The 285,768-nt window shown below is 33.9% G+C and overlaps 27 protein-coding genes, 1 long non-coding RNA gene and 1 pseudogene across 51 annotated transcripts; 12 read left to right on the top strand and 17 right to left on the bottom strand.

Moving 5' to 3' along the window:
• Positions 1–1,817: 1,817 nt before the first annotated feature.
• Positions 1,818–4,264, bottom strand: LOC133671318 (rust resistance kinase Lr10-like). Its single transcript, XM_062092038.1, has 3 exons — positions 3,412–4,264; positions 3,229–3,255; positions 1,818–3,124 (listed from the first exon to the last, which is right to left on the bottom strand). Exons 1-3 carry the CDS (start codon positions 4,049–4,051, stop codon positions 2,007–2,009), a joined length of 1,785 nt encoding a protein of 594 aa, XP_061948022.1. The 5' UTR covers positions 4,052–4,264; the 3' UTR covers positions 1,818–2,006.
• A 16,267-nt stretch (positions 4,265–20,531) lies between these two features.
• Positions 20,532–25,821, top strand: LOC133671314 (rust resistance kinase Lr10-like). 3 transcript variants are annotated; one of them, XM_062092035.1, is made up of 5 exons: positions 20,532–21,543; positions 22,007–22,051; positions 22,421–22,450; positions 22,552–23,637; positions 24,017–25,821. In XM_062092035.1, exons 1-5 carry the CDS (start codon positions 20,733–20,735, stop codon positions 24,019–24,021), a joined length of 1,977 nt encoding a protein of 658 aa, XP_061948019.1. In that variant the 5' UTR covers positions 20,532–20,732; the 3' UTR covers positions 24,022–25,821. The 3 variants fall into 3 exon arrangements, with proteins under 3 accessions (XP_061948019.1, XP_061948017.1, XP_061948018.1); XM_062092033.1 differs by lacking the exon at positions 24,017–25,821 and having other exon boundaries at positions 20,533–21,543; positions 22,552–23,967; XM_062092034.1 differs by lacking the exons at positions 22,421–22,450; positions 24,017–25,821 and having other exon boundaries at positions 20,533–21,543; positions 22,552–23,967.
• A 2,787-nt stretch (positions 25,822–28,608) lies between these two features.
• LOC133670740 (putative disease resistance protein At4g10780) lies at positions 28,609–33,943 on the bottom strand. The gene is made up of 2 exons (XM_062091331.1): positions 33,415–33,943; positions 28,609–32,129 (listed from the first exon to the last, which is right to left on the bottom strand). Exon 2 carries the CDS (start codon positions 32,107–32,109, stop codon positions 28,795–28,797), a length of 3,315 nt encoding a protein of 1,104 aa, XP_061947315.1. The 5' UTR covers positions 32,110–32,129; positions 33,415–33,943; the 3' UTR covers positions 28,609–28,794.
• Positions 33,944–39,237: 5,294 nt separating this feature from the next.
• On the top strand, positions 39,238–44,552 carry LOC133670476 (uncharacterized). Of its 3 annotated transcripts, XR_009834095.1 has the most exons (4): positions 39,240–40,051; positions 42,291–42,350; positions 43,043–44,122; positions 44,199–44,552. It is a non-coding gene; the product is annotated as an uncharacterized LOC133670476 (long non-coding RNA). The 3 variants fall into 3 exon arrangements; XR_009834093.1 differs by having other exon boundaries at positions 39,238–40,051; positions 42,291–44,122; XR_009834094.1 differs by lacking the exon at positions 39,240–40,051 and adding an exon at positions 40,969–42,155 and having other exon boundaries at positions 42,291–44,122.
• Positions 44,553–47,466: 2,914 nt separating this feature from the next.
• Positions 47,467–49,812, bottom strand: LOC133671319 (rust resistance kinase Lr10-like). Its single transcript, XM_062092039.1, has 3 exons — positions 49,010–49,812; positions 48,819–48,845; positions 47,467–48,707 (listed from the first exon to the last, which is right to left on the bottom strand). The coding sequence occupies exons 1-3, from the start codon at positions 49,644–49,646 to the stop codon at positions 47,590–47,592; spliced, it is 1,782 nt and encodes a 593-aa protein (XP_061948023.1). The 5' UTR covers positions 49,647–49,812; the 3' UTR covers positions 47,467–47,589.
• Positions 49,813–59,750: 9,938 nt separating this feature from the next.
• Positions 59,751–63,089, top strand: LOC133671315 (rust resistance kinase Lr10-like). Its single transcript, XM_062092036.1, has 4 exons — positions 59,751–60,727; positions 61,196–61,240; positions 61,610–61,639; positions 61,741–63,089. Exons 1-4 carry the CDS (start codon positions 59,923–59,925, stop codon positions 62,868–62,870), a joined length of 2,010 nt encoding a protein of 669 aa, XP_061948020.1. The 5' UTR covers positions 59,751–59,922; the 3' UTR covers positions 62,871–63,089.
• Positions 63,090–73,533: 10,444 nt separating this feature from the next.
• Positions 73,534–74,874, bottom strand: LOC133671472 (probable disease resistance protein At4g27220). The gene has a single exon (XM_062092243.1). The coding sequence runs from the start codon at positions 74,872–74,874 to the stop codon at positions 73,534–73,536; it is 1,341 nt and encodes a 446-aa protein (XP_061948227.1).
• A 2,908-nt stretch (positions 74,875–77,782) lies between these two features.
• Positions 77,783–80,200, bottom strand: LOC133671471 (putative disease resistance protein At4g10780). The gene has a single exon (XM_062092242.1). It carries the CDS (start codon positions 80,198–80,200, stop codon positions 77,783–77,785), a length of 2,418 nt encoding a protein of 805 aa, XP_061948226.1.
• A 3,288-nt stretch (positions 80,201–83,488) lies between these two features.
• On the top strand, positions 83,489–84,446 carry LOC133671470 (uncharacterized; annotated as a pseudogene).
• An 8,668-nt stretch (positions 84,447–93,114) lies between these two features.
• Positions 93,115–95,592, bottom strand: LOC133671317 (rust resistance kinase Lr10-like). Its single transcript, XM_062092037.1, has 3 exons — positions 94,776–95,592; positions 94,589–94,615; positions 93,115–94,483 (listed from the first exon to the last, which is right to left on the bottom strand). The coding sequence occupies exons 1-3, from the start codon at positions 95,419–95,421 to the stop codon at positions 93,366–93,368; spliced, it is 1,791 nt and encodes a 596-aa protein (XP_061948021.1). The 5' UTR covers positions 95,422–95,592; the 3' UTR covers positions 93,115–93,365.
• Positions 95,593–95,863: 271 nt separating this feature from the next.
• Positions 95,864–99,090, top strand: LOC133671469 (rust resistance kinase Lr10-like). The gene is made up of 3 exons (XM_062092241.1): positions 95,864–96,682; positions 96,931–96,989; positions 97,599–99,090. The coding sequence occupies exons 1-3, from the start codon at positions 95,875–95,877 to the stop codon at positions 98,802–98,804; spliced, it is 2,073 nt and encodes a 690-aa protein (XP_061948225.1). The 5' UTR covers positions 95,864–95,874; the 3' UTR covers positions 98,805–99,090.
• Positions 99,091–102,885: 3,795 nt separating this feature from the next.
• Positions 102,886–107,608, bottom strand: LOC133670728 (probable disease resistance protein At4g27220). 2 transcript variants are annotated; one of them, XM_062091310.1, is made up of 3 exons: positions 107,490–107,608; positions 106,736–107,165; positions 102,886–106,421 (listed from the first exon to the last, which is right to left on the bottom strand). In XM_062091310.1, exon 3 carries the CDS (start codon positions 106,399–106,401, stop codon positions 103,105–103,107), a length of 3,297 nt encoding a protein of 1,098 aa, XP_061947294.1. In that variant the 5' UTR covers positions 106,402–106,421; positions 106,736–107,165; positions 107,490–107,608; the 3' UTR covers positions 102,886–103,104. The 2 variants fall into 2 exon arrangements, with proteins under 2 accessions (XP_061947294.1, XP_061947295.1); XM_062091311.1 differs by lacking the exon at positions 106,736–107,165.
• A 174-nt stretch (positions 107,609–107,782) lies between these two features.
• LOC133670613 (uncharacterized) lies at positions 107,783–111,812 on the top strand. Of its 6 annotated transcripts, none has more exons than XM_062091150.1 (4): positions 107,783–108,585; positions 110,119–110,446; positions 110,706–110,794; positions 111,350–111,812. In XM_062091150.1, the coding sequence occupies exons 1-2, from the start codon at positions 107,984–107,986 to the stop codon at positions 110,381–110,383; spliced, it is 867 nt and encodes a 288-aa protein (XP_061947134.1). In that variant the 5' UTR covers positions 107,783–107,983; the 3' UTR covers positions 110,384–110,446; positions 110,706–110,794; positions 111,350–111,812. The 6 variants fall into 6 exon arrangements, with proteins under 6 accessions (XP_061947134.1, XP_061947131.1, XP_061947133.1 ...); XM_062091147.1 differs by having other exon boundaries at positions 111,322–111,812; XM_062091149.1 differs by having other exon boundaries at positions 111,318–111,812.
• A 15,049-nt stretch (positions 111,813–126,861) lies between these two features.
• LOC133670415 (uncharacterized) lies at positions 126,862–129,092 on the top strand. Its single transcript, XM_062090904.1, has 2 exons — positions 126,862–127,306; positions 127,896–129,092. Exons 1-2 carry the CDS (start codon positions 126,967–126,969, stop codon positions 128,303–128,305), a joined length of 750 nt encoding a protein of 249 aa, XP_061946888.1. The 5' UTR covers positions 126,862–126,966; the 3' UTR covers positions 128,306–129,092.
• A 3,962-nt stretch (positions 129,093–133,054) lies between these two features.
• LOC133670952 (4-coumarate--CoA ligase-like 9) lies at positions 133,055–137,720 on the bottom strand. The gene is made up of 6 exons (XM_062091550.1): positions 136,594–137,720; positions 134,102–134,291; positions 133,780–133,925; positions 133,624–133,691; positions 133,361–133,460; positions 133,055–133,248 (listed from the first exon to the last, which is right to left on the bottom strand). Exons 1-6 carry the CDS (start codon positions 137,617–137,619, stop codon positions 133,117–133,119), a joined length of 1,662 nt encoding a protein of 553 aa, XP_061947534.1. The 5' UTR covers positions 137,620–137,720; the 3' UTR covers positions 133,055–133,116.
• A 7,350-nt stretch (positions 137,721–145,070) lies between these two features.
• LOC133670779 (U11/U12 small nuclear ribonucleoprotein 35 kDa protein) lies at positions 145,071–148,309 on the bottom strand. Its single transcript, XM_062091393.1, has 8 exons — positions 148,099–148,309; positions 147,924–148,021; positions 147,801–147,852; positions 147,543–147,613; positions 147,300–147,390; positions 147,131–147,206; positions 145,962–146,040; positions 145,071–145,692 (listed from the first exon to the last, which is right to left on the bottom strand). The coding sequence occupies exons 1-8, from the start codon at positions 148,235–148,237 to the stop codon at positions 145,255–145,257; spliced, it is 1,044 nt and encodes a 347-aa protein (XP_061947377.1). The 5' UTR covers positions 148,238–148,309; the 3' UTR covers positions 145,071–145,254.
• Positions 148,310–148,610: 301 nt separating this feature from the next.
• LOC133670666 (biotin synthase, mitochondrial-like) lies at positions 148,611–152,477 on the top strand. The gene is made up of 6 exons (XM_062091223.1): positions 148,611–148,976; positions 149,062–149,241; positions 149,949–150,055; positions 150,370–150,575; positions 151,018–151,157; positions 151,893–152,477. Exons 1-6 carry the CDS (start codon positions 148,779–148,781, stop codon positions 152,199–152,201), a joined length of 1,140 nt encoding a protein of 379 aa, XP_061947207.1. The 5' UTR covers positions 148,611–148,778; the 3' UTR covers positions 152,202–152,477.
• Positions 152,478–152,839: 362 nt separating this feature from the next.
• Positions 152,840–167,052, bottom strand: LOC133671037 (isoleucine--tRNA ligase, cytoplasmic-like). 2 transcript variants are annotated; one of them, XM_062091653.1, is made up of 27 exons: positions 166,380–167,052; positions 165,827–165,892; positions 165,598–165,741; positions 164,845–165,053; positions 164,492–164,657; positions 164,226–164,336; positions 163,823–163,920; positions 163,145–163,223; positions 161,106–161,264; positions 160,630–160,719; positions 159,806–159,939; positions 159,206–159,365; positions 158,922–159,005; positions 158,576–158,788; positions 158,203–158,328; positions 157,237–157,374; positions 156,728–156,831; positions 156,540–156,603; positions 156,250–156,338; positions 156,029–156,170; positions 155,389–155,452; positions 155,241–155,308; positions 154,686–154,808; positions 154,192–154,257; positions 153,500–153,611; positions 153,320–153,420; positions 152,840–153,212 (listed from the first exon to the last, which is right to left on the bottom strand). In XM_062091653.1, the coding sequence occupies exons 1-27, from the start codon at positions 166,911–166,913 to the stop codon at positions 153,105–153,107; spliced, it is 3,552 nt and encodes a 1,183-aa protein (XP_061947637.1). In that variant the 5' UTR covers positions 166,914–167,052; the 3' UTR covers positions 152,840–153,104. The 2 variants fall into 2 exon arrangements, with proteins under 2 accessions (XP_061947637.1, XP_061947638.1); XM_062091654.1 differs by having other exon boundaries at positions 153,320–153,411; positions 166,380–167,051.
• A 2,232-nt stretch (positions 167,053–169,284) lies between these two features.
• Positions 169,285–171,907, bottom strand: LOC133670981 (pentatricopeptide repeat-containing protein At1g09900-like). 2 transcript variants are annotated; one of them, XM_062091588.1, is made up of 2 exons: positions 171,614–171,752; positions 169,285–171,266 (listed from the first exon to the last, which is right to left on the bottom strand). In XM_062091588.1, the coding sequence occupies exon 2, from the start codon at positions 171,212–171,214 to the stop codon at positions 170,057–170,059; it is 1,158 nt and encodes a 385-aa protein (XP_061947572.1). In that variant the 5' UTR covers positions 171,215–171,266; positions 171,614–171,752; the 3' UTR covers positions 169,285–170,056. The 2 variants fall into 2 exon arrangements, with proteins under 2 accessions (XP_061947572.1, XP_061947571.1); XM_062091587.1 differs by having other exon boundaries at positions 169,285–171,907.
• Positions 171,908–175,906: 3,999 nt separating this feature from the next.
• Positions 175,907–178,095, bottom strand: LOC133671269 (uncharacterized). Of its 3 annotated transcripts, XR_009834239.1 has the most exons (4): positions 177,494–178,095; positions 176,564–176,895; positions 176,300–176,360; positions 175,907–176,158 (listed from the first exon to the last, which is right to left on the bottom strand). XR_009834239.1 is itself a non-coding variant. In XM_062091991.1 (2 exons), exons 1-2 carry the CDS (start codon positions 178,026–178,028, stop codon positions 176,816–176,818), a joined length of 615 nt encoding a protein of 204 aa, XP_061947975.1. In that variant the 5' UTR covers positions 178,029–178,095; the 3' UTR covers positions 175,907–176,815. The 3 variants fall into 3 exon arrangements, 1 of the variants encoding a protein (XP_061947975.1); XR_009834238.1 differs by having other exon boundaries at positions 176,300–176,895; XM_062091991.1 differs by having other exon boundaries at positions 175,907–176,895.
• Positions 178,096–190,071: 11,976 nt separating this feature from the next.
• LOC133670601 (mogroside IE synthase-like) lies at positions 190,072–191,836 on the bottom strand. Its single transcript, XM_062091131.1, has 2 exons — positions 191,141–191,836; positions 190,072–190,982 (listed from the first exon to the last, which is right to left on the bottom strand). Exons 1-2 carry the CDS (start codon positions 191,774–191,776, stop codon positions 190,233–190,235), a joined length of 1,386 nt encoding a protein of 461 aa, XP_061947115.1. The 5' UTR covers positions 191,777–191,836; the 3' UTR covers positions 190,072–190,232.
• Positions 191,837–192,716: 880 nt separating this feature from the next.
• Positions 192,717–193,376, bottom strand: LOC133671468 (inositol transporter 1-like). Its single transcript, XM_062092240.1, has one exon. It carries the CDS (start codon positions 193,374–193,376, stop codon positions 192,717–192,719), a length of 660 nt encoding a protein of 219 aa, XP_061948224.1.
• A 4,083-nt stretch (positions 193,377–197,459) lies between these two features.
• Positions 197,460–199,265, bottom strand: LOC133670618 (mogroside IE synthase-like). The gene is made up of 2 exons (XM_062091155.1): positions 198,529–199,265; positions 197,460–198,370 (listed from the first exon to the last, which is right to left on the bottom strand). The coding sequence occupies exons 1-2, from the start codon at positions 199,162–199,164 to the stop codon at positions 197,621–197,623; spliced, it is 1,386 nt and encodes a 461-aa protein (XP_061947139.1). The 5' UTR covers positions 199,165–199,265; the 3' UTR covers positions 197,460–197,620.
• Positions 199,266–199,812: 547 nt separating this feature from the next.
• Positions 199,813–205,557, bottom strand: LOC133670617 (inositol transporter 1-like). The gene is made up of 6 exons (XM_062091154.1): positions 204,828–205,557; positions 204,587–204,657; positions 203,726–204,061; positions 201,857–201,964; positions 201,558–201,743; positions 199,813–200,736 (listed from the first exon to the last, which is right to left on the bottom strand). The coding sequence occupies exons 1-6, from the start codon at positions 204,988–204,990 to the stop codon at positions 200,086–200,088; spliced, it is 1,515 nt and encodes a 504-aa protein (XP_061947138.1). The 5' UTR covers positions 204,991–205,557; the 3' UTR covers positions 199,813–200,085.
• Positions 205,558–208,399: 2,842 nt separating this feature from the next.
• Positions 208,400–212,205, bottom strand: LOC133670697 (pentatricopeptide repeat-containing protein At1g62930, chloroplastic-like). 8 transcript variants are annotated; one of them, XM_062091270.1, is made up of 3 exons: positions 209,130–212,205; positions 208,731–208,820; positions 208,400–208,633 (listed from the first exon to the last, which is right to left on the bottom strand). In XM_062091270.1, the coding sequence occupies exon 1, from the start codon at positions 212,120–212,122 to the stop codon at positions 210,482–210,484; it is 1,641 nt and encodes a 546-aa protein (XP_061947254.1). In that variant the 5' UTR covers positions 212,123–212,205; the 3' UTR covers positions 208,400–208,633; positions 208,731–208,820; positions 209,130–210,481. The 8 variants fall into 8 exon arrangements, with proteins under 8 accessions (XP_061947254.1, XP_061947251.1, XP_061947257.1 ...); XM_062091267.1 differs by having other exon boundaries at positions 208,400–208,630; XM_062091273.1 differs by having other exon boundaries at positions 208,754–208,820.
• Positions 212,206–217,495: 5,290 nt separating this feature from the next.
• On the top strand, positions 217,496–225,988 carry LOC133671394 (probable E3 ubiquitin-protein ligase ARI7). Of its 2 annotated transcripts, XM_062092154.1 has the most exons (15): positions 217,498–217,842; positions 219,403–219,527; positions 219,704–219,809; positions 219,924–220,014; positions 220,870–221,042; positions 221,636–221,740; positions 221,837–221,925; positions 222,095–222,202; positions 222,286–222,376; positions 222,495–222,584; positions 223,948–223,995; positions 224,126–224,197; positions 224,337–224,436; positions 224,684–224,810; positions 225,366–225,988. In XM_062092154.1, the coding sequence occupies exons 1-15, from the start codon at positions 217,648–217,650 to the stop codon at positions 225,541–225,543; spliced, it is 1,698 nt and encodes a 565-aa protein (XP_061948138.1). In that variant the 5' UTR covers positions 217,498–217,647; the 3' UTR covers positions 225,544–225,988. The 2 variants fall into 2 exon arrangements, with proteins under 2 accessions (XP_061948140.1, XP_061948138.1); XM_062092156.1 differs by lacking the exon at positions 222,495–222,584 and having other exon boundaries at positions 217,496–217,842.
• A 3,716-nt stretch (positions 225,989–229,704) lies between these two features.
• Positions 229,705–237,875, top strand: LOC133671662 (DExH-box ATP-dependent RNA helicase DExH8). 2 transcript variants are annotated; one of them, XM_062092479.1, is made up of 14 exons: positions 229,705–230,011; positions 230,457–230,634; positions 230,821–230,994; positions 231,300–231,447; positions 232,234–232,548; positions 232,909–233,055; positions 233,131–233,311; positions 233,949–234,229; positions 234,306–234,428; positions 234,521–234,665; positions 234,839–235,107; positions 235,183–235,374; positions 236,750–237,277; positions 237,515–237,875. In XM_062092479.1, exons 1-14 carry the CDS (start codon positions 229,849–229,851, stop codon positions 237,764–237,766), a joined length of 3,096 nt encoding a protein of 1,031 aa, XP_061948463.1. In that variant the 5' UTR covers positions 229,705–229,848; the 3' UTR covers positions 237,767–237,875. The 2 variants fall into 2 exon arrangements, with proteins under 2 accessions (XP_061948463.1, XP_061948462.1); XM_062092478.1 differs by having other exon boundaries at positions 230,818–230,994.
• A 3,440-nt stretch (positions 237,876–241,315) lies between these two features.
• LOC133670559 (uncharacterized) lies at positions 241,316–246,140 on the top strand. Its single transcript, XM_062091074.1, has 8 exons — positions 241,316–241,579; positions 241,741–241,923; positions 242,091–242,153; positions 242,402–242,468; positions 242,619–242,719; positions 242,976–243,020; positions 243,809–244,279; positions 245,799–246,140. Exons 2-8 carry the CDS (start codon positions 241,771–241,773, stop codon positions 245,967–245,969), a joined length of 1,071 nt encoding a protein of 356 aa, XP_061947058.1. The 5' UTR covers positions 241,316–241,579; positions 241,741–241,770; the 3' UTR covers positions 245,970–246,140.
• A 22,170-nt stretch (positions 246,141–268,310) lies between these two features.
• On the top strand, positions 268,311–269,669 carry LOC133670631 (NAC domain-containing protein 37-like). The gene is made up of 2 exons (XM_062091172.1): positions 268,311–269,059; positions 269,167–269,669. The coding sequence occupies exons 1-2, from the start codon at positions 268,742–268,744 to the stop codon at positions 269,521–269,523; spliced, it is 675 nt and encodes a 224-aa protein (XP_061947156.1). The 5' UTR covers positions 268,311–268,741; the 3' UTR covers positions 269,524–269,669.
• Positions 269,670–285,768: the final 16,099 nt, after the last annotated feature.

Genomic DNA, 285,768 nt, shown 5'->3' with positions numbered 1-285,768 from the left:
CATTGATAAAAAAAAATTACTAGTTATTGGTTGTGGTGGCTCGTTGTACTAATGGTGGAGAAGTGGGTGAGGAGTAAGTTCTCTTTCAGGTGACATGTAGGGGAAAAGTAACCATGGACGGGAAATGAGGTGCCTTGCTCTACATAGAGAATTTGCCGTGTGTTAGTGGGATGGTTTGTGACATTGTTAAAACTTCTTATAATTAAAAAAATAAAATAAAATTGAGAGGCATGTTTAGAGGCTGAGACCCAAAAAAACATGGTGGAAAACCCACTTGGGTTTTGTGAGGGTGAGCCCGTTTATAGGATTTGTAAGTACTTTCAATTTTAATATATATAAGTTAGATTTATGAAATTATTATTTTATATTAGTAATGTTAGATCTTAACTTGTATTGGTATAAATATTTTATATGACATATGATTGGTTAATTATTTATTTTATTCTTAAATATATTTGGATAAATGATTTAATAACTAAATATATCTTAATTTAATTATATTATCTTCTTGGCCATAAGTATTTTTTTTATGATGAGTATAAAAAATATTTTTTTATTATTTTTTATTGGCAAAGAAGTTGCTATTTTACATTATTTAAAATAAAAATTTTAATACTCATATGAAATTTTAAATCCCAACATCACTAGCTTTAAGCCAGACCAAAGCTGGGGATGTTGGGATTGAAGTTGTTATCTAGCAGGTTTTTATATGGTTTGACATCAAAATTGAGATCAGATATTTTCATGTCTACTACTTAAGGCCAGTTATTCAACTCTCCTGACCACAATTTGGACACGCACAAGTGGCTAGAATTTCAGCTCGAATCAGACCCAGTGTTAATCGAGTTAGTTTTTCAATTTATATTTAGAAGTTTATTTTAGTGTTAAAAACATGAAGAATAATTTTGTATATTTATTTATTTTTATTATGTATTGATATTTAAGATTTGATGCATAATATTATGATTTTTTTTAATTTTTTTCTTAAATCTCTTATGAAAATTTTATTGATTTTAGTTTTACCATTCAATTCAAGTTTATAATATTGACTTTTTCCTATTTTATTTGTTGTGATATCATATTTTCTAAGAATAATATTAAATTAATTGATTTTATTAAACTTGTTAGAGCCAATTATCTATAAATTATAAATTTTTTATTTTTTAAAAAATATTTATCTTCTTTTAATATTTTTATTCTAAGAAAAAATATATAGCAAGTCACCTAACCTCACTAGTCTTAACCATGAACATATCATCTTATCCCATCTCATGTCACATACTCATTTAAAGCTTGACACATGTAAGATTCACTCTGATGCAACCTCTGGTCAATTATTTTATATTTCAGTGCTTTGTGACATCAACAATGTCATGTTACTGATTGAAACAGTGGCCCGCCACCTTTAATTTCTTTCATGGCTAGACTTTTCCACCATGCGCAAGCAGGTCAATGACAAAGAATTGTAGGGTTCTTGGTTATTTCTTCTGGTCGAGAAGTCTGTGCCGTGTGACAATCTATCACGGTATGAAAGATGTACGTATTATAGGGTAGAAATGGCAAAGGGAAGAGATGAAAGAAGACGGATGAATGCCAACCTATTCATCTCGTTGTTGATCAACAAGGAAGGAATCTTGAGATTACTATCCTATCCATCAAAATCCTTCTATCCTCCCTGCAATTCCTTCCAAATTATGTGCTACATTGATTTTCTTCGCATTTGAAGTAAGTTAGACTGGATTGCCTAAATATGATGAATAAAGGGTTGGATTTGCAAAGATATTTACACAGTTTAATTTATTGATTTGATACATCTCTAACTGTGAATTGACACTGCATTGGTAATTAAGAACTTAGAAGGTGAATTGACAGAAAAGAAGAAGAAGAAGAAGCTAGTACTACACCAATAAGTTTACACATAATCCATGAACCTATCTCACAGGTCACAACAATTTCCTTCATTATTGCTCACTAATATGTTATTACTGAAAAGAGTAAATTTCTGATCACTCTATTTCTGAGATGGCTGCCAACTCTTGGTGAAGGCGTCTCGCTGGCATGTGGCCTGCACTTGTTCTCTTAGGGACAGAGGAGCTAAAAGGATCAGGAGGCTTTGTTAAGTTTTCTCCTTCCCCTTCAAGCATTTGGACAACAGTTTTCATGGAAGGACGCTCTGCTGGGTTCCACTGAATGCACCACAGCCCCACAATTGCTAGTTTCTTTGCAATTTTAGCATCTTCTTCTCCATCGATATGAAACCGCAGGTCTTCTTCCTTTTCTAAGAGATTATAAATCCATTCCGGGAAGTATATCTGGTCGCCATTTTCTGCTGTATCATCGACGTTCTTCCTTCCTCCAACCATTTCCAACACTAACATGCCAAAGCTGTAAACATCTGATTTATAGGAAACATTCCCGAAGTTCCTCGAGAACACTTCCGGGGCAATGTAGCCAACAGTCCCCCTAGCAGTCGTCATGGATATGGCACTTTTATCCTTGGAACACAGCTTAGCCATCCCAAAATCGGCGATTTTGGGATTGAATTCGTTGTCAAGCAGGATATTCTGTGGTTTGATATCAAAATGGAGGATTCTTTGATCACACCCCTGGTGAAGATATTCAATCCCCTTGGCTATGCCTAGAGCAACACGATTCAACCTTTCCCAGCCAAGGAAATGGTTCCTTGAGTCTGCTGAGGATATGAACTTCTGTAATGAATCATTTGGCAAGTACTCATAAACTAGAGCTCGTCTAAATCCATCAGCACAGAAACCAATCAAGCGAACAACATTGACATGGTGGATCCTTGCCATTGTTCCCACTTCATTGATGAATTCCTCCCCTTTACCTATGGAATTATTGAGGAGCTTCACAGCTACAGCAATTTCAGTGGTTAGCTTTCCTTTGAACACGGTTCCATAAGCTCCTTGGCCCAATTCATCACTGAATTGATTTGTGATCCTCTTGAGATCAGCATAGGAGTACCTAGTGGGATTCAGTGATCTGTAATCATCCAAAAACATTTCAACCCTGGCTTGATATTCTCTTTGTGTTTTATCGTTGCTATACGCGCGGTAGAGTGCAATAATCACTATTGCAAAAAGGAAGAATCCTAAAATCACACCTGCATATCAACATTCTGAGTCAGGAAACTCTCTTTTTTTTTTTGGGAAGTAATGTATTGAACCAAGTGTAAAATTGAGATGGAGATTTGAGCAGACTACTAACCAGTAATCAGTAGCTTTCGCCGCACATCTGTAAGGGTTTGAATACTTATTAGCTTCTCCCTTTTAGGCAATTGGTAAAATCATGAAAGCAACAAAAACGAAAAGAGTTTCTAGTGTTTTTTTATTTTCATATTCAAATGCCAATTATTAATTTGAAAAAAGGAAGAAAGATAGAAAAGCATACCTTTAGTGTGCGGAAGACTGCTGTAGCATTCAGTTTCAGAAGATCCACAAGTTGGATTGGACCAAGACATAGTAAGAACATAATTTTCTTCATCCATCATACCATATGGAATTCCATAAATGTTGTACATCTTGGTACAAGATAAGAAATCAGAGTAACTGGTGGGAATACTTGAGTCAACGGCATAAACTTCATGATTAAAAGTACTCAGATATGGGATTTTATACATGAAAGACCTCTCATTAGAAACTGAACAGTTGAACAAGGTCCAATCATTCTGAGAATCCTTAATTTGGAAGTGAGAAGCCCCTAAACTGAAGTTTAAACGTCGTTGCCTTTGAAAGCAACCTTGAGGAGCCCTTGCATAAATAAGTTGATGTCTATAGTCAATTCTTTCGATGAGGAAACTCAATCCAGTTGGCAGCTTAAGCACTGTGCTGTTGTCCTCGGAGCAGGATAGATCAAACCCAGGATAACCACAGTGGTCTGGTTGTTTGTCCTTGATCCGGAAAGGAAATCGGATGTCAGGGCCACGGTTTCCACATGATGCTGTGCAGTTCAAGCTTGCTCCATGGCCTGCAAGGAAGACAATGAAAAAGTAGAACAAACACATAACCATTTCTGATGAATAGTTCATCATCTCCACACTCCTCTTAAGATGTTATCTGCATGTGCTGATATAGTTTTGGCCTTTCAGAAAACTCATGTAGTCCTTAGATGGGCGAGTCCTTTACAGTACTGTAGTACACGCGTCCTTGCATGAGAATTTATTTACTCCATCGATCTAGTGTGATGCTCCTCCCTTTGACATTCCTCCACTCACAAACATGTGGGATCCAATTATTCCGTTTTATTTAAATGTGAGCATTATTTCAAACGGTTTGGTTTGGATAAAAAAATATATATAACCAAAGCTTTTTTAAAAAAAAATATTTAGTTCAAATGGTTTGGTTTAGATAAAAAAATATATAACAGAAATAAGTTCTGCTATTTTTTTTTAATTGAATCAAATAAAAGAACCAAATTAATTGGTTTAGTTTGATTTGTTTTAATTTTTTTTTGAGTTAATGGACCTTTGAGCAATTTTGACAAGTTTTAGAGGCAGTTGTTTACACGGCCTCATCATATTTTACAAAAGAAATAATTTTTTTTAAAATTAAGTTTTTGTGTTTCTGGATTGTTTTAATGTACTGATATCAAAAATAAATTTTTTAAAATAAAAAATTATTTTGATACATTTCCAAGTGAAAAATATTTTGAAAAACAATCACTACCACAATGCTAAACACCATCTTAATTTAATGAGTTTTGAGCTTATAACATACTTTTAGTTTCTAATATGTTTTTTTTATTTCGTTTGGTTTGATTTGTAAAAAAGATTTAAAATTGAAACTCAAATGAAATGTTTTTAATTTTTCTAACAATATTTTTTTAAAAAACTATTTGTTTCAGTTAATTTTGGGTCAATTTATATGATTAATATTCTCATCCCTAATAATAACAATCTCTCTATTTACATAGTATTCAAATTGTATATGGTAATATGTTTATTTTGGAAACCTAGAATTAGCATAAAACTAGATTCTATCAAGTGAATTTTAATTACTCTTAATGCTTATGTCAAAGGATTGTTTTTTTTTGTCAAATTAGCACAGTAAACATAAAAATTTAAGGGAATAACACCGTTTGAGAAAGATTTAACAAAATAACTTACTTTCAACTTGTCACACTTCAAAAACATGATATTTACTAAATGTTGTTATTCCAACACGTGACAAGTAGTTGTTATTCTTCAGAATAGCGACATTTAGTAAATGTTGTTATTCTGAAGCATGACAATATGAAACTCCAATTTACTGGCCGATCAGTTTGATCTAGTTGTATTAACCGGTCGATTGTTTCATACAAAAATGATAATTTTATAATTTTTTTCTTCCAAATATGTTTTATGAGTTAAAATATACATATTTGTCCAATTTGTTATTGTAGTTGGGCTTATGAACGAGTGATTCTAGGTAGTCAGATGTGAGTTTGCCATAACTAAATGAGGATCTACTCCGAACAAATTACATGGATGGCCTAGCAGATATTGTATTTATGGACTAGTGAGATATGTGTCTAGGCTCAAGAGGAGGTCTAATCATGCCAGACCAGAATAACAACTCAAAAGGGTCATAACTTTTGATTCGATCGTTGGATCGTACTCAAATGTTTATAGGATTTTTTGGAGGCCATTTTACCTAGGTTAACCTTACTGTGCTACATGAACCATTAGATCTTTGGACATAAAAAATCTCACCAAGGACCCTTGGTTTTCATAATTTTTTAATTTTCTTTATTATTTTCGGAACCGGTGTCACTAACCATTATGAACCGGTCGATCGGTTGAGCATGACATGTAAAACCCGGGAAAAAAAATAATAAATAAATAAAAGTGAAAGAATTTATGCATATGATTAAATAAAAACAGAAATTCAGAAATTTTTGAATATAAATTTCCGGGTGAAATAATTCGAGACATTATAATAAACCCGGTACTGTTGAGGGTTAGATTTAATTGAAGAGAATAATGCACTTAAAGGAAAAATGGGGTCTAAATGCAAATAAGGAAAAATATAGAGTATAAATACTCTCTCCTCACCAAGACAATCGGTAGGAACCATAAGGAGAGAAAATAGAGAGTTTTATACCCATTCTCGAGAAATCAAGAGAGAAACACTAAAATTTCAAGAACCCATCCAAGATTAAGAGCTTAAAGATGGGATAAACACTTAAGAGCAAAGGATTACCAAGAAATTGAACAAGAAGAAAAGACAGGAGGGAAATTGAACAAGAAGAAAAGAAAGGAGGGAGTTGAAAATCTTCAACTAGTTGAAGATCAAAATCTTAATTTGTACCGGGTAAGGTATTCTAAACATGATTTTAAAAAAAAATCATTTTAAAATTCGATGAAGAATTGATGCCTTGATATTGAATCATAGGTTAGGGTTCTTAGACTTAAATTGGGGAAAAAGTACTTATTGTTGAGATTAAGTTAATTCATATGTGTGGTATATAGTTTATGAAAGTATTGTGTGAAGGGGGGGAGACGAATCCGGACAGACTTGTCTCCTAACTTTCGATGAGATTTCAGGTAGGAGGATGAGGGGATTAGGATCAGATTCCCCATAGAAATTGTAGATTTGAATGTTAGCTAACCAAGGAAACTGGTCTTGCTCAAATTGGAAATGTAGAACTCCAGTTATGGGTTACCAATTGAGACTGAGTTGTGACTGATCATGTAGGGCAGTAGGACTAATTAGTAAATGAACAATTTTGACTATCTTGGAGGCAAAATTAGGTTCTCCTCCCTCAGAGAACTAGTAGCCTCGTGTTTTAGCTTTCTAACGAGATCAATCTCAGTTAAAATGGAGTTTTAGAACTTTAGATATAGTTAAAAATCTGATGAGTGTTCAGACAGTAACAGTTGGAAATTGAACAGTAACAGTTCAAAGTCAAACAGTAACAGTTCAAAGTCAGACAGTAACGGTTGGAAAAGTCAAACAGTAACAGTTGGAAAAGTCAAACAGTAACAATAGGAAAAGTCAAACAGTAACGATTGGAAAAGTCAAACATTAATAATAGGAAAAGTCAAACAGTAACAGTTCAAAGTCAGACAGTAACAGTTGAAAATTGGACAGTAACAGTTGAAAAGTGGACAGTAACAGTTCAAAGTTAGACAATAACAATAGACTTTCATGTGAATACTATAAATAAGAATATAAAAGAATTGAGTCATACGAACACTTGTATATTGAGATATTAACTCTGAAAATATACATGATATATGTATGTATGTTATTATGAGGAAATGAACATGCATAGAAAGTAACATATGAGTAATGGATGAATATGAATTCTCTATAATATCGGCTTGAAGAATCATAACAAAAAAAAAAACTTCCTTGTGATTCAGGAGGAGCAACCAAGATTGGATCTTCTGTTAGGGGAGGTCGCGAGACAGGCGAAGCAGGTGCGTGATTTTCCCTCCTATTTGCACTTATACAATTTAGAATCCTTCTGGTGAATGAACATGCATAGAAAGTAACATATAAGTAATGGATGAATTTGAATTCTCTATAATATCGGCTTGAAGAATCATAACAAAAAAAAACTTCCTTGTGATTCAGGAGGAGCAACCAAGATTGGATCTTCTGTTAGGGGAGGTCGCGAGACAGGCGAAGTAGGTGCGTGATTTTCCCTCCTATTTGCACTTATACAATTTAGAATCCTTCTGGTGAATGCAATTATAATAAATATCGTGTTCAATGTAAATAAAGCCTAGTGTATTTACACGATTAGCTTCGGCTAATGGCATTCGTGATAGGATTGCCGGGATATGATTTACACTATTAGCTTTGGCTAATGGCATCCGTGATAGGATTGCGGGGATATGATTTATATGATTTACAGGATTAAACCTTGCAATGTCACCCAGTTTATGCAAGTAAATAAGATTATTCAATTAAGAATATACAAATGAGTGTTAATTAGGTTTGAAAGATTTACAAGCAAAATATAAGTTTTTGTTAGAGTTCTCATGGAGTCGATAGAAAGCTAATACTTCATTCGTATTCATTACATGAGCATACATATATTCTTTATCAACATAATGGTATGTTTATTTATGTAACAGGTCTATTAAACATCCAGGAAGATCATTAGTTTAGGACTCTACTTTGTGAAACTTATGTAAATATTTAACTTAAAACAAAAAGGGAATTAACGTGTTTAGGTAGTATACTTTTGTGCAAACCTTGATGTATTTATAAAGGTTCTGCTTAGCATGTAGTATCTTAGTTATCTTGTAATTAACCCTTTTGAAATATTTAAGAACACTTCTTATTTTGTAAATACTTTCTTTGCATGTTAGTACTCCTTTTCCTTTAAATTTTATGTTATAATGTGTTGGACTATGTTCATATTGAACTTACTCGTAGGATATATATATATATATTGTGTGGATTGTATGAGGTGTGGAATTATGAGGTTTGATATAAGGTCCAGAATTAAGGGACCTTGTAATGATGGGTTGATTGAGTAAACTGATAGTAGTCGAAAACTTGGGATGTCCTAAATGCAAACGAAACTCTGCCGATTTTTGGAGAAAAAAAATTACCCTCAAATAAAAAGAAAATGTTGGAATCTTTTAACATTGATCGAGTCGTATAGTCGGACTATTACAGTTGGTATCAGAGCCCTGGTATAGGTTCTGGGAAGAAATCAAAAGAGGTTGTTGATGTTCATTAATTTATTGCAGGATGGTACGTACCTGTCAAGAGATTAGAACAGATCTATCCTCTGCAGGGAGGGGGAATAGAAATATAGACTTTTTCGAGGGGCAAGAAGAGAGCCCTTTGAAAGATACTGCTTTACATGCACCGGTAGTATCGACTCAAGCAGGGCATGAATAATTGTCGGGGCCTCAAATTAGACAGGCATCAAGGCAAACTGGGGATGTTCGGCCGACCATGTCAGCCCCGGGGGAACGAGTAGAGGAGCCCCCTCGGACTACACCTGCAGGGCCATCTGTTTCTTATATTGATCCGATGCTTTTGGCCCAACTAGTCAAAGCAGTAATGGAAGGTATGGCTAATGCTGCCACTCCTATGCCAGCACCCCCACCTGCACCCATCATACCAACCGTTTCAGGAGTAGTTACAGCTACTAATGACGTGGTACAACTAGTTCGTTTGGTGAAAAGTATGAGAGAAATGGGTTGTGAACCCTACTCAGGTGAACAGAATGCTGAAGTGGCGGGAAGGTGGATTAGAAAGGTGGAGAAAAACATGATTCAAATTAAGATACCACATGACCTGCGGGTAGATTGTGCTACTCAATTACTATCATATCATACATATATTCTTTATCAACATAATGGTATGTTTATTTATATAACAGGTCCATCAAACATCCAGAAAGATTATTAGTTTAGGACTACTTTGTGAAACTAATGTAAATATTTAACTTAAAACAAAAAGGGAATTAACGTGTTTAGGTAGTATACTTTTGTGCAAACCTTGATGTATTTATAAAGGTTCAGCTTAGCATGTAGTATCTTAGTTATCTTGTAATTAACCCTTTTGAAATATTTAAAACACTTCTTATTTTGTAAATACTTTCTTTGCATGTTAGTACTCCTTTTCCTTTAAATTTTATGATATAATGTGCTGGACTATGTTCATATTGAACTTACTCGTAGGATATATATATATATATATATATATATATATATATATATATATATATATATATATATATATATTGTGTGGATTGTATGAGGTGTGGAATTATGAGGTTTGATATAAGGTCCGGAATTAAGGGACCTTGTGATGATGGGTTGATTGAGTAAACTGATAGTAGTCGAAAACTTGGGATGTCCTAAATGCAAACGAAACTCTGCTGATTTTTGGAAAAAAAAATTACCCTCAAATAAAGAGGAAATGTTGGAATCTTTTAACATTGATCGAGTCGTATAGTCGGACTATTACATGACAACTATCTTGTCATGCTTCAGAAGCATAACATTTGCTTTAGAAGCGCGATATCTACTAAATGTCGCTATTCTGAAGTGTGACAACTATTTTTTCATACTTTGAAATAGCGACATTTAGTAAATGTCGTGTTTCTAAAGGGCGATAAGATGAAAGTGTGCTATTTCATAATTTTTTCTAACTTTTATGTCATTTCATCATTTTTATTTTAATTTGTGTTCTAATTTCCTAATTTATCCTATGCCAGAAAGGACTTGGAATTGTGATGGATGCAAAATCCTCAACAAGAAATAACTAAGAAGCGTATAATTCATCGTCATTGACACGAGGGTGGTTGAGGGGAAAAGTCTTGTTATGTGAACCAAGGTTGTCAATTTCATTCTGTTCTATCTGGAATGACTGGTATATCTCGTTTCAATTACAAAAACAAAACAAACTTGAACATATTTCATCTCCCTCAGAATCTCGGCTTGTTTCAAAAATTTAGCCCAAATTCTAGTCAGAATGTTCAAGTTCCATTCTGGCCATTACGTTCCGGACAAATAATGGTTTTTTTAGGTTTTTTTTTTAATATTGTTCAGTTTTACAATATCAATTATATCTCTCAATCCAACAATTGTATCGGGCTAAAATTTTACCAGGAGTCTCCTTACATATTTTTATATCTCAGGTTAAAAATTTAGTGTAATCAGAGTTTAGAAAAGCTTTGCAAGACTATTAATGATATTTTTGTAATTTTATTCAAATTCATAATTTTGTTTAGCATTGTCATTTTATTGTGTTTTTTTTTATATTGAATTTTTCTCAATTTCAACATTCAACAATAAGTTTATTGGTAATTGAGTTTCATAATTTGTTTTGATTTGATTTATTTGGAATTATCATGGTTTGATGACCTGGTTCACGATTTGGAAGGTTAACTTAGTTTGACTTGGATCGATCTAATATTTTATTGTCTTAGTATTTTTTTAAAAAAAATATTATCTTAAAATTTTTTTAATTAAATAATATTTTTATTACTCATTCAGATTATTTTTAAACACGTTAAATTGATTAGGTTATATAAATTCAACTTCATTTTTTTTCTTTTCCCGTTAACTCCCACTCGTCATTGAAAGGAGGGTGGTTGAGGGGAAAAGTCTTGCCATGTGAAACTTCGAGTGACGGACCAATGTTTCCATCATTGACTGAAGTGTCTGTCAGAAGAAAACGAAAATAATGGGGCTTTGACATGTTCTTTAGCCTCTCAAGTAGTATTTAAGTCCTGTTTGTCTACTTGGCAAACTCGCTATCAGTTGAGAAGGGAGGAGAGAAAAGTAAAGGGCTCTTTCCTGTTGTCTTTCTCGAGATACAATGAATCGTGAACGAAACGGTCCATATTTTTGTCATTAGACTAGAGGTTACACGAGATTGTATGTTTGCTGACGTGGTTGATTTTGTTTTTATTTTAAAAAAATATTAAAATAATGTTTTTAAATAATTTGATGTATTAATATAAAAAATTAAAAATTATATAACTTTAATATATTTTAATTAAAAATTAATTTTAAAAAATAAACATCGCTTCCAAACACAGACTAGCCAGGAATCACAATAAAAGAATGATTAGGAATAGCTAGGTCTACGTTGCCAGATTACGCACATTATCTAGTATATTAGTCTGCGTTTTGCAGCGAGTTAATAATAAATTTTATTTTAAATATAAAAAAATTATATGAAGCATGATTTTAAATGTTTTGGATCTCGCTGTGGAGCCAGATCCAATAGTCTTGGATCGGGCTCATTAGACCTATCATCACATCAAAATAATATAAAAAACATTAAAAAATATTAATTTAAAATAAAAAAATAAAAAATTAAATTTTTTTTAAAAGTATTTTTGAAACGCAAAAACAAACATGCTTTAAGAAAATTTAACTCAACCTGAAATGATAAAAAACATTATCATCACCCGACTTTTGTATAATATCAAAAAAGTTACATCAATTTATTTTATCTTTACAGTATGAAAAAAAAACAATTCAATAAGAGATAAAAAACAAAATTGAAAATATCTTAAAAGGAAAAAAATTAAAGAGAAAGAAATTAGTTGTCGATGTATTGGGCGTTGCTCTGCTATGCTATCCATGGTACTACTGTAAAAAATACTTTATTTGAAGATGATGATGGTGCAAATACATTCTGTGCTTTTAACCAAACTCAAATATTTTTACATTTGAAAAAAAAATATTATTGACCCGCTGCAGAGCATGGGCCAATATGCTAGTTATTATATTATTATGTAATTGTTATTTTTTAAAATATATTTTTAAAAAATATATATTGAGATAATATTTTTTTATACTTTTTAACATTGATTTTCTTATATCATCACATCAAAATAATACACAAACATTAAAAAAAAATTAATTTGAATTAAAGAAAAAAAAATTTAAGCATTTTTTAAACGCAAAAACAAACATGCTTTAATAAGAAAATTCAACCCAACCTCAAATGAAAAAAAAAATCATCACCCAACTTTTATACAATATAAAAAAAGTCTCATCAATTTATTTTTTTTTACCGTATGAAAAAAATTAAATAAGAGAAAAGAAAAAATCTAAAGAGATAAAAAAAATAAAAATTGAAAATATTTGGCTGTAAAGCCGAACCCAATAGTGTTGCATCTAACTACCCAGTATGGTTGACTTCAAGCTGAACCCAATAGCCTTGGGTCTCGCTGTGAGCCAGAGCCATTAGCATTGGGTGTAGTAACCAAGTCAGACTCAACAACACTTTTGATTAATAAACAGAAAAGACAACGCCTTCTAAGCGCTACAGTATCGTCTACAATGCAAACACTCTATGTTTATAGTGTGGTTCACAGTGTAATGAATTTATATCCACAATATATTTACAATGTTTTTCTCATACCTTTTAAAATATAGTATAATGAGTACATGGCTGCATGCTGACATGATAGTCCACAAATTAAAATAAGACAAATTCTGCCTATATATATTTTTTATTATTTTGACTATAAAATATATATTTAAATCATCTTTCATGTATTAAATATAAATTCCTTTCTCTTTGCAATTAAACTTATATTAACATCAATAATTCACTACAAATTAACATAACGTGTCGCCATCATCAAAATTTATTAATACTCAACAATCCAAAAGTTTAAATTTAAAATTATTTTATACTATATTAACAAATAATAAAATAAAATAAAATAATTTGGAATCAAATTCTGATTTATTTTAGCAGCCACAATTTACAACAGCAGCCAGTCACAATACTGTATTTATTTTGTTAGTCATGACCAATAGTTTGCCTGCATTGATTTTTCAATTATAAGTAATAAGAATGACAATTTAATCCTAGCTTGATGGATATAAAACTGAATGCGTGGATTTTTTTTATATAATTACATTGATGAGTAATGGATAGTGAGTTTTTTTTTAATAATTACTTTAATCGATAAATAATGGATATAATATAGATATTATTAAACTTAACTTGAAATCTAATCCAAAATCAGGCCGATATATATACATTATATAAAACATTTATATTTCTATTTGTTGAACGTAAGATGCATATGTATAACACGTATAATTTTACCATTTAATATATAGGCACACCTCAAATATATTATTATTATTATTTTATATTAAATAATAAATAACACTCAAATAATGAATATTATGTGAATATTAGAAAATTGTATTTGCTTTTGTGTCATTTCATCGTTTATTTTAATTTGTGTGCTAATTTTTTAATTTATCCTATGTCAGAGGGGACTTGGAGTTGTGATGGATGCAAAATCCTCAACAAGAAATAACTAAGAGGCGTATAATTCATTGTCATTGACAGGAGGGTGGTTGAGGGGAAAAGTCTTGCTATGTGAATCGAGGTTGTCACTTCCATTTCGTTTCATTTGAAATAACCGATATATCTCATTCCAATTACAAAAACAAAACAAATTGGAACATATTTCATCTCCATTAGAATCTCAGCTTGTTTTAAAATTTTAGTCCAAATTCTAGTTAGAATGTTCAAGTTCCATTCTGGCCATTACATTCTAGACAAATAATGGTCTTTTTTTAGTTTTTAGTTTTTTTTTTTAAATATTGTTCAGTTTTACAGTATCAATTATATCTTTCAATCCAACCATTGTATCAGGCTAAAATTTTACTAGGAGTCTCCTTACATAGTTTTATATCTTAGGTTAAAATTTTAAGGTAATTAGAGTTTAGAAAAGCCTTGCGAGACTACCAATGATATTTTTGTAATTTTGTTCAAATTCGTTATTTTGTTTAGAATTGTCATTTTATTGTGTTCTTTTTTTTAGATTGAATTTTTCTCAATTTCAACATTCAACAATAAGTTTATTGGTAATTGGGTTTCATAATTTGTTTTGATTTGATTTATTTGAGATTATCATAGTTTGATGACCTGGTTCACGATTTGGAAGGTTAACTTAGTTTTGTCAAAGAACCATCTCAACCCAATAACTTAAGCTATTAGGTGAGGTTTTAGGATATGATTTATATTATTCTCTAACACACCCCCTTAGGTGAAAGCTCTTTGGGCTTGAAACTTGCACAGGCTTACACTACCTTGTGTTTAATTTTTATTAAATAAATATGGATGGTGAGATTTGAACTCGTGACCACTTGATCTTCAAGGCTCTGATACTATGTCAAAGAACGATCTCAACCCAATAACTTAAACTATTAAGTGAGGCTCCAGGATATGATTTATATTATTCTCTAACAAGTTTGACTTGGGTCGACTCAATATGTTATTGTCTCGATAATTTTTTTAAAAGATGTTACTTTAAATTTTTTTTAACCAAATAATGTTTTTATTACTTATTCAAATTATTTTTAAACCCATCAAGCTAATTAGATTATATCAATTCAACTTCTATTTTTTTACGTTTCCCGTTAACTCCCCCTCGTCATTGAAAAGAGGGTGGTCGAGGGGAAAAGTCTTGCTATGTGAAACTTCGAGTGACGGACAATGTTTCCATCAATGATTTAAGGGCCTGTCAGAAGGAAACGAAAATAATGGGGCTTTGACAAGTTCTTTAACCTTTCAATCAGTATTTAAGTCCAGTTTGTCTACATGGCCACCTCGCTATCAGTTGAGAAGGGAGGAAAGAAAAGTAAAGGGCTCTTTCCTGTTGTCTTGCTCGAGATACAATGAATCGTGAACGAAACGGTCCATATTTTTGTCATTATACTAGAGGTTACACGAGATTGTACGTAGCTCTCCTATGCGAAACTTCAAATGAGGAACATTTCATTTTATTTTTCCGTGTTCATATGTTATTGGGATAATTGTATACTTATAAGACCCGATACTAGAATTGACTTGGCTAAAAGCTCGAGTTAATCCCATTTTTTTTAAAATTATATCATTTAAAAAAAATATTAGCAGATCATCTTTCTTTTCTTTTTTTTTTAATTTTCTAACCGGAATTATCAAAAATAAATAAATTAGAAAAGCATTTTGTTCGATCAATTTTAGCTCAATGTTTAGAAATATTCAAGATAATCGGGTTAATATGCTCAATTTTAGCTCCTATATATTTTGAAGCAAGCGTGGAGAATTCCCTTGCTTACCTCCACTATCCTATAGTTTGACATCAAATCGCTTATCTATGATTAAATTGCATACATGCATTATTACTTAAATTGTGTTATTAATTTTTCTCTTCATAAAAAGCTACATGTCATTAACAAGAGAAAAGGAAACAGAAATCAAAATTTGTTTGCTGGGTCTATGCTCTAATTAGGTTTAGTTATGTGTGCTTCTATTAATTTCTCTAAATTCTATATATGTATTGGCCAGGAAAAAAATAATATCACACTGCATAAATTTATTTTAGATATTCTCGCCAAGAGGCAAGAAAAATATTTTCTCATCGTCAGTGTAAAAAAGGGAGGAATCCAAACGCATATACATGTTCCAAATCGGCGATTATGAAACATTACATTATTTATGTACCCAAAATCCAAATCAATACAAAAGGAGGTTACACGAGATTGTAGCTTACCTCGGCGAAACTTCAAATGAGGACCAATGTTCCATTCTATCATTTTATTTTTCTTTGTTCATGTGCTATTCGGATAGTTGTATAAAAGGTGATTAAAAATAATTTTTTTGATAGGACACATAACATACAACATAAACTTGAATTATAAAATTACAAATAAAATATTTTAACTAAAAACTATAAAATCGTCAGTAAAATATTTTAAATAAAATCATAAAATCACAAGTAAAATATTTTAACTAAATTGCAAGATCCAGTAAAGTAGTAAATAATAATATAACACAATTAAAATAAATATGAAATCAACAATACAAATATCCAAACACCTTAAAATACATAATTCAAATAAAAATTCATATATGTCCATAAAATTTCATTATAGGTATATAATTATAAAATAAAAATAAGAATATTATCATCAATATTAAATTAAATAATATAAAAATAAAATAAATATTATGTATCAACAGATAATAATAAATAAATAAATAGTAAGATATATAATATGAGATTATGGCGGACATTGTCGATAATAAACAGCCTTAAAGAGAAACAAGCTAGAAGCAACTAACTTGCGCTCTTTCTTCCCATGCATCAAGGATTTTTGAGGTATGATGTGAGAATAACGGTTTGGTATATGATTTCCCCCGTGTTGACTCCAGTTATGGTCTTGGTAAATAGAGACCTTTTTTTTTTTAATAGGAATTATATTCTGTAATGATGTCAGGTGTGCAAGGCTAGTGTCCACAGGTAGTAAACATTATGTGTCGGGTGGGGGAGTGGTCAGTGGGGACTGGGAAGTGAGAACTCATGAGAAAAGGGAGTGCTGAGTCAGCACAACAACTAAGCAATTCTTTTAAATTTAATGTGAAATCGTGATATTGGTACGTGTTTATTGTTTTTTTTTACGAGTTCACCTTATTTTATACGAGTTTGATCATGTTTAATTGATTTTACTGGTTTTTAAATTTTAATCCTAATTTTACATGTTTTATATGTTTAGACTTGTAAAATCGTATGATTTTACGAGTCAAAACACGTAACGTGTTTTTGACAACCATGGTTGTATACTTATAATTAAGACCTGATATAACAATTGACCTGAATATAAACTCAAATTAATCTATTTTTTTTAATTATGAAACTAAATCATTTTTTTTAAATCAACGAATCACTGGGTGACCTGACAACCCAGTTTTTATAATATTGGATAATTGCATTGTCCGTTGGAAGAAAGATGGGTGTAATATAAGATCAAAACAATAATGCAAAGTCAAAAACTCAAGAACAAGAAGAAAACTGAGAGGAAGATATACTTTTATTAAATGTTTCTCTTTAAGCTTTATTAGTTATTTTCTCTATTTTGTACTACTTAATAATGTTGAATTACAAGCCTTTTATAAACATAAAGTTATAGACAATCAAGAAATTAAACTAATATAAGGAAATCCTAATATGATCAGGAATTGTATTCTGTTAACTGAATCGGTTGACCGTTTCTTAACCGGTCGACCCCTTCAACTTATTCCACTTGGTTGCTCTGTCTCAACCAGTCAACATGTTCCCAAATAGTCGATAGGTTCAACTAATTTTCAGAAATCAGTTTACTTTCAACATCCCCCCTTAAACTTGATTTCTTCATAACTCCCAATATATCTCTCATCTTGATAAAAACATCATATTTGAGTGGCTTTGTGAAGATATTCACGACTTGGTCTTGTGTCTTCATATACTTGACTTCACTTTCCTTGTTTGTAATGCAATCTCGTAGGTAATGAAATCTTGTGTCAATATGCTTATTCCTATCATGAAATACTAGATTCTTTGTTAATGCAATGACTAATGAGTTGTCCACATAAATTTCAATAGACCTCTCTTGTGGCATTCATAGTTCTTTCAATAATCTTCTTAGCTAAATGAAATGATAAACACATGATGTAATAGCTATATATTCAGCTTCACATGTTGACAAAGTGACTATGGATGATTGTTGATATTAATGGATGATTGTTGATGCTTATTGATCCTTCCTTCGAGCCTTTTGCACGACCTCTCTTTGGAATGAAATCAATGTTGCTCCATCTATAGGCTCCTCAAAGCCTTTTTCAACCGTCTCTCATACATCTTGGGAACCTAGCCAAGCTTTTACTCGAATACACCAAGTTTTATAGTTGTCCTTTGTCAACCTAGAACATTGAAGCGGGAAGTTTGGATTGACCATGTCAAATAATCAAATCTAAGATCTAATACCACTTGTTGGAAGAAAGAAGAGTGTTGTATAAGATCAAAATAGTAATGCAAAATCAAATACTCAAGAAGAAGATTGAAATGAAGGTATACTTTTATATATTAAGTGTTTCTCTCTAAGCTCTCATAGTTATTCTTTCTCTTTTGTACTACTTAATAATGTTGAATTACAGGCCTTTTTATAGATATAAAGTACTAGACAATCAAGGAATTAAACTAATATAAGAAATTCTTAATCTGAACATAAATTATATTTGGCCGACTGAATCGGTTGATCGTTTCTCAACCAGTCAATTGCTTCAACTTGGTTGTTGTAACATCCTCAAATTATAATGTCATGAAATTTCAAACATTTCTTTATGAATGTCAAGTATTAAATAATATGTCTACGATTATGGAATTTTTATTTTCTTTTTGAAAACTTCGACAGAGTTTCCTCTACTTTTGTTGGTACCAAGTTATCGACAACACTTTTATTATATGTCATTACAACTTCCATCTTGATCCAATCATTCTGGATCACATCCCATTCATCAATCAATCTCTCAATACTTATACTTATCAATATATTCGAGTCTCATAATATCAATTAATTAGTCAACATAAAAGAATTGCTAAAACAAATTGAAAGATAAACAATTTCATCACTAAAGAGTAATAAATGCTAACTAACTACATATATGCATTTAGACTAAATGAATACAATATTAAGATTAAGAGTCATATTGTCTTAAAACATCCAATGTATTCTACATTTTATATTATAAACTTATCTTATCATTTTGAAAATGATTTAGCCATACTAACATCTATACATATATATAATACCTTCATTACATACTACACATCTTCTATTTGATTTTTACATCACAAAGGTTTTCAAAGAAAATGAAGACATATAAATATTACATTTTAAAATGCTAATTCATAAACAGAAAAATCCACCATCTAACGATCTGCATCACCTCGTGGTGTATGTATTTCAACAATAACCACATTAATTAATTTACTCAATATCTTAGTCATATATTAATTATTTTACTCCTAACCTTTGAAATTTAATACTTCTAACTTCAATCAATTAATTTACATAATCTTTTCAAAACTTAAATATCCAGCTAACCCATCTCAATTACCAATAATTCTAACACTTTCATATAATTACCCACAAATTTGGTTATTTTTTCTCGGTTACCAATAAATCCGATAATTCCATCTAGGTTACCAATAAATCCGATAATTCCATCTAAATTACCCATCATCCAGCTAACCACTTTTGTTAGCCAATCAATCTGATAATTCCATATGAATTACCCCATATCCGATTATCCTCTTTGTTAACCAATAAACCGGGTAATTCTCATAATTACCCAAGAAATTCGGGTAACCCATTTTGGTTGCCAAAATCAATCCGGTAATTCTATATGAATTACCTAGCATTCGACTAACCTCTTTTGTTAGCCAATTAATAATTCCGGTAATTTCACATAAATTACTAATAATTCTCATTTGTAGTAATCACTCAATTTATTCATTTACTTCATTCTTTTAGCATCAATTAAATAAACAAATATGTGGTTGTATGTTAAATGATGATGTTATGTTTGAGAATGACTTTTTATCAGAACGAATTAAAAAAAATTTACATGCTTTACGTTTCGGCACGTAAGAAAAATATTAATGAACTAATGATATAATAACATTTGATTGATTTAGGAGTTGTGTCTGGAGTTGGTTATCAGACAAGAGGAGTTGAGTCATCACGAGTAGAAGGTGTAAGTGATTCGTCACCTTATTTTGTAATTATTAGTTTTCCTTAAATATTTATATTGTTTATTTAATTAATGTTAAAAAAAATAAAGCAAATGAATAAATTGAGTGATTATTACCAATAAGAATTATTGATAATTTATGTGAAATTACCGGAATTATGTGAAAGACTGCTTCAACTTATTTAACCTGGTTGCTCTATCTCAACTAGTTGACCGGTTCAACTAATTTCTAGAAATCATTTTACTTTCAACATTTTCACTATCTTTCCCTTACAACCGAAGGAAGCATATCTTGGAATATCTCATGGATTTAGACTGGATTGGGTGTTTTGGTTTTTGATGAGATGCTCCAAGAAAAATATCAGGCTCGCTGGATGTCGTTGTTTGTGGTATTGACAGTTGATGACTTTTTTTTTTACTTTTCAAAGTTAATGATTCTGACATTTCGAAGGAGGTGGGAAATTATCTTCGTCTGTGAAGTAGTGTTGAATGGTGGATCAATAACTCACTGTCTGCTTTGCTACTATTCCTATCCGATGACTCTGACATTTCAAAGGACGACCATGTAGGGGTGTTCTCCTTCACCTTTCATTGCATTATCAGTAGCTTCCACTCCGAAATTCAATAGTTTTTGCTGGAGAAAAAAGAAAAGGAAAAAAGAAGAATAGTTTATGCAAAATTGCGTATACACTGTGTATCACTTCAGCCTTCCCCATGTTTAGAGGAATGAACGTCCTTTTGGCTTGCTACATAGCTTTTCTTTTACAGCTATTAGTCTTCCAAACTTGCCATTCTAGCAACATCACTGCTCATTGTGCTCCTTCATGCGGCAATATCCAAAACATAAGCTACCCTTTCAGACTAAACACTGATCCACAAAGCTGCGGAAACAATAATTATAATCTGACTTGCGAGAACAATATTTCTACAGTATTAAATTTATATTCAGGTAAATACTACGTGCAGGCAATCAACTACGGTAACTTCACAATCCGAGTGGTAGATGCTGGTGTACAAGATAATTGCTGCTCCATCCCTCTTTATTCTTTGGCACCTGATAATTTCAGTGGCGGAGATCCGTACACATGGTATAACTACAAGGAGGTGCCGCCGCCGGAAGTGAGTGAAGGTTTCGTGGACTACTGGGGGCCCCGGTACTTACCTCGGCTATCACTGCCTATGATTTTCATGAGCTGTGAAAATACGGTGAATTCTCCTCTTTATGTGGACACGGCTCCTTACGGCCTTAACTATGGATCAGTAAATTATTCCAACTCTTCTCTTGTGACTCATTCGAATTATGTGACTCTTGGGGGCATGAATGCCTCGGATTTGATGGAACTGTGCAGCATAGAGAAAATATTTTTGCTTCCAAAGAAGAACTACGCAGACAATTACTCCTTTGAAGAAATACACAGTGACCTGGCATATGGGTTTGAGCTTTCATGGTACAACATAAACTGTGAAAATTGCTCAACGGGTTGCTACATCGACAGTGCAGACCGTCGTCGATGCCTTTACAGCGGTATGTAACACTTGATGATTAAGTTGCATCAGATTTTATCAATAAGACCATATATAACTGTGATTTGAGGTGGTTCCATATATTTTCTCTGGCTTACTTTTCAATTTTTCATTTTTTTGGGCATTAGCACAATATTGCACTGTCCCCAGATGTTCATGTACAAATTCTGTGCATCCATTACCCGTGGATCCTACTATAGTGGACTGATCATGAGATTCATTCATGTTCATATTGTAAAAATTCTGACTATAATGTGGTTTAAGGTAGTTGGACAGATTCATTGGTCTTTTGCAATTTCAGGATTGACACAGTGAAACGTTTGGTTCATCTTAACTTGACCATGGATACACATTAATTAGTTCAAGTCACATTATTAAATTGTGTGCGCTCTTTTCTATTTTCTTTCGCATTTACTATTGCGTATACCATTAGATCCTCGTTTCTTAACCTAAAGCTTCAACAGATGATGATGAAAGCTTTTGGCAAATTATACTCTACTATGTGGCAGGTGCGAATTCTTTTTCTACATCTCACCATGTTTGTGTATTCTTACGTGTTTCTTTAAACTGTTAGAAATATTTGAAGAAGAAGAGTAAAAATAGGAATATGAGAAATATGGTGAAAAACAAATCTCATTTATATTAGACTAAACTCTGCTAAGAGAGGAAGTCCTACTAGACTTGGCCTTAGACTTACAATATTCTGAATATATATTTATATTAGTTTAAAAATAGGAATATTTATATTAGTTTAGGAAAACTAAAAAACACTTTAAATGTAGACTTCAAAATTAATTCCAACATAAACGACATATTTCTGAAATAAAGATTGTTGTTTCTTGAATAGTAATTGTAATTTTGTTCACCATTTTCTGCAGTTTCCCTCTTCTATATACCCATTTTAATTGGTAAGAGATTCCTTCATTTCTTTAGTTTCGCAACAAATTTCTAGTGGAGATAACAAATAAGATCACAAAACTTGATTGTTTTCTGGAAATTTCCTACACAGCACTACTTCATGGGCTAAATGTTGTTTGTGGGACTCCATGTGTGATTATATTTTTGATCTACAAATGGGGAAGGAGACATTTATCAGTATACGATACAGTTGAACAATTCCTACAGAGTCAGAATAACCTGATGCCAGTAAGGTATTCCTACTCAGATATTAGGAAGATTACTAGAGGTTTCAAGGACAAATTGGGTGAAGGAGGCTTTGGTACAGTTTACAAAGGAAAGCTTCGCAGTGGGCGTTTTGCAGCGGTAAAATTGTTGGGAAAATCGAAAGCTAATGGACAGGATTTCATAAATGAAGTTGCTACTATAGGAAGGATTCACCATACTAATGTGGTGCAGCTAATCGGATTTTGCGCCGAAGGATCAAAGCGTGCTCTTGTATATGATTTCATGCCTAATGGATCTCTTGATAGACACTTGTTTTCTCAAGAAGGATCAATCTCTTTAAGCTGGCAAAAACTGCATCAGATTTCCCTTGGAGTGGCTCGTGGTATCGACTATCTTCATTTAGGCTGTGACATGCAAATACTGCATTTTGATATCAAGCCTCACAACATTCTTCTTGACGAAAATTTCACTGCAAAAGTCTCTGACTTCGGGCTCGCTAGGTTGTACCCAACGAATGGCAGCATCACATCTCTTACTGCAGCAAGGGGCACCATAGGATACATGGCTCCTGAACTGTTCTACAAAAACATTGGACGCGTCTCATATAAAGCTGATGTTTATAGCTTTGGAATGCTGCTGTTGGAAATGGCAGGCAAAAGGAAGAATGTAAACGCGTTGGCAGAAAATTCAAGTCAAATCTACTGGCCATATTGGGTTCATGACCAAGTATCTGATGGAAAGGCCATAGAAATCGGAGACGATGCCACGGAGGAAGAACGTAAGATCGTCAAGAAGATGATTATGGTTGGATTGTGGTGTATACAAATGAAACCCATGGATCGGCCTACAATGAAGAATGTTGTGGAAATGCTTGAAGGAGATTTGGAAAACTTGCAATTGCCTCCTAAGCCTGTCTTCAATCTAGATGTGACGCCACCAAACTTCGAAGGAGAGTCATCATCGTTGTCAGGTGATTCTACCGAAGCAACCAGTTTGGTTGAAAATGCATACTAAGTGATATGATGTGGAATGCTCTGCTTACATGCAGGGAAAATGATAGAATAATGGTGCTTTCGGACTTGGTTATTATGATTTAGTCTGCAAACATTATGATAATTTGCAATACTTGCTTTTATCTGATTTGTGTTTAGCTAATTTAGAGTTCAAGCTGCGGCTTGTTTCTTCGGTGTGGTCTATATAATCATGATACAAAGATGTTCTGTATTGTGTTTAACTATCAGATTTCCACTCTCTTTGGCAATCATAGCAGTTAGCGAGGATGGTACATCCTCCATGATAACTGTTAATTACATGTTCCACATATTAATTATCGTATTTGTCTCCAGCAGAGTAATATTTTGGCTGCAAATTAACAAGAGACTATCATAGGGATTATATAAACAAGTTGATGCATGAAAAGACGAGTCTCTATTTATAGGTAGCCACTACAAGTAGCTTCGGAGACCACAAATACAAGGCAAGTCTCTCTAGTAATCCTTCCACTACAAGTAGCTTCGGAGATAGAAAATAGCGATTTATTTGCTATCATAGGGATGATTCTGAACAGAAATCTTCTCTTTCTCCAGAAAACGAAAAAACGAAAGGTAGAGAGGAGACAATGAAGCTTGCTTACCGGTCTTGGCATTTCACCAGAGAGCTCTGCTTCTAACTGTGAAATGCGTCTTCTTGTGGGCAAGAGGCAAGGTCTTCAAAAATGCTCAACTGTGTTCAACAAACTTTCAGGATCTACTTCAATTTTCTTAAGAGAATGGGAAATAGTGACAATCAATTTACACCCATTTGTTCTACGAGATATTCCCACTTTCTCAGGATGAAAATCATCCCACAAGTCATCAAGAATGATGACATGGTTTTGTATCACACTCAATGCTGTCCATAGCTCCCCAGCTCTACTCGTCACATCTTTTCCTTTCGGAAGACATAAACCAAAAGCTTCGGCAATGAGATCCTGCGATGCATGAATGCTAAATTCTTGTGACATAGTAATCCAACAAACATGAAAAAAAAAATGTATGGTTTCTCTTGAAGCTGATTATGGATATGTGCAGCCAAAGTTGTCTTTCCCACTCCCCCATCCCGTACATGCCAATGCATGAGACCTCACCATTCAACAACCAAGACCAGACATCCTTCATATTTCTTTCAATAGCTTGGCCCCCTAGCTTCGTTGTCGGGAATACATATCTTTTAGTCCTACGTCGCTTATGTACAGGCCTTTTAGAATAGCTTACCGTGTAAATTCTCAAGTCATGTTCTCTATATAAATTCTTAACAAAACATCCCTCGTTGATGAGGATGAGATGTTATTCCCGATCATTTCAAATGCCTGACATGTTTTCTCTGTTCTCTTTCTAGTCTCGGGTTCATCTGGCATAAGTACAACAGGAGCTCTAGGTTCCTCAACCATCTCAGTCTCCCCCCTGATCCAGATATCCATCCATCCTAGGCCCCCATCAAAAAGAGGAGGTTCTTCTTGTTCCATTTCTAAACACCGCACAGGAGTTGAAGCTGCATTAATTGCCTCGTTATTGCTTGAACTTGGCACGCTCTTATCTACAGGCCTGTTAGAAGAGCTTCCTCTCTCAGCAACAGACTGCATCAATTCCCAAGTCATGTTCTCTATACCATTGCTTAACTCAACATCGTTCATCAAGGAAGATGAGATGTTATTCATATCCATTTCAAATGCTTGACCTGCTGGCTCTGTTCCCAATCCAGTCTCAGGTGCATCAGGCATGAGTATGCTAGGAACCATGGTCTCCTCATCAGTAAGCACAATCTCTCCCCCAATCATCCTATCCATCCGCACCAATCCATCATCAAAAAGAGGTTGTCCTTCTTTACTGTAGACAGCACGCCAACATTGCAAACGATGAGAAAGAGCACGATCCATAGATGGAGAGAAAGCAATAGGCCAAGAAAAGAGAAAGCAGTAGAGATGACCTTGAGAGCAGTATGTTCACAGATGGAGACGGATGAGAATGAGACTAACGAACAACCTTTAAGTTTAAAATTTTTATATATGTATAGTATTCATTATCGGTTGTTTTAATTATACTCAAACAATAACTGTTTATAAAACATTTAATTCATTCGGATTGGTTTAGTAGAGTATTTATCAGTTGAGGTGAAACTGTAATCTATACCTCCAGATGTTAGAAAGATACGTCGTTTTTAACAGAGTATTTATCAGTTGGCTAGACGACAATAGCACATTACAAGTTAGGATAATGCAGCCGGGCTTTTAGAAATAAAAGGTTATGAGCATTCATGAATGGATTTGATCTTCTACTTAGATGGTCTAACAGATTTTTTTATGTATAACAGAAAAATAAAACAAAACCTAAACTTAATAGAAGGTTTGATTATTTCGTTAATATCTTAAAATTAAGATATATGGAGATCCGGTTGTTGAATCAAACTTAAAAAAATTTAAGTGATTAAAAAGGCAGTTTTCCTACAAGAAGCGATTGTGTACCTTTTTACACTGATTGATCTTTTAATATTAGGTTTCAAGCCTGGATACCCTTCTTTGGGTCAATTTTGTTATTTTTCCTTAGGGTATGTCAAAGTTCTTGCATTAATGTAGGTTTTGTTTTATTTTTCTTAAAAATTTTGGACTTTGAGTTATCTCTCGGTAAAGCTAGATTAAAAAGGCAATTCTCCTAGACACTTAGACTTGGTATTACGTCAAGTCTAGGATAGCGTGGTTTAGGTACACATGTTAAACCCAAAACGCTTGAACTTAATAGTTAGTCAAGCTCAAGATAACATGAGTAGGTAGCGTGGGCCTAACACGCATGTGAGACTCAAGGTAGCGTGGGTCTGGCATGCATGTTTAGACTTGACAGTCAGCCACGTTCAAGATAATGATTATCCTCCCTTGACATGTCTAGGGGAATGACTAACCTCAGGGAAGAACTTGATCTCTATAGGTTTAGCAAAATTTAACGTTTTAAACTCTAATCTTCCTACATATTTTTAGATGTATAAAAGTTTTTCAAAGACCCACCATATTCCTATCAGATAGGAGATATTTATCCTTCATTAAATATTATCAAGATAATTACACTGCTGGCTCTCTTTTTTATAAAAGAACAAGATTTGTAGGTTATAAATACATATTGAAAGCTCCATAACAAAGGTTTACGATCTCCAATTTTCTACAGCATTTATATTTTCAGAGTATTTTTTTAGAATATTCTTGTATTTTATTTCTATCAAAAGATACTAACTTTATCATCGGAAGATCTTTAAACCTCCCAATTAAAATTATTTTATTGCAGGTATCCAAGATCTTCTTGGTGAATTTAAAATACTTTAGATTAAAAAAAATCCAAATATTTTAACATATTAATAAACCACTATCCCTGACATCAAATACCTTTTTATTTTATATTCTTGAATTTTTAAACTTCATCATCTTCATATTTCTTTCAAACGCTTGGCCCACTAGCTTCACTGCCAGCAATACGTATCTTCTAGTCCAAGAACACTTGTGTACAGGCCTTTCTAGAGGAGCATCCTCTCTCACTAAATGACTGATGTGCTTGCTTTGTTCTTTGTCTAGCCTCGGGTTCATTTCTTAGTCCATTTCTTAATTTGTGTTTGGTATGCATTATAGATACTTTTTTAAATAATTTTAATTGAAAATAAATCAAACAATATTTTTTAATTTTATTTTTAATATTAGTAAATCAAAATAATTGATAAATACTTAAATAATACAACTGAGATGCTTTTTTAAATAAAAACTAATTTTAGAAATATTTTAAAAGTCTTGAAAAACAAATGAAATCACGAAAACAAACACTTCTAGGACTTGTTTATTTTTGTGTTTTAAAAGTATTTTTAAAAAAAATTAATTATTTTTATTTGTTTAAAATTAAAACACGTCAATTACAAGATATTAAGTAATCGAAGAAAACATATCCAAGTTTAACATCATAAAATAATAATAAATTAGTTCATTGTATAGAGAACAGTAAATTTGTCTTAATAAAAAATTAAATGAAATCAATCATATGAAAGTGAAATAAAACAATAAGTGATGCCTAATCCTTTGATCTCCCAACAACAATCTTTTAGCAATATTTTGTTGAAAAAGTGTACCTCTAATCTTACAGTCTTTGTTTTTTAGTTTTATTGTCTTCATTAATTTGTATTCTATCATTTGAGTTTTCAGACTTGTAGGTAAACATAAATGCATCTGGCAACAATTTCTCTAAGTTTTTTGTTTTTTTTATTGAATCTATGAAGAGAATTTCAAGAATTTAATTACGATGGACCATTGTTCTAAAACCACAATATATATAAAGGTAAAAAGACATTGGAAGCAAGTAGCGGCTGTGCATATATACCTTTATAGCTGGATAGTATATTAATTCTTGATTAAGAAGAGTAGGGGAAAAAAAACAAGGTATTTATATGTTAGGGTTATGAAAGAAAAACTTTATTAATATACTTACTGTTTACGTAAAGTTAAAATTCTATATAATAGTTGATCCAAGAGTTACTCATGGATCGACACACCAAATAAAAAACTTTTAATTTATTTTAGATTATATATACACACTTACTAGTTTCATTACGATAATTATTTGAACATCAAGTTATGTATATAGGTATAGTTGAGGTGATTTTTTTTTATTAATATAGTTGTTCGAGTTAGCTTGTGCGCATATCGACTAATTAATTTTATAAACTCTAAAAATAATGACCGTGTAAATTTTTAATAATTCTGCAATTTATAAAATTCAATTTCGGGTGATATTGCTTCCCTTGAAAGTTGTCATAAACAACATTATTAATGACCCTCCACTAAAAATAAATAAATAAATAATTGCTAGCATTTTTCCAACTTTTTAGCCAGTCAAGTTCCATTTGATGCGCTAATAAAAAGTATGGATACTGTAGCAAATGATTCTTAAAACATTGTGCTTGGATCCAACACTAGGGAAGTAACACTTGTTCTTCTCTGCCTTGGAGCAAATCAATTAAAGCCACGAGAAGTTACAGCGCACTTGTTAGCCGACAACGGTTTGACTATGAAAACATTTGTTTTAATCCTAATTTCATCCCCGGAATACTAGCAAATGGCTAGAAATCATAAAACATTCTCAACTGTGTTCAACAAACTTTCAGGATCTACTTCAATTTTCTTAAGAGAACGGAAAATAGTGAACGGGATCCTCGTTAGCTGCGGGCAATCACCCACAGTAATTTCTTCAAGAGAATTGCATTGAAGTCTACCAGAATAAATGCTTTTCAAATTCGGCAATTTCTTCAATACCAAAACCCTCAGTCGAATACCAGAATAACGCACCATTCCATGTACAAAATCTTCACCACTTCCCATTATCTCCTGCATGTTGTAACAATCTTCGACTACAATCACTTCCAATCGGAGTTCAGACAATAACCAAGGAGGGAGCAGCACCTTCATCCTATGACATTTATGTATCACGATCTCTCTGAGATACCAAGAGACAAAAAGATCAGCCATGGGAGTATCACGAGCAGGCGGCATTAACCATGTTCCAAAAAGGTCTTCTAAGATTATCAAACCATCAAGGTGTAGAATCTCAAGCCCTCGAATCCCATCAATTTCACATGATGGACATACGCGCCTCATGTTTTGACAACTCACAAAAACTACTTTTGTAATGAAGCGCGGGAACAGACAAACTGCATTGTCAATCATGAGGTCATAAAACCAAGCCTCTTTAACTAACCCTGACTTCGATCTTGTATAATTTAGATCTTCGAGTGAAGAGAAACAAGGTCGTCCTACAGTAACCTTGCAAGCAATTATTGAAAATCTCCGTCCAGATTGGAAAAATCCGAAATCGTCTAGATGACGGAAGTTGCATTCCAAAGTTTCCAAATCATATAATCTGGAAACTTCATCTCCTCTAACTGAGAGAACAACTTCAGGTTTCTGATGAAGCTTGAGGAACTGTAATTTTGAGAGTTTGGGTAAAATACCCGACCGTAAAACACGCACCCCGCTTCCATCAAGATTAAGATACCTGAGGTCCTTCAGCCTTTCCATTCCCTCGGGCAAATCTTCAAGTCCAGTGTAACTGAGATCCAACTTCTCCAATGCCTTAAGCTTTGCTAATGATGGTACATAACTCAGCTTTGCACACCATCCCAGCAACAATGCAGTGAGACTCGACAGATGACAAATAGAATCTGGCAACTTCTCTATATCTGTGTCGGAAAGATCAAGAACCTTGAGTCCGATGAGGAGCTGGAAAAAAGAATCCTCAACCGAATTCAATTTATAGTTTCTGCATAACAATAATGTTGAGAGACGGGGGCACATTGGTGAAAAGTCTGGAAGAATATTCTCGATTCTATTTTCCATGAGTGAAACTCTTAACAGTTCCTCTCTCCACGATCTTACACCGGGTAATTCTGTTAGTTGTGCACCTGCTTGAACCATAGCTCCCCCACTTTCGTTCAATATTTTCCAAGCCATATCCCAAATCAAATCATGCATCTTGACATATCTGTAATCTTCATCGTCCCTGGAACCTTCTAATAAGCTGGCATCTTCAAGTTGATCAAGCATGGTATGGCCCCCATCAAAATGTGCATCCCTACTCCCCATTTCTTTGACTATACCCTCGTCAATCAAATACTCTATCAAGTCCTCTCTCAAGATGATCTTGCCTTTTGGAAATAGTGTGATATGTAAGAAGCACTCTTGTAGGGCTGAATCGTTCAACTGAGCATAGCTAAATTTCAATACTCGAAATACATTGGCTTCCATCTCACCTGGTCCAACTTCTAATCTTTTCAGTTTTAGCAATGCATCTCTCCAACGATATTCAAAAGCCACTCCCTTCATGCTTCGAGCCATTGTCATGATTCCAAGGGGCAAACCATCACACTCCTTCACAATAGACTCTGCGATCTCAGGATAAAGTGCACCACCACGCCCTAATCTGTATATGAACAGATCCCAAGCCTCACCCTTAGAAAGAGGCTCCACTTTGATTATCCTTTGGCAATCCATTTTTCGACATATCTCCAGTGATCTCGTTGTGAGAATCAACTTCCACCCGTCTGTTCTAAGAGGTATTCCCACTTCATCAGGAAGAAAATGACCCCACAAATTATCAAGAATTAAAAAACCTTTTTTTTTCACATTCAACTGTGTCAATAGCTCCCCAGTTCTCACCATCGCATCATTTTCATCCAAAGGTTTTAAATCCAAAACCTCAGCAATGCGACCCTGCAATGCATGAATGCTAAAATCTTGTGACATAGTAATCCAACGAACAGGATGAAACATGCCTAGTTTCTCGTGAAGCTGATTATGGATATGTGCAGCCAAAGCTGTCTTTCCCACCCCCCCCATCCCACAAATGCCAATGCATGAGACCTCATCATCCAACAACGACGACCAGACATCATTCATGTTTTTTTCCACAGCTTGGCCCACTAGCTTTGTTGTCGGCAATACATATCTTCTTGGCAATACATATCTTCCAGTCCTACGTTTCTTTTGTACAGGCCTTTTAGAAAAGGGTCGTCTCTCAACAGCAGACTGCATCAATTTTGGACTCTCAATAGCATCCCACAATGATGAGTACATGGACCACTTTTCACGAAACAGATGTGCTTGCTCTGTTCTTTGTCTAGTCCCAGGTTCATCTGGCATAAGAACGACAGGAGCTCTAGGTTCCTCGACAAGCTCAGTCTCCCCCCCAATCAGAAAACCCTTCCGTCCTCGTTCATCCAAAACAGGTTGTTCCTCTTGTTCCATTTCTAAGCCCCACAAAGCAGTTGAAGCTGCATTAATTCCCTCGTTATTGCTTGAACTTGGCACACTCTTATCGACAGGCATTTTAGAACAGCTTCCTCTCTCGGTAACAGCCTGGATCAATTCCCGACTCTCTATACCACTGCTTAACTCAACATTTCTCATCAATGAATATGGGATGTTATTCATATCCATTTCAAATGGTTGATCTGCTGGCTCTATTCCCAATCCAGTCTCAGGTGCATCAGGCATAAGCATGCTAGGAACCATGGTCTCCTCAGCAAGCCAAATCTCTTCCCCAGTCAAGCTATCCATCAATGGAAATTCATCCACAAGAGGTTGTCCCTGTTGTTGCATTTCTAAATCTTGCGCAGGATCTGAATCTGCACTAACTATTATATTATTGCTTGAACTTGGCATACTCCCACGCATTCTGTCAGGAAGCTTATCAAACGCTGCTCGTTGAACATCTGGAGTTACGTTTTCACAAATTTTAACACCACCACGTCCAACTCTTGCCAGATGACATTTCATCCTTGTAGCTTTAGTATCTTTAGCCAATTTCTTCTCACAAAATTTGCACTTCCATAAACCATCATCCATTTTCTCAAAATAATCCCGAAATGGATCGCTTCCTCCAACCATTTTTTCTTCTGTGTCCCTACCTACAGACATAACAAAGAACTTTCAGAATATTGAATTAAAATGGAACTTAAACTAATTGAAAAAAAGCAGCAGCTAAGTTTAACATAAAAAAAAATTGATTACAAGTGTTTCACTGTCTGAACCGAAGTCAAGTTAAACCACTCCAAAGCATAGTTATCAAACCCCACTTGGGATTGACCCGGCCAAGAGGCCGGGTCCCGGGTTTTACGAGTCAACCCGAAAAAATTAAAAAATATTAAAAGTTTTAATATTTTATATGGAAAAATTAAAAAACAAATCCATATAAATATAGACTATACATGTTGTAAATAATAAAGTTTAAAATAATATTTTAAAAAAAAATTATTCCACATTAAAAAAACATAATTTTTTTCTTTTGAATATAAAGTATATTTACTAAAAAGTTTTAAATTTCACGATGAAAAAATATTATATTATTTTTGTGAACATGAAATATATATATTAAAAAATTATAAATACCACATTCAAAAAATATTATATTATTTTTGTGAACATGAAATATATATATTAAAAAATTATAAATACCACATTCAAAAAATATTATATTATTTTTTAAAGTTAAAATATTTAAATCAAAAAGTTTTTTATTTCATATTAAAAAAACATAACTGTTTTCTTGTAGATATGAAGTATATATAGTAAAAAGTTTCAAATTTAATGTTGCAGAAATAAAATATTTTTCTAATATTTATATAATGAATTTAAAAAAGTATTATAAATAACTAAAAAAATATAAAAAAAACCACATTTAAAAAAAAATTATCATTTGAATTAACTGGATCATGGACCGACCCGGGTCAATTAAATTTTACTGGTTGTTTTACCTATCTGTTTTTTAATAAATCTGGATCAATCCAGCCACCAGATCAACCTGACTGGATTTTACTGGTTGTTTTACCTATCTGTTTTTTAATAAATCTGGATCAATCCAGTCACTAAATCAACCTGCCTGGTCCGGGTTTAATAAATATAGTTCGAAGATCAAAGTGTTCTTTTCTTTTTACTTTCCCAATAAGTCTACAACTGGTCATATCAGTAATTTTAATAACCAGTATGTTTCTTTTTGCTTAGAAGAATCAAACTACATAAATGTGATTCGAAGATCAAAGTGTTCTTTTCTTTTTACTTTCCCAATAATTCTATAACTGGTCATATCAGTAATTTAATAACCAGTATGTTTCCTTTTGCTTAGAAAAATCAAACTACATGAGTTGGAAAAGAAATGGTATGAAATTAGAGCTAAAATTAATCAAACTTAATTACCTGAGCAGCAGAAGCAGCAAGATGTTATCCAATGATTTGATTAAATCAGAAGAAAGAAGATGGACGGGGAAGAGTAAGTGTGTTGGAGACGAGTGATAGAGCTTAACGGCTTGCGTGGTTGTGGATAAGGATAGATTACAGTCTGAGAAGCAGATGACAGTGAAAAAAAGTTAAGTGGACTTCTGTCGTTCATGGATGTCAATGGACATGTTGTTGGTCTTCCAGGAAGCGGATCCGGCGAGGGGTGCTCTAGTGAAGGCGTGGGGGTAGGCGGTGGCTGATGATAGTCTCCTCGTGTGGTGGACAGCACGCCAACTTTGCAAACGATGAGAAAGAGCACGATCCACCACAAAACAGCAGAAGAGAAAGCAGTAGGCCGAGAGAAGAAAAGGGAGCAGGGGCAGAGTTGACCGAGAGAGGGGCAGAGCTGACCTGGAGAGCGGTATCTTCACAAATGGAGAGGCTTGTGTCTTCGTAGCAGGAAGAAAAAAGAGAGAGGATGAGAGACAACTGAGAGGGAGACTACCTGTTTGTTTGGTGGTTTTGGATAGTGGTTTCAAAAAAGTAAAAAAATTAATTAATTTTGAGAAAATTAATTATTTATATTATTTATAATATATAGATTTTTATTTTTTTCCTTTCCTATGAATCATAATAGTGATAATTTTTAAAATTTAAAATTTGATTTTTAACGTCATTAAACTTAAATTAAAACGTAATTAAATTATTTTTTTTAGCAAAGGATTGAATTTAAAACTAAAAAACTGAAGTATAAAAGAAGGATGATAGGAAACGAGGTCAAATTTATTTGTGAAGTATATTTGTGTCCCTTATATTTTTTTATTATAAGATAATTCATTCTTTGTATTTTTAATAATTTTATTTTGATCATAAACTTTATTTTCATTATTTTTTAATTATTAATGGGTGAGAGTTAAGAAAAAGGATGGCTGGAATCCTTTTTAGAGAGAGAAAAATATTATTTCTTCGATTCCAACTACCAAAACATTAGATTTTTGTTCCAAATAGTTTTATATGATGAAGAAAGTTTAACTTGAATGTTTTTTTTTCTTAGAAGTGCCTAAAAAACCAAATATGGGATTAGAAAAAAATTGATTTCTAAATTGATTTTGAATTTTTGACCGATTTTTTATGCTTTTAGAGGTTAAGGATTGATTTAAAAATGTTATTAGGATAATTTCTATGTGTTTTAGGTCGAGAATAGGTTGTGCGGGCCTTTTAGGCATAGCCCAAGCTCTAGGCTTGGCCTGACCTTATTCTTTTATTTTTTTTAATTTTGATTTTTTTATAATGATAATGCTATGTTATTTTTAAAAAAAATTAATCTTGGGTTTATTTTTTTATTAGATTGTGATGATTTCAGGTTATAATTTTTCTAGACAAATTGAATAAATCAATTAACAAGGAAAAAAATCACTAGATTGCCAGAGGGGCATATTTTTTAAATGGCTTGCATGTGGAATAGAATAAATTATCAAAAAAGACAAAAAGGTAATGTACATATAGCATTGGCGTTGCCTCACACACATGGGGGAAAATCGATGGTTTTTCACTAGCTTGACCCAACCTTATGTTCGCGAATCTACCATATTTTCTTTGTTGATTACCAACTCTTATCAAAATTAATTATATAAATAAACTTTGAATGTTAAAATGAAGAAAACCTTAAAAAAGAAAGGGTTTAAAACGGGGTTGGGCCTAGCCGGCCCAATCTTTTTTGGGCTAAAAATATATTTGGTAAAACACACCTTTATGCCTCTCTTTTTTTATTCCTTTTTGTTTTGATATCTAGTCAAACAAGCTCCTTTTAGATATTAGAAAATTCAAGAAAAATTTGGAGATCTTCATTCATTTATTTAGGGGTTCCTCACACTTTTTCTTTTTGAATTTGTTGTACATTTGATTTGTGGATTTTTACTTGAAAAATACGAATTTGATATGCAATATATGTCCACCCTTCCTTTTAAGAAAAAAATATAAATGAATAAAATAATATAGTTTTCTTAATCCAAATTTTATGGATTTATTCATTGGCACAAGGGGTAGGAATACCATATTATTTAGGTTACGTAATATTTACTAATACTAGAGTTATAAATATTCATAAGTGAATATTCATTGACGATAGAGTTGAGAATATTATAGGAAGACCATAAAAATGAAATAAAGATAAACTCTTAGCAATTTAAGACAAAACCAGCATTGTAGTCTGTCTCAGGTAGGACACTTAAGAGGTGATAGTATTTTTCCTTTCACGTAACTAGTCTCGTACCATAGAATCTTTGTTAGCCAGTTAGGGTTCTTAGTAACCATATTACTAGGTGACAACTCCTTAAACAAGACATTTCCTCTCTAAAAACAAGATATCAGACATCTGTTCTTTTTTTAAAAGAAAATTTTAAAGATCATCACGATGTCGGGTGCAATAGTACTTATACATGACTATCTATTTCGTGGTTTGCAACTTTGTATCCCATATTGCTCCTTACATGAACATAACATCTATGGATTTCATTACAAGGGACACTTTGTATAATACAAGACATTGGCCTTGGTGTTCGTATATTATTATTGGCTTAAGCTACCGGGTTAGATATCTAGCTTTGTAAAAAGATGTGTTGTTTGTTAGAGGTTCAAAGGTGCCTTATCGAATGTCAGGCTCTACACTCCATTATTAATTTTTATGTGTGTGTCAGTTTTTATTGTAAATTTTTTGTATTTTTCTATTACAAATTTATTTTGATAGAGCAATTTATCAAACATAATCATGTAAATTACCCATATTGCGATGTTAGATATCTTGATCTTTGTTTTTTGCTTGATTTTTTCAATTTCATTTTTGTTTATTGTTAATGAATATTTTTTCATTACTTTACATAATGATTATTTATTTTTTTAATTAGATGCTTGTATAAGTTTTTTTGATTTATATCTAGGAGTTTTTTTTAGTGTAAAAAACAAGTTGAATAATTTTGTATATTTATTTTTTTATTATTATGTTTTGATGATGTTTAAGATTTGATGCTTATTTTTATGATTTTTTTTAATCTTTTATAAAAAATTTATTGTTTTGAAAATATTATAAAGATATAGTTTCATAATATTGACAAACATTTCTCTTTTAAATTGAATCATTGTTTTTTTTTTTCACTTGCTTTATTCGTTTGTCAACATCATTGAATAACATTGAACATATCATGCTATGCCATCCCATGTCACATACTCATTTAAGGCTTGACACATTGGTCAATTATTTTATATTTGAGTGTTTTGAGACATTAAGAATGAAGTTACTGATTGAAACATTGGTCCACACTCTTACTAGTTTCTTTCATGACGAAGACAATCCCCCCGTGCGCGCTCAAGTTAATGATGAAGAATTGTAGGGTTCTTGGTTAATCGCTTTCAATAAAGTTTCTCGGTGGTCAGACACACTCCGACGCAACATGTGGTTCAACGATAAAAATATATGCCTTTTCTTTTCTGTTCTTTTCCGTGGTCCACTTCCTTTAAATTTTTTTTTCCTTTAATTTCTTTCATAGCTGATGCTCCCTCAGGTCCATAAAGTTTGGCTGTTCCCTTTTTCGTAAAAATACATATTTCATCTTAGAAAAAGATAAAAAAATAAAGCATGCATTCGGGGTATTTTTTTCCTTTTATGCTGAGTTTTTTTTTGTAATTATCATGATAATGAGGGATATTTATATATTTTTACATTGAATTTTTAGTTTTTTAATCAAAGAAAGTTGATGGCATATCTTCATCACGTGCAAATAAGTTGGTGAGGTCCGCGCTATTTGAATGAGGTGTGCAACATTTTCTGGTGGGCACCAAACTTGACCTTCCAACATGTCTTTGAAAGTGACATCAGATTCTATTATTTATGGTGTGGCGTGTGATGATATATAGTTGTCAGATTGTCGTATTGTTCCCTTTGTTTTTGATATTTCAGTTTTAGTTGTTATTTTTTTGATTTTTGATTTTATTTTTATTCTTTATATAAAAATTTTATTTGTTTTCAATTTAATATTTTAATTATAATTTGTTATATGTTTTTTTTTTCATTTCAATTCTTCTTTTTTTCATTTTTAATTTTTTTATTAAAATGTTTTTTAATTTCAATAAAAATTTTAAGAGGTAAGACACACTCCGCAGCAACCTGTGCTTCAACGACAAAAATATGAGCTCTTTTCTTCTTCTTTTTTGTCATTGGTTCTCGAGCCACGAAACAAAGAATCTTTTTCCTTATTGAAGCATTGGTCCACCACTCTTAAATTTTTTTACAGCAAGACTTTTCCCGCATGCGCCCTCAGGTCAATGATGAAGAATATTTGTAGGGTTCTTGGTTATTCCTTCTTGTCGAGAAGCTTGTGCCTTGTAACAATCAATCACGGTATGAAAGATGTACGTATTATAAGGTTACAAAGTATAATTAATTTTTCTAAATCTTGCGCAGGATCTGAATCTGCAGTAACTATTATATTATTGCTTGAACTTGGCATGCTCTCACGCATTCTGTCAGGAAGCTTATCAAACGCTGCTCGTTGAACATCTGGAGTTACTTTTTCACAAATTTTAACACCAACCCTTTCAACTCTTGCCAGATGATATTTCATCCTTGTAGTGGAAGTACTTCCAGCCAATGTCTTCTCACAAAAAAATGCACTTCAATAAACCACCATCCACTTTCTCAAAATAACTCTGAAATGGATCACTTCCTCCAGCCATTTTTTCTTCTGTGTCCCTACCTACAGACATAACAAAGAACTTTCAGAATATTGAATTAAAATGGAACTTAAACTAATTGTAAAAGAAGAAGAAGCTAAGTTTATGATAAAAAGAAAAATTGATTACAGGTGTTTCACTGTCTAAACCAAAGTCTAGTTAAACCACTCCAAAGATCAAAGTGTTCTTCTCTTTCTACTTTCCCAATAATTCTACAACTGGTCATATCAGTAATTTAATAACCAGTATGTTTCTTTTTGCTTAGAAGAATCAAACTACATGAGTTGGAAAAGAAATGGTAAGAAAAAAGAGCTAAAATTAATCAAACTTAATTACCTGAACAGCAGAAGCAGCAAGATGTTATCCAATGGTTTGATTAAATCAGAAAAAAGAAGATGGACGGGGAAGAGTAAGTGTGTTGGAGACGAGTGATAGAGCTTAACGGCTTGCGTGGTTGTGGATAAGGATAGATTCAGACAGTCAGAGAAGCAGATGACAGTGAAAAAAAGTAAAATGGACTTCTGTCGTTCATGGATGTCATATGGACATGTTGTTGGTCTTCCAGGAAGCGGATCCGGCGAGGGGTGCTTTAGTGAAGGCGTGGGGGTAGGCGGTGGCTGATGATAGTCTCCTAAAATAATAGGGATCAAATAACAAAAATTTTGAAACTTTAAAGACCAAACTAAAATTTTCCATGCCAAATCTGAATAGTGTATTTGTTTTTGTTCTTCGTTAAATCTAGTTTTTGTTTTTTATTTTGAACCACAATTAAATTCCAAACTTACAAAACCAAAACTAGACTTAAATTTGAATATCCTTAAAACCAAGCATGCAGGGGATAATGCAAATCAAAAGAAATACAAACAAACGATACCATGATAATATAACTCTAAAGGATAAAATTGTAAAAATTAAAAGTTCAATAATCAAAATAAAAAAAATATGTTTGTGCTACAATTAAAGACCCATCTGTTTTAGGCAATGACTAGTTGTGGACCCACATTATGTCATGAGGTTAGATTTCCTTCTGTTTGATGTTTCAGCTATTTCTCTAATAATCTCTACTCTAATTTGAGTTTCGCTAAAATTAATCAGCACTTGGGCTCTGCACTTTTCTGGAAAGCTGAGTAACCGTCATCCAATTGTAAGCTACACGTCGTCTGTGATTGTCAATTTTCTATTCAGACATTCTGTGAATAGTCAGTCAAAGTGAAATACAAGAAAACAAATCCCTCTCTCCTCCGTCCTCTCTCCTCTGCCCGCTCTCTGAACTCTCCTTTTAGGTAGCCATGACTGCAGCCACCAAGAAACACCTACCCTCCTCCTCTAAGCCACCCAAGAACCACCACTCTAACCCCAACACCACCACCACAACAACCCCACAACCTAACATCACTCAAAACCCTAACCCAACCACTAATCCATCACCACTATCTCCCACCCTCAAAGACCAGGTTTTGTCACGCGCCTCCCACATCACGCGCCAAGAACTCCTCAAAAGAAGGTCTTACAAGCTAAAACAACTCTCAAAATGCTTCAAAGATCATTACTGGGCATTAATGGAAGAACTCAAGATTCAGTACAGAGAGTACTATTGGGAATATGGTGCCAGCCCTTTTAAAGAAGACCATCAAAACACCCTTCAAAAACAAGAACAGCAGAAACAGGGTGGTGGGATTGGCGTTCTAGAGAGGGAGAATGAAGAGAGTGGGGCTAATATTGAAGTTATTGGTGAAAATAACACTAATGTTAGTGATTTGAAGAGTAATCATAGGTGTTTGTTTGTTGGGTGTAAGTTAAAGGCTATGGCTTTGACAAGTTTTTGTCATCTTCATATACTTTCTGATGCAAAGCAGAAGCTTTACAAGCCTTGTGGTTATCTTATCAAAAGGTTTCATCTAGCTTTACCACTTTTCTTTGATTTTTGGATTATAAAGCTTATTTCTTTGATGGGTATTTATATTTTTGTGGGGTTTTGATTGTTTGGTTTCTGTAAGATTGTTTTGGTGGTGTTAAATTTTAAAATTTTAGATGGGTTTTGGTATGTTATGCTTGGATGCTTGGGATTGCCATTTTTTTTAGTGGTTGCATTTTTATGCAAGATTAGTTTGTCATGGACCAATGGAGGAAGTTTGGAGTAGGTAAATTGAATGAGCTTGATTAAGATTGCGTAGGAATTGCTTATATATACTTGGTATTAGGGATTTGGAAAAAAAGTGTCATGAATCATGAAGGATTTGTAAATTCATAGCATTTAATTACCTGAGAATTGCTTGTGACCAAGATATTTTGGGGTTCAAAATGACTAATGCTGCTTGATTTTAAGCTGGGATTTTAATCCTTAATTATGAACAGATTTTGCTGATGTGTGAAAAAGTGATATGAAGTATCTGTTTGTCTTCTTGCTTCGAGCAACGATTATGGAACTATTTGAAATACTAGAAAGATGTGATTTTTTCATGCTAGATTTGTATCTCCTTTTTTTTTTTTTTGCATTAGTTCTGGATTTAATGGGACCAGACTTAGAAGTATAAAACTTTGTTTCATGGTATACATTATGCTTTGACCTTACAAGTCGAAAATAGCCTTCAGATGCCATCATGGTAGATAACATGATGGCATCCATGATAACTGTTACATGTTCTTCATATTAATTATCGTATTTGTCTCCAGCAGAGTAATATTTTGGCTCCAAATTAACAAGAGACTATCACAGGGATTATAAACAAGTTGATGCATGAAAAGACGAGTCTCTATTTATAGGTAGCCACTACAAGTAGCTTCGGAGACCACAAATACAAGGCAAGTCTCTCTAATAATCCTCCACTACAAGTAGCTTCGGAGATAGAAAATAGCGATTTATTTACTCTCATAGGGATTCTGAACAGAGGGGCTTAATTTCATTTTCTTCCACCAACAATGCTTTCTTGACAATCGATCTAGCGTCACCATTTGCACATTGCCATACCTCGCAGAAGCCACGAGGAAACAATCACAACCAAACAGGATTGGAAACCATTACCATAATGGGTGCTGTGAAATGAATATTGAAACGGATGGATGAATTTGATGCAGAAATCTTCTCTCTCAAAAAAAAAAAAAAAAAACGAAAAGTAGAGAGGAGAAAATGAAGCTTGCTTACCGGTCATGGCATTTCACCAGAGCGCTCTGCTTCTAACTGTTCTATGCGTCTTCTTGTGGGTAAGAGGCAAGGTCTTCCAAAATTCTCCACTGTGTTCAACAAACTTTCAGGATCTACTACAATTTTCTTAAGAGAATGGGAAATAGTGATCGGGATCCTCGTTAGCTGTGGGCAATTACCCACAGTAATTTCTTCGAGAGAATTGCATAGAAGATTTCCAGAATAAATGCTATTCAAATTTGGTAATTTCTTCAATACCAAAACCCTCAATGTTGTATCCAAGCAAGAAAATATCCTCTGATGGGTTCTCCCCTCTTCATCTGTTCCCACTGTCTCCCCCATTCCATCACATTCTTCGACTCCAATCACTTCCAATCGGAGTCTAGACAACAACCAAGCAGGGAGCAGCACCTTCAATCTATGACATTTGTGTATCACGATCTCTCTGAGTTTGCAAAAGACACCAACAGTACCTAGCCCTGAAGGTATTTCAAAAGGGCTTTCTAAGATATACAAGCAGGGAGCAGCACCTTCAATCTATGACATTTGTTCTACGAGATATTCCCTTCTCTGGATGAAAATCATCACACAAATCATCAAGAATGATAACATGGTTTTGTATCGCACTCCATGCTGTCCATAGCTCCCCAGCTCTACTCATCACATCGTTTCCTTTCGGAAGACATAAACCAAAAAGCTTAGGCAATGAGATCCTGCAATGCGTGAATGCTAAATTCTTGTGACATATATAGTAATCCAACAAACATGAAAAAATGTCTGGTTTCTCTTAATATGTCACTTCCTGCTGGAGCTAATTGGATGTTTGTGAGGGGAGAGGGTCGTTTTTTCAGGGGTGACGTTCTTTCTCTCTTTCTTGGATATTGTCTTATTTTTTGGGGGCTGTTGTAGGGTATTTAAACCTTTTGCCTTTCTTTTACCTTTCTACTTGGTCGGTTCTCAATGCTGTGCATTTGTTCTTATTTCTCAGGTTTTGTTTTGGTTGGTCCACCGGATGATAATTTCGCCAGTGTCTTTTGCAGAATTAGTGGTAAGTTTACTGCCTTATTTTAGAGAGGGGCTGCTATAACAGTCATGGTGTGTTGCAGGTTTCCTTTTTCAGCTTTTACTATCTCTGATTGCTCAGGTTTTTGTTTTGTTTTCCAACTTTTTTTTCTCTCTAGCCTTGCTTGACCTGTGCCTTTGTTGTTTGTGCTTTGCTCTGTTAGTGGCTTTAGTTTTTAGTAGTTTAGTTAAGGAGGGCCTGCTGTGGCCTTTGTCAGCCCCTTTCAAGTTTGCTATTTTTCTTTGTCCTTGATTGCAGTTTGTGTTTTTGTTGGTTTTACTTGCATTTATGATTGGTTTATGGATTTTGATAGTTGCTCTCATAATTTCTCCCTACTGTTGTGCCCTGCTTTATCGATTTATAAGAGATGGGTCGAAAAGAGATGCGAGGCAAAATCTTTTGCAGGTAGGACTCTTTATCCTGCTGTGCCCTTGGTTGAAAACAGTCATTGTTTGCATTTTTCTTTGGTGTTTATAGTCATTTACTCGGGGACGAGGGCTGTGATGGCACCTTTGAATGTCAACTGCGGAACTGTCCTGGTTGGTTTTCATTTTCATGAACCATGCACACGAATGTTTGGTTGCTTGCTTAGCCTATGCTTCCTTTTTTTCCACACCTATGTTTTTTCTTCGAGTTTCCTGTTGTTTTTTGGCTGACCCGACTGCTTTTATCCTTAGCTCCTTTTTGCTGTGCTGGTGAGCCTCCCCAATCCTCTCCTTTGTACACTATTCCTTTGCATTCTTGAAGAGGTCTGCATAATTATCAACCTTCTTAGAGACGATAAGGTTTTGCAATCTTTTCTTTGACTATATAAGCATAAAGGCAATGCCAAAGAGTTCGATGAGGCTGATACCTTCTGCTGGACTGACTTTGTACTGCTTGAAGAGCTATTTACAGGCATTTTCACTTCAAGATTGTTAGATCAAACTATGGTAATCTTACCAAGGCTAGAAAAACTAGATTGTGATTTTATGTTTACTTCAAGTAGAAAGAAGGGCTAGGAAAGAGTCAACAGCCCTATATCGACATTGAAAGCATACAAGAAGGTGATTCTAAATTATAAAAAATCAGATGAATAAACTCTCTTCATAATTGGTTTTTCTCATTTATATTCTAATAATAGGGTGTTGTTACACGGTTCTCTTTTTTGCAAATGACGAGATTCAAAGTGGTGTTGACCATTTCAAAGAGTCTGCAGTCATTCAAGATAGCAGGGGAATCTGCAGTGATGGAAATCACCATCCAATTAATGAATGATTATTGACTTAATCTCTATGTGCTTTATGGTGGGATTTTATTGAAGTAATAATTCAGAAGCTTTTTGTTAACTCAGAGGTGTCATGTTCAATATATAAGCTTTTAAATTGCTCAGGCACTTCAAATGAGGATGGAAGTGCGGTGGAAACTTCATGGATAGATTGCAGGTATGAAGACATTTACAGCTGAGAATTGAAGCTCCAGGTGAACTACTTGCAGTCAGTGTTGAAGAAAGCGCAATAAACACTGCCTAAACACTTCAAAAACTGGCATCTCTCAGTTAGTTGATGTCCACGTGCTGTTGTATTGGAGTTGACAGACACAGGAGGCTCAAGCTTAAAGGATATTAGATGTTATCTAATTAATTTTTACTAGAGATTTTCAGGTTTGATTCGCTTAATGGAAGAACTTGCTTGCACTGTCCTGCTTATTATGGCCATTTTGATTACCTTCAAGCTACTCTTTCTGCTGCCATCAATCCAACCTGTTACTGTTTCTTGGTAACTATATCTTCATTCTAAAGATTGATTTCGCTTTCTCTTCTCTTCTGTTTTTTTATCAGAGTTGTCTTTGCAGAGACAATGAACTTCGGGTGAGCCATGCAAGCCCCGCAGGTTACAGTGAGTAAACAACGAGTATGCATGCTCCCGCCAGCCTGCAAAATTTAGCACAAAGCAATCGTTGATTAATTTGTAGCAAATAACAGAGTCTATGGCCTAAGCCTACAGCCAATCTCGAAATCGTTGATTAATTTAGGACTCATTTCTCCGTATGTTTACTTTGTTTAATTTTTAATGAAAGCTAATCTAACTTTGATGCGTGCTAAAGCTCGGTTGATTTGATCAAGCCGATCAGATTCACAGTCTAAAGCCCTCATCAACATAAATTATCATATTTATAAAGGCCAAAATCATGGCCAGATTTTGCGCACATGATCTGTATAGGAATTCCATGTACAATGCTTGATAGTCATAGGAATATAAAATATACCTTTGCGAGCCATATAGCTTGAGCCAGCCAGCCGGTAGATCCACGGTTTGCCCTTTCTTGCAGATGTTTTCAGCATGCAACTATTAAGTACTCAACCAATCATGGAGTAATGGTTGTTTTTTAAAATAATTTTAGTTTGAAAAGATATTAAAATAATATTTTTTTTAAAAAAAATTATTTTTTATATTAGCATATTAAAACGATATGAAATCATCAAAAAATTATTTTGAAGCAAATAAAAAATAAAAAAAATTTAATTTTTTTCAAGAATACTTTTGAAACGTAAAAACAAACAAGTATATAGCAATACCAAAACCAACATTACTTGAAGAATGCCTACAACATCTATGTAGTCAGAAAGGTAATTAATTACGATAATATTTAGTTGTTGAAGCACTTTAAAATAATTAATTTTTTGCTTTAATTAATAATAAATTCTTTATCTTAAAGGTTTATTGCTCATCACTTGTGCAATTAGTATATTTGTAGTATGCACTTCTAAAAAAGGTATTTGAATCAAAGAATATGAAACTCAAATATCTCACAACAAGATGAATCTAAACATTAGATTTGAGAGGAAAATCAAAGCTTAAAATTAGAAGAAAACATGAGGTTAGAAAGAGTATGTAAAATATAAAAAATCCAAGTTGAAACTCTTCTTTTACCTTTTGTTTTTATAGTGAATTTTAAAAGTTAAAAAGTTGAAGAAGTAAAAAGAATCAATTCTTACCATTATTAATTTTTTATTAGCCACCATAAATTAAGAATCAAATCTAGAAAAACCAAGGATTCAAGGGTTATTTGAGATTAATTTATTGAAAAATAAATTTCCAACACCTAGGATAACAACACACCTTTTTTTTATTTAATTTATTTAATTTTTTTAAAAAAATTGGTTCGGCCTGCTGCAGTGATATCATCATATCCCTGCACATACTCATTTAAAGCAACGACAAAAGTTTGAGCTCTTTCTTTTGATCTGTTCATTGGTTCTCGAGCAAGACAACAAAGCATCTCTTTCCTTTGATATTTTATACTGAAAGAGCCCTCAGGTCAATTATTTTATATTTCCTTAGTTTCTTTCAGAGCAAAGGCGCCCTCAGGTCAATGATGAAGAATATTTGTAGGGTTTATTATTTCTTCTTGTCGAGAAGCTTGTGCCTTGTAGCAATCTATCACGGTGTGCCTGTCAAGAAAGATGTACATATTATAGGGAAGAGATGGCAGAAGGAGGATGAAAGCACATGATCTCTCTAGGAATTCTATGTACAATGCTCGATAGTCAACTTCTTTTCACGATTAAAAGATTAAAGAATTCATTTTTATTATTAATAATTTTTTACTCTTTAAGTAGAAAAATCAAGAATTGTTTTAGATTAATTTCTTATTTATTTATAATTTGTTTAAATTATATTAAAGAAAACAAATTTCCAACACAAAGCATAACAACACACCTTTTCATTTATTTTTTCTTATTTTGTTTCTTTAATTTAGTTTTCAATTATATCTTTTTTTTTCATCCGTTAGTTTAACTATTTTTAAATAGTAATTAATCATTTGGATGGGTTTTTAAATTTCATAATATCTCGAAGGGATTATTGTAATTTTTTTTAATCTTTTTCTTTATTAATTTATTTTATAGATAAATTACATTATATGTTTTTAATGATGAAAATAAAATGTACTTGATAACAATAATAAACCTTCAAGATACATAAAATAAAAAACTCATCTAAAAAAATGACTGCCAAGTCAATGTATTTTGCTAAGTCTAAGTATATTGAATTTAACATACATACCAGATCCATACATTTACAATAAATAAATAAATAAATAAAATAAATCATCCGTTACATTGATTTTCTTCACAATTGAAGTAGGTTAGGCTGGATTGCCTAAATATGATGAATAAAGGGTTGGATTTGCAAAATTATTTACACAGTTTAATTTGTTGATTTGATACATCTCAAACTGTGAATTGACACTGCATTAGTAATTAAGAACTTAGAAGGTGAATTGACAGAAAAGAAGAAGAAGAAGAAGAAGGAGGATGAAAGCACATGATCTCTCTAGGAATTCTATGTACAATGCTCGATAATCAACTTCTTTTCACGGTTAAAAAATTAAAGAATTAATTTTTATTATTAATAATTTTTTATCTTTAAATAGAAAAATCAAGAATGGTTTTAGATTAATTTCTTATTTATTTATAATTTGTTTAAATTATATTAAAGAAAAGAAATTTCCAACGCAAAGCATAACAACACACCTTTTCATTTATTTTTTTCTTATTTTGTTTCTTTAATTCAGTTTTCAATTATATCTTTTTTTTAATCTGTTAGTTTAACTATTTTTAAATAGTAATTAATCTTTTGGATGGGTTTTTAAATTTCATAATATCTCAAAGGAATTATTGTAATTTATTTTAATTTTTTTTATTAAATTTTTTTATAGATAGATAAGTTATATTTGCATTATATGTTTTTAATGATGAAAATAAAATGTATTTAGTAACAATGATAAACCTTCAAGATACATTAAAAAAATCTCATCTATAAAAAATGACTGCCAAGTCAATGTGTATTGTCAAGTCCAAGTCTGTTGGGTCTGACATACATATCAAATCTATATATTTATAATAAATAAATAAATAAATAAATAAAATAACTTATAAGATACATTGATTTTCTTTGCAATTGAAGTAGGTTAGGCTGCATTGCCTAAATATGATGAATAAAGGGTTGGATTTGCAAAATTATTTATACAGTTTAATTTGTTGATTTGATACATCTCAATCTGTGAATTGACACTGCATTAGTAATTAAAAACTTAGAAGGTGAATTGACAGAAAAGAAGAAGAAGAAGAAAAGCTATTACTAAACCAATAACCTTACACATAATCCATGAACCTAACTCACAACAATTTCCTTCATTATTGCTCACTAATATGTTATTACTGAAAAGAGTAAATTTCTGATCACTCTATTTCTGAGATGGCTGCCAACTCTTGGTGAAGGCGTCTCGCTGGCATGTGGCCTGCACTTGTTCTCTTAGGGACAGAGGAGCTAAAAGGATCAGGAGGCTTTGTTAAGTTTTCTCCTTCCCCTTCAAGCATTTGGACAACAGTTTTCATGGAAGGACGCTCTGCTGGGTTCCACTGAATGCACCATAGCCCCACAATTGCTAGTTTCTTTGCAATTTTAGCATCTTCTTCTCCATCGATATGAAACCGCAGGTCTTCTTCCTTTTCTAAGAGATTATAAATCCATTCCGGGAAGTATATCTGGTCGCCATTTTCTGCTGTATCATCGACGTTCTTCCTTCCTCCAACCATTTCCAACACTAACATGCCAAAGCTGTAAACATCTGATTTATAGGAAACACTCCCGAAGTTCCTCGAGAACACTTCTGGGGCAATGTAGCCAACAGTCCCCCTAGCAGTCGTCATGGAAATAGCACTTTTATCCTTGGAACACAACTTAGCCATCCCAAAATCGGCGATTTTGGGATTGAATTCATTGTCAAGCAGGATATTCTGTGGTTTGATATCAAAATGGAGGATTCTTTGATCACACCCCTGGTGAAGATATTGAATCCCCTTGGCTATGCCTAGAGCAACACGATTCAACCTTTCCCAGCCAAGGAAATGGTTCCTTGAGTCTGCTGAGGTTATGAACTTCTGTAAAGAATCATTAGGCAAGTACTCATAAACTAGAGCTCGTCTAAATCCATCAGCACAGAAACCGATCAAGCGAACAACATTGACATGGTGGATCCTTGCCATTGTTCCCACTTCATTGATGAATTCCTCCCCTTTTCCTATGGAATTATTAAGGAGCTTCACAGCTACAGCAATTTCATTGGTCAGCTTTCCTTTGAACACGGTTCCATAAGCTCCTTGGCCCAATTCATCACCGAATTGATTTGTGATCCTCTTGAGATCAGCATAGGAGTACCTAGTGGGATTCAGTGATCTGTAATCATCCAAAAACATTTCAACCCTGGCTTGATATTCTCTCTGTGTTTTATCGTTGCTATAGGCGCGGTAGAGTGCTGTAATCACCATAGCAAAAAGGAGTAATCCTAAAATCACACCTGCATATCAACTTTCTGAGTCAGGAAACTCTCTTTTTTGTTTTTTTTTTTGGGAAGTAATGTATTGAACCAAGTGTAAAATTGAGGTGGAGATTTGAGCAGACTACTAACCAGTAATCAGTAGCTTTCGCCGCACATCTGTAAGGGATTGAATACTTTTTAATTAGCTTCTCCCTTTTAGGCAATTGGTAAAATCATGAAATTAAGCAACAAAAACGAGAAGAGTTTCTAGTGTTTTTTTATTTACATATTCAAATGCCAATTATTAATTTGAAAAAAGGAAGAAAGATAGAAAAGCATACCTTTAGTGTGCGGAAGGTAGCATTCAGTTTCAGAAGATCCACAAGGTGGATTGGACCAAGACATAGTAACGTAATTTTCTTCCTGCATCATACTATATGGAATTCCATAAATGTTGTACATCTTGGTACAAGATAAGAAACCAGAGTAACTGATGCGAATACTTGAGTCAAAGGCATAAACTTCATGGTTAAAAGTACTCAGACATGGGATTTTATACACGAGCCCAGAACTTTTCTCACTAGAAAGTGAACAATTGAACAAGGTCCAATCATACAACCGATCCTTCTTAATTTGGAAGTGAGAAGCCCCTAAACTGAAGTTAAAACGTTGCCTTAGAAAGCAACCTTGAGGATCCCTTGCATAAATAAGTCGATATCTATAGTCAATTCCTTCGATGTGGAGACTCAATCCAGTTGGCAGCTTAAGCACTGTGCTGTTGTCCTCTGAGCAGGATAGATCAAACCCAGAATAACCACAGTGGTCTGGTTGTTTTTCCTTGATCCGGAAAGGAAATCGGATGTCAGGGCCACGGTTTCCACATGATCCTGTGCAATTCGAGCTTGCTCCATGGCCTGCAAGGAAGACAATGAAAAAGAAGAACAAACACGTAACCAATTCTGATGAATAATTCATCATCTCCACACTCCTCTAAGATTTTATCTGCATGTGGTGATATAGTTTTGGCCTTTCAGAAAACTCATGTAGTCCTTAGATGGGCGAGTCCTTAACAGTACTGTAGTACACGCGTCCTTGCATGAGAATTTATTTACTCCATCGATCTAGTGTGATCTAGTATGATTGGTTAATTATTTATTTTATTCTTAAATATATTTGGATAAATGATTTAATAACTAAATATATCTTAATTTAATTATATTATCTTCTTGGCCATAAGTTTTTTTTTCTTATGATGAGTATAAAAAATATTTTTTTTATCATTTTTAATTGGTGAAGAAGTTGCTATTTTAAATTATTTAAAATAAAAATTTTAATACTCATATAAAATTTTAAATCCCAACATCACTAGCTTTAAGCCAGACCAAAGCTAGGGATGTTGGGATTGAAGTTGTTATATAGCAGGTTTTTATATGGTTTGATATCAAAATTGAGATCGGATATTTTCATGTCTACTACTTAAGGCCAGTTATTCAACTCTCCTGAACACAACGTTATTTCTTCCCACCACAATCCCAAACAATTAGACAAGACTTTGAGAGGAAAAAAGGTTTTCTTTCTTTGTTTTCTTTGTGATAATACATAATTTTTTAAAAAAATAGTTTTTTTAGGTGTATGAAACAATTTCAAGTGGCTAGAATTTCAACTCAAAACTCCATCCAAGATCCGGTGTTAACCTTGAAATTTCAACTCGAAACTCCATTCAAGACCAGGTGTTAACCAAGTTAGTTTTTCAATTTATATCTAGGAGTTTGTTTTAGTGTAAAAAAACATGTTGGATAATTTTGTATATTTATTTATTTTTTATTATGTTTTGATGTTTAAGATTTGATGCTTATTATTATGATTTTTCTTTTTATTTTTTTTCTTAAATCTCTTATGAAAGTTTTATTGTTTTTAGTTTCACCCTTCAATCCAAGTTTATAACATTAGCAATTGTTTATTTTTTGCATTGAATCATTATTTTTTTCCTGTTTTATTTGTTATTGATATAATATTTTGCAATGATAATATTAAATTAATCTAGTTTATTAAACTCATTAGAGCCAATTACCTGTATATTATATATTTTTTATTTTTTAAAACATATTTATCTTCTTTTAATATTTTTATTCTAAGAAAAAATATATCGCGAGTCACCTAACCTAACTAGTCTTAACTATGAACATATGATCTTATCCCATCTCATGTCTCCTACTCATTTAAAGCTTGACACATGTAAGATTCACTCTGATGCAACCTCTGGTCATTTATTTTATATTTCAGTGCTTTGTGACATCAACAATGTCATGTTACTGATTGAAACATTGGTCCGCCACCTTTAATTTCTTTCATGGCTAGACTTTTCCACCATGCGCAAGCAGGTCAATGATGAAGAATTGTAGGGTTCTTGGTTATTTCTTCTGGTCGAGAAACAACCAATTAAAGCTTGACTCATTGGTCAATTATTTTATATTTGAGTGTTTTGAGACATTAACAATGAAGTTACTGATTGAAACATTGGTCCACACTCTTACTAGTTTCTTTCATGACGAAGACAATCCCCCCCGTGCGCACTCCAGTTAATGATGAAGAATTGTAGGGTTCTTGGTTATTACGCGTCAATGAGTTGTTGGTGTCCGCAACATTGGAGGTGCCACCATATCTTTTTTTTTTTTTTTTTTAATGATATGAGCGCCATAGCATGTGATTATTGGATTGTCGCTGATTGTCTCCTTATTATTTTTGATATTTTATTTTTAATTTTTAATTTTTAATTTTTTGATTTTTGATTTTGTTCTTATTTTTTATATAAAAATTTTATTTATTTTCAATTTTATTTTTTAATTATAATTTTTTATATGTTTTTTTATTTCAGTTTTTATTCTATTAATTTTTAATTTTCTTATTTGATACTTTTATTTAAAACTTTAATCGCTTTCAATAAAGTTTGTCGGTGGTCAGACACTCTCCGAAGCAACATGTGGAAAAATATGAGCTCTTTCTTTTCTGTTCTTTTCTGTGGTCCACTACCTTTAATTTCTTTCATAGCAAGACCTTTCCCCCATGCGCCCTCAGGTCAATGATGAAGAATTGTAGGCTTCTTGGTTATTTCTTCTGGTCGAGAAGTCTGTGCCTTGTAACAATCTATCACGGCATGAAAGATGTACGTATTATAGGGTAGAAATGGCAAAGGGAAGAGATGAAAGAAGAAGGATGAATGCCAACCTATTCATCTCGTTGTTGATCAACAACAAAGGAACTTCATAGAAATGAACCCTTGAGATTACTATCCTATCCATCAAAATCCTTCTATCCGCCCTGCAATTCCTTCAAAATTATGTTATTACTGAAGTAAGTTAGACTGGATTGCCTAAATATGATGAATAAAGAGTTGCAAAATTATTTACACAGTTTAATTTGTTGATTTGATACATCTCAAACTGTGAATTGACACTGCATTAGTAACTAAGAACTTGGAAGGTGAATTGACCAATAAGTTTACATATAATCCATGAACCTAACTCATACAGGTCACAACAATTTCCTTCATTATTGCTCACTAATATGTTATTACTGAAAAGAGCAAATTTCTGATCACTCTGTAGAAACACAAATTTTCTACTAATCAAATTTCGCCATGTGTTATTTTATTCTTTAAAAGAAAGGATAAAATAAAATTGAAATAAATGACATGGAAAATAAATGAGCCTTCATATATTTCTTGGCCAATGAAAAGTTGACACTTGGGATGAGATATTCAAGATATCTTGTCATATATACAAGATCCCATCATATATCTCTTCATAAATGCAAGATCCCGTCAATAAATATCAACCAATAAAATTATGCCATGTGGCATTGGAAAAGGACCTGAGAGCCCCTACAGATCTCTATAAATAGAGGGCCTCAACCTAAAGGAAGGGATTCCGGGAGATACAAATTTTCTTCAAGACAAGCTCTGCAAGCAAGGAAGCTCTCTCAAAGAGTTCTCAAGCCTCCTTCATCTACGCTTGAAGTCTACAAAGAACGAAGCTCTGTTGGATCAAGCCTAAACGCCCCATAAGAGTTCTTCAACAACACTTTGAAGACACATCAAAGGGTACTCTTCAAAGCATCAAATCACCAAATCTCGCTTTGCAATACACGCCCAAATTCGCGTTCTTGCAAAGCACAAATCTTGGCTTGATTACTCAAATAAATCAAGTCGCCATATATCAAATCCAAGGGAAGAATCAGAGGATTGTCATATTCTTTTTGAAAGAATATATTACATAGAGATTGTACCCATTCATATATTTAATAAAATCATATATTTGTACACATGTGCTTGTTTAATTTCAGGTGCTCAAAATTGTGTCTACAAATTTCTAGCGACTTCACTGGGGACATCTCTACCTCTCATCTCTTCCCTTTAAGAAAGAATTTTCAGCAAACTCTCAATGGCAACCAGGAGGAACATGATCACCATTGTTGCTTCAAAAAGCAACAAGGCCACTAATTCAAGTCACCGAGATACTATTGAAGATTCCTCAACCACGCCATTAAAAACAAAATCCATTGTCGAGTTGTATGCACAAACTAAGCCGACTCTCAAGATGACATCAACTTCGAATGCAAGAGGGGCACAAGATCTCGCCTCAAAGATGAAGCCACAAGCAACTCTACTACAAGAGTCAAGTGGGGCGCGTGAAATTCTCTTCGACACTCAAGGCAACTTCGACAATTCACCTATGGAAACTTCTCCGTGTCAATCACCAAGTAAGGCTTCGGGTTTTGGCACCATGTCAGTGATGATGATCGAGACAACATCTTTCGAGGATCAAGTGGCTAACTTGACAAAACTCGTCGAGGGGTTTTCGACTTCACTCAAGGCAAAAGACCACGAGATAGCAAAGTTGATGAACAAACTTGAGAGCTTGAACGAAGGAGGCCAAACCTCGACTACCAAAGCTTTTCAAGCAGATCAACTAGAAGTCATTAAAGAGTCTGCAATCGGAGCTGTGAAGAATGTACGCGGTATTACTGATGGCATCTTCACCACAAATCAACTGAAAGAACTCATCAAGGAAGCCATCACAGACCAGGTGGAAAGCTCAATTCAACCCTCGTATTCGTATGCGAAGCCGTACACCCAAAGAATCGACCTGTTAAAGATGCCTCTAAATTACCAACCACCAAAGTTTCAACAATTCGATGGCAAGGGAAATCCTCGGCAACACGTAGCTCACTTTGTGGAGACTTGCAACAGTGCCGGGACTAATGACGATCTCATGGTAAAACAGTTTGTTCGTTCCTTGAAAGGTAATGCCTTTGACTGGTACACTGACTTGGAGTCTGGCTCGATTGATGCTTGCGAGCAGTTGGAGCGCAAGTTTCTTAACCGCTTTTACAACACTCGTCATGTGGTTAGCATGATTGAACTCACTAATGCACGTCAATGGAAGGAAGAGCCTGTCATCGACTACATTCATCGGTGGAGAAACCTTAGCCTCAACTGTAGAGATCGGCTCACCGAAACTTCTGCGCTAGACATGTGTATTCAAGGGATGCATTGGGGACTACGCTACATTCTACAAGGCATCAAACCAAAGTCTTTTGAAGAATTGGCTACTCGTGCACACGATATGAAACTTAGCATTGCGGCGGCTGAAAGTTCATTATTACCTATGCAAGAGCCTAAAAGAAATAAGCCTGAAGGTCGTAGATTCGGAAAGAGCACTCTAAAGGTCGAGGGAAAGCAATCTTTAGTAGTTAACTTGGCTGCTGTAAGGGTACCAACTGGAGTTAAGAGGAATGATCATGCAACGCCGACTACTTTTCAAAAGGGAGAAAGAAAGAAACCATCCTTGAAAGAGCGACAAGAAAAAGTGTATCCATTCCCCGACTCAGACATATCTAGGATGCTGGATGATCTGCTTGAGGCAAATATCATTGAGTTGCTAGAGGTGAAACGCCTTGAAGAAGCAAACCAAGTAGATAATCCGAATTATTGCAAATATCATCGCTTAATCAGTCATCCTGTAGAGAAATGTTTTGTGTTGAAAGACAAGATTATGAGGCTACACGAGAATGGAGATATCATTTTTGATGATGAAATAGCAGCCTCTAATATCACAACCACGGTCAATTTAGGACCACGTCAATCACTCCTTACAATAAGTTTCGGCTCCTTTGAACCTATAAGACTTGATGTCATTTTCCTGATGAGCTTCGCTGCATCCTCAAGTCTAACTCCATGCATAACCCTCACACCTCATATTGACAACTTGAAGCCTGATTCATCTAAAAATTATGATGATGAAGGATGGACTTTAGTCACGCGTAAAAGAGGAAGGAGGAAGCACATGCAGATGACAAAGCCAACTAGAATGAGAATCTCAATGGTAAGGAAGCTAATTGATGAGCCGATACGCCGAAAGACTGAACGAAAGTCCATGCCAGCCAGAAAGGAGGGTTTTTCAGCGCAAAGTCTAAGAAAGCCCATTATACTGAATGAGTACATGCCAATAGAGATGAGAAGGATTGAAAATGTACTTGTTACTTGCTATCATGTTGATGAAGAGAAAACTCATATTGAACCTGTCATGAAGGAAGGTTATGATGACTCTTCAAATTTATCTCACGGTGTATGCACAACAGAGATATCCTTCAACGATGAAGACTTGTTGCTTGGATCAAAACTCCATAACCGACCGCTTTTCATTAAAGGATATGTTGATCAAAAGATGGTGAATCGTATCTTGATGGATGATGGCTCAGCGGTCAATATACTACCTCTTAAGACTATGAGAGAACTAGGGATTCCTATGGATGAACTTTTCCCAAGTCATTTGATGATTCAAGGTTTTAATCAAGGAGGGCAAAACGCCATTGGAAAGATAAGGCTTGCAATGCACATGGAAGATATGGAATCCAATGCACTTTTCCATGTCATAGATGCCAAAACTACCTATAATATGTTGCTTGGGCGACCATGGATGCATGAAAATGGTATCATCTCCTCAACACTCCACCAATGTTTTAAGTATTGCCGAGATGGACAAATAAGAAAGATAGTGGCGGACACCGACCCCTTCACCATAACTGAAGCTCACTTTGCAGATGCAAAATTCTATTTCAAGTCAAATGTGATGGAAGAGCTACGATCCCCACCTGACCATCTAGGAGAGGGAATGATTGACTCCAAAAGCTCAAAAGGACATAAGTCATCTGCAAATGAAAGGGTGTCTCAGCCAACGAGGAATAAAGGAAAAGAAAAGATGGTAGAAAACTTTGTTGTCAATAAGCTACCACGTAAAGCCACAGTACTCCGATATATCCCAATATCAGCAAGAAAAGATGGTCAATCTTCTTTTGCCAAGGATGAAGAGAAGATCAATAAGGGGCTTGGAAACTTGACCTTGCCAGCTACTAATCTCGCCTTGAACAAGGTCTCAAAACCTTTATTAAAAGGGTTTGTTCATCAAACCGAGTTGGTGGTGATAAATCCTAGAAGACTCCTAGATAAACGGGCGAATGGCTTTAATCCCAATGCTTATAAGCTTTTAGCCAGGGCTGGTTATAGTCATGAGGACATCAATGAGTTAGCAAAGGATGGTGATACTCCTCAACTTGAAGGTAAACAAGGTTCTGCAAGGACTAGAAAGGCATGGAGAGAGAAGAAAACTTCTGGCAAAACTTTAAGGGCTGGTCTTGGATACGAGTCTTCCATACCGCTGCATTTTCAGATTAATAAAGAAGCCTTGCAATACATAAATGCGGAAGAAGTGAAGGACAAACAACAAAGTCAGTCAGCACCTCTTAGAGCTTCAGTCTGGGATCGTCTTGGTGGAACTACAAGTCGTGCTCCTGTTTTTGCCAGGATTGGAACCCAAAATAATGGAAAGGCGCTAAAACGCACATCAGTATTTACAAGACTTGGACAATCCATAACAAAAGATGACAAGCATACATTCGATCATCAATCAAGTTTGATGAGTGATTCAAAGGTTCTTCGTAGCAAAATACCTTCACGCATGAAGAGACAATGTGAATGGGTGGTGAGTGCTGAGGAGACATTGAAAGGAAAAACACGCACAATAGTGATAACAAACCCCTCTAATAAAGAAAAGGAAGATGAAATAATGTGTCTCACTTTAAATCACATCACTATTGAAGAAGATGATAATGATAAGTTTGTCGTCGAAGAAGATGTTGAGGAAGCTTCGCCTTCCCTTGAATTAGAAAATAAGCCTACAATGGATGAACTTAAAGAGGTTAACTTGGGAACTGTTGAAAACCCTCGACCAACCTTTATCAATGCAAACTTATCACCTAAAGAGGAAGCAAATTACATGGAACTTTTGATGGAGTATCGAGATGTCTTTGCTTGGTCCTATGATGAAATGCCAGGTTTAGACCCAAGGGTTGCTGTCCACCAACTAGCAGTAAAACATGAGGCTAGACCTGTAAAACAAACTCAGCGTCGCTTTCGTCCTGAACTCATATCACAGATTGAGGTTGAAGTCAATAAACTTATCCAAGCAGGTTTCATTCGTGAGGTCAAGTATCCTACATGGATTTCAAATATTGTGCCAGTAAAAAAGAAGAATGGCCAAATGCGTGTTTGCGTGGATTTTCGAGACCTTAACAATGCTTGTCCCAAAGATGATTTTTCACTTCCAATTACCGAGATCATGGTCGACGCTACCACAGGTCATGGGAGATTAACCTTCATGGACGGTTCATCTGGCTATAATCGAAATGGAATGATTCTTTTTTTATTTTTTTTCATTTAGGACTCATTTCTTCGTATGTTTACTTTGTTTAATTTTTAATCAAAGCTAATCTAACTTTGATGCGTGCTAAAGCTCGGTTGACTTGATCAAGCCTTTAATTGAGCAATTTCAGCCAGTTTTAGAAGCGGTTTGTTTATGCGGTTACATTATATTTTTTAAAAAATTAAATTTTTTAGTTTTTTTGAATTGTTTTAATGTCATGATATCAAAAATAATAATTTTTTTTTAAAAAATAATTTTGATGCATTTCCAAGTAAAAAACACTTTCAAAAGCAATCACTATTATAATGTCAAACACTACCTTAATTTAATGAGTTTTTAGTTTATAACATACCTTTAGTTTTTAATAAATTTTTTTATTTGGTTTGTTTTGATTCAGATTGATATAATTTTGTTTGGATTGATTTTTAAAAAAATTTAAAATTGAAACTAAACTGAATTGTTTTTAAATTTTCTAACAAAAAAATATTTAAAAATTCAAAAAACTATTTGGATTGCATAGAATTAGTAGAAAACTAGATTCTATTAAGTGAATTTTAATTACATGGTCTCACTCTTAAAGCTTATGGTAAAGGATTTTTTTTTGACAAATTAGTATAGTAAACTTAAAAATTTAGAGGAATAACACCGTTTGAGAAAACATTTGATGAAATAACTTACTTTCAACTTGTGGTGTTTCAAAAGCATGATATTTACTAAATGTTGCTATTAATACGCATGAGAAGATAGTTATGCTGCTTCAGAATAGCAACATTTAGTAAATATCGCACTTCAGAAGCGCGACAATATGAAACTTCAATCTTCTAGTCAACCGGTTTGATCTAGTTATACAAAAACTATAATTTTATTAATTTTTTATTTCAAATATATTTTATGAGTCAAAATATATATTTTTGTCCAACTTGTAGACTAAAAAATCTCAAAATTTTATTTTAGTCGGGCTTGCAATAACATGTGATTCTAAATAGTCAGGTGTGGATCTGCCTTAAACAAATTATTTGGATGGCCTATGTATTTATGGACTAATGAACATGTCTAGGCCGAAGAGGAGGTACGATCATGCCAGATCAAAATAACATCTCAAAAGGATCATAATTTTTGATCTGACTGTTGGATCGTACTCAAATTTTTATAAGATTTTTTGAAGGCTATTTTACCTAGGGTAACCTTACTATGCTATGTGAACCATTATATCTTTAGACATAAAAAATCTCACCGAGACTCCCTAGTTTTGACAGTTTTGTGATTTTTCTTGTTATTTTCGGAACCAGTCGACTAGTTTCACTGACCATTATGAACGAGTCAATCAGTTGAGCATGACAACTATCTTTTTGCGGTTTAGAAGTGCGACATCTACTAAATGTCACTATTCTGAAGCATGACAACAATCTTGTAGTGCTTTGAAATAACAGCATTTAGTAAATGTCGCATTTCTAAAGGACGACAAGATAAAAGTGTGTTATTTCACCAAACCGTTTTGTTTTTGTGTCATTGCACCATTTATTTTAATTTTGTGTGCTAATTTCCTAATTTATCCTATGCAGAAGAGACTAGGAGTTGTGATGGATGCGAAATTATCAACAATAAATAACTAAGAAGTGTATATAATTTATCGTCATTGACTCGAGGGTCGTTAAGGGGAAAAGTCTTGCTATGTGAACCAAGGTTGTCAATCATTCTGTTTCATCCGGAATGACCGGTATATCTCATTCCAGTTAAAAAAACAAAATAAATTGGAATAGATTTCATCTCGCTTAGAATCTTACTCTATTGCGAAAATTTAGCCCAAATTCCAGTCAGAACGTTCTAGTTCTGTTCTGGCTGTTCCATTCCAGACAAATACTAGTTTTTTTGTGCTTTTTGTTTTTTTTAAATATTATCTAATTTTACTATATCAATTATATTTCTCAATCTAATCATTGGAGCAAACTAAAATTTTACTAGGAGTCTCCATATATATTTTTATATTTTAAGTTAAAATTTTAGTGTACTTAAAGTTTAGAAAATCCTTGAAACTATCGATGACATTTTCAGAAATCAGTTCACTTTCAACATTGTCACTATCTTTCCCCTGCAACGGAAGGAAGCATATCTTGGAATATCTCATGGATTTGGACAGGATTGGGTGTTTTGGTTTTTGATGAGATGCTCCAAGAAAAATATCAGGCTCGTTGGATGTCTTTTTTTTTTTAACTTTTTAAAGTAAATGATTTTGACATTTCAAAGGAGGTGGGAAAGTAGTGTTGAATGGTGGATCAATACTTAACTCACTGTCTGCTTTGCTACTATTCCTATCCGATGACTCTGACATTTCAAAGGACTACCAGTTAGGGGTGTTCTCCTTCACCTTTCATTGCATTATCAGTAGCTTCCACTCCGAAATTCAATAGTTTTTGTTGGAGAAAAAAGAAAGGGAAAAAAGAAGAATAGTTTGTGCAAAAATTGCGTATACACTGTGGTTCATTTCAGCCTTCCCCATGTTTAGAGGAATGAACGTCCTTTTTGCTTGCTACATAGCTTTTCTTTTACAGCTATTAGTCTTCCAAACCTGCCATTCTAGCAACATCACAGATCATTGTGCTCCTTCTTCATGCGGCAATATCCAAAACATAAGCTACCCTTTCAGACTAAACACTGATCCACAAAGCTGCGGAAACAATAATTATACTCTGACTTGCGAGAACAATATTTCTACAGTATTATATTTGTATTCAGGTAAATACTACGTGCAGGCAATCGACTACGGTAACTACACAATCCGAGTGGTAGATGCTGGTGTACAAGGTAATTGCTGCTCCATCCCTCGTTATTCTTTGGCACGTGACAACTTCAGTGGCGGAGATCCGTACACTTGGTATAACTACAAGGAGGTGCCGCCTCCGGGAGTGAGTGAAGGTTTCGTGTACTACTGGGGGCACTGGTACTTAACTCCACTATCACAGCCTATGATTTTCATGAGCTGTGAAAATACGGTGAATTCTCCTCTTTATGTGGACACGGCTCCCTACGGCCTTAACTATGGATCAGTAAATTATTCCAACTCTTCTCTTGTGACTCATTCGAATTATGTGACTCTTGGAGGCATGAATGCCTCGGATTTGATGGAACTGTGCAGCATAGAGAAAATATTTTTTCTTCCAAAGAAGAACTACACATACAAGTCCTTTGAAGAAATACACAGTGACCTGGCATATGGGTTTGAGCTTTCATGGTACAACATCAACTGTGAAAATTGCACATGGGGTTGCTACATCAGCCGGTCAGACAATCGTCGATGCATTGGTATGTAACACTTGATGATTAAGTTGCATCAGATTTTATCAATAAGACTATAAATAACTTGTGATTTGAGGTGTTTTCCTATATTTTCTCTGGTTTACTTTTCAATTTTTCATTTGTTATTTGGGCATTAGCACAATATTGCACTGTCCCCAGATGTTCATGTACAAATTCTGTGCATCCATTACCCGTGGATCCTACTACAGTGAACTGATCATGAGATTCATTCATGTTCATATTGTAAAAATTCTGACTATAATGTGGTTTAAGGTAGTTGGACAGATTCATTGGTCTTTTGCAATTTCAGGATTGACACAGTGAAACGTTTGGTTCATCTTAACTTGACCATGGATACACATTAATTAGTTCAGGTCACATTATTAAATTGTGTGCGCTCTTTTCTATTTTTTTTTCGCATTTACTATTGCGTATACCATTAGATCCTCGTTTCTTAACCTAAAGCTTCAACAGATGATGATGAAAGCTTTTGGCAAATTATACTCTACAATGTGACAGGTGCGAATTCTTTTTCTACATCTCACCATGTTTGTGTATTCTTACGTGTTTCTTTAAACTGTTAGAAATATTCGAAGAAGAAGAGTAAAAATAGGAATATGAGAAATATGGTGAAAAACAAATCTCATTTATATTAGACTAAACTCTGCTAAGAGAGGAAGTCCTACTAGACTTGGACTTAGACTTACAATATTCTGAATATATATTTATATTAGTTTAAAAATAGGAATATTTATATTAGTTTAGGAAAACTAAAAAACACTTTAAATGTAGACTTCAAAATTAATTCCAACATAAACGACATATTTGTGAAATAAGGATTGTTGTTTCTTGAATAGTAATTGTAATTTTGTTCACCATTTTCTGCAGATTACCTCCCCTTTATATCCGTTTTATTTGGTAAGAGATTCCTTCATTTCTTTAGTTTCGCAACAAATTTCTAGTGGAGATAACAAATAAGATCACAAAACTTGATTGTTTTCTGGAAATTTCCTACACAGCACTACTTCATGGGCTAAAAGTTGTTTGTGGGACTCCATGTGTGATTATATTTTTGATCTACAAATGGCGAAGGAGACATTTATCAGTATACGATACAGTTGAACAATTCCTACAGAGTCAGAATAACCTGATGCCAGTAAGGTATTCCTACTTAGATATCAGGAAGATTACTAGAGGTTTCAAGGACAAATTGGGTGAAGGAGGCTTTGGTACAGTTTACAAAGGAAAGCTTCGCAGTGAGCGTTTTGCAGCAGTAAAATTATTGGGAAAATCGAAAGCCAATGGACAGGATTTCATAAATGAAGTTGCTACCATAGGAAGGATTCACCATACTAATGTGGTGCAGCTAATCGGTTTTTGCGCCGAAGGATCAAAGCGTGCTCTTGTATATGATTTCATGCCTAATGGATCTCTTGATAGTCACTTGTTTTCTCAACAAGGATCAATCTCTTTAAGCTGGCAAAAACTGCATCAGATTTCCCTTGGTGTGGCTTGTGGTATCGACTATCTCCATTTAGGTTGTGAAATGCAAATACTGCATTTTGATATCAAGCCTCACAACATTCTTCTCGACGAAAATTTCACTCCAAAAGTCTCTGACTTCGGGCTCGCTAGGTTGTACCCAACGAATGGCAGCATCACATCTCTCACTGCAGCAAGGGGCACCATCGGATACATGGCTCCTGAATTGTTCTACAAAAACATTGGACGCGTCTCATATAAAGCTGATGTTTATAGCTTCGGAATGCTGCTATTGGAAATGGCAGGCAAAAGAAAGAATCTAAACGCTTTAGCAGAAAATTCAAGTCAAATCTACTGGCCATATTGGGTTCATGACCAAGTATCTGATGGAAAGGCCATAGAAATCGGAGACGATGCCACTGAGGAAGAAAGTAAGATCGTTAAGAAGATGATTATGGTTGGATTGTGGTGTATACAAATGAAACCCATGGATCGGCCTACAATGAAGAATGTTGTGGAGATGCTTGAAGGAGATTTGGAAAACTTGCAATTACCTCCTAAGCCTGCCTTCAATGTAGATGAGACGCCAACAAACATTGAAGGAGAGTCATCATCGTTGTCAGGTGATTCTACCGAATCAACCAGTTTGGTTGAAAATGCATACTGAGTGATATGATGTGGAATGCTCTACTTACATGCAGGGAAAATGATAGAATAATGGCGCTTTCGGACTTGGTTATGATAATTTAGTCTGCAAACATTATGATAATTTGCAATCCTTCCTTTTATCTGATTTGTGTTTAGCTAATTTAGAGTTCAAGATGCGGCTTGTTTCTTCGGTGTGGACTATATAATCATCATACAAAGATGTTCTGTTTAGTGTTTATCTATCAGATTTCCGCTCTCTTTGGAAATCATAGCAGTTAGCGAGGATGGAACATCCTCCATGATAACTGTTACATGTTCTACATATTAATTATCGTATTTGTCTCCAGCAGAGTAATATTTTGGCTACAAATTAACAAGAGACAATCATAGGGATTATTTAAGCAAGTTGATGCATGAAAAGACGAGTCTCTATTTATAGGTAGCCACTACAAGTAGCTTCAGAGACCACAAATACAAGGCAAGTCTCACTAATAATCCTTCCACTACAAATAGCTTCGGAGATAGAAATGATTCTGAACAGAGGGGCTTAATTTCATTTTCTTCCACCAACAATGCCTTCTTGTCAACGTTCAGCCCCATGATAATCGATCTAGCGTCACCATTTGCACATTACCATATCTTGCTTAAGCCACGAGGAACCAATCACAACAAAACAGGATTGGAAACCATGACCATAACGGGTGCTGTGAAATGAATATTGAAACAGATGGGTGAATTTGATCCAGAAATCTTCTCTTTCTCCAAAAAAAGAAAAAACGAAAGGTAGAGAGGAGACAATGAAGCTTGCTTACCGGTCATGGCATTTCACCAGGGAGCTCTGCTTCTAACTGTGAAATGCATCTTCTTGTGGGGAAGAGGCAAGGTCTTCAAAAATGCTCAACTGTGTTCAACAAACTTTCAGGATCTGCTTCAATTTTCTTAAGAGAATGGGAAATAGTGAACGGGATCCTCGTTAGCTGCAGGCAATCACCCACTGTAATTTCCTCAAGAGAATTGCATAGAAGACTTCCAGAATAAATGCTATTCAAATTTTGACATTTGTTCTACGTGATATTCCCACTTTCTCAGGATGAAAATCATCCCACAAATCATCAAGAATGATAACATGGTTTTGTATCGCACTCAATGCTGTCCTTAGCTCCCCAGCTCTACTCATCACATCTTTTCCTTTCGGAAGACATAAACCAAAAGCTTCGGCAATGAGATCCTGCAATGCGTAAATGCTAAATTCTTGTGACATAGCAATCCAACAAACATGAAAAAAAATGTCTGGTTTATCTTGAAGCTGATTATGGATATGTGCAGCCAAAGTTGTCTTTCCCACTCCTCGCATCCCGTAAATGCCAATGCATGAGACCTCACCACTCAACAACCAAGACCAGACATCCTTCATATTTCTTTCAATAGCTTGGCCCACTAGCTTCGTTGTCGGGAATACATATCTTTTAGTCCTACGTCGCTTATGTATAGGCTTTTTAGAATAGCTTACCGTGTAAATTCTCAAGTCATGTTCTCTATATAAATTCTTAACAAAACATCCCTCGTTGATGAGGATGAGATGTTATTCAAGATCATTTCAAATGCCTGACATGTTTTCTCTGTTCTCTGTCTAGTTTCGGGTTCATCTGGCATAAGTACAACAGGAGCTCTAGGTTCCTCAACAATCTCAGTCTCCCCCCTGATCCAGATATTCCTCCATCCTAGGCCCTCATCAAAAAGAGGAGGTTCTTTTTGTTCCATTTCTAAACACCGCACAGGAGTTGAAGCTGCATTAATTGCCTCGTTATTGCTTGAACTTGGCACGCTCTTATCTACAGGCCTGTTTGAAGAGCTTCCTCTCTCAGCAACAGACTGCATCAATTCCCAAGTCATGTTCTCTATACCATTGCTTAACTCAACATCGTTCATCAAGGAAGATGAGATGTTATTCATATCCATTTCAAATGCTTGACCTGTTTGCTCTGTTCCCAATCCAGTCTCAGGTGCATCAGGCATAAGTATGCTAGGAACCATGGTCTCTTCAATAAGCACAATCTCTCCCCCAATCATCCTATCCATCCGCACCAATCCATCATCCAAAAGAGGTTGTCCTTCTTTACTGTGGACAGCACGCCAACATTACAAACGATGAGAAAGAGCACGATCCACAGATGAAGAGAAAGCAATAGGCCAAGAAAAGAGAAAGCAGTAGAGTTGACCTTGAGAGCAGTATGTTCACAGATGGAGACGGTGGAGAATGAGACTAACAAACAACCTTTAAGTTGACGTGCTGTCCACATTATATAGTATTCATTATCGGTTCTTTTAATTATACTCAAATCCGACTCAAACAATAACTGTTTATAAAACATTTAATTCATTCGGATTGGTTTAGTAGATATTTATCAGTTGAGGTGAAACTGTAATCTATACCTCCAGATGTTAGAAAGATATGTCGTTTTTAATAGAGTATTTATCAGTTGGCTAGACGACAACAGCACATTACAAGTTAGGATAATGCAGCCGGGCTTTTAGAAACAAAAGGTTATGAGCATTCATGTATGGATTTGATCTTCTACTTAGATGGTCTAACAGATTTTTTATGTATAAGTAGGACAAGCCTAAACTTAAACGAAGGTTTGATTATTTCAGGCTATGTTAATATCTTAAAAATGAGATTTCTAGAGATCCGGTTGTTGAATCAAACTTAAAAATTCATCAAGTGATTAAAAAGGTAATTTTCCTACAAGAAGTGATTGTGTATCTTTTTACACCGATTGATCTTTCAAAATTAGTTTCAAGCCTGGATGCCCTTGTTTGGGCCAATTTTATTATTTTTCCTTGGGTGTTTCAGATTTCTTGCATTATTGTAGGTTTTGTTTTATTTTTCTTAAAATTTTTGAACTTGGAGCTGTCTCTTAGTAGAGCTAGATTAAAAAGGCAATTCTCCTAGGCACTTAGCTTATAAGTAGGTAGTGTGGGCATGACACACATGCAAGACTCAAGGTAACGTGGGTCTGGCATGCATGTTTAGACTTGACAGTCAACTACGTTCAAGATAATGACTATCCTCTCTTGACATGTCCAGGAAAATGACCAACCTTCCTTGGATCTAACCTCAGGGAAGAATTCGGTCTCTATAGGTTTAGCTAAATTTAACGTCTTAAACTCTAATCTTCGTACATCTTTTTAGGTGTATAAAAGTTTTTCAAAGACCCACCATATTCCTAACAGGTAAGAGATATTTATCCCTCATTAAATATTATCAAGATAATTACACTGCGAGCTCTCCTTTTTATAAAAAAACAAGATTTATATGTTATAAATACATATTGAAAGCTTCATAACAAAGGTTTACGATCTCCAATTTTCTACTGTATTTATATTTTCAGAGCATCTTTTTAGAATATTCTTGTATTTTATTTCTCTCAAAAGATACTAACTTTATCATCGGAGGATCTTTAAATCCTCCAATTAAAATTATTTTATTGCAGGTATCCAAGATCTTCTTGGTAAATTTAAAATACTTTAGATTAAAAAAAATCCAAATATTTTAACATATTAATAAACCACCATCCCTAACATCAAATATCCTTTTATTTTATATTCTTGAATTTTTAAACTTCATCATCTTCATATTTCTTTCAAACGCTCGGCCCACTAGCTTCGCTGCCAGCAATACGTATCTTATAGTCCAAAAACACTTGTGTACAGGCCTTTCTAGAAAAGCATCCTCTCTCAACAAATGACTGATATGCTTGCTCTGTTCTTTGTCTAGTCTCGGGTTCATTTATTAGTCCATTTCTTAATTTGTGTTTGGTATGCATTATAGATATTTTTTTAAATAATTTTAATTGAAAACAAATCAAATGATATTTTTTAATTTTATTTTTAATATTAGTAAATCAAAATAATTGATAAATACGTAAATAATATCACTGAGATTCTTTTTTAAATAAAAACTAATTTTAGAAATATTTTAAAAGTCTTGAAAAACAAATGAAATCACGAAAACAAACACTCCTAGAGCTTGTTTATTTTTGTGTTTTAAAAGTATTTTAAAAAAAATTTAATTTTTTTATTTGCCTAAAATTAAAACACGCCAATTACAAGATATTAAATAATCAAAGAAAACATCCAAGTTTAACATCATAAAATAATAATAAATTAGTTCATTGTATTGAGAACAGTAAATTTGTCTTAATAAAAAATTAAATGAAATCAATCATATGAAAGTGAAATAAAACAATAAGTGATGCCTAATCCTTTGATCTCCCAACAACAATCTTTTAGCAATATTTTGTTGAAAAAGTGCACCTCTAATCTTACAGTCTTTTTTTTAGTTTTATTGTCTTCATTTGTATTCTATCATTTGAGTTTTCAGACTTGTAGGTAAACATAAATGCATCTAGCAACAATTTCTCTAAGTCTTTTTTATTGAATCTATGAAGAGAATTTCAAGAAGTTAATTACGAATTTATATAAACTCTTGTATTAAAACAATCAAATTATATTATGAAATTAATTTTGTTATTAATACTGCATTGAATTCAGAATTTGTGATCTAAATGGTTAATTTGGCCATGGTTTTGGGGAGTTTTTTTTATCTTTTTTGATATGAAAGATATTTATCTTGAAATTTTATTAGAAAAGAATATCACAAATAAAAAGTAATTTTTAAATTATTTTTAAAACACAGAAAATATATATACAGACAGTTAGTATTGTCATTGACTTGGTCTTGATGATGACTTTGTGAAGCCAGCCACCACCAGCCACCAAGATTGAATTAGAGAATGTGAAACCAGCCACCTAAGGAGTCAACAATGGTGGGAGTCAACAATGGTGGTGAAGCCATCCTTCCTTAGTCATAAATTGTAGGCACCAAACTTGTGCCACTTGCCTTGCCCCTTGTATTTACATGGATGCTTGCCTATAAATAGGCAATGCATCCAAGCATTGTAAACACACCACAAGAGAGAAACAAGAGAGGAAGAGAAGAGTGAGAGAGGGAAAGTAATCCCACAAAATTGTGAGGTATTTGCGAGAGAGTAAGTGAGGTGTTTTCTCCTATTAATAGAGAGATTTCAGTTGTTCTCCTATTAGTAGAGAGAGGTTGTAATTCCCACATTACTTAGTAAAATCCTTCTATACTTGCCCGTGGACGTAGCCAAATTGGGTGAACCACGTAAATTCTTGTGTGTCTAATTTCTCATTTTATCCTATTCTTTGTCTTTTATCTTGTCGGGTTTGCATGCCAGTATCCTAACAGTGGTATCAGAGCCTCCTGGTTGGTGTTGTTAATACACAAAAGTTATTCGTGTATACGGTACTATTCACGTCTACGACACTATTCACCTATACGGCACTATTCATCCATACGGTACTGTTCACATACGCTACTGTTGGCGTATATAGAAAGTCAGTGCGGTGATTAAATACAGTCTAGGAAGTTCTGTCTAAGGAGATTGGGTTTTAAGCGGGACCGTTTGTGACCCCTCCAATCTTTCCTGGGAACTTACTTAGTGAAGTATTATTCACACGATACTATTTCTATATACGTTACAGATCTGTGAAACGGTGATAGCTGAATAGATCTCGGTGAATACAATGGCAGCAAAGTACGAGATAGAGAGGTTCAAGGGGAGCAATTTCTCACTGTGGAAAATGAGAATCAAGGCAATCTTAAGGAAAGACAATTGCTTGGCAGCAATTGGGGATCGGCCCGCGGAGATCACTGATAATGCAAAATGGAATGAAATGGATGGCAATGCTATTGCTAACATACATTTAGCATTAGCCGATGAAGTGTTATCAAGTGTGGCGGAGAAGAAAACAGCTAAGGAGATATGGGAGACTCTAACAAAGCTATATGAGTCCAAGTCTTTGCACAATAAGATTTTCTTAAAGCGGAGACTTTATACCCTTCGAATGGCAGAAACCACGGCGGTGACTGACCACATCAACACAATAAGAACTCTATTTTCACAACTCACTACGTTGGGTCAACAAATAGAGGAAAGTGAACGAGCAGAGCTTCTACTTCAAAGTCTTCCAGATTCGTATGATCAGCTCATTATCAACTTGACCAATAATATCCTCACAGACTATTTAGTCTTTGATGATGTTGCAGCCGCCATCTTGGAAGAAGAAAATAGGCGCAAAAATAAAGGAGACAGAAATAGTTCAAACCAAGCAGAGGCATTGTTGGTGTCAAGAGGGAGATCAACGGAGCGTGGCTCCAGTGGGAGTCAAAGGCAGGGGAGGTCCAAATCAAGAAGTAAGAAGACTGTGAAATGCTACAACTGTGGCAGAAAAGGGCACTTCAAAAGGGATTGTTGGTTTAAAAAGGGTATAGAGAACACTGCAGAGTCATTAAAACCTCAAGGATGTGTTGCGAGCACCTCAGAAGATGGGGAGGTTTTATATAGTGAAGCAGCGACAATCTCTACAGATAGAGAAGAGCTTACTGAGGTCTGGCTAATGGATTCAGGAGCAACATGGCATATGACTCCTAATCGAGATTGGTTCCAAACATATGAACCCATCTCTGGAGGCAAAGTGTTCATGGGTGATAATCATGCTGTAGAGATTGTTGGCATTGGCACCATCAAATTGAAGATGTATGATGGCTTAATTCGCACTATTTCAGGAGTGCGACATGTGAAAGACTTAAAGAAGAATCTTTTGTCCGTGGGACAATTTGATAGTCTTGGCTGTAAGATCCGAACAGACAATGGAATAATGAAAATTGTCAAAGGAGCGCTGGTGGTTTTAAAGGCGAGAAAGACAGTTGCAAACATGTTTGTATTAATGGGAGAAACACATCATGGGGCAGAAGCGTCAATTGCATCAGCCAGTCCTGCAGAAGAGAAGACGATGATGTGGCATCAAAAACTAGGCCACATGTCAGAGAAAGGTTTGAAAGTTCTCTCTGATCAGAAGTTACTCCCTAGGCTTATAAAGGTTACTTTACCCTTTTGTGAGCATTGTGTTACAAGCAAACAGCACAGGTTGAAGTTTGGCACATCAACAACTAAGAGCAAATGCATCTTAGACCTGATTCACTCTGATGTTTGGCAAGCACCGGTTGTATCCTTGGGAGGAGCAAGATACTTTGTATCATTCATAGATGACTTCTCCAGGAGATGTTGGGTGTATCCAATTAGAAGGAAGGCAGATGTGTTCGCAGTCTTTAAAATTTTCAAAGCGCGGGTGGAACTTGAATCTGAAAAGAAGATCAAGTGTTTGAGGACTGATAATGGAGGAGAATATACCAGTGATGAATTTGATAACTTCTGTCAACATGAAGGTATCAAAAGGCAGTTCACAACGGCATACACTCCACAGCAAAATGGAGTGGCAGAGCGGATGAACAGAACCCTATTAGAAAGAACAAGAGCAATGTTGAAGACTGCAGGTCTAGGAAAGTCATTCTGGGCAGAAGCAGTCAATACCGCCTGTTATGTGATAAATCGATCTCCATCAACTGCAATTGAGCTGAAGACACCGATGGAGATGTGGACTGGAAAGCCAGCTGATTATTCTCGATTGCATATATTTGGAAGTCCTGTGTACGTGATGTACAATACTGAAGAAGTCAGCAAGCTGGATTCAAAATCCAGAAAATATATTTTCTTGGGATATGCTGATGGAGTGAAGGGGTATCGCTTGTGGGATCCCACTGCCCACAAGGTAGTCATCAGCAGAGATGTCATATTTGTAGAAGGTAAAATGCAAATGGAAGAACATAATAGCATTCTAAAGGAGACTACAGCAGTCCATGTGGAAAATACTCAGAATCATGCTTCTTCTGAAGTTGTACCAGAGCATGAAGAGCAAGAACAAATAGAGACTGAAACTCCTGAAGTTCGGCGGTCGACTCGTGAAAGAAGACCACCGGTTTGGCACTCAGAATATGTTACTGAGAGCAATATTGCATACTGTCTTCTAACAGAGGATGGAGAGCCATCAACTTTCCATGAGGCTATCAAAAGCACAGATGTATCTATGTGGATGACAGCAATGCAAGAGGAGATTGAAGCTTTGCACAAGAATAACACTTGGGATCTTGTTCCGCTACCACAAGGAAGAAATGCCATTGGCAACAAATGGGTTTACAAGATAAAGCGTGATGGCAATGATCAAGTGGAGCGGTATCGTGCAAGATTGGTGGTGAAAGGGTATGCTCAGAAAGAAGGGATAGACTTCAATGAGATATTTTCTCCGGTGGTACGACTTACTACAATCAGAGTAGTCTTGGCGATGTGTGCTATATTTGATCTTCACTTAGAGCAGTTAGATGTGAAAACTGCATTTCTTCATGGAGAACTTGAAGAAGAAATTTATATGCTCCAACCAGAGGGTTTTGCTGAAACAGGCAAAGAGAACTTGGTTTGCAGGTTGAACAAATCTCTATACGGTCTCAAACAGGCGCCGAGGTGTTGGTACAAGAGATTTGATTCCTTCATAATTAGCCTTGGGTACAACAGACTCAGTTCAGACCATTGTACGTATTACAAGAGGTTTGAAGAAGATGATGTTTTCATCATTTTGTTGTTGTACGTGGATGACATGTTGGTAATAGGCCCCAACAAAGATCGAGTCCAAGAATTGAAGGCACAGTTGGCTAGGGAGTTTGATATGAAGGACTTGGGACCAGCAAACAAGATTCTAGGGATGCAAATTCACCGAGATAGAAGTAAGAGGAAGATTTGGCTTTCTCAGAAGAATTATTTGAAGAAGATCTTGCGACGCTTCAACATGCAAGATTGTAAGCCAATTTCCACCCCACTTCCTGTTAACTTCAAATTATCCTCAAGTATGTCTCCTAGCAATGAAGCAGAGAGGATGGAGATGTCTCGAGTACCGTATGCATCAGCAGTGGGAAGTTTAATGTTTGCCATGATATGTACAAGACCAGACATTGCACAAGCAGTGGGAGCAGCTAGTCGATACATGGCAAATCCTGGTAGAGAGCATTGGAATACTATTAAGAGGATCTTGAGATACATCAAGGGTACCTCAGATGCTGCCTTATGTTATGGAGGATCAAAATTTACTGTGAAGGGTTATGTTGATTCAGATTTTGCTGGCGACCTTGAGAAAAGAAAATCCACGACAGGCTATGTGTTCATAATTGCAGGAGGAGCTGTGAGCTGGGTCTCTAAACTTCAGACTGTTGTAGCTTTATCCACAACAGAAGCTAAGTACATGGCAGCTACACAAGCTTGTAAAGAAGCAATATGGATGAAAAAACTTATGGAGGAGCTCGGGTACAAACAAGAGAACATTCTTTTGTATTGTGATAGTCAGAGTGCTTTGCATATTGCAAGGAATCCCGCGTTTCATTCAAGAACAAAACACATAGATGTTCAGTATCACTTTGTTCGCGAAGTGGTGGAAGATGGAAGTGTAGATTTTCAAAAGGTTCACACAAAGGAAAACTCAGCAGATGCTTTGACTAAACCAGTCAACACTGATAAATATATATGGTGCAAATCCTCCTATGGCCTAGCAGAAACGTAAGCAGCATGAAAATGGCAAGTATAGAAAGGATAGAAGAATCACAGAAGATCATGTGTGAAGACTTGATTAAATCATCAAAGTCTTCAAGTGGGAGAATGTGAAGCCAGCCACCACCAGCCACCAAGATTGAATTAGAGAATGTGAAACCAGCCACCTAAGGAGTCAACAATGGTGGGAGTCAACAATGGTGGTGAAGCCATCCTTCCTTAGTCATAAATTGTAGGCACCAAACTTGTGCCACTTGCCTTGCCCCTTGTATTTACATGGATGCTTGCCTATAAATAGGCAATGCATCCAAGCATTGTAAACACACCACAAGAGAGAAACAAGAGAGGAAGAGAAGAGTGAGAGAGGGAAAGTAATCCCACAAAATTGTGAGGTATTTGCGAGAGAGTAAGTGAGGTGTTTTCTCCTATTAATAGAGAGATTTCAGTTGTTCTCCTATTAGTAGAGAGAGGTTGTAATTCCCACATTACTTAGTAAAATCCTTCTATACTTGCCCGTGGACGTAGCCAAATTGGGTGAACCACGTAAATTCTTGTGTGTCTAATTTCTCATTTTATCCTATTCTTTGTCTTTTATCTTGTCGGGTTTGCATGCCAGTATCCTAACAGACTTACCAAAATAATTTTCAATTGTCGATGCTCCATAGAGTGTTTAAGGCACAAGCCACTCTCTCCCAGGGAAGCAATGATTTTTAGTCCAAGTTATCATGTGCGTGCTTGAAAGTTTTTTTGCCCCGTAATTGCAGCAAAATTTGCATTTTGCATCTAAAACGATCGATTGCAAAAACAATCTGTAATTTTTCTTGCAAAGATCTGTTAAGAAATTATAAGATCTGGACTTGGATTTAGAACTAGAAAAATCTTCTAAATGAATAATAGAAAAGAAAAGAGAAGAGAAGAGAAGAGAAGAAAGAAAGGTAAGCTTTACAACTGGAAAAAACATTATCAGCACTGGCGTTGTAGACTGTCGTCTGCCTAGGACAAATATGAAATGTTTATTTCTATCACCCTCCCGAGCACTCCTTACATAAATAGCATGACGTCATACCTTTACTATTAGGTAAAGGTTCCAATACCAAAATACAAAACAATCCCTAGAAATCATAAAATCCTAATTTCATCCCCGGAATAATAGCATATGGCTAGAAATCATAAAACATTCTCAACTGTGTTCAACAAACTTTCAGGATCTACTTCAATTTTCTTAAGAGAATGGGAAATAGTGATCGGGATCCTCGTTAGCTGCGGGCAATCACCCACGGTAATCTCTTCGACAGAATTGCATTGAAGTCTTCCAGAATAAATGCTTTTCAAATTTGGTAATTTCTTCACTACCAAAACCCTCAATTTATCAAATCTACGAAAAGGAGAGGAATGCTCCTCTCCATGTACCAAAACTTCACAACTTCCCATTATCTCCTGCATGTTGTAACAATCTTCGACTACAATCACTTCCAATCGGAGTTCAGACAACAACCAAGGAGGGAGCAGCACCATCATCCCATGACATTTATGTATCACGATCTCTCTGAGTTTGAAAAAGACACCAAGAGCAGGTAGCTTTGAAGGTGCTTCAAAAAGGGGTGCTTCAAAAAGGGTTTCTAAGATTATCAAACCATCAAGGTGTAGAATCTCAAGCCCTCCAATAACATATGATGGACATAAGCTTCTCATGTTTTGACAACTCACAAAAACTACTTTTGTAATGAAGCGCCCGAACAGAGAAATTGCATTGTCAATCATGAGGTCATAAAACCAAGCCTCTTTAATTAACCCTGACTTCGATCTTGTATAATTTAGATCTTCAAGTGAAGAGAAACAAGGTCGTCCCACAGTAACCTTGCATGCAATTAGTGAAATGCTCTGTCCACATCGGAAAAATCTGAAATCGTCAAGATCACGGAAGTTGCATTCCGAAGTTTGCAAATCATATAATGCGGAAACTTCATCTCCTCTAACTGAGAGAACAACTTCAGATTTCTGATGAAGCTTGAGGAACTGTAATTTTGAGAGTTGGGGTAAAATACCCGACCGTAAAACACGCACCCCACTTCCATCAAGATTAAGATACCTGAGATCCTCCAGCCTTTCCATTCCCTCGGGCAAATCTTCAAGTCCAGTGTAACTGAGATCCAACTTCTCCAATGCCTTAAGCTTTGCTAATGATGGTACATAACTCAGCTTTGCACACCATCCCAGCAACAATGCAGTTAGACTCGTCAGATGACAAATAGAATCCGGCAACTTCTCTATATCTGTGTCGGAAAGATCAAGAACCTTGAGTCCGATGAGGTGCTGGAAAAAAGAATCCCCGACCAAATTCAATTTGTAGTTTCTGCATAACAATAATGTTGAGAGACGGGGGCACATTGGTGAAAAGCCTGTTGGAATATTCTCGATTCTATTTTCCATGAGTGAAGCTCTTAACAGTTCCTCTCTCCACAATCTTACATCGGGTAATTCTGTTAGTTGTGCACCTGCTTGAACCATAGCCCCCCCCCCCCCCCCCCTCGTTCAATATTTTCCAAGCCATATCCCAAATCAAATCATGCATCTTGACATATCTGTAATCTTCATCGTCCCTGGAACCTTCTAATAAGCTGGCATCTTCAAGTTGATCAAGCATGGTATGGCCCCTATCAAATAGTGCATGCCTTCTCCCATTTCTTTGACTATACCCACGTCAATCAAATACTCTATCAAGTCCTCTCTCAAGATGATCTTGCCTTTTGGAAATAGTGTATGGATTTGATCTTCTACTTAGGTGGTCTAACAGATTTTTTTATGTATAAGTAGGACAGGCCTAAACTTAAAAGAATGTTTGATTATTTCAGGCTATAATAATATCTTAAAAATGAGATATCTGGAGATCCGGTCATTGAATCAAAGTTAAAAAAAATTTTAATGATTAAAAAGGTAATTTTCCTACAAGAAGCGATTGTAAACCTTTTTACACCGATTGATCTTCCAAAGTTAAGTTTCAAGCCTGGATACTTTTGTTTGGATCAATTTTGTTATTTTTTCTAGGGTGTTTCAGATTTCTTGCATTATTATAGATTTTTTTTATTTTTCTTAAAATTTTTGAACTTTGAGCTGTCTCTTAGTAGAGCTAGATTAAAAAGACAAATCTCCTAGGCATTTAGACTTGGTAGTGCATCAAGTCAAGGATAGCATAGGTTTGGCACACATGTTAAACCTAAAGCGCTTGAACTTAGTAGTCATTCAAGCTCAAGGTAACATGAGTAGGTAGCGTGGGCTTGATACACATGCAAGATTTAAGGTAGCGTGGATCTGGCATGCATGTTTAGACTTGGCAGTCAGCCATGTTCAAGATAATGACCAACTTTCCTTGACATGTCTAGGGGAATGACCAACCTTCCTTGGATCTAATCTCAGGGAAGAACTCGGTCTCTATAAGCTTAGCTAAATTTATGTCTTAAACTCTAATCTTCCTATACCTTTTTAGGTGTATAAAAATCTTTTTAGGACCCATCAAATTCATATCAGGTAAGAGATATTTATCATTCATTAAATATTATCAAGATAATTACACTGCGGGCTCTCCTTTTTATAAAGAACAAGATTTGTAGATTATAAATACATATTGAAAGCTTCATAACAAAGGTTCACGATCTCCAATTTTCTACTGCATTTATATTTTCAGAGCATCTTTTTAAAATATTCTTGTATTTTATTTCTTTTAAAAGATACTAACTTTATCATTAAAGGATCTTTAAGTCCCAATTAAAATTATTTTATTGCAGGTATCCAAGATCTTCTTGGTGAATTTAAAATATTTTAGATTAAAAAAAATCCAAATATTTTAACATATTAATAAACCAGTATCCCTAACATCGAGTACATTTTTATTTTATATTCTTGAATGTTTAAACTTCATCATCTTCATATTTCTTTCAAACACTTGGCCCACTAGCTTCGCTGTCGGTAATACATATCTTCTAGTCCAAGAACACTTGTGTACAGGCCTTTCTAGAAGAGCGTCCTCTCTCAACAAATGACTGATGTGCTTGCTCTGTTCTTTATCTAGTCTCGGATTCATTTCTTAGTCCATTTTTTAATTTGTGTTTGGTATGTATTATAGATATTTTTTTAAATAATTTTAATTGAAAATAAATCAAACAATATTTTTTAATTTTATTTTTAATATTAATAAATCAAAATAATTGATACTTAAATAATATCACTGAGATGCTTTTTTTAAATAAAAACTAATTTTAGAAATATTTTAAAAATCTTGAAAAACAAATGAAATCACTAAAACAAACACTCCTAGAGCTTGTTTATTTTTGTGTTTTAAAAACGTTTTTAATAAAATTTAATTTTTTTTATTTGCTTAAAATTAAAACACGTGAATTACAAGATATTAAATAATAGAAGAAAACATCCAAGTTTAACATCATAAAATAATAATAAATTAGTTCATTGTATAGAGAACAATAAATTTGTCTTAATAAAAAATTAAATGAAATCAATCATATGAAAGTGAAATAAAACAATAAGTGATGCCTAATCCTTTGATCTCCCACCAACAATCTTTTAGCAATATTTTGTTGAAAAAATGTACCTCTAATCTTACAGTCTTTTTTTTTTTTGTTTTATTGTATTCGTTTGTATTCTATCATTTGAGTTTTCAGACTTGTAGGTAAACATAAATGCATCTATATAATTACTGTTTACGTAAAGTTAAAATTCTATATAATAGTTGATCCAAGAGTTACTCATGGATCGACACACCAAATAAAAAAACTTTTAAGTTATTTTGGATTATATATACACACACTCACTAGTTTCATTACCTTAATTATTTGAACATCAAGTTATGTATATAGGTATATTTCAGGTAATTTTTTTTTATTAATATAATTGTTCGGGTCAGTTTATATATATTTTAACTAATTAATTTTATAAACTCTAAAATTAATAATTATATAAATTTTTAATAATCTAAAATTTATAAAATTCAAGCTAATGAGTTAGTTCGGGTGATATTGCTTCCCTTAAAAGTTGTCATAAACAACATTATTAATGAGCCTCCACTAAAAATAAATAAATAAATAATTGCTAGCATTTTTCCAACTTTTTAGCCAGTCAAGTGCTCCTTGATGCGCCCATAAAAAGTATGGATACTGTAGCAAATGATTCTTAAAACATTGTGCTTGGATCCAACACTAGGGAAGTAACACTTGTTCTTCTCTGTCTTGGAGCAAATCAATTAAAGCCACGAGAAGTTACAGCGCACTTGTTAGCCGACAACTGTTTGACTATGAAAACATTTGTTTTAATCCTAATTTCATCCCCGGAATAATAGCATATGGCTAGAAATCATGAAACATGCTCAACTGTGTTAAACAAACTTTCAGGATGTACTTCAATTTTCTTAAGAGAATGGGAAATAGCGATCACCCACAGTAATTTCTTCGAGAGACTTGCATTGAAGTCTTCCAGAATAAATGCTTTTCAAATTTGGTAATTTCTTCAATACCAAAACCCTCAATGTCGTATCAAAAATACCAGAAAGAGAGAGAAGCTCCTTTTCATGTACCAAAACTTCGCAACTTCCCATTATCTCCTGCATGTTGTAACAATCTTCGACTACAATCACTTCCAATCGGAGTGTAGACAAAAGCCAAGGAGGGAGCATCACCTTCATCCTATGACATTTATGTATCACGATCTCTCTGAGATTGGGAAAGACACCAAAACTACCTAGCTTTGAAGATGCTTCAAAAAGGGTTTCTAAGATTATCAAACCATCAAGGTGTAGAATCTCAAGCCCTCCAAGCTCTTCAATTTCATATGATGGACATAAGCTTCTCATGTTATGACAACTCACAAAAACTACTTTTGTAATGAAGCGCGGGAACAGAAAAGTTGCATTGTCAATCATGAGGTCATAAAACCAAGCCTCTTTAATTAACCCTGACTTCGATCTTGTATAATTTAGATCTTCAAGTGAAGAGAAAGAAGGTCGTCCTACAGTAACCTTGCATGCAATTAGTGAAGAGAAAGCAGGTCCTAATCGGAAATATCTGAAATCGTCAAGATCACGGAAGTTGCATTCCAAAGTTTCCAACCCATGTAATCTGAAAACTTGATATCCTCTAACCGAGAGAACAACTCCAGATTTCTGATGAAGCTTGAGGAACTGTAATTTTAAGAGTTTGGGTAAAATACCCGACCGTAAAACACGCACCCCGCTTCCATTAAGATTAAGATACCTGAGATCCCTCAGCCTTTCCATTCCCTCGGGCAAATCTTCAAGTCCAGTGTAACTGAGATCCAACTTCTCCAATGCCTTAAGCTTTGCTAATGATGGTACATAACTCAGCTTTGCACACCATCCCAGCAACAATGCAGTTAGACTCGTCAGATGACAAATAGAATCCGGCAACTTCTCTATATCTGTGTCGGAAAGATCAAGAACCTTGAGTCCGATGAGGTGCTGGAAAAAAGAATCCTCAACCGAATTCAATTTATAGTTTCTGCATAACAATAATGTTGAGAGACGGGGGCACATTGGTAAAAAGTCTGTAAGAATATTCTCGATTCTATTTTCCATGAGTGAAACTCTTAACAATTCCTCTCTCCACGATCCTACACCAGGTAATTCTGTTAGTTGTGCACCTGCTTGAACCATAGCTCCCCCACTTTCGTTCATTATTTTCACAGCCATATCCCAAATCAAATCATGCATCTTGACATATCTGTAATTTTCTTCGTCCCTGGAACCTTCTAATAAGCTGGCATTTTCAAGTTGATTAAGCATGGTATGGCCCCGATCAAATTGCGCTTGCCTACTCCCCATTTTTTTGACTATATCCTCATCAATCAAATACTCTATCAAGTCCTCTCTCCTGATCTTCTTGTCTTTTGGAAACAATGCACAATACAAGAAGCAATCTTTAATTGCTTTATGTTTTAACTGAACATAGCTAAATTTCAATATCTGAAATACATCAGTTTCCATGTCACATGTTCCAATTTCTGAACTTGCCAGTTCCCGCAATCCATCTCTCCACTGAGATACATCATCCACTCCCCTCATGCTTCCAGCCATTGTCATGATTCCGAGAGGCAAACCAGAACACTTCTTCACAATAGACACTGCAGTTTTTTTCATTTCAGGACAAAGTGTAACACCATGCCCTAATCTGTCTATGAACAAATCCCAAGCCTCACCCTCAGAAAGAGGCTCCACTTTGATTATCCTTTGGCAATCCTTTTTTCGACATGTGTCCAATGATCTAGTTGTAAGAATCAGCTTACACCCATCTGTTTTAAGAGGTATTCCCACTTTATCAAGAGGAAAATGATTCCACAAATTATCAATAATTAAAACACATTTTGTCACACTCAATGTTGTCCATAGCTCCCCGGCTCTATTCACCACATCTTTTCCATTCCCAAGATATAAACCAAAAGCTTCGGCAATGAGATCCTGCAATGCGTGAACGCCAAATTCTTGAGGGACAGAAATCCAACAAACACGAGGAAAAATGTCTGGTTTCTCTTGAAGCTGATGGTGGATATGCGTAGCCAAAGTTGTCTTTCCAATTCCCCCCATCCCGTAAATGCCAATGCATAAGACCTCATCATTCAACAACCAAGAGCAGACAACCTTCATATTTCTTTCAAACGCTTTGCCCACCACTAGCTTCGTTGTCGGCAATACATATCTTCCTGTCCTACGTTTCTTATGTACAGGACTTTTAGAAGAGGGTTGTATCTCAACAACAGACTGCATCAATTCCGGACTCGTGGTCAGCCTACCAATTCTTAACTCAAAATCCCTCATTGATGAGGATGAGATGTTATTCAAGTTCTTTTCAAATGACTGATGTGCTTGCTCTGTTCTTTGTCTAGTCTCGGGTTCATTGATGAGGATGAGATGAGTTTTTGATTTTTATCTGCTTTTTTTTTATTTGTTCATGTTGATAGGTTTTTCGATTCTCTGTGTAGGTTTTTTGCATCTACACACTCTTTCGTGTTTTATCTTTCCATACTTTTTTTTTTTTTTTTGGTTTTAATTGTTGATTTGTTTCTTACTTGGAGATACTGATTTGTTTCCTTTTTTACTCTGTTACAGGTTGCTTTGACCTTCGAAGCCATTGATTCACCTAGCCTTGAGTGGGGAATCCAGGTTACGAAACCAAGGTGGTTGTGAGGATATGTCTTGCTGATGGCATTGACATGTTCCTAGCATTATTGGTGATGCATGGTTCTTGCATGATAGATTAATTGTATGGGAATTCATTGGAACCTTCGTGATGTTCAAGTAATCAATTTTTAAGTGGTTTTCAGAACTTTTGGAAGAGGTTTTTATTTCAAAATGTCCCCCTTGCTATAGACAGATGATTTTGAGGCTAATTATTATTAGATTTTTAATTTATCAAGAGGCTGGTTTCTATAAGTATTTTTCAATTTCTGGCTTTGGGAAAGTCAGTGATTAGGTGGGTATTTAGACGAGTCTGCAAGTTTAGGTTGGTTAGTTTGAATTGTTATGAGTTGTTTACGAAAGTTAATGGTAATTTAAAATGTAGAACTTTGGAAGAAATTCTGAGCTTTTTATTGGGACTTGATATGTTAGAAATGCTTAGAAATTGGATAAATCACTACATGTTGTTTATGAAATTTGCTGGTGCTCTATGTAAAAAAAAATAGCCAGATTTGTCTCCATTCCATGATAGTGTTCAGTGTGTTTGCTTTGTCCATCTTTATGCCAGATTTCAATGTTTAATTCAAAAACCATATCAAGTTGGTCATGGTTATATTTACTGTACATAGAACAATTTCTGATTTGATTGTGATGAATGATGATGTTCCAGCATATATCTTTAGGAAATAGTTTGAGAACTTATAAAATTAGATTGGGTTCAAAGTTGTTATAACATCATGATATATTTCTCATATTCTGAGGACCTTTTGGCTTCTGACATAATTCCTTTACTTTTTTTTTATAGGAGGGTTGCTATTGCTTATAGAACTTCAAAATAAAATTTTCCATTGTTATTAAGTTTTTTCACCTTTTATCGGTATACAACAATTGTAAAAAAAAAACAATAAAAAATACAGTTTAATTAGTCTTATCATGACACGATACAATCAATGACCCATGTTATTCAAGCATGTTCTTCTCTCTTTACATTTTATGCAAATATTATTTTATTTGCTGAAAATAAATATTTTTTGATACCCACAGCAGAGCGCGGGCATGATGACTAGTATAATACTCTAAATGGTGTGGGGGAATCACTGTTCCTCCCACACAAATCACTATGGATTACAACAGTAATTCATAGTGCATTCCTTTTTTTTTTGCATTTTTTTCCTAACTTTTCCCTTTTTTCATTTTTTTTCATTTGTTTTCCAAAATTACTTTTGTTTTTCAACTTTTCTATTTTTTCTTTTTTTTTGCATTTATTTTTTTTTCAAATTTTTTTTTATTGATTTTACTTTTTAAATATTGACCTAGTTAAAAATTTTGCTTTTTAATGTTTTTTCTTTAAAATACTGTGGATTGCTGCGATGTTTCCCCACATAGTTTTTCTATTTTAATTTTTTATTTTTCAAAATTATATTTGTCAATTTTTTAAATATTGAGCTGATTGAGAATTTAGTTTTGTAATTTTTTTTCTTTAAAATATTGTTGATTGCTACAGTGTTTCTCTACATGGTTTTTTTTATGATTTTCTCCGAAATTATCTTTTTTTATTTTATTTTTTAATATTAAGCTGGTTAAAAAATACAGTTACAATATGTAAGGAAAGCACTGTAACTTTCCTCGGAAATTACTGTTGATTGCTATAGTCTTTTTTCCACATGGTTTTTTTTGTTTTTGATATGTTTTCCCCAAAATTATCTGTCAATTTTATTTTTTAAATATTAAGCTGGTTAAGACTTGCAATTACAAGTAAACACAAGTTTTTCCTCACAAAACAGTATGGATTGATACAATTTTTCCTCACTTGGTTTGTTTTCAGTTTCTTTTGTGTTTTCTTTTTTTGTAATATTTTTTTTTTCAAAATTATCTTCGTTGATTTTATTTTTTCTAATATTAAGTTGGTTAGAATTTAACTTTGTAATAAAGCTTAATCATGTGGGGAAAGCACTGTAACTTTCATCACAAAACATTGTGGATTGCTACAGTGTCTCTCCACATGGTTTTTTTTATGATTTTTTTCAAATTATCTTTGTCAATTTTTTTTTAATATTGAGTTGTTTGAGAATTACAATTATGAGTCATTACAAATAAGGTCAAATCATGTGGGGAAGCACTGTAGCTTTCATCACAAAACTCTGTGAATTGTTACAGTGTTTCCAACATGATTTTTTTAAAATATTGAGCTGATTAAGAATTTAGCTTTGTAATGTTTTTCTTTAAAACACTGTGAATTATTGCACTGTTTTCCCACACGATTTTTTATGATTTTTTCCAAAATTTTCTTTATCAATTTTTTTTTTGAATATTGAGTTGGTTAAGAATTATAATTGCAATAAAGCTAAATCATATGAGGAAAACGTTGTAGTTTTTCTCACAAAGCACTGTGGATTGCTACAATATTTCTCTAAATGGTTTTTTATTTTATTGGGGAAAGCACTATAGTTTTCCTCACAAAACATTGTCAATTGCTACAACGTTTTTCCTCATGGGTTTTTTTCCTTCCAAAATTATCTTTGCTGGGTTTTTTTTTAATATTAAGTTAGTAGAGAATTTAGCTTTGTAATTTTTTTTGCTTTTTATTAACAGAAAAGTTAAATCATGTAGCGAAAGCATTGTATCTTTCTTTACAAAATATTATAGATTGCTACAAAACATTAATTTTGATTTTTTATAATGATAATGCATTATTAGATATGTTAATTTTTTAAAAAAATAATCTTGGGTTTATTTTTTGATTAGATTGTGATGGTTTCTTTAAGGTTATAATTTTTCTAGATAGATTGAATAAGTCAATTAACAAGCAAAAAGATCACTAGATTGCTAGAGGGGCATATTTTTTAAATGGCATGCATGTGGAATAGAATAAATTATTAAAAAAGACAAAAGGTAATGTAGATATAGCATAGGTGTTGCCTCACACACATGAGGGAGAATCGATGGTTTTTCATTAGCTTGACCCAATCTTATGCCTATAAACTTACCATCGTTTCTTTGTTGATTACTGACTCTTATCAAAATTCATATATATAAAATGTTTTGAAATTATTTTAATATTCTAATCTTAAAAATAATTTTTAAAAATAAAAAAATATTATCTACATACTTTTCTAAATAAAAAAAAACCATATCTATATTTTCAAATAACACTTAAAGTTATGACTCAGCAACGCAAAAACCGCCACTCTATCTAACCCCAACAGCACCACCACAACAACCTCACAACCTAACATCACTAAAAACCCTAATCCAACCACTAATCCATCACCTCTATCTCCCACCCTCAAAGACCAGGTTTTGTCACGCGCCACCCACATCACGTGCCAAGAACTCCTCAAAAGAAGGTCTTACAAGCTAAAACAACTCTCAAAATGCTTCAAAGATCATTACTGGGCATTAATGGAAGAACTCAAGATTTAGTACAGAGAGTACTATTGGGAATATGGTGTCAGCCCTTTTCAAGAAGACCATCAAAACACCCTTCAAAAACAAGAACAGCAGAAACAGGGTGGCGGGATTGGCGATCTAGAGAGGGAGAATGAAGAGAGTGGGGCTAATATTGAAGTTATTGGTGAAAATAACACTAATGTTAGTGATTTGAAGAGTAATCATAGGTGTTTGTTTGTTGGGTGCAAGTTAAAGGCTATGGCTTTGACAAGTTTTTGTCATCTTCATATACTTTCTGATGCAAAGCAGAAGCTTTACAAGCCTTGAGGTTATGTTATCAAAAGGTTTCATCTTGCTTTACCTTTTTCTTTGATTTTTGGATTATAAAGCTTATTTCTTTGATGGGTATTTGTTTATTTGTGGGGTTTTGATTGTTTGGTTTCTGTAAGATTGTTTTGGTGGTGTTAAATTTTAAATTTTTAGATGGGTTTTGGTATATTTTGTTTATGCTTGGATGCTCGGGATTGCCATTTTTTTTAGTGGTTGCATTTTTGTGCAAGATTAGTTTGCCATGGACCAATGGAGGAAGTTTGGAGTAGGTAAATTGAATGAGCTTGATTAAGATTGCGTAGGAATTGGCTTTTATATACTTGGTATTAGGGATTTGGAAGAAAAGTGTCATGAATCATGAAGGATTTGTAAATTCATAGCATTTAATTACCTGAGAATTGCTTGTGACCAAGATATTTTAGGGTTCAGAATGACTAATGCTGCTTGATTTTAAGCTGGGATTTTAATCCTTAATTATGAACAGATTTTGCTGATGTGTGAAAACGTGATATGAAGTATCTGTTTGTCTTCTTGCTTCGAGCAACGATTATGGAACTATTTGAAATACTAGAAAGATGTGATTTTTTCATACTAGATTTGTATCTCTTTTTTTTATTCCATTAGTTCTGGATTTAATGGGACCATACTTAGAAGTATAAAACTTTGTTTCATGGTATACATTATGCTTTGACCTTACAGGTCGAAAATAGCCTTCAGATGCCATCATGGTAGATAACATGATGGCATCCATGATAACTGTTACATGTTCTTCATATTAATTATCGTATTTGTCTCCAGCAGAGTAATATTTTGGCTACAAATTAACAAGAGACTATCACAGGGATTATATAAACTAGTTGATGCATGAAAAGACGAGTCTCTATTTATAGGTAGCCACTACAAGTAGCTTCGGAGACCACAAATACAAGGCAAGTCTCTCTAGTAATCCTTCCACTATAAGTAGCTTCGGAGATAGAAAATAGCGACAATTGTTCTAGCGTTACCATTTGCACATTACCATACCTCGCAGAAGCCACGAGGAAACAATCACAACCAAACAGGATTGGAAACCATGACCATAATGGGTGCTGTGAAATGAATATTGAAATGGAAGGATGAATTTGATGCAGAAATCTTCTCTCTCCAAAAAAAAAAAAAAAAAAACGAAAAGTAGAGAGGAGAAAATGAAGCTTGCTTACCGGTCATGGCATTTCACCAGAGCGCTCTGCTTCTAACTGTGCAATGCGTCTTCTTGTGGGTAAGAGGCAAGGTCTTCCAAATTGCTCAACTGTGTTCAACAAACTTTCAGGATCTACTACAATTTTCTTAAGAGAATGGGAAATAGTGATCGGGATCCTCGTTAGCTGTGGGCAATCACCCACAGTAATTTCTTCGAGAGAATTGCATAGAAGATTTTCAGAATAAATGCTATTCAAATTTGGTAATTTCTTCAATACCAAAACCCTCAATGTCGTATCAAAGCAAGAAAATATCCTCTGATGGGTTCTCCCCTCTTCATCTGTTCTCACTGTCTCCTCCATTCCATCACATTCTTCGACTCCAATCACTTCGAATCGTAGTCTAGACAACAACCAAGCAGGGAGCAGCACCTTCAATCTATGACATTTGTGTATCACGATCTCTCTGAGTTTGCAAAAGACACCAACAGTACCTAGCCCTGAAGGTATTTCAAAAGGGCTTTCTAAGATATACAAGCAGGGAGCAGCACCTTCAATCTATGACATTTGTTCTATGAGATATTCCCTTCTCTGGATGAAAATCATCCCACAAATCATCAAGAATGATATCATGGTTTTGTATCGCACTCAATGCTGTCCATAGCTCCCCAGCTCTACTCATCACATTGTTTCCTTCCGGAAGACATAAACCAAAAAGCTTAGGCAATGAGATCCTGCAATGCGTGAATGCTAAATTCTTGTGACATATATAGTAATCCAACAAACATGAAAAAAATGTCTGGTTTCTCTTAATATGTCACTTCCTGCTGGAGCTAATTGGATGTTTGTGAGGGGAGAGGGTCGTTTTTTCAGGGGTGACGTTCTTTCTCTCTGTCTTGGATATTTTCTTATTTTTTGGGGGCTGTTGTAGGGTATTTAAACCTTTTGCCTTTCTTTTACCTTTCTACCTGGTCGGTTCTCAATGCTGTGCATTTGTTCTTATTTCTCAGGTTTTGTTTTGGTTGGTCCACCGGATGATAATTTCGTCAGTGTCTTTTGCAGAATTAGTGGTAAGTTTACAGCCTTATTTTAGAGAGGGGCTGCTTTAACAGTCATGGTGTGTTGCAGGTTTCCTTCTTCAGCCTTTACTATCTCTGATTGCTCAGGTTTTTGTTTTGTTTTCCAACTTTTTTTTCTCTCTAGCCTTGCTTGACCTGTGCCTTTGTTGTTTGTGCTTTGCTCTGTTAGTGGCTTTAGTTTTTAGTAGTTTAGTTAAGGACGGCCCGCTGTGGCCTTTGTCAGCCGCATTCAAGTTTGCTATTTTTCTTTGTCCTTGATTGCAGTTTGTGTTTTTGTTGGTTTTACTTGCATTTATGCTTGGTTTATGGATTTTGATAGTTGCTCTCATAATTTTTCCCTACTGTTGTGCCCTGCTTTATCGATTTATAAGAGATGGGTCGAAAAGAGATGCGAGGCAAAATCTTTTGCAGGTAGGACTCTTTATCCTGCTGTGCCCTTGGTTGAAAACAGTCAGTGTTTGCATTTTTCTTTTGTGTTTCTAGTCATTTACTCGGGGACGAGGGCTGTGATGGCACCTTTGAATGTCAACTGTGGAACTGTCCTGGTTGGTTTTCATTTCATGAACGATGCACAAGGATGTTTGGTTGCTTGCTTAGCCTATGCTTCCTTTTTTTCCACACCCATGTTTTTTCTTCGAGTTTCCTGTTGTTTTTTGGCTGACCCGAGTGCTTTTATCCTCAGCTCCTGCTGTTTGCTGTGCTGGTGAGCCTCCCCAATCCTCTCCTTTGTACACTATTCCTTTGCATTCTTTTTAGGTCTGCATAATTATCAACCTTCTTAGAGACGATAAGGTTTTGCAATCTTTTCTTTGACTATATAAGCATAAAGGCAATGCCAAAGAGTTTGATGAGGCTGATACCTTCTGCTGGACTGACTTTGTACTGCTTGAAGAGCTATTTACAGGCATTTTCACTTCAAGATTGTTAGATCAAACTATGGTAATCTTACCAAGGCTAGAAAAACTAGATTGTGATTTTATGTTTACTTCAAGTAGAAAGAAGGGCTAGGAAAGAGTCAACAGCCCTATATCGACATTGAAAGCATACAAGAAGGTGATTCTAAATTATAAAAAATCAGATGAATAAACTCTCTTCATAATTGGTTTTTCTCATTTATATTCTAATAATAGGGTGTTGTTACATGGTTCTCTTTATTGCAAATGACAAGGATATTCAAAGTGGTGTTGACCATTTCAAAGAGTCTGCAGTAATTCAAGGTAGCAGGGGAATCTGCAGTGATGGAAATCACCATCCAATTAATGAAATGATTATTGACTTAATCTCTATGTGCTTTATGGCGGGATTTTATTGAAGTAATAGTTCAGAAGCTTTTTGTTAACTCAGAGTTGTCATCTTCAATATATAAGCTTTTAAATTGCTCAGGCACTTCAAATGAAGATGGAAGTGCGAAGGAAACTTCATGGATAGATTGCAGGTAAGAAGACATTTACAGCTGAGAATTGAAGCTCGAGGGGAACTACTCGCAGTCAGTGTTGAAGAAAGCGCAAGAAACACTGCCTAAACACTTCAAAAACTGGCATCTCTCAGTTAGTTGATGTCCACGTGCTGTTGTATTGGAGTTGACAGACACAGGAGGCTCAAGCTTAAAGGATGCTAGATGTTATCTAATTGATTTTTGCTAGAGATTTTCAGGTTTGATTCGCTTAATGGAAGAACTTGCTTGCACTGTCCTGCTTATCATGGCCATTTTGATTACCTTCAAGCTACTCTTTCTGCTGCTCAATCCAACCTGTTACTATTTCTTGGTAACTATATCATCATTCTAAAGATTGATTTCGCTTTCTCTTCTCTTCTGTTTTTTTATCAGAGTTATCTTTGCATTGACAATGAACTTCGGGTGAGCCATGCAAGCCCCGCAGGTTACAGTGAGTAAACAACGAGTATGCATGCTCCCGCCAGCCTGCAAAATTTAGCACAAAGCAATCGTTGATTAATTTGTAGCAAATAACACAGTCTAAGGCCTAAGCCTACAGCCAATCTGGAAATGGAATGATTCTTTTTTTATTTGCATTTACACCTCATTTCCTTCGTATGTTTACTTTGTTTAATTTTTAATCAAAGCTAATCTAGCTTTGATGCGTGCTAAAGCTCGGTTGACTTGATCAAGCCGATCAGATTCACAGTCTAAAGCCCTCATCAAACTAAATTATCATATTTATAAAGGCCAAAATCATGGCCCTTTTTTGTGCCCATGATCAGTATAGGAATTCCATATAAAATATACCTTTGCGAGCCATATAGCTTGAGCCAGCCAGCCGGTAGATCCACGGTTTGCCCTGTCTTGCAAATGTTTCAGCATGCAACTATTAAGTACTTAACAAAGATAGTAGTAGTATTTGTTTTTTAAAATATTTTTAATTTGAAAAGATATTAAAATAATATTTTTTTTATTTTTAAAAAATTATTTTTAATATTAACATGTCAAAACGATCTGAAAATACTAAAAAAATTAATTTGAAGCAAATGAAAAATGAAAAAAATTTAAATTTTTTTAAAAATACTTTTAAAACGCAAAAACAAACGAGTTTATAGTGATACCAAAACCAACATTACTTGATGAATGCCTACAACATCTATGTAGTCAGAAAGTTAATTAATTACGATGATATTTAGTTGTTGAAGCACTTTAAAATAATTAATTTTTTGCTTTAATTAATAATATATTCTTTATCCTTAAAAGTTTATTGCTCATCACTTGTGCAATTATGATATTTGCAGTATGCCTCTCAAGATTCTAACAATACCATCTTAGTTTGGAAGCACTTCTAAAAATATATTTGAATCAAAGTATATGAAACTCAAATATCTCATAACAAGATGAACCTAAACTCTAGATTCGGGAGGAAAATCAAAGCTTAAAATTAAAAGAAAATACTAAAATATGAGGTTAGAAAGAGTATGTAAAATATAAAAAATTTAAGTTGAAACTCTTCTTTCACCTCTTGTTTTTATAGTAAATTTTAAAAATTAAAAGATTGAAGAAGTAAAAAAAATTAATTCCCACCATTATTAATTTTTTTATTAGCCATCATAAATCAAGAATCAAATTTAGAAAAACCAAGGATTCTTTGAGTAGAAAGATCAAGGGTTATTTAAGATTAATTTCTCAAAAAATAAATTTCCAACACCGAGCATAACAACTGTAAACCCCGGTAATATATATATATATATATATATATATATATATATATATGAAAAAAAAATGGTCTCGAGAATTAAGTAAATTAATTTATATGACTTGTGCAAGTATGAAATATAAAAATTTGAATTTTTGACGAAAAATTACAAACCAGCTAATTTTACGCTATAGCACATAACTTTCAATCTGGTCATTAATTTAAGTTCAAATTTTGCTTGGAGTCTTATAAAATATTATTTTAATCTAGGTTAAAATTTCAAAAATTTTGGAGTAGGATAAGAATTTTTTTCGAATAAAAGAACAAATAGCACAAATGAGTGTCCAGAAATTCTGTAGGGACCAAATTGAAACTTTGCCCAAACAATCCTCTTTACAAGCTACCAACAATAAAAAAAAGAAAAAAAAGAAAAGAGGGAGTGTGCAGCCAGCCAAGAGAAGAAAAATGTGAAAAGAGGGCTTGTGTCAATTTTCATGAAAATTGCTTGAAAAATCAAAAACAAAGTGTAAGATAGAAAGAGTGTTAAGTAATTAAAGAGAGAGTTTGATACATTAAGGAGACTGCAAGGAGTTTGAAGATTTTAAGAGTGCTTTTAGAGAAAGAAAAAAAATTGAGCTTAGAGTGAAGTGTGAAGAAAAACTTGATTCAACTTATTTTGACTTTTAATTCTTTATTCCTTAAGGGAGAGGTTGGAGGCTCTAGACAGCAGCATGGAGTTACTAGTCAAGCATCACCAGCAGGTAGGTATCCGACATCTTGAATTTTTATAGAAAGATTAATTGAAAAACTTGTGTTAATTTTAATTAGAAATTCTGTAATTTATGTTTGATGTTAATGGATGAACTAGTACCGGTAATTGGGTGGATGAATTAATGTCCGGTAATTGGGTGAGTGAATTAATGCCCGACAATTGGGCGGATAAATTAATACCGGTAATTGGATTGATGAATTAATGCTCGGTAATTGAGTGAGTGAATTAATGCCCGGTAATTAGGCGGATGAATTAATACCGGTAATTGGCCGAGTGAATTAATGCCCGGTAATTGGACTGATGAATTAATGCCCGGTAATTGAGTGAGTGAATTAGTACCGGTAATTGGACGAATGAATTAATGTCCGGTAATTGGGCGGATAAATTAGTACCGGTAATTGGACGAGTGAATCAATGCTCGGTAATTTAGCGGATGAATTAGTACCGGTAATTTGACGGGTGAACAAGTACCGGTAATTGAGCGGACAAATCAATGTCCAGTATTTTAACGGATGAATTAGTACCAGTAATTTGACGGATGAACTAGTATCGGTAATTGAATGGATGAATAAGTACTGGTAATTGAACGGACGAACTAGTACCCGATATTTAAGTGAAAAAATTAGTGTCCCTAATGAGGGAGCAATACCCCGTGAAACGGCTAAGATTGAAATTTAATTGGATGAATATGAAGGTGTAAGATATTAATGATTCATAATAAAGTATATATAAAAAATATATTTATATGGGTGTAGTGAAATGATACATTGCATAAAATGTTAATCTTATTTTCAGGGCCCTCGCAGCAATAGAATAGATTCTACTTGAATATATGCTACTTTTTATGTATTTATTTTGAACAACATGTATTTTGAGAATTATAAATGATGTAAAAGAGTTTGAATGAACCTTTATATTTGTAGAACAAAACTTTTATATGTAATTAATGTGTATGCCATACTTAAAAATATTTTTATGTTAAATTAAGTATTTGTATTCTATCATGGTTGTTCATATGATTAGAAATGTTGGAATGATAAAATAATGGGGATGTTACATTCATAATCTAAGTTTTTTATTGTTTTTTTATTATGTAAATTAAGTAAACCTTAGAATTGTTTAATTTATTTTGTTTTTTTTATTATTGATTGCATCTTGATTATCGGACAATATCTGTTTTTTTTTGTGATGCGTTATTTGAAAAAGAGGTCCAAGGTGATTGGATCATGATTATGATATGAGTTGTGTCAGGAATGAAGATGTCGATAACTTAGTATGGTCCCGTTACAAGGAAAACTCTGTTGAATTTTTAGTTTTAAAAAAATTACACCGCATAAAATTTTATATTTTTAAATAATTATGTTTTTTTGGGTTGTGACAACAACACACCTTTTTTTTATTTAATTTATTTAATTTTGTTTCTTAATTTAGTTTTCAATCGGTATCCTTTTTTTTAATTGATTAGTCTAGCTATTTTTTAAATAGTAATTAATACTTTGTATGGTTTTTAAAATCTCATAATACCTCATTGTAATTTGTTTTAGATTTTTTGTCTATTAAATTTTTTATTAATAAATTATACTTTCAGGATAAATTTATAATAATGAAAGTTAACTGTGATAAACTTGCAAGATAAATAAATAATTAAAAAAAAAATTGGTTCGGCCTGCTGCAGTGATATCATCATATCCCATGTCACATACTCATTTAAAGCAACGACAAAAGTTTGAGCTCTTTCTTTTGATCTGTTCATTGGTTCTCGAGCAAGACAACAAAGCATCTCTTTCCTTTGATATTTTATACTGAAAGAGCCCTCAGGTCAATTATTTTATATTTCCTTAGTTTCTTTCAGAGCAAAGGCGCCCTCAGGTCAATGATGAAGAATATTTGTAGGGTTTATTATTTCTTCTTGTCGAGAAGCTTGTGCCTTGTAGCAATCTATCACGGGGTGCTTGTCAAGAAAGATGTACATATTATAGGGAAGAGATGGCAGAAGGAGGATGAAAGCACATGATCTCTCTAGGAATTCTATGTACAATGCTCGATAGTCAACTTCTTTTCACGATTAAAAGATTAAAGAATTCATTTTTATTATTAATAATTTTTTACTCTTTAAGTAGAAAAATCAAGAATTGTTTTAGATTAATTTCTTATTTATTTATAATTTGTTTAAATTATATTAAAGAAAACAAATTTCCAACACAAAGCATAACAACACACCTTTTCATTTATTTTTTCTTATTTTGTTTCTTTAATTTAGTTTTCAATTATATCTTTTTTTTTCATCCGTTAGTTTAACTATTTTTAAATAGTAATTAATCATTTGGATGGGTTTTTAAATTTCATAATATCTCGAAGGGATTATTGTAATTTTTTTTAATCTTTTTCTTTATTAATTTATTTTATAGATAAATTACATTATATGTTTTTAATGATGAAAATAAAATGTACTTGATAACAATAATAAACCTTCAAGATACATAAAATAAAAAACTCATCTAAAAAAATGACTGCCAAGTCAATGTATTTTGCTAAGTCTAAGTATATTGAATTTAACATACATACCAGATCCATACATTTACAATAAATAAATAAATAAATAAAATAAATCATCCGTTACATTGATTTTCTTCACAATTGAAGTAGGTTAGGCTGGATTGCCTAAATATGATGAATAAAGGGTTGGATTTGCAAAATTATTTACACAGTTTAATTTGTTGATTTGATACATCTCAAACTGTGAATTGACACTGCATTAGTAATTAAGAACTTAGAAGGTGAATTGACAGAAAAGAAGAAGAAGAAGAAGAAGCTATTACTAAACCAATAACCTTACACATAATCCATGAACCTAACTCACAACAATTTCCTTCATTATTGCTCACTAATATGTTATTACTGAAAAGAGTAAATTTCTGATCACTCTATTTCTGAGATGGCTGCCAACTCTTGGTGAAGGCGTCTCGCTGGCATGTGGCCTGCACTTGTTCTCTTAGGGACAGAGGAGCTAAAAGGATGAGGAGGCTTTGTTAAGTTTTCTCCTTCCCCTTCAAGCATTTGGACAACAGTTTTCATGGAAGGACGCTCTGCTGGGTTCCACTGAATGCACCATAACCCCACAATTGCTAGTTTCTTTGCAATTCTAGCATCTTCTTCTCCATCGATATGAAACCGCAGGTCTTCTTCCTTTTCTAAGAGATTATAAATCCATTCCGGGAAGTATATCTGGTCGCCATTTTCTGCTGTATCATCGACGTTCTTCCTTCCTCCAACCATTTCCAACACTAACATGCCAAAGCTGTAAACATCTGATTTATAGGAAACACTCCCGAAGTTCCTCGAGAACACTTCTGGGGCAATGTAGCCAACAGTCCCCCTAGCAGTCGTCATGGAAATAGCACTTTTATCCTTGGAACACAACTTAGCCATCCCAAAATCGGCGATTTTGGGATTGAATTCATTGTCAAGCAGGATATTCTGTGGTTTGATATCAAAATGGAGGATTCTTTGATCACACCCCTGGTGAAGATATTGAATCCCCTTGGCTATGCCTAGAGCAACATGATTCAACCTTTCCCAGCCAAGGAAATGGTTCCTTGAGTCTGCTGAGGTTATGAACTTCTGTAAAGAATCATTAGGCAAGTACTCATAAACTAGAGCTCGTCTAAATCCATCAGCACAGAAACCGATCAAGCGAACAACATTGACATGGTGGATCCTTGCCATTGTTCCCACTTCATTGATGAATTCCTCCCCTTTTCCTATGGAATTATTAAGGAGCTTCACAGCTACAGCAATTTCATTGGTTAGCTTTCCTTTGAACACGGTTCCATAAGCTCCTTGGCCCAATTCATCACCGAATTGATTTGTGATCCTCTTGAGATCAGCATAGGAGTACCTAGTGGGATTCAGTGATCTGTAATCATCCAAAAACATTTCAACCCTGGCTTGATATTCTCTTTGTGTTTTATCGTTGCTATAGGCGCGGTAGAGTGCATTAATCACTATTGCAAAAAGGAAGAATCCTAAAATCACACCTGCATATCAACATTCTGAGTCAGGAAACTCTTTTTTTTTTTTTTGGGAAGTAATGTATTGAACCAAGTGTAAAATTGAGATGGAGATTTGAGCAGACTACAAACCAGTAATCAGTAGCTTTCGCCGCACATCTGTAAAGGATTGAATACTTTTTAATTAGCTTCTCCCTTTTAGGCAATTGGTAAAATCATGAAAGCAACAAAAAAGAAAAGAGTTTCTAGTGTTTTTTTATTTACATATTCAAATGCCAATTATTAATTTGAAAAAAGGAAGAAAGATAGAAAAGCATACCTTTAGTGTGCGGAAGATTGCTGTAGCATTCAGTTTCAGAAGATCCACAAGGTGGATTGGACCAAGACATAGTAAGAACATAATTTTCTTCCTGCATCATACTATATGGAATTCCATAAATGTTGTACATCTTGGTACAAGATAACAAATTAGAGTCACTGATGGGAATACTTGATTCAACGGCATAAACTTCATGCTTAAAAGCACTCAGACATGGGATTTTATCGATGTACAGAGACCTTTTCTCACTAGAAAGTGAACAATTGAACAAGGTCAAATCATACAGCCAATCCTTCTTAATTTGGATGTGAGAAGCCCCCAAACTGAAGTTTAAACGTTGCCCTAGAAAGCAACCTTGAGGATCCCTTGCATAAATAATTCGATGTCTATAGTCAATTCTTTGGATGTGGAGACTCAATCCAGTTGGCAGCTTAAGCACTGTGCTGTTGTCCTCCGAGCAGGATAGATCAAACCCAGGATAACCACAGTGGTCTGGTTGTTTGTCCTTGATCCGGAAAGGAAATCGGATGTCAGGGCCACGGTTTCCACATGATGCTGTGCAGTTCAAGCTTGCTCCATGGCCTGCAAGGAAGACAATGAAAAAGTAGAACAAACACATAACCATTTCTGATGAATAGTTCATCATCTCCACACTCCTCTTAAGATTTTATCTGCATGTGCTGATATAGTTTTGGCCTTTCAGAAAACTCATGTAGTCCTTAGATGGGCGAGTCCTTTACAGTACTGTAGTACACGCGTCCTTGCATCCCTCCCTTCAACATTAAAAAAATATATTTAACCTTTCAATCAGTTGGGAAGGGAGGAAAGGAAAGTAAACGGCTCTATGTCCTGTTGTCTTGCTACATAGCTTTTCTTTTTCAAATATCAGTATTTAAGTACTGATTTAAGTTCTTCTTCAAACACGCTATCAGTATTTAAGTATAGTTAGACTTCCAAACTTGAATATTTTTGTCCTTATCTTTACCCTACAACGGAAGGAAGGAAGCTCGTGGATTTGGTCTTTGATGAGATGCTCCAACAAAAAACATCAAGCTCGCTGGATTTCGTTGTTTGTGGTATTGTCACTTCAGCATTCCCCATGTTTAGAGGAATGAACGTCCTTTTTGCTTGCTACATAGCTTTTCTTTTACAGCTATTAGTCTTCCAAACTTGCCATTCTAGCAACATCACAGATCATTGTGCTCCTTCTTCATGCGGCAATATCCAAAACATAAGCTACCCTTTCAGACTAAACACTGATCCACAAAGCTGCGGAAACAATAATTATACTCTGATTTGCGAGAACAATATTTCTACAGTATTATATTTGTATTCAGGTAAATACTACGTGCAGGCAATCGACTACGGTAACTTCACAATCCGAGTGGTAGATGTTGGTGTACAAGATAATTGCTGCTCCATCCCTCGTTATTCTTTGGCACCTGATAACTTCAGTGACGGAGATCCATACACATGGTATAACTACAAGGAGGTGCCGCCTCCGGGAGTGAGTGAAGGTTTCGTGTACTACTGGGGGCACTGGTACTTACCTCCACTATCACAGCCTATGATTTTCATGAGCTGTGAAAATACGGTGAATTCTCCTCTTTATGTGGACACGGCTCCCTACGGCCTTAACGATGGATCAGTAAATTATTCCAACTCTTCTCTTGTGACTCATTCGAATTATGTGACTCTTGGGGGCATGAATGCCTCGGATTTGATGGAACTGTGCAGCATAGAGAAAATATTTTTGCTTCCAAAGAAGAACTACACAGACAAGTACTCCTTTGAAGAAATACACAGTGACCTGGCATATGGGTTTGAGCTTTCATGGTACAACATAAAATGTGAAAAATGCAGCAGGGGTTGCTACCTCGACAGTGCAGACCGTCGTCGATGCATTGGTATGTAACACTAGATGATTAAGTTGCATCACTTTGATTCATAAGACCATATATAACTGGTGATTTGAGGTGGTTCCATATATTTTCTCTGGCTTACTTTTCAATTTTTCATTTTTTTGGGCATTAGCACAATATTGCACTGTCCCCAGATGTTCATGTACAAATTCTGTGCATCCATAACCCGTGGACTGATCATGAGATTCATTCATGTTCATATTGTAAAAATTCTGACTATAATGTGGTTTAAGGTAGTTGGACAGATTCATTGGTCTTTTGCAATTTCAGGATTGACACAGTGAAACGTTTGGTTCATCTTAACTTGACCATGGATACACATTAATTAGTTCAAGATTATTTTGTGTGCGCTCTTTATTATTTTCTTTCGCATTTGCTATTGCGTATACCATTAGATCCTCGTTTCTTAACCTAAAGCTTCAACAGATGATGATGAAAGCTTTTGGCAAATTCTACTCTTCTATGTGGCAGGTGCGAATTCTTTTTCTACATCTCACCATGTTTGTGTATTCTTACGTGTTTCTTTAAACTGTAAAAAATATTTGAAGAAGAAGAGTAAAAATAGGAATATGAGAAATATGGTGAAAAACAAATCTCATTTATATTAAACTAAACTCTGCTAAGAGAGGAAGTCCTACTAGACTTGGACTTAGACTTACAATATTCTGAATATATATTTATATTAGTTTAAAAATAGGAATATTTATATTAGTTTAGGAAAACTAAAAAACACTTTAAATGTAGACTTCAAAATTAATTCCAACATAAACGACATATTTGTGAAATAAGGATTGTTGTTTCTTGAATAGTAATTGTAATTTTGTTCACCATTTTCTGCAGATCCCAACCTCTATATATCTATATCCTCTTTATTTGGTAAGAGATTCCTTCATTTCTTTAGTTTCGCAACAAATTTCTAGTGGAGACAACAAATAAGATAACAAAACTTGATTGTTTTCTGGAAATTTCCTACACAGCACTACTTCATGGGCTAAAAGTTGTTTGTGGGACTCCATGTGTGATTATATTTTTGATCTACAAATGGCGAAGGAGACATTTATCAGTATACGATACAGTTGAACAATTCCTACAGAGTCAGAATAACCTGATGCCAGTAAGGTATTCCTACTCAGATATCAGGAAGATTACTAGAAGTTTCAAGGACAAATTGGGTGAAGGAGGCTTTGGTACAGTTTACAAAGGAAAGCTTCGCAGTGGGCGTTTTGCAGCAGTAAAATTGTTGGGAAAATCGAAAGCTAATGGACAGGATTTCATAAATGAAGTTGCTACCATAGGAAGGATTCACCATACTAATGTGGTGCAGCTAATCGGTTTTTGCGCCGAAGGATCAAAACGTGCTCTTGTATATGATTTCATGTCTAATGGATCTCTTGATAGACACTTGTTTTCTCGAGAAGGATCAATCTCTTTAAGCTGGCAAAAACTGCATCAGATTTCCCTTGGAGTGGCTCGTGGTATCGACTATCTTCATTTAGGCTGTGACATGCAAATACTGCATTTTGATATTAAGCCTCACAACATTCTTCTCGACGAAAATTTCACTCCAAAAGTTTCTGACTTCGGGCTCGCTAGGTTGTACCCAACGAATGGCAGCATAACATCTCTTACTGCAGCAAGGGGCACAATAGGATACATGGCTCCTGAATTGTTCTACAAAAACATTGGACGTGTCTCTTATAAAGCTGATGTTTATAGCTTCGGAATGCTGCTATTGGAAATGGCAGGCAAAAGGAAGAATGTAAACGCATTGGCAGAAAATTCAAGTCAAATCTACTGGCCATATTGGGTTCATGACCAAGTATCTGATGGAAAGGCCATAGAAATCGGAGACGATGCCACGGAGGAAGAACGTAAGATCGTCAAGAAGATGATTATGGTTGGATTGTGGTGTATACAAATGAAACCCATGGATCGGCCTACAATGAAGAATGTTGTGGAGATGCTTGAAGGAGATTTGGAAAACTTGCAATTGCCTCCTAAGCCTGTCTTCAATCTAGATGTGACGCCACCAAACATTGAAGGAGAGTCATCATCGTTGTCAGGTGATTCTACCGAATCAACCAGTTTGGTTGAAAATGCATACTAAGTGATATGATGTGGAATGCTCTGCTTAAATGCAGGGAAAATGATAGAATAATGGTGCTTTCGGACTTGGTTATGATGATTTAGTCTGCAAACATTATGATAATTTGCAATACTTGCTTTTATCTGATTTGTGTTTAGCTAATTTAGAGTTCAAGCTGCGGCTTGTTTCTTCGGTGTGGTCTATATAATCATGATACAAAGATGTTCTGTATTGTGTTTAACTATCAGATTTCCACTCTCTTTGGCAATCATAGCAGTTAGCGAGGATGGTACATCCTCCATGATAACTGTTAATTACATGTTCTACATATTAATGATCGTATTTGTCTCCAGCAGAGTAATATTTTGGCTGCAAATTAACAAGAGACTATCATAGGGATTATATAAACAAGTTGATGCATGAAAAGACGAGTCTCTATTTATAGGTAGCCACTACAAGTAGCTTCGGAGATAGAAAATAGCGATTTATTTGCTATCATAGGGATGATTCTGAACAGAAATCTTCTCTTTCTCCAGAAAACGAAAAAACCAAAGGTAGAGAGGAGACAATGAAGCTTGCTTACCGGTCTTGGCATTTCACCATAGAGCTCTGCTTCTAACTGTGAAATGCGTCTTCTTGTGGGCAAGAGGCAAGGTCTTAAAAAATGCTCAACTGTGTTCAACAAACTTTCAGGATCTACTTCAATTTTCTTAAGAGAATGGGAAATAGTGACAATCAATTTACACCCATTTGTTCTACGAGATATTCCCACTTTCTCAGGATGAAAATCATCCCACAAATCATCAAGAATGATGACATGGTTTTGTATCACACTCAATGCTGTCCATAGCTCCCCAGCTCTACTCGTCACATCTTTTCCTTTCGGAAGACATAAACCAAAAGCTTCGGCAATGAGATCCTGCGATGCACGAATGCTAAATTCTTGTGACATAGTAATCCAACAAACATGAAAAAAAAATGTGTGGTTTCTCTTGAAGCTGATTATGGATATGTGCAGCCAAAGTTGTCTTTCCCACTCCCCCATCCCGTACATGCCAATGCATGAGACCTCACCATTCAACAACCAAGACCAGACATCCTTCATATTTCTTTCAATAGCTTGGCCCCCTAGCTTCTTTGTCGGGAATACATATCTTTTAGTCCTACGTCGCTTATGTACAGGCCTTTTAGAATAACTTACCGTGTAAATTCTCAAGTCATGTTCTCTATATAAATTCTTAACAAAACATCCCTCGTTGATGAGGATGAGATGTTATTCCAGATCATTTCAAATGCCTGACATGTTTTCTCTGTTCTCTGTCTAGTCTCGGGTTCATCTGGCATAAGTACAACAGGAGCTCTAGGTTCCTCAACCATCTCAGTCTCCCCCCTGATCCAGATATCCATCCATCCTAGGCCCCCATCAAAAAGAGGAGGTTCTTCTTGTTCCATTTCTAAACACCGCACAGGAGTTGAAGCTGCATTAATTTCCTCGTTATTGCTTGAACTTGGCACGCTCTTATCTACAGGCCCGTTAGAAGAGCTTCCTCTCTCAGCAACAGACTGCATCAATTCCCAAGTCATGTTCTCTATACCACTGCTCGACTCAACATCCTTCATCAAGGAAGATGAGATGTTATTCATATCCATTTCAAATGCTTGACCTGCTGGCTCTGTTCCCAATCTAGTCTCAGGTGCATCAGGCATGAGTATGCTAGGAACCATGGTCTCCTCAGGAAGCACAATCTCTTCCCTAATCATCCTATTCATCCGCGCCAATCCATCATCCAAAAGAGGTTGTCCTTCTTTACTGTGGACAGCACGCCAACATTGCAAACGATGAGAGAGAGCACGATCCACAGATGGAGAGAAAGCAATAGGCCAAGAAAAGAGAAAGCAGTAGAGTTGACCTTGAGAGCAGTATGTTCACAGATGGAGACGGATGAGAATGAGACTAACAAACAACCTTTAAGTTTAAATTTTTTATACATGTATAGTATTCATTATCGGTTCTTTTAATTACTCAAATCCGACTCAAACAATAACTGTTTATAAAACATTTAATTCATTCGGATTGGTTTTGTAGAGTATTTATCAGTTGAGGTGAAACTGTAATCTGTACCTCCAGATGTTAGAAAGATATGTCGTTTTTAATAGAGCATTTATCAGTTGGCCAGACAACAACAGCACATTACAAGTTAGGATAATGCAGCATTCATGTATGGATTTGATCTTCTACTTAGATGGTTTAACAGATTTTTTATGTATAAGTAGGACAAGCCTAAACTTAAACGAAGGTTTGATTATTTCAGGCTATGTTAATATCTTAAAAATAAGATATCTAGAGATTCAGTCGTTGAATCAAACTTAAATTTTTTTCAAGTGATTAAAAGGATAACTTTCCTACAAAAAGCGATTGTGTACCTTTTTACACCGATTGATCTTCCAAAATTAGGTTTCAAGCCTGGATGCCCTTGTTTAGATCAATTTTGCTATTTTTCTTAGGGTGTTTCAGATTTCTTGCATTATTGTAGGTTTTGTTTTATTTTTTTTAAAATTTTTGGACTTTGAGCTGTCTCTCAGTATAACTAGATTAAAAAGGCAATTCTCCTAGGCACTTAGCTTATGAGTAGGTAGTTTGGGCCCGACATGCATGCAAGACTCAAGGTAGTGTGAGTCTAGCATGCATGTTTAAACTTGACAGTCAGTCACGTTCAAGATAATGACTATCCTCCCTTGACATGTTCGGGAAAATAACCAACCTCACTTGGATCTAACCTCAGGGAAGAACTCGGTCTCTATAAGCTTAATTAAGTTTAATGTCCTAAACTCTAATCTTCGTACATATTTTTAGGTATATAAAAGTTTTTCAAAGACCCACCATATTCCTATCAGGTAAGAAATATTTATCTCTCATTAAATATTATTAAGATAATTACACTGCGGGCTCTTCTTTTTATAAAAGAACAAGATTTGTGGGTTATAAATACATATTAAAAGCTTCATAACAAAGGTTCACGATCTCTAATTTTCTACTGCATTTATATTTTTAGAGCATATTTTTAGAATATTCTTATATTTTATTTCTCTCAAAAGATACTAACTTGATCATCGGAGAATCTTTAAGTCTTTCAATTAAAATTATTTTATTGCAGGTATCCAAGATCTTCTTGGTGAATTTAAAATATTTTAGATTAAAAAAAATCCAAAATTTTTAACATATTAATAAACCACTATCCCTAATCTCAAATACCTTTTTATTTTATATTCTTGAATTTTTAAACTTCATCATCTTCATATTTCTTTCAAACGCTTGGCCCACTAGCTTCGTTGCCGGCAATACGTATCTTCTAGTCCAAGAACACTTGTGTACAGGCCTTTCTAGAAGAGCGTCCTCTCTCAACAAATGACTGGTGTGCTTGCTCTGTTCTTTGTCTAGTCTTGGGTTCATTTCTTAGTCCATTTCTTAATCTGTGTTTGGTAAACATAAATGCATCTAGCAACAATTTCTCTAAGTCTTTTTTATTGAATCTATGAAGAGAATTTCAAGAAGTTAATTAGAAATTTATATAAATTCTTATATTAAGACAATCAAATTATTATATTATGAAATTAATTTTATTATTAATCAGAATTTGTGATCTAAATAGTTAATTTGACCATGGTCTTGGGGAGGTTTTTTACCTTTTTTTTCATTTTGAAATTTTATTAAAAAAAATATCACAAATAAAAAGTAAATTTAAATTATTTTAAAAATATTTTTAAAACACAAAAATATATATAGAGACAGTTAGTATTGTCATTGACATGGTCTTGATGATGACTTACCAAAATAATTTTCAATTGTCGATGCTCCATAGAGTGTTTAAGGCACAAGCCACTCTCTCCCAGGGAAGCAATGATTTTTAGTCCAAGTTATCATGTGCGTGCTTGAAAGTTCTTTTGCCCCGTAACTGCAGCAAAATTTGCATTTTGCACCTAAAACGATCTGTAATTTTTCTTGCAAAGATCTGTAAAGTAATTATAAGATCTGGACTTGGATTTAGAACTAGAAAAATCTTCTAAATGAATAATAGAAAAGAGAAGAAAAGAAAAGAGAAGAGAAGAAAGAAAGCTAAGCTTTACAACTGGAAAAAACATTATCAGCACTGGCGTTGTAGACTGTCGTCTGCCTAGGATAAATATGAAATGTTCAAGTTAAGTTGATGCTGAAATTCTGAAATGTTAACTTCTATCACCCTCCCGAGCACTCCTTACATAAATAGCATGACGTCATACCTTTACTATGAGGTAAAGGTTCCAATACCAAAATACAAAACAATCATGGAACATTGTCAACTGTGTTCAGCAAACTTTCAGGATCTACTTCAATTTTCTTAAGAGAAGGGGAAATAGCGATCGGGATCCTCGTTAGCTGCGGGCAATCACCCACAGTAATTTCTTCGAGAGAATCGCATATAAGTCTTCCAGAATAAATGTTTTTCAAATTTGGTAATTTCTTCAATACCAAAACCCTCAATTTATCAATTCTACGAAAAGGAGAGGAACTTCCCATTATCTCCTGCATGTTGTAACAATCTTCGACTACAATCACTTCCAATCGGAGTGTAGACAACAACCAAGGAGGGAGCAGCACCTTCATCCCATGACATTTATGTATCACGATCTCTCTGAGATTGAAAAAGCCACCAAAACTACGTAGCTCTGAAGGTACTTCTAAAAGGGTTTCTAAGATTATCAAACCATCAAGGTGTAGAATCTCAAGCCCATCAAGCCCTCCAAATACATATGATGGACATAAGCTTCTCATGTTTTGACAACTCACAAAAACTACTTTTGTAATGAAGCACAGGGACAGAGACGTTGCATTGTCAATCATGAGGTCATAAAACCAAGCGTCTTTAATTATCTTTGACTTCGATCTTGTATAATTAAGATCTTCAAGTGAAGAGAAAGAAGGTCGTCCTACAGTAACCTTGCATGCAATTTGTGAAAATCTCCGTCCAGATTGGAAAAATCCGAAATCGTCTAGATCACGGAAGTTGCATTCCAAAGTTTCCAAATGATATAATCTGGAAATTTCATCTCCTCTAATTGAGAGAACAACTTCAGCTTTCTGATGAAGCTTGAGGAACTGTAATTTTGAGAGTTTGGGTAAAATACCCGACCGTAAAACACGCACCCCACTTCCATCAAGATTAAGACACCTGAGATCCTTCAGACTTTCCATTCCCTCGGGCAAATTTTCAAGTCCAGTGTAACTGAGATCCAACTTCTCCAATGCCTTAAGCTTTGCTAATGATGGTACACAACTCAGCTTTGCACACCATCCCAGCAACAATGCAGTGAGACTCGTCAGATGACAAATAGAATCCGGCAACGTCTCTATATCTGTGTCGGAAAGATCAAGAACCTTGAGTACGATGAGGTGCTGGAAAAAAGAATCCTCGACCAAATTCAATTTGTAGTTTCTGCATAACAATAATGTTGAGAGACGGGGGCACATTGGTGAAAAGTCTGTTGGAATATTCTCGATTCTATTTTCCATGAGTGAAACTCTTAACAGTTCCTCTCTCCACCATCTTACACCGGGTAATTCTGTTAGTTGTGCACCTGCTTGAACCATAGCCCTCCCACTTTCGTTCAATATTTTCCAGGCCGTTTCCCAAATCAAATCATGCATCTTGACATATCTGTAATCTTCATCGTCCCTGGAACCTTCTAATAAGCTGGCATCTTCAAGTTGATCAAGCATGGTATGGCCCCTACGAAATTGTGCACGCCTACTCCCCATTTCTTTGACTATACCCACGTCAATCAAATACTCTATCAAGTCCTCTCTCAAGATGATCTTGCCTTTTGGAAATAGTGTGATATGTAAGAAGCACTCTTGCAGTGCTGAATTGTTCAACTGGGCATAGCTAAATTCCAACACTCGAAATACATTGGTTTCCATATCACTTGTTCCAACTTCTGATCTTCTCAGTTTTAGCAATGCATCTCTCCACCGATATTCAGCAACCACTCCCTTCATGCTTTGAGCCATTGTCATGATTCCAAGAGGCAAACCAGCACACTCCTTCACAATAGACTCTGCGATCAGTTTCGTTTCAGGACAAAGTGTAACACCATGCCTTGATCTGTGTATGAACAGATCCCAAGCCTCACCCTTAGAAAGAGGCTCCACTTTGATTATCCTTTGGCAATCCATTTTTCGACATATCTCCAGTGATCTCGTTGTGAGAATCAGCTTCCACCCGTCTGTTCTAAGAGGTATTCCCACTTCATCAGGAAGAAAATGACCCCACAAATTATCAAGAATTAAAAAACCTTTTTTTTTCACATTCAACTCTGTCAAAAGCTCCCCGGTTCTCACCATCGCATCATTTTCATCCAAAGGTTTTAAACCCAAAACCTCAGCAATGCGACACTGCAATGCATAAATGCTAAAATCTTGTGGCATAGTAATCCAACGAACAGGATGAAACATGCCTAGTTTCTCGTGAAGCTGATTATAGATATGTGAAGCCAAAGCTGTCTTTCCCACCCCCCCCATCCCACAAATGCCAATGCATGAGACCTCATCATTCAACAACCAAGACCAGACATCCTTCATGTTTCTTTCCATAGCTTGGCCCGCTAGCTTTGTTGTCGGCAATACATATCTTCCAGTCCTACGTTTCTTATGTACAGGCCTTTTAGAAGACGGCTGTCTCTCAACAACAGACTGCATCAATTCTGGACTCGTGGTCAGTCTACCAATTCTTAACTCAAAATCCCTCATTGATGAGGATGAGATGTTATTCAAGTTCATTTCAAATGACTGATGTGCTTGCTCTGTTCTTTGTCTAGTCTCAGGTTCATCTGGCATAAGAACGACAGGAGCTCTAGGTTCCTCGACAAGCTCAGTCTCCCCCCCAATCAGAAAACCCTTCCGTCCTCGTTCATCCGAAAGAGGTTGTTCTTCTTGTTCCATTTCTAAGCCCCGCAAAGCAGTTGAAGCTGCATTAATTCCCTGGTTATTGCTTGAACTTGGCACACTCTTATCTACAGGCATTTTAGAACAGCTTCCTCTCTCAGTAACAGCCTGCATCAATTCCCGACTCTCTATACCACTGCTTGACTCAACATCCCTCGTCAATGAAGATGTGATGTTATTCATATCCGTTTCAAATGCTTGAACTGCTGGCTCTATTCCCAATCCAGTCTCAGGTGCATCAGGCATAAGCATGCTAGGAACCATGGTCTCCTCAGTAAGCACAATCTCTCCCCCAATCATCCCATCCATCCATGAAAAATCATCCAAAAGAGATTGTCCTTGTTGCTGCATTTCTAAATCTTGCGCAGGATCTGAATCTGCAGGAACTATTATATTATTGCTTGAACTTGGCATACTCCCACGCATTCTGTCAGGAAGCTTATCAAACGCTGTTCGTTGAACATCTGGAGTTACTTTTTCACAAATTTTAACACCACCACCTCCAACTCTTGCCAGATGATATTTCATCCTTGTAGAGGAAGTACGTCCAGCCAATGTCTTCTCACAAAAAATGCACTTCAATAAACCACCATCCACTTTCTCAAAATAACTCTGAAATGGATCACTTCCTCCAGCCATTTTTTCTTCTGTGTCGCTACCTACAGACATAACAAAGAACTTTCAGAAAATTGAATTAAAATGGAACTTAAACTAATTGAAAAAAAGAAGAAGCTAAGTTTAAGATAAAAAAAGAAAAATTGATTACAAGTGTTTCCCTGTCTAAACCAAAGTCAAGTTAAACCGCTCCAAAGACCAAAGTGTTCTTTTCTTTTTACTTTCCCAATAATTCTACAACTGGCCATATCAGTAATTTAATAACCAGTATGTTTCTTTTTGCTTAGAAGAATCAAACTACATGAGTTGGAAAAGAAATGGTATGAAATAAGAGCTAAAATTAATGAAACTTAATTACCTGAGCAGCAGAAGCAGCTAGATGTTATCCAATGATTTGATTAAATGAGAAAAAAGTAGATGGGCGGGGAAGAGTAAGTGTGTTGGAGACGAGTGATAGAGCTTAACGGCTTGTGTGGTTATGGATAAGGATAGATTCAGACAGTCAGAGAAGCAGATGACAGTGAAAAAAAGTAAAATGGACTTCTGTCGTCCATGGATGTCATATGGACATGTTGTTGGTCTTCCAGGAAGCGGATCCGGCGAGGGGTGCTCTAGTGAAGGCGTGGGGGTAGGCGGTGGCTGATGATAGTCTCCTCGTGTGGTGGACAGCACGCCACCTTTGCAAACGATGAGAAAGAGCACGATCCACCACAAAACAGCAGAAGAGAAAGCAGGAGGCCGAGAGAAGAAAAGGGAGCAGAGTTGACCGAGAGAGAAGTAGAGCTGACCTAGAGAGCAGTATCTTCACAAATGAAGAGGTTTGTGTTTTCTGTAGGTGGTAGAAAAGAGATACAGAGTATGAGAGACAATTGAGGGCCTGTTTGTTTCTGCGTTTCAAAAGCGTTTTTAATAAAATTTGAAAATTTTTTATTTTTTTATTAATTTCAAATTAATATGTTTTTAGTGTTTTCAAATCATTTTGATGTGCTGGTGTCAAAAATGATTTTTAAAAAATAAAAAAATATCATTAGCATGTATTTTGGCACGAAAAGCTATTTCAAAAGCAACTGCAACCACACTGCCAAACAAACCCTGAGAGGGAGACTACGTACCGGTTTGTTGGCTGGTTTTGGATAGTGGTTTCAAAAAACCAGCACGCCAACTTGTGGGCTCATCGTTTGCACGTGCTTGGAGGAATAGTCAGGCCAAATGCTCCGAATAGTTTCCATCTCCAAATTAAAAAGGATAGGGTGGGTATCGAAAATTAGTTTTGATTATTAACATAACTTTAGAGGATGAAGTTGCAAGAATTAAAAGTCCAATGACTAAAATTAAAAAAAGGAACTGCTCATATGTACAATCAAATCCACGACGAAAGCATGAACATTATCTGGTGCCATAGTAAAAGATCCTTCTGTTTGATGTTTCAGAATTGTAATTTGAGTTCCGTCATCCAATTGCAAGCTACACGTCGTCTGTGATTGTCAATTTTCTATTCAGACATTCTGTGAATAGTGTCAGTCCAAGTGAAATACAAGAAAACAAATCCCTCTCTCCTCCGTCCTCTCTCCTCTCCCCGCTCTCTGAACTCTCCTTTTAGGTAGGCATGACTGCAGCCACCAAGAAACACCTACCCTCCTCCTCTAAGCCACCCAAGAACCACCACTCTAACCCCAACACCACCACCACAACAACCCCACAACCTAACATCACTCAAAACCCTAACCCAACCACTAATCCATCACCACTATCTCCCACCCTCAAAGACCAGGTTTTGTCACGCGCCTCCCACATCACGCGCCAAGAACTCCTCAAAAGAAGGTCTTACAAGCTAAAACAACTCTCAAAATGTTTCAAAGATCATTACTGGGCATTAATGGAAGAACTCAAGATTCAGTACAGAGAGTACTATTGGGAATATGGTGTCAGCCCTTTTAAAGAAGACCATCAAAACACCCTTCAAAAACAAGAACAGCAGAAACAGGGTGGTGGGATTGGCGTTCTAGAGAGGGAGAATGAAGAGAGTGGGGCTAATATTGAAGTTATTGGTGAAAATAACACTAATGTTAGTGATTTGAAGAGTAATCATAGGTGTTTGTTTGTTGGGTGTAAGTTAAAGGCTATGGCTTTGACAAGTTTTTGTCATCTTCATATACTTTCTGATGCAAAGCAGAAGCTTTACAAGCCTTGTGGTTATGTTATCAAAAGGTTTCATCTTGCTTTACCTCTTTTCTTTGATTTTTGGATTATAAAGCTTATTTCTTTGATGGGTATTTGTATTTTTGTGGGGTTTTGATTGTTTGGTTTCTGTAAGATTGTTTTGGTGGTGTTAAATTTTAAATTTTTAGATGGTTTTGGTATGTTTTGTTTATGCTTGGTTGCTTGGGATTGCCATTTTTTTTAGTGGTTGCATTTTTGTGCAAGATTAGTTTGTCATGGACCAATGGAGGAAGTTTGGAGTAGGTAAATTGAATGAGCTTGATTAAGATTGTGTAGGAATCGGCTTATATATACTTGGTATTAGGGATTTGGAAGAAAAGTGTCATGAATCATGAAGGATTTGTAAATTCATAGCATTTAATTACCTGAGAATTGCTTGTGACCAAGATATTTTGGGGTTCAAAATGATTAATGCTGCTTGATTTTAAGCTGGGATTTTAATCCTTAATTATGAACAGATTTTGCTGATGTGTGAAAAAGTTATATGAAGTATCTGTTTGTCTTCTTGCTTCGAGCAACGATTATGGAACTATTTGAAATACTAGGAGGATGTGATTTTTTCATACTAGATTGGTATCTCTTTTTTTTATGTGATTTTTTCATACTAGATTGGTATCTCTTTTTTCTTTTTTTTTTACATTAGTTCTGGATTTAATGGGACCAGACTTAGAAGTATAAAACTTTGTTTCATGGTATACATCATGCTTTGACCTTACAAGTTGAAAATAGCCTTTAGATGTCATCATGGTAGATAACAAGGCACAGCAATACCCTAGCAATAAGCTAAAAAAAAAAAAAATGAGTAGGGGAGAGTTATCTCTATTCTTGAACAAATTGTGTGACGACATTTGATGGTCCAGCTAGTGGCTAAATTTGATTTGATAACCAGGGTTAGAAAGAACTCTAGCAGTGCCATAGAAGTAATTTGGATTCTTGCATGAATAGCCTTGTTTGCACTTTCACCAAGAAATCATGTTTATACTTGGAAATTATACCAAACGATTTGACTGTCTTGGGTGAAGTTGTGACTTTTTCCCATCTTTTTTGAAGTCTATTTTCTTGTTTTCTGTGATTACTGCTGTGCATGATGTCACTGTCTTGCTGCAAGGTCCGTGGGGGCATTGACATCATAGCTACAGCTTGTAATAGATTGATGGCACTGGTTAACATCTAATATGAAAATACAAACATCAATGTGTTGATGGATCTATGCTTTAGACTTGAACAATTTTAAGTTTCTTGCTGAAGTAACAAGAGACTAAAATTTAAAAAAACAAACTTGATATCCAAGCTATAGCTTCCTTTTTGTCCCGCCTTTAACTAAGATAGCTATCATTTCTGCCACCAGTCTGCTTTCCATTATACCACGTCAAAACTATTTTGAGGGCAGTTGATTGGATTTGCTTTCTATGCTTTCCTGTATCATACGATGAATTTTAAAATGGTGCGTTATGAGTGATGCTGTGAATCAATTGATTTTCCACTGATCATTAGATTTCCTTGGTTGGTTATGTACTCCAGTGCTCAGGCTGGACCGATAACATGTGGAAAGCCAATACTGAGATCAACTGCTCCTTCTCTCTGCACCATCCATGTCCAAAAGGCCCAGAAACATGTGACTCAGGCTCTGAGGAAAGCAGGCCTTAATGTTTCTTCATCGAGTAAGCTTGCTCCTAAATTTCATGTCATTGTGACAGAATATGTGCGTCAAATTCAATTCAAAAGAAAGGCTGCAGAAAGGGGAAATCAGAGTAAAGTCATGGACAAGGAAGTGACTGCTAGCTGAGCTGTTTCTCCATTGTAGAGATGACTTATGAAGCATGAGTAAACATTGTTGGAATAACCCAAGGTAAGATGTTTTCCTGATCAAGCTTGGGTAAAGAGGGGAGAAATGATCATAATTCGGTTCGTCTAAAAGTTTCAAACATGCAATTTCTGTTAGATTTTTCTTCTTTTTAGGATACACAGAATTATTTTTACATAGTTTTTGAATTCATGGTGCCTTTAAGAAATAAAACAGAGAATTATTTTCACTTGGTTTTTGAATTCATGGTGCCTTTAAGAAATAAAATATACCACTTACCATTCAAATCAATTGTTGTTTGCAGATATTCTTGTCCAGGTGTTTTATCTTCTATTGACAACACTAGGTGTAGTATAATGGTTTTACTACATGGACTGCACTAGCTACTTTTTGGTGAGCATAAAATTTCTACTCATGCTATACAATTGTAAAAACTCTCATGTTGAACCTCTCTTTTAATTATAAAAAGCTTGTATAGCCATTCAACTTGAATTGGTGCATGATGGTATTCTATACGTGTTTGATATTATGGTGCAATGTGTTTTTTATAAGTGTAATTTAATTGAAAATGCATCAAAATAATTTTTTTTCAGATTTTTTTTTTAATTTTTTATGGCAGCATATCAAAATTATTGAAAAACACTAAAAAAAACATCAATTTGATGTTTTTTTCATGTCAATTGCACTTTTAAAACGCATCCAACACATACAAATGCAATGCTAAACAGTATGTGCATGTATATGCACTGAGCTTCTGTGCTTTTTCTTTTAATGTTGAAGGATTGTATGGCACAACCAGGCGTTTTATGGGGGTGAAATCCTTGATCTTTATGACAAGATTGTTAAAGCGGTTTATATGATAAAGATTGCCATTTATTTTAACTTAGGCTACTGTAACTTGTCTACTTAATGCGAGGAAGCATCATCCAAGTCTCTACTGTTATCCAGCCCCTGCAATTGGAGTTTTTAAAGATGAGCCCGCTGAACATCATCCAAGTCTCTACTGTTATCCAGCCCCAGCAAAAAAGTAACCAAGTCACTCAACAGCATGTCGGTGGCATGACCTGTGTTGAATACATTATCACATCAAATGGCTTCCAATGATAAACCCGACCTTATGTCCAGGAGATTATGGTCAAGTTAAACCACCGCTCAAGCTTGAATTGGGCATGACCTGTCTAGATTGCGGCCCCAGCCTTGGGACTGGGAGCACTGCTTCAAATTTTCATTTTGAAAGCAGTCTTCTCTGCAAAACTGATAATAGAATCTGCTACAATTAACTTCTCCAGTGATGCATGATCTTACTACAATCACAACAACAATAAGTGTGTTTGTGAACATGCTGATCCTATGATTCTTGTAAATATATGTCAACAAATCTCCAGTGATCCTATGATTCTTCGTCAACAAATCATAGTGCTTACAATCCTCAAAATGAACCTAGGAGCTACAACACAAAGGCGCATCTAGTTTTGCAAGCAAAAATACGTTCATTTTCATCCTCTGGTATTACAGCACCAGTAAGTAGTTCTTACAATCCTCCTCCATTTCATGTCATCTCCCTCACTAAACCAATGTATTTCCAGAACTCAAAGCATTCATATGATCTTTGATCCACTATTCAACCTGCCATGGATGAACATATGAATTGATGAGAGGAACATAGAGAGGAGCTTGAAATGGTCTTCCTCGTCCACCAAACGGGAAAAACTTTAACCATGATAATCAAATCCTAATAATAGAGGCACATCAAACACAGATGCAATATTGATAACGCAACTTTTTATCATATTAAATATTACAATTTTATTATTTGCAACTTTTTATAATATTAATTATTACAGTTCTGATAATGGTCATCTTAAAATATCAAATTCATAATCCACATTTATATTTCAAAAGCATCAAATATCAAATTTTGGTTTCTATTTCATAAGAATATTATTTTCAAAATATATGTACTGCTAGTGTATTAATAAATTATTATTTTTAATTTTCACCAATATATTAAAAACAAGATGAGAGGATGATAAACTCAGTGGTGAAAAAACCAAGTAACATTTAAATAATCTAATATAAATATAAATATTGTGATTGTTAGGTATATACTGTATCGTAAAAGATGCATGAGCAATCTGATTATTTTAGTGATTAAATTCTTTTTTATTATTCACAACTCCTTAATGGATTATTTTCAGCAGCTAGAAAAAAGATTTTTCTAATAATTGTGATATCAATTAAACTTTCCTTTCTTTTGAGAAGTCAATGCTTAGGATTTAACATAAGAAACTATCTAACGAATATAGATTTCATAGATATACAGTAAAAAAAACGCATGGGTAAAATTAATCGATTAACAATTAATGGATTAAATCAATTAACATATGATAACCACTATCAAAAAATTAAAAAATATCGATGAAATATTACATCGATGTTTTAGCAAATATTCTATCGGTATTTTAATTTCCAACAGAAACATATTGGAAAGTATATTACCAGAATTTTATTTTCATCTGTATTTGTATTTTTATCAGCAATGTGATGAAATGAACGACAAAATATTTGCATAAAAAAATCGGATTTTACATTCTATTTTTTATAATCAAATAATTAATATTATTTTTTAATATATTTTTTCAAATAAGACTTTTTAGACTTCAAAATCTTGCATTTTACATAAGTTATATAAGCTACCTTGCAACTAAATTTAATTAAAAAAGCAGGAAGTAAAGAATTAAAAAAGTTACACTAACATAATTCATAGTTAGATATAAAAAAAACATTGTATACCGAAACTTTACTAGTAGTAGCTAAAAAATCTATGAAGGTCTAAAAACTCATGGGTTCAACGAAGAGAAAATTCTAATAAAACTCATGGGCTCTTGATTAAACATTGAAGTAAATATATAGACGTGAAAAATCTACATTATCGTGAAAAGTCTAGATTATCTACCCATGCTCCTCATTTTGAAAGAGTCCAGTATAATGGGCTCGACCTGGAAAACTTGACTCAGTTTAGAAAAAGAACTCAATTTATATTAGCTTAACTATATTATTTATTTTATCTTCTTAGATGATATTTTTTTCTCATTAATATTATTAATATAAAATTACATTTTACTTTTTACTTTTCAAAAAAAAACAAGATTCATGTATTATAAATACCTTCATAAATTCTTTAAGCTTCAAATTCATAGTATCTTAATTCTTAATATTTTTATTTTATATATTTTTAGAGTTTATCTTTCTAAAATATAATTGAATTTTCTCTCTTTAAAATTCAGATGCTAGGTACAAGCTATTTTTACTGTTTGTGATCAACCGTTAAAAACAAATGTTTGACACTATTAAATATTAATATTGATCACAACATTCCCCAAAAAAATGAGCTAAATTAAATCGAATTTTAAAAAAAAATATTTAAGCATTAAAATGTTTTTTCTTAAAAAAATAGATTGAAGGATATTTTTATTTAATATTAAGATGTAAATGTTGGATTTTTCGAAGCACATACAAGTAGTGAAATTAATAAATTTAATATTACTTATGAGTTCTAAGGATCTCGTTAGACAGATCTAGAGTTATTTAGGGTTTATGTGAAGATTATTTGAAAATCAAATATTCTTTTTAGCTTTGAATATTTGTTTCAAGGCTGAGTTGCGCAAATTACAAGCCATCCAAATATCCGGCTTTTAACAGTAATTCACATAAAATATCATTGAAAAATCTTCTAAACCCTTTTAGAATAAAGGGATTGATATACATGTGAGTACTAGCTCTTTTCTTTTGTCTTTTATGTGTTTCTATACTAAAATCTACTTATATTCTCATAGAAAATAAAAGGTATAACATTTTATTTATAGGGAAACTTAAAAATCCTATAAATAGCAAAATATTAATTTGCCCCTTAAATAATATTACATATATTATTTTAGAATAATTTTATAAATTTATTTAATCAAGTTCTACTTAATTTTTTCTAGGTTTAGAATTATAATCCCCTATATTAATCACATTCTAGTTCTTAATTTCTAAAAATTCTTACAATCAAGTTACACTTGATTAATCATCTCATTTTAATTAATGACCAATAGTTTTTATATGTGTGACCCATTAGGTTCCCTAATAATTTAGCCTAAATATTAATCATAATCCTAAAAAAAACAAGATTAAATAAATTAAACAATTTAATTTATTATCAATCCAACAATTGATTGATTTATATTTGAAGATCAAGTACAATATTAAGTAACCTGTCGTGATCCTCAAAATATTAAGAAAGTCATAAATAGTTTAACATAACCTTTCAGTAACTAGTTTCTTAGACTTAACATTTCAATGACCAGTTTCTCGATGTAATTATTATCCCTTCATCAAGAATGTTTCGATTTAAATATTATAGCATGAAGTATGTCTACTTTGTTAAATTATTTTAGTTCTCAACATTATAGGCAATGATTATTTGAATAAGATGTTGAAACTCTTTTCAAAACTCATTTTACCTAACCAAGAATTTCACAATCAATACTATTTGAGAACAAATAAAATATTTTTTCTAATTTACCTAGGGTGATGAATCATCTCTTGATTATTCAAAAACCTTCATATGATTTATGTTATACTCAATATTTTTCCATTTGTTACCTTGATTAAGACAACGTGTGGTCAGTATCAAAGCATAACACTATTTATATAAGATAACTTAGTGATCTCAAATTTATTAAATCATTTACACAACTATCATGTGAGTTTTTTCATAAATATAGGTGATCTTTTTATATGGAATTCACTTATGGGTCAGTTTAGTATACATGTCATCTAATAAATACCTACATATTAGTTGCAGGTATCCCTCATACCCCAGTTTATGAGAGCAACTACTTCCTTTCATAAAGAAAGGAACATAAGATGAATTGGTCTTAACAACTCTAATTAATATATAGTCTTAATAGAATATTGATCATAAACATTTAGAAACAATGCTTTGATGCATTAAGAATATTATAATTATAACAACTTTATAATTTTATATGCAAAACATTATTGTTCCACGAACCTTTATCTTTACTCTTGACTCATTAATCAAATATTAGATTCATTAATCAAATATAATTTAATATTAAAGATAAAAAAGATTTTATTAATAATAAATATATTTTAAATGAATAAAATCAATGCTACCTGTAACCAATTGATTGGCTACATGGTATATTCATTAATAGTAAACACATTGGATTTATATGGGTCAACCTAGATTGACATGCAAAAATTGCGGGAAGAATCTTAAGAAAAACAAAGTGCAAAGCTCAATTCTCAATTAACTCAATGTTGAATGATGAAATTGGTAAAAAATGGCATTTAACAAAAATAAAAACTTAAGTGAACTTGAGTCAATCAAGTAAACTTGCGATGTAAGTTATATATGTCATTGGTTTCAATAATTTTTTTTATACCAAAGATTATTTTTCATTTAACTACACGACAATAAAACTAGATTTTTTTATATGAAACTTATTTTTAAAACATAGATTATCGATAACAAATGGTAAAATTATATTTTTTAAAACCAAGGTAAAAAAAGAATTAAACACATCATTTGCTTTTTGAAGTTTCTGGTGACCACCCAGTGAAATACTAAAAGACTTAGTTTTTCTTAATAATAATAATATAGAAAAACAGAAGAATAAATTTTTGATGTTGACATAATTTGGGCTCCGTTTGTTTGCTGGAAAGTAATTTTCTTTTGGAAAGTGAATTCCGGGAAAGTGAATTACTTTCTGATGTTTGGTAGTGTAATGGAAAATAAATTGGAAAACAGTTTACAGTGTTTGGTTATGTCATGAAAAATGAGCTGGAAAATAATTAATTAATATTTTATTTTTCTCAAGTTTATTAAAATAATAAGGAACAAATCTTACAAATTAAATAGTTGAATAAGAATGAAATTAAAAAAATATAATTTCATAAATTATCTCAAATAAAATAAATAATAATCAAAATAATAGAAATCAAATCTAAAAAATTAAAAAAAAAAGATGAAGAAATTAAAAATAATAATAATCAACATTTCATAAACTATTTCAAATAAAATAAGTAACAATTAAAAGAATGAGGACCAAATTTGATAGATAAAAAATTTCAATAAAAAATGATAAGGAAAAAGCAAATAGCAATAATAAAAATAAGGACCAAAGTTAATATAAAAATTAAATTTTAAGAGATAAAATTGAAAAATAAATATTCAAAACAAAATATATATAGCAATCAAAAGTTTAAGGATCAAATTTGATATAATCAACAAATAATGACATTTCTAAATTTTTCACAACATCTGGAAAGTGTTTTCCGCCTAAATTTTCCAGGAAAACACTTTCCTGAAAACCAAACCAAATTTTTCTTTGACTGGAAAGTGTTTTCTATTGACCAACTTTCCTAACGGCAAACAAACACAAGAAAGTTTGGAAAGTGATTTCTCGGAAACCACTTTTCGGAAAACAAACACATCAAAAAAAAAAAAACACTTTCCTGAAAACCAAGCTAAATTTTTCTTTGGCTGAAAAGTGTTTTTCATTAACTGGAAAATGTTTTTCGTTGACCAACTTTTTTAATGGCAAACAAATACGAGAAAGTTTAGAAAATAGTTTTTTAGAAACTATTTTATAGAAAACAAACGTGACCTTTATCGACGTGTTCCACTTTATCCTTTGTGAAACTGATAATATGAGTGGCTAACAACTATGAGTGATGATAATTACAAGGAGATGATTATGAGAATTGCTAATTATAAGGAGGTGTGAGTCCTGATTACATAGAATCTTGACAATCTTTAAAATATGTCTTTCCATGACTAGTTTGTTTTTTAGAAATATTAATCAAATCTTTTCTAATAAATCATTTCTATCATTAATATATATTCTTAATTATTAATCAATTGAAATTAAAATACAATGTAAACAAACCTAACCTATACAATATATATATATATATATATATATATATATATATATATATATATATATATATATATATATATATCAATAAAAACTATTACATCATAAGTGTTGTTTGTGTTCATTATAGAATAATTGCATAGTTATAAAACTGGATTAGAGAGTTAAACTAGTCTAAGATCCAATAATAGGAACCAACTCAAGCTTTTTTTTATTCAGAGAAACATTTAAAACTATATGTTCTAGTAAAAACAAAAACAGTTTTTCACTAGCCCATTTTAAATCAGGTTACAGATCAATAGATTACCGATTTGACTTGCCATATCTTGAACTTGCCAGGAGAATATCTTGGAATATCTCGGGGACTTGAACTGGATTGGGTATTTTGGTGTTTGATGAGATGCTCCGAGAAAAATATCAGGCTCTCGGTGGATGTCGATGATCGATGTGGTGTTAACAGTTGATGACTTTTTTCTTTTCAAAGCTAACAGTTCGTTGTCATGGACACAGAAGAGAGTGGGAACTTATATCATCGTCTATGATGTAATGTTCAAATGGTGGGGGATCAATCACTCATTGTCTGGCTTGATCACTGCTCCTCTCCCATGCAATATTATCAAAGAATTATCTTAATTCAAAAATTTAAGTTATTAGATGAGGTTCAAGATATGATTTATATTATTCTCTAACACACCCTCTCAAGTGAAAACTTTTTGGGCTTAAAACTTACACAGGCCCACATTACCTTGTGCTTAATTTTTATCAAATAAATAGGGATAGTGAGATTCAAACTCGTGACTGCTTGGTCATTAAGACTCTGATACCATGTCAAAGAACCATCTCAACCCAAAAGCTTAAGTTATTAAATAAGATTCAAGATATGATTTATATTATTCTCTAACAAATATCACTCTACATTTCATCACCCTTCACATTTCATCACCCTTCATTGCATCATCAGTAGCAGCTTCCACTACGAAATCCAAATGTTTTTGTTCGAGAAAAAAAAGAAAAGGAAATAGAAAAGCTGGACTGCTCTCGAGACTTGATGAGGAATAGTCTGTGCAAAAACTGTGCGGGGGTGATGGGAGAGTTAATTACCTTGTTCGTCCATGTTTGATCAAGTTTAAGCAGTGTTTGGGAGTCCTACTGTATTTTCTAAAAATATTTAAAAAAATTTAGTTATTATTTTTTATGTTTTCGTATTATTTTGATGTACTGATGTAAAAAAATTATTTTGATGTATTTTCAAGCAAAAAATATTTTAAACCACATTCATTACCTTACTTCCAAACATAGTTATTAAACCCGGACCGGCCCGGCAGGTCGACCTAGTGGCTGGACCGGTCCGGGTAAGATAAAAAGTCAGGGTAAGCAAAAGCCCGATTGACCCATGACTTGGGTGACCTGGCAAAACCCATATAAAACCCGGTTTTTTTTTTCAAATGTGTTTTTTCTCCTAACTAAATACTCCTTTTTTATATATTTTTAGTTGATTATTAACCATTTTCAAATTTTACTATGTAAATATTAGAAGAATGCTTTATTTTTTTAATGTGGAATTTGAAACCCTTTAGTATATATATTTTATATTTACAAGAAAAAAGTTCTATTTTTTTCAATTTGAAATAAAAAAACTTTTTTGTTCAAATATTTTATAAACTTAAAAGGATAACATGCTAACATAATATTTTTTGAATATGGGATACAAAACTTTTTGAATAATTTTTTAAACTTCATTATTTATATATAGCGTATATATTCATATAGATTGTTTTTTAATTTTTTTATATGATATATTAAAACTTTAAATATTTATTTTTAATTTTTTCCTGGTTGATCCGAGTCAATCTGTATAATCAAAAACTTGGTTTCTTAATCGGGTCACCCTCTAGATCGAGTCTGATATCTAAGGTTCTCTAGGTTGCAATGATAATATATAAGATTTTTGCTAAGAAGCTCTTAATTATATATTTTGCTAAGCAAGCGTGGAAAATTCCCTTGCTTAGCTCCATTATCATAGTTTGACATCAAATCGTTTATCTATGATTAAATTGCTCATGCATTATACTTAAATTGTGTTATTAATTCTTTTCTTCATAAAAAGCTACATGCCATTAACAAGAGAAAAGGAAACAGAAATCAAAATGTGTTTGCTGGGTCTATGCTCTAATTTGGTTTAGTTATGTGTGCTTCTATTAATTTCTCTAAATTCTATGTATTGGCCAGGAAAAAAAAATATCACAGTGCATAAATTTATTTTAGAAAATAACATATATTTGAATTTGTTAGGACAAAGTGCAACAAGACAAAAACAAGAAAAGTTATCGCATATCACGACAATATCATTGCCGCTACAGCAATTGTGGCATTGATGTTGCCGCAAGAAGTTAAATTTGCAGAACCCATATGAAAAACAGTTTTTTTCCCCTAGCCCACTTTAAATCACGTCCCAGATCAATAGATTATCATTTGACTTGCCATATCTTGAACTTGCCAGGCCAGCTACTATAACAGTGGACAATTGCGTTCTCACTATCTTCGCCTTCAAAGGGAAGGAAGGAAGCATATCTTGGAAAGCTAATGTTTTTGGATGATTACAGATCACTGAATCTCACTATCTCGAGGACTTGAACTGGATTGGGTATTTTGGTGTTTGATGAGATGCTCCGAGGAAAATATCAGGCTCGCTGGATGTCGATGATGCGGTGTTAACAGTTGATGACTGTTTTTCTTTTCAAAGTTAACAGTTCTTAATTTGTCAGGAACAAAGAAGAAAGTGGGAACTTATCATCGTCTATGATGTAGTGTTCAATGGTGGGGATCGATCAATCACTCATTGTCTGGCTTGATCATTGCTCCTATCCCATGCATGACTCTACATTTCATCACCGGTTTTTCTTCTCCACCATTCACTGCATCATCAGTAGCAGCTTCCAATACGAAATCCAAAAGTTTTTGTTAGAGAAAAAAGAAAAAGGAAATAGAAAAGCTGGACTGCTCTCAAGACTTGATGAAGAATAGTCTGTGCAAAAACTGCGTGGGTGTGATGGGAGAGTTAATTGGCTTGTTCGTCCATGTTTGATCAAGTTTAGTCTCTAGGCTGCAATGAAAATATATAAGATTTTTGCTAAGAAGCTCTTAATTATATATTTTGAAGCAAGCGTGGAGAATTCCCTTGCTTAGCTTCACTATCATAGTTTGACATCAAATCGTTTATCTATGATTAAATTGCACATGCATTATACTTAAATTGTGTTATTAATTCTTTCTTCATAAAAAGCTACATGCCATTAACAAGAGAAACTAAATTTGCTTGCTAGGTCTACGCTGTAATTTGGTTTAGTTATGTGTGCTTCTATTAATTTCGCTAAATTCTATGTATTGGCCAAGGAAAAAAAGTATCACAGTGCATAAATTTATTTTATAAAATAACATATATTTGAATTTGTTACGACCAAGTGCAACAGGACAAAAAAAGAAAAGCTATCACTTATCACGACAATATCATTGCCGCTACAACAATTGTGGCATTGATGTTGCCGCAAGAAGTTAACATATATAAAATAACATATATATTTTTGTCCAACAATGCCAAAACTTTTAAAATTTCAAAGATTGCGGAAACAACAATGCCACAACTTATAGAAGAAAAAAAACAGAGTGATGTAAATCTCTTGATTATGTTGTAAGTAACTCTCACCAAAGTAAATAATAACTTGGAAAATTGACAATCAGGTTTAATAGCATCATGATATAGAGATAATTCTATAAGATATTAGAAAAAAAATTAAATTCAGAGATAATCTTGTATCTAAGAATTATAAGTATGTGAATAACACTACAAAGTCAGTTAATCTTTGATAATTCAGTATATGATCTTTGTCCCTTCAAAGAAATGTTTTGCCACAAACAAGTAAAGAAAAAACTCACATTTATTCTTTAACTTGCTACCAGAATTTGCAGTTAAAAAAACAAATTCTTCATGCTAAAATTTCTTCATGTAGCCCGAATCTTTAATTTTCATATATTTTTGGCAGATTTCAATCCTGACTTCAAACAAGTTGTTTTCTCTCGTCTGCATAAATTAATAAGCCTACATTATACGGTTGGAATTATTGAGATATCTAGTTTTCATCTCAATTTTAATAGCAACAAAACTCCACTTGTGGCTTTAGATATGTCTCAAATAGCATATGAAGATCTAGTTTAGTATATTTGACAAGATTCGTCTACTAACTTCAAACCTCTGAAATAATATGTTTCCGAACTTCATTTGACCTGAAAATTTATCAAAATACAGTTCCATGTTTATAGTATTTCCATATAAAACTTCAGCTCGATTCAATGTACAGTTTGAGATATATGTATAATCTCGTAAAACTGGCCAGCAAGTATTTTAAAATCAAATTCGAACCTGACTTGGTTTGTATCATCGGATCTCTCCATATCGATGTATCTATGAACATAAAAGTAGTTTGCATGAATGGCAAAGAGGGACCATGCAACAACAAGAATAACAATAATTTTTAAGACACAAAACTGGAAACAGATTTATATTGAAGAAAATATGATGAAGGGAATTGAATAAGAAAACATACAATTTATTAGCTTTCTAAGTGTATCTACATTAGTGATATGAGATCAGCGGCCATCAAAAATAGTGCAGCAAGGTCACCAGGGAGCATGGAGTTGCCAAAGGGGTCCTGTTGCAAGCGATAGAATTGTTTAGGAAGAGAGAACCAAATAGTGAAATATTTTGGGTACTAAAGAGGAATTTTAGAAGGTTTGGGGACTTTTAAATTAAATGACAGGATATGAATAAATAATAGTATAAAAAATTTAACCCAAATTCAATAATACTAAATAAAAAGAAGACATTTTTAAGAAATTATTATACCGGTTACTACTACCAAGAAATGATATTTTTTTTATATAATCAATTATTATTATTAAAAGTTTTATAGTTGATATATAATATTTTATTAGTTTCAAACTTCTTTGATGGATGAATATATATATATATATATATATATATATATATATAACTATTTTATATTATTATTAAATCCAGCAAGTCATTATTGAATTTTTCCAACCTAATTCATTACCTAGTCCTAATTTAAAATTAACCCAATGAGAGTTGCATTGTTATGAACTAGCTGACTTGATGGGTCCAATGATATCCTAAATAATCAATAAAAAATATGGTTTGGTTTTTAAAAATAATCAAGATGATATCTTTTTTTTTTAATATTAAGATGGTAATATATTAGATCAACCTGGGATTTACAGCTTAACATGCCAAACCCTCAACCCGGATCATTAATTCCACTAAATTAATGATGGGTCCAATGATATCCTAAATAATCAATAAAAAATATGGTTTGGTTTTTACAAATAATCAAGATGATATCTTTTTTTTTTAATATTAAGATGGTAATATATTAGATCAACCTGGGATTTACAGCTTAACATGCCAAACCCTCAACCCGGATCATTAATTCCACTAAATTTAACAAAACTTTTTAAAAATGATTTTTACTTAATGATATGATAACAAAAAATTAATGTTCATATAATTGAGCTCTAGCCAAATATTGGAACATTTGTCAGACTGTGATCACCTTAAAGAGAGCAAATGAAATATATTATAAAGATCAATTCAAAATCAACCAAATACTGAAGGATAAGATTAATAAAAAAAAGCTCAAAAGGTTTCAATCGAAAGAAAAAAAAATTGGAAGATGGAATTAAAAAGAAAAAGAAGAAGAAACTATTGGACATTGTTATTAAACCAGACCCGATGGATTAACCTTGAAACCTCCCAACTCAACTCCTTATCTAGTCCGAGTTTAAAATTAACCTACATAAAAGTTGACTTTATATGACTCAATTGATTTAGCGGGTCCAAAAGCAACATAAGCGACCATTAAGAGCGTGATTTGGCTTTAATTAAGATGACATCTTTTCTTTAATATTGAAATGATGATATATTGGTTCGACCCGAGCTTGGCTACTTAACTTGCAAAACTCGAGACCCAGATCATGGACTTCACTGGGTTTAAATTTTTTGTTTTTTTGTAAACTATTTTTTTATTTAATGATATGATAGAAAAAATATATGCTTGTAAAAATTGAGTACCAACCAAATACCATGATATTTATTTGAGACTACGATAATCTCATATAAAGAAACTAAAAAAAAATTATAACGACCAATTCAAAACTGATAAAATATTGAAGGGTGAAATTAAAAGAAGATAATTTGGAAGGTAGAATTATTTATAAAAAAGAAAATTAAAATTTGAATTGTAGAATTTTTTAAAAGAAATGAAAAAGAAAAAGGGAAACAGAATTGAGATGTTTTATTGTTCGTATGAATAGTGAAGCAGTATAATGTTTTCCATTTTTTTTAGTAGAGAGAGTAACTAGATCCTCGGCATTCACTACGCTACGGGTCAAGTAAAAAAAAGTTAAACGTAAAAAAAATATCAATGTATTAATATCGTGTTTTATAGAAGAAAAAACATGTAATCATAAACACAAATTTTGATGCATATTCAAGGAAATATTTTTTAAATATTCAAATGTTGATGTATCATATGACATATTTTTAAAAAATATTTAGACGGTAATGTAATGGATCGACCTAGGTCATTCTTGGTTAACCTATAAAATTCACGATCTAGGTTATGAGACCGTGATAAACCCTTAGAAAACAAATCAAACCACATTATAAAATTTAATTCACAATCAATAAAATATTCAAAAACAAAAAACTATTTAATTCAAGAAATAAGGACAAAAAAATAATGAGAGTTAACCCGAATAAATCTACTAGACTTACAATTCAGGTCATGAGAACAAGATAAAAAAAGCACCACACGCTACCTAAAAAAAAAAGCCCTCAACAAGTCCGATTTAAGTTAGTTTTGTTTTGAAATGTTTTAATTAAACACGGATTAATTAGTATTGATCTGATTAACAATGAATCAGGCCAGGGAGAGTGGTTGGCATGGAGTGAGAGAGCATATTCAGCTGCTGAGAAAGGAGTTTCCTCGGGTGGGAGATGGATAGGAGGTCTTAGGCTATGGAAAGTCTTTGCTGAGGAGTTGAAGCCACTCTTTGGGCTGATTGGAGAGTTGGCTTGTTGGTCCATGTTCGATGAAGTTTTGTCTGTAGGCTGCAATGAAAATATATAAGGCTTTTGCTAACAAGCTCTTATATACTTGTGGGAAATTCCTATACTTAACCCCCCCACCATCATAGTTTGACATCAAATCGCTTATATATGAATTTTTATTAAGAAAACTATATTCAATGTTCCAATCAATCATTTTAGTTTGTGGCCTTTACTTTATCTTTGTTTATACGCTATTAAAAAGATTGTATAGTTATGAAACTCGATTCAAGAGTTAAACTAGTCTAAGATCCAATAATAGGAACCAACTCAAGCTTTTTTTTATTCAGAGAAACATTTAAAACTATATGTTCTAGTAAAAACAAAAACAGTTTTTCACTAGCCCATTTTAAATCAGGTTACAGATCAATAGATTACCGATTTGACTTGCCATATCTTGAACTTGCCAGGAGAATATCTTGGAATATCTCGGGGACTTGAACTGGATTGGGTATTTTGGTGTTTGATGAGATGCTCCGAGAAAAATATCAGGCTCGCTGGATGTCATGATCGATGTGGTGTTAAGTGTTAACAGTTTGACTTTTTTCTTTTCAAAGCTAACAGTTCGTAGTCATGGACATAGAAGAAAGTGGGAATTTACATCATCGTCTATGATGTAATGTTCAATGGTGGGGATCGATCAATCACTCATTGTCTGGCTTGATCACTGCTCCTCTCCCATGCATGACTCTACATTTCATCACCCTTCATTGCATCATCAGTAGCAGCTTCCACTACGAAATCCAAAAGTTTTTGTTCGAGAAAAAAGAAAAAGGAAATAGAAAAGCTGGACTGGTCTCGAGACTTGATGAGGAATAGTCTGTGCAAAAACTGTGTGAGGGTGATGGGAGAGTTAATTACCTTGTTCGTCCATGTTTGATCAAGTTTAAGCAGTGTTTGGGAGTTCTACTGTATTTTCTAAAAAAATTTAAAAAATTTAGTTATTATTTTTTTTAATTTATGTTTTCATATTATTTTAATGTGCTGATATAAAAAAATTATTTTAATGTATTTTCACGCAAACAATATTTTAAACAACATCCGTTACCTTACTTCCAAACATAGTTATTAAACCCGGACCGGTCCGGCAGGTCGACCCGGTGGCTGGACCGGTTCGGGTAAGATAAAAAATCAGGGTAAGCAAAAGCCTGGTTGACCCGTGACTCGGTCGACCTGGCAAAACCCATATGAAACCCAGTTTTTTTTTCAAATATGTTTTTTCTCCTAACCAAATATCTTTTTTTTTATATATATATATATATATTTTTAGTTGATTGTTGTAACTTTTCAAATTTTACTATGTAAATATTAGAAGAATATTTTATTTTTTTCAATGTGAGATTTGAAGCTCTTTAGTGTATGTACTCTATATTCACAAGAAAAATATTATTTTTTTATTGTGGGATTTGAAGCTTTTTAGTATATATACTTTATATTCACAACAAAAAAGTTATATTTTTTCAATTTAAAATAAAAAAACTTTTTTGGTTCAAATACTTTATAAACTTGAAAGGATATCATGCTAACATAGTATTTTTTTAACGTGAGATACAAAACTTTTTGAATAATTTTTAAAATTTTATTATTTATATATAGTTTATATTCATATGAATTGTTAACCCGAATCCAGCTTCTTAACCGGATCAACTTCTATGTCGAGTCTGATATCTATAGTTCCAACCACCTCATTCATTAGTCTCTAGGCTGCAATGGAAATATATAAGGTTTTTGATAAGAAGCTCTTAGTATATTTTGAAGCTAGCGTGGAAAATTCCCTTGCTTAGCTTCATAATCAAATCGCTTATCTATGATTAAATTGCATACATGCATTATACTTAAATTGTGTTCTTAATTTTTCTCTTCATAAAAAGCTACATGCCATTAACAAGAGAAAAGGAAACAGAAATCAAAATGTGTTTGCTGGGTCTATGCTCTAATTAGGTTTAGTTATGTGTGCTTCTATTAATTTCTCTAAATTCTATATATGTATTGGCCAGAAAAAAATATTATTTTAATATATCATTAAATGATAAGCTTTTTGAAAAATAATCACTACTCTTAAACCATCCCCAAAATATATATATAAAAATAAATGATCAGCTGAATAATATAGTTATATTATATAGTTTGATTCGACTCGTGCCATTAACAAGAGAAAAGGAAACAGAAAAGTTATCGCATATCCCGACAATATCATTGCCGCTACAGCAATTGTGGCATCGATGGTGCCGCAAGAAGTTAAATTTGCAGAACCAATGCCAAAACTTTAAAAGTTTCAAAGATTGCGGAAACAACAATGCCACAACTTACAAGAAGCGGTTCCCTCGCGTTTATGGCGCCTTCTCTGATTTGAAATTTTGAATTCCCTCTTTCTGTTCTTTGCTTTCTCCTTCGCAACCTTTTCTTCTCCCTTGTTGCTTTTCTTTCTCATGGCAAAAAACAAGAAGAAATCTACATCTTCCTTCTCTCGTGGGCAGGGATATCAGTTTTCAGATCTGACTCAAAATGCGAACTCCATCTTTGCGGTGGAAGCTCCCCATGCTTTTGCTGAGAAGAATCAGTTTTCTAACTCTATTGCGGGTGGATCTAGTCCTCATAAGTTTCTCATCCAAGATGACGATGTAGTCGCATGTGGTTCTGGCTCAGAATCGCGTGAAGAAGATGAACTAGTCTATACTGAACCGGAAGATGGCATCAGGAGCGGTCCATGCAATGCTCATTCTCCCACTTCATCTCCGGCTAGAGGAATCAACAATGCTGGCTCTGAAGGTACATCTCCTGGTATTGTAAAGTCACCTAGGCAGTTATTGTGATGTATGGAAGTCTTGCATTGTGGGTTATGTTGCTGGCGAATTTCCTGGTTTCAAAGCGTTGAATAGTATTATTGCTAATACATGGCATTGCGAAGCCTCTTTGTCCATCCATGAATCTGGCTGGCTTGTCTACAAATTTAACAATGTGGATGATAAATTGGCAGTTCTGGCCGGCGGTCCTTATATTGTGTATCGCAGGCCTTTAATTTTGAAATCTATGCCGGAGTATTTTGATTCCAGTCATGAAGAAATGACAAAAGCCCCCGTCTGGGTGAAATTTCCAAATTTGCCGTTAAAATGTTGGTCTACCCGATGTCTTTCCAAGATTGCCAGTCTGATAGGGAAACCTATTCAAACTGATCGTATAACTGCTTCTATGTCTTGAATCTCATATGCCAGAGTGTTAGTGGAGCTTGATTTGCTTGATGAACTTACACATGCTGTTGATATTCTCCTGCCGAATGGAACCACACTTAAACAATCTATAGTTTATGAGACACTGCCTAGATTTTGTAAGCTATGCTAAGCTCTTGGCCATGCAACAGGTGCTTGTTCAAAAACTGCTGCATCAAATGAGTCAGGGAAGATGGACAGTCGAACAGCTCATAACAAGAGTTGTTCTAAGCAAGCAAATTCTGCAAGCCTGGAACCTGTAGTGGGCACCAGTGTGCAGAAAGATGAAAGGAAAGCTGTCATTGCTGAGCAGCATTTTGACCCAATGCAAACTGAGCTAGATGTCATTTCTGAAGAATGGGAAACTGTCAGGGGAAGGAAGAGCAGAGAGTCCTCTGGCAAGGATCTTCCCGCTGAGGATATATGCAGAGAACAGGGTGCTGCCGTTTCTAATTCTTTGAAGGACAATCTTAAGACACCTCTGGGAAGGAAAAACCGTGGTATAGCTGGAACTGCTGATGCCGTAACTACTAGGATGCGCCCAGAAGGGACTTGTATCTAAAGCAGCTGGAAGTGGTAGGGAATCTCCTACCTCTCCAACTATATTATGATTCTTCTCATCTGGAATGTCAGGGGACTTAACAGTCCTCTGAAGTAACATGAGGTTGTATCCCTCATGAAGAAAAACAAAATTGATGTTTTTGGTCTTTCAGAGACTAAACTGGTCTCTTCTAAGCTTCAGTTAATGTACAAGCTGAGATTGAAGCAATGGAGAATGTTCTCTAATGTTGAAGCTACTAGTGTTGCAAGGATTGTTGTGCTGTGGAATCCTTCCACAGTCAATGTGGATTCAATTGACTCCTCTCCCCAAGCTCTGCATGTCATTATCCGAAACTTGGAAACTCAGTTCACCTGTGCTGCCAACTTTGTTTATGGTTACAACTCTGTTAGGGCTCCTTCATGCCCTTGGATTGTATTTGGTGTTTCTTGTTGGGATATTGTCATTTATATGGCAGCATGTGCAGCCTTATTTTAGGAGGGGGTTGTCATTGTTAAAAGCCTACAATGGTAGTTGCACCAACCATTGACAAAATGGTGCAACCCATTTACAACCACCATTATTGAAGAAGAGCTGGAGTTGGCAGCCATCATTGTTGAAGAAGAGTTGGAGCTGGTGGCACCATTCTTGCATATAAATAGGCACCAAGATAGAGCAATAAAGTTTGAGCAGAGGAGAGAAAGAAAGAGAGAAAAGGAGGATTACTTCACTCAAACTCTACTCCTATTGCTCTCACATATTGCTGCACTTGACAATAGGGTTGTTGTCCTTGGCATCCCCTCACTTTCTCTCCTCTTTTCTTTTTCTTTCTCTTTTCTGTTTAAACTTTGTTGCTCTCTCTTAGTGTCTATTTATAGGCAAGAATGATGCCATCAGTTCCAGCTCTTCTTCAACAATGGTGGCTGCCAACTCCAGCTCTTCTTCAATAATGGTGGCTGCAAATGGGTTGCACTATTTTGTCAATGGTTGGTGTAACAATCATTGTAGGCTTTTGACAATGGCAACCTCTTTCTAGAGTAGGGCTGCAGATGCTGCCACATAAGTGTCAATATCCCAACAATCACCCTCTTTGTCATTTTCGTGGGGCAATTGTCCTCTTGCTTCTTCAGCACAGGCTTGCATTCTGTAGCACTTCCAAGCTTACCAATCCAAGAGCATCTTCGACCAAGTTTACAGGTACTTGCCATATTTTTCAGTCATCAAAGCACACTTTTGCTCACATCAAAGGATCACTACAACCAGATGGTCTTCCATATCACAACTGAAGAGTGTTAACGCTTGTCTCTAGGACACAACATTCCCCTTTGAGCGTATCAATCATGCTCGGTCTAGAATGAATCATGAAGCCTTACACCAAGGCTTACAACACCCCCTCAAACGGAAATTTCTATTTCCAAGTGTGACAATCATTATCTGAGTATCTTAATATGATCACGAGCTCACTACTCTTTCAAGAGTCTACTCATTCAGGAGTTGCGCCTGCCTTCTGTTCCATTCTAAGAACCACGCCTTACTTCTCCGTGAGTTTCCACCTAAGAGTCCAGGTAGCTTTCCACCTTTAACCATGGGGATAACCCATTAAAGGTTGATCCATATATGTCTTGATACTCTGAGTATTACAATGCCTTATCGAGCTCACCACCTTGACAAGAGTCAACTTGTTCTAGGAACCTGTGCATGCCCTCTGCTTATTCCTAGGAGTCGCGTCTTAATGCTCCATAAGTCACTCACTTATTGTTCAAGGCAAATGTCTTCTAGCTCATTGATCTTTAGCATAGGGGCAATATCCATGAAAGTCAATCTTGCATTTGTCTCCATACTCATCATAGCCACTTCATTGGCTATCCATACATGCATCTATCCACTTATATCTAGCCATCACATTGGCTCTGGGGTGTTCTGAATTGGGCACATATTGTGGCCCTCACACCTTCTCTTTAAGGTGTCTTTGCTTGTTATAAGACGGTCTGAACTGGGGCTCATATCATGGCCCTTACACATTCTTTAAGGTGTCTTCGCCTGTTGTTATAGGGTGGTCTGAACTTGGGCTCATATCATAGCCTTCACACCTTCTCTCTGAGGTGTCTAGGCTCGTTATCATGAGGCGGTCGCATTCTCCTTCAGTTGGGATGCTTCAAAGTGGCTTCAAAATTCTCTACCACCATGTGGACTATGAAAGAGATTACTGCCACTGATTACATAGAAAGAGAAAGTTGCGGTATACTCTTCGCAATCCTCCACCTCGATTTCTATGTTTTGAGCTTCTATGCCTTTTTACTTGATAGCTCCACCTACACCAACTCTCTTTGGTGTCTTCGCCTTTCAACATAGGCGATTGCCTTTTATTACAGGCACTTGTTGTCTCATTACAGTACTTCGTTGGATCCTACAGGTACTCCTGCACAATCTCCGTGTGCTCTTGTGCAATTTCTGTTCTCCAAATTTCTTGCTTATGTTTGACAGCAGCTCATCTTGTCACAACACCTGTCTAGGTCAAAATAAGGTGTAAATCTTTATCTCTTTGCTGTATTTCTCTACCATTATCAGGGTCTTTATCAATTCTCCCCTCGAGAAATCACAGTCACCGAATCTAACTTCTTTGGAGAAATCACCACTTCATCAGATCCTTAAACATGAGGAACCCAATGGTTTCTTTGTGCCGTCATCCTGCTAGTCTTCAACCGTTTCATTACAAACTATTATATATACAAAAATAGTACTACATGGATAATCCTTTCACTAAACAAGTTCCAAGGAAAGATTGGAGGGGTCACACCGGTTTTGCTTAAAACTCAATCTTTTAGCTAGAACTTTTTAGACCATATCTATCCATCGTATTGTCTTTCTGTATATATAATCATTTGCTAGCTTTGTTGCGGCTTTCCTTTACAAGTGATCTGAAATTTTTTATTTTATACATGATTTCTCAACAACTAGTGAGACTACCAGTGCTTAGATTTGTCAAGATTGGTCCTCGTCAATTTCCACTCTACACCTCTAATTGTCCACATGATTGGGTGTCTAGAGTGTCCCAATTTTGCCTTTTCTCAAGGCAATTAAAATTTTCCCCACTTAGCAGTTCAACATAAACAATTGGGCAAATGTGTGTAACTTCTTCTTCATCTCCATTGAGCACCATGATAACCTTTAGAAGCTTCATAATCGGGCAATCTTTTTTGTTAATTCACCACCACCATTTTTGGTCTCAAATCTCAACGATTAGACCATACTATTACATCCGGAATGATCAAATTAGCTGGAAACAAGTCTGAAATCGTCCATATCGCATTTCAGACGGCTAAGATTTGATCAAAACAATTCTAGCCTGATGAGTTGCCTAGATTCAATCTCAGATCCGGTTGCACGTAGGATCAGCTGCATAGGATCATATCCCTTGACTCCCGGCTCGACTCCTACTCGGCTCGGCTCGAGGCTGATGACGTGGCTGGTGGGTCCCACTGTGCTGATGTATCAGCTGACTCGTCACTGACATGGCATGCCAACTGTGAATGCTGACGTCACAATTACATCAGGCTGACGTCATCCTTAGCATGCCTACAGTGCATGATGACGTCACACTTACATCATGCTGATGTCATCATTATCCGGGTCAGTCACATGGGTCGGGTCAACTAGTATTCGGGTCAGGTCAGCCTATTCGGGCGAAAAAAGACGCGTGGGGTGTCTGCGAACGTGGACAACCACCTCGTCGGTGCATGTGGGCATGTCCGAAGTTTGATTATTTATGGACTTCTCCCGTGGATGTAGGCGATTTGTCAAACCACGTTAAATATTGTGTCTTAGTGTGCTTAGCCTCCAATGGGCAACTATCAGAACACCACCGGTCCGTGCATAGGGGAGCTAGAATCCCCAACATTCCTTTCATCAGTGCTTCTTGTCTGATGGTTTGGATATGTTGGCTGTGTTTTACTTGCTCGATTGCCGTTGAACGTTGCTTGTTATGGGCTGCACAACTGGGGTTTCTCTGACTCCATTGTTTATTTTGTTGGTCAACTTCAGCACCTATTATTTCTATAGGTTCCTTAGTTAATCAATTTTGTCATCCCTTTCTTGTTTAGTGAACTTGTCCCCTTTGTCCTCATTTGACTATAATTTTTATATGTTTGTTTATTTAGTTTTTATTGGGAGTATGTCCCTATTAGGTTATATATGTTTGTAATCTTGACTTGTTGACTTTTTATTTTTAATATATTTTTACATTTTGAAAAAATAATAATAATATTGTGATGTCAATCTTTTAATTGCGTAATTAAGTTTGATAGAATCTTGATTTAGAAGTAACATTATAAGGTATTGAAAAAAAAACATGGATTTAAATATAATCTAATATTTAAGAGAACTCTAAGTATGCGAATGACACCACAAATCTACAAAAAGGGATATTATTGAACTTTCTTGGATCTAGATAGCAACATTTTTAGCATATATATTTTAAGAGTCTGTCTTTCTAAAAAATATCATTGAATCATCTAAAGTTCTCAAATCTACAAAAGATGATATTTCACATGTATCAGGCACTAGTTACAAACTATCAACCAACTTGACTAAAAAAAAAATTATTAGATTATCAAAACCAAGAAATTAACTAATTATTCAACATATAAACTTGCTCTTAATCTATTATGATTTTTTTGGACATCATCATATTATTATTTTTTGATCGATTTTGGCTATAAAAACCTAAATAATTAATTCTTGACTATCATTCAGTATAAATGGCTTATTATGATATACTATCAATAGCCTTCTTAATTGCATATAATTTTCCAACAATTCTGAAATCAGTTCATTAATTACATTTTCGATGAAGGGAACGGAATTAGAACCATCTTTCTCAGTTCCTTCCTCAATATTTTTCCTGCTGGACTCTTGGGTATAGCACTGACAAACTCTACTCGCCTTACTTTCTTGTATGGTGCAACCTGCATGCTCTCATGCAAAAGGCATTAAAACAAAGCACAAAATGATCAGATTCATCAATGATGCTGGAGAGAAAATTCAAAAAGAAATGACTGTAAGCATTAGCAAAGCACCTTCTTTTGCAACAAAATCCATTACCCCCCTTTCATTGATTCTACTCTGAGGCTGTTTCACCACAAAAGCCATGGGCACCTGACCAGCTTCCTTGTCAGGGTATCTGCAATTTCTTTTATATCAGAATTTCTTTATGTTTCCTATGACTTATAGAATACTGATAATGATACTAAACACGCGGAGATCATTATAATTTCTTCTACCAAAGTTGCTGGATTAAGGGGAAAATCAAGGGATCCCATAAACTTGAAGAAGTGAAGACTTACGGTATTACTGCAGCATCAGCTATCTCTAGATGGGACTGGAGCAGTTGCTCTAGTTCAGCTGGAGCAACCTATATATAGTAATTTCAGTTGTTTAATCTTTATGTTCTAATAGAGGTTGAATGGGGCAAGAAACTAAGACCGATGTTATGAAATTACCTGGTATCCCTTGTATTTGATCAGTTCCTTCAGTCTGTCAACAACGAATAAAAAACCTTCCTCGTCTATATAACAAAGATCACCAGTCCTCAACCAGCCATCTGGATCCAAGGTAGTAGAAGTTGCTTCAGGATCACCAACATAACCTGCAGTGAATTCTCCAAATCGTCCTGATCAGTACTGTCTCTAGTTTATATATAGTGAGCAGCATCTTTGGTTGATTTTCTGATGCCAAATGTCAGGCCTTTTGTTTAGCAAAATACTTGACAAATAAAAGCTAGATGTTCATGTTCATGTGCAGCTGTGTGCCACGGATATTTACCTTTCATTATTGTGGATCCTCTAACCCAAAGCTCTCCTTGCTTCCCCGGAGGCAAGGCGTCACCGGTATCAGCATCAACAATTTTTGCTTCACAACAGGCGGTGAGCCTTCCTACTGAACCCCAATGGCGACTTTCTTCCGGACTATTTGATCGGGACAGGACCCCCGTTGATTCAGTTAGCCCATAACCCTATATATAGGAACAACATATATGGAAGGCAAGTTTGCATTGAAACTAATAATTATCTCATAAAAAATAAGAGAAAAGGCTTTAATGTATTTTGTAGATCATAATTTCTAATTTCGACCACGACAGTACTATGTTATCCAATGATAAAGTACTGCTGTTTCTGATCAACTGTTGAAAAAAAATGTTTGACACTAATAAAATCGATCACAACATTCCCAAAAAATCAGCTCATGTAGGATAAACTAACAATAAAATTGAATTTTTTAAAAAGTTTTTTTTTATCAAATTCAAATCTCAATCCAAGCAATAAATAAAGATAGAATTAGAAAAGAAATTCTATCAAGAGAATTAAAAAACACTAAAAAACACTTTTCTCTTGCTGGGAGCATTAATTCTCTAAACTGATCCTTGTGTTATAAGTATAGTTGTTAAACCCGGCCCATGGTTGACCCGGCCAAGGGGCCGGGTCCCGGGTTTTATGGGTCAACCCGGAAAAATTAAAAAAATTAAAGTTTTAATATTTCATATGAAAAAATTCATGTAAATATAGGTTATACATATTGTAAACAATGAAGTAAGTTTAAAAGAATATTTAAAAAAAAAATTTATCCCACATTAAAAAGATATTACGTTAAGTTTTTAAGTTGAGGTATTTAAATTGAAAAAACATAATTTTTTTCTTGGAAACATAGCGTATATATACTAATAGGTTTCAAATCCCACATTGAAAAAACATAATTTTTTTCTTGGGAACATAGAGTATATATACTAATAGATTTCAAATCTCACATTGAAAAAATATAACTTTTTTCATTGGAACATAGAGTATATTTATGAAAGGGCTTCAAATCCCACGTTGAAAAGATATTATGTTATCCTTTTAAGTTGAAGTATTTAAACCAAAAGGTTTTTTATCCCACATTAAAAAATCATGATTTTTTTCTTGGGAACATAGAGTATATATACTAATGGGTTTCAAATCCCACATTGAAAAAACATAACTTTTTTCATGGGAACATAGAGTATATATACGAAAGGCTTCAAATCCCACATTGAAAAGATACTATATTATCCTTTTAAGTTGAAGTATTTAAACTAAAAGGTTTTTTATCCCACATTGAAAAAACATGATTTTTTTTTCTTGAGAACATAGAGTATATATACAAAAGGGTTTCAAATCTCACATTGAAAAGATACTATATTATTCTTTTAAGTTGAAGTATTTAAACCAAAGATTTTTTTTATCCCACATTGAAAAAACATGACTTTTTTCTTGAAAACATAGAGTATATATACTAATGGGTATCAAATCTCACATTTGAAAAAAAAAACAAAAAACAAACATCGAGTCTCATCCGGGTTCGCCCGGGTCCCGGGTCGACCCGCCAGGTCACCCGGGTTTAGCCGGGCTGTTGCCTCATCTGGTCTTTTATTAAACCCGGACTGGTCTAGCCACCGGGTCGATCCACCGGGCCGGGCCAGGATTAATAACAATTGTTATAAGCAAAAAAAAAACACGAAAATAAAAAATCATTAATAGCAAACGCATTGGAGCTATTCGGGTTAACTCAAGTTAACATATAAAATTTATGGGGATAATCTTGAAAAAAATAAAAGGTAAAGCTTAACTTTTAATTAACTCAATATTGAAGGATAAAAATGATAAAAAAAAATAGCACTTAACAAAAAAAAAAGGTGAACTCAAATAAACCATGTAAACTTATAATACAAGACATACACGTCATGGGATTCAATAAGCTTTTTCTACTAAAGATTATTTTTTATTTAATTATACAACAATAAAACATAAGAGAATTTTTTATATGAAACAAAAAAATTAGCATTGACCCAAAAAAGTCAATGAAAGCTTTAAATTAGTTTTGTTAATTAGGTGGCCGACATATTTATCTTCATCATCTTACCATTGCTTAGGAACAACAACTATCCGACTTTCTTGTTCCCAACTATTTTAGGGTTCGTTTCATTGTTTGTTCTTGTTATATTTATAAGCAAATCATCTCTTTTAAGAAGTGATTATAAGAAAAATTATAGAGTTGAAAAGCAGACACACAGCTCTCCTAAATAATCAAGTCCGATTTAAGTTAGTTTTTTTTTTTTTTTTGAAATGTTTTAATTAAACACGGATTAATTAGTATTGATCTGATTAACAATGACAAACACCCTCTTGATCTTCCGCATGTATAAACTATCTTGTTATATCTGCACGTTCCAATTTATTTCGAGTATATTGCTATGTATAAACATGTACTCTCGGAGAATACCAAAAATTATGGCCACTAACCTGCCACAGGTCCACGGTAGGAAACCTGTCTGCGAACACCTTCATAACATCCTTCCCAAGCGGAGCACCACCACACCCCACAGTCTCCAGCGACCTCAAATCGTAACCGTCCGTCAAGTCACTCTTTGCCATCGCTACAACCACTGGTGGCGCCACCGCCAGGTGGGTTACCCTAAACTTCTCCACAGCTCTCAACATCTTCTTCAAATCAAACCTCTCCATCACCACCACTGTTTCACTTAATGCTACTGATTTAAAACTGTAGAAGAATCCAAACACGTGAAAATATGGCACCGTGTAAAGCATGACAGTAGGGGATTTCCTCTCTTGTTTAAATGGATAGTACCCCGCAATTACAGCCATGAGGTTCCTGTGAGTCAACATCACTCCTTTGACTTTCCCTGTCGTGCCTGAGGAGTACATGATCGCTGCCAAGTCTGATTGACTCACTGTAACCTTTTCGAGGTCTTGCTGAGCTGTTGTTGCAGCCGCAGGAGACATGGTAATTACTGAGTCAAACTCAGGTGAGTCGATGAGAATGGTTCTGTATTTCAGCTTTGGAAGCTTGTGACATGTTTTTGATATAGCAAAGGCGATTACCGGGTTAGAGAGACTGATCTGGTGTGAGATTTCTGATTCAGTGCTTATGGGATTTGCAGGGGAGATCACTACACCAAGTGAAAGAAGAGAGAAGTACAGAACGGGGACTTTAATGGAGTTTGGACAGAGAATAAAGGCAGTGTCATTTTTGCGAAGTTGAGTGACATTTTGGAGATACAAGGTTAAGGATTTGATTCTTTCAATGAAGTCCGAGTAAGAAAGCTTTTGGCTTGTGGATGAGTTGATTATGGCTAATGAATCAGGCCAGGGAGAGTGGTTGGCATGGAGTGAGAGAGCATAGTCAGCTGCTGAGAAAGGAGTTTCCTCGGGAGGGAGATGGATAGGAGGTCTTAGGCTATGGAAAGTCTTTGCTGAGGAGTTGAAGCCACTCTTTGGGTTGATTGGAGAGTTGGCTTGTTGGTCCATGTTCGATCAAGTTTTGCCTGTAGGCTGCAATGAAAATATGTAAGGTTTTTGCTAACAAGCTCTTATATACTTGTGGGAAATTCCCTTACTTAATCCCCCCACCATCATGGTTTGACATCAAATCGCTTATATATGAATTTTTATTAAGAAAACTATATTCAATGTTCCAATCAATCATTTTATTATGTGGCCTTTACTTTTTCTTTGTTTATACGCTGTTAGAATAATTGCATAGTTATAAACTTGATTCGAGAATAAATCTAAGTCTAAGATAAGTTGTGAGTTGTATGGATTGAGATGGATCGACTACAACTTTTTTTTATTCGGAGAAACATTTAAAACTATGTGTTCTTGTAAAAAAAAACAGTTTTTTTCCACTAGCCCACTTTAAATCACGTCCCAGATCAATAGATTATCGATTTGACTCGCCATATCTTGAACTTGCCAGGCCAGCTACTATAACAGTGGACAATTGCGTTCTCACTATCTTCGCCTTCAAAGGGAAGGAAGGAAGCATATATATCTTGGAATATCTCGAGGACTTGAACTGGATTGGGTATTTTGGTGTTTGATGAGATGCTCCGAGAAAAATATCAGGCTCGCTGGATGTCGATGATGTGGTGTTAACAGTTGATGACTTTTTTCTTTTCAAAGTTAACAGTTCTTAATTTGTCAGGAACAAAGAAGAAAGTGGGAACTTATCATCGTCTATGATGTAGTGTTCAATGGTGGGGATCGATCAATCACTCATTGTCTGGCTTGATCACTGCTCCTCCTATCCCATGCATGACTCTACATTTCATCTCCGGTTTTTCTCCTCCACCATTCACTGCATCATCAGTAGCAGCTTCCACTACGAAATCCAAAAGTTTTTGTTTGAGAAAAAAGAAAAGGGAAATAGAAAAGCTGGACTGCTCTCAAGACTTGATGAAGAATAGTCTGTGCAAAAACTCTGTTGGTGTGATGGGAGAGTTAATTGGCTTGTTCGTCCATGTTTGATCAAGTTTAGTCTCTAGGCTGCAATGAAATATATAAGATTTTTGCTAAGAAGCTCTTAATTATATATTTTGAAGCAAGCGTGGAGAATTCCCTTGCTTAGCTTCACTATCATAGTTTGACATCAAATCGTTTATCTATGATTAAATTGCACATGCATTATACTTAAATTGTGTTCTTAATTCTTTCTTCATAAAAAGCTACATGCCATTAACAACAGAAAAGGAAACAGAAATCTAAATTTGTTTGCTGGGTCTATGCTGTAATTAGGTTTAGTTATGTGTGCTTCTATTAATTTCGCTAAATTCTATGTATTGGCCAAGGAAAAAAAGTATCACAGTGCATAAATTTATTTTATAAAATAACATATATTTGAATTTGTGACGACAAAGTGCAACAAGACAAAAAAAGAAAAGTTATAACTTATCACGACAATATATGTTGCCGCAAGAAGTTAAATTTGCAGCACCGATGCCAAAACTTTTAAAATTTCAAAGATTGCGGAAACAACAATGCCACAACTTGTAGATGAAAAAAAAAAAAAGTTTATGATGGCACGGAAGGTTTACATGGTTGTTAATTTCAGGACCCGTGGGATTAGTCGAGGTGCGCGCAAGCTGGCCCGGACATCCACGTTAAACAAAAAAAAATAAAAAGTTGATGTAAATCTCTTGATAATGTTGTAAGTAACTCTCAACAAAGTAAATAATAACTTGAAAAATTGACAATCGGGTTTAATAGCATCATGATATAGAAATAATTCTATAACATATTAGAAAAAAAAATTAAATTCAGAGATAATCTTGTATTTAAGAATTATAAGTACGTTAATAACACCACAAAGTCAGTTAATCTTTGATAATTCAGTATACGATCTTTGTCCCTTTAAAGAAATGTTTTGCCACAAACAAGTAAAGAAAAAACTCATATTTATTCTTTAACTTGCTTTCAGAATTTGCAGTTAAAAAAACAAATTCTTCATGGTAAAAATTTTTCATGTAGCCCGAATCTTTAATTTTTATATATTTTTGGCAGATTTCAATCCTGACTTCAAACAAGTCGTTTTTTCTCGTCTGGATACATTAATAAGCCTATAATATACGTTTGGAATTATTGAGATATCTAGTTTTCATCTCAATTTCAATAGCAACAAAACTTCACTTGTAGTTCTAGATATGTCTCAAATAATATATAAAGATCTAGTTTGACATATTTAACAAGATTCGTCTACTTACTTCAAACCTCTAAAATAATATGTTTCTGAACTTCATTTGACCTGAAAATTTATCAAAATACAATTCCATGTGTCTAGTATTTCTATATAAAATTTCAGCTCGATCCAATATACAGTTTGAGAGAGATATGTATAATCTCGTAAAACTGACCAGCAAGTATTTTAAAATCAAATTCAAACCTGACTTAGTTTGTATCATCGAATCTCTCCATGTCTATGTTTTTATGAACATAAAAGTAGTTTTCATGAATGGCAAAGAGAACAATAATAAGCCGCAACCATTAAATAGCCGCTGTGGTCAATCGTGTGACTTGTTCCGCCCCCGTCCCGGGTTCGACCCTCTATGTACACGCCTGTCACCCCCGTGGTGCCTTACCTGCTCCTGAGCTTGCAGGATGTCCAGTGGACCGTGGGGAATAGTCGTGGTGCGCGCAAGCTGGCCCGAACACCCCACGCTAATAATAAAAAAAAGAATAAGAATAATAGAGATCATGCAATAAAACTAATCTGATTGCTTTAAGAAAAGTAAAGCCATGGGCAAAGAGGGACCGGTGCAATAATATCAATCCTATTATTATTTTTTAAATAAAAATAAAACCATAGGCGAAGAAAGACCGTGCAAATTATGTTATAATTTAATTCAGAATATTTGATAATTGGATAGCCTATAAACTGAAAGAAAAAGGGAAGTGGATAATCATATTTTCTTCAATATAAATCAGCTGTTTCCAGTTTTGTGTCTTCAAAATTATTGTTATTCTTGTTGTTGTTGAATTGAATAAGAAAACATACAATTTATTAGCTTTCCAAGGGTATCTACATTAGTGATATGAGGAGATCAGCGGCCATAAAAAATAATGCAGCAAAGGTCACCAGGGAGCATGGGGTTGCCAAAGGGGTCATGTTGCAAGAGATAGAATTGTTTAGGAGAGAGAACCAAATAGTGAAATATTTTGGGTACTAAAGAGGAATTTTAGAAGGTTTGGGGACTTTTAAATTAAATGACAGGATATGAATAAATAATAGTATCAAAAATTTAACACAAATTCAATAATACTAAATAAAAAAAGAAGACATTTTTAAGAAATTATTATACCGGTTACTACTACCAAGAAATGATAGTTTTTTTATAATCAATAATAATAATAATAATAATAATAATAATTATTATTATTATTATTATTATTAAAAGTTTTATAGTTGATATATAATATTTTATTAGTTTCAATATATATATATATATATATATATATATATATAGTCCTGATTTAAAATTAACCCAATGAAAGTTGCGTTGTTATGACCTAGCTGACTTGATAGGTCGAATGATATCCTAAATAATGGATAACAAAAAATATAGTTTGGTTTTTAAAAATAATAAAGATGATATTTTTTTTTAATATTAAGATGGTAACATATTAGATCAACCTGGGATTCACAGCTTAACATGCCAAACCCCCAACCTGAATCATTGATTCCACTAAATTTAACAAAATTTTTAAAAACTGTTTTTTACTTAATGATATAATAACAAAAAATTAACGTTCATATAATTGAGCTCTAGCCAAATATTGGAACATTTGTGAGACTATGATCACCTTAAAAAAAGCAAATGAAACATATTATAAAGATCAATTCAAAATCAATCAAATATTGAAGAATAAGATTGATAAAAGAAAAGGCTAAAAAAGATTCAATCAAAAGAAAATAAAATTGGAAGATGGAATTAAAAAGAAGAAGAAATTATTGGACATTGTTATTAAACCAGACCCGATTGATTAACCTTAAAACCTCCCAACTCAACTCTTTATCTAGCCTAAGTCTAAAATTAACCAGCATAGGAGTTGACTTTATATGACTCAGTTGACTTAGCGGGTCCAAAAGCAACGTGAGCGATCGTTAAGAGCGTGATTTGGCTTTAAAAAGAAAATTTAAGATGACATCTTTTTTTAATAGGTAGTAGTTCAGTTCAGGTCAGGGCATGAAGCTACAGGTTTTATTTGCGGTCGTGAGATGAAGAGGTTAGAGGCAACTTGTTGAAATGATGATGTATTGGTTCGACCCGAGCTTTGCTACTTAACTCGCAAAACTCGAGACCCAGATCTTGGACTCCACTGGGTTTAAAATTTAATTTTTTTTAAGTAATTTTTTTTAATGATATGATAATAAAAATAGATGCTTGTAAAAATTGAGTGCCAACTAAATACAATGATATTTATTTGAGACTATGATAACCTCATATAATGAAAATCAAAAAACATTATGACAATCAATTCAAAACTGATAAAATATTGAAGGATAAAATTGAAATAAGATAATTTGGAAGGTAGAATTATTTAAGAAAAAAAGAAAATTAAAATTTGAAATGTAGAATTTTTTAAAAGAAATGAAAAAGAAAAAGGGAAATAGAATTGAGATGTATCATTATTCATATAAATAGTGAAGCACTATAATGTTTTTCATTTTTTTTTAGTAGATAGAGTAACTAGATCCTTGGCATTCACTATGCTACGAGTCGAGAAAGAAAAAAAAGTTAAACGTAAAAAAAATATTAATGTATTAATATCATGTTTTATATAAGAAAAAACATGTAATCATAAACACAAATTTTGATGCATATTCAAGGAAATATTTATTAAATATTCAGATGTTGATGTATCAGATGACATATTTTTAAAAAAATATTTAGACGGCGATATAATGGATCGACCCGAGCCATTCTTGGTTAACTCATAAAATTCATGATCTAGGTTATTAGACTGCGATAAACTCTTAGAAAACAAATCAAACCACATTATGAAACTTAATTCTCAACGAGCAAAATATTCAAGAACAAAAAACTATTTAATTCAAGAAATAAGGACAAAAAAATAATACAAGTTAACCCTTGGTAAATTTACCAGGCTCACAACTCAGGTAATGAAAACAAGATAAAAAAAATACCACACACCACCTAAAAAAAAGCCCTCACCAAGACAATTCTAATGGTACCAATAAATGTCACCTTCGAAACACGAACAAAGCCACACATGATGACCTCTCTCACATGTTGTTACATGTATTACATGTGCTAGCTAATTTTATTTTTTTTTACTTTAGTAAGGGGCCTAAAGTTTGTGATTTCTGTAAATCTGGCTTCTAATTCTCTAATTATTTTAAATCAATAAAACTAAAATCTATAAAATCTATTTTTCCAATTGAGCATTAACCGCATGCAAAAAAAAATCTTTGATAATATGATAAATATGTAGAAAATAAAATAAAACAAATTACAAAGCACAATTAAAAAAAAACAAAAAACTTCACAGGGTAAATTTAAAAAAGAAAAGAAAAGAAAGAGGGTCACTGTTGAATCCACAACCACTCTTCCCTTTTCTTTTACTTTAGGAATTTACAGGGAGAAAAGCGCTTCCCACGCGTCAAAATGGAACATTGAGATCTGATTCCAAAACTGGAAAATATTCACTATTTGTGGGATTTCAAAATCTTAGGAGAGAATCTATGCTTCTATTGCCCCCCAGAAGTTGCTATGAGAGAGTGCCATGGCTACCATGTTTTGCCTTCCCTGTCACTCAGACAACCCACCGAGCAATATTTGTGGGAATCTTTGCCCTAAATTCCACTGCCCAAATTCGATTCCTCTCGTACGATTCTTGGTACAACCCATCCATTTCTTCCCATATTCAAATCACTTCTTCCTTTTGAGTTTTGCTTTTACATGCCCTCCTGGTCCAGCCTTCCTTTGTGTTTATTTAACATTAACAATCGTGTGGATACCTAGGATTTTCGAGGTCGTTTTTAATTGTGTTTTAAACTTTTCAGGATGGTTTGTAGGTGTGTTTCAAACAATATTATTAAAAAAATTTAAATTTTTTTATATTATTAAATTATTTTTATCCATTCATATCAAAAATAATTTTTTAAAAAAACTATTATTTTAATATATTAATTTTCAAACAAAAACTGCTTTAAAAAAAATTATTATTACACTCACAAACATTCTCGTTCATCTCATTAAATTATTTAAGCTATTGTCTTGTTCCTGTTAATCATAATGGGAAACTAAGCGACAGTTTCAAGTAGATTATCACATCACCCCAAACATTGTCCTTAGAATAATGTGTGTTTCAGATGAAAAGAGATGGGAAAAATGAGAAATTTCTTGACCAGCACAAAGTGAAAATCCTCTTCATCACTTTTCTTGAAATAAGAAATTAAAAGAAAATGAATATATTAGCTTTTATAATTTCATTTATTACTTGTCTCTTTTTTTTTTGTAAAAAATAATATGGTATATTATTTCTTTCTTTTATTGTTAAAATTATAAAACAAATATTAAAAATTAATATGAATCAGTCATGAATATAAAATAAAACAATCACGGGTATAAATTTAATCATTTTTATTCTAATTAATAAAATTAAATATAAAATGAGGTGAGTTTATATAAATTTTAAGTTTAAAAAGTTTTTATTTAAAAGAATATACTTGTAATGTAAAATTATTATTAAAATTTTGTGTTATAGTTGAAGTTTTAAAATCGCAATTGTTGTTTTTATTTAACATTAACTAATCTCAGGGAGGATCTCGTTCACATTACTTCTAAGCATGTTTCTTTAATTTTTTTCAAAAAAAAATAGTTGTCGCCAAGTGCCGAAAGTTCTTTCCTTTTTACATAAACAATGGATCCATCTTTTTAGCATAGCAGAGCCCATGGCTGTGTTTGGATGACAGGAAATTAATTTCATTTAATCTTTAAGGCTTTCTTATATGTAGAGTAGATTCTGATCATCATATTTATTGATAATGATGAATTAAATGATAAAACCTTTATTATGAAAAGCCAAATTGTAACAATTAAGGATGGAAAAAAGAAAACCTCTGTTATGGTATTAAATTACATGAAAGAAAGAGGTGATTGGAAAATTGTCGCCATTTACTATTAATGACCAACCATTCTTGCACATGCTCCTACGTGAGCACGTGTGCTTCTGCTAGTCCTGAAAGTTTCGATCCTGAGAGTTGCAGTTACAATGGTCATCCTGAGAGTTTCTTGAAAGGCAAAGGACTACCATTATTTAGCAACAGGCACCATTTTATTCCCAGGAAGGAGGATGGGAGGCTTTGCCAAAAAGCTGCAGAAGAATATCGCCGAGTGCGGTGTCAAAATTTGATCTCATGTATGATATTGCCATGCCGACATGCTGATTGTTGACAGATGTTGTAGAAACTAACTTGGACATAAGAATTTTTCTTAACATTCAGAAGCGGGTCTTCAAATATGAAGAGAATGATTTAAAGGCTTAAGAAGTTCCAAAACACAATGCTCTCTCTCTATCTCAAAACAAATTTACATAAGCGGCCAGCCTGCAAATAATCAGAGAGTAAGGTAGCAATCCTGACTACTAGGCATCTTCCTTGCGTCTTTTATCAGAAGAACTCCCATATTTATGGCGCTTGCGAGAGCCTTCTTCCCTGTCCCTGGAGCTCCTTTTGTGAGTGCGCTCCTCCCTGTCTCTCAGCTTTTTGTGGGAGGGTTCTTCCATATCCACAGGGCTCCTTTTCTCATAGTGCTCTTCCCTGTCTAAAGAGCTCCTTTTGTGATGGTAACCACCCCTCTCTGGTGAGATTCTTCTGTGAGAGCGCTCTGATCTATCCATGGAGCTGCCTTTGTGGCGGTGTTCTTCCTTTTCAACAGAGTGCCTTTCACCGTAGTGCTCTTCCTTGTCCCTATAGCTCCTTATGTTAGAGGATTCCTCAGCCTCCTTATCTATGGAGCTCCTCCTGTGAGAACTTTCTTCCTTATCTCTGGAGCTCCGTTTTCTTCTAGGGGGTGATGGGACCTAAGACAACAGAATGAGGAACGAAAAGAAAATTATCCCATTTCTGTATTTAAGTTTTCTGATGCGAATCTAATTATTCTTGCATAGAAGATTCAAAGTGCCGTTTCAGTTGACTATTGATAACATAGATAATCCATACAATAAATCAAATACAAGAAAACTGTAAAAATCAGCAGCTCCAATAACATTGACCTAGAAAGAAAGCAAAAGGTATATGCTTAATCATGCATATCAACAAGACTCATACAACATGTCACAAGGAACAATACCTCATAGTGAGACATATATCTTCCCTCTGGTGGAGGAGGAATGCCAAGCCTCTTCAAATCATCATAAGGAATTGTTTGACTGCATGGTGGAAGAGTGTAAACCATTAACATCACAAGAGCATAGTACAGTTTTCATCATATAAGCATGAAATTCAGCTTTCCCAACAACCTTGAACCTTCTCAATATTTCACCAAATTAATCCTTCTTTCCTCACATCCAGCTTGATGCACAATGCCCATCAATACAAAGGAGCAATTAATAATGGATTTGCAACTAGTAGTTAATGTCTAGATCCAATTGTGAAACAAGAAAGCAGAAGAACCCAAATGCAATTCAGTATGCATGTTATAGTCATGTTGATCACCCAACAAATCCACCCTCATTGAATCCAACATCAGGGCACGTTGGTTTCTAACAACAAGCAGACCTTGTTTCCAAGAGACTCTGGTCAAGTTAAAGCACAGCTCAAGCTTGAATTGGGCATGACCTATATAGATTGCAGTCCCAGCCTGGAGGCTGGAAGGACTGGCTCAAGGTTTCCATCTTTGAAAGCAGTCTGATGACTGAAAATCTGCTAGTATTAACTTCTATCATGATGCATGAATTACTAAAATCTACAAGAACAGCAATATGCGTGTTTTGCAAACATATCGATGGTGAGATTCTGCTGACAATACATTGATCAATACATTGTTCCATGTATGTTGAAATTATTCAAAATCCCAGGAAATTACTAGAATCCATTTGTTTTACAGGAATACGAATGGCATTCCTTCATATAGAAATCCTCAAAAAGGATTATGAAGGAGAGTTCAAAACAAAAGAAAAATAAAACCATTTGTTGATTTTAAATCTATATGAAGTTAGGAACTAAAGCACCAATGCAACTTTGAGTTCCCAAGAAAAATTTAACGTTCATCTTCTTGTATTAAAAAACCACAAACTGGTGCTTTCTATGCTCTCCCATTCCATGCCATAACCCTCAATGCAGTTACACAATATGTGGAAACATTATATGACCAAACTTGGTGAATAGCTAAATCCGAGTTACCAACCAAAGATGATAGATGAAAACAATTCGAACAGTGCATAATTATTCATAGGATCACAAAACAATAAGCTTATCTAATAATTCAATGCAGAAAATAAAACAGTTAACAGCACATACAGAGGAGCTCGAAATGGCCTTTCCCGGCCCCCAAACCGAAGCTGTCCAGACTCCTTTCTACCACCAAGACCACCTCCTATCACAAATGAAGAGAAAAACAATATAGAATCCTTTATATGTTTGATCTTATGCAACAAAACTCTGCAAGTAAAGTAAATATCCAACTAACCTAACCTTCTTGGTATCCACCCAGGCATCAATTGTTGCCTATTATAGTCAACTATGATTTCAGAGTCATCAATATAAGAATGCTGCGCATCCTACATAGCATAAACAACAAAACAAACATCACACATTACATCAACTTCTTTCAATACCAACCCACTTTAACAACCTAATGTACTATTGCAAGATAATTTAAAGCAAAACAGAACAAAACATCACAGATCTAGCTCAAGACTAAATATAAAACCTTGTATGCACGGCGCATCTCCCTTTCAGTTTCAAATTCAACAAAAGCATAACCTCTTGATGCACCAGTCACTGCAAAATGAAACCAATAATATAAAACGAAAACCCCATCAAAACAAAAGGAACCCACAATCAATTATCAATTAAAACATCAAGACCAAGCAAATATCACAAACAAAACAAGAAAGAAAGAAAACCCCACAACAGCAAAAGAAACCCAATATGAAAAAACAGTCAAAGAAACAGTATTCAACATTACCAATGTGTCTAACCAATCTCAAGTTCTTCACTTTACCATACTTGCTCATTGCCTGAGAATGAAAACACTATTAGTAACTAAAAAAAATTATTTAAATTCTATGAAAAACATACAGTATTCCACCTTTCTAAGTGTATCTTCTGTAGTGAGATGTGAGAGACGCCCAACAAAGATAGTGCAGTAAGGGTCACCAATGGCCTTCGGATCTCCAAAAGGGTCATCTGCAAAAGATTGAATTTCTTATGTAAAGAAAAAAGAGAAATTGTGTGGACGAAAGTGAAATTTAGTGTTTACTTACAGAGACCGGCGGAGGAACAGAGAAGCGCACGGTAAATGGCGTTATCGTGAGGAGCAGTGTCGGTGCCGTCAATACTACCAGCTTGAATTGGGTGGTATGTCTCTGCGTAGAACACTGAGTTTATGCTGCGTCCACTCATCTGTTATTCCCACTCTCTCTTTCCCTCTCTGTTTTTTTTTTCCCCTTCACCTATGTCCAGTTTGTGAGTTTCGGTTCCGGGCTTGGGGACTTGGTTGGGGGTTTTATGGTTTGGAAAACATCATATTAGTCCCTCAACTATATACACCCTTTTATTTTGAGTCTTTCAACTACTGATTGTTTCAATTGGATCCTCCATCCCTTTTATTGTCTCAATTATATTCTTCATGTTGTTTAGAAATTTATTAAAATATTAATTTATTTTTTATATCTATATATTAAAATAATTAAAACAAAAACAATTTCAAAAAAAAAAATTTTCAAGCGCGTCCTAAACACACCCTTGAGCCGTTGAGGGTTAGGGTACTTTTTAATTTAATTTTCTAGTTGCAGCTCTCCATCTAACACTTCTTGTCTTGCCGGCTACTGCCTGTTGCTTGCTGACATCTAAAAGGCTGAAGCCCCTTCTGTTTACTTCAGTTTCTGCTCCTAGTTTTTAACGAGAAAAAAAAAAACAAGAACCAAACACGAAACAAGCAAGAATGTTGTCAATTAGATCAATCTTTAGACCACATATAAGACTAAATTCTATCACTCTCTCCTCATTAAGTTATTCATCCTCTTCAGCTGCAGCAATTCAAGCTGAAAAAACTATCAAAGATGGTCCAAGAAATGATTGGACACGTGAAGAAATCAAGGATGTTTATGACTCTCCTCTTCTTGATCTCCTCTTTCATGGGGTTAGATCTTTTTACTCAGTAATGTAGAAAAAAAAGGGTGTTTGTTATTTTAGTTGATTGTTGTTGTTTTGTTTTGTTTTGTCAGGCTCAAGTTCATAGATATGCTCATAATTTTAGAGAGGTTCAGCAATGTACTTTGCTTTCCATAAAGACTGGTGGGTGCAGTGAGGATTGTTCTTATTGTCCTCAATCTTCAAGGTATGATACTGGAGTCAAGGCTCAGAGGCTCATGACTAAAGAAACTGTTATGGAGGCTGCTAAAAGGGTGTGTTTCTTTTTTTTCTTTTTATTTAATCCCCTTTTTTATTTTGTTTTTTCTTATTTATGGTATTTAGGTTCACAAGAATCTTGAGGCAATTAGACACTTTCTGTTGCTGATGGCATTTGTGCTAAAACAATTTATGCTTATCTCTTATTTTGGTTATTATGTGATTCAATTATCTTACAAATTTTGAAAACATGCCCACGTTTAGATGGCTTCCTTAACGCAGCTTCTTAATTGATTGATTTGACGTGCATACCTCCTGGTTGACATTATTCTTAGATCCTTTCTGTGTTTTCCCTTTGTTAATTTGGGTACTAGAATTGAACGATTCTCGTCATCAGAAATGCACTAGAAGACAAGTTGTTTTCTTATATGATTAGCTTTGGTGTTCAGTAAAAGTTTCATGATTATGCCAGAACTTCACTTATCAAAGTAGCTGAAAAATGAAGGTTACACCTCAAGAAATGAACTCTCATTGTTCTTCATGCAATTTTGTTATTTGGCAAATTGATTGAATGTTTCTATTGGATAATCACCTGCTGATTAGTTGAATTTCTTCCCTCCCTTCGAGCTGATAGCCCCTATACTGATCACTGATGTTTTATCTGATCAAGTTCATGTTTAGTGTAGCAGGATGCCATTTTCTATTCTTTTGCTTATTTATTTGTTTGTTTGTATGATTTAGAACCTTCTGTATACTTTTTCAGGCAAAAGAGGCTGGTAGCACTCGTTTTTGCATGGGTGCTGCTTGGAGAGACACAATAGGAAGGAAGACGAACTTTAACCAGATCTTAGATTATGTGAAAGACATCAGGTAATGAATGCATCATTTATGGAAGAAATATATCAAAGCAAGGCATTTTGCTTAAGTTAGAAAACAGGTTTTCAAACTGCACACAATATTACAGTGCAAAGGTTATTCCCTAACCATGTTCCTACTGAAGTGGAATACCAAGAGAGGGAATTTGGAGAAATTTCTACACCTTGAGCTTTTTTAAATGAGGTAGCCACTTATGGCCAAGCTCATGCATTTACGGTCTTTAGAGTAGCCACTTCATGCAAAATGCTATAATAGCTCCTTTTCTCTCTAATGCTTAGTCTGTGACTGAAATGTCTGGTGCATATCAGGGATATGGGCATGGAGGTTTGCTGCACCTTGGGCATGCTAGAGAAGCAGCAGGCCGTAGAACTGAAGAAGGCGGGTCTTACAGCTTATAACCATAATCTTGATACATCAAGAGAATATTACCCGAATATCATCACCACAAGATCTTATGATGAACGCTTGGAGACCCTTCAACATGTCCGTGAAGCAGGAATTAATGTCTGCTCAGGTGATTGAATCAGCTTTTCCTGATATCTCCTCTCTTCTTAAATAGATTTTTGAAGAACAAAATCCAGTGCATTGTAAAAGAAGAGGAAATATTTAAATTGATTGATTTCTGTGGAGTTCATAGTGAAGATAGAGAAGAATTGCAATTTGAATATAAAGAACACAGTTTAGTTGGTATCTTTTGTTTTTCATGTTTTCCATCTTAAGTCTTTCAGTTGTATCATAATATAAGTTTAACTTGATATATGGATAGAGGAAATTTGGAAATTTGATCCATATTAAGATGCCTTTGATGGAAGTTTGGGGCTTGTTTTGATTTCAAAGTGAATCCTTACCTTAAGGTTATGCAACAGCATATTCTTCTTAAATTTCAGACAAGAATTCCTTTCACGATGGCAAAGGCAAATGCTTATCATGGAATCTGTCTGTTTTTCTGTTAATAGGAGGCATAATAGGGCTTGGAGAAGCAGAGGAAGACCGAGTTGGTTTATTGCATACATTGGCAACCCTCCCTACTCACCCAGAGAGTGTTCCAATCAATGCATTAGTTTCAGTGAAAGGCACACCTTTACAGGAACAAAAGGTACTTCTTATTCCTGTTTCTTACAAGTTCAGTATGGTGGTGGTTATAATAATCATTATGATTGGGCCTAATCATTTTCTGCAGATTTTCAATTTATCTTTGTTCTTCAGATTTGGTTCCCTGACAACTAATGATAGATGGAAATTAGAAACCATTATTTTATATGAAGTAAACTATTAAAACCGTAGGCAATTGCCCAAAACTACTACATCTTCGTGAAGTTATGAACTGATTACAGCTTTAGTTGCAAAATGAGAAGCCAGTAATATTAACTTACTCAAAATCTCTATTCAAAAAGTACTATAATGACAGAATAACAGCTTTCCTAACCATGCTATTGCATTCATTGACTCTCAATTAATTAGCTGTAGCTGCATTACTTGTCAAAACCCATGTTGGTATATTTTATCAATCACCTTTTGAAGCTGGCCTTGTTTTAGTTCTAGATCTCACAATATTCTTCGTATTCTTCAACCTCTTTTTATGCACATAAGAATTATTGGTTAAAATATAATCACTGGTTCGGATCATGTTTTTTCAATTAGCTTATTTTATGGCCTGGAGTATCTAGGTGATATCACTAGAAAATGATTGTTGGCCCACCTAGCTTCAACTTTCAAGTGAAGGTTCATATTTCTGATAACAGATAAAGATGGTGTTTAAAGGGGCTTTCTGAATTTAGCATCAATTTCTCTGAAGCTTAATAGATTTCATGTTTTCTGCCTTCTTGTTCAGCCAGTTGAAATATGGGAGATGATTCGAATGATTGGCACTGCACGTATAGTTATGCCGAAAGCAATGGTCAGATTATCAGCTGGGAGAGTTCGTTTCTCAATGTCTGAGCAGGCTCTTTGCTTTCTTGCTGGTGCCAATTCTATCTTCACTGGCGAGAAGCTCCTGACAACACCTAACAACGATTATGATGCTGATCAACTTATGTTCAAGGTTCTCGGTTTGATTCCAAAAGCTCCCAGTTTCTCTGGAGATGAAGAGAAGGCTTGCGAAGCAGAACAATGTCAGGAAGCAGTTTCTAGTTCAGGTTGAAATTACTAGTTAGAAGGGCTTCTGTATCCAATTTACTAGTTCAGGGTCATTGCTTTAATAGATTCCTTTTTTCCTTAGATAAAATTCTCTCACTCATGGCATGCAACAGATTTGGATTAGTATTGCATTGTAATCTCTTCCGGTAACATCCAAAAGTGGTACCATGTTCTGCAATTTTATACTTTGTTGCAGTAGTATTGTCATCCCATGTTTATGCCTTGAGAATAATGTAATTGTAACCTGTTATGAATATCTAAGTTTTCTTATGTTCTTGAAGGGGCCGCATCTTTCATTAAAGTGAAAATATACCAATATCTATGGAATATTACATAGAAACATAAGAAATTCTTCCCCTTTTTTAAGAAAACATACAAGTTCTTAAAATTGTATCCAAAGTATGTGTTTGTTCTACTAGTTTTTGTATCTAACCATGATTCTTCGCATGAATGACTCCGGTCCATTGAATGCAATTATTCTCTTTCAAATTCAAAAATAAAGTGTAAAAACTCAGATATGCGAAAAGAATTCGCATCATACTGACATGGAAACCAAACTGAACTTATGAAATTAAATTTGATGACAAGTCCAGAACTTGAATTAGTTGATGTTCATGCTATTGAACAATATTGCACGTGAACTGGAGAGAAAGGAGCATTTGCTTAAATATACTGTAATCAAAGCAGCACAAATTCAATGCCAACTAATGTTGGTTTTCATCCTACATTGACAAAATTGTTTTTAAACGCAGACATAGCTATACAACAAAAAAGAGTAACACTTCTAAGTTTAAGAACCCAGAACTACCATTTGGCTGGACAGAGATGTCAAATTTTTCATGGGGCTGGAATTTCTGTTACCAATAAAAAAAATCGTAAATCCCACATGACCCTATCAGAAAGAATCTTATCGTCCACCTTTTGTGCTTAAAACGGAGTCACCAACAGTTAAAAACACATGTTCTCCCAATACCACATTTACAGCAGGGAGGCCTTCAATGGTGTCAACAGTTATCTGCAAAGAAGGATGTACAAGTTCATTGAACAAGAGCTAACTAAAATCTAAGTGTTTATTTTCAATGATTCCTAGAAATAGAATATACAAGGGTTAAAGATCTAAACCTTTCCATCTCCAAGTTGAAATTCAGATTTCAAATTAGAATGATCCCTTGATAGCAAGTAAGTTTCTAGACCATGGACAGATTTTGTATTTCCTGAAACCACTGATTAATAGTAAGCGAGGGAATGGATAGGAAAGAAATGCCTAGAAGAGGGGAGGAAGAGAGAGAGAGAGAGACAGACCTCCATACAACGAAAGAATGGCATCAGATTTGAACACTAGTGCCGGCCTTGCCAAATATATGGTGAAGGACAGCTTGGAAATGTCATGGAAACTCTCCTCACCAAGTATAACCTGCAATTTAATTCATAAAAACATGCCAGAGAGAAATTACTGGAAACAACACCAACAGCTCTTGAAAATCCTGTTAAAAAAACCTTCGTTCTGAAAATACAGCTATCAATACTGCAAAAAGCATATTTCGGGACTTGATGTAGTCCTGCATTGCCCTACGAAATAGTTCCTAGTCTGGTAAGCCATGGGTTTTGGATTGTTTGATCAACAAGTCAGGGTCGACTGCCCGCCATATGTAAATTCAAGGACTAACAAGAAGCCAGAACAAATCAAACAAGGGTAACAACCCCAGCAGGCCTTGGAAGCAGTAGGTTCATGCCATGGCAGTTAAAATCTAAGTTAATTTTAAGTTGGACTTGTATATCGATGAAAGCACTTCAAGCCCTAGGCCAATGAATTATGTTATGCGAGATCGCCTTGCTCCAGCACGTGAATGGGATTTCAAAGTGGAGCAATGTACATTCAAAAGTAATGATGTTTCCAAACTGAACATGAACTTAACTTGGAAGTACAAGAGAAACAAAAAATCCTCAAACTAAAACATAAAAAAGGAAGTATTTTTTTTTCCATTGCAACTTACTGCATGTGGTGGCATAAATGTAGAAGAAAGCAATGGGGAACCAATTGCATCCCTAATATAGAGTTCCTGCGAATAAAAAATGCAACTTCAGTTATGAAGCACTTGAATTGAAAACACTTAAATATCACACTGATGCAACAGAGTGCTTGGTTTATATATATAACTACTCGGAGGATATAGTTTTTCAGCTTAAAAATACTTAAGACCACTAGGATGATAGAGTTTTTCATATGTTGGATAAATAATAAACTTCACACAATGCACACTCAAAAGATCTTAGAGATTAAAATTTAATGTGATTAACAATCCTATCAACAATCTATTATTTAGCCATTTGAGTGTGGAAGTGGAGATGGAAAATAACTAAAGCTTAAAAATTGAGACCAAGACAAATTAGATTTAAAAAACACAGCGATAACTACTTAGCAATATTCATGAAACTAATATGTAAAAAATAGAGCACATGAGGAAGAAGGATTATATGTAAGCATTACCTGTGAATTCAAGACCTGCTGGGAGATTGATTTATCTTCATCCAGAGATTCAAAGTAAACCTCAACCGCATCTGTAGGTTCAAGTCCAGTTTTTTTCCTCAATTTCTGAATTCTATTCACAACCTGCAATTGACAGACAACCCAGTCATCAAGCATCACACATCCTTTAACCAATGTCGGTCCACAAAGCAACTTCCTTTAATCAATGAATTAAAGAAAAGGTCAGAGGGTTTCCATTTAAAAATCAGAATATGATGAAAAGGACATGGTAAGCAAAGAATTTCAGAGAGAACAACTTCCTTTAATCAATGAATTAAAGAAAAGGTAAGAGAGTTTCCATTTAAAAATCAGAACATGATGAAAAGGTCATGGTGAGCAAAGAATTTTAGAGACAAAATGGTACACGTGATGTAATAAATTTGACAAACAATTTCATATCCTTTTCAAATAAAATAAATTTCTAGTAATGCAAGATACATGAAACTTCTATAATTCTGTTCCTGAAAATGATTGAAATAAGTAATCACATATACTGACTGCCTATTTGAGAGATACCTCACGAGCAACACCAGCCTCGTATAATGACTCATCCAGACGCAAATCTAATATTACCAAAACATCACCTGAAACATTGGACACCAAACCTTGAGTCATGCACCAATAACATATAATATCAAAAAAGAATTGCATTTCTAGTTCCTACCATCTCCAGCAGCATCAACCTCCCTATCTGTCAAACCATCAGGGCATTTGAATTCCCGAACAACCTGAGAACTCATAAGAATGTGTAAATCACTAAATTGGCACGACAATGATGGAAATGAATCAACAAAGCCAGACTAGAATCTAAGAACTCCATCCAGCTGGGGACTCAAGCTTAGTTGAGTTGAATTTCAAGACCAAACTGAGAGATTTTAACAACAATCAACTTGAGGTGGCTAACATCCTGCATAGGGATAACCAAAACATGGGCACCATGCCCACCACTACTAGTTTATATAGTCCACTGTCCACCAATAATTTCAAAAGTTCATTCATCCAAACAAGACAAAGATTAAGGAGTTTCAAGAAAAAAATGGGGGAAGCAAATGGAAACTTTTCCTCTGCAACTTACTCTAGCAGCAAAACCATTCCATCTCATAAAGATTGTTGTAATACGTAAAAAGACAAACTGTTCAACACCCCATGATCTTTCCAAGAAACACACCTAGGTTATTTCCATCAGCGAATCACATTGCACAAAAGTAACTACCATTTCATCAGCAGGGCAAAAACTCCTTTGCCAAATATATGGATGCATGATAACATAGAAATATAGATTAACACAACAAGAAAAGAAGCACCTTAATATCAGACAGTTTCAGACAATGTGAAGCAATGGTAACTTCTCCAGCTTTCTCAAATTCCAAAATATCCATCTGAGACATTGCTTTAACTTCTTTGGCAACAACCCCCATAGACTTTCCAAGTCGCTTACCTAACACGCTAAAAGAGAATAACCAAAAATCAATTACACAAGCACAGGAAAGTACAAAAAGCTTTGTAAGGATATAACAAGGCATACCTAAACTCAGGCTCCGCACGCAAAGAAGCATATTTCAGAGTATCATTACATGGAATAAGAGATCTCACATTGAGTTCCTCGAGCACATACTACCATGCAAACAGAATACACGACTCATAAAACATTTGGGATACAAATAACAACAGACATCAAATAACCAAGAAAATGAACATAAGCAAGAAAAAATTAGGAATTTTGGTAGAATACGAGCTTAAAGAAAAACATTTATTTGATTGGCTAAATCATATAATGACATAGTGATATGGATAGTTTAGGAATAGAGCAAAAACCTCCTTCAATTTTCCAGCTATGTCATCAAGAAAGTCCACATCAGGATGAACTACTATCATCTCCCTGCAGTTTGTAAAGAGGAATATAATGAAAACAATGAGGTAAGGAATGAACAAGAGGAAGTCGAAAGTAAATGTGGTATATAACTAAAAGGACAGATGAGTGAGGGATGAGCTTATAGGAGTACCTTAATGGCGATTTAAGAGGCTTGTTGTGCCGTTCACGGATATTGCGAGCAAGATCAATAATGGTCATCATTCTTGCAACACTCTGTTCAATCCGTTCATTCCTCTACAGTGGCAATAAATGTAATATAATTGTTTCAAAAGATGATCATTTTAAAGAGAGAGAAAAAGACTGTAAAATTGTCTAAATGTTAATATAAATCAAACAGAGCTTAGACCCTTAAATTGAAGAGGGACTGGACTTTATGCTTAAAAGCTTGCCAAAATTAGTTGGAAATTTTACAAAAAAAATGGTCCAAAAATAAATATAAGTTAAAAAAAAATATGGGGCATTGTTTTTCTTAGAAAAAATCATGAATCTTGGATTCTCCAAATTCATAATTCCACAATTTGAGTAGATGGTGCCTGGATGCTCAGCATGACCAAAGATTGGCAGCCTAGAAACCATAAAGAAGTTCAAAAAGTTAATCTACTAAACAAAATGAGCTTGCTGCAACAGAGATATAAATACCTCCCCCTCTACTTGAGGAAAGCTGCAATAGTGAATACTTTCCTCTGATCCAGTACAAACTCTCCGCATATTTTGATACAGACCTTCTGAAAAGAAAGGTGTGAATGGCGCCATCACCTTACATGATATTAAAAGCACCTGAAAACCAATCACACTGTCAATGAGGGCATCTTATCAAAACAATCAGGCAACCTAATAAACAGTGAATAACAATAATTGGTAAAAGATTAGCCTAAGAATGCCTTTGAAGCAGCACCACGCATTGGTGTCCAAATGTGAAAAGTAGGCAAGGGTTTCATATTTTTTTGAGGACTAGTGTGGGGACAAAAAAAGTTAGTCCAAGAAATAGACCAGAATGAGGGAGTTATTATTTGTTATTTTAGAACCTGCAAAGGATCTGACCCCGCATCAACAAAAGCAACTGATAACATTTTAAAGCAGAGATAATAATACTTGATTGGATTTTATTCATGGTATGATTGGTGACAAAGCATCTTGAAAAATGGTAAGCTTATCCCAGGGTTCACCATGAAGCATTGACAAGTGGTACTACATATGTTTCCAAGATGGAAGAAGACTTAATGAATCAAGTACTCAATTACAAGCTTGTAAACTTTGAAAAGAAAGGCATGTAACCTTTAAGGATATAACTAGAAAAGGAAACTGCAATGTTGAGAAGAGAACTGAGAAGGTATGAAATGAACTCAAGAAGAGAACCTACTTCAAATCAGATGATTGCAAACCTTCTATACAAGATGCATATCCACATCCAAGGAATTCCAACAAACAATTAGGTTTAATGAAAAACTGTTCTGCACATGCAGAGTATCAACCATAAAGCAGGCACTAACTTGTAATGAAACAATTAAAAAGAGGAACTATGCCACCTATGCTAAACAAGATGAAAATGTGAGCAATTTTGGCTGTCATAACACAAAATAGAAATTAGCACAAAGTAAATCATACATTGTATAAAGTTGATAGAGCTGTTCGGCAGTCTTCTTCCCCAGTACGACCTTTTAATCTTTTGCGGTTGAATCGCACATAAATATTTGTAAGGTTGTCAAGAAACTTCAAGAGATAAGGTACCACCTGCAAAAGATGTATTTGGAAAGATATGTATAAATGCTATAAGACATTAATTAATGCTTTTATCTCCATGTGCCATATGAGCTTTTTCAAGTTCTAAACCATATTCCATATATATTCAAGGTAAGATATGAGTTTTAAAGCATATTTTATAAGATGAGTTAATTCTTCATCTTCAAGTTCCAGTTCTATATACACTCAAAGAAAACCCAAATACTAACAGCAAAGTAATGGTTTAAAAACAGCTAACCGTGTAAAGGCGGTATGCATTCATTTCTTGGTGAACAAAATGAACAAGACTCTGGGTAGCTGAGTTTATCCACTGATCAAGCACATTGGATGAATTTTGAAGAGTTCCAGCGTCAATAGGAGTAAATGGTGCAAGCCCTTCAGCCTCTAGCCTCTTTGCATTCTGTACAAGGAACCGATAAGCATTGTACCACGGGAGGAACACGTCTTTGACCTGGATAGAAATAAAATGATTGATTATGCTAAGAGCCAAGTCAACGTAAAAGCAAAACATAAATTAAGAAATTTGATATAAGAGAAGATGAGAGGGTAAAGAAATTCCATCCAAAAAAGTTTGAGATACTCACAACACTAAAAACACCTTCCTTTTTGAAACGCAAGGTCTCTGCACGCACAACTGGAGAGTTTATCAGGTATAATCGTAATGCATCCTGTACAGCAGCCATCCATAAAGCTTAGTAAGAAAGAAATGAAGTTCTAATAAAAACCACAGAAAACAGGGACAAGCAAATTGCTGGCCAAATAGAAAACACCTTTTATTTTAAAAGATGGATAATTAACACTTTATAGAAAGAACCTATGCAATTTTATTTTAAAAGAAACTAATTAACATGTTATAAAAAGAACTTACAGCTCCATAATCATTAATAACTTCCATAGGTGATGGATAATTTTTCAAACTTTTACTCATCTTCTTTCCATCCTCAGCCAGGACAAGTCCATTGCAAATGAGATTCCTAAACGCAGGCTTCCCAAATAATGCAGTAGACAATACCATGAGAGTATAGAACCTGCAATACAAAATAAATATCCATGATCCGACTCGCTCAGTCTTCTGAATAACTGTTGTTGCCCAAGTGACTGGCATGGAAACATGAACTCGCTCCCCATGTATATTGAAATTCCCAAGCAATCAAGAAAATTTTGCGCCAGAAAATATGATCTATGGAAGGAAAATAAACATACAAGTGAAACTTCCAAGAAAAATATTGCACCAGAAAGATTTTAAGGACTTTTTTCTTCTTTGGTGGAGAAAGAACCCCAAGGACATCATATTAAATTGTTTACTTAGACATAAATGAAATTTCCACGAATTAGAAGAGACTGTATCTCCTTATGTACTTCAATTTTACTATGCTTGGTACAGACTCAATGTAATTTGCTTGAAGAAATTGCTATTAAAACTCAAATATGTAACTGATTATGAAGTATCTAAAACTAAGGAACCAACCATCCACGAGTTTGATCTAGCCCTTCAGCCACAAAATGCCCAGGAAAATTTTTCTCAAAAAGTTCAACATTCTCAAATGGATAATGGATATAAGCATAAGGCATCGACCCACTCTCAAACCAACAATCAAATACCTGCAGAAATTAAAACATTGAATCAAAAGATAAGCAAACTATGCATAAAATATATTCAATAATGCATATAAAATAATATCCAAAATGTGGTAGTTTAGTCAAAAGAAACACTCTGCAGTAGTACAGTAGGGGATATAACAAAGAAGATTGCTACATTAAGAACCAAAAAGTGCGGGAAGCATGCATTCATGGACTAATTTCTAGGCGAGACAAGTGAACAAACAGACTAAAATTCTCAGGGCAGTGATGGAAGCAAAAGGCAAGTCAAGTACAGACAGTATTTTCAAAACCAATTCAGAATTAACCCAAGTCCTCCCCTTGCTTTATTGAGAACAAAAAATATGTAAAGTATGCAAGCCACTCCTATTTAGTCAAGACAAATGAACAGAGTGAAATTATTGAGCCAGGCCAGGCCAAGAATTTAAGTTAAAATGAAGACAGGTACAACACTTTTAAACTGATTCAGAGTTGGAGGCAAAGCAATATAATTGCTTCCCAGATTTTACAAAACCTATTCAACTATACTGCATAATCAATAGATAGAAACTAGAAAAGGCAATACTTTCATTAAAAATGCAATGTTGTCAAGAGGTTCCACTTTTGAATTACAGCTACAATCATCCAGAAAAAATAAAATAAAAAATAAAACAGGGGGGGATTCTATTAAAAAGCCCAGATCCAGTAGCTTACATCCTCAACACGTCGAAGCACACCAAATTCAGGACCTCGACTGGATGGGATTGTGATGTGATCAATATTATGACGATGCAGATCAAACACCTGCAAGATGAAAAAAATGCAGTAAGACATGTATCTTTATAGCTGTAACATTATTCACATGGATATGCACAACGACAAGCTGGATAGGCATGATGCACAACCACGAGCTCGACAGACATAAAAAGGATGCATGAACATATAGATAACAGGTGAAAGGAATGCAGCCCATATGATCACTAGGTGATAGATAGCTGTTAACAAGGCCATGGAATCATACTAACTGCATGATCCATAAGATGGCACCAAAAAAGAATGTGCCTGTCAGTATAGCCATAAGTCACTAACGCAACCAATCCATGGAGGATAATAAACTCAAGTAAAGGAAAGAAAAGAGTTGACCTGCATCAACCAAGAGAAGAGAAGAGAGAGAGAGAGAGAGATCATACCTTAACACCAGAAAGCTTCTCAAGTTTAGCAATAGAATCCATGACTATTACTTCTTCACCATCATCACTCATCCATACAGGTAGAGGAGTGCCCCAAAATCGACTTCTACTAACTGCCCAGTCTCTAGCATTTTCAAGCCAGTTGTGAAACCGTTTCTCCTGTTATATTTGTCCAAGAAAAGAAAAGAAATAAGACTAAAACTTCAACATTGCATGAAAACACAGTTTATCATTTCTGATTGAGCACAATATCATAAAGACAGCCACTTTCAATACTTGTCAAGATCCAAATCTTCAAAGTAAGTTGAGGTTACAGCCATTAATATTGGAAGTCAAAACACTCGTGGTCAACCAGTTTGTGAAGATCACATAGAAAAACATGATTCCCAGAGAAATGCAAATTTTTTAATCTGTACACCATAGTTCAAGTCTGAGTCCATGAAGAAAAAAAATGCACAACACACCACCAAATTGTTTCATTCATCTGATCCATATCTAATGTTTGGATGATCTGGCAGATGTATAAACTGGCAAACGGTAACTACAGAAAAAAGCATTCAACTCCTGCACTCAGTTTCCAATCAAACATAGCAGCATGCAGAAATTGACCACATAAGAAAAATTTATACGAGTTAACTTATCCTCATTTGAGCAGTGGAAGGCTTCCACTTTCTCACTAAACTTAAGCCACCACGATCCTCAGCAGGGATGAACTCCCGATAGTTCTCTCTTAACCATCAAGCATTGCTATCTACAATGGAACACCAACTACACTTCCAAAGAACAGATATAAAATTTTCATCTACCTAATACCAGATCTAGATCGCGGTAAAGGTGCAACAAAGAGTATTCCACTGTAGTTAATATGTGGCAGATGGGTATAGGCTTAGTCTGTCTGCATTTAGATCGAAGGTAACCTTCACAGCATCACAGGGCTCGCCTATACAAAGCATTTGTGGTACGGATGCTGGGACATCACTAATAAGCTTCAAAACTTACACTTTTGTCGCCTCTTCAAATATTAGATGTTAATTTCATTTCATTAAAGCAAATTAGATTTAGATCAAAGGTAACCTTCACAGCATCACAGGGCTAGCCTATACAAATCATTTGTGGTACGGATGCTGGGACATCACTAATAAGCTTCAAAACTTACACTTTTGTCGCCTCTACAAATATTGGATGTTAATTTCATTTCATTGAAGCAAATTAGAATTAATAACGATTTTTAGCTTTTCCTTCCCTTTGTTTCTTCATCTCAAGCCTTCTTTGATCATGTACAGCAACAAGCTTCACATTGAATCATCAAATATAAGGTTTCAAAACTTGCACTATCACAAGTTGGGAGAGAGCAAAAGCACCACTAATTGCTATGCAACACCCCAGATCACAATTACAAACAAAATATCTCACCTATTATAACGCTTAAGTACAAAGAATCTTATCACTTGCTCAAGTTCACTACTTAGCGTGTAAAACTACGAATTTGGGTTGAGGACTCTGCCAGTAGACTTTGCAATAGCACAGCACATCATAAGCCCTCGTTTTTTATGTGCATGTGGCCCATATTACAGAATTAGATCTGTTACCCTGCTTGCATGTCCCTCTAACTACACAGGTTTCACTTCTGGAGGGATCACATTCCTCTCACCAGATTGAGGACAAGAATCAATTGCTTAATTCATTATGTAAGTCAATCTTGACACGGGCCAACCTTGTCAAAACTCAACATATGCATATTCATGATTGAGGAGCAGCTACAGAGTATATCATCTCTTTTTTTTTTCCTTTGTTTAGCAACTTTAAGCCCATTAATATCATTCATTCATAACATTACTGGTAAGAAACGTTTATATAAAAAAATATTGCATCACTCAGAATTTAAATTCTAACAAGAAAGAGAAAAACCAGAATAAGAAGGGGTAGAATGCAACATTTCACACCAAATATAAATCTTCTGACCAGACAGACCATCATCTCATAATGGAAGACAAGCACAACCAACAAAAGAGGAAGAGGTGCAGGAATACAGTTCTTACCTTTACATAATCAGGAACCCAGTATGTTTGTTTGTTGCTTTCTAACAGTTGCTCTTTTATTTCTTCCACTCTAATAAACCTAAACAGAAATTCAATAGCACAGCCCCATTACAATAAATACAGCAAGTTGGAAAGATTATAAACCACATAAAATGATAACAAAGGCAGGATGTTGCCTAAGCAGAAGATCCATAACAAAAGTGATTACATTATGCAGTACAGCTCAAAGTGAAATATGGAGAAGAAGCAATAGTAAAAGGATTATAAACTGAAACAAAATATAGATATACATATATAATGTAACAAAACTGAGATTTTAAAAACTCAGTAACATTAAGATAAAAGAAAATGCTACCAAATATTGTACAACGAGGACAAATACATTAAGGGAGAAAAGATGCAGACAATGTGCAACTCAACATGCAATGAACAAACAAAATTCAGCTAGCTGCAGTTTCTTTTTTCCCATTTGGATGGAAAATATTCTGATGGCAAGCACAAGTGTTCATAAAATTCCTTTGGGTACTAATGACAAATGACAGATTAGAATTTTCAAAGAAAAAGAAGAAGAAATACATATTAAACACACTTCAAAATGAATCAAGAAGTATTGGCTTCAAAAAAATAGCAGTATAAGTAGATGGCAGTGCACTGTGGGATGAAATAAAATAAGCTTACCAGCTTGGAACAGCTCTATAAATGAGAGGTGTATCAGATCTCCAACAGAAGGGATAGGAATGCATAAAGCTCCCAGACTTAACAAGCCTGCCTTTTGCCTGATCAAACCAATAATTTTCATAAAGAAAAACAATCAGACCAGAAGCACAAAAAATGAAAGGAATGTGGCAGCAACATCCACCAAAACCACAGGCTCTTGACATTAGACTTGGTATCAGCAAACAAAACTTGTTTCACAAAATGTTCCTTATTTCTAATAATATCAAACAAGCTATTGAAAGCAACTGCAAAGTAGCTCTACAAATAATCTCATTCAGAGGTATGGCGTGTTCCTCTACATCATGAAATCGCTCTCTAAATAAATGAGTTGCCATACTTTCATCCATGCACATGAAAGCCTCACCTTCACTGCTTCAATGATATCCTTGTCTGCATCCTTGACATAGCGCCCACCGAAATCAGTAATTTTTTCAATGAAGCAGCCATCATCATCAACAGCTACAATCAAATTCTCCTGCAAAACAGGAAACAATACGATATTATGAGACAGCAGGAAAGATACATAAGAATTGCAAAAGATAGCCTAACATAGAACAACTAAGCAAACTGATATTAAGGGATGTTCACAGCTACATAAGTGAAACCACAGGTTTGGCATATGACAACAACCTTACTGAGTATTTGATTTCCAATGCAAACACGGTAATCCTCTTCACCAAATGCAGGAGCACAGTGAACAATGCCAGTACCGCTGTCATCAGTCACGTAATCATCGGCAACAACTCTAAATGCAGTGTCAGAGAACTCCATGAAGTAATTGAATAGCGGCTCATACCTGCAAAGCATAATCTCTCTCAGAAAATCAACAGTCTGATACCAAACATCCAGTAGCATGCATTGTTCACACACGCAAGATTAAAGAAAAAAAATAATACAAGTATTCGTCACAAAGTGATAAGGAAACTGCTAAGAGTGCATGTGAAACGGATGAAAGATCAGACAAAAAAGAAAGGATGGCTCACTTCTTATTCACCAACTCATTGCCCTTGACTTTCTCCAACAAATCATAAGAATCCATCAAGTTTTCAGCCTTCCCACTCTTAGTTTTAGAATTTGATATCTTTGAACCACCAGCAGGTCCATTTGCAGTTGATTTTGGCTTCTCAACAGGAAGTGCTGACAGCCTACATTCAGCAACTACATAGACTTTTCCAGTGTACTTGTTACGAACCTGGATTTTGTTTCGCAATGCACATCAAAAAATAAAGTACCAGCATGTTCAACAAACAAATTAAGAAAAACAACATAAGGGATATCAGCAAAAACACGACGTCCAATGCAACACCTGAAATTCTTTTTGAGGTGTCAAAACAAAGATCTAGGAATCTTTAAGAACATCTAAAAGAGAAAATTACAGCTTCAACCACTGATTTAGAACTAATTGATAAAAATCACATTTCATGACCATTCACACACATGCCTAGAGCATGTGATACAGCCTTAAGCACATTTTCACAAGCTTCATGCTTGAACTTATGAACTAGCAAGGCTACACAATGGGATGTGGCTAAAATGGTTCAACATGCTAATGAGAATTGGGAAAAGAAATGAGCCGCCGAGTATAACATATCTAACCCAGGATCTTGTATTACAGAAATAGAAGGAATGAATTTGCAACCTAAGACAATGTTCAATTGTATGACGTGCTGCATATTTGAAGTGCTTATCCTCTCCTTTTTCCAAATAATCCACATCAAGAAGTCAAAGATAACAACCTTGATATAGTCAAAATTTCCATTAACGCAAAGGGCAAGATTACTGGGAAGAGTCCATGGCGTAGTTGTCCATGCAACGAAAGCTGCATTGTGTGGATCATCAACAATTGGAAATGTGACCATTATCTCAGGATCAGGTACGTCCTGCATCACACCAGGAGTGTCAAAAGGATAGATTACATAAGTAGGTTAATTTATAAAGCAAATCACAAAATTAGAAATCACAAACCTTATAATTCTGCTGAACTTCAAAATTTGACAGCACAGTTTTGCAACCTGTACTGTAAGGCATGACCTGTAAAGAACCAGTAAAATCATCATAATCATTACAAATACGACAAAATAAGGAAAGGAATCAAAATATTCACACCCCAATTAAGGGAAGGACTCAGCCAACATAACCAGATCAACCTTAACAAGTGAAAAAAAATAAACATTTTTCTCTCCAGAACAATGAAACACCCATTTGACAGTGATTCTATTTCAACGATTCAATTTGAAAAATATCAAAATCTGGTATACATATAGTAACGCAATGATGCTATATGAGCAAGACTTTTTATTTCATAAATCCAAAACTCAAAAGCAGAAATGATACAACATTTGCAAAATCTCCAATACTAATATCAAAGATCAACACAGTAAACCTTGTAATCAAACAAAAACCATCATTAAAACAAATCTATTTCTCAAAAAAAAACGAGCAAATAATCAAAATCACCATAAACCCACAAAACAAAAACCATCAAATCAAAACAAAACATAAAGCAACAAAAACCCACCTTAAAACCCTTGTAAACAAGCCCTTTCTCAAACAACTTGGAAAAAACCCACCAAACACTCTCCATAAACTTCAAATCCATGGTCTTATAATCATTCTTAAAATCAATCCATCTCCCAACTCTAACAACAACTTTCTCCCATTCCCCCACGTACCTTGTAACAATCCCTCTACACTCTTCATTGTACTTATCAATCCCCAATTTCAACACCTCATCCCTTCTCTTAATCCCTAATTTCTTATCAATCTCAGCTTCAACTGGCAATCCATGGCAATCCCATCCAAAACGACGTGTCACATGGTGCCCTGTCATCGTCTGGTATCTGGTCACAATATCTTTGATTGTACCGGCTAAAATGTGTCCATAGTGAGGTAACCCAGTGGCGAACGGTGGACCGTCGTAGAAGATGTATTCAGGGAGGTCTTTGGTGCGTTCTAATTGGGTTTCAAAGGCCTTGATTTCTGACCAGAAGGAGAGGATCTTTTCTTCTTGCGTTGGAAAGGAGAATTCTTTACCTTCACAGACTTCTTCCATGGCGGAATTGAAGAGGAATTAGGGTTTTTTGGGGAGGTGGAAAAGGTGGCGGAGAGGGTTTATGTGTTTTATGGCTTGTGAGTAACGCTGGAAGTGATGCTAAGCTACCACAAAAAGTCAGAAATGCTGAAACAGCGAATTGGATGCTTGAGAACCTTTTTATGCTATAAATTGGTACCCAAGGCATGCTGTAGACTACAAATTCATCCCTGAACTTCTTTCATATATTGTCAAGCCCACTTTTGGTATTTCACACCTAGACTAAGGGCGTGTTTGGTCAATCACGGTTTTCAAAATGTACGGCAAAATTTTGCATGAATTTCGTATAGAACTCTCTTGAAATATTGGTTACAAACAAATTATAAAGTGTAGCTTTTTTAAATTTTATTTTTTAAAATCATGAATGCAAAATTACCATAAAGACTAGATATATGAGCTTGTTTAGAGTGTGGTTGTGGTTGTTTTTCAAAATATTTTTTATTTGGAAATGCATCAAAATAATATTTTTTTATTTTTAAAAAAATTATTTTTGATATCAACACATTAAAATAATCTGAAGATACTAAAAAATATATTAATTTAAAGTAAAAAAATAAAAAAAAAATTAATTTTTTTAGAACTATTTTTAAAATATAAAAACAAGCATACCTTGCAGGAGGAATAAATAGCTCTTCAAAATGGTGAAATAAAAGGAAAAATATATTTGCTACAACAAAATTCAATTTTTTATGTGTTTCAGACCGGTTACAAGACTAATCAAATAAACCAAGCTTAATTCGAGTAAGATTTAATTAAAATTAAAATATTTTTATTGAATACTAGAGTCCAAATATTAAATTTAAGTCGAGCTATGATTGTTGTTTTAGTTTAATAAAATTATATTATGAAATGTGAAACATAATGGTGCACTTAATAAGATTACATTGCATTTATTAAGTATGGAGATTTTATGCTTTTGTCAAGTGTAATTAAGCAAAGGCTTTTTGTATTTTATCTTGAGCATTGCAAATTTGTTTTCGATAATTTAGAAAGATATAGTTAGGCTAATCGAATTGTGAATTACATCAATTATGTATATGTAAGATCTAAATTTTTGATCTAAATTCAAGTCTAAATCAACCCAAACCCAACTTAAAATAACATACATATACAAGAAAAAATTACAAGAGAATTGTTTTTATCTCTTTTAATTCTGGTGGTTGTTGTGATCCTCTTCTCACCAAACCAATTATTTCAGTTTTTTATTTTAAGTTTTTGGGTTTAAGAAGGGTGGAAGTAATAAGTAAGTGATTCTCTCTCATGTTACTTTCTATTATAGTCCGTTTATGGAAAGATTAAAAAAGATATTAGGGTTTATAAAGATTTGAAGTTCATGTTGTTAAAATTGATTCATGATTATTTTGGATTTAAGGTTAAATGATTGATTTTGGATGTATTGTTAGAAATAAAGATTTGTTAATTGATTTTTCATGGGTTAAGAAATTTGTTTAAACTTTGCTGGAAAATTTGGAAAGAATGGTCTTGAGGTTGAAGATGATAAAATTTTATTTTGGTTTGTTATTTATAAAAATTACAGTTTAGTCCTTAAAAATTAAAAAATTATAATTTGACTCTTGAAATGTATTTTGGAATTCTGGTCAATATTCTTATGAGGTTAAGGATGATGAATCTCAGTTTGAAATTTGATTTGTGTAATTTTCATTTTAGCCCCTCCATTTTAAAAATTTACAGTTTAGTCCTTGAATTTTAGATAAATTAGAGTTTGATTCCTGAAAAGTAAATTGAGATTATGGACATAATTAAGAATGAATTATGGATGGAATTTGAGTATGGTTATATATTTATGACATTTACAATCTAATCATCCAATACTTGTAAAATCTTTAGTTCCTTATACCTTTAAGATTCACCTTATAGTATACATTGTATTGTATATAAAATATGAGACTAAGAGTAAAATTTTAATTTTCGGATGGTAAATATATAAATATCAAATTTGAATTTTTTTTGTTTGTCATTCGTGTTCTAAATCTTATCATTAATTTTGAATTCAATAATTTTATTAAATATAAAAATAAAACAATGAGTTAAGTTAATGCCATTTTTATTACGCATTAAATCATGTTCATTTTGTTTTTTACATATATATTCAACATTTAATTATTTAAATATAAAAAAAATATAATAACATGAGAGGATGAAAAATCCATAAATATTAATTGGATTAAAAAATTATTATTATTTTGATTCTCTAACCATGTTGGCTCTTCTCTTTGAACTCTAATGTTTTTAAAAAATACATACTTTTTATAAGAGGTTGTGAATTTATTGATATTGATATCCACACTTCTATCTCAAACACCCTCGTAGCTGGGCTAATCGAATTGTGAATTGCATATCAAATATTGTTAATTTGTCGATATTGGCAAACAAGCTTTAAAACGTAAACAACGGAGGAAAGGTTGTGGAAAGATATGCTCCAACTACATCACCTCTTAAAATTGAGGTTAGATCATTTGTTTTTCCTATTACAACATTTGAGTGTCAAGAATTTCTGTGAACTTCATCTCACACTCCTTCATTCCATTTTGCAGAAAGACATGCAGAATCTGCTGGGATCTTCCTAAGGAACAAGGTTTGATGGTTACACTTGAGAGTCAAGTTGTATTTCAGCTGCCAGCGAACATTGATTTCTCTTTTCTTCTGTTACCCAAGAATTCGACAAGAGAACTTTGGAGCCAGGGCAGCGCTTCCTTAAAAAATTACCAGCTTGCAATCACTAGGACCCACATTTAAGATCATCTAGCTTGGAAAATGTTTTCCATGGCAGAAAAGAAGGGTCTAATCCTTGGTGTAAATAGTTAACATTAGAAGAATCTATGTAAACATAACTGTTTGCTCAGGAATTCTCAGCAGGTATCTCTGCCATTACATTCATCAGATAGCAGCACCAGGTTCATTCATAAAGCCTTAAAGTATTGTCAAGCCTTCTCCGCGCAACCAAGACCATGACTCTTGTAGAGTTTCTTGGTTTGTAAAGTATATGAAAGTTCATCCAAAGCATATGCCATTGTTACTGCTTATACTTGATCATCGCTGATAAAAAACAAGGGAAGTAAACTTAACTGCTTGATCAAAGCTCATCAAGAACTCCTAATTTCTGTCTTAGAAGGCTCACAAGCTTTGTCCATATTCTGTAGCAACTCACGAGCTATTTCCAACTTGCCATGCTTTTGAAATGCATGCTCAAAAGCATCTCTTACGTACATGGGTGGGTAGAAACCTTTTTCAAACATTGATCTCAGTTTCTCATAAGCAGCCTCCAATTGACCTGCTTTACAATGCTTATGCAAGATTTGTGATTCCAACTTCCTTTCCAATTTATTGGACAAATCTATTCGCTCATGTTCTCTCAACAGTTTATCCACCAAAGTATACGCATGAAAATGTGGAATCCAACCTAACCCTAACATTTCCATCAATAAGTCATAAGCAACCTCCCAATTCCTAGCTTCGCCATAAGCATGAACTAATGCAGTATATGTTACACTATCCGGAAGGCATCTTTTCTTGCTCATTATCTGAAACACCCTCTGGGCATCATCCAATCTGCCCACTTTACATAGCATACAAATAATAGAATTGTAAACTACCAACTTTGGCTTCAATTCAAGTGAAAGCATTCTTCCAAACAAATGACTAGCTTCCTCAACTAAGCGATATTCACATAAAGCCCGCATCACAATGGAGTAACCCTCAGCCACACAATTTAGCTTTCTCTCCTCGACTACTTTTAGAATCTCAAAAGCCTCTGTCATCTTTCCCAGTCGACAAAGCTCTGTTATGAGCTGGATTATAACAAAAGTGCTAGGCAATAAACCAAGATCACAAACTGCCCAAAACACGCCAACAGCAGGACGTATAGCACCGCTCTTTGGACCCACATTGGGAACTAAAATTGTATATGGTTTCCGAGAACTATGTACCCTAACTTCGTTGACAGCCCCTTCTTTTGCACTCAACAAACACAACTCCCTCATAAGAAAATTCACTGCAGACCGTGTTGGCACCAATCTAGCCCTACCCATTTCTTGAAAAAATTCAATGGCGGTCTCAAACCTACCAAATTTACACAAACCGACAAGAACATTACTGTACGAATATGTATCTGGCGATTCAATTCCTCGAAAGATACTAAGCGCAACATCAATTAGTTCCCCAGATGTGTCCTTCTTACAAAGCACATAAAGCATATTATTATACACAAAATTATCAGGTCTACAGTTGAACTTCGTCTCCATTTCTTGAAACAAACAAAGGGCTTCCCTAAACCTCCCTTGCCTGCCTAAGAACCTAATACAAATAGAAAATGCACGACATGTCACACGACCATTATGAATCAAAACTGTCATCAAGAAACACTTCATATCATCAAAAAGCTTCCTCCTTCCTAAGAAATCAACCATGTACTCAATCACACAATCATCAAACTTAAACCCCATTTGCATCCCAGCCCAAGAAAAGAATTCTAATGTCCTAACCCTCCCTAACTGCTTATAATTCATCAAGACTTGTAGCACAATATCAGAATTCAACATTTCTTTATAGTCCTCCAACAAAGACTCAATCTTTGCCGGTTCCTTAACACTATTAGAAAGTAAAGAGCATATTGAAGCAACAGGAGAGGAAGTAATACTTACAGTCAGTGAAGTTTCTTGTGGGTTAAGTGTAGCAAGTGAAGTTGGTCTCTTGGTGGTGGTTTTTGGGTTTGAAATATTGGGATTTGAGTTTGATGAAAATAAAGAAGGTTTTGATGATTTTTTGAAGAGATTTGAAAGGAGAGAAAGGGTTCCATGTTGTCTAGCTCTAGAACAAAACATCAGATGATTTGATGCTGGCTAAGGTTTTGAAAGAGCAAAAGATTTTGCTTCTTGTTGTACTTAGTGCTGATATAGCTTTGATGGTGTTTCAGTAAAACTGGTTGGGCTGGGCTAAGAATTTGGTTGATCCTTTCATATATAAAAAATTGTAAGCCTATGCTTAATTAGGCTAACCATTCATTAGATTATGTTAGTAGTGTAGATTTAAAAGTGTGTTTGACAATGTAGTTGCGGGTGCTTTTTAAATAATTTTTCGGTCAAAATACATGTCAATGATGTTTTTGCATTTTTTAAAAATTATTTTTGATATCAGCACATCAAAACGATCCAAAACATACAAACCATATTAAATTTTAGCAAAAATAAAAAAAAATTAAATTTTTTAGAAACGCAGCCGCAGCTGCGTTCCCAAACGAGACATTAAAACTTGACCTGGGTCCATCCAGGAAAGGTTCCAGTGCCTGAAGTGGTAATGTAGAGGAAAAGGTTACAGAAATCAAACAAATGGATAGACCAGAGGCTAACTATTATATTTAAATGAAAATATACTGGTAATATAACTTTTAAAAAAAATTTAACTATGCATTAAATAATATTTTTATTTAATATTTAGATGAAAATATATTGGGTTACCCTGGTGTAATATACAAGAGTTGTGGGGAGAATCTTGACAAACTAAATATAAAAAAATTAAATAATAGAGCGAATGCTACGGATAAACCCATTAAACCTGTAACTCGGTTCATGAACTCGATTGAGTTCAATAATTTTTTTTAATGATTTTTTTAACCCAAATATAAAACAACAAAACTTAAAAAGACAAAAGGAACCCAAACACATGGGGCCAAAAAACTAGCTCTGGCGTGTGGACCTTCTAACTCAGCCCGAATTCCTAGGCCTAGCTTTATTTTTTTTTTAATTTCTTAATAGTGGTTGCCTGTCTTGATTTTTTTTTTGAAATAAGATGGTAATAAACGCATCATTTACTTTATGTAGATTTCAGCGACTAGAGATCGCTGAAAAAAACAGGGTGTCGTTTTTTTGGTTTAAAAAACCATTTTTCACCCTAAACACATTGATAAACTTATTCATGATCTAAAAAAACAGCTAAAAAAACAAAATCAACCCGAATCCAAAAACATTCAAATGGTTAGATTTGCCTCCTCAGGTAAGTAGAAGGGAAAAAACAATTATGTGAAACTTTTCTCATTAAATAGAACTCATTGACACCAATTTTAACCATTTTAACAGTCGAAATCGTTGTCAACAACAATTTTATATCAAAATTCAACGACCCTCTCTCTTTTCTCTAACAAAAAAAAAGAATGACAAAAAAGAAAATGAATTTTAGTATCATAATTGAATTTTTAAAAACTAAAGGGACCGATCACTTATAAACCAAAAAATATAAAGAACCAAAATAAACTTTTTTGCATAAAACTCAAAGACACCAATTAGTTTACTCATTTTTTCCCTTTGTTCCTCTGTCTTTCAATGCAATCATCTCTTGAAAAAAGCATGCAACTAGGTGCTAATTTAGACTTAAAATGGTTTTATTATGCAAAAAAAAGTTCAAGGATCAAATTGAAATTTTAAAAATAATCACTGCTACAATCCATGTTAATTTGTAAAAAGAATAAACAGTGATTTAAGCAACAATAAAAATGCCACAAGAATTAATTTCTGTTAATTAATAATTAATAATACATGATAGATACTTTTCTAAAAGTGTATATCCTGATTATATTTATTCATATTCACTTATTTCTCATCCCAGCAAGTAAAGATAACTGTATGCCTGGTTTCGTGCTTCTTCATGTCCGGCCAGGATACCAAATCGCCCAGGTTCCGGGTCACTCTACTGAACCGAACCGAATTTAATAACTGTGCTAAAGATAAATGAAGGCGTGAGAAGCAAGCTATTGATGTTTTCTTGAAAAAATATTCGAAAAGAGAGAAATGTTTAGTTCCATAACCAGACATGGAATGATTTGATTGTGAAAAGTTCTGGAATAGCAAAGGTGGTCTCGATCGTATTATGGTGATACGCTTTGAGTAATAACGATAATTCTTCTATTGTGCCATTAGTGCGTTTCTATTTATTTTTGAAAATTATTTTTCTTTATTTATTTCTCGTAAATACTTTGAGAAAAACTAGTTAATATAAAATATTTTATATTTAACCTTTAAATTTAGTTTCTTTAGTAGAAAACATTTTAAGCTCATAAAGTTTTATAAAATATTTAACGAATTTATAAGAAGTAATTTATTTACAATATCATTTAATTATTTTAAACACCGTTTTCTTCATTTTCTTTTCTTACATCATTGTTATTATTATCACAACCACCACCATCATTACTAAAAAAACATTTTAAGCTCATAAATGTTTTATAAAATATTTTTTATAAGAAAATATAATTTTACTGATAGAGTCACCCGAGGGGACAACTTCTTTCTCCAAGGGATTGCTCCATTTTCCTTTTATGATTTTTCTTATATTCTATTGTTTTCAATTAGATGGATATGATGTGCTACCATATTAAAGGCCTTGCAAGAAATTATAAAATCTCCTCCCTTTGTTTCATGTAGCTCGTTCTCTCGACAAGCATGGGAGTAAAGTTTGATGCGGCCAAAATTTTACTTTACGTTGTATAATATGAGTATTTGCTAGCTAAATCGATCATAGACAACTTCTGCAGACTATTATTTGGTATAATAATTGTCTAAACCATGATAGATGACACTTAACTTCTGACTTTACATGTTGTCTGCCACAGTTCTTAATGAAAACAAGTTTAATTAAAATTTTATTACAAGTGGATATGCTAAATCCCTTTTTGTAATGCTAAATTAATCAATCAGTTAATGATTCTGTAAATCACTATCACATCTATGACGTTTCTTTAGACATCTATCTAGCCTTCTGTGGCAATCATTTTCGATTATTGGCCACCTATTCATCTCCGAAGTCGTTCTTTCTCCAGCTTGTTCTCACTGTTCTTGATAAGTCTCGAGGTGCTTATCTTCATGGCTGATTTGAAGGGTCAACTTGCTTCCCTTTAAGAAAGTTAAATACACAAGCAATCAATCAATCAGTAAGAGGGAAACAGTTGCTTGTTTATCTTTGATAAGTACATTAAATCTTATGACAAGAACATGAACAAGTGGGGGGAGAATACGTCTTGATTCAGGAACAATTCTCACTGGATTTCATGAAAATGGAACACCACATGTGGGGCGATGCTGCCGGCATGCTTCCAAAATCAGGAACCTTTTGTAGCCTGGGAACAGCAGAGTTTAATTCTAGGATGGCTTGAATTGTTCTCTTGTAAATTATCTGAGTATTCAACCTTTTATAGCGGTAAAGGAAACTCAAGACTACTGGTTCATCTTTTTTTACTGTTGCACAGAGGGCCTTCAAGAGGAGAATTGTCCGTGCTCCTTTTCTTTTTTCAGGGTATAGTTGGAGCTAGCCATCGCTCTCAAAGCTAGTTTCTTTCGGGTTAGAGAGGCCATCCATATTCAAAGAGGAGCATTCATGGGAAACATTTTTTCATGAAAATCGTTCTTGCTTGAGGCAGATGATTCCCTTGGGGAACACGGCTATGCAGAAGGCTAGAGCATCCATTCACGGCGTCAATCATGCAAGAAGAATAATTTCCTAACACGAAACCAATTGTCAAGAAAGAATACCTGCATCCAATTTAATACATTACAAGAAGACTCTCGAGAAACTTCCTAAAGTTGAGAATCTCTTGCATTCTAGAGCTTTTAATCTGCCACTAGTCCAAATTGACAACGTAGACAAATATTTCCAGCCATTCACTTTGGATAAAATTCCCAGCTAAAGGTCTAACCCTGCAGCTGTCAACAATGCTGTTGATATGTAGAGGCACTTTGCAGCGGCCACACAGACCACTGCTTACCTTCATAGAGCAGTTTTAACTACCAGCCTGTACAAGGCAAAGAAGTGCTGTCACGGCTGCTTTGTGTGGTGGCTAAGTTAGTTTTCTTCTCAGAACAAGTGAACATCATCACCCTAAACCAACCATTGTAAGATATCAAACAAATTGTCTTGCTTAACTGCAAGTGCACAGAAAGACAAGTACCTTACGGATAAAAATCATAGCATTCTATAACATGTATCGAAACCTCAACCGTTGGTTTGAAAGTCAAAGCTTAATTTTTTACAGCAAAAGAAAGAAATGGTACAAGCATCCACATGTTTGAGCTTTAATCATAAGAAACTGTGTTAGCATATAGCAATAGGGTTCAGCATATGCTTCAGCTTGTTCCTCTTCACTTCTTTATGCCCCCTTCTTACTTGCCGCCTCCACCACCAGCCAATATGGGGTAGCTAATCTATCCATGGGATGGATGAACACAAGTTAGTTGTCAGCGGTAAGCAAGCGATGTCAGCATTAGTACACTACAGCAACCATTCATGGATCAACAAAGCAGAAATTATGGTACCCATAGACTCAACCCAGTTAGATTAGTTACCTCAGCAACCGCAGAGGTCTGGAAGTATTTGGTGAAGGCTCTAGGGGAGAGGCTCTCACTACTGCATAAAAACCAACAACTCATGTTGGAACTAATTATAAGCACATCAAACACAAACTACTGCCAATTTTGAACAAATGGAGAATGAATGGCTTTATTCATATAACAATTTTATTTTCAACATTCTCAATACAATAATCACAGAAATGTGTCTTAGCCGCCGAATCATGTCAGACTCCTATGGGTATGCGGTTAATCTCAAACCTGAAACATTTCTCTTCATCTACTTTTAAGCCAGCCCATCATTGCATATGCTCTGGCCGGTCCATTCCAGCTAAAGAAAATGCAGGAGCTTTAATTCTTCCAAATAGTTGCGCACTGGAATGGATCAGTGAGGCATAAGCACTAGATGTAGTTCCAGGCTATTGATTGCCCACTGCCAAGGAAAATGAGCATCCGATCATCCCAAAAAGATGAACCTTCAGCTGTTTGAACCTTTTGATTTCAAAATGTCCTTCAGCTGCATAATCTAACAGTGCATGCCACAGTCTGTGCCCAAAATTTGAGTCTTGCTTTAACATCTTCAGGATGGTCACCTGTATGGGTTAAACATGGAAGCATAAAGTTAAAATCAAATGACTGATCAATAGAATCATATTCAGGTTATCGCCAAATCGATTCGACAAACAACATATGAGACCATAGTACATAATTTCTGGCCCTCAAACATCTTTGCAGATTATTCTGTGTACAGTCCAGATACTCAGTTTTGTACATGTATTAAGAGCAGGCAAAAGCTAAATGTATGACAAGTAGGGTCTCTTAAATGAGGTCACTGCCAAGCAGATCATGGATCTTCAAATTGGCAGGATAAACCAAAAGTAGAAAAAAGAAGAAAAAAGAACGGAAGATCAAAATGATCACATCAGAAACAGATTCAAAAACTACAGCAATGCAGGAAATAGTTCCATCTCAATGAGCCCAATTCATCATTTTATACATGAATTACAAATCTAACACATTCAATAATTAGAACTACAAACATGAATGAAAAGAGCTCAAAAATCTTAAATCAAATTAATCACTAGAACCATCAAGAATTTGAGCTTTCAAACATCCAAAAACCAGATCAAACAAGAAAAATCCAAATCTGAACCAACCAAGAACCAAAAATCAAAAGAACCATCAACTCACCAGGACTAGAGATCTTCCAATTAGCAATGGGACTAGAACTTGCAGCCTCAGACTCGGCCTCAGCAGGAGAACTACTCTCAGGAGGCTTCTGATGCTCGTCAAGAAACTTCTGACTCATTGAGTAACAAAGTTCAAGAGCTGGCAAAGTATTGCAAAGTTCAGGGATCTCGTCATAACTAAAACCAAACCCAAGATCCAAGCACCCTTTTAACTCATCAAGATCATCATCTGTCAAACTCTTTGTCCTCTTCAACTCATCTTCGCTGTTACTTCTTCCTTCCACATACCCTTCTAACAGCACTTGACTCTTCTTTCTCAGGATCTTTCGAAGAGAACCCTTGTCGAAGTTTTTGGTAAAGGTGTTGTTTTGGTTCATGTTTTGCCACACTTGCTCAGTCTCTTGACACAAAAGATCATCATCATTGTAATTATCATCATCAAGAAAATCTAGGCTTTGGGTTTGATCATTTTCTTGAACATTTCCTAGGTTTCTCGTAGAAACCCAAGATTCTTGTTCACAAGGGATGCTATCCATGTTTTTTTCTAAAAAGGGTTTCTCACTTCCTTTCTCTCACGCTCTCAGAGGTGCCTGGATAAGAGAGGGAGAGATGCCGTTTATAAAGCTGTGAACTCGATATGAGACCAATCGATCATATTTATTACATCCTTAAATTATTCATATATTTTATTATAGTCCCTCTACTTTTTAATTCCTCAACTTAATATATTTCACGAACTTTAAAAATGCAGTCTTGTGTCCACTGCTATTATTCATGTTATTTTTTATTTTCTTATTACAGCATCTATCTTGAATTGATGAAACTATAAAATTGTAAAATCAATAGTTAATACAATAAAAAAAACATGCAGAATAACCTCAATAAATTAATAGTCCCAATAGATAATATTTTATTTGATTCTGATTTAAATTTGAAATTTAAATAACATTTTGATTAATTAATAAGTTTTTATGACTTCCAAAATATTAATATTTATAAAGGTTGAATCCAATTTAAGCTTTATATATGAAATCCCATTCAACATTACTATTTTCACAAAACACTTATTTAATAAATAGCCCAGTCTATGATATGGAATGCTTTGCCTAGTATATCTTGATAGTGTTTATGAACGCGGCTAAAATTATTTTTTTAATTTAAAATATTTTTTTTTGCTAAAAATTATTTTTCATATTGTTTTCATATGCTAATGTCATAAATAATTTTTAAAAAATAATAATAAAATATTATTTTGATGTATTTCCGAATAAAAAAATACTTTCAATCATAATCGTTATCATGCTTTCAAACACCCCCACTTGCTTAACAGTGTAATTACAGTTGCTTTTCAAATAATTTTCTGTGCTAAAATGCATGTTAATGATATTTTTTTATTTTTTAAAAATTATTTTTGATATTAGTACATCAAAATAATTTAAAAACACTAAAAATATATTAATTTAAAGTTAATAAAAAAATAAAAAAAATTCAAATTTTTTCAAACTTGTTTTTAAAACGCAAAAACAAAAAGCTATAAAGACTACATGCATCATAAGAATTGTGGACTGGAGGGATGAATTTGATAAGGAAAAGTACTAGAGGGATCATATTAAAATATCTGAATCATATATAAAATTTTCAAAAATAAAATGATGGAATATATGGTCAAATGGGTACTTGGATTTGGTATGATGTCATGATGAGCGATGTGTATGTATACATGTGTGTATGCACATGCATTTCGGTGGATATGTATCCACGGTGGTATTGAGGTGGAAATAAAGACAGCTTGCGATAGGTAATGGTGGGTGATGATGAGAGGTAGCAGAAGAGGACACGTGGTCATTGAGATGAGGTGGGGGAGTGGGGTCCATGAGAAAGGTGGGCTCTACCATGTGTATTATGTAATTTGATGGTGTTGTTGTTTCTTTTTTATTTTTTTTTCGTTTGGAAGTGAAAAATGTGAAAGCAGGAGATGATGGGCGTGTGACAGGAAGCAGCTTTTTGGATGTGTTCAGGCACCGTGGGAAGTTGCTTTCCCATGCCTTGAAAGCTGGAATTAAAAAAAAAAAAAAAAGGTTGGATTATTCTTTTATTGTGAGATTTCCTGGCATTGTACATTCAATACCGACCGACCAATAAATGGAAGTGTGAAAACAGAAATTATGATCAAATCTTTAAATCCATTAATTTTAGCTTTCATTTATTCGTGAAAATTTAAATTTTTATAAATAATAATTAATTAATTAATTATCAAATCATTACTTTTAAATACTGAACAAGACAATACATAGCAGGGTATCAATGCATATTTTCATGTCTTTTATATTTTAAAAAGTAATAAATTATTTTAAAATTATTGTAAAAACATATTTATTTTTATCTTTTCAACAAAATATGTTTCATTCTCTTTAATATCTATTTCTTCTATCCTTGAATCAAATTTACTCACTTTAAAATATTTATTATATATTTTTGTTTCTTTTTTTAACAGAATATTTTTCTGTCTCTTTAATATCTATTTTTTAATCCTTGAATCAGATTTATTAATTTTAAAATCATCATAGAAATATATTTATTTTATGTTTTAGTTTTAGTTTTTTCAATAAAACAAGTTTATGTTATTTCTTTATCTAATTTTACCGTACAATACTAACCAAATGTAATTTAATAAATATTATTAAATGATTTTAAACTTAAACAATATTCGCAATTAATGTGTACATATTAGATAACACTATGATTAAGTATCATTTATATTTATTTTTTAAATATTTTTTATTTAAAAATATATTAAAATAATATATTTTTAAAAATAATAATTTTTACAGATTAAAATGACTGTTTTTTTTGGGGGGGGGGTAAATTTGAGCAGCATTGTACGTAGCATAGTGGCTAGCTTTGCATGTGGAGGCCATGATTTGAAAACCAGGGACAAGATCTTCAGTCATATCTTTGTCAAGCATGCACTTAGCCATGATAGCTCTTCTTCAAGCTCGAGATGTGTATAAACGAGGCAGAGGACCCGTGCCTTTTAATTTGAAAAAAATAATAATAATAAATAAATAAATAAAAAGATAAAGAGGTTCACTGCATTAGTCGCTCCTACTATTTCTGGGTATAATTAACCTTCTTTTTCACTGCTTTTTATAATATGGATCGCATTAGAAAGTCATGTCGTTGCGACTGCCAAGCTGACTTTTGCTGCCGAAAGCCTCATCTCCATGGAGTGCCATCTTCCCCGGCTTTCGAGCCGTTTGCTTTGGATTTCAAAATTATTTTTTAAAAATATTAATTCTTTTTATTAAAAAAATCGTTATTATATTGAAAAAACAGATATAGTAGAGATAGAGAGAATATTGTTTTTTTTTACTTTTTAATTTAAATTTATTTAAAAATTACGTTAAAATATTTTTATTTTACATTTTTATCCTTGTTTTTTTAACTAAATATATCTTTATATTTTCATATTAATCCATTATAATTTCGTTGTGACCCTTTTCTATTTCTTAAACTCAAGCTAGATAAGCTTATATATGTAACGAATTTAAATACGTGAATAATGAATTAAATATTGCGATTGATAATTACAATAAAATTTTAATTAATATTGTATTTACAATCAATACATTAATTAAAACTTGGATTAACTGGTCGAATAATTTATAATAGTCAATTAAATTGGTCAACCAGTTCATAAAAAAATCACAAAATTATTAAAATCAAGGTCCCGATGCAAGATCTTTAAATCTAAAGATCTAATGGTCAAAATAACAATTTCATAGTTATTCTAAAAAAAACCCTCCAAAAACCCATGTAAAAATCTAAATATAAAACATCAATAGAATAAAAAATTATGATTCATTTAAGATATTATCATGATACAGTGTGATCAAAATTTTTTTATATCTAAATCTATCCTACTAGTTTATCAATATATCCACTAGTTTATCCCTATAATTTATATATTTTATAAATATTGTATGACAAGGGAAAAATATGATCTATAATTTATTATTATTAGCTGTATTATCCAATCAAAACTCTTAACTTTACTAATTTTTTTTTAAAAAATTCCTGTAATGAGAGCTTGAAAACTGTCGTTGAACAGAAATCTAATCATTAAGATGAATGTGGGCAGTGTGGATTTTTGACTCTATGTTTTCCAGCTTTCTATGACTTCTTTTCATTTCACTTGTCCGACGCCTCTATGATTGAACATGGAAGAACCGACCTAGGAAAAACAGCTACAACACCTACTAGCCAGCTGCTGCGCAAGAAACAGCTAAAGGTGACACCGCAAGGGAGCCGTTAGCTAAACCTAAGATTAATACTTAACTGCTAAGAGTAATGCTTAACTGCTAAGAGAGTTAATTTCTCTGAAAATATTCATGTTTCTATTATTCTCTTAAGATATGTTTGGAAATACGAGTGATTGTTTTTTAAATAATTTTTTATATTAAAATATATATTATTAATATATTTTTTATTTTTTAAAATTTATATTTAATATTAGCACATTAAAATGATTCAAAACATATAAATCATATTAAATTTTAATTAAAAAAAATTTGAATTTTTTTGGAAACACGGTGTTTCTTAATATATAATTAATTAAGAATCTTGAGATTATAGTTTTTTATATAATTTAACGGATATATAAAACCTTTTAAATTTAATTTAAGAGATTTTTGGTAATATGATAGTAGTTGTTTTTTAAATAATTTTTATACTAAAATATATATTAATGTTGTTTTTTTATTTTTTAAAATTATTTTTAACATCAGCACATCAAAACGATCCAAAACATACAAATCATATTAAATTTTAACAAAAATAAATTGAATTTGTGTAGGAAAAAAAATCACTAATATAAAAAAAAATGTCGGCATTGAAATAGAGAAAGATGGATTGCTATATATATATATAATTTGTGGACATCCAGAAGTTCATTATCTTCCAGTATATATATACTGGAGAAGGGAAGATAATGAACTTTAGGATGAGCACAAATTTGAGAATCACGATCATGGGTAGAGGAGGATAAGTACTAGTAAATGATAAATACACACGCACCATGCAACCTGATCGACAAGGGACATATTGTATATTGGAGGCCCAGAAAAACCCTAAAGATGTCCCATCCTGAGAAATACATGGATCACAGACATCCCAGGTTGAGTAAAATTCACTTCGTTTTTGTGGCTGTAACCATGCACGAAGCTATCCTCACACAAAGTCCATGTCATGTGCTTGTCAAGAACATAAAGTAAAATGCTCTGAGAAAATTATATTTCATCGTCTATCCGTGTTGGTGATGTTGTTGTTAAATGTTTTTATTTAAAAATATATTAATTTAATATTTTATAAAAAATAATTATTTCAAAGGGTTGCTTGTCAAGAACATAAAGTAAAATGTTTGAGAAAATTATATTTCTTCTTTTATCCGGATTCGGATTGATATTGGTATCAATTATTTTTAAATATTTTTTATTTAAAACATATTGATATAATATTTTTATTGTTTTTTATATTAGTAAATCAAAACAATACAAAACTACAAATAAATTATTTTAAAACACAAGAATAAAAAGAATAAAAGGATAAATTCAAAATGCAATTTGATTTCTATATTATGAGAGCCTCAAACAATTGTTTAGATCTTCGATTATTATTCATCACATATATCTTCGGATATTGATGCCATACTTCTCACCATCATTTTCATCCATGCTAAGCCACCAATCGATCCTGCATTGCTGTGTAAAGTCATGATCTTGAGCACGAAGACCACCGCCATGATTATCCAGAGATTCAAAAAAATGCCCCACTCAGCAAGAGCAAAGCGATAAAACCTCACATCTGCAGCAGCTGCCACCGTAGCCTCTCTTTTAACATCAACTTGGGTCCAAATTCAAAGTAGGATTTTCTTGTAGTTATCCAAAACTATACTGTAAATTGTTTTTTTTAAGGAATCAAACCTGGAATTATGTCTCTCTGTGACAAGGATACACGCTTAAAGATGTGCAAAATCAATGAACGAATAAATACACATGTGCCCCAGCTGCTGCTGAGCATGCTGTCCAATTTTTAAGGTGGATCAGTACTCCTGTATCCAGCTATGTAACACCTTATTTTTGGATAAATTATACAGTTAAAAATATATTATTTTAATATATTTTTAAATAAAAAATATTTTAAAAAACGACTTCTATCATAATTTAAAATAATCCATTAAATTTCTTATAAACAGGGTTAAAACATTTAATTACAATATCTAGAGATACGGTCCAATCATGTTTATTCAATTTTTTAAGGAAAGGTAAAAAAAAAAAAAATGTTTTATTTGATTGGGAGACCATAGATCTGGGAATCTTTGACATCCCCTTGCTACGCATACCCTTTTGTAGGCTTCTAGATCCGGTATCTATGGGAACAATGCCTTGGATCACAAAATGTTCGAAGAGAACATGATCACCTTGTCCTTGCTTCGATAATAAACATTTTTTTAACTATATATATATTATAAGAATTTATTAGTATTTATGGTTAATAAAATCAATCTTTTATTATTTTAATTCCTCGCACTTGCCTTGAAATCTTGTTAAGAAATATAAATTAATATACGAATTGTTTTTTAAAATGTTTTTAACTTAAAAATATTTTAAAATAATTTTTATTTTATTTTTAAATTTTATTTTTTATATAGTAGATCAAAACAATTTTAAAACATTAAAAAATTTATTTAAAATAAAAATAAATAAATATTTATAAAAATATTTTTCAGCCACGAAAACAAAGCACACATAAATTTTATACATGGTAAGAGATGAATATCTTCTTGTTGGATTGTTGAAAATGAAGCTTATTAGCAACTTCTTCTAGTATAAATTAATTTTTTTAATATATAGTTTGTAATGTTGGTAATATGGCTACAATATCAATACATAGACCAAATATTGTAATTGCTAGCTGAATTTATTATAATCGACATGGCAATATCACCTACAACTTCTAATGACTTGGCTGCTTTTTTTTTTAAATGTGCCCTTCGAATTAATACGCATATTCACGTCAGGTAGCATGATAAAACTCTTCTATTTTTATAATTTTCTTGTGCCAATGATGAAAATAATGAAGCCATCCAATATAGAGATATAGAGAATCAGACTAATATAAATTTATTCATGAGATTTTATTTAATATTTTAAGTTATTGGGTTGAGTTGATTTTTTGACATAGTATCAGAGTCTTTATAACTAAGCAATCATGAGTTTGAATTTCACTATCTCTATTTATTTGATAAAAATTAAACACAATGTAATGTAAACATACACAAATTTTAAGCCCAAATAATTTTTACTTGAGGTAGTGCGTTAGAAACTAATATAAATTATATTCTAGGACTTTATCCAACAATTTAAATTATTAGATTGATATAATTCTTTGACAATCATTTACAAAAAAATATTTATATTCATACAATTCAAACTAGTGAAAAAGCTGAACTTATATTCTATTTGAGAGTTCTATATAATTTTTAAATCTGATCTAATAAGATTATGAGTTTCAATTGGGTTATCAGATAAATATGATACATAGGCTATTCATTAATAATTTAATTTCATGATTATAATTATTTATCATGTTTCTGAATTTTGTAATTTAAAATATCTTTTTTGCATAGTAACTCCTAGCATTGTATATTTTTTTATTGTATTTTGTTATAGTTAACACCTAGAAAAATAGAAAAATCGAATTATTGTGTTGATCCATGAAGTGCTTGGATTTGAAGAGTGAATCAATGATATTGACGTCTCAAAGAAGATAAGAGTTGAGCCATCGAGTTACGTGAGGAAGAGTGAGTCAATTATTTTCCATCTCAAATTAATTGTTGTTTCTATCAATTAATTTGATAATTATCATGTCAATAAATTAATAAATTTAATTTTTTTTACATGTAAATAGAAAACGATCAAGTGAGTAGTCCCATTAATATAGGAAAAAGACGGGTTTACCCATAAATTATAGATTGGATCATTTCATTGCATAGAAACATAAATTTGGTACAACAAGCAAGATGAATTTCTTATCATGAGACAGTATTGGTGCATCTCTACTTGTAATTCAGCCTTGTAAGGAAATGATGTTGAATCATGTAAATCTTAATTACAACCTAGCAATTACTTACGTGCTAAAATACATTTCGTGAGAATATTTTAATTTGTCACTATTATAGTTATTAAACCCGGTTCAAGTTTAATGTCCCGAGCGCAAGACTTGAGTAATAAATTAGATGGTTTAATTTAGATAAATAAAATTATTTTTAAAAAATTAAAATAATATTATTTTAAAAAATCAAATCTATCTAATTGATGGAATAAAATCAAGTTAAATCTAAGTTAGTTTTTTTTTTTTACAGCCGATCTAGATCTAAAGCCAAATCAAGAGGTCCCAATTTGTTCCGCCAGGCCCGACAGCTACCATCGCACAAAGCATATTTGATGTACCTTGTACCATATGTGCTGGTCTCCTTTTTTTCTTTCTTTCTTTCTTCATCTCGTATTACATTAATTGGATACTTTAAACTTTTGGTGGGACAATATTATGCGACTGTCACAATATAGAAAAATTATAAAATTGAGACCATAGTTTTAAAATTAGATCCGGTTTAGCGGGTTGATTCAGGTTGGAATTGGATCAGGTTGAAAAAAAAATAGAGAAAGAAAAAACTTGGTGTGACCCGGCTAGCCAAGCGGGTTGATCTGGCGACTCGGTTGACCCAGAAAACTCGGTTAAAAATTCAGTTGTAACCCGTTGACTTTTGTTTTTTATACTAAAACGACATTGTTTTGAAATTTTTTTAAAAAATTTGATCAAATCAAAACCTAGATTTTAAACCAGATCTAAAAACTATGATAGAGAGAAGGAGGAAAAGGTTCCTTACACGCTAATGTCAAATTGTTACTTAGCTAAGAATTATAATACTTATGAAAAAATCAGTAACAATGCATATATGCAACTGTCATAATAAAAAAAAATTATAATATTTTTTTTATTAATATGAATATTTGAATCAGCTTGTGTGCATCTTAATTAATCTTACGGACCCTAAAGTTACCAATTATATAAACCTTAAGTAACCATTATATTAGCAATTATATAACTTGAATTTGACATCACAAAAAAAGTAAATTTTTTAATTTTAAATTTTTATCATTGGATCATTTAATAGATCGTTAGAAAAATTATAAAATTAAGAGAAAGAGAAAAAGAGGGTTTCTTATACGCTAATGTCAAATTATTACTGAGCTAAGAATTATAATACTTACGAAAAAAACAGTAACAATCGCAACCATAATTAAGCAATCTTTACCATAGACTTTCTTTGATGTATTGATTATTATCATAGAAACAAATGTATATTTCTTGAGCTGCGAGTGGTAATTGATGACACGCAGTATAAACCTAAGAAGTTATACTTCTAAATAAATTACAAACAACCAGTTAATTTTTATTATATTGCATGTATTTTATTACGTGGTTAAAATCATTTTTTAAGAAAACAATTCTAAGAAAAAATCAAATTAATTGAATTTTTAATTTTTTTTTATGATTTTGACATTTTCTAATAAAATCATTTAAAAACATTTAAGAATAATAATTTTACATGCATTTTTCTCTTCTCCCAAAGCTCCGGTGGCAAAATCCCAAATTAAAACTTAGAAAGAACCCTATAATTGTTTATTGTTTCAGGTCAGATTGGAATGAGGGAAAGGTTCAAGAGGAAGAAGTTTGTAGCGGGCTACTCGATCATGTGAGGGGAAAAAGAAGATTGAAAGGAGAAAGAGGTTTAAAAGAAATGGTGGGGTTGTGGTTGTTGGTCTTCGATGGTGTTGGATCAGGTGATGAAGAGAGACTACAATTCAAAAAATAACTCAATATTATATTAGAAATCGACCCAAACAAACTAAAAATCTTCTCACAGGAGAATCAATTTCTCTCTTATCCCAAAATCTCTCCCCTTTTCAAAACCCTAAATCGAACCTCATAGTTTTCTGCGCATTTATTTCTTCTCGCAAAGCTCTGGTAGTAAAATCCCAAATTGAAAGCTAGGAAGAGCCCTGTATTTGCTTATTGTTTCGGGTCAGATCGGAACGAGAAAGAGGTTTAAGAGGAAGAAGTTTGTAGCAGGCAGCTCAGTCATGTAAGGGAGAAAGAAGATCGGAAAGAGAGAGAAGTTGAGGAGGAGTGGTGGGGCTGTGGTTGTTGGTATTCGATGGCGATGAATCAGCTGGTGGAGAGAGACTACAGTTCAAAAAAATAATTCAAAGATTAAAAATCAATAAAAAATTGCAACAGAAAAACATAATAAATTTTCTTATAAACACATAAATGGTGTATTTACATACATGATGTTATTATGCCATTCATGTATAGGCATGGCATGACCGTCATGCATGCAGGCAAGAGCTGGTTCACGGTTAGCCACGTGGGACCCTCCCATAGGGCAGCTTTCAGTAATGACAGTAACAATTCAACAACCCACGTGGCTTGTCACTATCGGTTAATAATTCCGCCTGAAACACGAGTCAGCATTTCTGGTGATCTACATTCATAATGCTAAAGATTAACTGGACCCCACAACAGCAGTGTGGTGTATAGCCGCAACATCGTATCAGTATCTAGGTGCATCTAGAGCAGCAATTTGAACCACACGATCATCCATCATCTGCCCACATGATCAAACAATTCTTTACCCTCGGATGCTTCATTCGTTTGATTCTCATGTTTTTCCTTTTTAAATGAAAAATAGTATTTCACTAATACCAAAAATGATACAAGTATTCAACTATTTTCACATTACTAAATGATTATTTTATCTTAAATTTTCAAATCTTATAGTATATACAAGTTTAAACCTTCATACATTAATAAAAAAAATTATTGCCCTACTAGACCTCATACATTAATAAAAATATTACCGCAATCATACATTAATCTTATATAAATAAAACTCAACATATTTTTTGTTAAATTTTATTGAGATTGATCAGGAAAAGGATTAACTTAAATTTTTAATTAAATCAGAACAAATTAAAATTTTTTTTTCTTTGTTTCAAACATGTCTAAATTCCAGATTTTAAGTTACAGAAGATACCAGAATATATATATCTATGATCCATACCAGAGAACGAATGATGTTTTGGTGATTTTGATTAATTCTTGGATTCTGGATTGTTTTAAAAATGGGTAAAGGTGATTTTCCAAGTTCTGTATATTTAAATAAATAAAATAAGTTAAAAAATTAAACTCCATTTTCGAAGAAATAACAGAAAAGGGCCCATCTTTGGATATTGGTGAACAAAAACTGTTCATACAAGGCTTTCAAGCCCTGTATTCCTGAATCTGAAGCCCTATAAAGGGCCTGTGCTCACACAAGGGTAATTACATTTACACCAGTTAAGCCTGAGAGGGCCAACTTTAGTTTATGGATAACAATAATTTTTTTATTTTCATTAAAAAATTGATTTTGATCTTTTTTATTTATTTAAGATTATCATTTATTTTTTAATTTTGAATTGACTTCTGTCAATCATTTATTGGATTGTTTTTGTTGACTAACAAAGAAAACTTATATTTTACATATTAATTCTTCTTCTTCTTCTTTTTTATGTTAGCGAGATTTATATTTTCACATTGATAATCAATAAATCCATGCTCACAAATAATTATAATTTCAAATTAATGCGATGTAATATTTATATTTTACATATTAATTTTTTTTTGCTTACGTTAGCAATTTGTTGCTCCTAACAAAAATATTTGCTAAGAGATCAAAATCTTCAAAAATAAGAAAATTTCCCAAGATTGTAAGTGAAGACAAAATTCATCAAGGTTATATTGTTTAGAATTGTAACAAAGTCTAAAAATACTAATTCTAGTAGTTTATGAGACCTATATATATATTTTTTTATTAATGTAGGTGTTTAGAATAGTTTGTACGTATCTCGACTAATCTCACGGGTTCTCAGATTAACAACCATGTAAGTTTCCAGTGACTTCAAGATTTGTGAGATTCAAACCAATAATCTTTAAAAAGTAAACAATAAATCTAAAACATGATTAATTAAGCTATACTTTACTTACAATCCATAAATGATATGTTTAACAACTCGCATCACTTATGTCCACTTAAATTTAACAACTCGTCAAACTAATATTTGTTATGAATCAACAAGTAGGTGAAGCAAAAAAATGTATGGGTTCCGCACCCTTGAAATTTGAACGTTGTTGAATTTCCATCCAATTCCTCCTCACCACAAAATTGTGGTCGAATTTTGCCCATGGTGACTTGGTTTTTGATTTTTTTGACTTATTTTTTTCATCATTGTCCAATCTTTAATGCTCGTTTGGGAATGAGTGTTGGCTCGTGACTTGTCTTTCTAAATCATAATCAATCTCACACATGTTAATAAAAATCTTACGTGTAATATATCAAAGTGTGAATCTTAACCGTCCATTTTTGTTTATAATTGATTTTTTTCTAAAAAATAAGAAGAAGAAAAGAGATTGAAATGGAGTAACATGATATTATTTCTTTCATCATGAAAACATGATTTGGATCTTGTATTGTATAGTTCATATGACAACTATCATTGAATCTTATAAAATAACCGAAGAAAAATACACTGATGGAGAAGAAGCATTTTTCCAAGTTTTAAGGCCATGCATAGCTTTCACGCTTTTGAATCTGTGGTTTCATTGAACTTGCTAGCAATCTTTGCTGCAAATTCCGTAATATTCTTATCAGAGCTTCCACCTTCACCCATGGCTGTCTTGGCTAGTTTCTTCCATTTCTCAGAATTCCTTCTCATCTCACTCCCTCTTTCACCTTCCATGACTTCCCTCGTACACTTTTCTAACTCTTCCTTTGTGACAATCCCCTTTTCATTTGCCTTCACTCTAACTCCTACACGCCAAACATCTTCTATGTACTTCGCATTTGTTGGTTGATCAGTCCACTGTGGCACTGCCACCATTGGCACTCCTAAGCTCAACGCTTCAAGCGTCGAGTTCCACCCGCAATGAGTCATGAAGCAACCAACAGACTTGTGAGCCAGAACCTCTAGCTGAGGGCTCCAGGTCACAATCAGACCCTTCTCTGAGGACCCCTCCACAAAGTTGCATGGAAGTTTTTTCTCTTCCGATTCTCTGACTACCCACAAGAAGTAGCAGTCACACCTCCTTAGGCCCCAAGCTATTTCTGCCATTTGCTCTTCTCCCAGAGCAGCCAAGGTTCCAAATGACACGTAAACCACGGAGCCAGTTTCCTTCGAATCTAGCCATTGCATGCAACCGTCGAGAGCAGGTTTGAAGAGGCTGAGGCCATACTCTGTGTCATCCTCTAGCTGCCTGTCCAAGTAAACTGATGGAATCATGGGTCCTATTGGCTTGATTGACCTTTGGCTTGCCAGGCAGTTTACCACCTGATACAAAAAAGCAAAATCTTGAGTGCCATAGAATTGAAGGCAGCATACTTTGCAAATATGGTAATTAATATCTTTTAGTACGAGCAGAGAAAAGAGAATTCAATTAGGAATTCTAAGTACTGCTACTTTTCTTTATGTAACTTCTTCAGGGGTACCTCCTCCTCCAGGGTGTTGAAACTGTTCACAAAGACCCAATCAGCTCCCCTGAAATTCAAAAACTGATTGACTACTAGGGTAAGTATAGATGAGTATTCTGATTCCATGTCGTGCACGAATGATGGCAGTTCATCAACGTCTAGAGGTGGCAGCCCTGGAACTGATACAGGAAACTTCTCTAGTGGAATCTTTAGCTGCCCCTCATGGATTTGGTAGTAGACAGAGTTAACAGCACATGACTGTGTGAAGAAGGAAGCCCCAATGAGGCCAAGCTGTCTAGCTATCTCTAGAACCCAAGGCATGAATGAGTCATACACTAGGCAACTTACTGGATGCCCTGAGGAGATACCTAGTTCTACAACGAGCTGTGGCAGTTTTGGTGCCACTGTAGCCTGGAATTGTTTTAGAAGGTCACCTATGGAACTGCTGCCTGTATCAGAACTATCAGAAACGGTCACCACTTTGACTGAGCCAAGCGAGGCAGGCGTCGAGAGCGTCTGGCTTGAGAAGATGACCAGTGTTACTTGGAGTCCTTTGGAGGCTAGGCGCTTGGAGAACTGGATCATGGGGTTAATGTGACCTTGAGCAGGATAAGGTATGACCGCTACATGACAGATTCTTTCTTTCTTCTCCATTTCTCTAATTAACAAAACCAGTCTTTGTGCTTTTCATTCTCGTGGAGGAGTGCTCCTGCCTGCATATATGTATGCCTTTTGCGTCCAAATTGTGTGGTCCGAAAGAACCACTGCTGATGTGATGATCATAATGTTGTATTTCCTAGATATTTTTTTTTAATGAATTTCACTTACGTGAGAGAAAGGAGTACAATTTTCGTTATAAAGATCTGTGAATTAAATTTAAATTTAAATTTAAATTTTTTAATAAAATTTCGTGTGTTGAACCATTTTAAGTATCAATAATTAAATTCTAAATAGAATTTAATTTTTAAAAATGGTAAAAAAAAATAAATAGATGCCAACTCTTTTGATTTGCGATTCTAAAATAAAAAATTTAAAATTAAAATTAACCTTCTCAAAACACCTAATTTTTTTTAGAGACATTTAAAGAAATAAAATAAATATAATATAAAAAATAAAATAAATTAAATTCACTCTTTTTTTAAATACAACAGTTTTTATACGTATTGGCTTACGTATGCCATTGAAAGGGAGGATAGATGGAAGGTAGATGGCTTCTACACTAAACTTCAACTACCAGTCATGTTTTTATGGTTTGATTGATGACAATATTCATCCAATATCTGAAATCAAATAGCATGTAATGTGTAAGGTTTAATGCAAGTCAAAAACACAGTGCTGTCAATTTCATCATTTCCATGGAGTGAAACCTGTTACTCCAGGCTTAGAGTGGCGGGAAGGTAACGATTACTTTTCAATAATTACTTTTTAAAATATTTTTTTCAAAATATTTTTTTAAATAATTTTACATAAAGTGGGCTTTCTGCCCATGCATTGGGGTTGGATTCAAAGCATCTTCATACAGATTGTTTTATAAACCTACAATTTGGCGCTAATATTATCAAGCTCAGCAAGTGCGCACGGCACCTACTAAGACTCATTTGTCGTTTCCTTGCTCAAGAAGGCTTTCTGTGTTGTAACTACTGCCACATGCCCTCTCCTTCCATATCTGCTCAACTTCAACAAATGCCAGCCCCATGGTCTCTGGGACATACATAATCACAAACACAACTGCGAGCACTGCTATGCCCGCAAGCATCAAGAAAGTCGAACCTGTTCCTCCTGCTTCGGCAATTGAAAGGAAAGTTTGGGCTACTATCAGATTGGAGATCCAGTTAACAGTAGCTGACATGCCCCCGCATATTCCTCGATATTGTTCCGGATATATCTCTGAGTTCACAGTCCATGGAACAGGTCCCATTCCTGGTGAGAAGCAAGCAATATACAGGGCTAACCCCAAAACTGCAATCCACCCATAGAGTTCATTTGAAGAACCAGATGACTTGCCAAAAAATGCTCCAGCAAGAATGAAAAGTGATGCAATTACACCAGCTAAGCTTGAGATGGCCAACTTTTTCCTCCCGAAATGATCAATAAGGTAAATGCCAAGAACTGTTCCGGCGGCGTTCATGGCAGCAATAACAAGGGACAGGAGAAGTGCTAACTGGTTGGAACTAAAACCAGCCATCTGCACAATGGTTGGGCTATAGTACATGACTGTGTTGATACCAGTGAACTGCTGAAAAGCCTGCAACATCACAGAACTCTCGGTTATTATTTGTTATGGTGCTTGTTAAGGAGGGTTTTCTATTTACTGCTGGAATTTTGTTAGCTCATGCCTCCTTTTGTGTTTCACCTGGACACTAGTGTATTTCAATGGAAAGAATATCAGATGATCCATATTTCAAACACTGTCACGGTGCCAGAAGCACTTAAATGATACATCCTCTATCACAAGAACGTGGCCAGGAGATCATGCTACGGGAACAAGTAGTGACTGCACTACTTTAGGGAACTGCAAAACGTGAATAGTTAGTTAATTGTTAGATGTGGAGAGTGTTATAACAGAGGGCGAAGCGAGGATTATTTATTAGGCGAGATCAAAACTAATACAACAACATATAATATTTATTTTAATTTATTATATTTGAGTTGTAAAAAAAACCTTATATAATTTAGTTTTATTCAAATAACTTACTAGATATTTGTATAAAGTAAATAGTTTAGAGTAATATCAAATTAAATCAAAACAATAAAGTTAATTTCATCTTTATAATGTATCCATCACTTTAATATTGTTGGTTTTTATATCTATCAAATATAAACATACAAAGTATATAAGAAATATTAGTTAAAGCGAAACATTATTTATGTTTGATAAACTTTGAAATAAAACAAAAAATAATAAATAATCAATTCTTCTTAGTTTGTTCATCGTTCAACCTAAAATCAAAACATATATCGTAAGAAAAAATTGATAATTTTGGTGACTCTGCTAAAAACAAAACATAAAAAAAAGATCTAAGTATAATCAAAACAAACCAATAAAATATCTAATTAATTAGAAAAAAAAAACAATTGGTAGAACTAGCTGATTTGAGAAAAAAAAAGAGCAAAAATTGTAGAATTATAAAAAAACCTCATCAAATTATTAACAAACATCTCAAAACAAAATAAAAATAAATTTTAAATTTAAATTACCTTGTTTTATTTGATGAAAGATAAATTAATTAATAACTCTGTTTTAATTTTTTTGTAAAATTTTTTTATTTGTAATTTGTGTTTTTATTTCTCTGTTTGATCGACTGCAACCTACAAAATTTATATTAAGATAAATTAATGACTCTGTTTTTTATTTCACAAAGTAATGCCTTCGTATATATATTTTTTTCTCCACGTAGTTCAAGAAGAAAAAGGGAGAGGAAAAGGAATGAAAGAACAATCCTTTTCTTTTTTAGATTATAGTTAAAGAAATCCGAAGAGTGAATTAGAAAATCGAAAGTAAAGTGATAATCAATTACTGTAATAAGACCCACCAATATAACACCCCTCCTCTTTAAGGGCTGTAACTACTTCCTATTTGTTTGTTAATTCTGTTATGAAGTTTATGGCTATAAATACCAAAGTTATTTTTAATAGAAAGGTACTGAATAATCCTCAACCACAGACTTCTTTTCTACCATGCTTCTTCTTTCTTAAATTAATTATATCAGTGATATTAGAGCCTGGTTCCAACAGTTCCTAGTTCCCCCTGGTTATTCTTGGTTTCGACCATGGATACTCGCGGCAAATCAAACACAGAATTTCACAATGAAGTTAATGAAATCTTAATTAGACACGAGCTAGTCGAGCTTTGATCAAATTAATGTTATCTTATAAGTGGTATTGACAGAACTTCAAGCTCTTCATACTACCCATAACCTAAACACTAGTTCTCTTGAAATTAACACCTTTGCTAATAAAGGCTATGTTTCTTTCATAGAAACTGGTTTTCGGGAAAACACTTTCCAAACTTTTCTGTGTTTATTTGTTATTAGAAAAGTTGGTCAATGAAAAACACTTTCTGGTCAACAGAAAACACTTTTCAGTCAAAGGAAAATTTGATTTGGTTTCCAGGAAAGTATTTTTCTTTTATTTTGGGTGGAAAACACTTTCCAAAAGTTGTGAAAAATTTAGAAATGTCATATTATTTGCTAATTATATCAAATTTGGTCCTCAAACTTTTGATTGTTATATATATGTTGTTTTGAATATTTGTTTTTCAATTTCATCCCTTAGAATTTAATTTTTATATTAATTTTGGTCCTTATTTTTATAATTATTATTTGCTTTTACCTTATCATTTTTTAATTGAAATTTTTTAACTATCATTTGGTTCTTATTCTTTTGATTGTTACTTATTTTATTTGAAATAATTTATAAAATGTTAATTATTATTATTTTAATTTCTTCATCTTTCAATGCTTTTATTTTTTAGATTTGATCTCCATTATTTTGATTATTATTTATTTTATTTGAGATAATTTATGAAATTATATTTTTTCAATTTCATTTACATTCAACTTTTTAATTAATGACTAATAACTTATGATACATCCACTATCACAAGAACGTGGCCAAGAGATCATGCTACAAGAACAAGTAGTGATTGCACTACTTTAGGGAATCGCAAAACATGGATTAGTTGATTAATTGTTAGATGTGGAGAGTGTTGGAACTCCTTATTTGTTTGTTTGTTAATTCTGTTATGAAGTGTATGGCTATAAATGCCAAAGTTATTTTTAATATAAGGAGCTCTAATGTTGAACAGTTTCCAGGAGTCTCTGATAAGAAATAAGAAAAGGACGGTTCATGTTCACAAAAATTTTAAACTAGTGTTTGATATTGTAGTAGTGGTTGTGATTGTGGTTTGCAAAAAGTTATTTTATAAAAAGTAATTTTAATTGAGGATGGTTTGAAAAAATAGGTGTTTGGTTAAAACTGTGGTTAAAACTGAGGTTGAAAAAAATTAGTTTAATGTGTTTGGTTAAGAATGTTTTTGAAATTGAGATTATAAAATAATTTAAAAATATATATTAATATTGATGGTTTTAAATTTAAATATTGTAGAATTAATTACTCCTATTACATCATAAAATAAATAATACTATATATAAAATATTTTTTATTATTCTATTAAATAATTTATAATTTCATTATATATAAAATTCATCCGATAAGAACTACAATTTTCATACGTGTAATGAAATTAGATTAAATATTATCAGGTATAAAATTGATATTACAGTGCGAGTAAATTTAATTCACTTTACACTAATTTTTCAAAAAAAATATTGTTAATATCATAGTGCGAGTGAATGTAATTTAATCTAAACTAGTTTTTTAAAAAAATAAAAAAAAATTACACTTTAAAAAAAAAACCTATTCACGTGAATTGCACTGTTTTTTAAGTGAACAGTGCAACTTTCTACACTGTTCACCGTACAGTGTAATTAACATATACTGTTCATGTTAATTGCACTATTCAGTATAGTGTAATTAACATGCACAGTAAATATAAAGCAGTAAAATGATGCCTTTTCTTTTCTGCGTGACAAACGCAAAAACACGTGAGGTCCATACATAGTAAACTATGTATTTTTTATTACCAAATAACTACCGACTGTGTTTTAATTAAAACGCAGCCGCATAAATAAATGAAGTCTAAGAGCCTGTTTGGGAACGCGGTTGCGGCTGCGTTCTCAAAAAAATTGAATTTTTTTTTGCGCTAAAATTTAATATGGTTTGTACGTTTTGGATCGTTTTGATGTGCTGATGTTAAAAATGATTTTTAAAAAATGAAAAAACATCGTTGACATGTATTTTGACACGAAAAGTTATTTAAAAAGCACCCGCAACCACACTGCCAAACACACTCTAACTTACTTGGATTTGGTACTATACCAAATTTATGAGCGGTATATCTAACAACTCGCCTGACTTACTTGTCAGACTAATATTTGTTTTGAAGCAAAAAATGAATTAGTTCGGCACCCTTGAAATTTGAACTTTGAACGTTGTTGAATTTCCATCCAATTCTTCCTCACCACAAAATTGTGGTTGAATTTTTTCATGGTGACTTGGTTTTCGATTTTTTTGACTTATTTTGTTCATCATTGTCCAATCTTTAATGCTCGTTTGGGAATGAGTGTTGGCTCGTGACTTGTCTTTCTAAATCATAATCAATCTCACACATGTTAATAAAAATCTTACGTGTAATATATCAAAGTGTGAATCTTAACCGTCCATTTTTGTTTATAATTGATTTTTTTCTAAAAAATAAGAAGAAAAGAGATTGAAATGGGGAGTAACATGATATTATTTCTTTCATCATGAAAACATGATTTGGATCTTGTATTGTATAGTTCATATGACAACTATCATCGAATCTTATAAAATAACCGAGGAAATACATTGATGGAGAAGAAGCATTTTTCCAAGTTTTAAGGCCATGCATAGCTTTCACGCTTTTGGATCTGTGGTTTCATTGAACTTGCTAGCAAGTTTTGCTGCAAATTCCGTAATATTCTTGTCAGAGCTTCCACCTTCACCCATGGCTGTTTTGGCTAGTTTCTTCCATTTCTCAGAATTCCTTCTCATCTCACTCCCTCTTTCACCTTCCATGACTTCCCTCGTACACTTTTCTAACTCTTCCTTTGTGACAATCCCCTTTTCATTTGCCTTCACTCTAACTCCTACACGCCAAACATCTTCTATGTACTTCGCATTTGTTGGTTGATCAGTCCACTGTGGCAGTGCCACCATCGGCACTCCTAAGCTCAACGCTTCAAGCGTCGAGTTCCACCCGCAATGAGTCATGAAGCAACCAACAGACTTGTGAGACAGAACCTCTAGCTGAGGGCTCCAGTTCACAATCAGACCCTTCTCTGAGGACCCCTCCACAAAGTTGCATGGAAGTTTTTTCTCTTCCGATTCTCTGACTACCCACAAGAAGTAGCAGTCACTCCTCCTTAGGCCCCAAGCTATTTCTGCCATTTGCTCTTCTCCCAGAGCAGCCAAGGTTCCAAATGACACGTAAACCACGGAGCCAGTTTCCTTTGAATCTAGCCATTCCATGCAACCGTCGACAGCAGGTTTGAAGAGGCTGAGGCCATACTCCGTGTCATCCTCTAGCTGCCTGTCCAAGTAAACTGATGGAATCATGGGTCCTATTGGCTTGATTGACCTCTTGCTTGCCAGCCAGTTTACCACCTGATATAAATAAGCAAAATCTTGAGTGCCATAGAATTGAAGGCAACATACTTTGCAAATATGGTAATTAATATCTTTTAGTACGAGCAGAGAAAAGAGAATTCAATTAGGAATTCTAAGTACTGCTACTTTTCTTTATGTAACTTCTTCAGGGGTACCTCCTCCTCCAGGGTGTTGAAACTGTTCACAAAGACCCAATCAGCTCCCCTGAAATTCAAAAACTGATTGACTACTACGGTAAGTATAGCTGAGTATTCTGATTCCATGTCGTGCACGAATGATGGCAGTTCATCAACGTCTAGAGGTGGCAGCGCTGGAACTGATACAGGAAACTTCTCTAGTGGAATCTTTAGCTGCCCCTCATGGATTTGGTAGTAGACAGAGTTAACAGCACATGACTGTGTGAAGAAGGAAGCCCCAATGAGGCCAAGCTGTCTAGCTATCTCTAGAACCCAAGGCATGAATGAGTCATACACTAGGCAACTTACTGGATGCCCTGAGGAGATACCTAGTTCTACAACGAGTTGTGGCAGTTTTTGTGTCACTGTAGCTTGGAATTGGTTTAGAAGGTCACCTATGGAACTGCTGCCTGTATCAGAACTATCAGAAACGGTCACCACTTTGACTGAGCCAAGCGAGGCCGGCGTCGAGAGCGTCTGGCTTGAGAAGATGACCAGTGTTACTTGGAGTCCTTTGGAGGCTAGGCGCTTGGAGAACTGGATCATGGGGTTAATGTGACCTTGAACAGGATAAGGTATGACCGCTACATGACAGATTCTTTCTTTCTTCTCCATTTCTCTAATTAACAAAACCAGTCTTTGTGCTTTTCATTCTCGTGTAGGAGTGCTCCTGCCTGCATATATGTATGCCTTTTGCGTCCAAATTGTGTGGTCCGAAAGAACCACTGCTGATGTGATGATTATAATGTTGTATTTCCTAGATATTTTTTTTTTAATGAATTTCACTTACGTGAGAGAAAGGAGTACAATTTTCGTTATAAAGATGTTTGAAATCCTTTAAATTAAATTTAATTTAGATATTTTAATAAAATTTCATGTTTTCGATAATTAAATTTTAAATAGAATTCAATTTTTAGAAATGGAAAAAAAAAATAGATGCCAACTCTTTTGATTTACAATTCTAAAATAAAAAATTTAAAATTAAAATTAACCTTCTCAAAACATCTATTTATCATTTTTTAAAGATATTTAAAGAAATAAAATGAATATAATAAAAAGATACAAAAATTAAATAAAATGAATTCGATCTTTTTCAAATAAAACAATTTTCATACGTATTGGCTTACGTATGCAATTGGAAGGGAGGCTAGATGGCTTCTACTCTAAACTTCAACTACCAGTCATTTTTCTTGTCTTTTGATTGATGACAATATTGATCCGATATCTGAAATCAAATAACATGTAATGTGTGAGGTTTAATGCTAGTAAAAACAAGTGTGCTGTCAATTTCATCATTTCCATGGTAAAACTAAAGCCTGTTACTCCATGCTTTTCAGAGTACATGAAGTAATTTTACATGAAAGTGGGGGGCTTCTGCTCATGCAGTGGGGTTGGATTCAAAGCATCTTCATGCACAAGATTTTACAGGCAGAGCAGATTTAGTTATAGCTCCAATACATACAGATTGTTTTATAAACCTACAATTTGGCGCTGATATTATCAAGCTCAGCAAGTGCGCACCGCACCTACTAAGACTCATTTGTCGTTTCCTTGCTCAAGAAGGTTTTCTGTGTTGTAACTACTGCCCCATGCCCTCTCCTTCCAAATCTGCTCAACTTCAACAAATGCCAGCCCCATGGTCTCTGGGACATACATAATCACAAACACAACTGCGAGCACTGCTATGCCCGCAAGCATCAAGAAAGTCGAACCTGTTCCTACTGCTTCGGCAATTGAAAGGAAAGTTTGGGCTACTATCAGATTGGAGATCCAGTTAACAGTAGCTGACATGCCCCCGCATATTCCTCGATATTGTTCGGGGTATATCTCTGAGTTCACAGTCCATGGAACAGGTCCCATTCCTGGTGAGAAGCAAGCAATATACAGGGCTAACCCCAAAACTGCAATCCACCCATAGAGTTCATTTGAAGAACCAGATGACTTGCCAAAAAATGCTCCAGCAAGAATGAAAAGTGATGCAATTACACCAGCTAAGCTTGAGATGGCCAACTTTTTCCTCCCGAAATGATCAATAAGGTAAATGCCAAGAACTGTTCCGGCAGCATTCATGGCAGCAATAACAAGGGACAGGAGAAGTGCTAATTGGTTGGAACTAAAACCAGCCATCTGCACAATGGTTGGGCTATAGTACATGACTGTGTTGATACCAGTGAACTGCTGAAAAGCCTGCAACATCACAGAACTCTCGGTTATTATTTGTTATAATGCTTGTTAAGGAGGGTTTTCTATTTACTGCTGGAATTTTGTTAGCTCATGCCTCCTTTTGTGTTTCACCTGGACACTAGTGTATTTCAATGGAAAGAATATCAGATGATCCATATTTCAAACACTGTCACAATGCCAGAAGCACTTAAAACTCGTATGATTACCCAAATGTACGGTCAATAAGCAGCAAGGGACTCAATACAGATAAAAGATGATGGATAGCTCACACATATGAATTCTATTACTGGAGGAGAAGAGGAGTTAGGCATGGAACTCATCAAAGCACTCCAAAATTGATACAACACCAGATTTCTATATTCAGTAACCAGCAAGCGAATCAATGGACAAAAAAATGGCAGTCAACTGGCTCTGCACCAAAAACTTTCTAATATCAACTCCACTAAGTGTCCATCTCTGTGGTTTGGGCCAGAAAAGTACCCAGTAAACATTGGTTTTTACTTTTCATATTTAGAAAAATAAGAAGATAGTCCAACCCTATGAAAGAGCAAAGACGTTCAGCATCTTGTTAAAATACTTTTAGTGATGCCATCTTAAAGCAACAGCTTAAACTGCTAATTTAAAAATTATTAGTTTCCTCATAGGAATTACTGTCAGATGGGCAAAAAAAATAGAACCTGGTTTATCAATTGATTGCAAGTTTGCACATTAGTGATGATGCATGGATGCCAGCTTGTATTAGCAGCACATCAAACACACAATGTCAGTCATTCTAAGGCCAGCGATGTAATTTAGTAGATAAGGGGGTTTGCCAGATCTTTTACCTGAAGCCCAGCCCCAACAAGAAATGCAAGTCTGATTTCTTTTGATTTGAACACATCTGAGATTTTGACATCATTCCTTTTCTGGCACTCTTCCTCTTCAGTAATAGAAAGGTGATCAATTTCATCCTGTAACCGAGCAACGTCATATATTTTAGAAAGTATTGCAATGGCTTTAGCTTTGTCGTCCTGCATATTAAGATCAATGTTATTTAGATGCAAATACATGAAAAGAAAATAGCTTATGTCAAAACAGAATTCAGAAAATATTTTCTTTAAAAAAGTATCCTTGTTGTGTATACCTTCATGAAAAGCCACCGAGGAGACTCTGGCAAGCATAACATAATGCAGAACTGAATCACAGCAGGCACAGCAGCAACTCCAACCATCCACCTCCAAGTTCCAGGGACCTATCGAAGCAATAAAAACATTAGAAAGCCATGTAGGATGGGAAAAAATAGTCTTAAAGTACAATGCCCCCTTTTTATTTTCAATGAAATTAAATTATTTCCAAATTTCTGGAGCAAATAAAATTAAAATTTTCAACCAAGAATTTATCTATTTTCTGGGTAGATTTCACCAGTTTAAACCTTCAAAGGAGTGCGTCAACCTAAAGCAATTTTCTCCTTTTTTAAAATTGAGATCATACTTTAAATACTGTTATTTATGCTTAATATTCTCCATGAGTTCTCTTTTAGCCTTAACGTTAAGGCAGAGCCAACAAAAATTTTAAACTAAATCAGTTCAAGAACTTGGATGTTATTACATTGAGCCCTTGTTAGTTTAAAATTTATTAAGGCTAACTAAGCATATCACTAGGCTCATGCCAGGGGCCTAGGACCATATCATGCCCTCAATGAATATAATTCAGAGAATATGACTTCAGATCTAATCCAAAACACCCACCAGAATCTAACAGCCAATGCCCAAAAGTTTTTCCATGCGAGAAATTCATCAATAGCCAATGCCATTCAAACTCTGTATCAGAGAGACGAAAGACCGTCCTCCATAGAGTCATCAACTATCCCTCAAAAGGTGAAGAAAGGAGCTCTAATGTTAATAGTTTCCAGGAGTCTCTGATAAGAAAAGGACGGTTCATGTTCACAAAAAATTGTCTTACTAAAAAGCAAAATTCTCAAGAGATGTCTCAATTCATTCAAATTATTTTTCTATAAATAGTGGAAGTAAAATACAGAAACCTAGAAAAGGTGCCTCCAGGAAAAAAAAATCCATGTTATTATATTATATTGTCAATATGTTTACTACATATGAGCAAGCACATGCTAACAATAAGGAAAACCAGATTTATGCATAAGTACTATGTGATCTTGTTATCAAGATGATTTTGAGGCGAAAGGAATGTGTCACATGCCATTAACAACGAGGGCACCATGGATGATCTAAATTAGGCAGGAAAGAGAAGGAGACTCCTTCAATGATGTTTCTCAGTGCCAAATCTTAAAAAGGACCCCCAAATTATATCTTGCTGTCTCTTCGGAGCTGCACAATGTGAAACCTTTCACACAAGAGTAAATGTAATGAAAATAACACAATTTCTCTAGGCAATAACTCAGCATTGGGAAGTAGAATAGTTGCAGCAATTTGTCACTCAAGAGAAGCCATTAGAGAGAGATTTGCTTAGTAAATAGAATTTAGAATTTTGTACTCTCAAGATCACATGATCTTCTGCCAATTACTTATTTAATTTCCTTCCACAGCTCCCCACTCTAAGAACTAATTAAACATTCCCATTTTCCATTTTATAATTTCACATAACAAGGAGAAAACTTTGATCATGTAGAGACACCCCAATGCTCTTGGGCTCCTCCTCTGACAACCTCATAAATAATTTTGAACTACTTCAACAAGAAAATATCTATATGAAATAGCTTTTTTCTGACTAGAACATTATAAAGAGTAGTAACAGCTGTCTTTTGTTTAAACTAATTTGCGACTAACAATGTGGACCACAAATTTTTACAACATTTAGAAAACCAAGTGGACATGAAAAGAAACATTCTTGCAAACCGCATCAGATAGAAAGAATACTGGAATTTCATGATATACATTTTTACAGGCAGAGAATCAGTATCTTCAATGGAAAAATGCTTTATAGGCGGACCCCGAACTGTATTGTAACAAACTGCGAAATAAAGACAGATTAAACTGACCTCAGTAAAAGCAAGATTTACAAGATAGGAAAGAAACTGTCCACCGGTAATCATAAGAACATTTGTGCTTACTAATCCTCCTCTTACTTCTGAAGGAGATGCTTCCGCAATATACACAGGAGCAGTAACAGATGCTATACCGATACCCAGGCCAACAAAAAGCCGTCCCAATATAAGAACATAGGGATTCGGGGCAGCCGCCATAACAATGGATCCAGCTGCAAAGACAACGTCAGCAAGAAGGGTAGCTTTCTTGCGTCCATACGCATCATTGATCCAACCGCCTCCTGCAGCTCCTATTATTGCGCCAACCAATGCCATACTGACAATAGTTTCCTGCCAAGTTAAAAAAAAATCATTATGATGGATAACCTCCAGATCAAAAAATAACCATTTGACTTCTTTTTTATCATTAAAATTTTTTAGTAGTTCTACTAATTTCACTATTTGCCATTTGGTGATGGTAGTAGTTTTGACTATAGATAATTCTCCTTCCTATTTAAGCAGTTTTGCTTGCTTTTCTGAAAAATCCCAAAACAAAAAAACAGAGATTAAATCTTTAGCAAGAGCAGAAACCCATCATTCCACCAACAAATTTCCATACGAAAAACTGTTCCCTGTGAAGTAGAACAATCATTATGATGTGGGATAACCAATCAAGACCTCCAGATTTATAACAAAATTATCGTTTTACTATAGTTATTATCATTCAAAAGTTCAGGAATTTATCATTTCTCATTCAGAAATTAAAGTATTTCTCATTACAGATTCAGTTCTGCTTTATTCTCACTTTTTTTATAAACCCCGTCAAAGAAGTAGCGCAAAACTAAATCTTTGGCAAGAAATGACAAAAATCATTACCTGTAAAAAGCTACTCTGATTAACCACCTCAAATTCATCTTTTATATACAAAAGAGCCCCTGAAATTACACCTGCATAAACAACATTTCCTCATCAAACAACACAACATCTAATCTTTAATAAATTAAAACACCCCTTTGCTTATTTTTCCAAAAAAAAGTTAACCAAACGTTTGATTCCTTTTTCTTACCAGACTGAAAACCGGATACCATAAAAATTGCAAAAGAAAATAAACTTTTACCAGTATCGTAGCCAAAAAGGAGACCGCCAATGCCAGCAGCAACCGTCAATCCAATTACATAAGAATTACTAAAATACGACATTCTTCTCTCCGGAAACATGTCTAAATACCCTGAACTTCCCGGCAAGAAACCGGAACTTTCCGGTGAGGGTTGGATCGTCATTTCCCCCTCTTTCAACCAATCAAATACTACCAAGCAAAAAAAAAAGCTAGCAGATTAAAAGGAAGGGCTGGTAGTAGGTAATGAAACAGTGATTAAGCAGTCAATTTGGAGGACTAAGGAAAGAAGAGGCTCAGTGATAAATAAGGAAATGGAGTTGATGCTTTTGATTAGATTAAATGAAGAGAACCTAATCTAATCAAATCAAGATCAAGATTCGGTAGGCGAAAGCAAGCAAGGGCAAAATGGGCTCTGCTGTCCTTTCGGGTTTTGTGATTGGATGCTGAGAATCTGCGGGAAACTTGACTAAAGAGATTTCTTGAGACAATTTTGGAGAGAAAAGTTGCTTGCTTTCGGTAGGCGAAAGCAAGCAAGGGCAAAATGGGCTCTGCTGTCCTTTCGGGTTTTGTGATTGGATGCTGAGAATCTGCGGGAAACTTGACTAAAGAGATTTCTTGAGACAATTTTGGAGAGAAAAGTGAGAAATTTAGACAAGAAAGCGAGAAACTGAAATGATTCATGTAGGAGAAACGTGACCTCAAAGTTTAACACGTAAGTTTTCTCAAAATAACTTGGAAAATTACAAAAAAAAAAAAAAAAAGTTCTGTATGACTGGGTACGTTGCATTAAATAACAGACCAATGACGTGGAAGACTAGTCAAGTGAAAGGGAATAGTGAAATCATAGTTGTCGGATAAATTTTATCTGTCACTTTGTAGGCTAAGAAAAAGACCCATGCAATAGATAGATATAATATAAAAAGAAGAAAAAAATCATAAGTATAATGAATTTTATCTTAATTTATTTTATTTTTTAAAGTGTATATTGAGAAATAATTAATAAAATATTAGTAGTTACTTCTTATACTATAAAAGTTATCATGATTGTCATATAAAATCCAGAAATAATTATAAAAAATTTAAATCATTTAGTTATTGAATTAATTTATAAGTTATTAAATCAAACCAAGTGATTTATTTTTAATAAACCAATAATATTTAATTTTTCTTTTTCTCTTAATCTTGAGTTCCTTTAGTTAATAATAATTTTATTGGGTTAATTAAGTTTGGTCAGGTTATATCTTGTTTAGTTCAGATAAAAATTTAATTTAAATTAAATTTTAAATCTTAAATTTTTTATGCTAACTTGCCTGGCTCGATTTAACAAAAATGAAATTAAGTTTTTTTAAGAAATTAATTTTTCATTTGTTTTGGTATGGATGGATTTTTTTTTCGTAGGGAATGAAGTGTGAATTTCATGTTATTTGACTTGGTTTTGAAATTTTTTTTATATGAATGGTATGCTTTTAAAAGAAAAATATGAAAGGTGAAGGGACCTACAATGGTGAACTGCAGGTGAGATTAAAGAATTTCTTTGTTTTATGCACGTTTTGTTTTTTTAATTTTATCGTGGCGGTTTAATGGGGCCCAAGTGGCTGTTAGATACGAGTTAAGACAAATAACTAAAGTACAATCACCACATAGAAAAGAACCTCACTCTTAACGTATAAAACTCTCTCTGTACTCGCTCTCTGGTTTGTTTCGACCCTGTATTTTAAGCAGGGTCGTTTTAGGAATTAGATAAGAGCTTGTATAATCTGCGGTGAAAGCACGCGCTAAGGATCAAGTTCGATTTTCTTTCTCCGGACAAGTGGAGATTTGGCTTTTGTTGCCCGGTAAGGAAATGAAAGATGGCACGTCCGGCGCGTGAATTGCACGATTCCAGTGATTAGAAGTTTGAGGCAGTCGCGTAATTGGAATTTCATGAAATTTAATAATTTTGTCTTAATTGTATTAGGTTGGTGAGAGGACACTTTTATGATCAACTGAAAATGAAATTTATTTACGATTGATAAAAAATTATGTAAGAATATTTTTTATTGTAAGAAAATATTCTTCATTTAATGTAGATAATATTGAATAATAAAAGATTGGATATGCTACTTTATATATATATATATACTCGGTGCTATTTATTTTTACGTTTTAAAAATACTTTTAAAAAAAATTAATTTTTTTTATTTTTTTATTTACTTTAAATTAATATTTTTTTAGTATATTTAAATTATTTTGATGTACTAATATAAAAAATAATTTTAAAAAATATTATTTTAATATATTATCAAATAAAAATCACTTTAAAAAATTACCGCAAAATTACCGCTAGTCTTAAATCATCCCTAGAAATATAAATAAACAAATAAATTGTCAGCTGAATAATATAGTTATATTATATAGTTTGATTCGACACGTGCCAATTTTAATAATTTGCCCTACAGAGTCACCTTACAAGAAGAACAAAATAAAATGGAAGGAAATTTGGCATTGCGCGGGTAATTTGTTTTTTAAGTATTATTTATTTAAAAATATATTAAAAAAATATTTTTTATATTTTAAAATTTATTTTTATCTTAAAATAATTATTAAAAATATATAAAAAAAATTAACCAATCACGAGAGTCAGTTCAAGTGTTCAACATTTTGGAAGGAACCTCCAGGCTCCATTATTGACCCGTGTGAGTTTGTAAGGTTCATGAACCTGCAGGAATCATCAAGCTGCCCATGCCTAGAGTTGGACATGCCAACAACCTTCAATTTCTTATTTTCCTGTATGTTTTTATATTTAAAAAATATTTTTAAAAAAATATAAATTTTATTTTCTTTATTTATTTTCTTTAAATTAATATATTTTGTTATTTTCAGATCATTTTGATACGCTGATATTAAAAATAATTTTTTAAAATTAAAAAAAATATTATTTTAATACTTTTCTAAATAAAAAATACTTTAAAAATAATCGTAAACACAACTATACTTTCAAACACTATAATTAATATTTGCTAAAATAACTATTGGTAAAAAAAAAAAAAAACCCCTAATTTGCATTGAATATGATGCGTGATTGCATTGTCAACTATCAGTTAAAAAAGATTGCACCAACTTGTGTAGAAATGTATATTTGTAGAGATTATATAAGGGAATATATCATTTGAAAAATATTGGGTGAGATGGGCGCTGGGAATTGAAAAAATATCGAGGTGTATGCACAATGAATAGTTCGTGTGGTGAAAATGGAGAGAAAGGCAGGGGATGTCTGAGAGAAAGAGGAGAGAACACATGCAATCTCCTCAACTAGCAAAAAAATTCGGGTCCCCTCATTTTATCTTGCATGATTTTAGGTGAACTGCAAGTTTTGATTAAAACACGATTGTATGTTCTAAATTCGGGTGCTTATATCCAATTTCCTGCCTCTCAAAGGAACAGTAGCAAAAATACAGTCGTTAAATTTTGCTTCATGCATATATTCTCCTTGTAATTCCTATAAACTCCTGTTTCAAATTATTCATGCATTTTTTTAATGGTTTTAAGCATGGTTATTTGAGGTGGGATTTAAAGATTAAAGAAGAAAATGATGAAAAAAAACTAACGAACTGTTTCAAGTTATTTTCAAACGTAATCAAATCACGTATTCAAACGCTTGTCACAGGGTACCATTCCTGAAAGTTCCAAGCAACTTCACGTTTATCCACATATGCAAAGAAACTTCATTCAAAACTTGTCTCGCCAGATTGATGTCAGTTCTCCTGCTTGACAGAGTAGAGTCTTATTTCTATCAGCCATCCCAAGCTCCACTGCCTACACCCCTGCTTCAAAATAATTACAAAGAAATTTAACTCTCAATTTCAGAAGCATCAATCATTTAGCATTGGATGTTTTATAGTATTACTGCCAGCATATCAATACCTAAGCTTCAAACAGAATTATACCAGCAATTTGCCAAAATAATCATAAATGGCCATCCTATGTCCCCCTGTACACATGATCTCAATCATCCTGTGCAAATCAAAATTATATCAAAACTCCTCCTGTTGTCAGTCACAAGAAGTTAATTCCCCCTGTACAGTATAAAACTTCAAGATACAAAGTTTTTTTCTTGAGAACATACCGTACATGTATTCAACAAACAAAACGACATATGATCGTATTCCGCAAACAGAAAAAGCTATTCGAAAACAATAAATAAACATATAAATAAAATAAAACTCATTGGAAGTGTTCTGCATATTTATTTGTTTTCATTTGCAAAAGAAAGGTAGCAGCCAAGAGCATCTTCAAAGTTACTTATTATAAAAATCCAAATACCTTTAATCATCTAGAGAAGAATTAAACAGCTTTCATTGCTCAACTCTGAAATAAGCATAAACAAAATAAGTTGTTCTGCCCTTGATGCATCGTTGTTCTGGAGAGATCCTTAGACAATAACATTGTATGAGCAAGCATCTGGTGGACAGCCATCCTCTTCCATTTTTCTGAAAGCTTTGCATGCTTCATCTATCAAATCTTCTTGTTGTTCTGGAGAAATCCTCAGACAATAACATTGTATGGGCAAACATCTGGTGGACAGTCATCCTCTTCCATTTTTCTGAAAGCTTTGCATGCTTCATCTATCAAATCTTCTTGTTGTTCTGGAGAAATCCTCAGACAATAACATTGTATGGGCAAACATCTGGTGGACAGCCATCCTCTTCCATTTTTCTGAAAGCTTTGCATGCTTCATCTATCAAATCTTCTCGTTGTTCTGGATAAATCCTCAGACAATACCATTGTATGAGCAAACATCTGGTGGACGGCTATCCTCTTCCATTTTTCTGAAAGCTTTGCATGCTTCATCTATCAAATCTTCTCGTTGTTCTGGATAAATCCTCAGACAATACCATTGTATGCGCAAACATCTGGTGGACAGCTATCCTCTTCCATTTTTCTGAAAGCTTCGTATGCTTCATCTATCAAATCTTCTCGTTGTTCTGGAGAAATCCTCAGACAATAACATTGTATGGGCAAACATCTGGTGGACGGCTATCCTCTTCCATTTTTCTGAAAGCTTTGCATGCTTCATCTATCAAATCTTCTCGTTGTTCTGGATAAATCCTCAGACAATACCATTGTATGAGCAAACATCTGGTGGACGGCTATCCTCTTCCATTTTTCTGAAAGCTTCGTATGCTTCATCTATCAAATCTTCTCGTTGTTCTGGAGAAATCCTCAGACAATAACATTGTATGGGCAAACATCTGGTGGACAGCCATCCTCTTCCATTTTTCTGAAAGCTTTGCATGCTTCATCTATCAAATCTTCTTGTTGTTCTGAAGAAATCCTCAGACAATAACATTGTATGGCCAAACGTCTGGTGGACAGCCATCCTCTTCCATTTTTCTGAAAGCTATGCATGCTTCATCTATCAAATCTTCTCGTTGTTTTGGAGAAATCCTCAGACAATAACATTGTATGGGCAAACGTCTGGTGGACAGCCATCCTCTTCCATTTTTCTGAAAGCTTTGCATGCTTCATCTATCAAAACTTCTTGTTGTTCTGGAGAAATCCTCAGACAATAACATTGTATGGGCAAACATCTGGTGGACAGCCATCCTCTTCCATTTTTCTGAAAGCTTTGCATGCTTCATCTATCAAATCTTCTCGTTGTTCTGGAGAAATCCTCAGACAATACCATTGTATGAGCAAACATCTGGTGGACAGCTATCCTCTTCCATTTTTCTGAAAGCTTTGTATGCTTCATCTATCAAATCTTCTCTGCAAAGTCCATTTATTATTGCAGTAGATATCCTAGCATCAGGTTGCAATCCATTGAATGTGCATTCCATAAACAGTTCCCTTGCAGTTTTAAGATTCCCGGATTTGTACATGGCGCGAATCAGGATATCATAGGTCACCAAATTAGGTTTCAAGCAACTATCTTGCATTGCTCTAAACAATCTCAATGCATTATCAAGATACCCTAGTTTGCATAAGCCGTCGAGCAAAATTGTGCAAGTTACTAAATCTGGGGAGCAGCCCTGGGCTTGCATATCCTTGAAAAGCTCTTTTGCTTCAAAATGTCTCCCTGCTTGGCACAAGCCACTAATAAGAGTGTTGTAATTAAAAGTGTTAGGAATTAAGCCTCGAAAACTCATTTCATCGAAAAGTTCTCTTGCCTCATCTATCCTCTGGGCCTTACAATATCCATTGATTAAGATGTTGTAACTAACAACATTAGGCATGCAGCCCTTGGTTATCATTGCATCGAATACCATTCTAGCTTCAAAAACTTTGTTTTGCAAACAATAGCCGTTCATCAATGAATTATAAGTCGCATAATTAGGCTCCACACCCTTTTCAATCATTATTTTGATTATTCCTTGAGCCTCTGGAAGCATGCCTTCTTTAGAAAGTTTATCAATCAAAATATTGAATGTAACTACATCTGGCATGATGTTCAGACTCATCATTTCATTGAACAATGCTGAAGCCTCTTCCTTCTGGTCTGAATTGCATAGACCATGCATTAAGATACTATAAGTGAAAACATCAGGCCGAACGCCTTTACCCTTTATTTCGGAGAAGATATCTAAAGCTTCATTGACTAGTCTATCCTTGCAAAGGCCATCAATAATTGTATTGTAGATTACAATATCCGGTCGGCCACCCGCCTTGTCCATTTTCTTGAGCAATCCAACAGCGACGGTGGTTTTCCCAATCTTGCAAAAACCTTTTATAATCGTATTATAAGTATGTAGATTGGGTTGATATCCGCTCGCCACCATCTCATCAAAGAATTCCATAGCACGAGCAAATTTATCCTCAAAACAAAGCCCATTAATTAAACTAGAAAAAGTCACAGCATCAGGTTCAAAACCAAGCTTAATGATTTTTCCCAAGACAGAGAACGCAAAATCGACACGTTGCAAGCGAGAGAAGCAATTGATCAAAATGTTAAAATGAAAGACATCACGTTCAATCCGCAGCAATTCAATTCGTTTGGACAAAGAAAGCACAGTCCCATAATGTTTGATTCTAACAAGAGCTGATAATAACTTATCAAATTCAACAATACAAGGCAGGGGATGCTTATGAATCATGTGGTTGAAAGAAAACAAGGCATCTTCAATGTTTGTAAAAGAACACCCCTTTTGGTACTTTTGCCTACCACTACCACTACGACTACGACTAATAGTGGAAGTATGAAGACAGCAAATCATACCCATTTCAGTTTGGCTTCGCTGAGAATGAAACCCTAAAAGGGTTGAAGCTGAAGAAGAAATGGCCATTACAACACTTTGCCGCTTCATTGCCATGGCCATCACTTGAAGTAGGAGGGAAGAATGCCAAAGGAGGGGGGAGAAAGGGAAACATGGCTTAACCTAGGATGAAACGGTAACGCTTCAGCTTAAATTCTTTTCCTTAAACTGTTCTCCCATACCAAAACGACGTCGTTTATTACAACTCCGTTTTTTTCTTTTTCATCTGGAACAGCAGTGTTTCCGTTTTTTATTTCTCCTCCTTTTGTTTTTGCTTTCCTCCTCCCCTTTTCCTTCTCGTTCCCTTTTAGTCCTCGTTTTTTTTTCTTTGCCTTTTTTCCCTAGTTTCTTTCATTTTGGTCCTCAATAATATTTTAAAATTATATTTAGATACTTGGTGTTTGTATTGTAAACACGCTTTAGAATAAAAATGTATCATTTCAAAAAAAAAAAACATAACATCAATCATAATGGAATTAATAACCTTGATTTATTTAGCTTGGTTTTTGATTTATTTCATGAGATACAACCTAAGTCTTTTTAAAAGTTAATTCTCTGATCAAATCTATAAACTATAATTAACATGAACTTTATAAGACATAGTCATTTTACTGCAATAGTAGACATAAATTATTATAGTTTGCTACGGTTAAATGATTATTTTACCCCTCCGCTCATAAAAATAGTATTGATTTAGGGGTATGATCGTCTTTTCATAAGGATACAATGATCATTATTGATTTTTATTGGTCAGGTTAGTTTTTTCTAACAAAAAATAAATAATAAAAATATTTCAATACCCTTTAAAGAAAATTAAAAAATAACTTGCATTGAAGGGTTTTTTTTATCACTTTTTTTTTGTTGCACAATGTAGTTAAAACCAAACCCTTATAGTAAAAAAAAAATTAGACTACCACGGAAGGGTTTTTTTTGTAAATTCATTTTTTATATGCAATGTAATTACTTTCATTTCTTGTATACAAAATTTTATAGACTAACATCTAAGGAATTTTCGGATTTTTTTATCATGATTTTTACATTATAAATAATGTAAATAATGGTTAGTTTGATCTTTTTAGAGGAATAGAATTAATAAAAAAAAGCATCAGGCATCTAAAGAGAATGTGTCTACCTATAGGGAAGAGCTGTTGCATTCAAGTAGCACATGCAGCATGCTTTGGTGGCCAAAAACACCAAATTGTTGTGTCGCCAGATCCTATGGAGTAGCTATGCTTCTATTGAACTGACGTGTGTATCGTGGTTCTCGGTGATATAACGACACTCATGTTTTTTCTTTCCCCTTTCGTTTCTCTCTCGTGGCATCAAGATACATACTGACCAAGAAAAAAAAAGGAAAGTGTCCTCTGATTTTATTTTTATTTTAGTTATAGTCCTCATTTGATTAATTTTTCTTTTAATTTTCATCCCTTTAAATTTTTAATTGATTTTTATATTATATTTGGCTTTTCATTCTCTTTGTTGCTATTTTTCTCTTTTCAATTTCATAATTTGAAATTTTTTTTGATTTGGTTTTTATATCGAATTTGGTTCTTATTTTTTTAATTACTATTTTTTTCTTTTTAATTTCATCTCTTAAGATTTATTTAATATCATATTTGGTCTATGTTTTTTAATTGTTATTTTTATATCAATTTTCTAATTGACTTTTGTTTTAGTAATTTCATCCATCGTTATTTTATCTATTTTTTATGTCGAATTCTGTTCTCATTATTTTAATTGTTTTCCCCCTCCTTTCCATCACTTTTTTAAATTAAATTTCTTTTTTTTTGTTTCATTCATCAATATTTCATTGGTTTTTAGTTGGTGTAATGCTAGTCTTATGTCTCGTGTAAGCCTAGAGAAATATTTGTAAAATAATAAAGAATGGATAAATAAGACATCATGAGAATTTTATTATGATAAAATAAATAATGATTAGTGAGATTATTTTGAAAATAAAAAAGAGATTTTGGACCAAGTTAGTATAAAGAGGGTATTAAATGTTAGAAGAATATTAGGAAAATAACCAAAAAATAAATTAAGAGATTTGTGGAGCAAGTTTTAAAATTTTGAAAACTTCCATCTCTCTTTTTATTCCTTTGAGGTCGACGTCAAATATATGGAGAGAAAAAGGAGCCAGCATAAAAAATTTCAAAAACATTCTTGTGCAAATACTTAGAAAAAGAGGGATTGAGGGTAAAAATGGGTTTAAAAAAGGATTAAACAAAAGAAAACACTAAGAGTAAGAGGATTTGTAGAGAGAGAGAGAGATTGATTAGAGAGAGTGAAGAAATGAGGAGAGAACAAACGAGAATTGAAGAAAACCTAAATTAGTTAGTGTTTGAAACTAAAATTACAACTTAGTAGGATATTTAAAACGTGTTTATGTCAATTTAAATATAAATTTCTTGATTTTCATTAGAATTCTTGCAAAATCGAATTAGGGTTCTAAATGAAAAATTTTGGGAAAGATAAATTATCTTGAAATTAGGTTTCTAGGATCATTATAGGTTATGTAATCAATGAATTTATAATAAAATAATGAAGAAATTGGAGGATTAATGAGGCCTTAAGTGGCCAGCCATACTTAGAGAAATGAATAATATTTTTTCTTGATAGCTTTTATAAATTGTGTTATAATTGTGTCATAATGATGTGAATGATGTTTTTTTAGTATTTAATGTTATTTTACATAGTGATGACGATTTTAATAAATTGAGAATTTAGTGTAATTGAAGAAATTGTTAGACTAAAGAATAAGAAATTGGTTCCTAAGTAAGAAAAAATATAGAAATTAGCAAGTTCATGTTTTTCTCTCTTAGGGTCGACCAATAATTATGAAAGGATGGTCAAATTAGTCATGTTTTAAGCTAATATGAAGATTTTATTAAGATATGATATATGATGTAATTAAAATATAATAAGAGCAGATAAAGATGAAAGCATGATGAAGTAGTTATGTATGGTTAATCATTTAAATAATTAATAAAAAATTAAAATGATGAAGTTAGATGTAACATATGGCTAATTCCGTTAGAAATAAAAATGGAACATTGAGAATAAAAAGTTAAATATAATAGTGATATTTATTATTGAGTCTGTTAAGGGCAGTGCTGATTAATGAGAGAATTAATTCACATGAAATACCTTAACAATTGTGCCACTAACTCAAATCAGAGGAGCTTCTAACACAATAGGTAAGTGCTCAACACTTATAACATTGTTACTTTATGTTAATGTTGAAAATTATTCATTTGTTGTGATATTATTATGGAAACAAGTAAATAAATGAATGATGGAAGAAAATGAAGTATATGAAAGGAGAACTTGATCAGCTACTCCTGAAGGGAGGCTAACGATGTCAAAAGACTCTTGACATCGATACTAGGAATGGATAAAATTAAGGCATTTAAAAGAATCTGATTAGTTATTCTGGGTAGTTGAATAACTAATTATATCAATGAATTTTATTAATACAGTCATTTCCATTAAAACTTGATTAGCTACTCCTGAAGAGAGGCTAACAATGTCAAAAGACTCTCGACATCAATATTAGGAATGGATAAAATTAAGGCATTTAAAAGAACCTAATTAGTTATTTTGGGTAGTTGAATAACTAATTATATCAATGAATTATATTGATACAATCATTTCCATTAAAACTTGATTAGCTACTCATGAAAGGGGGTTAATGATGCCAAAAGGTTTCTTAACATCGACATTTTCAAATAATGAATTTAAGATACCCGAAAATGGGTTAATTAGTTTTTCTAAGTTAGGATAACTAATGATATCATTAGGACATATTGATATCAACACTAATTTCTAGTTTTGATTAGTCGATGCCAGGTAAATGAGTCTAATGATGCTGGTAAAATTACTTGCATTAACTAAACTTAGGATTTAAGGAAAGTAATAATATAAAAAGAACATTAGGAGATCATAGATTTTCAAAAGAAATAAGATGGACTAGATATCAAAGAAAGCATGACAATGTGATTGTGTTGAATAAAAAATAATGATTAAATAAAAACAAAACAAGAATGTATGATCGATAATTTAAAAGATTGAATATTACTATAGTTGCATTTTTATAATAATTATGTTTGTCTTTCAGGCCTTCTCATTTATGTCATGTGTAGTTATTTTCTTATCATGTTTTGTTATTATAGACTACAAATAATATGTATTATTTTTTATATTGATTGTAATCTTATTTAATTGTGTATTAACAACGTTCGAACTCTATTTTTGATGCATGGATATGAACAAACAAAATTATTAATATGATGTTTTCATGACTTAGATGCTTATATTTCAAATTTTATTCTTTCTTAGATTGTATAATTATCCGTGGATATAATCATATATATGTTTGCAGTAGAATGATGAGTATCATTGATGTTTGGTGAGATCCAAGATAACTGAATCAATATTTGATATTGTGTATAGAAGTGTAACGAGACATAGTCAATAACTTGAGATCTTCCGGTATATGAGAAACTTTATTAAAATTTTGGTAGATTATATACATAAAAAATTGGTGTGAATAAGTATAAATATGTTTTTTTATTCAATAAATTTTAGAACTGTTATACCTCGAGTCACAAATGTGAGATGTTAATCTGGATCGACATAAATTTTTACCCTCCTTTTCCAACCTATTTTTTTTAAATTTTATTATTTAATATTGTTTTTATTGAAGATTTAATTCTTTTATTTTTTTTTCAATTTATTTTTTATAAAGATAACCCAACCTCACGATCCAAGATCATGAGTTTACCATGCTGACTTAAATTGGCCCAAACAACTTGTTTGAGTTTTTTTTTTGTTCATCTAGTTAAAATATTATTTGATTTTGTGTGGTAGTTATTATTTTTTTCAATTTGAGATGCTTTCCAACCCTTTTGTTTGTTTTTAAAAGATTTTTTTATTTTACTTTATACAAGAATTTTTTTTCTGTTATACTCTCAAAATAAATTAAACTCTTTTTTTAACGACAGCAAATCACCTTTATTGTTTTCTTCTAAAAAAGTGAATTATTGTTTGTTATAAAAAAAAATCCACGCATCTAATCAACATGTATTTAGAAGGAAAATAGTTTTTTATATAAAAATTATTATATTTAATAGGTTCAAGATTGAATAGATAATTTGTTTGGTTAATCCTAGTTAATTTATGATATGAATTTTTTTTTATTTCTAGTTTTTTATTGATTTTTTTTAATATTCACCTAATAAAAAAACATATTAAATAAGTTATTATTTATATTTTAAATATTTTTTTAATTTATATTACGGATAAAATAAAATAATTATTAAGAATATAAATTTAAGTACTAAAAATAACAATAATAATTTTTTTTTTTAAATTTATGCAAATCACGCCACCTTTGCATTGTTAAAATTCACCTAGCGCATAATCCACGCGCACTTATTACCTCACTCTTCGCTCCTCTACCTTTCTCTCCATAATTTATTATTATTTTTCCTAATTTACAAAAACCCTTTTTATTTTTAAAAAACTATCCTTTTAATTTATCACACTTAATCCTCTCCTCCTCCCAATTCTTTTTAGGGTTTGACGAGATGGACTCAGAGGATGACATGATGGACGCGAACGACGTCGAATCAGTTGACGATGATTTCTATAGTGGTGACATGGAGGATGATTATTACAGTGATGGTGTTTATTATGATAATGATGATGATGATGATGGTCCTGATTATGATTTTATGGCTGAAGCTGTTGATGATCCCGATGACTTGTCGTTCCGCTCTCAGGTGATCTTTTTGTTTGGTTTTTTTTTTGTGATTTTAGTGATAAACTTTGCTGCTCTGTACTTGTTGTGCTGATTTTGGGTTAAGAGGAGTAATAAGTGATTATTTGTTTCTTTTAGAGATTTTAAGGGCTAAAGCTTATTGCTTTAGTGGAATTGAGGTGATGTGTAGATTTGATAAAGATAATTTGGTGGGAATTAAGTAGTTGTTATGGGGATTTTAAGTGTGTGTTTTTGTGAGGGTAGATGGATTTTTTTTTGTTTAGAGGAGTGTAGGTTTAATTAAGGTTTGTTTGGTTGATGAGGAAAATTTTGATGTGAGTGTAGGGAATGGGTGAATGAAGGGATGATCATGTGCATGTTAGTTGAGCTAAATTTGATTAATATAAGGGTAATTTATATGGTTGATTTTTCTTTTTGACTGAGGGTTAGGAGAGGGGAGCATTGAACTTAAGTAAAGCTAGTATGTTTTTTGCTAGAAATTTTTTTTTACCGGGTAGAGGTTTCTTTTGGCTACTTAGTGTTTGATGGAGGGATGCGAAATTGGACTAGGGAATCATATGCTGTATTTTGATTTTGGTGATCAGTATCGGACAGTGAGTTCGGTTCACTTAAGCCACATTAGCCACATTGTGATATTTGGTTTGATTATAATCTCCTTTACTGCTATATATTGGATGAGGTGCTGAAAGGCATATTGCTTCTTGATTTTCTCTTGTCACAAATTTTAGGTGGAAGAGAGCCTAACTGATTTAAGAAGTTGTTTTAGGCTGTGGAAGACATCTCTTTTCATGTTGCATCATCTCCTCTTTTTTCTTTTTTTTTCCAGTGAAGAAGCAGGGAATTTGACTTTTTTTACCTTTCCTCCCAATTTGTGATCACACTGATATGCTTTTAATTTGTGTTATGTGGGCATCTCTGGATTTGTAGCTGTTCGTCCATCTAATAATTGATGGGTTTGATTTCACAAACCAACTTAGAATGAAAACAAGAAGTAGAGAGTTATTAAGGATCTCAATTCAACTAAGATGGGCTTTACTTTTATACTACGACGACGATGATGGTTACATTGCTGAGGCTGTTGTCGAGCCTGATGACATGTCTTTGCTTTGCTTAGGGTCTGTCTGTTTTATTGAAGAGGAAAATTTGAGGAAAATGTATGGAATGAGTGAATGAAGGGATGTGCTTGTTTAGTGTGATTGAAAGATTGTTTGGTTGATAAGAGGACATGGGAAGAACGATGAAATTTTGGGTAACAATTTGGTATTCAAATCATGAGTGAATGAACTTATCTGATTCTAAGTGTTGTATTAGGCTCTGCATTGTGTCTCTTTGTGTTTCCTTGGCCCCTCCTTTTTTTCCTTCTCCTTTATTGCTTTTCCTCACTACAGAAACATGTTGAATCTGTAAAAAATAAATAAAAATATAATCCTTTTTGGGTGTTGGAACATTACTCTTTGAAGCTGGAAAGTTAAAATTGTAAGGTGATAGCTCTTTGGTTTTGATTTTGCTTTGTTTCTTTATCTATTAGCTTCTAATATTTTGCATGTGTTTTCTGTTTCAGCAAAGTTATACAGTCTTGAAGGAAGAAGATATACGTCAACGCCAAGAAGATGATATAACAAGAGTATCTACTGTCCTTTCCATATCAAGAGTCGCAGCAAGCATCTTACTCCGTCATTATAATTGGTAAATTAGCAGATCTTTTTTTTTTGTAGTTAGTTTGTCAGGGTTTAGACAGATGCTTGTATTGTTGCTTACAGCTAATCAGTGAATTGTGTGTGGAAAATAACTATGGCAACTTGTGCATGCTGTGCAGTAGAACTACTTCTATCTTGGTGTTCTAATGAAATTCAGCATTGCAGGAGTATTAGTAAAGTGCATGATGCATGGTTTTCTGATGAAGATGCTGTCCGAATATCTGTTGGCTTGCTAGACAAGCAAGTAGTTCAGTTTTCCAATGCTCGAGAAGTAAGTGCTCTAGTTACATGACTGTGTGGTTTCAGATTGATATCCACAGCTTTTTTTTCTGGCACTGTGTGCGTGTGTGCTTGTGCAACTTACACCGGTTGCTCTTATGACCAGCTTACTTGTGGGATCTGCTTTGAATCCTTTCCTCGCAATAAAATTGTCTCAGCTTCTTGTGGCCATCCTTTCTGTAATACATGCTGGTCAGGTAAATTTCCTTTTTTTTTCTTTTGTTATTTGTATATTTATTTATTACTGTCATCATCATGAAGATTGATACTGAGATTTAATTTCAGGTGTGCATCAAATTCATCTGTGATTCTTGGGGGGGCATCTTTTTTTATGCTTTGTTCAAAACCAGTGCATGCTTTGAAGTTTAATTAGACTCAACACAAAGTTGGGATAGAAGGAGGAATAGTTACCCTCCCCTTAATTTTTTTTTTGAGGAATTTAGTGTACTTTCCCCCCATTAAGTGATAAGATATATAGGGAATTTTAATTTGAAAAGCCTGAAGAGTGGAAAGATTGCTTGATTATAATTGGAAAAATAAGAGTCATGGAATTATAAACTCAATATCTTCCCTTGTCAACACTCTAGTTTTGTGTTATTGGAATTTCTTACTATCTATAGGCAGGGTTATGGAAAACCTCTAACCCCCTTCATTTTTTTCATTTCCTCTCATAAAGGTTCTTCCAAATAAAAATTGTATGGTTCATTTCTCTAATGTCGCTCTCTGTTTCCCAATGAAGAACAGTGTAAGGGCTAATATTTTGGTCTTGTTTTTTGGGTTTTATTCTCTTTTATCGTGTACTTTGTACAATTGCATGTCTGTGTGCCTCCCATGCCTAGTTGTTCCCCTTCAAGATTTTATTACTTTATACAAAAAGAACTTGATTTGATTGTAGCAAGTTCTGCATATATCTTGTTTATTACTCTTCCGGCTGGAACATGTTTGCAATTGATAAACTTGAGCATTTTATTGCCAATTTGAATAGTTTAGCTTTTTCCATGCTTTCCAGTTAGTCATTACTAATTTTTCGCTATCCTTTCCTCACCACGTAGGTTACATTAGCACAACAATTAATGATGGTCCTGGATGTTTGATGCTAAGATGCCCTGATCCATCTTGTCGAGCTGCTGTCGGTCAAGACATGATCAATTTGTTAGCCCCTGATGAAGATAAGGAGAAATACTCTCGGTACCTCCTAAGGTCCTATGTTGAAGGCAACAGAAAGGTGTGCCCTCAATATGGAACCTCAAAATCTTGTTACTGTATTTGGTGTAATTCTCTGTTTCCTGTTAGTGTTAAAAGTGGGTATGGTCATCCCTTCTTCCACCAAATACTGGCGCACAAGTTTGGTGATAATTATAATTTGTGTTTTTTAGTAATTTGCACAATTTATTCTGCCATTTTAGTGCTAAAAGTGGCTATATTCTCCTTTCCCCCATCATGAGTTCCCTCTTATTGTTACAACCTTCTTTACAGTGTTGTGTCTGTACAATCATTTGGTTTATTTGGTTAAAGAGGAATGCTAGAGTTTTCAATGGTCAGTTTACATCTGCACAGTCGCTGTGGGATAGAATAGTGTTTCTTGCTTCTTTATGGTGTCATGCTTCAGGTTCTTTTAGAGGTGTTTCTGTAGGTGACATTCGGTAAGATCGGGATGCTTTATTATCATAGTTTTGTTGTCTGTTTCTTGGTTTGGAGGATGGGTCATTATCCCAACTGTTTTTGCATATTTTCTTCTTTCATTAATAAAATCTTCTGTGATCTAAAAAACTTATTTTTACCACATATCCTTTTCTCTCTTTTCTTGTTTACTTTCAGACCAAGTGGTGTCCTGCTCCAGGATGCGAGTATGCTGTTGATTTTGCTGCTGGCAGTGGAAGCTTTGATGTCTCCTGCCTCTGTTCACATAGCTTTTGCTGGAACGTGAGTGCTCACTTCATATTGAAGGTGTTACTATACTAGATTCTGTAGAAATTAGTTGTCTTGTAGTGATTTGTTATTGCCATTGGGTAACTGCAGTGTGTGGAGGAAGCTCATCGTCCAGTAGACTGTGGCACTGTTGAAAAGTGGATTTTGAAGAACAGCGCTGAGTCTGAAAACATGAATTGGTAGATAGATAGACTTATTTACTCCCTTTTATTGATGACAGGGATATATGTCATCATACACACACACACACACACACACGTGTAGAGCTGTAAGAAGATAGTTTTAAATAGTTGATACTATTAAGGGCTGATGCTGCTTTATACTGATTTTATATTTGATTACACTCAGGATACTTGCTAATTCCAAACCTTGTCCAAAATGCAAGCGACCAATTGAAAAAAACCAAGGGTGCATGCACATGACATGCACCCCTCCTTGTAAATTTGAATTTTGTTGGTAAGTTCTTAATGTTTTGCTGAAACTTTTGAAAATTGATTATCTCTGGATGGGGTTTTGTTTAACCTCAATGGTAAATGCAGGCTGTGCCTTGGTGCATGGTCAGATCATGGTGAGCGGACAGGTGGTTTCTATGCTTGTAACAGATATGAGGCAGCCAAGCAAGAGGGAGCAGTAAGTGTGCTAATATTGTCAGTTTTATTAGATCTGCCTCATGCATTGTGTTAATTCCTTGAAATAGTTAAGATGGTGATTCCTTAATGTCTTGCAAAATTCATATTATCACTTGTAGTATGATGAGTCAGAGAGGAGGCGAGAAATGGCAAAAAATTCTTTGGAGAGATACACCCATTATTATGAACGATGGGCAAGCAATCAGTTGGTATGCTAAAGTTTTGTTTGTTGCTGTTTGTATGTCAAGTTACAGCTTATTTCTTTATTTCTTTTGTAGTTTCTTTCCCATCATTTCTTGCTGGTGTTATCTCAAAGTTTCTATGATAGTTTTCTGGTGTTGTAACTGTTGATTTGCATTCTTTAAGGCTGATACCATTAATTTCCCTCCTTTCCCTTGATGCTTTTGGATGTTTAGTTGCCTGCACAACACTCAGTTAATTTTTTGACATTCTTTAAAGTTAAATCTGTTAATTTTTCTCTTCCTTGGAAGTTTTGAATGTCCTATTCTTGCATTGAGTTAATTTTTCTGTGTTCGTGCTAAGCTTTCAATGATTTTCATTCATCCGAGAGATATTTGCGGTGGAAGTTATAAGTGACTTTTCTTTGGTAATACGCTTGAATTTTACTGCAACTCAAATGTGCATATATGCAGTAATTTTTGCATATTGATCAACTTGTTAACGCTATAGCCCATGTATATATTTTGTGGTTTGATTTCTTGCACCTATTATGCAAAAAATTTTAAGGCACCTAATCTTGGTCTATATATCATGCTAACACTGTCTTTCAAGATTTACTACTATGGGTATTTCTGTCACAGTTAACTTTAACTTAGAGCTGATTAGGAATCGTGGTACAGTTTTTTCTGAGATCTTCATGAGCATTCCCATTTAATAGGCTGACCTGTGCTGCTGTCTCTTGTTCATTCAACATTTTTCAATTGGAGGGTGGGGGTAGAAAGAAGTATGAAAGCGGTTAGGGTCAAATGTAGTGTGCTTTGATTGCCAACGTGGATCAGGGTTAGAAGGCCCTTTTTTAGCTTTGACTTGTGTTTTTCTTTCTTTCTTTCCTTTTTTTGGTTCTCTCACAGCTGTGTGTAATGGAAATGAATTTAGACCAGCACAAAAAGAAACAGAAGAGTCAGTTCCAGAAAAAGAAGAGAAATAATGAGAAATAGGCGAGGATGGAACCGAATGAGCTAGTGCTATTTTGCTCTGTACCTTAGTTGAAATCAGTTGGATAGATACGTAATTTACTCAATCATTCTTAAAAAGCCCTCTCCACTATAAAGATATAACAATGACAAAGGGCAACATTTGATTCTTGTTTTTATTGGAATTTAGATTCTCAGTTTCTGACTGTAACCTGTACCTCTTGCAAGGATCTCTCTGGAGAACTTGTACTTAGATTACTGTTTTACGAAAAAGTTCAGTAAATGCTAAAGTTTATTTTTTTTTCTGTTATACTTTTGCTATTATATTCATCCCTTTTTATCCTTTTCTTTTTAATTCATTTGTATGCATGGGCTTGGAGCATGTAATGGAATCTGAAAGTTTTGTTCTATGTGGCAGTCGAGGCAAAAAGCTCTTGCAGATTTGCATCAAATGCAGACTGTGCATGTACGTAAACTTGTTCATACTATTTGTTCTTCATTTGCAAATTTCAAGTTGTCTATCGAATGTTTGATATCTATTAGCTGCCTGCTGAATGATATCAGAGATTGTTTTAACTTTTTGTTTTTTTTTCTAGCTTGAGAAGCTGAGTGACGTACATTGCACACCTGAGTCTCAGCTGAAGTTCATAACGGAAGCCTGGCTTCAGGTGAATTGTCATATAATATTTCGCAATTGCTATTACTATTACTTTTTTTTTTTGTAGAGAGGTTGGGGGAGGGAGGAACAAAAGAAAGGGAAAAGATCAAGCCATGTATCATCTTTTGTCTTCCTGTGATTGTTTGCAGATAGTTGAATGCAGGCGAGTTCTGAAATGGACATATGCGTATGGGTTTTATCTTCCTGAGCATGAGCATGCCAAGAGACAGTTTTTTGAGTACTTGCAAGGTATGCATATGATTAATTATTTACCAAGTGATGGTATGAGACAGGTTGCCAATGGTCTCACAGCCCAACTACATGCATCCCTTCACATAAGAGAGGCGGGGTACATGGTTGTGGGTCCAACTTGAGTTAGTGATTATACAAACCAAGCATGGATAAAAAAGAAGATAAGAGAAAGAAGTATGCTGGGTTTATCTATTTGTTCTCGATGGCACCATTGCTAATAAAATAATCTCTGCATGCTCTGTAGGTGAGGCTGAGTCCGGTTTGGAAAGGCTTCATCAATGTGCAGAGAAGGAACTACAACAGTTTCTTGCTGCTGATGGCCCATCAAAAGAGTTCGATGAGTTCCGGACGAAATTAGCTGGGTTGACCAGGTATTATTGCAAATTGTCATTGACATGCTCTTTATGTTTAGGTTTAGCCCCTTTAGGGGCAGCTGCATGTCTAGAACGTTTACAGATAGTTTTTCAGCTGTTCAAGCTTTACTTTTATAATTTCCAAGTGTACATATGTAATTGATAGATGGCCCTTTTTGTCCAAATAATGTACAACATCTAACTACTTATCCATGAAATTGTTTCCAGTGCTGCACGGAGCCATCATTATTTTAATGTTCCTTTTTTCCATTCATGGATTTGTAGATGCTTAATTAGGAGAGTAGTTCTTGTATGCATCTGAATTGCTCGAGAGTTGAGATGCTTGAAAACTTGGTGGGACGATGTATCAGGAGTTTCATCACCTAATTAGATAGCAGCACTTCTTGCACTTTCTTTCACCTCCTGGACAATAGTCATGTTAAATGTCATTATGCACAGTAAAGATTCATCTCCTCTTTAAATTTGTTGAATTAGATGTTTGTACAAGCATTTAGATATTACTGCAATTATAATACTGGCATTAACTCCTCTTTACATGCCTACTTTCAACAGCGTGACAAAAAATTATTTTGAGAACCTGGTTAGAGCATTAGAGAATGGTCTAGCAGATGTGACTCAAGCTGCTTGTAGCAAGACCTCAAGCTCAAAAAATGCCAGTGTCAGCAAAGGGAAAGGTGGCAAGGGAAAGGGTGGTAAGATGGGCGGTTCAAGCAAAAATGGAGATGATTAATCTTCCAATTCCAATTCCAATTCCAAGCTGCTTCCACATGACAGGTATGCTGCCGCAGCCATCTAAACTTCAAAACCTTTGTGCCCGTGGAAGCTGGAACCTTTTAGGAACAAGTACTCTCCAAGCAAGTTAAAAGAAGGATAATTGCTCTTTCATTTTTTGGTTTGATGGCTCATCCTTTCCAGAGGCTGCTCAATGTGTGAATGGTTAGTAAGATGTCAACGGACTGGAAGAATAAAAACAGCTTCTCATTCAAATCTGTGTGGTTTTGCCGCAAGCACCATGCTTGGTGTACTGTATATAGTTGTTGTCTGTTTACTAACATATCTATCTGCAACCTGCCTTTGTTGCTGGTAATTATATGTATAGGGAACACTTTTAATCTGTGAACGATTTACTCTTTTGTGAAAAAGTAAACTGAAACTTCAACGGACTTTGCTTTGAACTTCGTTTCTCACTTCCCTTGACTGATGGTCCATGCGATCTGCCCTTTGAAAAATCCAGTGAGCAGTGATATGGTATTGTGTCGGTTCAGCCTTCAAATTGGTGGTGCTGAACAATTTGCTTTCATGCTAGCTTCCATTTCTGTTTCGGTTACCGTCAACTTTCTGATTCTTTGCAACTTTAAAGCTAATTCAGCAATGAAAATCCATGGAACAAAGTTGAAGTTATAACTGTTTCACTGGATGTTTGATTATGCTTGTTTCGCAGCCATGGATTTTGATATAATGATCATGATCATTTTGAATGAGCTTCAACATCTAAAATTACAGATGGAATGCATGAAAAATCAAGGCCCGCAACCACTTAAGACAAGAATTGATTAAAGAAACATTAATCTTGAATCATATTTTGTCAAGATTAACCCTAATCTTGATTAATCATGTTTCCCATTTTCATAATACCTAATCGAGGCTTCTTTCTGGTCAAATTTTAACCACAAAGAAAGAAAGAAAGAGAGGAAAATCATTATCCTAATCTATACAATGGCAATACCTCGACAATCTCCAAAATGGTCTTGGTAACCATTGCCGCAGCACGGTCGGTGCAATTCCGTTTAGAAACAATCCTATAAAAAAACTCGCCTCCCTTGCAAAGCTCCATGACAAGATGAACAGCATCTCTATCCTCGTATGCCTACTCGAAGCTCGCAATATTAGGATGTTTAGGCAAATGCCTCATGATCTCCACCTCTGTCCTTGCATCCTCCACAGCAATTTCTGTCCTCAGTTTGGATCTAGATCTGGCCTTGCATGCGTACTTTTCACCTGTTTTGATATAAAAAATACTGGCGAGTGATCCCAAATTCATCTCTGCCTAATTCTTTCCCAAACGTGTATTTTTCATGAATGTTGTGGCCTGTAGACTCCTTGATCGCTGATGTCAGTGTTTTTCGAAATTAAGCTTCTCTTTTGTAACAAAGAGAGAAGATTTTTTTTTATCAAAATAATATTGTTTTATTTTTTATTTTTTTTATCTAAAACCACGCCATTTAATTAAATTATATTGTAAACATCAAAACAGCAAATTATTACTAAATATTACATATTGATCGATTCCGAGCAATAATCTCCTGAAATCATGATAGTACGAGTTGGAGGTATTTTCGCGTTTCGTATATGCTAGGTTTATCGACCAATAAAAATTATATAATTATAATTTCGGGAACGGTCTAATCACAATAATATAAATTACATAAAAGAGGTTTTATATTCATAATCATGATAATTATTTGGGTTGTCTTATATACATTTTATTCTTACGCACGAAATGTTATTGTATTTGATAATGTCTTAAAAAATATATTTTATTATTCTTCAATCAGGATACAGATAATTTGTTCAAGTTTTGATGATATTTGTTTTTATATTTCAAAAGTGTTTCTTTTAAAAATTATTTTTTTTTTATTTTTTTTTGTTTTAAATTAATATTTTTTTAGTGTTTCTAGATTATTTTGATATGCTGATATCAGAATAATTTTTTTAAAATAAAACATATTTTTTGATGTATTTCTAAGCAAAAAAACATATTGAAAAACAACTATTATCATACTTCCAAACACCCTATTAGTTATTATTCACTAAATTTAGTTTTTGCAGCTGTGATTTGAAAAAAACTAAGTTTAGAAAAATTATGTTTAGTTGTAGCTGATTTGATTTAGATATGTATTTGGTAAAAATTATAGTTGAAGTTGATGTATAATAAAAAATATGTGTAAGGTGTTTGAATAAAATTATGATCTAAATTGATGTTGCTAATGATATTTACAAAAAAAGATATGTAATTATTTTTTTTTAATTTTTAATTGCATTCATTTGCATTTTATTAATATAAAATTTTACAAATAACCATACAAATTACAACACCTTTTCTATCGCCCTGTTAAACATGTCGCAATCTCATTTTGAACAAAATCCATACACGAAAGCATGTGGTTTCCATGAGTTTGTAACCATGGAAACACATCAGTTAAAAAATTATTGGAAATAAAATCAAGACGATGATCGAATTCTCTAAATGCAATATCTTCTTGTAACTTTCTTCTAATATAGTTTTGTAGTGCCATGAATGCCACTACATATGAACTTGCACCTTTTTAAGGAAAATATGACATGTTCTTCAAAATTCCCCATCTTTTTTTCGCATTTCAAATGTACATTTTATGACACAGAGCACTAAAGAGTGAGAATGATTGGAAACTTCTTCTCATGTTTGTGGTTGTTATCACCTATGAAATTCTTAGAATAATACCTCTCACCTCTACATGGACCTAAAAATCTATATTCATTTAGATATCTAGAATCGACTAAGTAGTAGTTCCTATAATAACATCTACTAACTTTTTTAGTTACTTATCAATAATAAAAATAAAGTTACATCTTCTTGAAATAAATAACATTACATATTTTGGTTTGTTAATACATTTCGTTGCTTAATAAATTTGATTTTAGGATTGTAAATGGCCTCAGGAAATATTTGTATATCGTGTGCACTGTTATCCCATCACCAAAACAAACATGAATTGCATGTCTAAGCTACATGCAATCATAATATTTTGTGTAGATACATTTTTTTTACTTATAAATGGTACTTGATTTTCTAAAAAAACATATATTCGCACATGTGTGTCACCAATAGCTTTACACAATTCAAAAACAAAAAAACAAGAATGAATAAGAACAAGTGAAATAAGATGCAGCATAAAATTATAGAAATTAGTAATCCATAGAATTACATATTAAAAAAACTATGATATTGTTTTCTTGAAATGAGACATATCTTAGATTATTTGCAATATCTGTGTGTGTGTTTAAAAATTCAAGATAAATAGCAAAAAAAATCAAGTGTGTTTTTTTATAGGTTTATATTATGTTGTGATTATGAAAGAATTTAGATGATGCTATGCAGATCTAAATGCTCTGGTTTCTCTTCGAGTTGAGAGCTTGAAGGAGAAGTTTTGGTAACTTCAAGCAAACGGTCAAAAGATGCAAGGAGTATTCATAAATCTAACTAAGATTGTATCCTGAACATGAAACAAACTGTATTTTTTTAAATTTAAAATTTTATTTTATTTTAATATTTTTAAATTATTTTAATATGTTGATATTAAAAATAATTTTTAAAACATAAAAAAAATTATTTAATATATTTTAAAATAGAAAACAATTAAAAGTATAACCATTACTGCAATCCCTAATAAAATAAAAAAAAGCTCGTACTAACCGCTGTACAATAACTACGTATTAAATTTAATATTTTTTTTTTATCCCGCAACACAAAACTCAGTTCAGTCTAGGTATGCCCTTAAAAAAATGCTGTGTAGAAATGAGATCACGGCCGTCCGTCAACACGAGTCGTCGAAAAAGCGTGAATGATTCGAAAGTGAGCGGTCCAACGGCAAGTATTTCAAAACTCGACAGGGACCCACCTCCTCCTTTAACTTGCGGAATAAGTAGATGACGTTGCTATTTCATGTACCCAGGTGTAGTTTTCTCACACGAACACAGGCAAAAAAATAAAAGTCAAAGACCAAAACGAAAGAAAAATCCCTCCATCAACCAATTAGAGTAGAACAGATTCTCGAGCTCAACTAAACCTTACTTTGTCCAATCATAGCCCATCATCGAAAAAAGGGCCATTATAAAGCACCGTGGCGGGAGAGAGAAAAACTGCTCTTCCCTTGCAAAACAAGTAGTACCAGCGGAGACTACTTTCTTCCCATTTTCCTTCCCTTCTCTCCTTGTCCGCGCAGAAAAAGGGATTGCAATACAGTACTGTGCTTGTGAGCGAGCGAGGGTTTTGAAAATGGGGGAATCGCCATCATCTCCTACGTCGTGTAGCTCTTCGCGTTCTGCACCATTTCCGCAATCGAACTTCGCGTCTCTTCCTGTAATGGCTCTCAAGGACAAAATTGTCGAGAAAATCTTGGAAAATCGCGTCACTCTCATCGTCGGCGAGACTGGCTGCGGTACGAATCCTTTCGTTATTCTCATTATTTTTTTGCATTTTCTCTTTTAGTTTTTGGCCGAAAAAAAAAAGCAAAAGGATAAAAATAGGAAAAAATCTGTTTGGTTCTGAAATGATCAAGCTGAAAAAAAAATAGTTATAATGGAAACAAGTTTTATTATAACAAATATCCTGGTTTTTTACTTGATACCAAGGAATATTTACTCTTTTTTTTTTTGTGAAAAAGAGAAAATCGTAGTGCTTGTAACCTGCTGTTATGGATGACTGGGGTTTATCATTCTTCGGAAAAAAGAAAAGGAAGATTTTTATTTTAATTAAAATCTGAGATGAGTTCAAGTATATTGGATTGGGAGGGCTTATGAATTTATAATAATTTACATGGTTTTTGTATAATTATATTTTTAGCATTTTGTGGTGTTAATAGATTTTTCTGTTTTATTTTGAAGGAAAGAGCTCTCAAGTTCCACAGTTTCTTCTGGAAGAAAACATAAAACCCATTTTATGCACACAACCAAGGAGATTTGCTGTTGTTGCTGTTGCTAAAATGGTTGCTCAAGCTCGTAACTGTGAACTTGGAGCACAGGTTGGATATCACATAGGTCATTCGAAGCTTATATCGGCAAGGTATTGTCCAGCCCGTGCGTTGATTTACTTGCTTTTCCATCACTTTTGTGCCATCTCTACTCAAGGACTGTGCTATATCCTCTCCTTCTCTGTGCTTGACACCCAAAGTGAGGTCTTGGGACTGTGATGTGTCTTTTTCCTATTACTGGTGGTCTTTACACTAATTACTTTTCTTTGCTTTAGCAGTTCAGAAATTGTCTTCAAAACAGCTGGTGTTTTGTTGGATGAAATGCGAGATAAAGGGCTGAACGCTCTCAACTACAAGGCTATTATTCTTGATGAAGTGCATGAAAGATCTGTTGAATCTGATCTTGTTCTTGTTTGTGTCAAGCAGTTTCTGTTGAAAAACAATGACCTGAGGTGCCTCCTTGGCTTTTATCATGTATAGCAATGTTTTCTGTATTATTGAATTTTGTTTTCTTCCATCCTAAATTGCTTGGTTGAAGCCTTTGTTTGCTGACTTGTTGCTATTTTCATGCTTTTTTTTTCTTCCTCTCCTGCGCTATTTACATGCCCCTTTTTTTGTCTTCCTCTCCTGCTCTCACCTTCTCAGTTTATTTCTACAAGAGTGGGATATTTGTCTCTTTGCGTTTTCTATGTCACATAGCAGTTGAGTTGTCCGAGTCATGTTATTTGGAAGTCTGACAGATGTTTGTTTTCTTCAGGTTGGTATTGATGTCGGCAACTGCTGATATTGCAAGATACCGAGATTACTTCAAAGACCTCGGTAGGGGTGAAAGAGTTGAGGTGCTTGCAATCGCTAACACCAACCAACAGGCCCTTTTCCAGCGAAGAGTGTCATATCTTGAACAGGCAAGTATTTGTATCTAGGGACTTTTCTTGATGGAATTTGTGCTCTTCATCAAAGACCTTGAATTGATGAAGAATTCAACTGGTTTTAATTCTAGAGTTTTCAAGCACAATGCCTCCTTTGAGCATTCTATAAATGTAAAATATCAGTTTTTATAACAGATGTCTTCTCTTGGCACTATTTAATGATATTTTGGCTTGGGACGCAATAAAGTACAGGGAGTGGGGATGCCTAAATTGATTGCTTTATGACTGCCATATTTATACTAGATTTCCATTAGGAAGCCTTCAGCATTCCAGACTAGCAAATTTGAGCTAAATAATTAACATTTTCCTTTAAGAATGAAGAAGTTGGTCAGTGAGTGTGAATCAGTTTAATAGGTGGTTGAAAATAACTTGGGCGTGGTTAGTTGGTTGACATAGGAATTTGACAGCATAAAAAATAGATGATGCAATCGATATATAAGTTGTTTGGAAATATTCCCACATAACTAGGTTTTGAAGGGATAATATGGTTGGATGAAGTTTTGAAGGAGGTAAAAAGCATGCAATGTAAATTCTCTATAATCATTCATGTTGTACAAAAAGATCATTTGTTAGGTATTTCACTGCATAGGCAATCATGATGAAAACATCACCATGCAAGTATGCATTGGTGTGTGGGGCTTGCATATATCTGAATGAAAGGGACCATAGAGGCATTGTCAGATTCTTTGATGGCATGCGATCTTTTGACAGAAAAGCCATTCCTTTAGTATAATTAATGATTTTGTTCTGTTTTTGGAGCAGGTAACTGAACTTCTTGGAACGAGTTCAGACTTATTGGCTCAAACCTACTGTTCAGGACCAAACCCTTCTATGGCTGCTGCTGATATCAAACCAGAAGTGCATAGACTTATTTTTGATTTGATTTTGCACATTCATGAAAATGAACCAGACATTGAAAAGGGCATTTTGGTTTTCCTTCCAACGTACCATGACCTGGAGCAGCAGTGGCATCGTCTGAATCCACTTAGTTCATCTTTTAAAGTTCACATTTTACATGGAAGCATTGACACTCAACAAGCTCTTTTGGCTATGAAAATCTTGAAATCTCATCGTAAGGTATGCATCTAATTGGTTGGGACATCATTAATGTGGTTAGTGGAAGACAATAGGGAAGTGAATCTGCATCTGACATTCAAAAATCAAACAAAATGTTCACATCTTATTATACACATACTCCTTGTAAGGCTTGAACATGTTTAAAAGCTTAATTTGTGCCCTTTTTGTTCTAGGGTTGGTTGAGTTTTGGTGCATATTTTCCATCAGACATAAACATACACACTGGACACAGTAAAATTTATCAATAGAGTTTGATTCTTCAATTCTTTCATTCACAAATGTTTATGACACTGATGCCTTTAGCCACTTTTAGTTTCAGTTCTAGAACTTATCGTGGTTGAAGTTGTTCCCTTTTCATAGGTAATATTGGCCACAAATATTGCAGAATCATCTGTAACCATACCCAAAGTAGCCTATGTCATTGATTCATGCCGATCTTTACAAGTTTTCTGGGACGCTACTAGGAAAAAGGATTCTACAGAGCTTGTTTGGGTTTCTAAGTCTCAGGTATCGAGAGCATCGTAAAGGTTGTTCTTGGATTTGTATAATCTCACTCTCTTATTAGTGCAAATTATGGTTTAGGCTAATCAGCGGAAAGGGAGAACTGGTCGAACTTGTGATGGCCAGATATATCGGTTGGTCACAAAATCATTTTTCAACAAGCTGGAGGATCATGAACGTCCAGCTATATTGAGGTTGTCATTGCGGCAACAAGTTCTTCTGATGTGTTGTGCTGAATCCAGAGCCATTAATGATCCCAAGGGTATGGTTCTTATATTGTTGTGAATTGTACTTCACAATTAATGGTTGGGGTGGAATATCTTTTTCAATTCACACGCAGCCACTTATCTTGCATAGATGCATGAATTGGAAAGAACACATTTTCTTCCCTATGCTTGAATTACTTTTCTTTACACTGAAATGAGCTGGTGTGAAAAATTTGGATTCAACTCAAATTAGGTCAGTTATTTCACGGCATTCATCAGAGAACTTCCTTTGTAGGTTTTTCTACTGTTTACTTGCACAATGCGTGATGCAACAAAGTGAACCATTTTGTTGGTGTTGAATGAATGCCATGATCAAAATCTTAAACTGTCAAGTAGGTCAAACTGCACATTGTATATACTTGACACCTTGTAGATTTGCCTACCCTGCTTGAACCACATTTTAAGTTATAACATTCTCCTGAAACCTGAGTTAGGCTCTTTATTTTATTTTTATCTTGTTGTATTTGCAGTTTTTAGTGTGAAAATAACTGTCTAGTGATTTAGATGTTAGCCGTTGGTATTAATTGTTGAGATCGGTGTCAAAGATCATGCTAAAGTATCTGAACCAAACTCCTTATTTTTAGTTTGTATACTGAAATTTGAGCATCCTAATTTCTGTAAATTTGATGCCAGTCTTGTTGCAGAAGGCTTTGGATCCCCCAGATCCTGAGTTTATTGAAGACGCATTAAATTTGCTTGTTTGCATGAAGGCATTGGATAGACCATCTCCAAGGGGGCGGTACGAGCCCACCTTTTATGGACGGTTGCTTGCCAGTTTCCCATTGTCCTTTGATGCTTCTGTGCTTGTACTCAAGTTTGCAGACTTTGGATTGCTCCAGCAAGGCATTCTACTGGGCATATTGATGGATGCCCAGCCTCAACCGATTCTTCGTCCTTTTGGAGAGGAACATTTGGTATTGTCTTACAAGTTGCATGTGCTTGCTTGTGGGAACAATTCCCCTCTGATAATTTTTTTTTATCAATCTTCAGTATACAGAGTACGCTTACCGATACTATGGTGGAGACTGCGACTATACTGTCCAAATTGGTCGAAAGGAGATGATACTAATTGGAAACTTGGGTGCATATCAGTTCTGGCAACATATATTTAAGGTTAAATTGGTTGCTAGCTCACACCTTTTGAAGAATGCTCTTAGTTGTAGATATTTTGTATATGATTTTAAACATTCTGCCTTCTTCTGAAGGATAAGCACCGCCTTGAACGCTTGAAACACCTTTTAAAGATTGATGAAATGAAAGATACCACTGTATTGCTGCCAAAGATTGAAGAAGAATGGTGCACATTCCATAATCTTGTCCAATCATCACTAAATAATGTCTCTGAAATATGTATGTATTTAAACACTAGCATCTATGCTTTGTTACATGCAATCATTACCTTGTCTTGTATGGTAAACCTCTTTGGTTTTTCAATTCGATTATATTATTATTCTCATTTCTTTTCTTTTTTGTTTTATTTTCTCTTCCAAGCTTATCTCCAGTTTGGTGATCTTTTCTTTCAGATGAAGATATACTAAATTCACTGCATCGGTTTCGGCCAAGATTTCTGGGTACCTGTAATGATTTACCGACTTGGCATGCCCCTTATGAATTTATGCACACTTGTCTTCTAAAATGTCAGCCAAAAGGAGATAATGATACTGTCGTTGCGGATGATGAGCATGATGAGCCATCTCATGAAACAAGGAAATGTTTTGCGGTACCATTTGTTGCTCCAAGTCACTTTCAGACCATAAAAGTGGCTGAAAATTTGTCAAATATTATCAAAGAGGTAATATGCCTTGCACCTTTAGCTTACTTTATTGACATATTAATTATCATTTCACTTATTTCCCATGTTCAACAGATAAGAGTTCGGCATACAGACAGCACATATGAAGATCAGCATGGGTATATTGTTAATGAGTCTCATGGCAATGAAGAAGCTTCTCTGTGTGTATATTTTATGAAGGGATCCTGCAACAGAGGCAGTCAATGTTTGTTTTCTCATTCAGCTCAAGCGAAAAGAGATCCGTGCAAATTCTTTTTCACTTTACAAGTATTTCACTTCTGTAGCTTGAGTTCTCTCTTTATATTCTATACTGCTTTCCTTCTGTCATTACTTCAATAATTAGCATACTATGTTCAGGTGGCAAAGCTTTGACTTAGGGCCATTCTAGCTCTATCGATCCTAGCTACGATTCAAAGGCTGGGCCTATAATGTTAGTGTTTTTTTGTACTAGTAATCTGAAAGAGAAACTGATTGAGAAAGTTGGACTGGTGGTGACGCCTCTCTTGTCTTACCATGTCTTCATAGTGAGGAGTGATGCAAACTCCTTGATCAAACAGTGGAGAAAATTTGAACAAAGCATAGTTTTAGGTGTGGAAGGATAGAAAAGTTGATACACGTGAACCCAGTTAATTTGGAGTTAATGCATATTGTTTTTGATGTAGTGTGGGAGGGGGGATTCTAAATTTTCTGAGTTTATCTTCAACTTCGAATTTTATTGAATCATTTTCTACATTTGAATTTATTTTCTAGTACTGTATGACAGGTAGAATTTTTTTCTTTCATTCAGTAAAACAGTTAAGATAATAGCCAGATGAGCTTGCAGTCAGGAATGAACTAAAGCTGCAATTGCAAATGAGGTTTTGACTGCTGTAATCTAATACATAGCATTGACAACACAAGTTCTTTTATCCCCATGTAATGTTGGAACATAGAAAAATTATCTAACGGCCCCTCTGTCATAGCTGCAAACCTTCTTATTTAGGAATCAGCTACAGTTAATTCCCTTTTGCAATTAACACTACAGGCTGATGAAGATGCAGTTAGGAATCAACTGCAATCACAATTACAACTGAGGTTTTGACTGCTATAATCAGATATATTACTGGAAATATGGAAAAATCATCTGGAAGCCCCAGTGAAATAGCTACAGACCTCCTTATTTAGCATTTTAGCATAGGATGTAATTTGTCTCTGAAGCCTTCATATGATTTTTAAGTCATTGATGATATGTTATTCAGGTGACTGAATCCTCCATTGAAATTCTGTTTAAATCTGCTCTTACTTTCAAAACAATATGTGCTTAACCCTATCTTATATATATATATATTGAAAGTAACTTGTGCCAACCCACAGTTTTAGATGCCAGAATAACTTCACTTTTTTATCTAACTGAGTTTGTAAGCATAGTTAGTAGATTAATTTGCCTGGTTGACAGTGAAGAATATCGTTTTCCAAGTGTTTGTAACAGTTTGTTTAAAGCCCCAGTTGTGGATCTCATGCATTCCTCAGCTACTTGTTAAGGCCATGTCTGAGAAAATGTGTTTGTGGATAAGATCCCTCTTGAATAATTTGACACGAGTTTCTGATTCTGATGATATCTTTGTTACTTGTATATATCTTGTAATGGTTAGTAAATTTTCAGGGATGTCGAAATGGAGAGACTTGTTCCTTTTCTCATGTTGCGGGTCCATCATTGTCATCATTTAGCTCAACTCCATGCATGCCAGAAGATGGTGCTGTCAATGCCGCGTCCCTGCTACGTTTTCTTCCAACGTCTTCTGATGGATGTGTTCTGTTATTGGATGATACTGATTTGCATTTCTCCTCAAATCTTGCTCGTCACTACAATCCTTGCAAAATAATCTCTACAACATGCATGTCAGACACTTTCATGTGCGACCCATCATTGATGGGTATCAGAATTCTGTGGGGTCTCCACCACCCATACCAAACCATTATTTCCACTCCCAGAGGTAGTCCCATTCCATGGAGTGAAGTTAAGTGCATATTGTGGTTGCCTAATTTAGATAGTTACAGTGAAAATTTGGAGAGACAGAAAACTTTTGTGCAGAATTTCTTTGAGTACTTAGCCATCCGAATATTAGCTGATGCCTTGTATGAAGTGCAAGTTATCCTTGTCATGAACAATATCAAATTTTCACTGCTACAGGTAATTGTTTTTCACATTTGTGTTTATTTTCTGCTCTATGCATCATTTAAAATGTCATTTCCTATTTGCGATGATGATCTTCTGCATGACACGTCTTTTTCCTTTTTATTGTCATTTGCTAGCATGATTTACGTCTGCCATGTATGGCTAAAACCAGCTATGATTCTGGCAGTGCAGCGTACAGTGGTGATATTTGCAACGACGAGATAGTCTGAACGTGTTTTGTTGTTATTTCAGGTAGAGAAGTTGGGGAGAGACAGCTTCTTTTTCCTTGGAGAGTCTTTTCCATTCGACGAGGAAAGCTTTGGTCAGATGCCAAATACAGTCACTACTAGAAAGCCAATGATGGTATCAAAGCCCATCTCATATGTATTTATCCTGCAACCGCCTACTGACGTTCAGTTTGGCAACTATGCTGCCATACTTCAAAAACATCTGCACGATGTCAATGGGAACCATGTGGAGGGTTTTCAGGGTTTGCATTCTTAATCTCGCAATCTATAAATTTATGATTTTATATTGTAGATAGATGATGGATATCAATGACAATGTTATCAGCTACTGGTTTGCTTGATATATTGTGGCTTTTTTCATTTCACACGTTGCCGCCACCCTTTGAATTGAATTGGTTAATACCGGGCAAAACTAAATGCTTATTTATTATTTAAATTTGGATTAGCTGGTTAAACTTCTTGCTTCCTGACATTTTTTACATGGGATTTGTTGAAGGATATTATAATAAATGAAATAGTCGATCATTATAGTAAAACTCCTGCAGCATAATTTCGTCAGCTTGGTCAACAGAACTGAAATCCTGCTCTGCTAAGATGGGCCTGCGAAATTTGTGATTTGACAGAAGAAAAATAAGAAAAAAACAGTTACACGGAGATAGTCTATGGAATTTCAAATTTTGCAAGGATGGGATCCAAATCTAAGTGAATTTCAGGATGTGGTTCATTAAGAAATATATTTTTAAAAAGAGTGGGTGCTGATACAGAGGAAAAGATGGGTTTGAATGCTTGTGGAGGCGCTGATCTCGGCTGCGGTGGTTAATGGGTGGTGATACACATTCATTCCTTTCACCGATTCTTTCCCATCCATAGACCCTTTATTGCCATGCCATTTTTTAATATATCTTGTCACCATTTTTTTAACCACTCGGAATACGTGATTGATTGAGTGATTTTATACTAAATATTCCTATAAGGTCTATTGTGGGAAGCATTATGTGAATTACTTAATTACATTGGAATTATTTTTTGAAAATCAGTAATTGATGAGAAATTTTGAATAGATAGAATTTATTTACAATACACATGATCTAATCTTGATAAAATGATAGAAATACAGAAGGTTTATTTCGAATGGTAATGAGTTACACTTAAAAAAAATGATTTATCAATGAGACTAAATTAACCTTTGACTAACAATAAAGCTCTTTCACTTACAATAATAAGAATTTTTTAAAACAATTACTAGAAGTTCTAGAAAAAAATCCAAAAATAAAATAAAATTAAAAGTAATATAAAATCACCTTAAAACTTGAACTTAAAGCAAAATCCAAAGATTATTTTTCCAATATCTCTTACAAAATTCAATGCCCACCTGGAAACCAACAAGTTCAAGTTAAACATCAGCAAATTATTTAAAAACTGAATAATTATAATTTTGAGAGTTGTAATTTAACTGGTTAGATTCTAAGTTTGCTTCCTAGAGGTCTTGAGTTTCACAAACCTCATAGCTACTAGAGACTTACATGGTCGTTAACTTCAGGACCCATAGAATTAGTCGAGGTGCACGTAAGTTGACCCGGATACCTACGTTAATAATAATAATAATAATAAAAAAAAAACTGAATAACCACAAATCCAATATCACATCTAGTTCAATTTCCATTACCATTCTTACTGATCAAATATTGTTTAAAAATAACAGTTTGAGCACTAAAAAGAAGTGAATTTTATTTAATTTCCATGAACCGATTCAATATCGACTAAAACAGTTCTTGATAAGTTTTCAAAAGATAATGAAAATTTAAAAAACTTTAAATTTCAAAATTAAATGAATTTATTTCAATAATAAACTCACCTAAATTTCTCAAGAATCTCCAGCTAATTATGCCAACATAAAAAATCCTCATTGCAAGAATAGAAATTAATTATTTTTCAAATTCTTGATTTTCTCATGATCAATATCACATTGACGATCTCTTATGTAACACACATTCTATTAATTCCCTCCAATAAATCAAATTAAAAACATTATTAATTGCATAAATCAAGAGTTGATTTTTTTTATATAAAATATACACGATAAATCTAACATATGAAATATCCATGAATAGCTTTGTTTCGAAACATATTTTGTATAATGAATGAAAATAGAAATATCGTCGACCTATATATATTTGCCACTCTCATGCATATAGTATTCATATTTATCAAGTCCTGTACAGTTCCCATGATGCCTGCGGTGGTTGCTATACATTATTTACATGATTATTCATTTTATTATATTTTTTATTGCTTTATTAAAATAGCATATAATATTTTTTTTATGCCTCGAGTCAAAGCTAAAGCTTGTTTAGAAATATAATTATAAATATATTAAAATAATATTTTTTTTATTTTTTAAAAATTATTTTTAATATTAATGAATCAAAATAATTTAAAAATATTAATTTAAAATATATTTTTTAATTTTTTTAAAATATTTTTAAAACATAAAAATAAACGAGAGACTTATAAATCGAAGATCGTCTCTCTAGCCCCTGGCTCTTCCTTTCTCAAAGACAGTTGCCAGCTCCTTCCCTCACGGTTTCCTTTTCTGGCTGTGCTGTGCATCGCCAGCCCCCACGCTAGCAGCCTTTTCCTCAGCAGCTACTCCTCCGGCCAGCACAGCCACCCGGCACCGAGAATCAGCCCCAAAACACCGAAATCAAACTGAACCCAGCACTCTGCCAGACAAATCAACCATTCCTATTTTTTTTCTTTTAATCCTTTGAGTTTTAACTGTAGAGATATTCGAATACCCTTTATCACATTGAAACTAAATTTTTATTAGAATTAATATCTATTTTAAACCATAATTATTAAATTTAGTACGGTCTAATGGGTTGATTTGATGACCACTAATGACAGGTTAATTCAAATATGACTAATTAAAAGCTTAAACCAGTCTAAATTAAAAGAATAGAAGAATAAAAAACTTGTTAAAACAATAGCATGAGCCACCAATAGTCAAACTGTCATGGTGCAACCACCACCCACACGTGCCACACGTGTGGGGCAATTGACGGATACTCCATTCTACACGGTGACATGATTAGTCGACAACCGACCAACCCGCCGCTTTCCTCCCCCTTTTCACAAGGACTTGCTTCTCCAAAAGCTACAATTCCATCAATCTCCCTAGTCTTTCCTTTCCTATTACCAAATTGCCACCAAAACTATAGCACGAGCCAAACGGTACCTTGTTGTTGTGATGAGTACACTTGTTAAGAATAATTTAATACTTTAAGTCAATTTTTTTTTTATTTTCTTATAAATTAATGTGAACACAAAGTAATATTATCACATAAAATAATACTTAATATATATAATAAATAATTGATTTTTATTTAAATATTTACTTTTTATTTTTTTAAACAATCTAATAACAAACATATTACAATAAATGTAATATGAACAAAACAAAGAATTAAGAATTGATGTGAATTTTTTTTAAAAGAATCCATGAAATGGCATCTGCATTTTAAAAATGCCAAAAAATATATATTTTTTTAGATGCAAATGACCATCCACCACGTGTTAGCAGCTCCAGCAAACGGACGACGAACCGTCTGTCACGGTCGTTTTTATTCTTATTTTTTGAGCGTCTCTCACGGTAGATGGATTTAAAAAATACGAAAAGAAGACACTTGATGAAACAATATTTTTTTTATTACATAAACACCCTTGTCTCTTTCCAATATTTACCAAAATGACACTATCAAGTGGGAAAATGTTAATATGACAAAACCTCAAGTACTTTATCGTAATTAAACGAAAATGTTACACTACTGCGGAGTCCTGAATCAGAAGCTTCTTTGTCTTCTCTATTGGGTTTTGGACTTTGGAATATATAAAGGATATCAACCCTTCTCTTTTTGACTTTTGATGGAAACACACAGTGATTTCTTGATTTTCGGTGTTTTATTGATCTTTTTAGCCTTTACACGTTATAATATAAAAGGGTTTCTTTTGAAACAAGTTTTTCCATAGAGAATAGTTAAAGAAATCATCATCCTTTTGTTCTTACAAGGTAAAGTATTTTTTGTCTTTACTTTGTTAGCTTTTCTGGGTCATTTTAGAATTTTGACTTTTTGGGTTTCTTTTTGGTTTTTAGGTGAATTTGATGGTTAATGATATGGTTTTGTTGAGGTCTTTGTGGTGGGTAATGTCAAAGTTTTGATCTTTTTGCAGGTTGTGTTGTGTTTTAGAGGAATTTTCTGGATGAATTATAAAGGAAAGATGCGTGCTCCATCTTTGCTTGCACAGTGTTTACCTGGTTTGGCGCCTCAAGATAGAGGAAGCCATAGTATGTCAGCTGTTTCAGAGAGAGATGTGAATCTTCCTACACCAGCTGTGGAGATTCTCCCTTCAAAGGTATATATTGTTCTTCTCTTGATTGTTTTGTTGCAATTGTGTTTTGCTTGAATCTATTGGTAAAAAGAAATTTATGACTTTGACATAAGAGTTTTTTGACATTGGTGGCGGAGGAGGGAGAGCTAAAGTTGACTTCAAAATTGAATCATGTATTTTTAATTGTGTAGATGGTCCATCCTTACAAGTATTCTGGGGAGAACGTAGAATTTCAAGGCCTTAATGTGTTCAAGGTATGCATAATCCTTGTTTGATGGTTATGTGAAAAATGGTTGTCTCTTATGCCAAAGGTTCGAAAAAAATTAATGGGATTTTAGTTCTTTCAAGGAGAACTGGCTTGTGTAGTTATTGTCAGGAAATCTTTTGTGTGAGTTCTGGAAGTTATACTTGAACATTTCAGAACCTACTTCTTCTATCTATAGTTGTTTATTTAATGATCAGAGTTGTGAGTTGTGATTTATTCCATTTCAAACTCTTTCAGGGCAGAGTTAATGTTGCTGATATTATTGGGTTCACTGGTTCTGAGATGATATCCTCAAAAACTGATGGTTAGTAACACTTCCAGCTTGCATTAAAAAGTGAAAGTTTTAGTTCAATTTACATGTTGCTAGATATATAAATACTGGTGCACAAGGATGCAGAATATATGTAATTGATTGATTTGAATTTAAAGCTGAGAACCAATGCGTTTTTTGCAGGGTATCTGAAATCTTGGGACAGCTCTATTGATCTTGTTAATGTTCTCAAGCATGAGATACGTGATGGTCAACTTAGCTTTAGAGGCAAGAGGGTACTTGAGGTAATTAAGTCAAGGAAACGTTTTACTACTTATAATCATGCTTTAAGTTCATGAGTTGAAGTCTTCCCTTTTGTATTAACAGTCTGGAAGAAAAACAGCCTAATGATTTACAAGAAACTTCAGTAGTCTCCTATCCTGAAAGTCTTGGTTGTGATGGCTCCTTGGTCTTTGCTACCATGATAACTCTACTTTTTGTTTGAAGTAATTTAGCAACATGACCTGACTCTTGATCTCTCCACTTTGGTGATTGTTACAGCTTGGTTGTAGCTATGGTATTCCAGGGATTTTTGCTTGCCTGAAGGTAAATTCCATTGACTGATTAAATGTTCCCTTCAATATGGGGTGATTTGTATGTTACTAAAACATGTGTAGACGTGATTTGTCTTCCAGGCATTTTTTTCCCACTAACTTTTATTGCCTTCTTATTTTTAGAATATGGAATGCATTTGCCATTTACCCAAAGTACAATTTGTGCTAATTTTACAAGTACTCTTGAATATCAAGTGCTATAATGTGTAAACCAATTAATTCCGAAGTTCATGCAAGATGGTCTAACGCCATATGGTCATCCTGATTTAGAGCCCGTTTGGGAACGCTGTGCAAACCGTGTTCTTATAAATTTTGAATTTTGTTTTTGGCTAAAAATTATTATTATTATTATTTATGTTTTCAGATCGTTTTGATGTGCTAATCTCAAAAATAATTTTTAAAAAATAAAAAAAATTATTTTGATGCATTTCTAAGCGAAAAACACTTTGAACCGCAACTGCTACCACGATCCCAAACAGGCCTTTAATATCATAAGGATATTTAATTTGGTTTAGGTTCTGCTTTTTGTAATTAAAGACCCTTATGCGATATAGGTCATTGGCAACAAAAACTTGGGATTGTTGACTCGATTTTCCATTATGAGTAGGTCAAGATTTTTTCAGAAGCATATATGATCTGATTTCAAATAGCAGCCATATCATTATTAGTAGTTAATTAATTGGAACATATATACTCTTTCTTAAGATAGGTGTAAGAGCGTAGACTTTTGAGGATCTCTGTTGATATTGTGCCAATTGAAGCTGACAAGAAATTTTACAGGGTGCTTCTACAGTGCACTTCCAAGATCAGAATGCTGAAACAATAAGGTGCACAACCATACCAAATGTCCTTGCTAACCTTGAGCAAGCTCGGGACAGGCAGAGCCGACAGCCAGAGAGCCCCTTGACTCCATCAAGACAAATGCTGGCACCATCAGTGCACTTTTATGCTGGGGAATGGGAGGAACTCCCCACAGTTTTATCTGTTGTGAGAAGCGATACATTTGAAGTGACAACAGGGATGAGCCTGAGCTTTTCTGAGGAGGATTTCATGGATGGATGTAGTAGCCAAGATGGTAGCATCATTGGTCAGGAGACTTCCTCAAGACGATCAAGGAAGCTTTCAGGGAGCCGGGCATGGGAAAGGGCTAGTGAGACCGGTCATGGAGAGGGGGGTTATGATGTTATTCTGATGACAGATATCCCACACTCTGTGTCTTCTTTGAAGAAGCTATATGCTGTCATCAAAAAGGTTAGTTTATTGGTTTCTCTTTGTTCGATTCATTGCTTTGTTTTATGAAAGAAAATATTGTATTATTTTAATTCGTAACTAAGGTAACTGGGATATATATGGTAGATATATGGTAAGTTTTTAGCAGTGAGCGTGATAAAATAGAGGATAACATCTTTATTAGATAATAATAAGCCTATGGGAATTGAAAGATGACGTCATCCTCTTTTTGGAAAAAATTATCTTGAATCTATGGAATAAAAAGGTAGTTGAATGAAGTACTGTACTAGTTTGTTTTAGTTGTCATGACCGTGACAACCTTAGCAGTGAAACAATAAACAGATTACTTATTATGTTTGCTATCTCATTATGCCAGAGTATCTTGCACCTAGGGCTGCAAATGAGCCAAGCTGAGCTGAGCTTTGATGTGTTTGAGCTTGGCTCATCTAATTTTAATAAGGCTCAAGATCAGCTCATGTTCATGATGGGTCTGAAGGATGAGACTCTAGCTCAGCTCATTTAAAACTTGTTAGGATCCATTAGGCTCATTTAAGTTGCTTAATAAGCCTACAAACAAGCTAGGCTTAAACTTTGGCATACTTGTGAAAATCTTATATAATTGCAATATCAAAAAATGTCTTATAAACATAATTTATTTTATTGATTTTTTTTATAAAATATTTACAGTTTTTAACTCCTTCATATAACACATACATAACTGCTAAATTTTATTATTAACTTTTATTTCATAAAAAGAATATTCTTTATTACATATTAAATTAGTTTTTATTATGAAATCTTATGCAAAATGTTTATGATTTCAAATTTTAACAAGATTATAAATGAGATTATTTCTAAGCTTTGAAACAGACTTGCTTAGAAGGTTAATGCCCAAGCTAATTGAGTCAGCTCATGAGCTAAGAGTAAGCTTGGATAAAAGTGTTGAGCTTTAGCATAGTTAAGCTAAAGCTCAACTCTTTCATATAGCAAGCTTAAAAATAGGCTTGCATAAGCTCATTATGTCTTAACAAACAAGTTCAAGTTGAGCCCTTAGCAAGCTGAGCTTTGAGCGACTGTAATGGCTTGGCTCATTTGCAGCACTACTTGCACATGAATGCAGGATGGGAAAATCTGATTTTCTGTGTTGCTGAGCTAATTTGATACCTGAATGTTATTTTATGCCCCGTACTTGTACGTATAAACTAACCTTTCATATAATCTCTAGCCATATGAACTTGTGAATTTGATTCTCCATTTGTATTGAACATGTGCTAGTTGATTGGTGTTATTGACAAGAAGTTTGCTTGCTAGACAGTTCCATTTGTAAATATGGCATAACTAATTTGATCTTAAGAGCCACACAAATGATACCCTTGTCAGTACCTGATTAAACTAAATTTATATGCACGTTCCATGTTGAAAGAGGATAAAGTATCAAGTCCCATTCTGTAATACTTGAACTCAAAAAAGTGAGTGGCTAATGGTGTTAACGTTTATTCTTATTATAGATCCATTTTTAACTCCTGTTTTGCTTGACCAGTGTTTGAGGCCTCCATATGGCGTATTATACCTGGCAACAAAGAGAAATTATGTTGGTTTCAGTAATGGAGCACGACAGCTAAGAAGCCTGGTGGATGAGGAAGGCATTTTCGGAGCGCATTTAGTTAAGGAGATGACTGATAGAGATGTCTGGAAGTTCTTTCTCAAGTGAAACATAAAGTTCAGAACTCAACAAAAGTACCTGCTAACTGATCACATATTTTCAGATTATATTTCTTCTAATATCCTATTTGTATATCTCAGATCACAATTGTCATCATTTTTTTCTTTCATGAAAACGGAATCAGTGTTTAAAAGTTTTGCTAGTGTGCAATTCCTTGCTTGTGCCTTCTGTAACCCCTCCTCTTCCTCGTCTTTCCCTTTTGCTTAATTTTTTTTCACATTTTGCTTGTATAAAAAAAATATTCAGCAAATCTAAGATTCAAATTAATGATTTTATATAATGCTATTAATTTTTGTATAACATTCTTGGCGCTTTCATTTCTATTTACAGAAATGGTTAAACGTGTTGTAAATGGTAAATGTAATTCCATGCATCCATAGGCGTGAGTTCCAAGAATTGAAGTACAATGCGCAGTGGCAGGAATCTTCCCGTCAAAGCTCTTAATGTTTGAACTCTGAATCAGTCTTCTCGTACGGTAGTCAATGATAGAATTTATGAACACCAATGATTAAAAAACGAATTTTGGTTATTTTTCCTGAGGGTTGCTGCTTGGTCGAAGATGCCAGTCTAGGTCTCATGAAACACTGCCATTGACTTCCCTAGGATGGCATGTACCCCCGCAATAACCCTGAATACCTCGTGAAGGTTGCTCAAACATGGAAAGTTACACGAGCTCCAATTCGGGAGCTTTAAATCGCAGCTGATTCTGGAATAGTATCAAATATTCCTTACAAATAGTATCAAATACTTGGAACACAGACCAACAAGAAAGAAAGCAAAAAAACACATGTTGGACAGTTGGAGAACAAGCACTCCTCCATGTTGCAATATGCCTGTAATGTTGGAAAATCTCTTTCAATGAAGTATATAGTTGCCCTTGATGCTCCTGTTTGCATGCTTCCACAGAGAGTCGCATCGTTGTGCTGGTAAAGAAGGATGTGACTTCACAGAAATCACCTCCTTATATATCACTTTCTGCTTCGATTTTCTGATAATCTTCTCCACACCATATCCCCAGAAGGCAACAAGGTTAAGGGAGCCATAACATCTCGGAGAGGAATGCCAACCACAATCCCCAGATGCGAAATTGACCAGTGTCTAAAAAAGAAACGTGTTTTAAGTCAAGTGGAAATTACAACGAAAATTCAAGTTATACGATTATAATTAAAAAAAATCATAATAATTAGGACTAATCTTATTTTATAGAAAAATTATGAGGCATACAATGAGTATCATATACTTTAACGCGCAGTAATATATATTTCAATAAACAATATTTTAGTGGTGGCTGCCACCTTCCCATTTTTTCATTTAACCTAAAATGAAGACGTTTAAATGACATAATCAGAGCAAAGCTTCTCCCTTAAGGAACTTCCAAGTAGACTGACTGTTCGAAGTTGGGAAATATTCAATCAAGACAAAGACATTGATGAAAAACAAGTAGCTAAGAGCAGGGGACATACATCATGTACATTGCTTGAAGTACAGCCTTTATTATTGAAGATAAAAGATAAATAGCATTTTTTTTTATAAATTCTAAATGTTTGGGGAGGCCCAATTCATGTATGATATCATAATATAAAATCTAATTTTATTCTTAATTTTTATGATTTTAGCTCCAAACTTATCTCTTCCTTCGACAAAAACATTTAAACTAAAAAGAAAACTATAGAACTCTTCATAATCATACAACAAGAAGATGAGAGCATCGATGCCTATATTTAAAAGTTTAATAAATAAGTGCTTAACATGAAAAGACCCATTAGCCCATTGCCATAAAAATCTTGATTAATGAAATTTATAACTATTCATTATAAAAAAGATTGTATACTCTTCCTAATAAAAATCTCTTTAATGCTAAACAATTATTTGAAAATTATTTACGGTGGAAGAAGCCAAGATGACTAGATAAGGAAATCCTCATTTCCACTCATAAGTAAAGTTTCTTTAACACCATCAATCAGTCACAAAAACATTTAAAAGGAGCACTAAGAGGTATATTTGTGATCGACTAATATTCTTTGAGCTCATAACTCCCTTTTTGACCATAAAAAAATGACGCGATCATAAAAAACGCTTATAATTAAGTTCTATTTTTTTTCACTATGATCATAAGTATGACACTAAAAAATGCCACACTCTGCAAAGAGAGATAAAAAGACAGATTACCAAAGATTACCTCTAGCAGTTCATAAAAAAAACAAAACCAGAGCAAGAAAAGAAAGAAGTATGCATACTTGATGAGTTATTTGATATCAAATAATCTTCATATTATCTCCAAGAATTGTATCTCCATTATTTGAACTTTTCAATAAAAAATAGTAATTTTTCTCCATATCACTAATGTCTCCCCTATAAAAATCTCCTATAAAATCTCCATGTCTTCAAGCATATCTCCATCTCTCCAAGTGTATCTCTATGAAAAATCTCCATGATAAGGTCTCTATATCTCTATTGAACCTTGATACGTGTCTCATCTTCAATGTCTCCAAAAAGATTAGGAATTATTCTTCAAGTCTACGTGATTATTTGTCTCTAAAAGGATTAATGATCATTCTTCAATCTTTGTGATTACTTTTATCTAGATCTCTATATGACCACCTATTTTTAAAAGAATCATGGATCCTTCTCCAGTTTTTGAGATTATTTATGAAACACTTTCTTGCATCCTAAACATTGACAAAAATTATAAAAAGTACTGTTGGGCATGTTCACATCACACAAATAGGTAATATTTGTACAAAATAAGTATTTTTTATGTCATTTTTTGTAGTTAAGTCTTTAAAACATGTGTTTGTAAGATTTAAAAGGGAAAATAATTGAAAAAAAATAATATATTTTTAAAAATAATATTATGGGATCATCTAGTATATCCTAAGTCTTATTTTCTTACAATTTTAAGAGTTTATTTTTCACATTGGCTTAGTGAATTTATATGAATTTAATAATTATTTTTGGATAATAGCCTTTAAATTTGAACCCAAAAAATAAAAAATAAAAAATATATTTTTAAACCTGAGGCAAACACCTTAGGATTGGTAATGGAAAATACTGTGACTACTTGTTTGGATGTCTCCGTCCTAGAGAAAATATCCACATCCTAAGTTGATTATGAAGTCACATCAAGTCTTAGTAGAATCTTAATGCTATAGTTAATTGAAACTTTGTTTGTTTTTTTGTTTTTTAAAAAATTATATTTTTTTATTTTAAATTAATATTTTTTGATATTTTTAGAATATTATTTTGATGAATTGAAATTAAAAAAATAATTTTTAAATATTATTTTGATACATTTATAAATAAAAAATATTTTAAAAAACAACCACAACCACATTCTCAAATAAACATTAATCACCAAGAGAGAACAAGTAAATTAACTTCTCCTAAGTAATCAAAGCATGAGATCTTATTAAGATATTCTCTTGCCTTTGCAATCCACTGGAGATGTCTTTAAGATGGAAACAATATAATATTTTTGTTATGTTCCCCTAATGCTTGGAAGGTTCCGATTAATTAAGTAATCATGTTTTTGCTTTAATTAGAATCGTGTCTTAATTGGTAATGATACATCCACCGACTAAATTAGTTGCTTTCCCCAAATATTTGGTAAGATATCAACTAAGTTATCCGACTAAAATTAAGTATAATTTTCCCCGTATCTATTAGCACAGTAGATTGTAATAGTATTTCACAATATTTTTTCTTTTGTATTTTTCCTTGGTTATTGATTTTATTTTAAAATTTTGTTATTATATGATGTGTGTATGGAGATTTAGAGTTCATAATTTATTTTAATTTACCATTTATATGGTTATCGCGGTATCATAAAAATATCACAACATCAAGTTGGTAGTAGAAAAATATCACAACATCGCGGTATAGTCTGATTTTTTAAATTTTTATTTAAATAAAAATGATTTAAAAAAAAACTAGGTTATTAAATTTTGTGGTGTGAATGACCCAGTGTGCGAGTTTGGTAAGGTAACCCTGGTTGTCCCGGTTCACGGGTTTAGCCGGGTACCCTTTTTTTTAAATTGAACTCGATTATGTGATCGTCTATTTTTCTTTTTATCATATAGTTAAAAAAATATTTTTGAGAAAAAAACATGTTCTAAATTTTAGAAAGTCCATGGGTCTATTGACAGGTTTGACGAGTTTAGCTTTCCTTTTTTTTTTTAAAATTTTTTTTTTCAATTTTATCATTCGATAGTGGGTTAATTGAAAATTGAGTTTCATAATTTTTTTTTGTTTTGCTTTCTATGAGATTATCATATTTTTTTTAAAAAAGTCTTGGTATTGATTTGATGCTCGATTTTGCAATCGTTTATTTTTGTTGTCATATAGTTAAATGAAAAATAGTTTAGAAAAAACAAGTTATTAATCCTAATGGAGTTCATTACCTAATTGTGGGTTTGATATATTGACTTGGGTTAAACAGATTTACCCATCAAACTTGATATGTTTTTTTTGTTTTTGTTTTTAGTCCTTTAATTTTTCAATTTTTTTTTATTTCACTTTTTTTCAATATTGGATTGGTTAGGAAATGAAATTTATAATTTATTTATTGTAGGGTTATCATGATCTTAATACGTCTTTTTTAGAGTTGGTGCTTGATTTTGCAAACATATAATTTTTATCATAAAATAAAATAAAAGTAATTTACAAAAACAATAAAATTATTAAACTTATTGAAGTCGATCCAGGTTGCAGGATAACTGAGGTCGATCCAATCTATTATTGTCTCAATATAAAAAAATTATCATCTTAAAGTTTTTTTAAAAGCTGTATCATGTTTTTATCGGTCATCCAAGTTGTATTTGAACATATTAAATTGAATGATTTACTTTGGATAAGCTCTTACATGGTTTAATTTAAAACTCGAGCTAGATAAAGAGTCGAGTTAATATGTTTTAAGATCAAACCGCTTGATTAGATTTAATAATACTACTAATTTTTTTTAATAAAATTACAAACATACCAAAGATACTAATATTTTCGTATCTTAATTTTAAAACCATTTTTGTCCATATTATTGATTATATCAAGAATTTCTTTTTATATATATGTGTGTTGTTATTTTATTTTATTTTTTTATTTTTTGAACTTAAGAATAAATATAATAAAAAAACTTAAGGTTAATAAATTATGAATCGTTTAACATATATAAAAAATATATGTTAAAATATTATAATTAGTATATATCTTGTTGTCATTAATAACCCTTTTATATCTTAAAAATACATTAATAGTATTTAACCAAATACTATTTAGTTGTTTCAAATATATGTACGTAAACATAACACAATTATTATTTTTTTATTTGTAGAACAAGATAGTTTTTTTTTTATAAAATCAAGAATATATAAATAAAAGGAAATATGAACAAAGAAACAAGGCTTTAACAACTTAGATATTGTAGCCAAAGCCAAAGACTAATAACATGAAAATAAAAGAAAAACTCAATCCTACTACTAGAACATCAACTACAAAATCCAACTAGAATCAAAACCAAGACAAGATGGATTCATGGTTTCTATATAGGTCAGTACCTATATATTAAAATAAAACATTCAAATTTCTGATCTATCTTGCAAAAAAAAAAAAAAAAAAAAATTAGAACAAATGCCATATGTCATCCTCGCTAATAAGTTGCTTTTCCTCGAGCACCAAATTGTTTATAGTATTTTAAAGAGTCCAAATAATACTAAACATAAAACCACCCCAAATAAATCTTTTAAACTTACAGTAATTATCTTGCAGAAGGTCTTGTTATTGACATTGAAGGTCATCTAGAACGCAAGATATTACTCGGTTCAAGCCTCTCTAAGCTACAATTTTATTTCAAAATTTCCAAACCACATGGCAATGCATGAGAATATAAGAGATAATTTTAGAATGTTGTTCACAAAAAAAGCAATAGTCATATTGATGACTCAAAATATGTCTCCTGATGAGGAAAACTCCAGTGCAGAGACCTTCATTTAGAGCGAGTCATAATGTCATTTATGTTTTTGGAGGACAAATTGATTTCCAAGTGTCTGTAGCATATGGTTTAGTTCCAGCAAACCTTTTCCTGTCAAAGACAAGCAAACAGGAGTTCACAATATACTCACCTTCCTTCCCCTATTCCCAAATTAGTTTATCTTTATTCGTTCGATGAATTCCTACTAGATTTAGATCAAACATTAGCCCATGAAGATTCAGATTCTCTCTAGCTCTAAGGGGTCTTATCCAATTCAAAAAGAGAGCCGAAATAGTGCAGGATAAGAGTCAGCTAAACAGAAACCAGTCAGCCAGGTGTCTTTCCAAAAATCTACCTAATTACCCTTTATCATTTGAAGTTTGCAGCTATCTCTCATCAGGTTGTTATCCTGATCCTTGCCAGGAATAGTTAAGTCTTTTGCTAATAATACCTCTCCAAGTCACAGAGAGTCTTTTGCTAAACTAAGGTAGTCCATTGCTGAAGCCTGGTCTGTATTTTTCTCTAATAATGACAGACCAGGCTACATTAGTCCAATGTTGTAATCTTTTGAGCTACTGTCTTTGGGATACAAAACATGGACGGACATGTAGTAAAGTGGGATGACAATGATCACACTTTTGATTAAAACAGCTCTCCGAACCATAGACAACAACCTGCCCTTCCAAGAGCTAAGTCTCCTACAAATTTTGAAGAGCACAGGTTTCCATGTGAAAATCCTATTAGGACTAGAGCCAAGAGGAAGACCCAAGTAATTAATAGGAAGTGTGTCGCATCTGCATCTGAGAACACCCGAGATCCTTGCTATGAAGATCCCATCCACATTTACAACCACCCGACTACTCTTACTGAAGTTAACATAGAGATCCAAACACATCTTATCATTCTCTTCACATTAAACGGGCATTAACAATGGTAGAACAAGATAGTCGAGGTTATATTTTATTTTAAAGACTTAAACTTTATATGATGGAAGGTCGATTCTCAATTTTTATATTGATTTGTGTTTTTATACTACATATTTTCATTAACATCAAGCAATAACACAATGAATTTCTTAAAAACTATTTAATAAAAATCTCTTTCTCGTCAATTTAGTCAATTGAACACCTGTTTTGGAACTTTACAGTCATCCCCACCCCATATAAAGATTGAAGAAATGCTTTGTGCCTCCCAGCTCCTCACCTGCTCAAAAGCAACAGGAGAAAATATTCGAGGACCCAATCTTCATTGCATTCTAAGAAGTTCAAGATTCAAGATATCTATGTGTTCACATATTGTTTCTTTTTTTGAACTAATATAATATATAAGGTTACAATGACGCAATCACAAGATACACCAAATCTAAGGGATTATCCATTAATCGATGCAAAGGAAGATTTAGTATAACCTAACAAAAAATAAAATTCCACAAGGAGGAGATCTTGATTCTTGACTAGTGAAAGATATCCTCCATGTACAGTCGTTCTTATGATTTATATCAATTTGGTTCTTTGAGAACACATGGATAAAAAACACTTAATTGCGACATTACTTTTGTTTGCAACAATCTAATTTAATTAAAGGTTATATATATATATATATTTATTTATTTATTTATTTATTTCTTCTTCTAAAGTTTGAACCTTTCGAACATAATTTGCTAGATTTTCCACATCATCTAAGTAATTATTAGGTTTGAAAATAAAGACTCAATACCTTTTTTTTTTCCCAGAAAATGAGATGAATTGTATAATAAAGCACATAGACTTCAAGGAGATGAAAGAAACGTTGACCACTAAGAACGCAAAAGCTAAGCACTTGGAAATAGAAGTTAACTGGCAGCAACGGAGCTTGTTATAAGATCAAGTAAAGGGTCAATATACTTAATATTTTAGATCAAGGAGTCATAAAGCATTAATATTGTATTGATATGTTCATATTTTTCATTATCATTGCAAGGGACTTATATATTAAATTGATACAACTATCATCTTCTGAAATTTCTAAAACATAGTACTAAATTTAATTCTTTGATTTCATTTAACGAACCTAAATAATACGAGTATTATCATCAATAAATGAAACAGACCAATACACACCGTTCAAAGAAAAAAGTTTTTGTAAAACATGTATTTTTTTTTTAGATTTGAGAAAACCTCATCATCGGAAAGCGTACTTTGTAGGTCCAGGTAAGCGAGTAAAACCCCGGCTGTCCCAAGCTCTTACAAGAGGTGCACGTCCTGACTCGAACTCGAGACCTATTGTGCAGATCTTAAACTCTTTGCCATCACGCCACACCCCTTGAAAACATAAAACACGTACATGCATCAGAGTAAACAATTATAAAAGATATTGAACTTTTATTCTTATTTATTGGAATTAAAAATAGAAAAAAAATTGGAAACAATTATTTTAAAATATCCAATAGAGATATGAACTAAGCACCTGTACCACTGCCAAGTTTCTAGATTCTGATGTTCGTCGAACTTATCGACAAAGTAAACTTGTTGCAATTGACTTGAACTTTCCATTATCCATAAAGCTTTCTCTTTTTAGCACCATAACCAATTTTCTTTGGAGTCTGGATATCTTTAATGTTTCTCGACATAAAGGATGGGGAAAAAAAAATCAAAACATAATGTTTCTCGACAATTTAGGCAATTAAACACCTGTTTTGGAACTTTACAGTCATCCCCCCACATGTGAAGATTAATGAAATATGCTTTGTGCCTCCCAGCTCCTCACCTGCTCATGTTCATGGCTGCAGTAATTAATTTGTCGTCCCCACATGTCATGCAAAAGCAACAGGAGAAAATATAAAAGGACTCAATGTTCTTCATTGCATTCATGTTCAAGATATGTGTTCACATGTTGTTTCTTTTTTTGAACTAATATAATATATAAGTTTACAATTAATGACACAATCACAAGATACACCAAATCTAAGAGATTGTCCATTGATCGATGCAATGGAAATTTACTATAAGCTAACAAAAAAAATTCCACAAGGAGGAGATCTTGATTCTTGACTAGTGAAAGATATCCTCCATGAACAAGTCGTTTTTATGATTCATATCAATTTGGTTATTTGAACAAAAGAGAGAACACATGGATAGCACTTGCGGCATTACTTTTGTTTACAACAATTTGATTTAATTAATTAAAAGTTATATTTATTTCTTCTTCCAATACTCATAGATGTTCCACATCATTCCAGTAATTTAGTTTTGTTAAATGAAGTACTCAAATATGATTTATATATTATTTTATAATATCTCAAAAAACACTTGTCATATTTCTTTGTGTTTAGTACCATTTGATGTTTTTGGTTTTTATAAAACCATTCGAGTAGAAACCGTTTGGGAACGCGGTACAAACCCTATTTCTAAAAAATTCAATTTTTTTTTGTTATAATTTAATATGATTTATATGTTTTGGATCGTTTTAATGTGCTGATGTTAAAAATAATTTTTAAAAACTAAAAAAAATCATTGACATACATTTCAACACAAAAAATTATTTATAAAAATAACTATTAACACATTGCCAAACATACTATTAAGTCCTTAGTCCATTTGAATGTTAGAATTTAACCTGACATAATAACGGTCAGGCATGATTCTGCCCTGTAGCACTGCTCCAGTCTTGTATTTAATATATATATATATATATATATATATATATATATATATATATATATATATATATGTGTGTGTGTGTGTGTGTGTGTGTGTGTGTGTGTGTGTGTGTACACAGAGAAGTTTTGCACTCTCTACATAAGACATCTAGAGGTATCCACATATTATAATGCTTTCTCTTCTGTCATTTATTGAGTACAATATTACTAGTCTTGATTATCTATGTCTGGAAGAATATTTTGATTTTCTAATACATACAAATATGATAAATATTGAGCAAAACAATTTAAACGATGTTCATGGTCGGATGCTAAATAATTACATTCTTCTCATATTGTTAAAGAATATCTTTATATCATTTTTAATTAATGCCCCTGAGTATTAATTTTAAAATAAAATTTTTTAACTGTCTCATCTACCAAGAGTATTTTTAGTATTGTAATTACTTTTATGTTTATGATTTAGAAAAATAATTTTTGAAAGAACACTTTTTTTGTGGTTACTTTACGGTAAATTATATGTTTGATAAAAATTATGGTTGAAATTATAGGTGGACATGAAATTACTAAATAGGATATTAATTGTTTCATACTTGAAATTAAACAATTAATACATATTTAATTCTAATTATTTGAAAATAAAATTCTACACTAACACTAACACACTTGGTTGTACATGAAGAAGAGATTACAAGATTAAATAACAACATATCTAGTGTTGGTTTTTTTTTTTTATATTTAAGTTGGTGTTCGAACTGGTTTGTTTGTATCTCTTTTAATCTCACAAGTTCTGAAATTAATAACAATGTAAGTTTTCAGTGGCCTTAAGATGACTCAAATTCATGATTATTGGGGAGCAAATAAAAAATCAAACTAGATGAGTTACCTTTCAATGTTATGTTAGGTGTTGTTTTTTATTAATCTTGGTTGTGGATGGGTGGTGTGTAGATCTGGTTTTGATTTATGTGTTTTGTAATGGTTTGTGGCTAGAAAAAAAAAAAAAAGAGAATGAAAACACTGGATATAAAGAGAGGTTCTTTAACAGTGGAAGAGGTCGGCATAGATTTGAATGACGGGACAATGAAAGTCTTGAACTGGATTCTCTAAGGAGAACGAGTAGAGAAGATAGGGATATTTTGGTAAAAATAAACGGTCTTCTAGGCTTATTACTTTTTGCACATGAATCTTAAAAAACGGTGAAACATGCTTTTCATTAACATGTATTTGGAGCACAAATTGAACATGAATCCCACATCTTTAAGCCTATATTTTACTCATTTACCAAACCACACCATGCTTTCTAACACAAAAATATAGTCCTCAATCAAGTGAAAAGATTATGAGCATGTTTGGGAACGCGGTTCAACCCATATTCTCAAAAAATTTTAATTTTTTTTTACTAAAATTTAACATGATTTATATGTTTTGAATCGTTTTGATGTTTTAATGTTAAAAATAATTTTAAAAAAATAAAAAAAATTATTAATATATATTTTAATATAAAAATTATTTAAAAAATACCCTCAACAACACTGCCACAAGCTATATATATCAAATGCCATCAAGGGACAAAAGAAAAGATGCCCATGAACGAATGAGCAAAGATGTATGATTGATGATGATTCCATGTCAAAGACTACTTGCCTGGGAGAAGTACAGGCTACACAGCTAGCAGTACCATGGACAAATGAGCAATGATGTATGATTTGATGATGATTCCACAGCCAGGACTCCTTGCCCCAGATAAGCACAAGCTGTACAGCTAGCTAGCATACCATGGACGAATGAGCAAAAGATGTGTGATTGATGATGATTCCATATCACAGACTATTTGCCACCTCCCATATTTCCGTTTTTTTTTTTTCCAGTTCTCGATACAAATAATGAATAGTTTTGAAATATATAAACCATGAATCCAAAACAACATATCTTAAATAAATATATTGCATGTTTAAGAGACTCTTTCCAGATTATGTTATAATCCAAGATCTGAATTAGAGGATCGTCAATAATGTTTTTTTTTTAAATTCCCTGAAATTGTTTGAGGGATCAGTTTTTCAAAACAATACTAAACTAAATTATTTCCAGATTTTTATAAAATATTGTTTTAGTTTGTTTAAAAATAAATGAAACAAAACAACTTGTTTTTTATTAAGAAAAAACTTGGGTTGAACAACTATTAATTAGATTCATGCCGGACTCGAGTGAGTGTAAATTATTAGATTAACTTGCTAGAATGAACCAGGTTTAAAAAATATGTTATCTATGAATGATTACATTTACTAATAAATTTTTTCTAAAATTTTAACTTAAATTAAATGTATTTAGACAAATATTTATTGAATGATCTCGTTAGCTTTTTATTTATTTATTTACGATTCATAATCTTGCACGTATCAAACCAAACTCATTACAACTTCTACATATAAAATTGACTGAATATTAAAAGTGGTCCACTAAATTACATATGGCTTAGGATTCTCATGGATTCTCATCATAATAGGCTTTTTCTTGCATCAAATAAAAGAAGAAAAACTGAGTCAACTAAAATCATTAAATTAATTAAGTTTTGAATCAATTGTAATCTTGGCTACTTAGTTGCTAGTAGTCCTTTTCATTTCCTTACCTTTAAGTCTTATTCTTGGGCCCAATAATTTCTAGTGATCTATTATTTATTCAAATGGAGTGAGAAATCATTAAAACGAAGAACAAAAGATACAAATAATACTAGCAACTAAGAAGTTTCCTAGCTGATGATCCCATACACCTTTGGGCCCAAGAATATATATCTAGTGGAGGTCATTTCATGAGCTCCATCAAGCTAATCAAGCCCTTCACTTTCCAGCAAATGAATCTTTGCAAATATTTGCCTTTCTGTAACTATTTAGACCTTAATTAAAGTGACAAGTAGCTAGGAATAGGAAAATGAAAGACCTGGTTGATAATTAGGGAAATTCTAACCCTTTTACACGGCGTAAGCTGTAGCAAAACAGCATCTTGTGCACATTCTCAACCCCCCCGCGGTTTCTTTCCTTGAGAAACAGTTTATCATTCCTGTGGCGTATGGGATGATGTCAATAGGAAGGGACTTGTGGTCTAATTCTGCGGCTTAAATTGTTAGTTTATGTTACCTGGAAATTACCTCCAATTTAGCTATTGTGGTTCTATAAGCTCGAACCAATAATTACTCATGAATTTTATTTCTGAAAAATTATCATATATTCATGATCACATCTCGTAAATTCAACTCGATAAAATTAAATTATATTAAACAATATCGAGTTTATTAGATTAGAAGGAACTATGTATAGTATAAAAGACAGCTCAATTGGACCGAATTTAATTTTTTTTTTGGAGCTTATTTGCTGAATTGGTACAAATATAAAGCTTAAATTAATTTGGAGAGTTTCCAAGCTATTTGAGATTAATACAAATATTATAATTAAGAAATAAGAGTTGTTCTTTTACGCTTCAACGTGAGATAAGAGTTGTGATGAAGCTATCTCTCGACCGATGAAATTCCAACAACCTATTCAACCAATAGATTGCCTTTTTTCTTTGTTTAATGCTCAAGATATTCTAATGAAATTAATACATATGTTATTCATAAAAGAAAATGTCCGACATGTTTTTAGATTAGTTTTTGTATATCAAAACCAATTTATTCCTTGATGATCATGTTTTAACATGCCTTTGGCAACTAGAATGATGCATTGACTAGAAATTCTTTCTTGTAACCTTTTTTTTTATTATTATTCAAATCCAAAATATAACAAATGAAAAGCATATAATAATAATAAAAAACTTTCTTATAGCTCACTATGCATATGGTAGCTCACTATCAAAAAATTAACAAATATAAAAGAAAATAATAATGTAATTTTTCTGTTGGTATACTACAAAGACCTTTACCGACATAATTTTCCATTCTTGCATCGATTAGTAAACACCGACAAAAAAATTCTCTTAATATATATCAAGAAAATTGCAGTGGGAAAATAAGGAATTAAAAAAAGCCAAACAACACAATAATATGTAACTTTTACATACGACATTACCAAAGAAATTAACCTGATGGTAAAGTACATTCATAAATATGCTAACAAATTTTTTTTTATCGTTATATACCGAGAGAATTATGAAGAGTATTATAGTGAGATTCAAAAAGATAAATCGTACGATGGTGTGAAATGTTTCCTACATAATGATCAATGGAGTTACTGATAGAATAATTCCATCGATAATGTCATCGATGATATTTAATTTATGACCTGATGATTGACCATCCTCTCCTCCTCCTTCATTTCTCTTTCTTTCTTATGCATTTTTTCTATAACAAACAGAACCCCCCCATTTCAACATAATTCAACCTTCCATAATAAATCCAGCCACCATAACACCCAGTTTGTCAGTATTCGTGTTCCGATTCAAATTTTATTGAGGATTCTCCATTTTATGTAAGTAAATTTTCCTTTTTTTTTTATTTGAACTCAAATTTAAAATGTTGATTTTTTTTTGTATATTTTTGTAATATATGTATTTTGTTTGGGTGTTTACTTGTTTTATAATTTTTTCTCATACAAATTTATTGTATGAATTTATGATTTGTACATGTTAGGGTTTGTTTTAGATTTTGTAAACTTATATTTGTTTGTAAATTGGTGAAACTTATGTCGAATTTTTGACTTAGATGTTTTGTGATGAAATAAAAATGGCTCATTTAATGGGTCCATTTTATATTTTATCAATTTTATTACTGAGTTGAATTTTTTGATAAATGTGTAGAAATTTGAATTTATGTAGATAATTGATAATGGATTAAAAGTACTATTAAAATAGATTGAATAAGTTTAAGCTAAATCAATATTTTTTGCAAATTGTTTAGTTAATGTAGTTAATTAATACATGTTGGTATCATTATTTTATATAGATTTGATATAAGCAATGAATGATTGTTCATGGATGTATAGAGATTTACTCTAAGAGTTACAAATGATGGGTTATTGTAATGGGGTTTAAGGTTTTATTAATTATGCACTATCTAATCTAAGAAATATTAGTGGAGGAGGGGGGTATTACATGTTCATGCAAGAGGTATAAAAATAAAAAAGGTTTTTCGATCTAGATGTTGTAACAATGCATATTTTATAAAAAGGGTTCATAGAGAAATACTGTGTTGGTATGCATACGAAAAATCATATGTTCCTCATGATACCATGGTAGAAAGGATGGTTGGGTCAACTTCTAGTTCTAGTAACGTGCCAAGGAGTTGTATATGACAACAATAATCCTTATAGGAATATGGTTATAAATGCAATGAGAATAAATTAGGGTCATACCGATCAATATCTAATCATAAATAAGAACCTAATGCAAATGCGACCATGTTTTTGATCTTTTAAAAGATTATAATGAACCATTATTAGATGATTGCACAAATCACAATAAATTATCGGTCGTTGCACAGGTGTTCACCATAAATTTAAATCATAGGTTGAGTGAGGCCGCTTATGACATAATTGTTGAATGAATGAGAAGCTTTTTATCTGAAGGGAATAAGCTGAAATAAGACTTTTATACTGCTAAGTCCATGATGAAACCTTTTGGCCTAGGACACTAGAAAATTGACATGTGTCCCAACTTTTGCATGTTGTACTACTACCTTGAAAATGCAGAGTTGACCGAGTGTAAAACATGTGGGCATTCTCATTATTAACCCATGAATGGTAGAGGAAGGACTCTTATTGTACATAGAAAACTTATATACTTTCCAATCACACCTAGACTGCATAGATTATTCATGTCACCAAAGACTGTTAAGCACATGACAAGGCACCAATCATATGATGTGGTGGATTGAGTGATAATGCACCCTTCCGACGGTGAAGTCTAGAAACACTTTAATAATATGCATCCTCAGTTTTTAATGGAGACAATGAACGTGCGTCTTGGATTATGTATAGACAATTCAATCCATTCAGGTCATTCGCTGCTCTTTATTCTTATTGGCCGATGATACTCACGATTTATAACGTGCCACAAAGATGTGTATGAGGCTGAAGTTCATATTTTTATCTACGATCATACTTGGTTCTAATAGTCTAGGTCGAAATATAGATATTTATCTTCAACTATTGATTGATGAGTTGAAGCAGTTGTGGTCATCCAGAGCTTTAACTTATGATGTATCGAGGAAACAAAATTTTTTGATGTAGGCAATTTGTTGTGGACTATCAGTGATTTACCAGCTTATGAAATGGTTTTTAGTTGGAGCATGCATGAAAAACTAGCATGTTCATATGATATGGAAAATAACAAAGCATTTTTGCTAACAAATAGTGGTAAAACATGGTTATAGACGTGAAGGGGAAGACAAAGGATAACATTAAGGCTATAATGGATATAACTTTATTTTGTCACTGTAAAAATATGAAGTTGGTTTATTTTGGGTTAAGGGTCACAAAGCCCAAATTCAGCTTCACCTTAGACAAGAATGCACAGTTACTTGTCTACCAATAACTTAAAAGTTTATATTTTCCTAATGGACATGCCTCGAACACATCAAAGTTAGTGAATTTGAAGGATTGTAGATTTTTTGGAATGAAGAGTCATGACTGCCACATGTTTATACAACCACTTACTCCATTAGCTCATTGAGATTTATTGCCAAAAGGGATATGAAATGCACTCACAAAGATTAGTTACTTCTTTAGAGATATATGCTACAACAAGTTGCAGACACAACACATAGAGATAATTGAATTGAATATCATCCAAATAATATGCAAACTTGAGATGATATTCCCTTAATTATTTTTCAACTCGATAGAATATCTACCTATATAGTTACAGTTTGAGGTAAAAGTTGGAAGCCCAGTCCAATATAGATGGATCTATTCATTTAAGAGGTTAAAGATTACACATGCATCGTAATTGAATTTTTGTTGTCTTTCTTTGCATATTTCAAAACATTTATTTAATTCCATCCAGGTGCTTATTCAACCTTAAGAGGAATGTGAGAAAACAAGGCATACGTTGAGGCTTCGATATGTGAGATCTATATTGTTGAAGATATCTTAACATTTATCTAGTACTATTTTGAGCCTTAATTGAGAATAAGAATCAACCACATTCTAAGGCATAATACTAGTAGGGAAGTCCCTTCATATGAGAACTTGTCAATATTCTCCCATCCTGAACGACTCGTACTAAAAAATATTGTGAGAGGAAGATATTTGTAAGAAATAGTATTCAGATAAGAACATAATTATATGCTATTTAATTTCAATGAACTGAGACCTTTTATTCATTTTATTCAATAAGTATACTACTTAACATGCTATTTTTAAATTTTTTATCTCTTATAATATCATAAATTGATATATTGTTAAATTCCTCATAAGTAACATTGTCAATATTTACTGTCTAAAAACTCACAGCTGACTGAATCCAAAAGCTTTTGATTACAAGATGAACAATTTTCTACGTGATTCAAAACACATGTAAGCACTGTTTAATTATTCTTTCTCGATATACTTAATTTCATTACATATTTCTAGCTAATTATTCATAGTTGTACTTCATGTATGAGGTTTATCAATTGGGAGGGAATGCTAGTGTTACTTTGTCTTTACTAAGTCTAGGTCCTGAAAGAAAGGTAAAGTGCTACAACAGGTATTTCATCAATGGACATGTGTTTCATACTAAAGAATATGTAGAAAGATATATAACTGTGAGGTTTATGTTAAGGGATCGACTTTTAATGAGTTTGAAGTTGACTATTATGAGAAGTTAGAAGAGCAGGGGCGGAGCTAAGATTATTTGTTAGGAAGGGCCAAAATTAATATAATAAGATATAATATTTATTTTAATTTATTGTACATGAGTTGTAAAAAAAACCTGTATAATTTAGTTTTATTCAAATAACTTACTACAAATATATGATCTTTGTATAAGGTAAAAGGTTTGAAGCAATACCAAATTAAGTCAAAGCAATGAAGTTAATTTTATCTTCATAATATATTCATCACTTTAATGTTGTTGGTCTTTATACCTATCAAATATAAACATACAAAGTATATAAGAAACATTAGCTAAAGCGAAACATTTTTTATATTCGATAAACTTTGAAATAAAGCAAAAAATAATAAAGAATGATTCTCACTAATCAACACGGGTTTTTTGTAAACTGAAGCGTATTGGAGTTGCTCAACCATAACTTTAACATTACACATTAGAGTTGGTTCACTAAGTTGCGAGTTATCAATATTTTTTTTTATTTTTTTTCAAAAAAAATCAAATTCTTCTGATTTTGTTCATGGTTCAACCTAAACTCCAAACAAATATCGTGAGAAAAAATTGATAATTTTAGTGGCTATGCTAAAAACAAAATATTAAAAAAAAATCAAAGTATAATCAAAACAAACCAATAAATTATATCTAATTAATTAAAAAAAGGCACTATAACAAGAATTCAAAAAACTATTGGTAAAACTAGCAGATTTTAGAAAAAAATGAAGCAAAAATGGTAGAATTATATATAAAAAAATCTCATCAAATTATTAACAAACATATCAAAACAAAACAAAAATAGATTTTAAATTTAAGTTACCTTGTTTTGTTTGATGAAAAATAAATTAATTGGTGGCTTTGCTTCAATCTTTTCGTTAAAATTTTTTACATGTAATTTATATTTATATTTATATTTTTGATCGGTATGACACCACTAATAGAAGAATCAAAGAAAATCCCCATCATGATCGGTTGAAATTAATTCAAAGGCTAGACTCCACAACATCGGCAATATCTTTGTTTTCGCTAAGTAATACCAGTAAGTTTATTACACATATACTTTTTCCTTTATAAATGATCGTTTAAGAGTTGATTGATTATCTATAGTGAAAACTAAACTCAAAGGTCTTATCAGGGTTTTTCAGGATGACAACGATGAATTAACTATGGGGATGATTTTCTTTTAACTGGTGAGTTAGTTGATCCATATCGAGTTGCGTCGTCTAATGACTTAGATGAAAATTTAAATTTTTGCATCACAAAAAATATTTTTGTTGATGTTGACATTGAAAAGTTGAATGATGTTTTGATCTCCAATGGACATATACAAGTTGATGAAGATGATATTAACGAAATCAACATAGAAGATTGCGATAGAAATAGGGACAAGTCAATTGACAAAAAGAAAATTTTGATTAATTTGCACAAGCATTCTCTTCTCTTCTCATTCTTAGGTATGTTGTCTTTCTTTATTTTTCTTCTTATTTTTCTTTATTTTTTTTTGGTTTATTAACTATCTCTTCTTTTTATTTTTTTTCATTATCAGTTGAAATTAAGCATACAATTAAGGTATGTATTTTTCATTAATTTTTCTTCTTTTTTTATGTTTTTTTGCATTATTTTTTTTGTCATTATTTTTGTTAAATTTTATGTTCTTAATAATTTTATAAATTAATAAATGTGTTGAATATTAGTTGTTATTGAAATAAGTTTTGCATTATTTTGTTCAATTTTAGTTGTTTGTTTTTCAAATATGTTGTTCAATTTCAATTAAATATGTAGGATTAATTTTAATTATTATTATTTATGTATTCCATTTAGAATAAATTTTTGTAAGTTTGGGATTAAAAATATAATCACTTAGAAATAATTGTGTTGAATTTTAGTTCTTATTGTAATAATTTGCATTATTTTGTTGGATTTTTGTCTTTTTTTTATTTTTTTTGTTCAATTGCAATTAAATGTGTAGGATTAATTTTAATTATTATTTTGAATTTTTATAAATTTAGAATATTTTTTTGTAAATTTATGATTAAAAATATTATCACATAGAAAATAAAAATTTTCTATGAAATTAAATTATGCCATATTGTTAGAAGAAATTGAATAAAATCAATTGGTTTATGGCATAAATGTTGTGTATTTATAGGTTTAAAAATCTTGAGTAGTCTATAGTATAAGGGAGATGTTGCTGAATTGTTTTTTTAAAATAAGGATCATCTAATTTTTTTTATCCATTAATTTGTGTAGTTGCCTAAAGAAAAGTCTATTGCACGTCACAAGAACATGATCACTCCTAGTTCTTCTAGCGGTGATGCTGATGACTACGAGTCATTAGGTGTCGATCAAGAACACACTTGAGGCACATGCACCGACTTAAGATGCAAGCTCGTCGAGTGTGATGCCACAACATTGAGGTGGGGTCCCTTCACAACTAGATTCATTTACTTGCAAGTATGAGGCATAGTGAAATGACGACCTTTTAATGTAAGTTTGTTTAGCTTTCACAATGACATGTTTAATCATTTTTGAAAAAAAATAATTTCATTTAACGAATGCTATTTCAGGTTTACAAACATTGAGGTTGCGAGAGCAATAACATTGACCTTTAAATCATTGATAAAAATTTCATTGTTTCAATAGAGCCAGGTTTTCAAACATCCTGAATGGAAATCGTAGGTCGGTGCATGGTTTTCAAGGTTCAAGGTTTGTATTAACTTAAATATTCTTTTATGTTAATTTGGACCGTTTATTGAAATTACTAAAAATTTTCTTTTATAAATTTTTACTTCAAAGAAAAATTTGAATGGGAGAGAGTTGATAATAATATTGTGAGGAGGGTTTGAGAGAATCATGTTGCAATTAGGTAAGATTGAATTCAAGATATTTTTTTTATTCCAAATATTAAAATTTTATTTTGCATTTACTAACAAATAATTAATTTGTACCATATAGGTTGTGTAATTTTTTATATGAGATGTAAAAGAAAGCTAAAAAATTTGCAAAAAAAAGGAGAGTTTTCAAGCTGGAATGACATGGCGGTTTAGAAGGATTTCAAATTGCCACACATCTCAGAGTCTGTATGGGCAAAATACATTCAACAAGTGACATCCACATGTTTCACACAATGGTCACAGTCTGGTGTAGAAAATCAAAACCAGTGTGTTCACGGTTTCGTTACCACACACACCAACGACTCTATTCTGTTCCTTTTGCATGCAAAGCAGATGAAAAGATTTTTTTTTATTAGATCCATGTTTGATTAGTTGTTTTTTATAAATATATTTAGTTGAAAATATTTTTTTTCTTTTAGGCTACGGTTCTTAAACGTGACAGCAGTTTGTGGATAACCGAGCTTAACATTTTGTAGTATGTTGGTTTTCAATCATTTTTTTCTTTAGTATTTCCTTGAATTTAATGAATTTATTTTTCTTTCTTTAGTATTTCCTTGAATTTATTTTTTGTTTCTAATATACATATAACATTCGGTTAAAAAAGAGACACATGGACTATCCTTTAACCTATCTAGATCTTGATCTGGATTTGTGATTGGAGGTAAGATCATCCGGTGGACTCGATAGAAGTCATGCATATGGACTCTCTAATACTACGACCAAGAACTTGTGGATGATTTGTAGTGCTTCAACTGTTGGATGCTCGCAATCGATTCCAAGCACTCAAACTCCGGAGTTCACGGCAATATTCAACCAACGAGCACAGACTCGGATGACCCATGTTAATGATAAATATGAATGACTTACTATTGATAATAAAGAACTCCATTAATTGGTAATGGAGATGAGATCACATATGAGTGGTTCATGTGCACCCCCTAATTGGCCCCATGATCCCGGCGACTACCAGCATCCTCCTCTAGCGCAACCTTTATTTTAAATTTATTGTATTTGAATGTACAAATATTTAAATTTGTAATAAATATTTGATTTTTATATTATTTTAATTATTTTTCTATTTTTTTTAAATATATTTTTATTAATTTTATAAGAAATATTATTGACGGGGTTACTAACGACACAACTCTATCATTATATTCTATAGAGTTGGAAAAGAATTACTAAAAATTTCACTATTACTGATGAGGTTACTGACGAAACTAGTTTGTCGGTATATTACAGAGAGTTGGAAAACAATTACTACAAATACCACTACTACTATTAACTCACCTACAAAATTACAGATGATATTTTGTCGGTGATATGTTATATTTACTAATGGATCGATATATTGATATAAAAATAAAAACACTGATAACATTACATATGATTTTCCTATTAGTGATATGTTAAATTTACCGATGGAGTTACTGATAGAATAAAGCGAATAAATTTTTTTTAGCACTCTTTTTTCATATGTAAATCCACTAATATATTTATTATGGACATACTCATCAACAATCTATAAATTACGTGATGAGAGTTTTTCTTATGAATTATTTTTGTTTATGAGTTTGTTAGTAATATACATACCGATAAACTACTAATATAAATACTGAAAGAAATCTTTGTAGATAAATACGTTAAAACTACCAATGTTAAATCTGGCAGTTGCTTAAGGTGTCTGAAATCTAACTTATGAGTTTGATTTGATCTAACTGGATCTGATTGGATCCCTTGTATATTATCTGGCATCAATTCAGGTCGGTTGTCAGATTATCAGATTTTTTTTTTCGTTAAAACTACCGGTTTTTCTCAGGCTAATTTTTAGGCCATTATTAAAGTTTTCTCAAGTCATTGCCATTGACTCCATTTTTCTCCTTTTGGACAGCGCAAAATTTCTAGTGGTGTCGTTATCAATTGTGCTTGCGTTTTCTTCTTTGAATATTTTGTTATATCTACCTTTTTGTCCCTTTTCTCTATATAAGGAAGCAGCATTGTATGCCATTGTTCAGAGAATTAGCTCTCTAAAACGAAAGGGAAATTACTTCATTGTATGCCTTGAAGATGGTGCCGCATGGGTTCAGGTTCAATCCAACTGATGAAGAGCTCATCCAATTCCTAGACAGAAAAGCTTCTGGCCAAGAAATGCCACTTCATTTCATTCTCGAAACAAATGTTTACGAGCGTGAACCACAGGATCTTGAATGTGCGTAATATGCACCATGTATTTCTTTGTTCTACTGCATGTAGGGCTCGTGATTTTTCTTCCCTTTTCTTTGCAATAATGGTATAGTGCGTGGAAATGATTTTTTAAAGCTTTTTTGCATGATACTATATGGTACAAATTAATTTCAGGCTACCTATATATTGTCTAGGGTTCAAGTTTAGAGGGATAATATCATATTCCGTGATCTTGTCCATCCATTGAAATTTACAGTATCAATGTTGAGTTTATGTTAGTTTCTACCTTACTATGAGATCTGACTGCTTAAGTCAGATCTCTATAACAATATTGTTACATGCAGGGAATCAAACCACGCCTTTAAGCAACGGTGAGAGATACTACTATTGTACGAGGGAGATAAACTATTCGAGGGAAGTACTCGGTCGAGGATGGTGGAAAGCTACGAGCCATGTCAAGAAAATACATGCTAATAATGATGATCAACTTCTTGTTGGGAACAAGAGGCCTTTAACATTCCATAGGTTCAAGGACAATGAAAGAAATCGCAATAATGCCGTCAAGACTAATTGGATTATGTATGAATACAGCCTTGAATCAAGAACCACGGTACTAGTTTTAATATTTTTGCGTGCACAGTTCTAAGTTAATTGGTCTTAATTAATTATATGCATCTTCATATGTTTGTTTCATTTGTACTACTTTCATTTTGTTAGTTATGGAAGCTGTGCAAGATTAAGCACAAGGGGAAACCAAGCGTGCAAGAAGAGATGGAGAGTATGAGGGAACAATATTCATCGAGGAATGATTTCGAAGCAGGTAGTTCGACCAATTTTGTTGGTGGGCAACAGCAACAGGAGCAGACCATACTGTCTACAAATTATGAAGGATATGATCATCATCAATCCTATTATCAATGGAACAATATGCAGCAGTTACCACCATCCCCATATGATCCTTATCTACCGGCACCACCGAGTACAAGTAGTGGTCACTATTATGTGGAGCAGCAAGAGAAGTTAGAGCCCAGTGATGAGCACCCATTTCCTAGTCTTTGGTCTTGGACGAACTAGGATTTTGTTGTCCATCATTTTTTGTTGCTTCTAAATCCAGGTTGCTATGAATGTATGAAAAAATTGCTTATGCATGTTTTGGTATAAGGAAGGACGTCTCGTTGCCTTTCTGTTACTGTAGTCATTATCGCAATGTTAGAAATAAATACGGCTGTCTCGAGTAATTGTAATATGATGATTGTTCAGTACTTGTTTATCCTCCATCTTGGCCCCCTCCCTCATTCACTACGTTGTACTTCTTTCTTGGTCCTAAAAATAGAAGCCATACCCCTTAATTACCCTTCATACATACTAAAATACATTGATTCTAAAATATATTGAAAAATTTCCTTTGTAGCTAAGATAGGAAATCAACATAAACTAAATACACATTTGTTCGAACAAGAATCAACATCAATTCATTTTTTTATTTGATATTTGTTGTGAAACCTGCAGCAATAATGATGAATATTGCAAAAAAAAAAAAACACAAGAAAAATATATAAATTCAATGTTGTTCAACAATATTATGTCTATATTCACAGAAATCATAAATTTTATTTCATTATATGTCAAATTAGAGTTAAATAATATGTATTTATAGTAAATCCTAATCACTCTAAGGATATCAATAATTTTTAATCATATTTATTTACCATACTGCGGGGTGTTGGATCCACACCCCCAGCCTATCAATCATTTCTCTTCCCTCATTTTAATGCAACACTGCTTATAAGCTACAAACTACAACGATATTTATAGATATTCTTAGACCTACATCAATTGAAATTACGTTCTCTAATCAAACAACCTTAAAGAGAAACATGTGATCTAAATTAATATATTTGAAGGATAATGAAAAAATTATGTAATTTTCTTAAAAGTTATTGACATACAAAATTGTTTTTATAGTGAATTATAGGTCATACTGTACTTAGCTAGGTTGTATGTTTGTCATACTTGTAAATATAGACACGTACATCAATCAATCGGCTACATAAACCTAATTGCATTAGTCATCCAGCCCTTTTTATTTTTTATTTTTACAAAAAGAAATACACTTTTCTCTTAAGTTTTTGACGTACAATACATTTACAGTGTGAATTATCATACTATCGGTTATAAAGTTTGTAATACTCTTACTTCAAGACTTTAAGTATGAATATGTACAGATAAATCAATTGAATCCATTGAATGAAGGAGAATTTTAATATTCATATTAACAGATTTAAATATCGTAACTCTCATTCTCTTTAAGAAGTAAAATTTAGATTCAGCTCTACTTCGCATTATTGAATTTTGTGAGGTCAAAATACACGCAAATGAGTAATATTCCTACACATAACTATCAATCTAACATCGTCCACTTGCTGCTACATGTGGAATGAATGCCATGAGTGTTGTATATATGTACAGTGAAAAATGTGAATGCATCCTTCCGTTCACACTAATTTAGCTCTGGGAGTCAAACGTACGTAGATTTTCGTTAGATTTCAATGTGTTAAAAGGAAACAAGAGCAAGCACCCATGCATATACAATGATTGATGATGATGGTCAATAAATACCTTAAGCTGACTGCAGAAGCTGATGCATGGATGGAAATGAATGTGAGTGATCCAATCATAACACAAATGACTGTATCAACAAATCATCGATCTGTAAAGGTGTACAGATAATTCGTGTTCCTAGCTATCCAACTGGTAGCCAACAACTACAAGCAACCTTTACACTAACCCAAAAAACAATAGTTGATGGGTGCTTATAGGGTATAATGAAAAGGAGAGAGACCTAATGATAGCATCCTTAATCGGGGAATGTCCTCTTGCACGCTAAGGTATGAAACATCCCAACACATGAGGAAAATGAGGGTGGTTTTACTTTTCCTTGGTTCAAGATGATCGAAAAGACTCCAATGTCTATTGTAACAAGGAATAGGAACAGTCGGTATTCGGTAACATGATACAAGGTTAAAATAATATTAATTACATGTTTGAGATATAATTTAATAGTTTAAATTATTGAGTTAATACAATTCTTTAATATAATATCAGAATTTTAATATTAAGCGGTCACGCGTTCGAATCTCATTATTTTTATTTATTTGATAAAAATTAAAAATAAAATAGTATGAATCTGTACAAGTTTTAAGTCCAAAGAGTTGTTAAGGGGATGATATATATAAAAATAATATAAATTATATCTTCAGACCTCATTTAATAGCTTCATTATTAAATTAAGATATTTTTTCACATATATGAATTCCAGTTTATGTAAAGTTTGATGCAAAGCTTGTAGGTTTCTTTATAGCTAGCACATCTAACAGGGTTGGTGTAAGTAAAACCAACCTTCAATGCTCCTCCATTCACCCTGGTGGCTTCAGGTAAAAGCCGTTGTGGTGCTTTAAATGGCCTGGTACGAGTAGATGTCATGCCTAGTTTTGATAGCATTAGTTCTCGTGGGGGAGAACTATTTTTGGGATTCGTTTAATTGCCAATATTCTTCTGTTTTTCAGCACAGTATACAGAATTTTATTAGTTCAAGGAAGGACACCATAGATTCACATGGATTTCAACCACTGTTTAGAGCAACAAATAAAATACACAGAGGGACTGCACAAACAGCGTAGCAGTACTGTAGCCTAAATGAATCAAGAGGTGCGGAGGGAACCACAGTTCATAGGAAAACAAAATCATGAAATGGCAACAACTAAGTTTTTTATTCAGCAGCATGCCAAGATTGATACAGTCAATGCAATACCAAAAGGGGGCATCCTTCATGAAAGACAAAACCATGATATCCAACAGGCACGTGTAGGGCCCACCGCTCATGCAAATGCATACATTTCCCAAGCCTGTTGGATGAGTGAGGTTCCTGTCATTTGCAAGTGATCATGAAATCCTCGGTTGGACACGCATATGCTATTAGGATACTGATATACAAACTCGACAAGACAAAAGGTAAGGAATAAGATAAAATAAGAAATAAGACACATAAGAATTTACGTGGTTCACTCGATTGGGCTACATCCACAGGCAAGTATAGAAGGATTTTACTAAGTAATGTGAGAATTACAACCTCTCTCAAATAATAGGAGAACAACTAAGAATCTCTCTATTATTAGGAGAAAACACCTCACTTACTCTCTCACAAATACCTCACAATTTTGTGGGATTACTCTCTTCACTCTCCTCTCCTCTTCTCTACCTTGGTGTTCATATAGGCTTGAATGCATTGTCTATTTATAGGCAAGAGTGAGGGTATAATGGTCATAAATTTAGGAGGAATATATGCCTAATAACTCATCCTCCACTCATACTCCACCAATTATACCAATTCATCCTCCACTCACACTCCACCAATTACAACTCATCTCCCACTCAAATCCCATCAATTATGCCAACTAATTAAAATGGCTTTACATTCTCCCACTTGAAGACTTTGATGATTTAATCAAGTCTTCACACTTGATTATTTGTGATTCTTCTTCTATCCTTTCTATACTTGCCATCTTTATGCTGCTTACGTTTCTGCTAGGCCATAAGAGGATCTACACCATATATACTTATCCGTGTTGACCGGTTTAGTCAAAGCATCTGCTGGGTTTTCCTTTGTGTGAACCTTCTGAAAATCCACACTTCCATCTTCCACCACTTCGCGAACAAAGTGATACTGAACATCTATGTGTTTTGTTCTTGAATGAAACGCTGGATTCCTTGCAATATGCAAGGCACTCTGACTATCACAATACAAAAGAATCTTCTCTTGTTTGCGCCCGAGCTCCTCCATAAGTTTCTTCATCCATATTGCTTCTTTACAAGCTTGTGTAGCTGCCATGTACTCAGCTTCTGTTGTGGATAACGCTACAACAGTCTGAAGTTTAGAGACCCAGCTCACAGCTCCTCCTGCAATTATGAACACATAGCCTGTGGTGGATTTTCTTTTCTCAAGGTCACCAGCAAAATCTGAGTCAACATAACCTCTGACAGTAAATTCTGATCCTCCATAACATAATGTAACATTTGAGGTACCCTTGATGTATCTCAAGATCCTCTTAATAGTATTCCAATGCTCTCTACCAGGATTTGCCATGTATCGACTAGCTGCTCTCACTGCTTGTGCAATGTCTGGTCTTGTACATATCATGACAAACATTAAACTTCCCACTGCTGATGCATACGGTACTCGAGACATCTCCATCCTCTCTGCTTCATTGCTAGGAGACATACTTGAGGATAATTTGAAGTTAACAGGAAGTGGGGTGGAAATTGGCTTACAATCTTGCATGTTGAAGCGTCGCAAGATCTTCTTCAAATAATTCTTCTGAGAAAGCCAAATCTTCCTCTTACTTCTGTCTCGGTGAATTTGCATCCCTAGAATCTTGTTTGCTGGTCCCAAGTCTTTCATATCAAACTCCCTAGCCAATTGTGCCTTTAATTCTTGGACTCGATCTTTGTTGGGGCCTATTACCAACATGTCATCCACGTACAACAACAAAATGATGAAAACATCATCTTCTTCAAACCTCTTGTAATACGTACAATGGTCTGAACTGAGTCTATTGTACCCAAGGCTAATTATGAAGGAATCAAATCTCTTGTACCAACACCTCGGCGCCTGTTTGAGACCGTATAGAGATTTGTTCAACTTGCAAACCAAGTTCTTCTTGCCTGTTTCAGCAAAACCCTCTAGTTGGAGCATATAAATTTCTTCTTCAAGTTCTCCATGAAGAAATGCAGTTTTCACATCTAACTGCTCTAAGTGAAGATCAAATATAGCACACATTGTCAAGACTACTCTGATTGTAGTAAGTCGTACCACCAGAGAAAATATCTCATTGAAGTCTATCCCTTCTTTCTGAGCATACCTTTTCACCACCAATCTTGCACGATACCGCTCCACTTGATCATTGCCATCATGCTTTATCTTGTAAATCCATTTGTTGACAATGGCCTTTCTTCCTTGTGGTAGTGGAACAAGATCCCAAGTGTTATTCTTGTGCAGAGCTTCAATCTCCTCTTGCATTGCTGTCATCCACATAGATACATCTGTGCTTTTGATAGCCTCATGGAAAGTTGATGGCTCTCCATCCTCTGTTAGAAGACAGTATGCAATATTGCTCTCAGTAACATATTCTGAGTGCCAAGCCGGTGGTCTTCTTTCACGAGTTGACCGCCGAACTTCAGGAGTTTCAGACTCTATTTGTTCTTGCTCTTCATGCTCTGGTGCAGCTTCAGAAGAAGTATGATTCTGAGTATTTTCAATCTGGACTGCTGTAGTCTCCTTTAGAATGCTATTATGTTTTCCCATTTGCATTTTACCTTCTGCAAATATGACATCCCTGCTGATGACTACTTTGTGGGCAGTGGGATCCCACAAGCGATACCCCTTCACTCCATCAGCATATCCCAAGAATATACATTTTCTGGATTTTGAATCCAGCTTGCTGACTTCTTGAGTATTGTACATCACGTACATAGGACTTCCAAATATATGCAATCGAGAATAATCCGCTGGTTTTCCAGTCCATATCTCCATCGGTGTCTTCAGGTCAATTGCAGTTGATGGAGATTGATTTATCACATAACAGGCGGTATTGACTGCTTCTGCCCAAAATGACTTTTCTAGACCTACAGCCTTCAACATTGCTCTTGTTCTTTCTAATAGAGTTCTGTTCATCCGCTCTGCCACTCCATTTTGTTGTGGAGTGTATGCCGCTGTGAACTGCCTTTTGATACCTTTATGTTGACAGAAGTTATCAAATTCATCACTGATATATTCTCCTCCATTGTCAGTCCTCAAACACCTGATCTTCTTTTCAGATTCAAGTTCCACCCGCGCTTTGAAAGTTTTAAGGACTGCGAACACATCTGCCTTCCTTCTAATTGGATACACCCAACATCTCCTGGAGAAGTCATCTATAAATGATACAAAGTATCTTGCTCCTCCCAAGGATACAACCGGTGCTTGCCAAACATCAGAGTGAATCAGGTCTAAGATGCATTTGCTCTTAGTTGTTGATGTGCCAAACTTCAACCTGTGTTGTTTACTTGTAACACAGTGCTCACAAAAAGGTAAAGTAACCTTTGTAAGCCCAGGGAGTAACTTCTGATCAGAGAGAAGTTTTAAACCTTTTTCTGACATGTGGCCTAGTTTTTGATGCCACATCATCGTCTTCTCTTTTGCAGGACTGGCTGACGCGATTGACGTTTCTGCCCCATGATGTGTTTCTCCCATTAATACAAACATGTTTGCAACTGTTTTTCTCGCCTTTAAAACCACCGGCGCTCCTTTGATAATTTTCATTATTCCATTGTTTGTTCAGATCTTACAGCCAAGACTATCAAATTGTCCTACAGACAAAAGATTCTTCTTCAAGTCTTTCACATGCCACACTCATGAAATAGTACGAATTAAGCCATCATACATCTTCAATTTGATGGTGCCAATGCCAACAATCTCCAAAGCATGATTATCCAGAGATGGGTTCATATGTATGGAACCAATCTCGATTAGGAGTCATATGCCATGTTGCTCCTGAATCCATTAGCCAGACCTCAGTGAGCTCTTCTCTATCTGTAGAGACTGTCGCTGCTTCACTATATAAAACCTCTCCATCTTCTGAGGTGCTTGCAACACATCCTTGAGGTTTTGATGACTCTGCAGTATTCTCTATACCCTTTTTAAACCAACAATCCTTTTTGAAGTGCCCTTTTCTGCCACAGTTATAGCATTTCACAGTCTTCTTACTTCTTGATTTAGACCTCCCTTGCCTTTGACTCCCACTGGAGCCACGCTCCGTTGATCTCCCTCTTGACACCAACAATGCCTCTGCTTGGTTTGAACTATTTCTGTCTCCTTTATTTTTATGCCTATTTTCTTCATCCAAGATGGCGGCTGCAACATCATCAAAGACTAAATAGTCTATGAGGATATTATTGGTCAAGTTGATAATGAGCTGATCATACGAATCTGGAAGACTTTGAAGTAGAAGCTCTGCACGTTCACTTTTCTCTATTTGTTGACCCAACGTAGTGAGTTGTGAAAATAGAGTTCTTATTGTGTTGATGTGGTCAGTCACCGCTGTGGTTTCTGCCATTCGAAGGGTATAAAGTCTCCGCTTTAAGAAAATCTTATTGTGCAAAGACTTGGACTCATATAGCTTTGTTAGAGTCTCCCATATCTCCTTAGCTGTTTTCTTCTTCGCCACACTTGATAACACTTCATCGGCTAATGCTAAATGTATGTTAGCAATAGCATTACCATCCATTTCATTCCATTTTGCATTATCAGTGATCTCCGCGGGCCGATCCCCAATTGCTGCCAAGCAATTGTCTTTCCTTAAGATTGCCTTGATTCTCATTTTCCACAGTGAGAAATTGCTCCCCTTGAACCTCTCAATCTCGTACTTTGCTGCCATTGTATTCACCGAGATCTATTCAGCTATCACCGTTTCACAGATCTGTAACGTATATAGAAATAGTATCGTGTGAATAATACTTCACTAAGTAAGTTCCCAGGAAAGATTGGAGGGGTCACAAACAGTCCCGCTTAAAACCCAATCTCCTTAGACAAAACTTCCTATACTGTATTTAATCACCGCACTGGCTTTCTATATACGCCAACAATAGCGTATATGAACAGTACCGTATGGATGAATAGTGCCGTAGACGTGAATAGTGCCGTAGACGTGAATAGTGCCGTATACACGAATAACTTTTGTGTATTAACAACACCAACCAGAAAGCTCTGATACCACTGTTAGGATACTGGCATACAAACCCGACAAGACAAAAGGCAAGGAATAAGATAAAATGAGAAATGAGACACACAAGAATTTACGTGGTTCACCCGATTGGGCTACGTCCACAGGCAAGTATAAAAGGATTTTACTAAGTAATGTGAGAATTACAACCTCTCTCAAATAATAGGAGAACAACTAAGAATCTCTCTATTATTAGGAGAAAACACCTCACTTACTCTCTCACAAATACCTCACAATTTTATGGGATTACTCTCTCTTCACTCTCCTCTTCTCTTCTCTACCTTGGTGTGCATATAGGCTTGAATGCATTGCCTATTTATAGGCAATAGTGAGGGTATAATGGTCATAAATTTAGGAGGAATATATGCCTAACAACTCATCCTCCACTCATACTCCACCAATTATACCAATTCATCCTCCACTCACACTCCACCAATTACAACTCATCTCCCACTCAAATCCCATCAATTATGCCAACTAATTAAAATGGCTTTACATATGCTACATCCATGGCTAACTATTGAAGTCATTGAAGAACAACTTGCCTTAAAGTCCTTTGTATCTATGGGGGCCAAGTAAACGACGTAACAAAAAATTCAGACTCAAAACAAGTAACAAGCTGGAAAAGACCCACATGAGAATTGAGATAGAAACTACGAAGCTATGCCAGCATCAACACCTTTTTAGTCATTCATGTCATAAAGATATTAAATAGAATCAACTTCATAACATCATAGTATCAATTCCTTGATTGCCTATATAGCACTAAAATCCTACCTCCTTTTAAAGGCAGACAAAACCATGAACCTTAATTCCATTCCCCTTGAAAGAAATACCAAATAAAAACATAACAAGAACTCAGATTTTCACTTATATGGCACAAATACAACGATTGAATTTTATCATGTTCCTTTTCTTTTCCTGTTCTTCTTTCTAAGGAACAAATACATAATCAAACATGCAATACATTCACATACTGCATTAATTAGAAGATCACGTATGTACTAACACATAAAAGTAATAAAATCAGATACCAAGATGCCATTTCTAGTGTTTTTCTAAATCTCAACAACCTCTGCCTTAAAAGCAAGCAACTTGCATTACATAAAGTTAAATTAATTGAGAGATAGTTTTGTATAATTGTGCAGGTTGCATAAGGGTAGCAGCCATCCTTTGTATTTATACTTGTAGGGTTGTATACAATATAATGGTGGGATGTATTACATACAATTACTATTCCTATATAAGAGTGTTTACATTGTATAGGGTCTCTTTCCTTAATACGCTCCGTCAAGCTGAAAGTAGAGATTCCACCTGAAGCTTGGATCGAAAGTAAGCAAACGAGACTGGAGGAAGAGGCTTGGTAAGGACATCGGCTAGTTGATCGTTGGAAGAGATAAACCGTACCTGAATTTCTTGCTTAGTAACCCGATCACGGACAAAGTGATAATCAACTTCAACATGTTTAGTACGAGCGTGAAATACTGGATTTGCAGATAAGAAAGTGGCCCCTAAATTATCACACCATAACGTGGTCACAGTTGAAGAAGGGACCCGAAGTTCTGTCAATAATGAGCGAATCCATAAAATCTCAGCAGTACCATCAGCTAAGGCTTTATATTCTGCTTCAGTAGAAGACCTCGCAACAGTGCGTTGTTTCCCGGATTTCCATGAGATAGGGGTAGAGCCAAGGTACACAAGATAACCACCTATGGATTTTCGATCGTCAATACTACCAGCCCAATCAGCATCTATGAAACCATGAAGAGACAAGGGAGAATCCCTAGTGATGTGCAGACTATAAGTGGCTGTAGCCTGAAGGTAATGCAGAATGCGTTTAACAGCAGACCAATGATCCTCAGTGGGGGCATGCATAAATTGACAGACCTTGTTGACTGCATAGCAGATATCAGGTCTAGTGAAGGTAAGATATTGTAATGCCCCAACAATCTGTCGATACCGTGTGGGATCAGAGTAGAGAGTACCCGATATGAGTCCTAATTTGGAGGAGGCAGATAGAGGAGTATCAATTGGTTTGCACGAAGTCATACCTGCTCGTTGGATGATATCGAGGGCATATTTATGTTGGCTTAATAAGATACCCATAGCAGTAGATTTAACTTCAATGCCCAAGAAGAAATGAATAGAGCCCAAATCCCGAAGCTTAAATTCTGATTGTAGCAAAGTAATGAATCTATGAAGCACAACTGAGTTACTCCCGGTTAATAAAATATCATCAACATACACAAGCAAGTAAATCATAGCACCATTGTGAGAGAGAATAAACAGAGAAGTATCACTCTTGGATGCCTGAAATCCAATGGAGAGTAAGAACTCACTCAACCGGTTGTACCAAGCACCAGGGGCTTGTTTCAAGCCATACAGAGATTTATGGAGATGACACACATAAGATGGAAGTGCAGGATCAACAAACCCAGGCGGTTGCGCCATATATACCTCTTCCTGAAGAATGCCATTTAGAAAAGCATTATGGACATCCAACTGATGAATGGTCCAACCATATGAGACAACAATAGTGAGCACAAGGTGAACTGTTGTAGGCTTAATCACTGGCCTAAACGTCTCCAAATAATCAATCCCTTCTTGCTGAGTGAAGCCACGGGCAACTAATCGTGCTTTATATCGGGCGACCTGACCATCAACATGTCTTTTTATTTTGTAAACCCATCTACTGCCAATCACATTCATAGTTGGATGGGGAGGCACCAACGTCCAAGTTTGATTAGAGTAAAGTGCCCGAAGTTCCTCCTGCATGGCAGTGTCCCAAGTAACATACCTGTTTGCGTCCTTAAATGACAATGACTCCTGCTGAGGTAAGGTCGTTACTCGTGAGACAGCCGCAACGCTAAGATTAGCATTTTTTTCTAGCCGTGGTCGAAGCACCATAGGATGGGTGCGAGCCCGCTGAGATGGAGAGGAGACAGCGGCAGGGACATGCTGAAGATTGAACTTAGACAAATCAACACATACGGTAATACCATGAGGGGAAAGAGAGGAAGAACTTGTGGTTAAAGAAGTCAATATAGACGCAGACCGTGAAGGAGACCCAGCAGAAGAAGCACCCACAACAGGGGAGCGAACATGGGATAAACCAGGGGAGCTGGCAGCAGCATCGGGTGACGCCTATGAGTGTGACGAATATGAACCTGCAATTGAAGAATGATCATAATAACATGCAGATAATGGTAAGTGAGCCGAAGGAAGTGTAGGCAGTGGTGAAGGGACTGAAGAGGGTTGCATGAGAGGATGTAAAGTGACGGGTATAGAGGGAGTAGAGGGCTGTTTGGGTGTTGCTGCAATTTGTTCAGTTTTATCAAGAGGAAAAACATTTTCATGAAACCGGACATGACGAGCAAGATAAATTCGTTTGGATGACAAATCAAGACAACGATAACCGATATGCGAAGTACTATATCCTAGAAAAACACAAGGAGTGGACCGAAAGTCTAACTTGTGAGCATTGTATGGACGAAGAAAAGGAAAGCAGAGACACCCAAAAGTACGAAGAAACGCATAATCAGGTGTTGATTTTAGAAGACATTCAAACAGTGTCTTATTATTAAGAACTGGAGTGGGCATGCGATTAATCAAATAAACAGAACTTTCAAAAGCATAACTCCAATATTTAAGAGGAGCGTGACACTGCCCAAGGAGAGTTAGTCCAGTTTCAACAATATGTCTATGACGGCGTTCAACCATGCCATTTTGTTCATGAGTGTCGCAGGTGTGCAGCGTCACGGCGATCGTCCACCCTCAAATGTATGGATATATATTTGGTAAATATAGGGAGACAAGGAATTCTTTGTCTCTTAGCAGTGAAAAATGGAATGGGGGTCGCCACCTAGTATTTTGGTCACTAGGAACCCTAACTGGTCTCAGAGATCGGGCACGGGGACTGATTGCGTAAAGGGAAGGTACTAGCACTCCAAATACGCCTTACCTAAGGTAAGCTGCATTGTTTGATTGTCTGAAAAAAAAAGAGCTAAGGTATTATTGTATTTCTAGTTGTTGGTCCGTTTATGGTTCAAGAAAAGTCATCCTCAATAAGGAGGTCCTTCTTTTATCGGGTAAAACCTAACCGTTCTAACATCTATGTAAAAAAAACATATTTTTAATATCAGAAATACGTTTTACTTATAAATTCATAATCCCATATAGTAAATGAAGAAAAAAAGATTTTTTTAGAATTTTTGAAATATTGGCCTAGTTCTCATGGCTTGAATAAACTGGTTATTAAAGCCAAAATGTATGCTAATACATATATTGTTTTTGAAATTTTCTTTTGTTGTGTGAAAATATGATGTTACAATATTTATATATATATGTTAGAGAGACTAGGCCGTATGCATGAAAACAAAACATTTTTTGAAAACTTGACAAAAACCAAGTATTTTAATACCGGATTTGTATCTTTACAGTATAAAAATCAAACCGATATTGATCAAAATACAGTAATAAAATTACAGAAAATCAAATATTTTTTGAAATAATTTTTAAAGAATTTTTGTTCGAACGTGCCAGACCCGGCCCAAAAGGAAACTGGGCCGAAATCAGCCCAACATAAATTGGGCCTACTTCCTACAGGGTTGGACTCAGCCCAGCCCAAAACCGTCTTCCTACAGTACCTGTTAATTAATTAGCCAGTTACTGTGCACACAGTAACCGGGTAATTATTTTCTTGCTTGCAGAACGTGCACAGTGCACGTTCTGCATGCAAGACAATGAACAGTAAATAGAGATAAGGGTCAGAGGGCTAACCTGTGGTGGCTCTGAAGGCGGTGTTGCTGGCAGTTGATGACCGAAGGATGGCCTGGAGGGTGGTCGGTGGCTGGGGAGCCCGATGACAGCAATTGTTCTTTCTTCTTCTTCCATGTGCAGAGGTGCCCACCTCTGGTTTTTTATTTCCTTTTCAAGTCTGCTTTTATTCTACTCTCTGTCACTGTCTTTGTTTCATCTCCCTTGTCCCAAAGTCTTCTCTCCTTCTAGTCCGTTGTACTCCAGTTTCTCTCATTTCTTTCTCATCCGTTCGTCCCTGTTTTGTCTTCTCCTTCTGTTGCTGACGGTGTTTTCTGCCGTCAACAATGTTCTTCCTTTTCTGCAACGTCTTCGTGGAGGTGCTGGTGGCAGGGCATGGCTGGGATGAAGAGGTAGTCCGGTGTGGGAGCTGAAGAGGTAGTCCAGTTTCTCTCATTTCTTTCTCATCCGTTCGCCCCTGTTTTGTCTTCTCCTTTTGTTGCTGACGGTGTTTTCTGCCGTCAACAATGTTCTTCCTTTTCTGCAACGTCTTCGTGGAGGTGCTGGTGGCAGGGCATGGCTGGGATGAAGAGGTAGTCCGGTGTGGGAGCTGGAGAGGATAGGGGGAAGACCGACTGTGTGTTTTGTGAGGAAAGAAAAAAAAGGTTGGTGTTCTGTCAAGTTAATTTGGTGGAATGGTTGTTGAGAGGGGTCGGTGGCTGAGGGAGCCCGGTGACAGTAACTGTTCTTTCCTCTCTGCAGCAGCTCCCTCCCTTCCGTTTTTGCTTTCTTTCCTCTTTTCCTACCCTCTCACAGTAGCTTTCTTTGTTTCAAAAATTCTTTCTCGTTCCCCTCACTTTCATTCAAAAACTTTCCCCATCTTTTAGTTTTCCAGCCCTCTCTCTCGTTCCAAAAACTGAACTCTCGGTCTTCCCTCCAAAAAACCCCCCTTTGTTGTAGCTGCTAAGAGCAGTATTTATAGGTGAAGGGAGAGCGGGGACGTTGCTGTTGTGCGTGGGGAGCAGGGGAGCGGCCTGCTGTTATGCATGGGGAGCAGGGCACGCGACGGTTGGTCGGCCAGACAAGGGGCGTGTGGCTTTAGGTTCGGCCACTATTCCATGTTTTAAGGGGCGTGGGGCTTTAGGCAGTGTGTGGAGAGAGAGAGAGATGAACAGTGTTCTCTTTTTTTATTTTATTTTCTTTTTATTTTATTTGTGGGGACCCAAAAATGGGATACAACAATGAGTGTGCGGACAGATCACACGATGATGAATACCAATCGTTTTAAAATATGTATTTAGTTTTCAATATTCACCATCCCAATCAGTTTTAACAGACTTAATTTTTAAGGAGAATTGGCGCTCCACAAGCGCCTGAAACTGATGAAAAATTGCAAAAACATCAGACTTAGCAACCAAAGGATAAAACCATATAAACTTTGTATGGGCATCCACAAAAATAACAAAATAACAAAAACGATCAGATGACAACATAGGGGATGGACCCCAAACATCACTAAAAATCAAGTCAAGAGGGGCTCGAGTTTGATGACCCGTAGTTTTTAGAGTCAGACATGATGACTTGCCTAGAGGGCACGCAGGACAATGAAAATTAAACTGAGTGGACGTACATGACTCTTTTTTATTTTTCACCAGCAAATGCGGAATACGTGGACTAGGATGTCCAAGGTGACAGTGCCAGACATCAACTGAAGTCGATAGACAGGTAGAGGAAAAAGCTTGAGGCAACGACGTTGCGGATGATTCGGACAAAACATATATACCATCTCTACTATGACCGGAAAGAAGAACTTCCTTTGTCATGAGATCCTTAGCATAAAATAAAGAGGAATGAAATTAAAAAAAGACGTTATTCTCAAGAATTTTTTTTTGAACAGATAGCAGAGGTTTTTTAATGGTAGGAACATGTAAGATATTGGATAAAGTAAACATGCAGTTTGGTAAACGAATTTTAGAGTGAGCAATATTTGAGATAACAAGGCCTTTACCATCACCAACATGCAGATGATCATTTCCAAGATAAGGTTCTGAACTCGTCATACTTACAAGGTCCGGCGTGACATGATGATTTGCACCTGTATCAGGAAACCAAGTAACAGGAGTAGTGGAAGAGGCAGTATTAAATGCAAGATTAACATTAGCTTGCATATGATGAGTAGCCAACTGAGAACACTGTTGAGCAGTATGCCCATATTCATAACACAATTGACATTTTATATTGCGAGTATAGCCAGAAAAACGATTTCCTTGCTGCCCAGAACTGCCTGTTGGCCGTGAGGAAGTGCCAGATGAGAATCGGTTTCCATGTGGGCTATATTGTTGTCCTGAAGTATAACTGTGAGCTAGTCCATTGCCACGATAAAAATTGCTGCGATTGTTAGGTCTCCAGCTCCCACGAAAACGACCTCGTCTGCCAGATTGATGCTGCACAAAGAACGCAGCTGGCTGCTGCGTTGGAGTTAGTAACAGAGGAGCTGTTACAGATGGCTGGAGAGAGGCTTTGTGAAGAAACTCATGTGTAAGAAGGCTGCTATGGAGATCAATATAGGTGATGGGAGCATCTTTAGTGGACAAGCTAGTGACAAGATCCTTAAACTCACTTCGTAACCCTCGAAATACATACAAGTTAAATTCTGCCAGGGAGATTGGTTTGCCAGCAGCAGCCAGTTCATTAAACAAGGCCTTTGCCTTCTGCAAGTAAATGCTGGCAGAATCATCATTCTGTCGTAAATCCTGGAATGAGCCATGGAGCTGCATAATCCTGGAATTTGAGGGATATGCAAGAGCTGTTTCCAGTGTTGTCCAGATTGCATGGGAAGTGTTACAATCTACAACCAAGTGCAGAACTTCCACCGAGAGAGAAGATAGGAGGGCACTCATGATTAGGTGATCTTGCTGCTTCCATGACAAGTATGCAGGGTTAACAGAGAATGTAGACACTGCCAGATGTGAAGGAGGATATGATGATGTGCCATCAACAAATGAATAAACGCCTTGGCCCAAGAGAAAAGGTTTCATCTGCATCCTCCAATACAGGAAATTATGGTTGGATAGTTTTAAAGAGACTACCTGGTGTGTGTTAGGAAGAGAAATAATGGAGGCAGTAGGCGATGCCCCATACATAACGGATTGCGCCACAAGAGAGAAAGAAGATTGAAAAGCTGATGCAGCGCCAGCAGACTGTTGAAGTTCTTGATTGTCCATGTTGCTAGGGAGGAGAAGTTGCAGTTTTTATTTCGTGGATGCTGAGGAGAAGTAACAGAGGAAGACGATGGCTGATATCTGCTGAGGAGAAACTGCTGCTGGTGAATATAATAGAGGAAGAACGGCTACTAAGAAGAAAGAATGGATGATGGTTGAAACAATTACGTAGGAGAGTTGCAGCTGTTGCGGAAGAAGGCTGTTGAACAATAACCGCAACTCTGATACCAAGTTAAATTAATTGAGAGATAGTTTTGTATAATTGTGTAAGTTGCATAAGGGTAGCAACCATCCTTTGTATTTATACTTGTAGGGTTGTGTACAATATAATGGTGGTATGTATTACATACAATAACTATTCCTATATAAGAGTGTTTACATTGTATAGGGTCTCTTTCCTTAATACATAATTTCTCAAAGATCAAAACCTTATCATTATATACCATAAAAAATGCACCAACAAAATACAAAAACTAAAAAAAACCCTAAAATTTAAACACAGTAAAATAACATTCTCTTGCGTTGGC

This window comes from Populus nigra, chromosome 13, assembly GCF_951802175.1.
Source record: "Populus nigra chromosome 13, ddPopNigr1.1, whole genome shotgun sequence".
Classification (NCBI taxonomy): Eukaryota; Viridiplantae; Streptophyta; class Magnoliopsida; order Malpighiales; family Salicaceae; genus Populus; species Populus nigra.
Note: the sequence above shows the minus strand (reverse complement) of the source record. Positions and strands in the feature narration are given on the sequence as shown.

What these genes read in the sequence shown, in the direction of transcription:
- LOC133671468 (XM_062092240.1), bottom strand. Translation starts at nt 193,376, where the DNA reads ATGTTGCAGGCTTTTCAGCAGTTCACTGGTATCAACACAGTCATGTAC.
- LOC133670617 (XM_062091154.1), bottom strand. Translation starts at nt 204,990, where the DNA reads ATGACGATCCAACCCTCACCGGAAAGTTCCGGTTTCTTGCCGGGAAGT. An exon ending in CTCGGTGGCTTTTCATGAAG is followed by an intron (nt 201,744 to 201,856) that starts GTATACACAACA and finishes CTTAATATGCAG; the next exon opens with GACGACAAAGCTAAAGCCAT. An exon ending in TTGTTGGGGCTGGGCTTCAG is followed by an intron (nt 200,737 to 201,557) that starts GTAAAAGATCTG and finishes GTGATGTTGCAG; the next exon opens with GCTTTTCAGCAGTTCACTGG.
- LOC133670728 (XM_062091310.1), bottom strand. Translation starts at nt 106,401, where the DNA reads ATGGCTGGAGGAAGTGATCCATTTCAGAGTTATTTTGAGAAAGTGGAT.
- LOC133670952 (XM_062091550.1), bottom strand. Translation starts at nt 137,619, where the DNA reads ATGGACCAACAAGCCAACTCTCCAATCAACCCAAAGAGTGGCTTCAAC. An exon ending in GCTGATGCTGCAGTAATACC is followed by an intron (nt 133,461 to 133,623) that starts GTAAGTCTTCAC and finishes AAGAAATTGCAG; the next exon opens with ATACCCTGACAAGGAAGCTG. An exon ending in TAATGGATTTTGTTGCAAAA is followed by an intron (nt 133,249 to 133,360) that starts GAAGGTGCTTTG and finishes CATGAGAGCATG; the next exon opens with CAGGTTGCACCATACAAGAA.
- LOC133671471 (XM_062092242.1), bottom strand. Translation starts at nt 80,200, where the DNA reads ATGAGGGATTTTGAGTTAAGAATTGGTAGGCTGACCACGAGTCCGGAA.
- LOC133671315 (XM_062092036.1), top strand. Translation starts at nt 59,923, where the DNA reads ATGTTTAGAGGAATGAACGTCCTTTTTGCTTGCTACATAGCTTTTCTT. An exon ending in AGACAATCGTCGATGCATTG is followed by an intron (nt 60,728 to 61,195) that starts GTATGTAACACT and finishes AAGCTTCAACAG; the next exon opens with ATGATGATGAAAGCTTTTGG. An exon ending in TATACTCTACAATGTGACAG is followed by an intron (nt 61,241 to 61,609) that starts GTGCGAATTCTT and finishes CATTTTCTGCAG; the next exon opens with ATTACCTCCCCTTTATATCC.
- LOC133670415 (XM_062090904.1), top strand. Translation starts at nt 126,967, where the DNA reads ATGGCAAAAAACAAGAAGAAATCTACATCTTCCTTCTCTCGTGGGCAG. An exon ending in CAACAATGCTGGCTCTGAAG is followed by an intron (nt 127,307 to 127,895) that starts GTACATCTCCTG and finishes GCCATGCAACAG; the next exon opens with GTGCTTGTTCAAAAACTGCT.
- LOC133670779 (XM_062091393.1), bottom strand. Translation starts at nt 148,237, where the DNA reads ATGAGTGGACGCAGCATAAACTCAGTGTTCTACGCAGAGACATACCAC. An exon ending in AGGCCATTTCGAGCTCCTCT is followed by an intron (nt 146,041 to 147,130) that starts GTATGTGCTGTT and finishes TCCACCATGCAG; the next exon opens with TCAAACAATTCCTTATGATG. An exon ending in GATATATGTCTCACTATGAG is followed by an intron (nt 145,693 to 145,961) that starts GTATTGTTCCTT and finishes CTGTTGTCTTAG; the next exon opens with GTCCCATCACCCCCTAGAAG.
- LOC133671472 (XM_062092243.1), bottom strand. Translation starts at nt 74,874, where the DNA reads ATGGTTCAAGCAGGTGCACAACTAACAGAATTACCCGATGTAAGATTG.
- LOC133670740 (XM_062091331.1), bottom strand. Translation starts at nt 32,109, where the DNA reads ATGGTTGGAGGAAGCGATCCATTTCGGGATTATTTTGAGAAAATGGAT.
- LOC133671037 (XM_062091653.1), bottom strand. Translation starts at nt 166,913, where the DNA reads ATGGAAGAAGTCTGTGAAGGTAAAGAATTCTCCTTTCCAACGCAAGAA. An exon ending in GGGTTCCTGATTATGTAAAG is followed by an intron (nt 161,265 to 163,144) that starts GTAAGAACTGTA and finishes CAAATATAACAG; the next exon opens with GAGAAACGGTTTCACAACTG. An exon ending in TTCAACTTGGAGATGGAAAG is followed by an intron (nt 153,213 to 153,319) that starts GTTTAGATCTTT and finishes CCTTCTTTGCAG; the next exon opens with ATAACTGTTGACACCATTGA.
- LOC133670666 (XM_062091223.1), top strand. Translation starts at nt 148,779, where the DNA reads ATGTTGTCAATTAGATCAATCTTTAGACCACATATAAGACTAAATTCT. An exon ending in TTATGGAGGCTGCTAAAAGG is followed by an intron (nt 149,242 to 149,948) that starts GTGTGTTTCTTT and finishes ATACTTTTTCAG; the next exon opens with GCAAAAGAGGCTGGTAGCAC. An exon ending in GATTATGTGAAAGACATCAG is followed by an intron (nt 150,056 to 150,369) that starts GTAATGAATGCA and finishes GGTGCATATCAG; the next exon opens with GGATATGGGCATGGAGGTTT.
- LOC133671269 (XM_062091991.1), bottom strand. Translation starts at nt 178,028, where the DNA reads ATGGATAGCATCCCTTGTGAACAAGAATCTTGGGTTTCTACGAGAAAC. An exon ending in TTGGAAGATCTCTAGTCCTG is followed by an intron (nt 176,896 to 177,493) that starts GTGAGTTGATGG and finishes TAACCCATACAG; the next exon opens with GTGACCATCCTGAAGATGTT.
- LOC133671662 (XM_062092478.1), top strand. Translation starts at nt 229,849, where the DNA reads ATGGGGGAATCGCCATCATCTCCTACGTCGTGTAGCTCTTCGCGTTCT. An exon ending in GAGTGTCATATCTTGAACAG is followed by an intron (nt 231,448 to 232,233) that starts GCAAGTATTTGT and finishes TTTTTGGAGCAG; the next exon opens with GTAACTGAACTTCTTGGAAC. An exon ending in AGCCATTAATGATCCCAAGG is followed by an intron (nt 233,312 to 233,948) that starts GTATGGTTCTTA and finishes ATTTGATGCCAG; the next exon opens with TCTTGTTGCAGAAGGCTTTG.
- LOC133671319 (XM_062092039.1), bottom strand. Translation starts at nt 49,646, where the DNA reads ATGATGAATTATTCATCAGAATTGGTTACGTGTTTGTTCTTCTTTTTC. An exon ending in CTACCTTCCGCACACTAAAG is followed by an intron (nt 48,846 to 49,009) that starts GTATGCTTTTCT and finishes AATCCCTTACAG; the next exon opens with ATGTGCGGCGAAAGCTACTG. An exon ending in GCGAAAGCTACTGATTACTG is followed by an intron (nt 48,708 to 48,818) that starts GTTAGTAGTCTG and finishes GTTGATATGCAG; the next exon opens with GTGTGATTTTAGGATTACTC.
- LOC133670601 (XM_062091131.1), bottom strand. Translation starts at nt 191,776, where the DNA reads ATGGAGAAGAAAGAAAGAATCTGTCATGTAGCGGTCATACCTTATCCT. An exon ending in TCAACACCCTGGAGGAGGAG is followed by an intron (nt 190,983 to 191,140) that starts GTACCCCTGAAG and finishes TTTTTGTATCAG; the next exon opens with GTGGTAAACTGCCTGGCAAG.
- LOC133671394 (XM_062092154.1), top strand. Translation starts at nt 217,648, where the DNA reads ATGGACTCAGAGGATGACATGATGGACGCGAACGACGTCGAATCAGTT. An exon ending in ACTTGTCGTTCCGCTCTCAG is followed by an intron (nt 217,843 to 219,402) that starts GTGATCTTTTTG and finishes TTTCTGTTTCAG; the next exon opens with CAAAGTTATACAGTCTTGAA. An exon ending in TAACGGAAGCCTGGCTTCAG is followed by an intron (nt 224,198 to 224,336) that starts GTGAATTGTCAT and finishes GATTGTTTGCAG; the next exon opens with ATAGTTGAATGCAGGCGAGT.
- LOC133670559 (XM_062091074.1), top strand. Translation starts at nt 241,771, where the DNA reads ATGAATTATAAAGGAAAGATGCGTGCTCCATCTTTGCTTGCACAGTGT. An exon ending in GAGGCAAGAGGGTACTTGAG is followed by an intron (nt 242,720 to 242,975) that starts GTAATTAAGTCA and finishes TGATTGTTACAG; the next exon opens with CTTGGTTGTAGCTATGGTAT. An exon ending in TATATGCTGTCATCAAAAAG is followed by an intron (nt 244,280 to 245,798) that starts GTTAGTTTATTG and finishes TTGCTTGACCAG; the next exon opens with TGTTTGAGGCCTCCATATGG.
- LOC133671314 (XM_062092033.1), top strand. Translation starts at nt 20,733, where the DNA reads ATGTTTAGAGGAATGAACGTCCTTTTGGCTTGCTACATAGCTTTTCTT. An exon ending in TCGTCGATGCCTTTACAGCG is followed by an intron (nt 21,544 to 22,006) that starts GTATGTAACACT and finishes AAGCTTCAACAG; the next exon opens with ATGATGATGAAAGCTTTTGG. An exon ending in CTATATACCCATTTTAATTG is followed by an intron (nt 22,451 to 22,551) that starts GTAAGAGATTCC and finishes TTTCCTACACAG; the next exon opens with CACTACTTCATGGGCTAAAT.
- LOC133670618 (XM_062091155.1), bottom strand. Translation starts at nt 199,164, where the DNA reads ATGGAGAAGAAAGAAAGAATCTGTCATGTAGCGGTCATACCTTATCCT. An exon ending in TCAACACCCTGGAGGAGGAG is followed by an intron (nt 198,371 to 198,528) that starts GTACCCCTGAAG and finishes TATTTATATCAG; the next exon opens with GTGGTAAACTGGCTGGCAAG.
- LOC133671318 (XM_062092038.1), bottom strand. Translation starts at nt 4,051, where the DNA reads ATGATGAACTATTCATCAGAAATGGTTATGTGTTTGTTCTACTTTTTC. An exon ending in CAGTCTTCCGCACACTAAAG is followed by an intron (nt 3,256 to 3,411) that starts GTATGCTTTTCT and finishes AAACCCTTACAG; the next exon opens with ATGTGCGGCGAAAGCTACTG. An exon ending in GCGAAAGCTACTGATTACTG is followed by an intron (nt 3,125 to 3,228) that starts GTTAGTAGTCTG and finishes GTTGATATGCAG; the next exon opens with GTGTGATTTTAGGATTCTTC.
- LOC133670981 (XM_062091587.1), bottom strand. Translation starts at nt 171,793, where the DNA reads ATGTTTTGTTCTAGAGCTAGACAACATGGAACCCTTTCTCTCCTTTCA.
- LOC133671317 (XM_062092037.1), bottom strand. Translation starts at nt 95,421, where the DNA reads ATGATGAACTATTCATCAGAAATGGTTATGTGTTTGTTCTACTTTTTC. An exon ending in CAATCTTCCGCACACTAAAG is followed by an intron (nt 94,616 to 94,775) that starts GTATGCTTTTCT and finishes AATCCTTTACAG; the next exon opens with ATGTGCGGCGAAAGCTACTG. An exon ending in GCGAAAGCTACTGATTACTG is followed by an intron (nt 94,484 to 94,588) that starts GTTTGTAGTCTG and finishes GTTGATATGCAG; the next exon opens with GTGTGATTTTAGGATTCTTC.
- LOC133670613 (XM_062091150.1), top strand. Translation starts at nt 107,984, where the DNA reads ATGACTGCAGCCACCAAGAAACACCTACCCTCCTCCTCTAAGCCACCC. An exon ending in TGTGGTTATGTTATCAAAAG is followed by an intron (nt 108,586 to 110,118) that starts GTTTCATCTTGC and finishes TATGTACTCCAG; the next exon opens with TGCTCAGGCTGGACCGATAA.
- LOC133670631 (XM_062091172.1), top strand. Translation starts at nt 268,742, where the DNA reads ATGAGATCTGACTGCTTAAGTCAGATCTCTATAACAATATTGTTACAT. An exon ending in GCCTTGAATCAAGAACCACG is followed by an intron (nt 269,060 to 269,166) that starts GTACTAGTTTTA and finishes TCATTTTGTTAG; the next exon opens with TTATGGAAGCTGTGCAAGAT.
- LOC133670697 (XM_062091268.1), bottom strand. Translation starts at nt 212,122, where the DNA reads ATGGCCATGGCAATGAAGCGGCAAAGTGTTGTAATGGCCATTTCTTCT.
- LOC133671469 (XM_062092241.1), top strand. Translation starts at nt 95,875, where the DNA reads ATGTTTAGAGGAATGAACGTCCTTTTTGCTTGCTACATAGCTTTTCTT. An exon ending in AGACCGTCGTCGATGCATTG is followed by an intron (nt 96,683 to 96,930) that starts GTATGTAACACT and finishes ATGTGGTTTAAG; the next exon opens with GTAGTTGGACAGATTCATTG. An exon ending in TTGACACAGTGAAACGTTTG is followed by an intron (nt 96,990 to 97,598) that starts GTTCATCTTAAC and finishes TCATTTCTTTAG; the next exon opens with TTTCGCAACAAATTTCTAGT.